This window comes from Leopardus geoffroyi, chromosome E3 (genome assembly GCF_018350155.1).
Source record: "Leopardus geoffroyi isolate Oge1 chromosome E3, O.geoffroyi_Oge1_pat1.0, whole genome shotgun sequence".
In the NCBI taxonomy this organism is placed as follows: Eukaryota; Metazoa; Chordata; class Mammalia; order Carnivora; family Felidae; genus Leopardus; species Leopardus geoffroyi.
Genome location: NC_059340.1, coordinates 4,864,271 through 5,090,812, shown reverse-complemented (window position 1 = coordinate 5,090,812; position 226,542 = coordinate 4,864,271). Strand labels below are relative to the sequence as shown.

Below are 226,542 nucleotides of genomic sequence, written 5' to 3'. Positions count from 1 at the left end.
TTTGAGACTGAACTTTCAACGGAAATACTTTCAAACCTGAGGCTGCCTTTTCCAAGTGATCCCATGGCCACACTGCATTGACTGTGATTTGAAGCTTTTAGCTTCAAAAATCCTCTGCCCTCTGGAGATGTCTCTGATGACTTGGTTGCCAACACAATGCTGCTGGAAATAATTTTTGGTTTTGGCTCTCAGATCAGATTATGCAGTTGGAATAAAACGCCTTTCAGATTTTGAGTCTCAACCCCAGTGCAATGTGTAAAAGTGGTATTGCTTAAGAATTTTGAGCACAGTTTTCTTACAAAGTCATACAGATACAGGATGCATTCAACCTGATAGAAGCAATTTGGATATGGTTCTCCAAATAACTCCCACCAAAGATTAGGGATGCCTCTTTCCATGCCCTGTTGATTTATCTACATGTATCCACAAATTTAAAAATACAAATACTTTAGACTCACCAATTCTGCTTTCAGAAATTTATTCTAAGGAACAGGTTAAAAATGAGCAAAATGATCCAGCTAAACTTTAATAATCGCAACACTAGTTATAGACTAGAAGACAGTGTAATTGACTGAGTCACTTACAATGGCACACTTTACAACCAATCAAAAAGTTGGTATGCAATAATGAGTTCTTGCCACTTTCCACCACCACCAGAATGGAGAAAACAGCAAACCCATTCAGGTAGGAATATAAATGAAAGCAACATTTCTAGAAGACCATGTTCAACTTACAGTGAAAAGTTTTAAATAGGCATACTCTTAAACCTACATGCAGGAGTATATACAAAGGAAATAATCAGAGTGGTGAAAAAAGATAAATCTATAAGAGTGTTCATCAAAGTGTGGTTTATAATAGAAAAGCACTGGAATAAATCCAAATTCCAAGAAGAAGAGCAGTTGTGGTATACCCTTGCAATGAAACCTGATGCAGCCATTACAAAAATGGGGGGTTAGGCAGGAGCACATTCCTCTCTTATCTTCCTTGATATCTAGTTTTTCTAGAAAAATTCGAGTTTTTCTCTATCTTACTAGCCCTCGATCTCAGTATCAGTTCCTGGACTCTCCCCCTCCAAAAGCATAATTCTGCTCTTGTCATGTCACCCCACATTCTCTCAGGAGATAACCACATGCATTGCTATCACTTTGCATACTATCTGTGGGCTGACAACTCCCAAATGTATCTCTGCAGCACAGACTTTTTCTCTTGGATGACTCAAAAGCATCTCAAATTCTGAAAGCAAACTCTTGATATTTCTCCTAAAATTTGTTTCCCACTACCTCTCTTCATTCATTTAGGTAGCACACAATCCACCCATTTGTCCATATCTAAAACATGAGGGTCAACCTTTATTCCGTGTTCAGAATATATCTGGGCTGCCTATAAATTAAAAAATAGAAACATGATATAGCATATGAACATGCAATATTAAATATGCAATTAACTGGACAGGAACCCAAATTGCCAATAAACATAGAAAAAGACACACAACTTTCACCAGGGGCAGGTAAAGGCAAATTAAACAATGAAATATCATTTCAAAGTATCATTTTTGCAAAATTAGTCTTTCATACCAAGTGTGGTTGGGGATGTGGAGGAAAAGGAGCTATCATACATCACTAAAGAGCTATTTAGTGATATTGAGTAAAGTCAAATGACGCATACCCAAGATCCAGTAATTTAATCTCCATTGAGGTTTTCTTTAGACACTTCCAGATGTGCCCAAGGATACGTATATATGTGTATGTCTACATGTCTTCTCATGAGCATTGAAAACAACACAGCATAGGTCGCAGAGGTTTTTTGATGGTAGTAACAAAATAATAATTGCAGGGGCGCTTAGGTGGTTCAGTCGGTTAAGCATTCAACTTCGGCGCAGGTCATGATCTTATGGTTCATGAGTTCGAGCCCCGCGTAGGGGTCTGTGCTGACAGCTCAGACCCTGGAGTCTGCTTCAGATTCTGTGTCTCCCTCTCTCTCTACTCCTTGCCCACTCATCCTCTGTCTCTCTCCCTCTCAAAAATAGATGAACATTAAAATAATAATAATAATTGCAATGTTTACTGAGCACTGTGTCAATTCCATTCCTTCACCCTGTTCTGTGCTTTCACAAATATTAACTCACTCAATCCTCATTACAAATTTACAAGCTAAGTGCTGTAATTATCCTATTTTATAGTTGCAAACATAGAGGCAAAGAGAGCTTTTCAAATAAATACCTCACCTAAGGCCACACAACCTGCTGTATCTGGGGCCAGGATTTTTTTCCCACGTCATCTTTCATTGCTATCTATGTTTTTATGACAGCTTTATTGAGATGATTTATACACCATAAAACTCATTCTAAAATTATTTTCAAATGTACAAATTACTGGTTTTTAGATACGCAGAGTTGGGCCACCATCACCACTATCTGATATATTTTTTAAATGTTTTTTAATGTTTATTTATTTTTGAGAGAGAGAGACAGAGCACAAGCATGAAAGGGTCAGAGAGAGGGAGACACAGAATCGGAAGCAGGCTCCAGGCTCTGAACTGTCAGCACAGAGCCCGATGTGGGGCTCGAACTCATGAGCTATAAGATCATGACCTGAGCTGAAGTCGGACTTGTAACCGACTGAGCCACCCAGGCGCCCCTATCTGATATTTTTTTTAATGTTTGTTTATTTATTTATTTATTTTGAGAGAGAGAGAGAGCACCAGCAGGGGAGGGGCAGAGGGAGAGAGGGAGAGGGAGAATCCCAAGAATGCCCTGTGCTGTCAGCACACAGCCATACACAGGGCTCAATCTCACAAACCGTGAAATCATGGCCTGAGCCTAAATCAAGAGTAAGACTCTCAATGGACTGAGCCACCCAGGTGCCCCAACGCTATCTGATTTTAGAACACTTTTTGTCACCCCAAAAAGAGATTCCTCTGGGGCTGGATTCCTTTTGGACTCCCTTATTTATTACATCAATAGGGAAATAAACATATTACATATGCAAATGAATATTATAAAACTGTTACTATGATTCAACTAGATTCAAGGTGCTGCAGCTGTCCACTTTTCCTATTGTGCAGAACCATCTATAAACAAAAGCCAAGTCTTCCCTCTCTCTGTATAAGCTCTGGTCATAGAGAACTCCCCCCATGAAGCCATACATGCAGGCTTGCAGAGAGAAGGTATTATAGCAAAAGCGGAAGCCATGGGCATTCGAGCCATTTCTTCATGGAATCTGTACATTCAGGGCCTACTTGGGCATGATCTTCCATTTGATGATGGAGTGCTTCTGCACACACCCAACTTTGTGGCTTAGTGGGTCAGGTAACACCCATTTCATGAAAAGCAGCTTAGGTTACATGGTAATGTGACGGCCCATACCTAAGCATTCAGTCTCTACTAAGGCCCAGTACCAGGCCAAAAGATATTTCTCAAAATGAAAGTAGTTAACTGAAGATGAAAGCAGGAGAGCCAGTTGGGTCTTATGATGGGTCAGCCCTTCCAATGCATTTAGAACAAAATTCAGACTCCTCTGCAGGGCTTACAAGGCCTTTCAAGAGTTACTCCAGCCTTCCTTGCCAGTCTCTGCTTGGACCACTCTCACAGTAGACTATGGGATGACACTGGTGAATGAACAGAAATGTAAGACCCATGACTTAAGCATTCATGAGAGAGTGCCAGAGCATAGGTGGAAATTGTTCTTGAGGTTACAGCCTCTAGAGCAGTGATGGAGTCACACAAGAAGGAGGACAGAAATCTCAGTGACTTAACAATTGTTGGCCATTGGCTGCATAGTTGGCCCCTTCATCCACCTTCTCCACCTATACTGCAGGTGCATTATGGCTTTTCCCTCACAGTGAAGCAAAGACAAACTCTCTAAAGAGATGGAAACTTCTTCATGGCAAGGATGGGTTTTCTCAAAGTTGATTACAAGAATGCAAGGCAATATTGTGTGTATCTCTGTTGCCACGTCATGCCATGGACTATCAGTGCTTTTTGCTACTAGAGTCACGTGCATCTTTCAATTTAATCCAAACTACAAAAACAATTCCAGAAACCATGGAACAAAACAGTTGACATTCCAGAGTAGAACTTCCTCTTTTGGGTAGTGTAGGTGTGTGTCTGTGTGTATTCGTCCACTTGTGTATGTAGGTGTGTGCACACATTGCCAACCCAGTCTCTCCTCTACCAATCCCAGTGTCAAGCTCCCTAATGTGAATGAAGCTTTCCCATCAATATCCACATGAACTTCAAAGTCAGTTCTCTCAATTGGAGGAGGATCAGGATCATCAGAGGAACCTCCACTACTACCTTTATTAATCATCATGTTACATATTATGGTCACCCAACACAGGTACTATAAACCTCAATAGTAAAAATTTAATGGCATTTCCATACATGTTTGGGAGTAATAAGATGGAAAACGTAGAAATATCTCATTTATATAGTGGGTAATTAAAACCAGCTGGATGGATCAACAAAGAGAGATTTCAGAATATTATACAAGGTAACTAATACTGAGTTTAGTATGCTGTGTAAAACTGTGGTCGTATACGTTTTATCTTCTTCCCTGAGGACTCATTCATCCGATGGTAAGGAAATTGTACCAGTGTTGTATTCTCCCAATTCCTACATTGTTTCTAATTCCTTTATTTCTATTATAGCTTTAGGCACCCTGTAGGTATCTGGTAATTATCAATGGGAGTGAGAGTTTGGAAAACGGCCCCACACCATAGAAGTTGCCCTTCAAGATGGCGTCCAATGATCTCTGCTGCCTGGTCTTCATACTCTTTTCAAGTTCCCTCTCACATTGTACTAAGGTCGGTCTGTAGGATCACTAGCACACAGAGAATAGCTGATATGAAACTTCATTAGCTTAAAAGACACTGTGGCTTCCATCTTGCTCTCTCTCCTTCATCTCTCACTTGGGGGAAACAGGCTGGCATGTTGTGACCAGCCATAATACTGAGGCCCAACTGATGAGGAACTGAGGCCTTCCAGCAACACAGAAGTGCACTTGGAGCAGATTCTTCATCCCCAATAGATGGGATACTGCCATCGTTGTTTTTTTTTTTTTTTTTTTTTTAATTTTTTAACGTTTATTCATTTTTTGAGAGACAGAGACAGTGTGAGTGGGGGAAGGACAGAGAGGGAGACACAGAATCTGAAGCAGGCTCCAGGCTCTGAACTGACAGCACAGAGCCCAACACGGGGCTCGAACCCACAAACTTGAGATCATGACCTGAGCCAAAGTTGGACGCCTAACCGACTGAACCACCCAGGCGCCCCTGCCATCTTTTTTTTTTTTTTTCTAGACTTTTAAAAAAACTTTGCTTATTTATTTTGAGAGGGTAGAGGGGCCAAAGAGGGGGAGGCTCACAGAGAGAGGGAGAGGATCCCAAGAAGGCTCCACAGGAGCCTGATGCAAGGCTCGCACCCACGAACCGTGAGATCATGACCTAAGCTGAAATCAAGAGTCAGATGCTTAACTGACTGAGCCACCCAGGCGCCCCTTAAAGACTTTATTTTTAAGTAATCTCCATACCCAACATGGAATTCGAACTCACAACCCCGAGATCAAGAGTTGCACGCTCCACCACCTGAGCAAGCCAGATGCCTTGGGATGCTGCCATCTTGAGATGGCAGATGACTACTGCCCAGGACAACTGCTTGTCTGCGACCCAAAAAAGGACTGAGCCAGAACTACCAAACTACACTGCTCTCAGATTCCTGACCCTCAGAAATGGTGGGGAAAAATGTATGTTTTCATGGGGATAATTTGTTACACAGCAACAACGAATACATATGCTAAACTAGACTTCTAGCATCTTATCAGGGTGAGGAATGCCCTAAACTAACACCTCTTGAAAATTCTGTTTATCTGGGGTGCCTGACTGGCTCGGTCATAGAACATGTGACTCTTGATCTTAGGGTTGTGAGTTTGAGTCCCATGTTGGGTATAGAGATTACTTAAAAATAAAATCTTAAAAAAATTGTTGAGCTGGTTTGCTACCAAGCAACGGTTGTGACGTCATCAGGATTAGAACTCTAACTTACTGGGATCTTTCCAACCACTTGACAGAAGTCCCAAAGAAAAGGGGACTTTTCAGGTGACTACATCTATTTCTACTTTCTTCTTTACTTTCCCAAATAAAGTGAGTAACCTAGGGATCTTCAAATCAAAATTGGTTCTTACATTCCTCACGTCAACTGGTATATTTTCAATGGCAACTTCAAGTGGCTATTGCCAATTAGAGTGGATCCCATTTCCCATTGAAAACCCCATTTCAATCCTGGGACTTATGTCTTTTGGTTTGGGGGCCTCAGCCCCAGGGCAATGTGCAAGAGATGGGTTTTTTCTTTTTAACAATTTTTAAAGAAGGTTTCTGAAACTGTTATGTATAAGATTTTAGCACATCATTCATAATATTAAAATGAATAACTTTGTAAGTAAAAAATCCCCATTTTATAAAGTTCTGCTATAAAATATTTCAACTGAAGGGTGCCTAGGTGGCTTAGCTTGTTAAGCAATGACTTAGCTCAGGTCATGATCTTGCAGTTCATGAGTTCGAGCCCCACATTGGGCTCCAGGATGACAGTGCAGAGCCTCATGGCACCCTCTCTCTCTCTCAAAACAAATAAATAAACTTTTAAAATATATTTCAACTAAAAATATCAGGATGCATATTTGAAAAAGCAGATATTAACAGCTTTTGGTTTCCATCCAATAAGCTACGTAATGTCGACCTAGAACAGGTATAAAGTTTTGTAAGCTCCTTGAGACTAAACAATGAAATACTGCACTGTTTCAAATGTCTTTCAATGTCCTTTTTGGGGATTCCCCAAGAATATTTTTATATTCATATTCTCATAACCCCCAATTCTTCACCCTTTAATGGTGCATTTTATCTCCCAAATTATTCAAATGCCATGTATAATGGACTGGGCGCTCAAAGGATAAAAAACGTAATTTTTAGTGGTGGTTGAGCGCCCAACTCTTGATATCAGCTCAGGTCATGGTCCTAGGGTCATGGGGTCGAGCCCCATGTCTGGCTCTGCGCTGAGCGTGGGGCCTGCTTGGGATTCTCTTTCTCCCTCTGCCCCTCTCCCCCCACTCTCTCTTTCTAAATAAATAAATTTAAAAAACAGTAATTTTTAGTCACTTTAAAACTATTATATAAGGAAAATATACATGTTTTTCTGACTACATCCCTGTCCAAAAACCAGGAGAGAGAATAAACTTCTTTTTTACCATAACTCCCATAAATCCCTGCCCCCTTCCCTCCCCTGGTCACTGTATCAGTTTAGTATAGCTTATTCAGTTTTTCTTCTATTCACTTACCATTGATGTCTACCACACTAAAGCAGCACTGTTTTGAGGGACTGGTTTTGCCTAAAACAATGACGAAATACATATTGTTCTGCAACGTGCATTTTGTTCTCCATTCCAAAATATGTCCTGGGGGAACTTCCCACGTTAGGACAACAGTATTCCATAACTGGATAGTCCGTGGTTAATTGAGCCATCCCCCAAGCTGAAGGGGAATTAGGCCTCTCCAATATGTCCATAATACAGACAACTTGAAAAACAACATCTGTATCCATTTCAACGTTTACAGGGACTTCTGCCGCTACCAGCTGTGATTTTAAACACAGTATTTAACCTGTGCCCCAGTTCCTTTGTCAAGAAGATTCTGCTACCACCTAACTTTCTGGGATCGCGGTGAGAACTAAACCCACTGACATATTTTCGGCCAACTCTTTATCACCCAGTAGCGTTATTTTCTTTGATTAGGTCTGCTCCTTTAGTCTTGGCTCCTGGGAGACTGGATTCTAGCTGCCGTGCGCTAAGTATCATCTTCCAAATCAGAGTAACTCTGAGCCTGTTGGGAGTGTCTGCCTCTGACATCCTTTACTCTCCTGCTTTAAGGTGAGAAGATTTTCTGACGGTTACAGCTTCTGTTCAACGGTTAACTGAGGTGTGCTGCACACACATCTTCCAACACCCTGCTCTTGGTCCACAAGCCGTTCCCTCTACAAGAATAGCCAACTTGACCCCTAGCCAACACGCCTGGGGTCCCAGCCCTTTCCCCCGGGGCCGGGAGCTACTTCCTACCACCGCCCGCCCAGAGCCAGCCCGCCAGCCCGCCAGCCCGCCAGCACAGCGCCGCCTCACTCGGACCTCGCGCCTTTCGCCACCGGATCCGGAAGTAGCCCCACGTAAGGCGGAAGACCCGCCCGGCCTCACGCGCGCCGCTGGCGGGGGCGGGCCCTTCCGCAGACTCCGCCCTTCGCCTCTCCTGGGAGATAAGGATGGGCTAGTTCTGCAGAGGGGCAACCCACGCGCAGGCGCTCTGGTGGGCTGGTCTCGCGTTGAGGCCCAAGGGGCATGGACTCTGGGTTCCTGCCACCGCCGGGGGTCCCCAACCTGAGCTCCCGGCCGCCACTCTTGGCGGTCCTCGAGAAGGTCTAGAGTTCCAGCTGGCCATTACACCCAGTCTCGGTTTTTCTCCCCTCCCCTGAAGTAAGCAATTTATAAATTGAGCGTCCTGATTTTTATTTCATTAGCAAACGCACATATATAAACAAGTTGGGGATCAGTACGTAAAATGCCATATTGTAAGACAGTAAAACATAAACGCCAGGTAATAATGTAAGGATATATGCGTGGGTGTGTGTGTGTACACATAGATACATATGCATGTATGTAAATGCATAAAATATAGATAATTTTATACATATAAAACGGGTATATGATTGTATTTATATACACACAAATCCCAATAAATATATTTGCTTACATACTGTCTATGTAACTCCAGTATGTAGATATTCCAAGATTTTTTTATGTTTAAGTAATCGCTACACCCAACACGGGGCACTAACTCACAACCCCTAACCCAGAGCTGCATACTCCACAGTTGAGCAAGCCAGGCGCCCCAGGATGTACAAATATATTTATATGTATATATACACATATATTTTTTAAGTTTATTTGTTTATTTTGAGAGAGAGTGCACGCCAGCAGGGGAGGGGCAGAGGGAGAGGGAGAGAGAATCCCAAGTAAGCTCTGTGCAGTTAACACAGAGCCCAACTCGAGGGTCAATCCAAGGAACTGTGAGATCACAACCCGAACAGAAACCAAGAATCCGCGGCTTAACCCACTGAGCCACCCAGATGCCTCTATATTTTTATGCTTATTTGTACATACACATAACCCCACAGAAAATACATATTATTTAGGGTTTGTGTTTTTATTGCCTCACAAGGTGCAACTTTACATATTGTCTGTGACTCACTTTTTTCTCTGGTTCTTTGAGAACCCTCTGCCTTGAAGTAGGTCTATTCTTCATTGTTTTCACTTTGTTTCATGGTGTCTCTCAGTCAGCTTATTCAGAGCTGTTGGGGGAGTCATTAGGCTACAGTAGGAAATATTTGGGGATCTCTGGCAAGGCTAGATTTGTACTGATGTGTTAACCTAGTTACTTAACCTCCTACCTCATTTTCCTGAGTGTAAAACAGGGTTATTAACAGTACCAAACTCCCCACCAGGGAAACTCTGAGTCCAAGGAGTAGTCTCTCCTTTGGTCTTCTTTTTTTATCCGGGCTTACTCTGGGAGATTTTTCTGAGCTGAGTTAGCCACTGGGCCTCCAAACCCTCAGCCGGACCTGTGCTGTTCCACCTGTGTTCCACACTGCCTGCCCAGCCCCCACTTCACCTGGTTCTTTCCTACTCACCTTTCTCAGATCTTCTTAACATCCCTCTCCTCTCCTCACCTAATAGTGCAAGAATTCTGCTGTCTAACTGACCCATCATTTTTTCTCACTTGTGTGCAAACTCATAAAGAGGACCCTGCAATTAAACGTGTAAATGAACAATTTTATTGCTCAGATGAACACTTAAAACATTTTAATGTCTGGAATGACTCCTTCCAATAAGTTCTTAACATGAAAGTGTAAGGACATATTTATAAAAAGGAACTTCAGATTACTCAGTAGCTACTCATAACTGCTAGCTGTATAAAGTAGCTCCTCCCAGAGCAAACATATCAAACTTGCTGGCCAGAAATCCTAGAACCAACCTCTCAAATTTTACAGTGCAGAAATAATTTTTTTTATTGTACATCACCTTTTTTTTTTAATGTTTATTCTGAGAGAGTGTGCATGCAAGTGCCCGAGTGGGGGAGGAGCAGAGAGAGGAGGAGAGAGAATCCCAAGCAGGCTCTGTGCTGTCAGCACAGAGTTCGACTTGGGACTCAGGGCTGGACCCCACAAACCATGAGATCATGACCTGAGCCAAACTCAAGAGTTGGACGCCCAGCCCACTCAGCCACCAAGGTGCCCCTTTTGTTTATCATCTTTAATAACTACCTCAAAGCATTTTCTCTGTTATGCTCACTAATGCCTTAAGGGTGCGCTTTTCTAGAGTCAAACACATGCCTTCTCAAAACAAAATGTTTATTAATATCATTACGCAAGGAATAGGTAAACCCGTCTGGGAAAATATATATAAAACATTCCGTGTGAGTCACGTTCCATTTGACTAGACTCTGTCCCATCTTCCCCCTTTGGAGAATTAAGTGCTTTTCACTTTCTGTTTGCCCAAATCTTTTTCTATCCATTTACATGCACAGACATGTTCCCATAGAAAGCATATAATAGTTTGGACTTTAGTTTTGGGATTCTTACCACATGTTGTATGTATTGTTCTAAAACTTGCTTTTTTCAGTAAATGATTTGACTTCAAGAACTTGTTTATTCTTGCATTTTAAATACTAACATACAGAGCTTCTATAACAGGACACAGATGAAGAATATTTTCAGATCTCCCAGCAGTGATGGGAGATGTATTGCCCATGATACTCCCTTTCTGACTACTCTCCACCCCATTTATTTGCCTGGTGGTTTTATTTGTTTTTAAGCCAATTCCTTTTAGTTTTTTGGTACCTATAAAAGGGACATCTAATTCTCCCTTCCTCAAAGTGTTTTTGAATATAATTAATGACTTAGCATGTGTAGTTCATATAGATTATATAGAAGATATACCTGGTATACAATAATATCACAATAGTGATACTACTAATATATTCTTTTATTAGCTCTAATGTATTTATTACCTTATTACCCCATAAGCAGTTATGTCCAGGAGACTTTATCTCACCACAGACACTGATGGCCAACGTTGAGATCAGAGAAACCACTCTGGTAACAGCAAAACCTCTGTAGTCCTCCTTATTTGTACTAAGCTGAGATATTTTCCAGAGAGAGATGTGGATTTGCTGCAACAACTCTTTAAGATCATCTACACTCTGAGCTCTCTCTTCCCTCACTGTCTTTCATTTCAGCCTTTGCATATGCTGTCCTGCCCACCTAAGAAAATCCCCATCGCAAGCCCCCGTTTTCAGTCTTACAGTAAATCTGTGCACACACAGTTCAACGCTGAGGAATATATGTCCTGACACTAATTGTGAGATCATGAGCAAAGTAATTAACTTCTAATCTGTAAAATGGAAATGCTAATTATACCTACTTCATAGTCGTGTTGTAAATGAGTTAACAAATCATATAGAAGAGGTGCCTGGGGCACAGGAAACTCTCAACTGTTTGCTAGTATTAATAACTGTTCCTAACAATGTCTTCGTCTTTGCTCCTAGGAGGCTGATCCTTCTTGCCACCACTGGCTGATGTCCCTCAAGCCAGATATTCTGATCCTGATGATAGCATCTCCTCATTGGCCTTTCGCCATTAGAATCTAGGCAGAAAGATTTCTTCTCCAAGTGTTTAATTTTGTATCTTCGTCATTCATCAAGGTGAGTTAGACCTTATGTTTTCCTTCTCCCCGGTTCTCTCCCCACCCCTGCACCTGTCCTTGAAACCAAAGAACACGAATGTTGGGTGTAAGTCATGCAGCGACAGGAGGAAACAAAACCTGAGACTTGGAAGGAAGAAATCTCTTCTACTCACAGGTTCCAGAGAGGGGGTCACCACATACCATGCAGGGCCACAGGGGAAGCACCAGGTTTTGGTCAGGTGGCAGAAGACAGGGGTGAGGGGGAGAGCCTGAGTCAGAACTTTTACTGGGGTTTCCACTCTATTTAGAGTAAGTGGTTTAGGATTGGCTAGTTGGAATCATTCCAGCAGGCTTTGGGCTATAGGGTTGGCTTGGTACCTGGCCCTGGGATGATTTTAGGGGCAAGGAAATATTGGCTTCTATGTGATCATTCAATATGGAGGTGGCTGGGTCTATATACTTGGGATTGGTTGGTTTATACTGATTGATGGAGCCCTTTGCTATCTCTAAGAACTGGCTAGCTAAGGCCTGGGAGGGATAGTCTCTGCTGGCCAGCAAGCCTGTTAAAATGTCAAGACATCATAAGATACAGAAAATTTAAAAACAGATTAATAAGTGCAAATCTGGTTCCTTCTGCCCAGAACACTCCCCTGCCCCAGCCCCTGCCTCATCTGATTTTCTTTTTCTTTTTTTTTTTTTTCAATATTTATTTATATTTGAGAGAGAGACACACACAGAATGTGAGCAGGGGAGGGGCAGAGAGACAGAGACAGAATCTGAAGCAGGCTCCAGGCTCTGAGCTGTGAGCTGTCAGCACAGAGCCCGACGCAGGGCTCAAACTCAACGAGCAGTGAGGTCATGACCTGAGCCAAAGTCAGATGCTCAGCCGACTGAGCCACCCAGATGCTTCCTGATTTTCTATTACTTATTCTTTAGGTCTGTAATGAAATGTGACCTGTTGCATTTGTACATAACATACTACCTCCTTCCCTTTATTAGTTTGCTAGGGCTGCCATAACATATCACCACAGCCTGGGACACTTAAACAGCAGAAATGAATCTTCTCCCAGTTCTGGATGCTGGAAGTCCAAGATTAGAGTGTGAACAGGGTTGGCTCCTCCGTGACTGTGAGGGAGGGTCTGAGTCCATGCCCCTCTCCTGGCTTCTGGTGGCCTGCTGGCCATCACTGGCATTCCCTTGGCCTCTAAAAACATCACCCCAATCCCTGCCTTCACTTTCACATGGTGTTCTCCCTGCATGTGTGCGTCTGGGTCCAAATTTCCCTTTCTAATAAGGACACTGTCATTGGATTAAGGCCCTCTTTAAGGACCTCATTTTTTTTTTTTAGATTTTTTTTTGTTTTTGAGAGAGAGAAAGAGGAGGGGAAGGGTACAGGGATAGGGACAGAGAGAGAATCTCAAGCAGGCTCTATGCCCAGCATGGAGTCGGGCCTGCAACTGACGGAGCCACCCAGGCACCCCAAGGACATCATTTTTTTTTTAACTCAATTACTTCTATAAAGACCCTGTCTCCAAACAAGATCCCATTCTTAGGCAGTGGGAGTTAGGGCACCAACATTTTGGGAGGACACAATTCAGCCCAGAGCACCACCCTCACAGCTCTCCTGTCATCTCCCTATGTTAGTGCCCCCCACTCTGTACTTCCCTAGTGCTTGTACCCACCCCCGAGAGCCCTTAGTACACTTTATTGTAGATATTACTTTTTTGAAGCAAATTCCACTTCTTTCCTTCCCAAATACATCTCTGGGCTCCTCATTTTTCTCTGTATCATACACACTCTTGCGTGCTCAAGGGACACGCCCAAATGGAAAATTGATGAATGAATGGAAGAATGAGCTGTTGAGGGAAAGGGAAGAGAAGGCCAGAGTACATAGCTGTACTCATAATTTAATGTGTTACTTGCCTAGACAACATTTACAACAGTCTCACTAACTTCCAGAAGGAATCCTCTTGTAATTCATTACACTACACCTGTAACCCAATTAAAAGGTATTATATATTTGGGGCACATCAGTGGCTCGGTCAGTTAAGTATCTGACTTGGTTTCAGCTCAGGTCACGATCTCACAGTTCGTGAGTCCAAGCCCCACATCAGGCTGTGCATTGACAGTGTGGAGCCTGCTTGGGACTCTCTCTCTCCCCTTCTCTCTGTCCCTCTCCTGCTCTTGCTGTATCTCAAAATAAATAAACATTTTCTTAAACAGGTCTTAAATATTTAGTTTATAAGCAATGCATTATGTTCCAGGAAGAATCCGTTTGCAATCAGTCTCATCACAGCTATAATCCAACCACATGGTACCGGTTCAATATTGAGTTAGAACCCCATCATTTAGCAAGTCTCCCTTGGTTATGTTTGATCATGTTCTTCACTTACATCCTGTAAGTTATTTCAATTTGTTATTTATTATTTGCTATTTTGTTTTCAGCTACTGTGATGAGAGTCACTGCTCATAACATGCTCTAAGTTGTTCGTATTAATTCATGGAGAACAGTTGGCTTACATATGTATCTTTTTTAATCAGCCAATCTTTTATACTCTGACCAGGCTTCTATTGATTATATTGATTCTCTCTCTCTCTCTCTCTCTCTCTCTCGTCTTATTTTATTCTTGTGTTTCTTCATTGGTCCAAAACACAAGAACCACATTTAATCATTATGGCAATAACACACATTATGGCTTTGTTCCTGGTAGATATAAATTATTTTAAATTTGAGATGTTATATGGTTCTTTGTGTTTTGCCTCCTTCATTTGAAAGCTCATTCCATTATACATCACTGCTCTTTTGTCTACTTTTGTCTTCTGACTCCCTTGTCATCTCCTTATGTTCATGGGAAGGACACAGTCTCCAACTGTGTTTTGTCCATCCTCCTCCTCAATTGATTGCTCTCAATTCCAACATCTGTGTGGATGACAGAACAATGCAAAGTCACCTTGATATATAGTTTTCACCATTTTCCCAAGAAAGTGGGGGGAAATGGAGTATTAGAATAACCAAGAGACTGGGGATTAGTGCTTCTCAAACTCTCTGAAGACCCCCAGTGACCACGTTTCTCATATTTTCCATATGTAACACCACTTATATATCATGCCCAAACAAAAAATTGACATTAAAAAAAACCTCTTAAGAGTGATGTCAGGAAAAATGGTAGAGTAGAGACCTCCAGGGGCTGTCTCTCCCTATAACACTGAAAATCCTGGCAAAAACTGTCAGAATCAACTTTATAAAAACTCTGGAAGATAGTCACTGGTTTACAGTCACCAAGCAAATGCTTAACCATGAGAAAGACCACTGAAGCAGTCTTGGATTCAGTTCTGGCCTCCTAACTTCGCCTTACCCCATCCAAGACCACAGCAACAGTCTTGAAGGCAGCCAGCATTCCCAATGTGCACATCTAGTCCAGGATTTCAGGAGACCTTGATCTGAAGGAATTCCGTTGGTCTTTTCTGACTTGCCTGTGGGTCCCCTGAAGGACTGACACAAGGGACATGCCTTTGTTCTTCCCAATCTAAAACTAAAACTCTCTCAGGGTGGAAAGATGGCCATGGCTACATAGAGGATGTTACTGGAAAAGAATGAAAACCAAATGGACAAGCCACCAACGGGGCAAAAAATAACTGTTGAGATAAAAGACAACGCTGGGGAGAAAAAGCTGTCAAGTGAGAAACTTTGGGGAAAAGGGCTTTGAAAAACTCTGTCATATACTGGGCAACCTAGAAGTCCATGTGCATGGCCAGGGCAGGATGCATGCTCAGCAAAGACCTGGGAAGATCATAAGCTTTCACTGCTGGCTGGTCATTAGACTCTGCATAATCAGGATGTGAAGGCTGAGGCAGAGTTGTAAACAGCCTGGCTAATTGTTGAAGGAATGCCCCAACACGGAGCCAAACTGCAAGGAACTAGGGAGCCTTTTGTTCTTTCTTTTCTTTCTTTTTTTTAAAATAATACTCAACATATCCAATTTTTTAAAAAAATTTTAATGTTTATTTATTTTTGAGACAATGCGAGAGACAGAGTGCAAGCAGCGGATGGGCAGACAGAGGGAGACACAGAATCTGAAGCGGGCTCCAGGCTCTGAGCTGTCAGCCCAGAGCCCAACATGGGGCTTGAACTCACAAACCATGAGATCATGACCTGAGCCAAAGTCAGACGCTTAACCGACTGAGCCACTCAGGCACCCAACATATCCGATTTTTAATGAAAAAGTAGAAGCATGCAAACATACAAGAAAGTATGGGCCATTCCCAGGACCAAAAAAATGAACAGTGAATAGGGGAAATCCATATCACTCCTTTACTGTGTTTCTCCTTTACTCTCATACAATGGCCACACTGACAACACTTCTGACACCAGATGTACTGAGTTTATTCTCCCACCGAGCAATTCCATGACACTACCTGGGTGTTCCACAATTTAACTCCATTCTGACACTGTCTATCTGGAGATAGCAGGTCCCCAGGTTATTCACAACTTCTGTCCAACTTGGCTACAAATCAGATGTTCTTGTGACCCCCCCTACCTTGGATTCAATTATTTGTTAGAGCAGATCATAGAACTCAGGGAAACACTTGTACTTACCAGTTTATTGAATGATATAATAAGGGACACAGATGAACAGCCAGATGGAGAAATGCATAGAGTGAACTCTAGAGGATCTTCTGTCCCTATGGAGTTAGGGTGCATCTCCATCCTGGTACTTACATGTGTTCACCAGCCTGGAAGCTCTCCGAGCCCCATACTATTGGGATTTTAGGGAGGCTTCCTCATATGGGCATGATCTATCATTAACTCCACTTTCAGCCCTGTCCCGAGGTTCTAATCATGGCCTGGTTTTTCAGGTGACCAGCTCCCTTTCAGGAGCTATCCAGGAGCCTATCCAGAGTCACCTCATTAGAACAAAAGATGCTCCTACTGCTCTTATCAATTAGAACATTACAAGAGTTTTAGGAACCCTGTGCCAGGAATGGGGATGGAAACTAAATTTTTTAAAATTATACAATCAAAATACCACAAACAGAAACTGTCCCTGAGAAAACACAGACTTTAAAGCAGCTGTCTTAAATATGCTCCAAGAGCTAAAGGAAACTACCACACACACACACACACACACACACACACACACACACAAAGCTGAAGAAAACCAAGAGGATGATGTCTTAACAAATATGGAATATCAATAAAGAAATAGACATTATAAAGTTGAAGAAAATAGAGATTTTAGAGATTAAAAGTACAATAGCTGAAATGAAAAATTTGCAGAAGGGGTCAGCAGACTTGAGCAGATGGAAGAATCAGCAAACGTGGAAATTGGTCTGGCAAAGTGTTCCTATCTGAGAAACAGAAAGAGACAACAATGAACAAAAAAGGAACAGAGAAACACCCTGTGGAACACTGTGAAGCAGACTAGCATATACATCATGGGAGTCCCAGAAGGAGAGAAGAGAGAGGAAAGGTGCAGGAAGAATATTTGAAGAAAAAATTATTGAAAACTTACCAAATCTGAAAAAAAGACAGTAATCTACATATTTAAGAAACTCAGTGAACTCAAGTAGAATAAACACAGATTGGTATGCACCAAGACACAGGATAATCAAACAAGGATGAAAAGAATTTTGAAAACAGGGAGAGAAGCAACTTGTAACATACAAAGGATCTTTAGCAATAGTAACGATAGATTTTTCATCAGAAGCCGTGGAGGCCAGCAGGCAGTGGAGTGACATATTTAAAGTACTGAGAAAAGAAAACTGTCAACGAAGAATTCTATACCTAGGAAAACTATCCTTCAAGAATGAAGGAGAAATTAAGACATTCCCAAAGAAACAAAAGCTGAAGGAGTTTGTTACTAGTAGACCTTCTCTACAAGAAATACTAAAGGAGGGGAGCCTGGCTTACTCAGTTAGTGAAGCATGTGACTCTTGATCTCAGTGGTGTAAGTTTGAGTCCCATGTTGGGTATAGAGGTTACTTAAAAATAATTTGAAAATCTTTAAAAAAAAGAAATGCTGAGTCACCTGGGTGGCTCAGTTGGTTAAGCAATCCAACTTCAACTCAGGTCAAGATCTCATGGTTCGTGAGTTCGAGTCTCACATTGGGCCTTGTGCTGACAGCTCAGGGCATGGAGCCTGCTTCAGATTCTGTGTCTCCCTCTCACTCTGCTCCTCCTCTGCTCACACTTTGTCTCTCTGTCTCTCAAAAATAAATAAACATTGGGGCGCCTGGGTGGCGCAGTCGGTTGAGCGTCCGACTTCAGCCAGGTCGCGATCTCGCGGTCCGTGAGTTCGAGCCCCGCGTCGGGCTCTAGGCTGATGGCTCGGAGCCTGGAGCCTGTTTCCGATTCTGTGTCTCCCTCTCTCTCTGCACCTCCCCCGTTCATGCTCTGTCTCTCTCTGTCCCAAAAATAAATAAACGTTGAAAAAAAAATTAAAAAAAAAAAATAATAAATAAACATTAAAAAAAATAAATGCTAAAGGGAGTGCTACAGACCAAAATGAAAGGATACTAGATAGTAACCTGAAGCCTATACAAAGAAATAAACAACACTAGTAAAGATGACTACATAGGTAAATATAAAAGCCACTATTATTATTATTTTGGTTTGTGACTCCTCCATTTTCCTATGTCATTTAAAAGGCAGATGCATAAAACAATATTTATAAATCTATGTTAACATGAAAACTATGTATAAAGAGGAATCAATTACAGTAGGCCTGTAAAGGGTCAGGGATGGCAATATATAAGAACAAATGTGTTGTGTACTTTAAAACTAAGTTGGTATTAATTCAAACTAAGGTGTTATAAGTTTAAGATTTTCATTGTAGTCCTCCAAGTAACCACTAAGAGCACAAGTAAACAAATATACAGATAGAAAAAGAAATGAGAAAGGAATCAAAGCAGAACACTACAATCAGTTAAACACAAAAGTAGGCAGGAATGGAGAAATTGAAGAACAACAAAGATGTGGGATTCAGAAAACACATAAAAAATGGCAGAAATAAGTTCTTCCTTACTCTAAATGTAATGGGTTTGGGGTGCATGAGTGACTCAGTCAGTTGAAGATCCGACTCTTGATTTCAGCTTAAGTCATAATCCAAGGTCAATGCCCTCAGTGTGGAGCTTGCTTGAGATTCTCTCTTTATCTCCCTCTATACCTCCCTTGCTCTCTCTCTCTTTCAAATAAATAAATAAATAAATAAATAAATAAATAAATAAATAAATGTATGTATGTATGTAATGGGTTAAGCTCTCCAATTAAAAGGCAGAGATTGGCAGAAGGTATTTAAAAAAACAACAACAGGGGAGCCTGGGTGGGTCAGTCAATTAAGCGTCCAACTTTGGCTCAGGTCATGATCCTACAGTTTGGGGTTCAAGCCCTGTGTCAGGCTTGGTGCTGACAGGTCAGAGCCTGGAGCCTCCTTCAGATCCTGTGTGTCTCTCTCTCTGCCCCTCCCCTGCTCATGCTCTGTCTCTCTCTCTCAAAAATAAATAATAAAACATTAAAAAAAATTTTTAAACAAAACAACAACAAACAACAAAACTCCACCCTCTACCTTTTAAATTTTCAAAAAATGAAAAAGATATTCTATGCTAATAATAGCCAAAAGAGAGCTGGAGTGGTTATATTAATATCGCGTAAAGTAGACTTTAAGTCAAAATTGTTACAAGAGACAAAGAGGGGTATTATATATTGCTAAAAGGATGAATTCATTGAGAAGATATAATAATTATATACATACCTCATAGAGCCCCCAAACATATGAAGAAAAAGTTGACAGAATTGAATGGAGAAATAGTTCAACAATAATAGTTTGGAGACTTAAATACCTCATTTTAATAATGAATAAAGTAACTAAACAAGATCAGCAGAAAAATAAAGGAAGTGAACAACACTGTAAGTCAGCATTCTCCAGGACAGACTGTATGTTTTTTGTTTTTTGTTTTTGTTTTTGTTTTTTTTTTTTCAGAAAGCATGAGCAAGTGAGGGGCAGAGGGAAAGGGAGAGAGAATCTCAAGCAGGCTCCACACCGAGCAGAACCCTACACGAGGGGCTCAATCTCACAACTGTGAGGCTACAACCTGAACTAAAATTAAAAGTTGGACACTCAACCAACAGAGCCACCCAGGCACCCCAGGGCAGACTATATGTTAAGTCATCTTCTCTGACCACAATAGAATGAAACAAGAAATCTGGAAGGAAAACTAGATCATTCACAAAATATGTAAGTTAAACAATATATTTCTTTTAAATATATTTTTAAGTTCATTTATTATCATTTTTTTAAACTAATCTCTACACCCAACATGGGGCTCGAACTTATGACTGCAAGATAAAGAGTTGCATGCTCTTCCTACTGAGCCAGCCAGGTGCCCTTTTTAAAAAATATATATTTTTTAAATTTTATTTATAAACAACACATTCTTGTTTCTTTTTTTTTTTAATGTTTACATTTATTTTTGAGACAGAAAGAGACAGAGCATGAGAGGGGGAGGAGCAGAGAGAGAGGGAGTCACAGAATCTGAAGCAGGCTCCAGGCTCCGAGCTGTCAGCACAGAGCCCGATGCAGTGCTCGAACCCACAAACCATGAGATCATGACCTGAGCCGAAGTTGCACGCTTAACCAACTGAGCCACCCAGGCACCCCAATACATTCTTGTTTCTTTTGAGAGAAAGAGAGTGCATGAGCGGGGGAGAGGGACTGAGGCAGAAAGAGAGAGAATCCCATGCAGACTCCACACTCAGTGTGGAGCTTCACATGGGGCACCATCCCCTGACCCTGGAGTCATGACCTGAGCCAAACTCAAGAGTTGGACGCTCAGTCGACTGAGCCACCCAGGCACCCCTAAACAATACATTTTTAAACAACAATTTGGTCATAGAAGGAATCACAAAATAAATAAGAATATACTGGGAGATGAACAAAAACAATCAGAACTTATGACATGCAATGGAAAAAGAAACTTAGCGCTATAATGTCTATATTTAAAAGAAAGGTCTTGGGGCATCTGAGTGGTTCAGTGGGTTAAGCGTCCAACTCTTGATTTCGGCTCTGGTCATGATCTCATGGTTCATGAGTTTGAGCCCTGCATTGGGCTCTGTGCTGACAGTGTGGAGCCTGCTTGGGATTCTCTCTCTCCCTCCCTCTCTGCCCCTCCTCCCCGCTTTCTCTCAAAATAAATTAACTTTAAAATTTATATGTTAACAATTAAAAAATATATATTTTATTTTGTTTTTTATTTTTGAGAGAGAGGGCAGGGGAGGGGGGAGAGAGAGAGAGAGAGAGAGAGAGAATGAGGGAGATCATGATCTGAGCCAAAGTCAAAGTCAGACACTCGATCGACTGAGCCACCCAGGCACCCCTAAAAAAAAACAAAACAAAACCAAAACAAACCAAAACAAACTATAATATATGTGTGTATATATATATATACATATATATATATATATACACACTATATATATAAAGATCTCAAATTAATAGCTTATACTTTAAGGAACTAGAAAAAGAAGCACAAACTAAGTCCAAAGTTAGGAGAGGAAGGAAACATATAATGGTAGAAGTGAAAATAAATGAAATTGTGACTAGAACGATAGAGAAAATCAATAAAATCAAATTTGGTTATTTGAAAAGGTTCATAAAACTGACAAACCTTTAGTTAGATTAAGGAAAAAAAGAGAATTCATTAATAAAATCAGAATTGAAAATGGGGATCTTACTACTGACCCTACAAAAGAAAAGTGTTTTAAGAGAATACTATGAATAATTATACACCAATGAAATACATAAATGGATGGAATGGACAAATTATTAGAAACATACAACCTCCCAAAACTGCCTCAAAAAGAAATAGAAAATCTGAGTTGAGTGTTTTTATAATGAGACTATTGGATTTTGTCAAAGGCTTTTCCTATATTAATTGACAAGATCATGTGGTTCTATTAATGTGGTATATAACAATTTAGGAAGTTGAATCAATAATCCAAAACCTTCCAACATGGGGCACCTGGGTGGCTCAGTTGGTTAAGCATCTGCCTCTTGGTTTCGGCTCAGGTCATGATTTCATGGTTTGTAAGATTGAGCCCTGTGTCAGGCTCTGCACTGAAAGTGTGGAGCCTGCTTGGAATTCTCTCTCTCCCTCTCTCTTCCCCTCCCCAGCTCATGCTCTCTCTTTCTCAAGATAAATAAACTTTGAAAAATTTTAAATTTTTTTTTTCAACGTTTATTTATTTTGGGGACAGAGAGAGACAGAGCATGAACGGGGGAGGGGCAGAGAGAGAGGGAGACACAGAACCGGAAACAGGCTCCAGGCTCTGAGCCATCAGCCCAGAGCCCGATGCGGGGCTCGAACTCCCAGACCACGAGATCGTGACCTGGCTGAAGTCGGACGCTTAACCGACTGCGCCACCCAGGCGCCCCGAACTTTGAAAAATTTTAAAACAAAACAAAACCTTCTAACAAAGAAAGTCCAGGACAAGATGGCCTCACTGCTGAATTCTACAAAATATTTATAGAAGAATTAACACCAATACTTCTCAAACTCTTCGAAAAAATAGAAAAGGAGAAAACACTTTCTGTGTCATTTTACAAGGCCAACATTATCCTGATACTTAAGCCAGACAAAAACATCACAAGAAAACCGCAGACTGGGGGCACCTGTGTGACTCAGTCAGTTAAGCATCCAACTTTTGATTTCAGCTCAGGTCATAATCTCACAGTTTCATGAGTTCAAGCCCTGTATCAGGCTCTGTGCTGACCCCATGCAGAGTCTGCTTGGGATTCTCTCTCTCCTGTCTCTCTCTCTCTGCCCCTCCCCTGCTCACACTCTGTCTCTCTAAAATAAATAAACAGACTTAAAAAAAAAAAAAAAAAAAACCCTGCAGGGGTGCCTGGGTGGCTCAGTCGGTTAAGCATCTGACTTCGGCTCGGGTCACGATCTCTTGGTTTGTGGGTTTGAGCCCCGCGTTGGGCTCTGTGCTGACAGCTCGGAGCCTGGAGCCTGCTTTGGATTCTGTGTCTCCCTCTCTCTCTGCCCCTCCCCAGCTTGGGTTCTGTCTCTCTCTGTCTCTCAAAACTAAATAAACATTTAAAAAAACAAAAAACAAAAACCCTGCAAACCAATATCCATTATGAATATAAATGGGAAAATTCTCAACAGAAAACTCGCAAACCAAATCCAGCAGTATGTTACAATGATTAAACTTGTGACTGAGTAGGATTTATCTCAGGAATGCAAGGGTGGGTCAGCAAGCGGAAAAATCAATCAGTGCAATATACCACATTAAGAAAAGGAAGGTGAAAAGATCCCAATCTCCTGATCCTCTTAAATCATATAGAAAAAACATTTGACAAAATCTAACACCGTGTCATGATAAAAACACCCATCAGACAAACAATAGAAGGGAACACCCTTAATATTATAAAGGGAGTATAAAAAAAAATCCACACCAAAAGCACAAACAAAAAAGAAAAAACAAACTGGATTTCTTTCAAATTTTATATCTTTTGTGCATTAAAGGACACTATCAAGAAAGTAAAGCAATCACCCCAGAGTGAGAGAAAATATTTCCAAATCATGTCTGAAAAGAGTCTAGTAGCCAGCTTAAAGGACTCTTACAAGTCAACGATAAAAAGACAAATAACCCAATTTAAAAATTGACAAATGGCTTGAACTGACATTTCTTCAAAGGTGATATGCAATGGCTCATGAGCCTGTGAAAAGATGCTCGACATCATTAGGGAAATACAAAACCACAACGAGATGCCACTTCACGCCCACTAGGAAAAGCATAAAGAAAATAACACGTGTTGGCAAGGATGCAAAGAAATCAGAGCCCTCAAACGCTGCAGGTGGGAATATAAACTGGTGCAGTCACTGTGGAAAATGGCGTAATGGTTCCTCAATAAGTTAAACACAGATCTGACCACGTGACCCAGAGATTCCACTCCTAGGTACACACACACCCAAAAGAATTGAAAAAGGGTGTTCAAACTAAAACTTGTACACAAGGGTCATAGCTGCTCTGTTCATGACGCCCAAAAGGCAGAAAGAACCCAAATGTCTATCAACAGAAGAACAGATGAATAAAATGTGTTGTGTCCGTATAATGGAATATGATGCGGTCATAAAAGGGAATGAAATACTGATATATTCCACAGTGTGCACAGACCTGGAAAACATGCTACGTGAAAGAAGCCAGATATAAGAGATGAAGATATAAGAGAAGCCAGATATAATGGTTGCCAGGGGCTGGTGTATGGAGAAAACAGGGAGTGACTGCTTAATGTGCAGGAGGTTTCCACTTTAGGGTAGTGAAAAAAAATCCAGGAACTAGTAAGTGTTGATGGTTGCATAACATTGTGAATGTACCTAATGTCACTAAATTGCACACTTTAAAATGGTCAAAATGAGGGGCGTGTGGCTGGCTCGATCGGTGGAGTGTGCCACTCTTGACCTTGGGGTTGTGAGTTTGAGGTCCATGTTGGGTAGAGAGAGATTGCTTCAAAATAAAAGATCTTTAAAATGGTCCAAATAAGAGGTTTTACGTTGTATTTTACCACACTTTAAAAAAAAAAGCAATGAAGTAAAAATTCCTGGGTACGCTCTATAAATAGGATGATAGTCTCCAATGGAGCCATCTCTAAGGAGTTTCTGTGAAGTAAGTTATTGAATATCATGGAAACTCGAGATATAGTGCTTAAAGAGTTTTGGGGTTTCTTATATATGGAGAGTTCTGCGGCTTGCTTTTATCACTGGATAATGTGCCTTATGGAACTTCTGCCCACTAGGTGATGTAGAATAGTTTCTTTTTTAAACTGATGATTAGTATTCTACAGACCTTTACTATCCACTAGGCCAGTCACTGCCAACCTGAAATGTGGCTCATACCACATGTTAAGATGATAATATTTGGAGTGTTTTGGATTAAATCAAATATATTATTAAAATTAATCTCACTTAAAAAAAAAACACCCTTTTTAAATGTGACTACTAGAAAATTTAGAAATACATATGTGGCTCACTTTATATTTTATTGGATAGCATTAGTCCCGGCTGCTTATTCAGAGCCCACAAGAGTAGGTTGAAGACCAGAAAAAAAAATCCGTGATCCCAGGCAGAGTCGGTCTGTGTTGTATTTCATGTATTTGCCGGGCCTCTCCTCCCTGATGTCCGCATTTTGTAATTCTTACCAGATTTCTCCCTTCCCTTCATCTGAGCTGTATGTATTTCATGGTCTTAGACGTTCTCTCACTTAAGTTGTTTCTTGCAGTGTTTTTTTTAATGTTTATTTATTGATTTTGAGAGAGAGAGAGAGAGAGAGAGAGCACGTGCACGAGTCAGAGAGGGGCAGAGACAGAGGGAGAGAATCCCAAGCTGACGCCTGGCTCGATCTCACAAACCGTGAGATCATGACCTGAGCCAAGTTCAAGAGTTGAATGCTTAGAGTCAGTTGAACCTGACTCCGGATCAGGTTCGAGCCCCATGTCAGGCTCTGTGCCGACGGCTCGGAGCCTGGAGCCTGCTTGGGATTCTGTGTCTCCCTCTCTCTCTGCCCCTCCCCCGCTCCCACTCTTTCTCTGTCTCTCAAAAATGAATACATGTTAAAAATTTTAAATTAGTTAAAATTAAATAAAATTTGAATCTAGTTCCTCCTCAGGCATACCATGCCACGTTTCAAGTAGTCCACGACTGCAGGTGACCAGTGGCCACTCTGTTAGCACAGGATTTTATCATCATTACAGAGAGTTCTCCAGGACAGAGTCGGCTTGGAGCTTTAAGAATGTGGATTCTGGGGCGCCTGGGTGGCTCAGTCGGTTAAGCGGCCGACTTGGGCTCAGGTCATGATCTCGCGGTCCGTGAGTTCTAGCCCCGCGTCGGGCTCTGTGCTGACAGCTCAGAGCCCACAGCCTGCTTCATATTCTGTGTCTCCCTCTCTCTGACCCTCCCCTGTTCATGCTCTGACTCTCCCTGTCTCAAAAATAAATAAACGTTAAAAAAAAATTAAAAAAAAAAAAAGAATGTGGATTCTTCCATTTATTAGCTTGTATGACCTTGAACCACTTAGTTAACCTCTCTTTGCCTCACTTAACTCACCCATAAAATGGAAACGCTTATAATACCTACCTCATGGGGTAGTTGCAAGGATTGAATAAATCAACATGTGTAAATCTTTAGAAGTAATGTCTGGCACATAATAACCTCTGGTTAATGGTTAACAACTGGTAGTATTGTCTTTTGTAAACTCTGTGGAGACTTGAGTCTGTCGTCAGACATTGATTGTCATTCTTCCGAACAGAGAAACTTTTGGCCTTCTTCCTGGGGCATCTTTTGCCAAGTTCAGCCGTATGGTGAGAAATTTTTCTGAGAGTTCTGACAAAGTTTCCTTCAAATACTCACCAGGGTGAGTTAGAATTAGGATTAGAAAAATAAGAAACACGGGGCACCTGGGTGACTCAGTAGGTTAAGCGTCCGACTCTTGATTTCGACTCAGGTCATGATCTCACTGTCATGAGATTGAGCCCTGCGTCGGGCTCCACGCCCTTTCCTTGCCTTACCTCTCTCGACTCGCTCTTCCCATCTCTGTCTCAGAGTCTCTCTGCTCTGAATTGCCCCCACTAATTTCACCTTGCACGTTGCCACTCAATCTGCAGGGCTCAGTCTCGGTGGGCTGCAGGAAAGCCCACTCTGAACTTCCTTTCCTACTGATCTGCCCCCCCCAATCCTATTATTCCCCCCCCCCCACATTTTCTTCCTGCAGTTTTGGGACTTGTTGCTGACAGCTGCTTTATATAAACACCCTAAAGTTCACTGAGGGCAGGAACTAACACATCATTTCTCTCCCTGACTTCCAGAGTAGATGCTAGGTGGGTATTTGCTGCATGAATGCAAGTGTGAACTGTTTCAAGAGATAGGAGCTGTATACAGTTAAGTTTGGGGTTTATTAATGAATGGCTTGATTGCACAGATGCATATTGAAACATCTTAGTAAGTGCCACGGGAGTCCTTTTAGGACTAACTGCATTGCATTTGTAAATTGATCTTAATCTTGGGGCGCCTGGGTGGCCCAGTCGGTTAAGCATCCGACTTCAGCTCAGGTCATGATCTCACGGTTTGTGGGTTTGAGCCCCTTTTTGGGCTCTGTGCTGACAGCTGGGAGCCTGCTTCAGATTCTGTGTCTCCCTCTCACTACGCCCGTCCCCCAGTCACACTCTCTCTCAAAAATAAATAAACATTAAAAAATTAAAAAAATAAATGTATTTTCATCTTCATACTATAGGTATCTTATTGAGTTCTGGAAAGAATTCTTTGGGATTAGTCATGTTGTACTTATAATCTTTAAAAACTGAAGTACACTCAGAAAATCTTTTCATTCGGAAAATCTTTAGGACCCTTGATCATAAGTTTTAGGCCCTGCACATTTTTCAAGTTTATTATTTATTCCTTAGCATTTTAAAGCCTTAGCCTAACCCTAACCCCATGATTATGTTTGTTATTTTTCTAATTAGATATTGCTAGTATATAGATTCCGGTTGGCTTTTTTACTGTGGTAAAACGGAACACAAAATTTATCAGGGTGCCTGGGTGGCTCAGTCGGTTAAGCACCCGACTCTTGATTTCAGCCAGGCTTGTGGAAATGAGTCACACTAAGCCCGCGGAGCCGCGTGTGGAGCCTGCCTGGGATTCTCATTCTCACTCTCTCTCTGCCCCTCCTTCCCCCCCTAAATAAATAGTAAATAAACAAAAAATGTTCATCATTTTAACCATTTTCAAGTGTACAATTCCATGGCATTAAGTAAATTCACATTCAATTGATTTTTTTATATTCATGTTTTAATCAGCCACTTTTCTGAAAACTCTTCAGGGGGCTCACATATTTTCTCTTTTTTTCAAGTTGCGGTATACAGATGAAGATACGTCTTCTCCGTTCTGATTGAAATATCTTGTGGGTTTTTTTGGGTGGGGGGCAAACTTCCAGGACTGTGTTTAATCATTGCTTAGGATAACATGCATTCATGTTCATGAATTGGACAGGTGTTTATTTCCATTGTAAATCTAGGAAGTGAGATTTTTCCTTATAGCCTCAACCAGCCAGTTAGACCTGATTAGACCACTCAGTTTCTCCTTTGAAACCCCTGGTCTGCTGAATCAAGTTACACATTGAACCTTCTCCTTGCTATCAACTGTATTATCAGTGTTCATTTGTGCACATTTCCAAGGTCAACAGAGTTCTTAAATTTTTTTTTTTTTTACATTTATTTAGAGATAGAGAGAGTGGGGGAGAGGGAGAGAGAAGGGGTGACACAGAATCCAAAGCAGGCTCCAGGCTCTGAGCTGTCAGCACAGAGCCCGATGCAGAGCTCAAACCCATGAGCTGTGAGATCATGACCTGATCCGAAGTGGGACGTTCAATTGACTGAGCCACCCAGGCGCCCCTAAGGGCAACAGATCTAAGGGGTGACAGACTTTGCTCCCAAATAGTATTTGCTCCTCAAATCCTGGCATCCTTTTCCTATCCCTTTTTTGCCTGTAAAAAGTTCTATTCAACCCTCAAGGACTCATTTTCAGTGTCACCACCTTCATAAAATTTTTCCTGAATGTCATCTACTGGGAGGGTTATTCCCAACGCCTCTAAACTTTACCTTCTTAATTTAGAGCATTGTCACAATGTGGAGTAACTAATTATGTATAACTCTGTATTCTAAACAGAATGGCCTCTGGAAAGTAGATACAGTATCTCCAGTGCATGGTTTATTCTGAGTTCTAAATTAATATTTTGGCAATACATAAAGGAGTGACTTGGGATCTATTAACCTCAAAATAAACCTGGTCTAAGATTTGTTGAGTCATAGTCTCAGATTTCCTTCATAGGAGACTGTGGTCCTCAGAAAATCAAATGTATCTTTCCTTGAAAACTTTTGGGCTTTAATATCTTATGTTGGGTTGGGGGGAGGGGGTGTTAATTATCCATTAGGATAAAGTCGGCTTTGATAAGTTAAACAAGCCTTTCATTTCACGAGAGTCCAAAGCAAGACCAAAGAACTCAACTAATAAATGAAAGCTGGAGCCGGAATTTATATCTAGTCTGTCTGTCCCCAAACAGCACTCTGTGATGACTGTATCTCAGCCCAGGCTGCAGGGACAAGTCTATTGATGGTGTCATCTGAGCACTCTTTCTTTTCTTCTTTTTGTGTCAAAATACTGTAGGTACTTCTTTTGAATGTGCTTTATGACTACTCCATTTTTTTCATGTTTATCTTATTTTCTCTTTGTTCATAGTGATGGTGAGTAAAAGCCGTAAGAGGTAAAGGGCCTGGTTTTGTTTGTTCCAAGGGGCGTAGGGCAAAGATTGAGAGATTCTAAGTACTCCATTCTATTGTGGGTGTGGAGTTCCCAGGGACAGGGTGGCCTGGGTGGTGGAATTAAGTCGGTGCTAGATGAGTCCTTGATAGTTACACTCGCAGTGGTCGATTGTCATCCTCCCTGACTCACCCAGTTTTTTTCAGGGGCCAGACTGGTGAGTTAAATGGGCATGTGACAAAGACCAATAGCCCTGCAGCCTTTATATCCATAAGGTACAGCACTAATATTCTCAGCCATTCCCTGAAGAGTTATTCTTTTGGCCAGAGAGGGCAAAGAGAGGGTGAAGGCTTCCACCTTGCTTTTTCTGCTAGACTGGCTCATACTCTACAGGTCAAGGAACCAATGTGAGGGTTCTGTCAACCTGGAAGTATGACCATTCGGATGTTAAGTTTGGAAACTTGGGAAATGACCGCTGGGGCCCACAGATCCAATGTGTGTCTTGTCCCCACGTTACTACTCTCTTAGCAAAGAAGGAGCTTTTCTTTGTTGAAGGATTTGGAGAATCACTATTGTATACACTTCTATGGATCTGGCTTCTCTTTTATCAAATGGTGATTTTGACTTTCCACTGGGAAAGTCAGGTGACCTCAGCCTTCTGCACATCCAGATTTTACATATGTATATCCTTTGATTGTAGGTAGTATGTCTTTGTTGACTGCCCATCTACCTTGCCCCATGATCTGTTAGCCTCCTCCGTGGATCCCTGCGAGTCAGATGCTCGTATCTGCCACTCTGATCCTGCTGCCCACTCATGCCCACCTCGATTCTGAGGGGTAAGTGCTGCCATTCACCTCTGTCATTCTAGGATCCTATCCCTCCTCTGGCCTACAGATGATAGCCACCACTGAGTTTCTTCAAGCTGACGGTGCCCCCACCCCCTTGGCCTTGTTAAGCAAAGTGCCCCCCAGGCCTTTTCAGCTCGTAGGATAGTCAGTTGGTAGTATCCATTCTCCGATGTGCACTTCCCTCGGCCTATTGAGCCCTTCTTCCACTATCTTCCATGGAACTCTTGGTGTGTCATGACTTAGTGTGGCTCACTTCTTTTTGCCAAGTACTATGCGTACAGTGTATCAGTACTGGCCACTGGAGGCCCTTAACAAAGTGTTAGATCAGTATTGTGGGAGGGTGCCTCTATATCCCTTATTACCGCTCCCCTCCTCTTGATCGAGTCCCTTGAGATCCATTTACAGGATTACTTACGGTCCTGCTGGTATATATCAGCCAGGCCCTGGCTACTTCAATGTATCATTGCTCTCCTCCCTAAGTAGGCCTAACATTTATCCAATCGGGCCATACTGAGACCTAACCTTAGTGACGGTCTGGTGGCCATGGGGCCTGTGGGCAGATCCTAAAGAAAGCACTGTATTGTAGAGTACTTGTCTCATTTGAGGCTTCTGCCTCGTCTTTAGGTTGGGGGGCTGGGCTGGGCCGCTTCTGAAAGCCCAAAGGGTTCAGAGCAATCTGAAGTTCATTGTGGTTAACTTATCATCCCTAGTCTTGGTGTCCTACCTCTTCTTTATCTGAGCCCTGACTTTGGTGTTGGTGACCGACCATGGCTGAGAAGTCAATCACTTCTTTCTTTTTTTTAATTTTAAAGTTTCAATTATTTATTTTGAGAGAGACAGAGACAGTGTGAGTGGGAAAGGGGCAGAGAGAGAGAACCCAAGCAGGCTCCATGATGCTTGTGCAGAACCGGAAGCAGGGCTCAAACTTACGAGACCGAGAAATCACGATTTGAGCCAAAATCAAGGTTCGGACGCTTAACCAACTGAGCCACCCAGGCGCCCCTCCGAGTCCATCACTTTATGGTTCTGCTTCTTCTAAGCGGACCCCTGGGCCTGGTCCTCAGGACTGCCTGTCCTCTGACTGCAGATGATGGTTGCGACAAGGCATTAAAACATCTCTCTGGCTTTTATGCTTTGCTTTATATTGATGACTAACTGCCCAGGACCTGCCATGCTCCTTCTTTAAAGGACCAGTCATCGAATTTCACAGTTCTTTCAATGGCTATTTTCCCCACATTCCCAAACACCAGGGAGATTGAATAGGCCAGCCTATGCCCTTCTATCCACCTCCCCTCCCATCTTCCCCTGGGTGGGATTTTTATACAGCTTCATGGCGACCAGTGTCTCACCTGTCACCTGGAATCTTATCCTTAGACTCTGCTTCCTAGGACCTTTCCTGGTACCTGCCATCTTAAGCCAGGCTTGAAACAGAATTCAGATGCACGTACTATATGAAGGGTGTGCTCTGGAGGGAAAGGGAAGGAAGAGGGCAGGGAAGGAGTCAAGCAGGGATGTAGTGGAAGACGAACTTCTTTCTGATCCGACTGGACCTCTGGAGCCTGCGCTGCACCGCTAGTTGGGTCACAACTTGAGGCAAGGCCTTTCAGGACCTCTTTGTCAGTAGGCCACCGGTGTAGGCTGCAAGGGGGGGGGGTGGTGGGAGGCAGAGTCAACTTCCCCATGAGGCAGCTCCCCCTTCAGCCAGGAACAGCTGGTGAGAGAAGGGGCAGCTGTGACTTATTAGCAGCTAACACTCCGCAGCTGGGAGGGTAAGGGGTGTATCAGCGGGATAAAGGGGATCTGGTGGGGCATTTACAGCACCCGCTATAGGCTCCCTAAGTGTCTGGAGGTTCTCGCAAAATCTAATGTATCACTGGGACACTTTCTGTTCTTTATCTGAATTGGGAGGTGGGGCATTTGGGGTGAGTTTGCCTCCAGCATAAAGGCAGTTTTGATAAAGGCAACAGGCTAAGTAATCTCTGTAGGTCACACAGTTTGTCAACACTGAGGCAAAGTGAAATCTCCAAATAGCACTCACTTTGTGGAAGAAAACAAGTTTCTGGGGCAGTTTGGCTTACTATCTCAGTTACAGACCAGCTCATGGACTTCCTAATATCCCTTGCAACCTCTCCACTTATGTTGTCAGTCTGTTATAATAATCGGGACTCAAACTCTTTGGAGGAAAAAGCCCTCTGCTTTCAAGGCACAGAGGAGGGTGGAGAGGGGTCAGTAACCCCGCCCACAAGAGCCTGTCTGGTAGAGAACGCTAAGGGATGGTGTTGTAAAAAGCCCCCTTTCCTATCTAAGTTGCTCGGGTACTGTATTAAGAGGAGGGCTGTGGGGCAGCTTGTCAACGGAATGCAAAACGGAAAATGAAATTAGAAGGCAAACGTCTCCTGTGACTTCCAAGGGTAGCAGTTTGAACTACCACAAGACTTAGATGAATATTAAGGATCTGGCTCTTTAATTCCTTCTCCTTCTGTATTTAATCATCTGAAAGTCATTTGGGGAAGGCAAGTAAATTACTGCGTCCACGCCTATGGCCCTCCTGCTCTTGCAGACTTCTTATTAGTGTTGAAAGGGCCACGAAGGTGAAATTCCATAACCATTCTTCATCAGGAAGTTGCGGTGTTAATCCCAAAAGTGGGCACTGAATTTTGGAGGTTTGGAATTCACCTTTCCCCTTTTTGTGTCCTCAAACGACTTCAGTGTTCTGCTCCAAGCACACAGGTGATACTGTAATCACACAAGTGATTTCTTTCCATAACAATAGTGAATTAAGTGCCACCATAAAAATATGTGTGGTCTGTAGGGGGAGCAGTAAGATTCTGATGGGGGTTCAAGCAGGGCTTCTAGAAGCAGATGTAGGAATAGGGTGTTTGTAGGAAGATGTCTCTTCGGGCTGGGACACACACAAGAGGAAAGGCCACCGGGGCTTCAGTGTCAGGTGAAGGAGTTTAGACTGTTCTGTGGGTCGAGAAGAGGCAGAAGCAACGTCTGACCTGTGTTTTTGCGAGATCAAGGATGATCACGGAAGTCACAGAAAAATAACGGTTGAAAAGAGAGTAAAGACTAGGAGGGGAGCAGAAAGGAGACTGAGGGAATGGGCGTGGCGAGGAGGTAGCCTCCGGGAGGGTCCGGGTCACAGTCTCAGGGTAGGTGGGGCGGGTGGGGCTTGGTGTAAGGGGTTAGTTAGGCCATGGGAAGGACTCAGGTTAGTGTAGGAGTGCCTGGTCCTTAAAGCAGAGAAGGTCCTCCCAGGACCATCAGGGAGGAGCGGGGACGCGAAGGAGAGGCGCGCTGCAGCGCTGAATTAATTAGTTCTCGCCGTGGAGACATCCAGTAAGTGGTGGGGAGTGTGGATCCGGCACTGGGGAGCAAGACCTGGTCTAGTTGCCCCAAGGAGTGTGCAGTGCTTGGATGAGGCGCAGTCCAGACGGGCTGGGCAGGGGCCTGGCCTTTTCCGGTCACGCAGTTTATGAAGTCTGCGAGCTGGCGCCCGGCTGGCTCCGGCGTCCTTAAATGCTGGGTCGCTAGGCCGAGGGACGAGTGCCGCAGGGGTAGCGGCGCGGCGCGCGCGAGAGACTCTCCCCGAGCCACGTCCGTTTGGGGGGCGTCCAGGTCCGCCGCGTCCCCGCTTAGGCCGGACGGGCCCAGGCGCAGTCAGAGCCTGGCTCGGGCCCCGCGGCCGCCGTGCGCCGCTCGATCCGCTCCCGCCGACGGCTCGGGGGGAAGGACCGCCCCGGCCCGCGCCGCGCGGCTTGGCTCGGCCAATCAGCGCGCCCCTTCCGCGGCGCCCCGGCGCTCCAGTGACGCGCGCGCCAGCCTGCGCCCGCGGCGCTTTGACGACGGCCCCTCCCGCGCTTGCTCGGCCCGTTAGCTGCGCGCCGCGCCTCTTGTGCGACGGCCCCTGGGCGGCGGCGCGTGCGGGCGCGGCCCTGGCGCGCCCCCTGGCGGCCCGGCGGGGCGCTGCGGGCGCGGCGCTGACCCGGAGGCGGCGGCGGCGGTGCCCGGATGGAGGCACGTCATTGTCCCCCGCCGGGCGGCTGGGCTGTGTGCGGCGGCGGCGGCGGCGGCGGCCGAGGGGGATGGAGCGAGCGCCGAGCCGGGTCAGGTAAGCTCCCGCCTCCTTCCCGCCCGCCGCTGGCCGGCGTGGGGCCCGCCGAGCGCCCCGCTCGCCTCGGCCGCAGCTGGCCCGGCCGCCCCTGAGCCGGCGCGGCCCGCCGGGGACTGGCGCGGCCCCTCGCCCGCCGCCCCCTCCGCAGCCGCGGGCCGCCCGGGACCCCGCGGCGCCGGTGGCAGCGCCGCTTGTGCCGGCCCGGCCAGGCCGCTGGGGAGGGGGCGGCGGCCGGGGCGGTCGGGCGCCGGGAGAGCCGGGCTGCGCGGGGAGGCCAGACCCCCCTGGTTGCTATGGACACTGCCCTCCCGCCCCCACCCGGCCCCAGCCCGCCCCCTCGGCCCGTGGGCCGGGCCGGGCTGGCGGCTCCGGGGCGGCCTGGCCCGCACGGGTCCGCCCGCGGTGGGCGTGTGCCGGCCGCCGGCCGCGGAGCCCGGCGTCCCCGGCCCGCCCGCCGCCCCCCGCGTGGCTGCCACCTCCCGCCCCCGAGCGGCCCTCGGAGCCCCGGGCTCGCCTCCCCACCCCCACTCCACCCCCCAGAGACAGACAAACTTTCCCACCCCGGCGCCCCTTCGCGGCACGCCGGTCGCCCCTCGCGGGGCCATCCACCTGGCTCCGCCACCGAGTGTCCGAGTTCCCCACGCCGGCCGCCGGGGCGGAGCGGGCACCCTCGGGGGAGGCGGGGGGGGGGGGGGCGGAGAGGAGGGGCCGGCCGGCCCCGGCGGCGCGTCCCCAAAAGCGTGTGCGCCTCGGTCCTGTTCTTTATTTTCGGGGCAAGAAGAGCCAGGTTACCTGGAAGGGGTCGCGGGAGAGGGTGATCAGTTTCAGATGTTTGAGATGAAAATTTGACGGGACCGAAGTTTTACAATCTAGGACTTTCACCTTGTTATAATGAATGCAGTAGACATCACTTTTGTTGAATAGCTCTTTTCTGTTCAGGGAGGCCTCAGGGTTTACTTGTTTAATGGGGAAACATGTTGGTTATTTAAAGTGGATACACTCAGGTAACAGTAAAGCTGGTCGAGAAACTGTTTCGTTAACACCTCTTTTTCAAGGTAACAGCAGTATTACAGGTTCTCGTGCATTTTCGTGGAGTCTCCGGATTTTTGAGTTGTAAATTTTGAACCTATAATTTTACTCTTTTGACTATCACTCATTCAAAGTGCATAGGAGATAGGAATAATCAGTTTTACTGATTTGTTTTTTATTTAAGGTCAGTTTCGCTTTCTTTTCTTATCACTGAATCAAGTCCACAGTGGTTTGTAAGGGTTTAAGGCTAGTCGTTTCATTTACTGAAAAGTAATTGAAATCAAGGCTGTTATCTTTTTAAAGCTTGTGTGTTTTCCTCTTAAGTAGAAATGTTACAAGAACGTGGATTACATTGTTTATGAAGAAGCAGAGTGTATCGGTTTCTTTCTTTTTCTTTCTTCCTTTCTTTCTTTCTTTCTTTTTTTTTTTTTACATATATTGACATTGTTACCTTTATGTGGAGTGCTACAAGGTTTAAAACAGCCATATGCTTACTTTTAAAACGAGAAAGAATAATGCATTCTGGTATTTGATAGAAATATCATTTAAGGGACTGAGCATTTAAAAACTTTTGAATAAAAGATTGTAGTTAAAGTAAAGGAAACATTTGTAAAGCCGATTTGTTGTCTCATTCCTCCGGGCACATCCAACCTTGATTCGTGTACTTGTTTATTTCACACATGGTTTTGTAACTTTTTGTATATCATCACAAGATGCTGAGAGAAATCTTAACTTTTCTTTGAAGTAGTTGCTTAAAAGTCCTGATATAACAGTGACTCTTAGAAGCTGTACTGAGAGTAAAGAACACGTAACCGTATGAATCTTATGAGTCTTAGGTTGTATACAGTATTGCTTGGCTTCTAGAAGGGTTATCTCTTTAGCAGACATAATTGAGTTTGATACTTGATGGTTTTAGAATAAGTAATCATTGGCTGAATATACAAATGAAGACAAATGGATAGTTTGGGTTTGTTTTCCCCAAATTATAATGGTAAATGGTTATTGATGATTGAGTAGTAGGCTTTCCTTAATTATTTTCATTTAAGACACCCCCCTCCCCCATGGCAATCAGAGCAAGTAAAATGGCTTTATTTGGCCATTTGTTAATGATTGTCCTGAAGGGATGTTTATCCTGGGAAAACCGAGGTTTTTGCTATTAAATGTTATTGTAAATAAGGCTGAATTAACCTTTCCTCAGTACTCTGTTTTGGCTTTCTTCTTTTTGCTCCTCCTCTTCCTCTTCTTTTGTTTTCTTACTCTTGCCTTCACTGTGTTCCATGGAGTAGACTTTATTTGGATAACACAGCTCAAGCTTTCCTCCTGAATGAAGATCCTGTATCTTAGGTTGACTTACAATTCATTTCTGATTTTATTAAGATCTAATCTAACGTCTACTTTTTTATTTCTACATAAGATCCCCAAAATTTCTCAAGGTTGTGCTTTCGGGGCGGGGGGGCTATAATTATGCCGTAATTTTAAATTACAATAGAATTGAGGCTTTTCTTTAAACCTTCTTGTGAGCAGACTGTGCACCACAGCATTTGTTGAGGTGGCACACATGTGGATGTTTATCATCCTTCAACTTGACTGTATTGAATATTTTTAAAAACACGTTTTAAAGGCTATTCCTGCTTCAGAGTAGAAACGAGATACAGTATGTGAATGAGATAGTGTATGCAAGTCACTGAGCACAGACCGGTGCTAAATGCAAACGCTGGTTCCTTCCTATCCTCGGGATTCATTCGTTTGTTGGGCGCATGTGTGGAAAGCGTTCTGGGTGCCAGGTCAGGGGGTAGAAATGCAAGCCTGATGGGGAGCCACGGGTGGAGCCGCCGTGGAGTAAGTCGGGGCGGAAGCGCTACCGCAGAATCCGCACCAGGCTGCCGTGGGGGCCTGCGGGAGGGCTGCCGACCCGGCCTTGGGGGACGGATGTCGTCAAGGAAGGCGTCCCAGAGGAGATGGATTCTAAGCTGAAAAGTGGAAGTGTTAACCGGCCGGAGGTGGAAGGATGGAGGGGAGTTAGGCGAGGAAGAACTGCGAGGGAGAGCCCAGAGAGAGCAGGTGAGAATGGAAGGTGGGGAGCGTGTGGAGAGGTTCCCGGGTCAGGCAGCGACAAGTCTGGGTGTTAAGATGCTGGGTGGGGGGCGCCGGGCCAGGCCAGGGAGAAAGGGTACTTAGGGAGGAGTGGCACACGAGATTGGGTTTCCCTGGGCAGTTTACATTCCTGTACTCCGTTGACTAGGTCCGTAGAGCTGGAGGGAGCCCTAGCCGGGGATGTTGGGCCGGGCGCCTTGTCCCAGGGACTGACTAGTTTGGGTCAGAGTCGCTCCGTTTTATAGACCCCGTGGAGTCTGTGCAGTCTCTCACAGGTCAGGTCCATCATGAAGTTTAAGTTAATGTGTGTTCATGATTAACACAGTGTCCAGCACATAGAAAATGCGTAATTAGTAGTAGCCCCAGGATTGAGAAATAAGATCCAGAGAGAAAACATAATTACTTTTATAATAAGTATTTGTGTTCAAGTTTAATGTCAGTAATGTTTTATGATATGGGCTTCACTTAAAAAAAGTCGTGTATATACACCAAATAAATGAGCCTACTCAGAAAAAATTTTCAAATGTGAGACTTGCTTTTTTTCTTTTTAGTTTATTTATTTTGAGAGAGATAATGAGCGAGCAAGGGAGGGGCAGAGAGAGAGGAAGACCGAATCCCAAGCATGCTCTGCACGGTCAGCACAGAACCCCATGTGGGGCTCGGTCTCACGAACCAAGAGATCATGAGCTGAGCCAAAATCTAGAGTCAGATGCTTAACTCACTGAGCCACCCAGATGCCGCGAGACTTGCTTTTTTTTTTTTTAAATGTGTTTCAAACAAGTCATTTTGAACTTAAGTTCAAAATTAAAGCTAGATTTTTCTCTTCATGGAGTTGAGATTTTTCCCTGGTGAATTCTGTATGAAATTAAAATTGAGTCAAATGGATTGGCACATTTCACATGCTAGTTTTAAGCAATAAGGAAAGAATATGTAGGTTCTTGGTAAATATACAGAATTGGAAATTGAGGTACCTGATTATAAACAGAAACGTGAGACTTTCAGAGGTCTTGGAATAGAATGACAAGATCTAATCAAATATTTCATTGAAGGGCTTATAATTTAAAAATGCTGACATGTTTAGATGAGCACGGTGCTAACTGTCCCAAGGAAGTGATTTTGGACCTAAAAAATACTGCTGCCTTTATATTACGGTGACTTGTTTGACAGTAATTAAGTGTGGCTAGGATAATTTTCTAAGATCTCATAATAAAGTAGATCCCTTTTCTCACTTTATGAAACAACTGTATGCGTTTCGTCTTTTGCAGAGTTGAACAATGACCATAGTTGACAAAGCTTCTGAATCCTCAGACCCACCAGCCTATCAGAATCAGCCTGGCAGCTCGGAGGCGGCCTCACCTGGAGACATGGATGCAGGTTCTGCCAGCTGGGGGGCCGTGTCTTCGTTAAATGATGTCTCAAATCACACGCTTTCTCTAGGACCAGTACCTGGTGCTGTAGTTTATTCCAGTTCATCTGTACCTGATAAATCAAAGCCGTCACCACAGAAGGATCAAGGTACTACTTTTTGGAGACAGGAACCCTCCAAGATCTCTTGGATAAATGCTGTCCGTTGGTCGGTAGTTTCAGAGAGGGGTTCCTTTTGCCAAGATAGACTGCCACCCGAGTGCCAGCAGTTACGTTATTTGACAGGCGTCCTTTTCCTGTGCTGCATGCTCCTGATTCGCTAGGTATCGTAACAGCGCAGATTATGTTTAATTATTAAAATATTTGTAGTTTCTTTTGTTATTTTTTGAAGGATAAACTTTATCTTGGTGAGATTTGGGGTGGGCAAGCCTTTGGTTAACTTGTCAATTAACCATAGTTCCCTAAGTAGATGTCTGTGTTTTAAAATTTCAAAGATATTTTTTAAAACGGTTGCATTTTGTCAAATGGCTCTACCCAACCATGGGGTGTTTGTTTGTTTGGTTTTGGTTTTTTGGTTTGTGGGGGTTTTTTGCCAGTTAAAATCATCTGTGGTGATAAAGCTCTTTGAAAGAGAGGAGATAATGTAAATGTTACATTTGTTAAAACTCACCGGCTAAATGAGACATTGACACTTTAGTGGGTCCTTCTGAGACTTGTGAATTTGGAGCTTTGAAATGCAAAGAAAGTAGATTCGTTCCTGCTCAGATAGTCGTTTGGCTTAGAATAATGTGGCTCTTAATGCTGTTTTGCACCCTCATAGTAAAAGTGATACTGTGAGGTGATTTGCTGAAGGTGTTTGGGTGGGAGGAAAATTTATATCACAAAATAAACAGTGTAATTGAATGTTACACATAGAGTTTAGAGACCTTCACCAGCAAGACTTTCCCACAGAACTTCTTTTCGCTGACTCCAGCTTCCCGTTACTTGCTGGGGCTCCTTTCTCCTCCTCAGGCCTTACCTCCCCTCACCCTGCCATGCCCTTTTGGGAGCTCTTCCCCCACTCTCTGGGGACTCCTTTCTTTTTTCCTGGTTTTGCTTTCCATTCCCACTGAGCTGAAGCCTACCTGTGCGCACTCACACTCATTAATTTCTCTTTTAAAATGGAGAATCCTCCATTAAGGCATTTCAACATCTGGCGGCACCAAGAACATGGCCAACTTCAGAAAAGTAGTCTTCGCATGGATGATGGGGAACTTTCCTAAATAAGTTGTTTTTTTGAGCTTCACCTAAGTTCTTTTAACCTGGTTATCATTAGTAATCTGTTTATTATCAGCATTGAAAATAGAAAAACAAAAACCTTTTAGACCACGTACAGCGTACTTGTGAATGTCAGTCGTGATGCCCAGCAGCCTAAGTTCAGACCCTGTTTCCTTCCTGGTCAGATGGGGATGACGTCACTACCAGGTCTTAGAATCGAGACTGTTTGACAGCTACTAAGGACTCTGTAAGCACATTGCTGGTGAAGAGGGCAATGATGGTGGTGGTGGTACTGAGTAGAAGCATCTGCAGCAAATGTTACAGAGAGTGGACTTTGCATTTTGTATGTATAGTGGTGGCAAACTTTTAAGTAGACGTAAAAGTAATTATAGTGGGCTCTCATGTAGTGATCAGTCAGTTTTGACATTTATCAATTCATAGCCAGTTATACCCTCCCCCATTTACTCCCCTCGCCAGCATTATAAAGCAAGCCCAAGACTTCATATTTTATCTATTAATATTTTAGTGTTATACATAAATAATCATTTCCTAAAAATTGAAACATCAGAGCGCCTAGGTGGCTCAGTGGGTTAAGTGTCTGACTTTGGCTCAGGTCACGATCTCATGGTTCGTGTGGTTCGAGCCCTGCCTGGGGCTCTGTGCTGACAGCTCAGAGCCTGGAGCTCCTTCCGATTCTGTGTGTGTGTGTGTGTGTGTGTGTGTGTGTGTGTGTGTGTGTGTCTCTCTCTCTCCCTCTGTTTCTACCCCTCTGCACTCTCTCTCTCAAAAATAAATAAACATTAAATTAAAAAAAAAAAATAAACCATCTTTATGTTAAAAATCGAGTCAACATTAAAATTTCTGATTGCCATATACTTTTTTTGTAACAGCTGGCTTGTTGAAATCAACGGACAAGGTCTATACTTTGCATTTGGCAAGTGTTTTTAAGTTTTTTTTAACATCCCATTTTGTCCTTGCAGTTTACTTATTGAAGAAAGCAAATTATTTAGATTTCCCACATTCAAGGATCTTTCACTTATTTATTTTTTAAATGTTTATTTCTTACAGAGAAAGCACACATGTGCGTGTGCAGGAGGGGTGGAGGGAGGGAGGGAGGGAGGGCGAGAGAGAGAGAGAGAGAGAGAGAGAGAGAGAGTGAGTGAGTCCCAGGCAGGCTCTGTGCTGTCAGCACAAGCACCACACAGGGAACCGAGAGATCATGACCTGAGTCAACATCAAGAGTCGAATGCTTACCGGATTGAGCCACCCAGGCGCCCCTCTAAGATCTGTCTTTTAAAACGTCCCTTTCTTCCCTGTATTTCTGGTTAGCCCGTAGTGACCTAATCCTGATCAGATTCCGTTTGATGTGTTGCTGTTTATTTAGCTTGAGAAGCATGTAAAGCTTTGTTTTTAAATATTTCTTGTTTGTTTTTTTAGCCCTAGGTGATGGCATTGCTCCTCCACAAAAAGTTCTTTTCCCATCTGAGAAAATTTGTCTTAAGTGGCAACAAACTCACAGAGTTGGAGCCGGGCTCCAGAATTTGGGCAACACCTGTTTTGCCAATGCAGCGTTGCAGTGTTTGACTTACACGCCGCCTCTTGCCAATTACATGCTATCACATGAGCACTCCAAGACATGTAAGTGTTCTGGGTCATGTTACTTGTGTGATGTTGTGGCGTGCTAGCCTACTTCCCTTTTTCCTGTGCAGGGAAAGTGAAGACTTAAGCCAAGATTTCTCAATCACTAGGAAATTGGTTCTCTTAGAAACCATTGAGGAGGACTCTTATGAACTGTACTCAGGTTGCTTCAAAAGCGTTTTGCACCTAATTTGACCTGTGAAGTTGTTTAAAAAGAAACATATTTTATCAGCATTTGGCATTTCTGAACCCCCTGCTGGCTTTCTACACTTGCTAAAAAATGTGACATAAATGTCTGCCACCGACAGCTCGGGACAAGCGGAGTTCAGAAATGCTGCCTCTCCCGGTTTCCATCCTGTGTTGTAAGGCTTGATTCAGTTACAGGCTTATAAGCCTTCCTGGAGAGGAACCTCCCGTTACGGCCCCCAGCCTTCTGGAAATCCATACAGGACTTTCCCTTTGGTATGTGAGCTCAGCTTTCAACCTGAAGGGCAGGAAATCAGTTAAAATCTGTCTTTAATAGGTGACAACCAGCGCAGTGGTTGACTAGTGGAATTCAGAAGTTAGGACATAGCCAGTTTTTGAGGTTTGACCTTGTAAATATATCATAAACATCCTTCATCCCTTTTAAGGGAAACCTCCCTGTTCTTTGATCTACATTAATACTGAGATTTGTGTGTGTTCAGGTGCTGTTCATTAATTATCAGGATGAGAATGCCTTTGGTTTCTTTTGGAATGGTTCTTTAATTAATAGAGAATTTAAACTGGTTCTTTTAAAACTGTTTTCCCCCCAAAGAGCAAAATAACGCTTGTAAAGAATTTGGAAAGTACAGAAAATTTTAAATAAACCAAAGGAAAATCACCTAGAATCTCACTGCCCAGAGGTATTTGGTATGCCAAGGGGTTTTAAGTTACAGAACGAACGTTTTGTTTGCCCTCATTTTCTCCCTTCTGAGTTCATAATTCGTTCCCCACAGACAGCTTTCCCATCACTTTTGCGTTTAATGAAAGTAGGGTGTGGATGAAAACCCAGCACTGGCACTTGGACAGTGAGAGACAGGACCAACACAAAAATTCAGAAGCTCCGGGTGTCCAGAATTGGGTGCCTGTCTTTTATGCTGTTGGTAGTTTTCTCTTTCTTTCTGTTTTTCCTTTGTTTAGGTATATCAAGGCATAATTACGTATGTAATTCAGGTACATTTGTTTATTATACGTAATTATATGTGTATTTAGGTATATTTACCTTTATTTAGCTTTACTGAGGTGTCATTGATATAAATTGCACATATTTAAAATACATGTTTGATGCATTCTGACGTTTGCATACTCCCATGAAACTATCACCACAATTAAGATAGTGAATGTATTCATCACCCCCTAAAGTTACCCAGCCCTCCTTTGAAATCACTCCCTTCCACCCCTTCCTGCCCTGCATCCCCTCCAGCCCAGGCAGCCACTGATATGCTCTCTGTCTACTATAGATTGGTTTGTATTTTTTAGAGTGTCATGTAGTGGAATTATGGAGGCATGTATTCACACATTGCCTGGCTTCCTTCAGTTAGTACAGTTATTTCAACATTATTCCATGTTGTCACATGTATCAACAGTATTTACTGTTGAGTAGTATTTCATCGTATGGATGTGCCACATTTTGTCTCTCCACCTGTTGACGGGCGTTTGGGTTGTTTCTTATTTGGGACTGTCACAAATTAAGCTGTGGCGAACGTGTATAAACAGGTCTTTGGAAAGAGATGTTTTCATTTCTCTTGGGTAAATATGTAGGAGTGGAATGGCTTGGTCCTATGGTATGTATGTACTTAACCTGGACATAAACTTCCAGTCTGTTTCACACAGGGACCATGGCATCTTACATTTCCACTAGCAGTGAATGAAAGTTTGTCCCGTATGTCGCCTAATATTTGGCACGGTCATTCTTTCCAACATCAGCCGCTCTAATAGGTATCAAGTACTACCTTACCGTGATCTTAATTTGCACTTCCCTAATGACTAATGACATTGAACATCTTTCCATACAGCTAATTGCCATCCGTATACTTTTTTGGCTGAAGCTTTTGCTTGATTTAAAATTGGGTGGTTTTCTTGTTGTTGGGTGTTGAGAGCTTTTTATATGTTCTGTGTACAAGTCCTTTATCAGCTATGGGTCATTTGCAGACTGTCTTGCAGTGGGGGGAGAATGTTCTCCTCACACTGTCCTTTGAAGAATTCCACGTCTCTACTGTTTCTTTTCATCAGTCGTGTTTTAAGTGTTCTATTAAGTCTTTGCCTCACCAGTGGTCACAAAGGTTTTGTCTGTATTCTTTTACAAATTTGATAGTTTGAGCTTTTATACTGGTCAGTGATCCATTTTGAGTTAATTTCTGTTTGTGGTGTGGAGAATGGATCGAAGGTCCTGGTTTTCAGTATGGATATCCAGTTGTTCCTGCACTCTTTGTTCAAGAGATAGTTCTGTCTTCACTGAATTGTCTTTGCTTCTTTGTGAAAAATCAATTGACCATGTTCATACGGATCTATTTCCGGACTCTGTTCTGTTACACTGATCCACTGTTCTGTCTCAACACCACCACAGTGTCTGGATTGCTAGATGTTTAATAGTTTTGAAATCAGGTAAGTCTTCCAACTTTGTTCTCCTTTTTCAAAGTTGTTTTAGCCATTTTTTGGTCTCTGGCATTTCCAAATGTGTTTTGGACTCAATTGGTCGATTTCTACAAAAGAGCTTCCTGGGATTTTGATTGGTATTGTGTTGAATCTGTGAATTAACTTGGGGTGAACTGACATCTATACAGCGTTGTTTTCTGCCCCCGAACAAGGTATATGCCTCCATTTACTTGGCGTTTCTTTAATGTTTTTAGCAGTGGGGCTTAGTTCTCAGCGTACAAGTACAATGTGCACATTCCTTGTCAGACTTGTCCCTAAGTATTGCGTATTTTTGGAAGCTGTTATAAATGGTAATATTTTTTGAATTTCGATTTCTGATTGTTTGTTCCTAGAATATAAAAATGCCAGTGACTTTTGGATATTGATCTTAGGTCTTGCGACTGTGGTAAATTTATTAATTCTAGTAACTGTGTGTGTGTGTGTGTGTGTGTGTGTGTGTTTTAAAGGTTTCTTGAGATTTTATGTAGAGACGATCGTGTGATCTATGAATAAGGACAATTTTATTTCTGCATGTCCAGTCTGCTTGCTGTTTCTTGCTGTGGTGCCCTGGCCAGCACCTCCTTTACAGTGTTGAATGGATGTGGTGGACCTAGATGTCTCCTGCTTCACTTTAGGGGGAAGGCGTTTTATTTTAGTCTTTGGCTTTTACGTATGCTGTTAGCTGTAGAGTCTTATCATGCTGAGGCTGAGTGTTGTACTTGAATGTTAAGCCAAATTTGCATTCCTGAGATGAGCCCAACTTGGTCATGATGTCTTATGATTTCCATGTATCATTGGATTTGCTACACATTTTTTAACTTTTGTGTTCATGATGAATATTAATCTATAGTTTCTTATGCTTTTGTCTGACTTTGGCATCAGGGTAATGGTGGCATTACGAAATATGTTGGGATTATTTTCTTCTGTTTCCTAGAAGAATTTGTGTAGAATTGGGGTTATTTCTTACGTGTTTGGGCCTTGGAGTTTTCTCACGGGTAGGTTTTTAACTACATTTTTAAGGTCTTTAATAGATAGAGGCCTCTTCAGGTTATCTTTTTTTTTCATCAGGGAGCTTTGATTAGTTTGTGTCTCTCAAGGAATTTGTCTTGTTGAATGTGTCGGCGTAAACTTGTTCATCATGTTCTGTTATCCTTTTTTAATTTTTTTAGGATCTATAGTGATTTTCTTTCTCTTATTCCTGATGTTCATGACTCCCCTCCTTTTTTCCTGATCAAGCTGATTAGAGTTTTAGTCATCTTATTACTGATCTTCTCAGAAAACCAGCTCTTGGTTTCATTGTTATTTTGTTTTCTGTATCATTGATGTTCATTACTATTTTTATTATTCCTTTTCTCTTGCCCACTCTGGATTTAATACGCTCAATTCTAGTTTCTTAAAGGGGAAGCTTAGGTCATTTAATTTGAGATCTTTTCCAGTCTTTTGAGTGCTATAAATTTCCCTTTAAGTACTGCTTTAGTTGTATCGCAGACATTTCAGTATTTCATGTATTCACATTTATTCCAGTCAACATACTTTCTAATTGCCCTTGCGGTTATTTAGAGGTGTATTGTTGAGTTGCCAAATGTTTGAGGATTTTTCCAGAAATTGTCCTGTTACTGATAGCTAATTTAATTCTGTTGTGGTCAGAGTATACTTTTTATTGTTTGAATCCTTTTAAACTTGAGGTTTGTTTTATGTGCCAGAGCGTGGTCTAGCTTGGTGACTGTCCCACCTCACTTAATTATTATTATTTACTTAATAAGGATGTGTAGTGTCTGTGTTGTCTTGTTTCTATAAATGCTGATTATGGTCAGTTATTTGATAATGTTGTTGAAGCTGTCTTCTATGTCCTTACTGCTTTTCTACTCATGCTATCACATTTTGAGAGAGGTCTGTTGAAATGAAATACATTTGTGAATTTGGTTTTTTTCCCTATTTTATTAATTTTGCCTTATGGAGCTCTTTGGAGCTCTGTCACTCACCTAAGATTATTATGAGCTCTTGGTGAAGTGACTTATTTATAATTTATGAAATTACCCTCTTTATCCCAAATAATATGCTTTGTTCTGAAATTTACTTTGATGTAAATAGAGCCTCTCCAGTTTTTTTTATGATTGATGTTTGCATGGTGTATCTTTTTCCATGTTTTTACATTTAACCTACTTGTGTTTATACTTAAAGTGGATTTCTTGTATAAATAACCTATCAGGTAATTTTTTTCTTACAGTCTCCATGTTTTATTTTGGGGTATAAGCCATTGGAATTTAATGAGATTATTAATAGGGGTGGGTTTATTTTACCATCTTGTCATTTGTTTTCTATTAGTTCCATTTATTCCTTGTCCTCTTTTTCATCTTTTTCTGCCTTCTTTTGGAATGAGTAATTTTATGATTCTTAAAAAATTCTTTTTAATGTTTTACTTATTTTTGAGAGAGAGAGAGAGAGAGGGAACAGAGGAGGGGCCGAGGGAGAGGGCATCACAGAATCTGAAGCAGGCTCCAGGCTCTGAGCTGTCAGCACAGAGCCTGAAGCGGGGCTCAAACTCATGAGCCACGAGATCAAGCCCTGAGCCGAAGTCGGACGCTTAACTGACTGAGCCACCCAGGTGCCCCGGAATAAGTAATTTTATGATGTTTATTTATGATATGATATTTAATCTCTTTTATTGGCATGTTTTCTGTAACTTTGCTTTCTACTTTTAGTGGTTGCTTTAGGGTTTGGCGTGCATCTTTAAACGATCACAGTTTACCTTCAACTGATGTTTCGCTTGTGTGTGGTAAGGGCTTTGTGACGATGCACTTTTCATCTTCCCACTCCTGGCATTTGTGCTCTTGTTGTCGTTCATTTTAGTTCTACCTGCCTTGTAATCAGACAACATATTGTGTTATTTTTGCCTTAAAGAAATTATAAAGGTTTTGCTTTAAATAGTTAAGGTTTGTTTAGAAATCTTCTATACTTACCTGTTCACTTACCATATCCACTGCTTTTGTTCCTTTGCGTAGATGTAGATTCCCATCTGGTATTTTTCCTGAGGACCAAAGGACTTCCCTAACTTTGCTTGCTAGTGAGGAACTATGCTTTTTGCTGTAATTGGTTTCATTCTCAGTCTGAAATGTCATTATTTTGCCTTTTTAAAGCTAACCTTATTGTAGATTCGCATGCAGTTGTGAGAAATAACACAAAGACATCTCATGTGCCTTTCCCAGTTTACCCAGTAGTAACACCATTATTTCAGGATCTCAACCAGGGTATTGACGTCGGTACAGTCAGGATACAGAACATTTCCATCATTACAGAATCTGTCATATTCCCCGTTTGTAGCCAAGCCCACTTTCCTTGTGCCCCGACCTCCTCCTTTAGCCCCTGGAAGCCACTAAACTATTTTTCATTTCTATAATTTTGTCATTTCAAGAATGTCATATATATACATATTGAGTTATGCAGTATATAACATTTTGGGATTGGCTTTTCAGTCAGCATAATTCTCTGAAGATTCATTTAGGTTGTATTAATAATTTGTGTGTGGGTTTTTAAAATTGTATTTATTTTATTGTTGAGTAGTAGTCTATGGTGTGGACATAGCATGGCTTGTTTTAACCACTCATCCATAAAAGGACATCTGGCTTATGTCCGGTTTGGGGATATTATGAATAGAGCTGCTGTAAGCATTAGAGCATACAACATGCGTGTGAACATGTCTGTTTCTCTGGAGTAAATGCCCAGGACTGCACTCACTCGCTCATATGGTAGGCGCGTGTTTGATTTTATAAGAAACTGCCAGTTTTTCAGAGTGGCTGACCATTTTTACAGTCCTACCAGCAATGGGTGAGACTTCCAGTTTCTCTGCATTTAAAAGAAAAAAGTTTGTTTATTTAAATTTATTTATTTATTTATTAAAAAAAATTTTTTTTTTCACGTTTATTTATTTTTGAGACAGAGAGAGACAGAGCATGAACGGGGGAGGGTCAGAGAGAGAGGGAGACAGAATCTGAAACAGGCTCCAGGCTCTGAGCAGTCAGCACAGAGCGTGACGCGGGGCTCGAACTCACGGACCGCGAGATTGTGACCTGAGCTGAAGTCGGACGCTTAACCGACTGAGCCACCCAGGCGCCCCTAAATTTATTTATTTTGAGAGAGAACGGGAGAGAGAGAATCCCAAGCAGTTTTCGTGCTGTCAGCACAGAGCCTGGCACAAAGCTTGATCTCCTGAACCGTGAGATCATGACCTGAGCCAAAATCAAGACTCTGACCCTTAAACCGACTGGGCCGCCCAGACGCTCCAGTAGTTTCTCTGCGTTTTTGCCAGCATTTGGTGTTGTCACTGTTTTTCATTTTAGCCGTACGATAAGTATATAATGGTATCTTGTGGTTTCAATTTGTATTTCCCTAATGCCTAAAGGTCTTGAACTTGTTTCCATGCGTTTATATGCCATCTGTATGTCCTCTTTGGTGAAATATCTCTTTGCTATCATTTGCTTATTCTCTATTGCAGTCTTTGTTTTTATTCTGTTGAGTTTTGAGAGTTCTTCCTATAGTTTAGGTAACCAGGCCTTTGTTGGATATACAGGTTCCAAATAGTTTCTTCTAGTCCGAGGCCTGTCTTTTCATCCCCTTAACAAGGTTTTTCACAGAACAAAAGTTTTTAATTTTAGTGAAATCTGATCTTACCTTTCATGGATTATGCTTTTGGTTTAGTTTATGGTTTTTTGTTTGTTTTTTAGTTTATTTTTGAGAGAGCGCACACAGGAGGGGCAGAGAGAGAGAGAGAGAGAGACTGAGTGAGCACAGGAGGGGCAGAGAGAGCCTGATGCAGGGCTCAAACCCCTGAGTGGTGAGATTGTGACCTGAGCCAAAATCAAGAGTCGGATGCTTAACCAACCTAGCCATCCAGGCACCCCTAGTTTAAGTTTAGTTAAAAGTATCTTTGCCTAGTTCTTGATCCTAAAGATTGTCTCCTGGTTTTTTTTTTTTTTTTTTTTTTCCTAAAAATTTTATACTTTTACACTTTAGGTGTGTAATCCATTTAAGTTAATTTTTGTATAATGTGAGGTTTGGGTGAAGTTAGTTGTTTGTCTATAAATGTCTGTTAGTCCAGCACCATTTGTTGAAAAGGCTGTCTTCTCTCTGTTGAATTGCTTTCACATCTTTGTAAAAAATCACTTGGGCGTATTTGTGTGGGTCTGTTTCTGGGTTTCCTATTCTGTTCTCTTGAAGTATATGTCTGTCCCTCCATACAGTAGCTATGTCATAAGTCTTGATATCAGATAGGATGATTCCACTCACTTATTCTCTTTCAAAACTGTTTTAGCTATTCTTGGTGTTTTGTCTTTCCATGTAAGTTATAGAATAATAGTGTCTATACCTACAAAAAAATCTTGCTGCAATTTTGATAGGAGCTGTGTTAAAGCTGAATCTCAATTTGGAGAGAGTTGACATCTTAGGTTGACATTTTCCATCTGTGAATATGGTATGTTTCTCCATTTATTTAAATCTTCTTTACTTTCATCCCTGTTGTGTAGTTTCAGCATGTTTTGTCTTATTTTGTTAGATTTACACCTGAATATTTTTTGAGGGATTGTAAGTGGCATTATATTTTTAGTTTTGGTGTCCACATGTTAATTGCTGGTATATAAAGATACATTTTATTTTTGTATGTTAATCTTATATTTTGTGATCTTGCCAAACTCACTTATTAGTTCTAGGCATTTTTTTTTATTTTTTATTTTTTAGACTCCTTGGATTTTTCTCTTAGTCCTGTTATAGGCAAGTGTGGACAGTTTTACTCATTCCTTACTGATTGGTATGCGTTTTATTTCCTTTTCTTGTCTTATTTCACTGGCTACAATTCCAGCACTATGTTGAGTAAGAATGAGAGTGGACATCCTTGCCTTGTTTGTTATTAGAAAGAAGAGCAGTTAGTTTGATATTAGCAGTAGGTTTTATGGTATATGCTCTTTATTAAGTTAAAGAAGTTCTATTTCTGTTTTTCTGCTTTCTGCTTTCTATCATGAATAAGTGTTGATTTTTGTCAAATGCTTTTTCTATATCAGATTGATGTGATCATGTGATATTTCTTCTTTAGCCTGTTAATATGGTAGATTATACTGGTAGATGTTCCAATTCCAGTATTCAGTTGTCTTTATATCCCTGGAATAAACTCCATTTGGTCATTGGAGTTAGTATTACTATTTTTAAAAGTTTTTATTTAATCTGCCAGTCCTCATCATAACTATTTCACCCATCCCCCTACTCACCTCCCCTCTGGTAACCATCAGTTTGTTCTCTGTAGTTAAGAGTGTTTCTTGGTTTATCTCTCTCCCTTCTTTTTTTCCCTTTGCTTGTTTGGTTTCTGAAATTACACGTGAGTGAAATCATGTATTTGTTTTTCTCTGACTTTTAGTGTTTATCTTGAGAGAGTGAGATTGCACATGTGCACAAGTAGGGGAGGGACAGAGAGAGAGAGAGAATCTCACTCAGGCTCTGTGCTCTAAGTAGGGCCTGATGCGGGGATTGACCCCACAAACCACAAGATTGTGACCTGAGTTGAAATCAGGAGTCCGGACGCTTAACCAACTGAGCCACCCAGGCACCCCTGACTGACTTTTTATGCTTAGTATTATGCTCTCTAAGTACGTTCATGTCATTGCAAATGACAAAAATTCATTCTTTCTCTGACTTAATATTCCATTGTGGGTATATATTCCATCTTCTTTATCTGCTCATCAATCAGTGGACACTTGGGCTGCTTCCATATCTTGGTTATTGTAAGTAATGCTGTTGTGAACATAGGGATGCGTTATGCATGAATTAGTGCTTCTGTATTCTTTGGGTAAATACCCAGTAGTGCAATTGCTGGATTGTAGGGTAGTTCTCTTTTTAACTTTTTGAGGATGCTCCATACTCTTTCCTAGAGTGGTTGCACCAGTTTGCATTCCATCGACAGTACACAAGGGTTCCTTTTTCTCTGCATCCTTGCCAACACTGTTGTTTCTTGTGTTGTTGATTTTAGCCATTCTGACAGGTGTGAGGTGGTAACTCATTATGGTTTTGATTTGCATTTCCCTGACGATGAGTGGTCACGAGCATCTTTTCACGTGTCTGTTGGCCATCTGGATGTTGTATTGGAGAAGTGTCTGTTCATACCTTCTGCCCATCTTTTAATTAGATTAGTTGTTTTTTGGGTGTTGAGTTTTACAAGTTCTTTATATATTTTGGATTCTATCCCTTAATTGGATATGTCATTTGCAAATATCTTCTATTCCATGGGCTGCCTTTTAATTTTGTTGATTGTTTCCTCCGCTGGGCAGAAGCTTTTTATTTTGATGAAGTCCCAATAGTTTCTTTTTGCTTTTGTTTCCCTTGCCTCAGGAGACATGTCTAGAAAGATGTTGCTATGACTGATGTCAAAGAGGTTACTTACTGTGCTCTCTTCTAGGATTTTTATGGTTTCAGGTCTCATATTTAGGTCTTTAGTCCATTTTGAATTTGGTTTTGTGTTGGTGTAAGAAAGTGGCCCAGTTTCATTCTTTTGCATGTTACTGACAGTTTTCCCAGTACCACTTGTTGAAGACACTTTTTCCAATTGGATATTCTTTTCTGCTTTGTCTGAGATTAATTGACAGTGTAATTGTGGGTTCATTTCTGGATTTTCTTTTTTTTTAATTTTTTTTATTTAAAAAAAATTTTTTTAATGTTTTATTTATTTTTGAGACAGAGACAGAGCATGAATGGGGGGAGGGGCAGAGAGAGAGAGGGAGACACAGAATCGGAAACAGGCTCCAGGCTCTGAGCTGTCAGCACAGAGCCCGACGCGGGGCTCGAACTCACGGACCGCGAGATCATGACCTGAGCCGAAGTCGGACGCTTAACCCACCGAGCCACCCAGGCGCCCCCATTTCTGGATTTTCTATTGTGTTCTATTGATCCATATATCTGTTTTTGTGCTGGTACCGTACTGTTTTGACCACTACAGCTTTGTAATATAACTTGAAGTCTGGAATCGTAATGCCTCCAGCTTTGCTTTTCTTTTTCAAGATTGCTTTGGCTATTTGGGGTCTTTTGTGGTTCCATACAAATTTTAAGATTGTTTGTCCTAATTCTTTGAAAATTGCTGTTGGTATTTTGATAGGGATTGCATTAAATGTGTAGATTGCTATGGGTAGCATAGACATTTTAACAATATTTTTCCAGTCCATGTACATGGAGTGTCTTTCCATGTCTTTGTGTCCTCTTCTGTTTCTTTCATCAGTGTTTTATAGTTTTCAAAGTGCAGCTCTTTCTCTTCTTTGGTTAGGTTCATTCCTAGGTATCATTGTTTTTGGTGCAATTGTAAATGGGATAGACTTCTTAATTTTTCTTTCTGCCGGTTCATTATTGGTGTATAGAAATGCAACAGATTTCTGTACATTGATTTTGTATCTATGACTTCACTGAATTCATTGGTCAGTTCTAGTAGTTTTTTGGTGGAGTCTTTTCAGGTTTTCTATATTGAGTATCGTGTCATCTGCAAGTACTGACAGTTTGACTTCTTACCAGTTTGGATGCCTTTTGTTTTGTTTCATGTCTGATTGCTATGGCTAGGACTTCCCGTACTGTGTTGGATAACAGTGGTGAGACTGACATCCCTGTCTTGTTGCTGAACATAGAGGGAAAGCTCTCAGTTTTTTCCCATTGAGGATGATACTAGCTGTGAGTTTTTCATACATGGCCTTTATTATGTTGAGGTATGGTCTCTTTAAACTTACTTTGTTGACAGTTTTATCATGAATTGGATGTTGTACTTTAACCTGCATCTGTTGAAATGATCGTATGGTTTTGTTTTTTTTAATTGATGTGATGCATTACATTAATGTGCAAATACTGAACCTCCTTTGCAACCCAGAAATAAATCCCACTTGATCATGGTGAATGATTTTTTTAATGTATTGTTGGATTCAGTTTGTTAGTATTTTATTGAGGATTTTTGCACCCATGTTCATGAGGGCTTTTGGCCTGTGGTTCTCTTTTTAGTGGAGTCTTTATCTGGTTTTGGTATCAGGGTAATGTTGGCCTCATGGAATAAGTTTGGAAGTTTTCCTTCCTTTTTTGTTTTTTAGCATAGCTTGAGAAAAATAGGTATTCTTCTTTAAATGTTTGGTAGAATTTGCCTGTGAAGCCATTTGGCCCTGAACTTTGGTTTGTTGGGAGCTTTTTGATTACTGATTCAATTTCTTTGCTGGTTATTGGTCTAAGTTTTCTGTTTCTTCCTCTTTCAGTTTTGATAGTTTGTATGTTTCTAGGAATTTATCCATTTCTTCCAGGTTGTCCAATTTGTTGGCACATAGTTTTTCATAATATTCTCTTAACTGTATTTCTGTGGTGCTGGTTGTTTCTCCACTCTCATTTGTGATTTTATTTGTTTGAGTCCTTTCTCTTTTTTTCTTGGTAAAGTCTGGCTAGAGGTTTATCAATTTTATTGATTTTTTTTTTTTTTTTTTTTTAAGAACCAGCTCTTGGCTTCACTGACCCATTCTATTATTTTTTTAGTTTGTGTGTCATTTATTTCTGTTCTAATCTATATTATTTCCTTCCTTTTGCTGGTTTTTTGTTTTGTTTGTTGTTCTTTTTCTAGCTCCTTTAGGTGCAAGGTTAGGTTGTTTATTTGAGATTTTTTTTTTGCTTCTTGAGGTAAGCCTGTATTGTTGTAATCTTCCCTCTTAGAAGTGCTTTTGCTACATCTGAAAGGTTTTGGACCACTATGTTTTCATTTTCATTTGTTTCCATTGCTTTTTAATTTATTAAAAAAAAAAACCTTTTTTGAATGTTTATTTTGAGAGAGCATGTGTGTACATGCACAAGTAGGAGGGGAACAGAGAGAGAGAGAGGTGGAAAGGGAATCCCAAACAGGCTCCATGCTGTCACCCCAGAGCCTGACACAAGGCTCGATTTCACAAAACATGGGATCATGACCTGAACCAAAATCAAGAGTCAGACACTTAACTGAGCCACCCATGTGCCTCTACTTTTTAAATTTCGTCTTTGATTTCCTGGTTGACCCATTCATTGTTTAGTATGATGTTTTTTAATCCATGTATTTGTGGTCTTTCCAGATTTTTTCTTGTGGTTGACTTGTAATTTCATAGTGCTTTTAATATTTTTTAATATTTTAATATTTTTTTTTATCACTATATTTTGCCATTACAATACGTCTTGGTGTGGATCTACTTTTGTTGATTTTGTTGGGGGTTCTCTGTGCCTCCTGGATCAAGATACCTATTTCCTTCCCCAGATTAAGGAAGTTGTCAGCTATTATTTCTTCAAATAAAATCTCAGCCTCTTTTTTTCTCTTCTTCTGGGATCCCAATATGAATGTTATGTTTGATGGAGTCACTGAATTCCCTAAGCCTATTCTTGTTTTGCATAATTCTTTTTTCTCTCTTTTGTTCAGCTTGATAACTTTCCATTACTCTTTTAGGCCATTCATTTGTTCCTCTGCTTCTTCCAACCTGCTGTTTATTCCATCAAGCATGTTTCTCATTTCATTTATTGAGCCCTTTATCTCTGCTATGTTATTCCTCATCTCTGTTAATGGTCTCACTGATGTCCTCCACTCTTTTCTCAAGTCCAGCTGGTATCCTTATGATCATTGCTTTAAATTCTCCGTCAGCTGTGTTACTTAAAACTGTTCCACTCAGATCTCTGGCCATGGCCTTCCTGTTCTTTCATTTGGGGCAAATTCCTTGTCTTCTCATTATGTCTAAGTCCCTGTGCTTGTTTCTGTGTGTTAGGAAAGTGACCTATGGTTCCTGGTTTTGGAGGGTAATGACTTTATGGAGAGGTCACATAGTGCCCCGCAGTGTAGTATCTCCTGTTCCCCAAGGCCTGGCGCTGCCAGGAATGTCTCCACCGTGAGCTGTGTGTGCTCTGCTGTTGTATTCTGGCCACTTTACCTTTCAGGCTGATTGTCTGCAGAGGCTCTCTTTGCCTGTTGTGGGCAGTGTTTGGTCCCTGGCCTGAATGTGATGAGTTTTAACTGGGTGTGCCCTGATCTGCTTGTAAAATGAGACCTGTTGCTGCTGCCACCCAGAACTGAGGCCTTGAAAAACTCCTGGCTGGGGGGATGGAGGTTAGCAGGGGTTTAGTTTGGTCTTCTGGGGGAGGGACCTGCTGCACTGGGACTGTGGCAAGTGTGACTGGGAAGGGAGGTTCTTCCAGAGCATGGGGGGGGGGGGGGGGGGGCGGGGAGGGCTTAGCGTCAGCATGTTAGGTAGTGAGTGTTGGTGCTGTCCTGGTTCCCACAGGTGGCTCCTTGTTTACACTGCAGGGCAGAGGGAAGGAAATGCTGGTGGCCAGTGTGTTTGTTCCCAAGGGGGTCTCTCTGTGAACACCCTCTTTCTTGGACATGCTCTGTGATGAGCAGCTAACCTCCCTACTGTGTGCCTCAGGCACTCATCAGATCTTGTTTCCACGCCGTAGGTCTGTTTTCTCCAAGAGCAGCAGCAGTGTCTTCTGATCTCTACCAGAGCCACTTACTCTGACCTTTAAAACTCCAGGCTTTAAACCCTTCGGGTGGTAAGAACTCAGGAAATTTGGAACCTTTTGCTTTGCGAGCCAGTTGCTCTGGGGATTCTTCTCCCCTTGCACTGCCCTGTGTGCCAGTATGTCTCTTGCCCTGCCCTCTTCAGTGACTGCAGCTCCCTCCCTACTGCAGGAGCCACATTTTCTCTCCCAGTCTGTGGCTCTGCTCTTCCTCCTCCTTCATGTGGCCTCTCCTCTGCCTCTAGTTGTGGAGTTTGTTCTTCCAGTTCTCAGATCAATTTCTAGGGTATTTGGGATGACTTGACAGTTATCTTGTATTCGTGGGACGAGTTGAGCCTCGGGTCCTCCTAGTCCGTGACATCTTCCCCTCTCTCCCCTGATGCGTAATCGTTTTTGAGTTTTGCTGAATTTTACTTGTAATATTTTATTAAGGAATTTTACGTATCTATTCATGAGAGATGGTGGTCTGTTCTCTAACTTTGTACCATATTTGTTTGGTTCATTATCAGGGTAATACTAGTTTTATAAAAAATGAATTTGGGATACATTAACTCCTCTGGATTTTTGAAGAGATTGTGTGGACTTGATGTAGGTTCATATTTAAACATTTGGTAGCCTTTATCAGTGAAGCTATCTTGGTCTGGAGCTGTCCTTTTTGAGAGTTTTTAAATTACAAATTCAATTTTTTGTATCTGCAGGGTTTTGTTTCTGATATTGGCAATACCCGTACGTTGCCCTTTCAGCAATGCTTTAGCTGTGTCTCTGCATTTTTGATACGTTGTTTTTTCATTAGTTCAGTGCATTTTTAAGTTTCCCTTGATACTTATTTTTTGATCCATGGATTATATAGAAGCATGTTACTTAGTTTCCAGGTATTTATTGATTTTCCTGTTATCTTTCTCTAATTTCTTTTATGATTCCAGTGTGGTAGAAAACATATCCTTTATTATTTCAATTCTCTTAAAATTTTTAAATGTGTTATTTATTTTATTTATTTATTTATTTTTTTTGAGAGCGAGGGAGAGCTCAAGCGATCACGTGTGCACAAGCAGGGGAGGGACAGAGAAAGGGGGACAGAGCATCCAAAGCAGGCTCTGCACTGAGAGCAGTGATCGCAGTGGGGGGCTCAAACTCACAAACCGTGAGATCACGACCTGAACTTAAGTTCAGCACTCAACTGACTGGGCCACCCAGGTTCCACTCTCTTCAATTTTTTGAGGTTTGTTCTGTGGCCCAGGATACGGTCTGTCTTGGTATATGTTCCATGAACCCTTGAAATGAATTTGTATAGTGCTGTTGTCTGGAGTGTTCTATAAGTTGTCCATATCCCATTGGCTGATGATACTGCTGAGTTCTGTATCCTTGCTGATTTTCTCATTGTTCATTTATTGACAGAAGGATGTTGAGGTTTGCAGCTCTAGTTGTGGATTTCTCTATGTCTGTTTTGGTTCATGTGTATTGCAGCTTTGTTGTTTGGTAAAAACACATTGAGGATTGCTGTAAGTTTTTGTGTGTGTATATATATATGTATGTATATATATACATATATATGTGTATATATGTATGTATATATATACACATGTGTGTATGTACGTATGTATATATATACACATATATATGTATATATACGTACATATATACATATATATATGTATATATGTATATATATGTGTATATATGTACGTACATATATACACATATATATGTATATGTGTATATATATACATATATATATATATATAAAATGGAGGTGTCATATGATTGAGTCACGTTATCCCATCTACTTTGTTAATCTGGGTTTTTTTAATTGGTATGTTTAAAACATTTACATTTTTAAGCTTATTGACAAATCAGGACTTAAGTCTGTCATTTTGTTTTCTCTCTGTTTTTTGTTTTTGTTTCCTTCTCCCTGCCTTCCTGTGGGTTACGTGAATATTTTTTTATAATTTTGTTTTGATTTATTTTTAACATTTTTGAGTATATGTAGTCTTTTTAGTGGTTACTCTAGGTTTGCATTATATATACGTAACTTATCAGAGTCTACTGGTGTCATTTTACCAAATAAAGGTAAGTGTAGAAACCTTAACTTCTACCTCTCTTTAGTCTCCCCTAATTGTCAGGTAATTAAATATTTCGTCCACTTACATTTAGAACCATATCAGTGACAGTGTTACAATTTTTTTGATCGTCACATAAGTTAGAAACTTGAGAAAAAGAAAGCCTATTATATTTGCCTTTATTTTTTGTTACTATTTCTTTCCTCCTTTTTGATGTTCCAGGGTTTCTGTTTTTAAAAAATCATTCCCTTTTTGTTGAGAGAATTCTTTTAGTCATTCTTTTAAGGTATGTGTACTGGTGACAGATTTTCTTTGTTTTTTTAATTTTTTTTTTAACATTATTTTTGAGAGACAGAGCGTGAGCAGGGGAGGGGCAGAGAGAGAGAGGCAGGCACAGAATCTGAAGCAGGCTCCAGGCTCTTAGCGGTCAGCACAGAGCCCGACGCGGGGCTTGAACTCATGGACTACGAGATCATGACCCGAGCCGAAGTCGGATGCTCAACCGACTGAGCCACCCAGGCGCCCCCAGATTTTCTTAGTTTTTGCTTCATCTGAGAACGTCTTGATTTTGCCTTCATTCCTGAAGGGTATTTCCACTGTGTGTAGGGTTCTGGGCGGATACTCCTTTTCATTCAGACCTTGAAAATTGTGCCACTTCCTCTGGCCTCCACCATTTTTGATCTGAAGTCTGTCATTTTTCTTGTTTATTTCATACACACACACACATACACACACACTTTCATAGGTAGTGTACTGTTTTCTTTCACCGCTTTCAAGATTCTGTCTTTAGTTTTCAGAAGTTTAGTTATGACATGTTTTGGGATAGGTTTTTTTTTCCTGTTTGGGATTTGCTCAGCTTCTTGAATCTATAGACTTCTATTTTTTACCACATTCGGGAAATTTTCAGCCTTCCTTCCGTGTAATACTTTTTCAGCCCTCTGGGGCTCCTCTGGGAGTCTGATGACATGTGTGCTACATGTTTTGTTAGAGTCCCACAGGTCCCTGAGGCTCTGTTCATTGCCCCCCCCCCCCCCCGCCCCCACCAGTCTCTTTTCTCTCCATTCTTCAGAGTGGGTAATTTCTGCTGTTCTGTCTTCATGGTGACTGATTTGTTTCTTCTGCAATCTCTATTCTTCTAACTTATTCACTGAGTTTATTTTGATTATTGTATTTTTTGTTTCTAAAGTTTCCACTTGGTTCTTCATATCTCCTATTTCTTTGTTGAGTCTTTCTGTATTTTTCAGTTGTTCCTAGTGTGTTTGTAATTATCAGCTGAGCCATTTTTATCTTGGTTTCTTTAAAACCTTTGCTAGATAATTCTGACATCTGTATCATCTCAGTGCAGGCATCATCTCTTTATTGTCTTTTTTCACTCATTTGAGAAATGATGAGTGATTTTCAGTTGAAACCTGGACGCTTTTGTGTTACAGGTTTTATGTGGATCTTACCTAATGATTGCTTCAGCGGGCTTTCTGCGATAGCACTCTGGCAAAGGAAGCAGTATTAGGTTGAGGTAGAAGTCCAGGCTTCTGCCCGTGAAGCATGGGGGCAGGGGGAGGTTGGGGCTCCTCGTTCCTGCTCTCCACCTGGTCTCCACTGACACCACAGCAGCTTTGTACCACTGGGTGATGTCGAAAGTCCTGATTCTGATACTATCCCAATGGCGAATTGGAGGGAGTCGTCTTCACTACCAGGGGCTGGCATCCAAGTCCAGGTTCCTCACCTGATCTTTGCTGTGGGATGAGGTGTGATTGTTATCACTCCACATGGATGAAAGTTCTAGCTCCTAATCCACCTTCTCTAACACTACTCCGAGTGAGTGGGTTGGGTGCCCCATTACAGCCTGGCAAGTGGAAGTTTAGGCTGCCTACTTGGCCTTTGCTGGCCTAGGGGTCTGGGAGTCATTGTTTTTCTGTGGTGTGTGGCTAGAGTAGAGAATTACTGTCTAAAAGTTTTCTGTCTTGCCACGCTGGTCTTTTGGCTGCAGAAAGCAGGCTTTCATTGGGGCTTTATTCTATTTGTTGGTGTTTCCAGGTTGCTAGCTTCTTTAGCTCTGGACTATCTGAGGCACAAAGAAAACCCAGGGAACTTGCCACAATGTCATTCTCTGGGTTCCACAGTTGCTAGCTTGTCTTTTCCTCTGTCTTTCACTGCCTTCTTATATTTGTTTTACAGACAACGTCCAGGGCTTTTCTATTTCGCAGAGGAATGGGAGGAAGAACCTCTCCTCTGTCTTCCCAGAAGTGAAAGTCTCATCTTTGTGTTAGAAAGATGTTTTCATGGGGCCTCGAATTCTGTGCTCTATACAGTGTGAGAAGAACATTATTCTTCTAATACCTGAAAGATGTTACTGTGCTGTTTTCTGTTCCGTGTTGTTTCTGACAAGAAGTCTGTTGTCAGTTTTAGCTTTGTTTCTGTATACATGTTTTGTTTTGCTTGTTTTACTCACTGTTTTATGATGCTGTCTTTATCACTGTCCTAAGCAGTCTGACTAGTTTTTGTGTAGTTTTCTTGTGTCTTTTTCTGTTTGGGACTTACTGAGACTCTTAGATCTGTAGACGTACTGTTTGAAATTTGCATGACTTCCAGTCATTTAAAAAATTGTTATTTTTGTCATTAGAGTAATGTTAAACTTTTTGGTGCACAGTTCAATGAATTTTAACACAGGTATAGATTCATGCAAACCATCACCTTTTCAGGAAACAAAACCGTAGCATCATTCTCTAAATCTCCTTTGTGCTCTCTATAGACAGTCATTATTTCCTGAAATACTCTGTTCCTTCATACTCCAATTATATGTATTTTTAGGGACTAACTTGGAGTCCCACTGCTCACTGATATGCTAATGTTTTTGTTGTTCTGAGTTTGTGTGTGTATGTGTTTCGTTATGGATTATTTCTGTTGCTGAGTCTTCAAGTTCACTAATGTTTTCTTCTCTTCTGTCTAATCTGTTATTAATCTCATCTGTGTTTTTCATCTCAGAGATTCTACCTTTCACCTGTAAAGTACATTTGGATCTGTTTCCATGGCTCCCCCGAACATGCTTTTGCTTTTTTCTACCTCCTTGAACACATGAATGTGTATATAATTTATTTTTTTAATGTCTTTGTCTCTTGATTTTATTATCTGTGCCATTTCTGGGTCTGTTTCTGTTTATTTTCTCCATGTTATTGGTCATTCCTGCATTTTTCATGCCTTGTAGTCTTTAATTAGAATGTTATGTTTTTGGGTGTGGAAGGTTTTTTTTTTTTCTTTTTGATTCCTATAAATATTTTTGAGCTTTATTCTGGGACACAGTTGTATCAGTTGGAAAGAGTTTGAACCTTTCAAGGCTCTTTGTGAGGCAGGTACTGAGCAGGATTTAGTTTAAGGTGAGTTTCTCAATCTCAGCACTACTGATGTTTGGAACCAGATAATGCTTTGTTGTGGGGGGTGGCCTGGGTTTTTTGTAGGATGGTTAGCAGCATTTGTGGCCTCTACTCACGGGATATCAGTAGAACCAGTTAGTCATGAGCTAAGAATGGTTTTCACGTTTTTTAGAAGTTGTAAAAAGGAAGAAATGTGTAACAGAGACCCCTGTACATGTCCAACAAGACCAGAATATTTACAGAAAGGCTTTGAACTTCTTGTATGGAGACTTTTTTTTTTTTTTTTTTTTTTTTTTTTACTGTTTGAGACAAATGGTAGTATAAGAGAAAACCTATTTTTCCCAGTATGAAGAGTAGTTAAGAGCACAAGCTTTGAAAATGAAGAAAATATTTGAGTTCAGCATGTGTCATCCACTTAATCTGACATTGGGCAAAGTTTTAACTCTCTGAGTCTGTTTTTCTCTTATGAAATTGAGCCCGTATATATTGATCACTTAGGCCTGTTGGAGAATTAGGTGAGAATGAATGACGCTAGCTCAAGGTGTGACACACAGTAGCCATTGTCATTAATTCATTTCAGGAGTGCGCCCCTTATTTAAAGTGGTCCGTGGTGTCTGTATAGCCATATTTTGCTAATTTGGAGGATTATCATCGTTATCTTTCAGGTCACGCAGAAGGATTTTGTATGATGTGTACCATGCAAGCACATATCACCCAGGCACTCAGTAATCCTGGGGATGTTATTAAGCCGATGTTTGTCATTAATGAGATGCGGCGTAAGTATCATGGCTAGTAATTTATTTCAGTATTTATTAGGTAATTGGTCTTAACGGCCCAACTGGTAAAAGATGAGCCCCTGGTGTATTGCAGAAAACAAACGTCTTATCATACGTGGATATATCTTTAATTCATAACAAATTTTCAGTAAAATGTTTAGTGTAGAAACACATTTTGAAACCCTAAAAGATGACAGTGTAATAAAGCATTCAGTTTAGTATAAGCAAATTTAAATTATTAAAACTCACTTTTTTAATAAAATCCTTGGTAAGTTTTACAGTGATTTTTTTTTTTCCCCTAGCTATTTGGATTTCTATGCTGAGCTATACTATAATATTGTCCCATAGGTTTCTTTAAATATTTTTGGATTCGTTTCAATTCAGTGAATGAGTATTAACCTATAGCGTCAGGAATTATCAAACTTGAGTTAACTCTACTCTTAAAGCAACATTTAAACTCATAACTGAGCAAATTTGTAGATAAATTTTGCTTTTTCTATTTAATTTTTAAATGACTTTAAAATTTTCTTTTGCATTATAATGATCCTGATAGGGTGCGTGAAATTTTTTAACACACTTTCTGTGTGTTTTTGCAGTAAACTTTTACATCATCTTAATTAACTGAGTTAGGAGAAAAAAATGCATGCAAATAAAAAGGAAACCCTAACTGTTAATCTGGAATCTAGCTGCGTAATTACAGGGGTGGATAATTATACAGTGACAATCTATAATCCTTTTGCCTAAAAAGCTGCTCAAGATTAAGAGGTGTTCTATTGGCCCTTGGCTTTATTAACAGGCCAGAGGAGACAGTGCAAACATTTTTTAAACAGTGTCGGATCCCGGCAGAATTTTAGCCAGGGGTAATTTTGTTTGTTTAATTTTGTGTATATAAAGAACGATTAATATTTTTAAACCTAGACTTTAAGAAAAGGTCATTGCTGTTTGCACCCATATTCACGAGCTCACATAACCCCCTGACATGTGGTTGGATCATGAGATTGCCATTTTTGTAGGCAGAACTGGCGGAACACTGGCAGTTTCCTGTGACTCCAGCGAATTTGTATTTCTGTATATTCATCTATAGAACTTGCTCTGTTGATGCTTTATTGTGACATTGTTTATACTCTTGTGTTTCATTATGTCATTCTGTCTTGCAGCTGCTCAGTTAGAAATAGGGCTGCAGGGCTGCCGTGGAACTGAGATGCGGGGTGTTCTGTGGGTTATTGGGACAGAAGCGTAGACATTTATGTTTGCCGTGAATTCTCTTAGGGAGCCCTAGCACCAAATTTAGTAGGATTGTGGGCACTAACGTAACATTGTGAACAAATTTTTGAGACCATACAGCCAAAGTTGAATTTAGTCAGCTATAATTTTATTAACTTGCTGATGACCTAGAGTCTCTGGGCTCTCAGGAGCTCTAGCCCACATGCACTCCTAATGGTCTTCAGGGGCATGGTTCTAGCCATTCTCAGGCAGTTTGTGTTAGTCAACTCATAAAGTAATTACAGGCGTTTTCTCACCGACAGATGGTCACGGGATGGAACGCCTGGGGGGATGGGGGCACAGCCGAGGTGGATTGTATGTGATGATAAAGCTCTGTCTTCACTTAAACTTCACAGGTATAGCTAGGCACTTCCGCTTTGGAAACCAAGAAGATGCCCATGAATTCCTTCAGTACACTGTTGATGCTATGCAAAAAGCATGCTTGAATGGCAGCAATAAGTGAGTACAGCAAAGCATCGCTCACCTCTTCCCTCGACATCGCTGGCTTACCGAGTTCAGTCTCGCCTTTTATGATGGATGCGCAGAGCTCTGTGTTTGCTTCCCTTTTGACCTTGCGCTGCCTCTTCCTCACATGATTGCCATTATTTTTAAGTGGTTAGGGGTGCTTGGGTGGCTCAGTCAGTGAAGCGTCCGACTCTTGGTTTTCAGCTCAGGTCATGCTCTCACGGTTCGTGAGTTCAAGCCCCACGTCGGGCTCTGTGCTGACAGTGCTAAGCCTGCTGGGAATTCTCTCTCTTCCACTCTGCTCCTCCCCCTGCCCCTCCTCCCACGCATGTGCACACATGCTCTCAAAGTAAATAAAATAAACTTGAAAAAAAAAATAAAGTACCATGTAAAAAAATAAAATGGTGAAAATATTTTAAAGGTATGCTTACTGTAACAATTTGGATTTAATAACCAGTGTCAGGGATTGGATATTGGTTTTGCCGTTACTTAATTTCTGAGCACCAGCATCCCTTTGCAGATCTAAAACTAACCACTTCTCCTTTCTAGTTGTGCCCAGCATTTTTTCTGCTCATCTCCAGCCTATGAAATTGGTGTGTGTTCCCTGCATCTTAGTCTGGTCAGTTACCAATTTCTGCAGTTTCTTCCTTAAAATCTAAATGCAGACTCAAGAGGAAGATTGCAAATACAACTAGATACCAAATCCCAACCCACTTGCTGTTGCCTGAGCTCACCTGGTAGATCTCCTGTTCTGCTGGCCCTGCCTCGGCTGGGCTCCGCTTGACCGGATGACTGACCCCAGAGCAGAGGAGAAGGCTCCGTGTCCCCTGCCTTCACCAGCGGGGCCACACGCCCAGCGGCACAGTCTTGCCACTTGCTTCCAGCACAGGTGCCTGCCTCAGTGTCAGGTCCCTTCTCAGTACTGTCCTACCTCTTTCGGGTTGCCTCCCCAAACCCTCCCTGCGTTCTGGTCCAGACAAGACTATTCTCTGGCGGCCTCGCATTCTGGTGTCTTTTTATTTTGTGGCTTCTTATTTGAATTCTCGTTCTTTTATAGAAGTCCATGCTTTTAAAGCTTTGTCATAGCATCTGTAATTTTTGTTGAACTGTCTCATATCACTTTGTTTTTCAGATTAGACAGACACACCCAGGCTACCACACTCGTTTGTCAGATATTTGGAGGATACCTAAGATCTAGAGGTAAAGTCTTGTTTAAAAGTTGGTAAAGTGGGGGCTCCTGGGTGGCTCAATTGGTTAAGCGTCTGACTTCGGCTCAAGTCATGGTGTCATGGGGTCTTGAGTTCGAGCCCTGTGTTGGGCTCTGTGCTGATAGCTAAGAGCCTGGAACCTGTTTCAGATCCCTTGTCTCCCTCTCTCTCTACCCCTCCCCTGCTCACACTCTGTCTCTGTCTCAAAAATAAATAAACGTTAAAAAAAAAAAAAAGTTGGTAAAGTGATACATGCATGTGGTTAAAAAAGTGCAGGCGGACAGGGTTAGCAATGGAAAGTGTGCCTCCCAATCCAGCCCAGACTCCCAAGCCCCTTCCTCAAAGGCAACCCATATCTCAGTTTGTAGTGCATCCTTCCAGCACTCTCCTGTGCATGAGCACACTGGGAGTGTATTAGATAGACCTCTCTCATTTTTCTCTTAACATTAGAAATCTTGGTCCATTTCAGTACATGTGGGTAACAGTCTTTCACAGCCGAAGTAGAATTCCGCTTGAGCCCCCTTGTAACAATGGATATTGAGGTTGTTTCAAACTTTTTGTTGTTGTTCTTACTGTCAGTGAATATCCCTGTGCAATGCCTTTATGTTCATGTGAAAGTGTATAAGTAGGATGAATTCTTAGGATTAGAATTTCTGCATGAAAGGGTATGTGTTCTACATCGTGGTACTGCCATGTCGTCCTTCTAGGAGGTTCTACCCGTTCCCTTTCCAACCAGCAGTGTGTGTGGGCTGCATTCTCGACACTGACTCACACTGTGTGTGGTATTACAGTTGTTTGCCCAATCTGGAAAAAAAAAAAAAAAACGTACTTTAATTTTTTATTTTGAAGTGGTATTTTTGTGTTCTGTCGTTTCAGTAGTTGGTAGTGCCATAATGACGACGCTTTGCTTATTCTTTGCATTTTATTTTTGTTTCAGTTAAGTGTTTAAATTGCAAAGGTGTCTCAGATACGTTCGATCCGTATCTCGATATAACGTTGGAGATAAAGGTAAGTTTGCTAATTGTGGTGGTGAGATTAGGAGAAGGCAGTCAGACTTGATGTAACTTTGTAGTTCATTTATAACTCAGACTACACGTGCTAGAAAATACACATTGAAAATCTTACTACTCTGAGACTTGATTCAGAGGAGATTATGTCAGATTTGGAGTAGGTATCTTACAGACGTAGAACACTTAATCTTTTTCTCGCCTTTGACTTTTCACTTGGCATCATGACAAAATCAGAATCTGATGCCTGGTTTAGCCCAATTTAGATGATGGTAATTTTTTAGAAACTCTTTGGCTCCTCGCATTGTCTCAGCTCCTATTTTTTGTTAAGCTTTTTATTTTTCTGATTACAAATGTACTTCGTGCTTAACGACAGAAGCGAGAAACATTGCGGACTCGTAGGCGGTCCCGTTCCTCAGAATGAGCCCTTAACGGTGTGATAGAAACTGTTGCAAGCATGTTACTCATGCTTCCAGACCGGCGTGACGTCTCAGTTGGGCGCGTGACCGCCTCACTGCGTGTGCGCGGGGACGGCCGTGCCGTGAGCGGCCGCCTGGCTCCTGGCCGGTGCGTGTTTGGTGCGTCCGGTTCCATGCTAACTTAAACGATGCTGCAGCGAGCAACTCCTCACGGACGGTTCGCTTTAATCTGCTTGTTTCTTAGCCAGCGGAGATCACTGGTTGTGTGTGTGTATGAAAGCGAACATCGTGATGACAGGAAATGTTCTTTTTCCCAACACACCCCCATCTGCTTTCATACCTTTGAGCCCTCTTTTTCCTTTTTGCTATCAAGTGTCAGTGAGAGGTGCTGTGGCCCTGACGCTTCTCCTCTCTCCCCAGGCTGCTCAGAGTGTGAACAAGGCGCTGGAGCAGTTCGTGAAGCCCGAGCAGCTCGACGGGGAAAACTCGTACAAGTGCAGCAAGTACGTGGTCTGCGCGGCGGGGCCGGACTCTCGTTAGCTTTTCTGTCGCCCGGAAGGCGCCGGGCCCCTCTTCCTCGAGGGCCACAACGCCTGGTGTCTCAGTGCTCACTCTTCTCGAGAGGGTTGCCCTTGGGAGACGCAGCGGAGGCCGCCTTCCTGGGCAGGTTTGCCTGGAGTAGGAAGCACACAGCAGCCGCCGCATGGGAAGGCACGGCCTGGGCAACCGTCCGTGGCGGGCAGGGGAGGCGGTGATGGAGTGGGAGTCCCCCTCACCCGGGGTAGTTAAGGCTCTTTCTGGTTCTTACCCAGGATTTGGGGTAGTATCTGCTAGAAACCTCTAGTTTTGATTACTCATTAATATGTTTGCCTGTGAAGTCAAGAGAGCCTGTATTTTAAGAAAGTCCTATTTCATAGGTTTTAATAGATTTTCACTTTAGCATCAGGTGGCGTAGGTAACCATTATGAGGTACTCGTTTTGCGAGGAAAGAAGTTGCCTACTACCGTAGGCATTTCTCCTTCGTTTAAACTCCATGGACATTCTAATCTTCACTTTTATTCCTTTTGTCTGTGGATAGGGCTTTGTCTGCAAAGAATTGTATCAGCCTGAAAATTTAAGTTTGTTGTGAACTGAGAGAAGTTTGTATTAACCTAATTTTAAAATAACCAGTTTCTATGTGGCTTCTCGGAAATTGTTCTAGCTTCCTTTTTTCTTTCATGCTAATTGAGCAATCTCCCCTGTATTGTAAGTTTTAGTATTTTCGCTGTTGGTTGAGAAGGCTGCTGTTTCTTAGCTAGTATCTTTCTCTTGGGTTTGGTGGGAAATGTTTGAAAGACATAACCAGGGAAAGACTAAAATACCAAAAATGTGTGTGTGTGTGTGTGTGTGTGTGTACACACACACATATATATACACACACACACATATATATACACGTGTGTATATATATGTGTGTGTGTGTATATATATGTATATACATGTCTTCCTAATCCTTTGTTTCTGTTCATTTCAAGGTGTAAAAAGATGGTTCCAGCTTCCAAGAGGTTTACTATACACAGATCCTCTAATGTTCTTACACTTTCTCTGAAACGGTTTGCAAATTTTACTGGTGGCAAAATCGCTAAGGTATGTAGATAATATTATTAATAACTTCTTATGTTGAGTCTTTCAAGACTGAAGTGTCAGTGACTATTAAGGGTTATAAATGACCTAACTGAACAGTTCTGTGACCGGGTCTTCTAAGTTCTTCTAGTATTCGGTCGTGGGCGAAAAACTGTCAAAGCGTTGGGCTAGTGATGGTCCGTGTGTTTATGAGTGTATGTACTTTGTGTCTGCTTTAGCTGGCTAGACTCTGTGATGATAAAACTGGTGCCTGTGCTCTGCGTTTGGGCTTCAGCGTCAGTGAAGGTGGGGACAGACAGGGAGAGCTGGTGTCATTTGAAATCCAAAGAGGACGTCCCTGCTGGATCTCACACTCTTTTCGCCAAAGTGTGCTTTCCCGTTTGTTCGTGGTTTTTGATGGTAGCACGCTGAATTTTCCTGTTTTCTTTCTACTTTCCGAAGAGTGAAAGTATCAGAAATGAGTAGCACGCAAGAGACACCACAGTCTCTTCCTGAAATAGTAGAAGTAAGTGAGACTAAAGTCCAGAGGTAGTGTACCGCTGCTCTCTCTCTCGGACGGGTTCAGACGATTCACTTAAGATGAGATCCTTGTGTGTTTAGAGGAAATCAAGAATACAGTGGGAGCATGTTGAATAGGTGCGGGCGCAGGCGGGCTCCGGGCCGGTCATGTCTTCTGACACGCAGCTCAGCGTGTTGGGTCTCCGCGGGTCTCCACGTGCTTGTGCAGAGCGATCTGTGCCCTCGGAAATGATGTTCCTTTTTCCCCCTCTCCGTTTCTGTTTAGGATGTGAAATACCCTGAGTACCTTGACATCCGACCGTACATGTCTCAACCAAACGGGGAACCGATTATTTATGTCCTGTATGCAGTACTGGTCCACACTGGCTTTAACTGCCATGCTGGCCACTACTTCTGCTACATCAAAGTAAGCTGTGCAGATTTTGCTAATAACTCTTTCTCAAGGCAGCACTGGCATTCTTAGGGGGCAAGGTGGGACTTTCACAGTTAGAATATGAAAGCCCATTCTTCTTACATTTCTCTTGCTTGGTGTTTCCTCTTTAATGCTGTCTAATCTCTCTTTTATTGGCTCTCTTTTGCAGGCTAGCAATGGCCTCTGGTATCAAATGAACGACTCCATCGTATCTACCAGTGATATTAGATCGGTACTCAGTCAACAAGCTTACGTACTCTTTTATATCAGGTATCCTCAGGAAAACACATTTTTGCATTTTCTGTTACGCCATTTCTCTTCATCTCATCAGCATATTTAAATTCAGAATTTGGTTGTTTTTAAAACAGCAGCTCAGAGGTGCCAACAGAGTAAGGAAGGTCGTGTTTTGAGTACGGATTAGGAGTTTGATTTAGCTCCCAGCTCCTTGGCAGGTGGACGGTGAAACACGCAGAGGAAGGGCAGGTGATGGCGAAGGGGGGGCTGCTGCTGCTGGCGGCGAACGGCTCGGGCCTGGGCATGGAGGCCTCCAGAAGGGGGACTCTGAGGACCTGGGTGTGGGCGCCTCTCTACCACCGAGCACAGGCAGCCGGTGACCCTCCTGGGCCGGGCTTGGGTGGGCGCCACTCACTCTTCTCCTGTGGCTGCTGCGTACTCTGACTCACTAATTCCATGTCTGGTAATGCACGGCCTTGGAAAACGATTGACGTTTGCTCTGTGGCATTCATTCATAGTAGCCGAAAGCTGGGAACATCCTAAAATCTCGGACGTCAGCAGGATGAGCTCATAAATTATAGCGTATCCATGCGTTGGACTGCTATGCAGCTGTTAAAAATGATTTTTATGATGCCTTTTTTAAAAATTTTAACATTTGTTTATTTTTGAGAGAGCACGAGCAGGGGAGGAGCAGAGAGAGAGGGAGACACAGAAACCCAAGCAGGCTCCAGGCTCTGAGCTGTCAAGCTCAGAGCCTGATGTAGGGATCGAACTCACGAGCCACGAGATGATGACCTGAGCCGAAGCCAGAGGCTTAACCTGGGCCACCCAGATGCCCCAGTGCCTTTTTTTTTTTTTTTTTTTAAATGATACAAGAAAGCTCAATATATACGGAGAAAAAAGCAATTTGAAATTTTTCACACTGATATTGAAAACATCATTATAGGCTAAAGCTTGGAGAATATTCCAGTAAATCTGAATAGTAGATGTCTCTGATGGGTGAGGTGAGGCACAGTATTTTTTTTTTTTTTTCTAACTTCTGGATGCAGATTTTCTGTAATGGCATGTATTTATAATTAGAAAAAATGTAAACAGAAAAGAAAAATATCCTTCAGGTAGCGTCATCTTCAGAATACACAATTTAAAATACCATTTGATGGGAGTTCGAGTCTCACGTTGGGTGTGGAGATTGCTTAAAACTGAAATTAAAAGAACAAAACCTTTGCACACTTACCTTTGTTGTGAGCACCTGCCGCCCACCTTGACCCAGAGAGGACCCTGTGCAAAGCTCTGCATTGCAGCTACCTGTGAGGGGCTAGAGATGAACCTCTTCTGGGAAGATGCACTGCGAAACCCTAAGCGCTGTCACTATCTGTCCCCAGGTCCCACGATGTGAAAAATGGAGGTGAACTCACGCATTCCACTCACAGCCCCGGCCAGTCCTCGCCCCGACCCGTAATCAGCCAGCGGGTTGTCAGCAACAAACAGGCCGCATCAGGGTTTATGGGACCACAGCTTCCCTCTCATGTGATAAAGGTAACGTTGCACAGGTAGCATCATCTCTGTGTTGTGCTTGCTTTCGCGTCATTCAGAGCCTCTTGCTAACGTTGCAGCAGTTGCCGTGTCCTGGTACGAGTGGATTTCTTGTCCGAAAAGATTCTTCCAGCCGTGTTTTATAAAATACTTCAAACATACAGATTTCAGTGTGTGGAAGTAATGATGAGGAAAAAAGTCCGGGTATAAGTAGGTTTAAATGCTAGAGCTTTTAGCTCTCACTTTGGACTTGCGTTCACTTCGGGGACTAAATCTTTGGCAGGTGAGTGCCAGACTCCAGGAGAGTGACCCTTTCACAAAAAGAATACTTTCCGTATGTCCATCTAGCCCCTCAGTAGTGTGGCTCTGTCCGCCATCCAGCTGGGTCGGGCACACTCCCCGGTGGCCTCTTGGAGAATCCGTGGTCTGCTTGGGTGACAAGCCGCCCGAGTCTACAGGAGGGAAGGCCTGACTTGTGCTCATCTTCTGTGGTGACTGCGGACAGCCGGCCCGCGTGTGGAACTGCCCCCGCCACCCAGACTGCGGCTTTACCAGCCTTTCAGTTTGAGTGTAGTTTGTTTTGAATCGACAGACTGTCGAGCTGTACGCTGTGTTTTATGGACGTCGGACAGGGCTTGGGATGGAGCCAGAGTCACAAATCAGATGCCTCTGGGAGCTGGGAAGATCACGGGCTCCCGCACTGGGCTCTGCTTAACAGTGACATCAGGACACTGGCCAGCTGGAGAGCACGTGCCCCGTGTGGCAGGTGGCTAATACTGATGCTTCAAGGTGTTTGGTTTTCCTTCCCGTGAAGCCTTCCAGTGTTTCTTTAAGAAAACTTCGCGAAGGCCAAACAGAACTGTTCTGTGAACGAGGTCTCACCCGTGACTGCCAGTTTGCCCCTCGAGGTTAGAGCAGCGCGGGTGGGGTCTGGAGCAAAACACCTGTGAGTAGGATTCAGAGGTGACAGGGCAGGCGGGGGGCACGGTGCCTGAAGCAGCTCTGGCGTGTCTGCCCGTGTGACCCGTCTCCCCGGCTCCCTTGGCCAGTGGTAATTCTCCACGGGCTGGCACTCTGTCTGTACAGCATTGGGCTCCCGAGAAACACAACCGAGGTGAACGTACGCGTCTCCGTGCCTCAGGGGGCCTGTTCGTTTCTGTCAGGTTGGAGCAGAAAGGATCCGGTCTGGGGTTGCTCTCTGACAGCAGTAGTTGTCCCAGTGTGTTGATTAACCCATGGAAAGTTCATGGTGGTCGGGAGTGGACAAGAGGAGGGGGTGTTTCTCGGTGTGGGGAACTTGGTATTCCAAAAAAGAAAAAGATGAGCAAGATGGGAAGGGCCCCCCACCAGAGTGGGTGCTATGTCTGTGACCATCCCTGAGGCTCTCAGCAGCTGAGGTCTTCTTTCTTCCAGAACCCACCTCACTTAAATGGGACCGGACCATTGAAAGAAGCCCCGAGCAGCTCCATGTCAAGTCCTAGTGGAAATTCCAGTGTCAGCCGGGCCGGGTCTGTTAATGCTTCGACTTCTGTTCAGAACTGGTCCGTTAACAGGCCCTCTGTGATTCCAGAACATCCCAAGAAACAAAAAATCACGATCAGTATTCACAACAAGTTGCCTGTTCGCCAAGGCCAGTCTCAGCCCAGCCTTCACGGCCCTTCTCTGGACACCCCGAGCAAGCCGGTTCCCTCCTCCACCGTCACCAGTTCTGCAATGCAGTCTACCTCGAGCGCATCTCTGACGGCAGTTTCTAGCAAAGTCACGAAGCAGATGACCCCGAGTGAGTCCTGTTCTAAGCCTGTGATGAACGGCAAGTCCAAGCTGCGCTCCAGTGTCCTGGTGCCCTACGGTGCCGAGTCGTCCGAGGAGTCTGACGAGGAGGCAAAGGGCCTGGGCAAGGAGAACGGTCTCGGTACGATCGAGAGCTCGAACTCTTCCGTGCAGGATGCTGAAGACGACGAGGCCTCTCCGCTCGAGCTTCGAGAGCCTGTTGCTCTAAATGGTGCTGACAGTCCGGACAGCGACCTGAAAGAGAACGGTCTGCCCTGCGATGGTGCCCGCTGCCCAGTCCAGCCTGCCCTACACTCAGAAAATCCCTTTTCTAAGGCGAATGGTCTTCCCGGAAAGGTGAGCATTTTGGGGGTCAGGCAGGGGGCGGGGGGAGCTTTGCCTCGACTCTCACGGACAGCCGCTCGCTTGGCTGGATTTCAGGAGGCGCCCGGCGGCTGCTAGAGCTGAGAGAGCTTTGTTTTTCGTTGTAGTCGATGCCCGCTCCCCTGCCCCCTCTCCCGGAAGACAACATCTTAGAGACCTTCAAACTCGGCAGCAAAGTGAAAGGCGCCACCGAAGAGACGAGGTAAGACGATCAACAGCGAGGCAACGAAACCCCGCGGCGGGTGCGCTCTGTGAACTCTGCGTGAGCCTTCCCGTGAGCCTTGGGGAACCTGCGTGGGCCTTACCGTGAACGATGTGAATAACCTGTAGAATGTGTTAAGTGCCTCTTAGGAAAGAAAAAATCTATCGGGCTGATAATTTTTCCATGAAAACGATGTCCTCGAGGTAACATTTCCTCCTGCCCAGCCTCGTGTCTCTGGCTTGGGGTTGTCACAGCCCGCTTCTGAATCGGACAGCTAGCACTGACTGTCTCACTTAATCCTTCTAATGACAAACACATTGAAGACTCGTTGAGGGTATAGGGCAGGGCTTCTCGACTCTACCAAGTTGCAAATATTTTGTTATGCTCCTTGTACAATTCTGAAATTGCATTCATAGATGAGAGTGTATCTCCCCATTTAATGTTTTGTTTTTTTAATTGGTATGTATATTTTTTTAATTTTTAATTTTATTTTCTTAATGTTTATTTTTGAGAGAGAGAGAGAGACGGAGCACAGCAGGGGAGGGGCAGAGAGAGAGAGGGAGACACAGAATCCCAAGCAGGCTTCGGGGCTCTGAGCTGTCAGCACAGAGCCTGACGCGGGGCCCAGACCCACAGACCGCGAGATCAAGACATGAGCCGAACATGAGTCGGATGCCCAGCCGACTGAGCCACCCAGGCGTCCCTCCAGTTTACCTTAAAGAGGAGACAGCCTGAACCCTCAGTGACTTTGTAATGACTCTCCTGTTGTTTCTCTCCTAGTCTAGCTTAGTTTGCCCCCAAATGTAATATGTGTGAGGATGGCCGTAGATGGTTGTATAAACACAGCCACGCGTGTATCGTCACCCAGTGGGTGTGTACACGCGGGCTCAAGAATCTCACTGACACGCTGGAGGTAACTTGTCCTGTACTGATCTCATCTGTGTTCTCTCTCCCAGGTATCTTCCCACGAAAAAGTGGGGCCACTGTAGGGTTTTTATTGTTTGCTGCCAACTTGCATTAACCTTGACAATGCCTCGGGAGCTCTGTAGCAGTTGAGGGCAGAGTTCGTTTACCACAGGAAGGTTTTCTGAAGCCTCCCTGATTGCTCCCAGTTCATAAGTAGTTCAAGGAGCTGTTGGCTCTGTTGGGAGGCAGCAACTCTAGCTCTGACGCTCAGGAGAGATGCAGGAGGAAAGTCCGAGCCTCCAGCCATCGTCCTGCTTTCCCGATGCCTCATAGGTACTAGGGATTAGAAGTGTATCCGAAGACAGAAGGAGCCTAGAACTGCAGAGTTACCATAGCTGAAAAGCGGGATAGTAGATGAGCCTGATAGGAAGATTTTTATTTTTATTTAACGAGGGAAAGGGAAAATGCCGAAATTTCCAAAATGGAGAAGCCCCATATCGAGTAGAGCCAGGTATGTTAAAGGCATAGATCATTTAGTCACTGAAGGTCTTGGAAGTTTTTGTCCCCGTGGGCTCTAGAACAATGGAGCCAATGACTGATGTGTCGATTTCTCTGTTTTGCCGGGGCTGCAGTTCACCTGGAACCGAGGAAGGTCCTGCAGAGGGTCCCGGCGCAGAGCTCGAGCCTGGCAGCCCCTCTCCTGATTCCCGGGAGAAACCGGAGACGCTCACGAGTCTTAGCAGCAAATTAAAGAAGGCCTCGCCACCCTCGGACCCCAGCATCCAATCTACCAAAGAAGAAGTCTCTGAAAACCTTGCAGCAAAACCCGAGGAGTTTTCCCCCGGTGCCGACGATCTCTGCGGCAGCACCAGGAACGGCGCGGGGGACGATCCGCTCCCTAAGCCGTGCGGCCCCGGGGATTTAACAGACGACCAGAGCAGACCAGCCCAGGCTGCATCAGGGACGCGCACAGACAGCCCGCGGGCCTCGGCCGCCGTGGAGGCGGCGCAGGGTTCGAGCCCAAGTCCCCCGGCTCGTTCCGAGGGCGCCTGTGAGCACGAGCCCTTCTGCGTCAGCGGAGACAAGCGCGCGGACACGGACACGGAGGGCCCTTGGAAGGGCGCGGGCGCGCCCGCCGCCGACCTCCTCTCTCCCCAAGTAGACACGGGTACAGAGCATCGCTCGGAAGGGGGCCCCGAGCAGAGTCACAGTGAAAAACGTGAAGAAAATAAGGTGGGACAGAAAGTTCCAGATCGCTCTCCGGTTAAGGAAAAAATCAGTATCCTCAGAAGAGTTGACCGAGGACATTATCGCAACCGAAGAGATCGTTCCTCCAGCGGAGAACGCGCGAGGGAGAGCCGGAGCAAGACCGAGGACCGCTACCACCGAAAGCGGCGCTCGTACACGAGGGAGCGGCCCAGGCAGGACCGCTACAGGACGGAGCACTGCGGCGGGAGCCAGCACCACCCCTGCCACGGCGAGCGGGCCAGCCCCGGCGAGCCGCGCTCCCTGGCCAGGTACGGCCACCACCACCCTCGGAGCCGGGGCGGCTCGGAGCAGGAGTGGGGCCGGTACCACCACTCGGAGGGCGAGCACCCCTGGGCCCGGGAGAAGTACTACCCCGAGAAGCTGCGCTGGGACAAGTGCCGGTATTACCACGACAGGTACGCCCTGTACGCGGCGCGGGAGTGGAGGCCCTTCCACGAGCGCCCGTACGACAAGGCGGCCGCGGCCGGCCGGCCCTACCGGGACTGCTACAGGAGCAGGAAGGGCTGCGAGGCGGCCGCTAAGGGGAAGGGTCGGCACCGCTTCAGCCCCCGCGCAGGCCCGCCCCCCGCGCCCCTCCCCTACCCCGAGAAGCACCCCCACGAGAAGATCGCGCCCGGAGCCGAAGACGACACCTGTGACCTCGCCGGCCGGTTTCACGACCACGAGAACGTCAAGTCGCGGAAACGGAGGTACGACAGCCTGGAAAACGGCGACGGTCGCGGAGAAAAGAGAGCCTGGAGAGGCGCACAGAAGGAGCCTTTAGAAGAGCCGAAAGCGAAGAAGCACAAAAAATCAAAGAAGAAAAAGAAATCCAAAGACAAACACCGAGACCGAGATTCCAGGTGAGGGAGAGGCCGCCGGCGCCCCGTGTCCGCTTCCTGCGCCGCGTCCCCACCTCCGCGGGCCTCGGAGTCCCCTGCCGTAGATCTCTGCGGGCTGTAGCCCCGCTTGTAAGCCGTATCTTACTTCACGGGATCGGAAAGTGCCTAAAAACCTCTTTCCAAAACGATGCCGGTTTTGGTCCGCGCTCGATAATCCGCGGGAGTAAGTGTGCGGTGGTCTGTACGTGAGAACTTGGGAGTCTCTGACCTCGTAACCGGTGTTCGTAATCTTACTCGGCAGACGTAGTTCCCGTTTTCCTACCCGTTAACGTTTCCTTCCAACTCAGGGACCGCCAGGCAGGCAGGCAGGCAGAGGAGGCCACCGTCCCTCGGCCTTTGCCGGCCCGCCAACGGCGCGGGTCCGGGACGAGCACCTGTCGCCTCGGCCTGGTCCGTTCCTCTGGCTCCGTGTCTCAGTTTGCAGTCTAGTTGGGAAGCTTGTTTTTGTATTTTTAAAAAGCTAAACGGGTCAGAGATTGTCTGGAAAATGACTTCTCCGTGACGAGATGACTGAGCACGAGCGGCGTTGCTACGCGTCTTAACTAGAAATGTGACGCCTCTCGAGACGGAGACCCCGGGGCAGGGGCAGGATCACCGGGAGCCGTAGGTAGACAGCCGCCCTTACCCGAGGGGGACCTCCCTCCCTCCTCGGTGCCTGAGGCTCCGGGAAAAGCATTTTTTCCCCTCAGCCACTGGTTTCAGAGAAGTTAGCGAAACCCTTCCTCTGGACCTGTGGCCAACGACCTCAGCCCCGGGGCAGAGCGGGAGGCAGGGCAGGTGGGGTCCGGGTTGGTGACTTTACACCCCGGGCTTGAAAATCCCCTGCGGGGAGCGCAGCACAGCATCGGGTAGGATTCACCAGGGTGTGTGTGTGTGTGTGTGTGTGTGTGTGTGTGTGGCAAGGGTCTGCGGTGGCGGGTGCAAGGCCAAGGACCGGGCCTCTCTGAGGCGGTTTTGGTTTTGTGGTGGTTTGAGTTGTGGCTTATTCCTCTGCAGGCATCAGCAGGATTCCGATCTTTCGGTCGCGTGCTCTGATGCCGACCTCCACAGACACAAAAAAAAGAAGAAGAAAAAGAAGAGGCACTCAAGGAAATCCGAGGACTTTGTTAAAGACTCAGAGCCACACCTCCCCAAGGCCGCCAGCCATGAGACTGTTGACCGTTTCCGGAGAACGGACGGCGCTTTCCCCCTCACTGATGGGCTGCCTCTGGAAGGCGTTGGGCCTTTCTGTGAGAAGAGAAAACATTTAAGGATGGGAAGCAGGGATGACAGGTGTCCTCTGTCTGAGTGTGGCCAGGGTAAGAGGCGATACTTGGAATTAAGAATATAGAAACGATTTCTTGCTGACACGCGGGAAGAGACCCTCACGTGGCACGAAAGGGTGGACCCTTCGGTAGGAGCCCCGCCGCCCCGGTCCAGCCCCGGCTCCCAGGCAGAGCGCGGGCTTCGGTGGCGCGGTGTGGGGACCCGGAACCGGTCCCTTAGTGCTGATGGAGAACCTCGGTGACGTGGAGCCGGGCTCAGCAGAGCCTCTGTGACGAGGCCGCTGGAGGTTGTGGCTCTGGGGGTGTGTGTGTGGCTCCTGAAGGACCAGAACTTCTGTTTCTAAGCCATTTCTGATAGAAACGTTTTCACGGTATTTTCTTTCTTAAACCTCTAGACCTCGGAGTGCGAGCTTAAACTCAGTTCGAGGGCTCGGGTCATTAGGAACGTCCGCTGTCGCTGTCGGCCGGCCTGGCCTCTCGGGGCACCTGGGCTGCGGGGCGCTGGCTCCTGCTGCGCGGCTCCCCCCAGGCCGGGGCGCCGCGGGGGCTGGCTTCTTACCGCCTTGCACCGCTGTCTCCGCCCTCTGTCCTCACACCGCACTTAGAGCCGCCCCCGTCCCTCGATCCGGTTTGTGCGGGTGACCCACGGGCCGGGCGAGGTGTCCCCGCTGGTCCCCGTGTGGCCTGCCAGCTAAGAAAGGCTTTCCGGGTTTTAAATGGCTGGAGGCACCCAAAGGGGAAGACGGTTGTCCTCCGGCCTTTTGTACAAACGGCCCCAGACGCCTGAGGTGTGCTCTTGGGACTTTGATGCGGCGTCTTGGTGACCCAGAGGCCCTTTGGTTGTGTGTTTTGAGGGCAGACCGGTCCCTCCAGTGGCCCCCGGTCGGTGTGGTTGTTGACCGAGGAGGGACAGATGGGCCCCGAGCGTGAGGGAGGCAGTGTCCCAGCGGGAGGGACATGGGAGGCTCGGGGCAGAGAAGCGTGGCCGTGGCCGGCCAGACGGTGACGCGGGGCCATTGTCTGCCCTGGGCTTTTTTTAAGGTGTTGATGATACGGAGTTTCAGATCGGTGTCCCGTGACCCTTTTGGTGATTTGGGAAAGGGGCTTGGCCTGGTGAGGGTCAAGTCCCTTCTGACCACCGCCTAGTACTTGGGAGGAAGTGGCGGGCGGCGTCCCAGCCATTCTGCCTGTTGCCAGACCCCCCCCACCCCCCCCACCCCGGGGCTGCAGGTGCCTGGTGAGGACCACGGTCGGTGGCCGCCAGCACACATTGGTGGCTCCGGAGGGAAAACGGGTTGAGTGTGAGCCTGAGCCGTTGGCATTTGGGGGCCACACGTGTGTCCCTAGGGGCTGCGATACGCCTCTGTGTCGAGCGGTGGCCCTTTGTGTCCTGGGCGATGGCACTCGAAGGCTGGTGTGCGGCCAGCGCTTCTGGGGAGAGCAGACGGAGGAATCCGCGTGCCTGTCCCATCCTGTCCTCTTCAAGGACAGGGACCACCTGCTTGGCCTTCCATGCCAAACATCCCTGTCTTCTGGCTGAGGATGACACACCCTGTGGCCCACCTGCCACGTGTCCCCTGTTCCTGGTAACGTGACCTGTCAGACTCCCGTCTTCTGGCCCCACGACACGCTGCCTGGTTTCTTTGGCCTGAGATCTGCTCTCTCCTGCGGGGACAGTGCTGATGGGTGTGGGCGGAGAGGGCCCCGTCCCCACAGGCACGGCTTTCGGTGCATCTCAGCCATCACGGAAGGTCTTGTTTCCAGTAGAAGGCTTGGCGACAGCGCGCGCCGGCTCGTCTCGTCCTCGTCCCGTGCGGGGACGGATTTCGGGCAGCGAGCACCCAGCCGCCGAGAAGGGGTTCTGATTGTAATCACTTGCGCCCACACAGCAGCAGGCACGAAACATTCTGCAAAACCGTCATTAAAATCTCTTTCCTGATCTTTGCTTTCTAGGTGATTGAAAACTTGGCCTCAAAACAAAAAACTCACTAGTTATGGTAAGCGGTTTTCTATCTGTACGTTTCATAATTGCTTGTGGAGGTGCCGCGGGGACGCAGATGAGGAGTTGGGGGCCTCGGGGACCAGGCAGTGCCGCGGGGAGCAGGTGCGGGAGGCTCCCCCAGGCCGGCGCCGCGCGGAGCCGCGCTCAGACCTCGGCCCGCCTCCTCGGGTCCGGCCCCGTTTCGTGTCGCCGGGCGGCGCCACCCGGTTCCCTCCTCCCCTCGTCGTAAGAAAACGAGGGAGAGCGGAAAGCGCCAGAATCCACCCAGACGGAGAAGCCCCTTTCCGCTGCCCGGCCTGCCCCGCCGGCCTAGGAGAGCAGCCCCCTGGAGTCGCCATCCTACCCGCGGCCACCGGTCCCCGTGCTTCGGGAGCGAGGGCTTGGCGGACCCCACGCCGGACACGCTCGCCTGCTGGCGCCCGGCCGGGAGCGCCGAGTCCGCGCGCGCACCCAGAAATCACACTGATTTCGGAAGGACTCGGCGTTATTTGAACGAGGTCGGGGCGCCTCGTGACCGATCGGGACTCGGACGGCGTCCGGCGGGTCGCTCCCGGACCGTGACGCGGCGGCCCGGGGAGAGAGTAGTGCAGGTCGGCGGCCCGCGTCAGCCGAGGGAGGCGGGAGAGCGTGCCCTTCTCTCCGGAGAGGGGACGTCGTCCCGTGTGGCCCCCAGGCCGCAGGGGGGATTTGAAACGGAGCTCACTGAAGCGTCTGCGGAGGATTAACGTGCAGTTAACTAACCTGCTTAGTCCGTGTGTCTTAAGGAAAAGACCGAAGCCCGATTAAGGAATCAGGCTCTTCTCTAGCGAGAGGGGATTTAAGGCCGGAGAGGATTAGCGGCAGCCGGGCTCGGGCCCAGCAGGTGGCTCCCTCCGCACGTCTGTCCGGAACGGCCCGCTTCCTTCTCCGCCCTTCCGGAAGGCAGAGGGCCCGTGGTCGGGAAGAAGCGCTTCCCCAGGGAGCCCGGACTGTGCGGGAAGGAAGGCCCCGACTGGGGTGGTGGCGGGGGAGCCGCCCCGCCGCCCCGCCGCCCGCCCCGGGAGGTACTAACGCCCGCTGCTTGCCGCCTCTTGTCTTTCAGATTCAGCGTGTTCAACAGAAGCCATCCCCAACCCAGCTTAAATTATAAATGTAGAAATAACTCTGTTCAAATCTGCGTGGTGCTTCTTTAGTAAATACTGTACAGATTTTACCATGGAGGACTTTTTTTTAGTTTTTACCTTTTCTTAATTCCCCTTATTCCAAACGGACGAACCCTTTCTACAACTGCTGACCGTTGTAAACAGCGTGTACATAAATCCCACGGACAGTGACGCCCTGGACTGGAACATCTCAATGCTGCTTAATCAGACTCAGGTGGACTGCTCGCATTCCATGGAAAAGCTCCTTCAAGCCAGACCTCCGGTGCGAGAGCAGCCGGGAAACCATGGAATTAGTAAAAGTACAAACAAACTGACAGTGTGTATATTTAATTTAAAGACTTATTTAAAGATTCACGAGCTCTCGACTAGACTTGGGAGCAGTCTGTTTTCTGTAATGTCTGATACTAGAAACTAATTTGCTTCATATTTTAGTTGTATTCAAGATTTGAAAATGTATTTTATAGACAAGTTCTGTTTTTGAACTTTGTGGAACTATTCCAATCGATTTACCAGTTATGATGAGTATTTACATTATGAATGTATAATCCAAACGTTATTTGTAAAGCCTACAGTATGTTTTTATTACTTAACACTTTTTTATGCAGTGTCTCTTGTCTTGACTACGATATTGGAGTCTGAGTTGTCAGCTTGGTCCCTTAAAGTTTCTAGTTACAGACAAAATCATACTGTGATTTTATTTTTAATATGGATATGCTATCAAACTGTGATACACTTATAATTCACTGGTCCTGCATCAGGAGACGGAGTGGGGAAAACTGTATTTAATACAGTTTGTATCTGAATAATCTGTATGGTTTATACAGTTTGTGTTGTTCAGAGATGTCTAAAGTTTGATCTTTGTTTTTTTAAAGATTAAAAAAAGCACTCGCCCCACTGTAAATACACAGCATGTAAAGTTTATATAGTATATAAATGGCAGCAAATTCAACATCTTGTGTCTTCTTCTTTACCGCTGTTTTCCCCGTTTGCTCAGCAGACCCTTCTCACCTGTTCCAGAACCGTCTGGAGCCCAAGCCGCCCCCTCCCCCCTCCCGGCCTTCCTGGGCCTGGAGGGGGGTGGGGGAGGGGCGGGGAGCAGGCCGCGGGACCCCACAATCCATTTTCAAGAACCAAGTCCCAGACGGTCTTGTCTGAACAACGCCTTTTTTTATTTTGTGAACACGGTATTTGCAATTTGACGGCCATACACCCTCCAATGATACAACAAAATATCGATGACGGGGTATTTCTTCATGCAGGTTGTGGGGGTATATACACCGAATAACACTCCGGAAATCTCTATGTACATTATTTACATATTAACTATATTTACCGTAAATAGAAATGCCTAAGAAAAAATAAGACAATGTGAAATCACAACATGTGGTTTCCGGTCTACAACAGACCTAACTTCTCAGCAAAGCACATCTCTATAGATCTATGCATTTTAACTTTTAAAAATATGCATTGCTTTATATGAAGCATTAAATGCTGCTTCATCTATAAATAGCTATTTTGACTCCGTTTGGTACCACGTTGGACTGTTCCAGGATGTGCCGCGATCCCGAAGACACTGACGCTCGCCTGGGTGAGGGTAAACGGAGGCCGGCGGGGCCGTGGCAGCCGCGGTCTTCGGCCCAGAGCACCCCCTTCTCCGCCTCCTGCCCCTGGTCTCCGGAGGGAAGCTTGTCTTTGGCCAGAGTTGGGACTAAAATGCTAGCACTGGGAGGACGTGGGGGCAGGGAGGAGAGACGCGGCCACCCGCCCGCCTGACGGCGTAGCGGGGTGACCACCGGCTTGCCCCGCGTTAATACTGCCACGCAAAACCCGGAGTTAGAGATCTCACGGAACACTGACAGCAAGTGACAGATTCTAAGCACCACGGCCTCTGCACGGTTCCCGGGAAAAGAGCCGTCACGCGAGGCTCCTTCACCGGCGACCAGAGAATTCCTACGGGGGTTTCCCAAAGCTCGCTTCTCCCAACCCTACAGAGGCCAAACCCCGAAGACAGAAAGCCTGTATCCCCAGGGGCCTACCCGGGGACGAGAGAGGGAGCGCGTCCCCGCGCCAACCACTGATCCCTCGGCGCCCTGGGCAGCCCGGGAGAGGGGCGGGCGGCCCCACTGGTCGGCGACGGTGGGGGCGGCGGGCGCGTGCTCCGGGCGCCGTCGGCTTTCGTGGAAGACTGGAGGCCAGAGTTGCATATATACCAGCCAGGCATTTCAAGAATGCGGACTCGCCTTTCTCCAAAACTAAAGTTTCGAATTTGAGGTATCAGGACGGTAACAAAGCCTAAAAGCTTGGGAAGGAAACAAAAAATCAGTTTGAGGCATGTCAGAGAGGCCCGGGCCCAGACCCCTTTGCATCCAGCGTGACTTAAAGCTACGTCAAGGTCAGTGGTGCCGAGGCCAGGGGCCCACGGCCAGTCAGTGTCAGCACCAAGGCAACTCGCAGAGCAGTTACTTCTACTTAAAATCTTCACATAGGTGCCGACGGTCCGGTCCGAGGTCTGCTTTCCGGGACTTTCATTTTGCACATGACAGCTCGTGACCTCTAAAGGGCACAGACACGGGGACCCACCGCCGGAATGTGGCCAAGAGGGTCCCGGCAGCATCCGTCACCGGCCCCGTCCGGAAGAGGCAGAGGCACCGCCCCAGCGCCCAGCACCCCAGCCTCGCCCAGCGGTGCCCCCGGCCGGCTCTGAGCCCCGTCCTCCCTCGGGCAGACGTCCTGAGCACCTGTTACATCATCGGCAGCCTGACAACCGTCTGATCGCGGATCTTCTCAAGTTCCACCACCAGCGTGCATCTGGGCTTTCACGCTATTTACAGGAGACCCTAAGTGCCACGCACCTTCATCCCACAGCGCTCCCCTTCCGTCCTCATGGCAAGAGATTAAAGTCTCTAAAAACGAGGAGTAAGATCTGCTCTGGTTACTCGTCTACTCGTTATGCTAAGAGATCTGGTCAAACTAGTAGGTCAGTAAAAGAACGATCTGTTTTGCCGAAAGGTTTTAAATAGCGAAGACCGGTCCGTCAGTCTGAACGACGCACGGTTCCACTGAACCACACGCAACTGCTGGTTGGGGGCCAAAGTCCCACAGCGGCGGTCTCATGGGGCTCAACACACCCCGTGTGTGACCGCAGCCACAGGATTCACACCCAGAACCAGCACTTACATTGTAACAATTGGCCTTTTCAGTAAGGATCTGTGGGGCCACAGAGTCTGAGCTGATGACGAGTCCCCCGGGATCTGGCCACCTGGAGCCCGGCCCCTGCCCGGAAACGTCCCTCCACCCCGAGGACCACCACGAAAGCACCCCACATAGCCGCCCACGCCCCCCCCCCCCCCAACGCAGGGCGGCAGGTGCATGTATAGACGACTTCTTCAGTGCACAGTATATACTTGCGTCCACGAGTTACATTTATAGCTGCCATTCTAAAAATACTAGTGTTAGAAAGTAAGTATCCTTCGTTATAATTTCAGAGTATAAAAAGGCATATAAAAGCTATAATCCTATATATCTGAGAAAAAACTCTGAATAAAAAAGTGGTAGCGTTTCCTTTCTTGTTCAGATATAAAACAGCGGCTTCTGGAACGGCGAACGCTGCCACGGGTGAGCCAAGGGCGGCACGACTGGCACGAGGTTCCCTCGAAGGAGCCGGCAGGTGCCACCGCGGGCTGGGACCAGGAGGAGGGCATCTGGACATCGGCCGCCGCGCACAGAACGCTCCTCGGGGGCTCGGGGTGGCGCTCCCACTGCGCACGCGCCGTCTCCAGCGAGGAGGCGGGAGACCGAGGCGGGGCCGGCGGCGCTGGGGGGGGGGGGGTCGGGGGAGGCTCCCAGTCACTTTCCGTCGTCGTGGAGTCTTGGCTTCTGTTTTCACCGGTTCGGGCCAGGAAAGATCTATTTCTTATTGGCAATCCTCCTCTTCCTCGTGGCCAACATGTCATAGAAAGGATCCCTGCTGATGCTCGCTCTGGGGGGGGAAGGGGGGGCGGGGGAGGAAACCCTCAGGCGGGAAGAAGGCACCCGCAGCCCTCCAGGCAGAGCAGGCTCGAGCCTCCCCGTCTCCGCGGGCACAGGGCGGGCGCTGCCCTCGGAAGCGCGCGTGCACGCCTACACACGTGCGTGCCCTCCCACAGATGCGTGCGCGCACGTGCACGCCCGCCCACACACGCACGCGCAGGCGTACGGACGTGCGCGCTCGCGCGCTGCGAGGACGCGGAGCCTTCGGGCTCGAGCGGGGCTGGCGCGCACCTGATGGACTTCATCCACTCCTCCTTCTCCTCGGGGCTCGGGGCGGAGATCCGGTACACCACGTGGTTGCCCTCCACCACTCGGCCGTCCGCCTCCGTTTTGCAGGCCTTGATGACCTGGCCTTTGTGGCTCGGGTTGTAAAGCTCGAAACAGTTCTGGCGAGACAGACAGAGGGCCGTCAGCGTGCGCGGGGGGCGGGGGGGGGCCGCCGCCGGGCGAGGAGCCAAGGGCAGGGCCCGCTTACCGGTTTGCGCGGGTCTTCCACCTCCCTGATGCTGAGGTTTTCCAGGGGGATGATTCCCCTGGGCTCCTTGTCCTACGAGAGAAGAGCGCACAGCCAGCCTCGCTCGGGGCGGCGGCGCAGGGGCCGGGGACACGGAGGGCGGGCGGCCCGCCCGGTACTCACCGTCGTGTACTCGAAGTAGTAGAGGCAGTTGTCGGTCAGGATGAACCAGCGCCGCTTCCAGGTCTTCACCCGCCCTCCTAAAAGCGGAAGGAGCTCGTGAGCCAGGGCCCGGGGCGGGCGCACGACCCGAGGCCTACAAATACCCATTTTCACAAATGCCATCGGGAGCCGGGCCTGGCCTTTAGTTTCCTTCCTGGTGAACCTGTTCGACACTCCGCCCGACGCTCGGCCACGTCCTGGCCAAGCTGTGCGGCCGGGGGCCCTGCAGGCCCCTCTCGGCCGGCTGGCGACAGGAGGGCGCGGCGTGCTGCTGGGGGCCCCGCATGCACCCCCACCGTGGCCCCCTGGGCCTCCTAGGTAACTCAAGTGCATTCCAAACCTGCTTTCGGGAAAAGTTAGTCATGATGAATGGGCTTAATTTCCCCACATGGAAATGACAAGATGAAGTCAGTGCGGCTCCCCGGGGCCTGTCCAGGACGTAATCCCATTACCTCAGGGCTCTGGGTGGCCCTGGGATCCATCAACATCAATTACTCCTCGGTCCAGGGAATTATTAGATTGAATTAATCTCTTAACAAGATACGGGATGCATGTGAAGCGCTCGCGCGCGCGCACACACACACACACACACACACACACACACACACACACACACACAGATCATCTATCTGCACCTACTCTCCTTTCACTATGGAAAAGGAAGTCCTTTTTTACCCTTAAATATTTGGCACGAACTGGCTTCAATTTCTAGCCCTTACTTTTGACATGAAGTTAAAAAAACAAAATCTGAGAGAAGACGACGCACGTGGTAACAGACTCAAGCAATCCAGGGGCACAAGAAGTGACCCTCCCTGCCCGGTCACTCCCCAAGGTGACAGCCAAGGTCTAGCTCACCACCTCTATCTGGGTGAGTGCCAAGAGGGCTGAGGGACACAGGCATGGAGACAGGACAAGGGGATCACGGGGTGGGGGGCGCGGGGGCATGGAAGGACAAGAAAGGACACTTGCCAGCTCCCAGGTCCTCCTGGGGCTGAGGCAAGAGAGCGCCCTGGCCCTGGTGTGGGCAGAAACCCCGGCAGGCAAGACACCACCCGCTGTGCGGGGAGAGTCAGGGCCACTGGCCAGGCCCTCGGGAGACCCCTCTGGGGTCCCTCACTCCCTGCCTCACCAGTCAGACACCTGACCTCCTCCCGACGGCCTCAGGCAGGCTGGCTGCATGGGGCACGCCGGGCACAGTGGAGGACGCCGCAGCCGAGCGGGGGAGGAAGGGCCAGCTGCTGCTCCCCCCAACCCCCGGCAGACACCCCCCAGCTCCACGCCCCACCCCCCTTGGGTCCCTGTCAGGAGGATCTGACCGTGTGCCGCACCCAGGCCCTTCCTTCAGGTCACACCGTGCTGGCCTGAGCCCCGACACTCTCGCCAGCACCTGCCGTCCACTGAGCCTCACGAGCACATTCTTGGAGAATCCTCCCAGGGGCTCCCCGTGCTGTCCATCTGTCCAGTGCCCCCTCTTCTCTGCGCTCCCGCCACTGGGTCGCTAGGTGGCGGCCTATGTGTTCTGCTCACCCTGAGGCCCTATCGGCGACCCCGTGACCCACCCCCCCTCCCCAGGAGAAGCGGCTTTGCCAGGAAGGCTTCTCAGCATTTTGCCCCTGGGCTCCTACCCTGCTGCTCCTGGGGTTCAGTGGCACGTCTTGGGGAGCCTGATCCCTAGTCCAGTTCTCCTGGCCAAGGGGCCTCCCAGCCCCATCCCAGGTACCCGTGCAGCACAGAGAGCAGGCTGGCGTCACACCCCTGGGCTCAGAGATTTGGCTGCAGGGAACAGACAGGCTCTGCTTCTGTGTTTCTGGCTGAGCTTCGGGAGACAGGGACACATACCACACCACGCACGCCTGCAGAAAGGAGCCTGGCTTCCCCACCCCACGAACCTCCTCCTAGTTCCATGGCCGTTCCCAGGCACACGCACACGCACACCCTGCAACACACACTCCACGTGACAGTTCAGCTCTGATCCGCGTTCCTGTGTTTTCAACACAACCGACTCGTTCTCAAAACTTGGTGACTATGAGGCACTTCGCTGATCCGTAAGCGACACTACAATGTTCCTACGCTCCCGCAAAACATCCAGGCCTTTCAAAAGTGCCACCTGCCCCAAGACTAAGCTTATGACGAGAAACAAAGAAGTAAGGTCAGGCGGTGACCTCCGTCCCGATTTGCGTGGGTGCAGGGAGCACACATTTCCTAGGCCCTGATGTAGGCCTGTGGCCAAGCGCCTCCGGGTCCGGGCCTAGGTCTGCCCTGTGCTGGGTGGGGGCCCAGAGCCGAGCGCAGCAAGAGCACCCTGGCCAAACCAACGCATCTTCAGCATCGGCTTCCAGATTGACTGCTTTCTTGGCCCTCAGAGCCCAACACCAGCCACTGTCCCTGGTGGCCAGGCCAGCGTCAGAACTGCTGGGAGGCAGCCCACGGGCGGGACTGTGCGTAGGCCCCAGCAGCTCCGGGGACACCAGTCCCCTGCGAAGTCCGCTCTCTGGCTGCAGCTCTGCCAACAGAGGGGCCATCCGGGACAGGGAGGCAGCAGCGGGCTTGCTGTGCGTCTGGGGTGGGGGCTCCCGGGCAGTCTCTCGGCTGGCCGGCGGGTGACCAATCACCACTAGCTTAGTGACTGCGGGACCGCCCCCTCTCACGCATGCGCACACGGCGGTGGAGCACGGAAGGAGCAGGCTCCCCGGGGATCCTCGGCACCCACTCACCACCCAGCTGGCTCTGTCCCCTAAGGGTGCTCGGGACGCGGGTTCTGGGGCCCGATTAGATGAGTAGCCAGGACACAGGCTGGGGTGCAAGCCCTGGTGTGCCTTTATGCCCGTCGTTTTGTTCTGTCTTTAGAAGCAGGTCCGTCTCCCACGGGTGCTGAGGCCACACCAGCTGCCGGGCGGGCTTGTGCCATCACTGCCCTTCGAGGGGCGTTCCCTGGCAACGCAGGGCCGGGAGGGGCCCAGGTGCTGCTGCGGGGGTTTTAGACACGTCCCTGCTCTGGCCTCCCCTGGGGGCCCCAGAACTGATATGACCAGAGAGTCAGATGCATCTCAAAGGGGGCTCAGGCCTTCAGGTCCACGGCTATGGCTCTGGGTTTCTTGGCCAAGGTCCAGAACTCTCCCAAACCTCAGCGCAGCCAGAGAAAAGTCAGAGCAAGACCCCAAATCCGAACGGCGGAGCCATGGCCTTCACAGGCCTTCACGCCTCTTTACCCTCCCCTTGATTAAAACCACAAAATCGCGGGGCTTCTCTCAAGCCTGGTATCTTACAATGTGCTCTCAGAGTGCCCGGATGACGTACAGTTGTGACGTGTCACAGAAAGGCCAAGATCCCACCCCACCCCGCCCAGTGTAAAAATAAAACAAAAAAACCCTCCTACCAATTTCTAAAATTGCCCAGAAAATATCAACGCTATTCTATTTCTGTGTCAATGGTTAGGAATCCTCTTGACCATCCCCAGGCCCTGTCCAGGGGTGGTGCAGACATGCGCTGTTTGGTTAGTATGAGAGGCACCCGGTGAGGCACGAAATTGGAGATGACCAGCAGGCTCGTGGCCGCTCGGGCCCTAAAGACACAGAGGGGCAAGCTCGTTCCCACGTGGCATTCCCCATGCGCTCCCGGGCGCAGAAAGGCTGGCATTCCGGCCACCCCAGGGCTGTGGGTGTCACATTCACTGCACCCTGCATGACGCTAACCCCAGCAAGTCCAAAGCCACATGGGTCAGATGAATGGCAGCCACAAATCAAAGCTTCACACAGACCAACGGGGGAGAGAGAACGAGAGAGGAGTGAGCAGCTAGGGGAGGGCAGGAAGCCACTGGGTACGTACCTCCTAACGCAGAACAAGCAGGGACAGCCCGTCACAGAACAGAAAGGTGGGAGCCACAGGCAGAAGGAAAACAAGAAGGCACATTTAAACCACGCATCAAAAATCAGCCACACCAAACCAAGAGAGAGGCACGCAGGTTCTCGCAGGAAAGGCACCTGCGTCTGGTGCAGAAAACTGCCTTGGGCGTATCTGGATGCTAACTGAGCAGTTTTCTGGGACGCTCGTGCAGCCCGGGCGTTATTCTCCGCCGTGGACACGGACAGGATGGCCTCGTGCGGACAGGGCGGGGCTCAAAGCGGCAGCCATCGAGTCTGGGGCGAGCGGCCGGCCGCCGCGGGTGGACTTGGCCCATCGGCCTTCGCCTTTAACGTTTCTGCCTTTGGTCGGGGGCCTTGGCTGCCGAGGGCTGGGGGCTCCGAGCGCGGGTCCCGCCCGCCGGCCGCCACTCACCCAGCTTCAGGAGCCAGCCCTCGCGGTCGGGGTTGAAGAACGTGTGTGTCAGGTCGTTGCCGTCGTCCTCCGGGATCTTAAACGGCTCGTTCTTGATGCTCTCGTACAGGTTCTGTGAGGAACACAGGCCACGGGGAGCTCAGAGATGCGGGCGGGGGAGAAAGAGCCCATCTGCACCATGTCCCCAAGGGTGGCAGGCACCGGGCTCGGTGGAGTGCGGGCCAGTGCGAAGCGGGGGGGCCCGGGGCAGGGGGGGCTCACCCGCAGCAGCTCCTCTGGGAGGTCTCCTCCCTCGTTGATGCCGCGGTTCATGGTGACGAAGCGCTCGGCTGTGGGCTTGTCCCGCACGTTGTGGTTGTGGAGGCTGGTGTTGAGCATGATGATGGCGAAGGACAGCACGTAGCAGGTGTCTGAAAGAGGGCAGAGGGCGCAGGGGCGCTCAGCCGTCCGCCAGGCCAGCGGAGCCTGGGCAGAGGGCTCTGGTGGGGCGCCGGGACCCGGCCCTCACCGACCTGTGGACTGGAAGACGCCCGGGTTGCACAGGCAGTAGCGGGACGCAAACGCCTCCATCATGCGGTCGATTTTCTGAGCCTCACCCGGAAGTCGGAAGCTCCACAGGAACTGCCTGCGGAGAAATGGACAGGAGGGGATGATGGCGTTTCCACGGTAAAGGCTGCTGGGTGCGGGGACACAGGACAGCAGGGCGGCCGGCAGAGGGACCTGGGGCGCTGGGGGCAGCCTGGCACCACTCACTACAGGGCCGGCTGGCATCCCCACCTGGAAGCCCCGGCTCTAGGCCCGCGACTGACCAGCTGGAGCCAGACCCGACGGAGCCTGTGTGGCCCTGGCTCAGCGCACAGCCATCGGAGCCCCAGCGGGGGGCACCGGAGAAGGAAACGGATGCTGTCGGTGCTGCAGAAGAGCGGAGTGTACAGGATGGTGCCTCAAGGGCACAACCAGAGGGATGGCCGGGCACTTCCACAGCAGCGGCCAGCGTGGCTCAGGGCCACGCAGGAGTGTCTGAGGGCCATCCTCCCCCACTCAGCCTGATACGCAGTGACACCTGGCTTTACCAGGACAAGACAGGGACCAGGGGGCCGCCTCTGATGGCTGAGCATCCACAGGTTTGCTGTCACACCTGGGGGGTGGGGGGGCACGCGCAGGGAAGGCACCCACGAGGCTGCTGATTTAGACCAAATGCAGCAAGAAGCGGGCCTGTACCCAGGTGGCACAGAGACTGAGCCGCAGAGCTTTCTGGGAAGAAAGTGCGCACCTGACTGTCAAATACCAGGGGAGAGCACAGAAGAGCAAAGGGGCTGGGGCCAGAGTGCACACCGGCGGTCCCACCAGGGCAGGCACCAGCTGGGTCCGAGAGTGCCTGTCGCGGGCCTCTGTGCTGTGAGCACCCGGCCTCTGGCTGCAGCTGCCCCCCACCTTCTCGAGAACAGCTGATGCTCCAACACTTACCTTAAGGCTTGGACGAGGTTCAGATCAGCAAACTCATGGAGCTCGACAAACGCTTGAAGAACTTTAATGTTGAAATCGTCCCTGGGAAAGAAAGCAAATGCGGTCCGAGGCCACTGCACAGGATTTCAATCCTTTCAAAAGGAAGACATTTCCTACAGCAAATGTTTGTGGTTTTTCATGCCGCGTAACTCAAAGTTAGGATCGGCGTGACCGCACGTCTGGTCTCAGGCTTCGGGCAGAGGGGACTCGACAGGACATTAGTTTACATCACAGTCAGTGCGGCCAGGGTAGGGAGGCCGTCGGGACACCCCAGGCGGCTGCCACAGCCATGCCCAGGCCCTGCGGCAGCACAGGGCCCAAAGGGCAAGATGCACGTGGTCTCCTGAGTTTCCTGAGCAGTGGCCTCAGACAGCGTCCATGCTTCACAGGTGGGCTGAGGGGGCCCAGTACCGGGTCCGAAGCTGGGTCAGTTTGGAAGAGCTTTTAAAACCAAACTAAGCGTGAGAATAAAGGGCCTGAACTTTTACATAAACGTGAAAGAGGCCAACAATGTGCTTCGCTGGGACTGGGATTTCACTCCACCCTGCTTCCCCAGGTTATGGTCACAAGGGACAGTAAGGACACCTCAGGCAGAGAAACGCTGTAGCTGCCACAGGGCGGCGTGGCCTCGGCAAGGCCGCAGCCACAAGTCAGGGGTCCGCCTTCCCCTCGGAGATGCCAGGCCAGTGCGCCATCAGTCAACCACAAGGAATGGCTGTGGCTCAGCGCCACCAGCAAAGGGAACCCCGGCAGCCACCCGCAGGGCTGCGCGGGGCACAGGCTCAGAGCACTGTACCCTCTTTTCCCTGAGCTGGGCGGCCGGCCGGGGGGAAGCTGCTGAGGCCGTGGGGTCCTGCGCACACGGGGCACTGATGCAGCGCCCCAGGAAGCAGCAGGCTCACGGCCCATGAGCACCAGTGACAAAGCCCGGGGAGCAGGCCCAACACCACAGGGGTTGGCCAATGGCCTGATGAGATGGCACCAGGGCACCAGAAAGGGCGCGGTCCCGGTGGGAGCACCTCAGGAATGGCAGCAGGCAGCCAGGTTAGAGCCACAAGGGTCTGCGTTAAAGGCAAACCCCCACCCACTCTCCCAACGCCTGCCTCTTGGCAAGAGGACAGCCGGGTTATCACACGCCCCCAGGGAAGGAGCTGAGGGCCTCCAGACCCGAGGGCGGGACCAGAGAAGAAAATCAAGCCCTACTCCAGCTGCCTATTTGTCCTCCGTCGAGAGGCGCTCCTGAGGCTCAGTCCTGGGTCTACTCTTCAGCTCCAGCCACACTCCCCATGGATTTAAACACCACCTCTGAGCCAGCCACACTGGGGCTTCTGTCTCCTGCGGGCCCCTTCTCTGAACCTTCCACCTGGATGCCCCCCACCCAAGCAGGCCCCCAAGGGGTCAACCGGCCCCAATGACCAGGCCCACGGCTGCTGCTGGTCTCTGTTGATGGTGGCTCCACCGCCAGAACTTCCCGCCAGCTTGATCTCAAACCCAGCTCGACCTCAAACCCGGAACCTGAGCACTTCTCACCCCGACCCCACCGCCGACCCCGCTCACCCCAGCCTGGTGGGAGCCACTCCCTGCTGGCCCCACTGCTTCTGCTGTTGCTCACCCACCACTCAACAGTCTATTCCAGAGTGGTCGGCTCGAGTTGTGACTCAGACCACGTCCTTCCCTGTCCCCCCAGGGATGGACAGAGGGCGCCATCGTCACCCTGAGAACCTCTGTCACCCTTCCCCTCCCTCTGTTCCAGCCACACGGCCCCAAACACACTAGGTAAGGCACACTCCCACCCATGACCCTCTGCCTGTCCTGCTGGCCTCCAACACAACACTTGCCTGCAGAACACCCTCGTCCCCTCTCTGCCCTTGCACAAACATCATGTTGTCAATGACAGGACCCTGACCAGCCCATCACAACCGGCTACTAACACCCCTACCTCAGCTCACCCAAAGCCCTTATGCGCCTCTACTCCGCCCCATCACCTTCCAACAAAGGACAGAAACGGTTTTCGTATTTATTATGCTTATCACGTAATGCCTGTGTCGTTCTGGCAGATTACAGCTCCCCGAGTGGGCGAATGCTTTTTTTTTTTTTTTTTTTTTTTTTTTTTTTTTTTTTTTTTAAGCACAACCCATGGGCCTAAAATGGAGTCTGGCATGGACTCAGAACTTCGCGTTTTTTGGAACTCCAATCCTGCAGGCACTCAGTATTTGTAGACTACAGGAAATTGCCGGACTGCACTTCACACAAGTTCTGCAGTTAATCTCATGTGCCTGCCAGAGAGCGGCGGAGAGCTCAGACTCAGGCCCTCATGGAAGCTGAGATTCAAGGAGGAGCCACAATCCCTGGGTCACTCATCAGGTTTTGTGGTTTGGTTTGGTTTTTGTCCTTTTTAGCAGCTCCATTCAAACCTAATTCCCACTCCATACGACTGTCCAATTTCAAGGGTACCATTCGATGGTTTCAAGTGTATCTGTGCAACCATCACCACGATCCATTCCTGAATACTTTTAACACCCCAAAAAGAAACCCCAGCCCCTTCTCCTCGCCCTCTGCCAGCCCCAGGCAACCACTGGTCTGCTCTTTGCGTGAATTCACCTCTTCTGAGCACTCCATATAAATGGAGGAACACAATACGTGGTCTTCGTGACTGGCTTCTTTTACGATCTTAGTGTGTTCGTCCAGATTGCGGCACATATCAGGCCTCTGCTTCTCCTCGCTGCCACGTAATACCCCACTGTATGGACATACCACATCGTGTTCGTCCGTCAGCTGAGGGATATCTGAGTTGATGGATCTGAACGGTTTCCACTCTTTGGCTATCAAGAATTAGGTGGCTATGAACATTTGTGCACAAGCATTTGTGCACACATAGGTTTTTATTTCTCTTGGGTATAAACCCGGGTCACATGGTGACTTTAGTATTTTCAGGAAGTGCCACAGCCACTTTTTTATCCAACTAGCAGCGTATGACTGATTTCTCCACATCCTTGGCAACATTTTTTGTTAACGTATGTTCATTTTTGAGAGAGGGGCACAGCGCAAACAGGGGAGTGGCAGAGAGAAAGAGGGAGACACAGAATCTTAACGGTCTTTTAAAATTATTACTATAGACACCTCAGTAGATGTCAAGTAGTATCCCACTGTGGTTTTGATCTGCAGCTCCCGGACAGCTAATGATGTTGACCATCCCATCATGTGCTTATTAGCCATTCTCCTTATGACCTTATCATAAACTGATTTATGGATCCTCTTGGGAGAAACATCTATTCCGAGACTTTGCTCATTTTATAACTGTCTTTTTATTATTGAGTGATTAAGACTTCTTCATATATTCTGGATAGAAGTCTTTATCGGATTTATACATGATTTATAAAAAAATTTCCCCCATTCTGTGGGCTGCCTCTTCACATTCTTGATGAGGTCCTATGAAGCACACGAGTTTTCAAGTTTGATGATATCCATTTTATCTATATTTTTCTTTTGCTGTTTATGTTTTTGGAGTCACATCTAAGAAACTCTTGCCTAATCCAAAGTCACAAAAGTTTACCCCTATGTTTTCCTCTAAGCGTTCTATAGTTTTCCTTCTTATGTGTAGGTCTTTGATCCATTTTCATTTTTGCGGACGCTGAGTGGTCCAGTAATATTCTTCCGCACGTGGACATCCAGCTGTATCAGACCATTGGTTGAAAAGACTATTGTTAGGATGCCTAGGTGGCTCAGTCATTTAAGCGCCCAACTTTGGCTCAGGTCATGATCTCGCAGTTTGTGGGTTCGAGCCCCACGCAGGGCTCTGTGCTGACAGCTCAGAGCCTGGAAACTGCTTTGGATTCTGTGTCTCCCCCTCTCTCCATCCCTCCCACCCTCCCTCCCTCTCTAAAAACAAACATTAAAAAAAAAAAAGCCATTCTTTCCCCCGCTGAACCATCTTGACATCTTTATTGAAAATCCTTTGGACAGTAAATGTGAGGGTTTATTTCTAGGTTCTTAATTCTATTCCATGACCTATAAGTCTATCTTTATGCCAGTACCACCCCATCTTAATTACTGTAGCTTCAGTCTGTCAAAAAATGTGAGTTCTGCAACTTTGTTCTTCTTTTTCATGATTGTGGCTACTTTCGTTCCCATGAATGTCTACGTTAATTTTGGGATGAGTTTGTCAACTTCTACAAAGAAATTAGCTGGGTTTTTATAGGGAATGAGTTAAATCTATAGATCAATGTAGGTGGTATTGTCCTCTTTGCAATACTAAGTCTTCCTATCCATGAACATGGGATATCTTTCTTTCCATCTATGCAGGCCTTTTCATTTTTTTTCAATGTTTTGTAGTTCACAGTAAAAATTTTGTACTATGTCAAATTTATTCCTAAGTGTTTTATTCTTTTTAATATTATTACAAAATGGAGCTGTTTTCTTAATATCTCTTCCAAATTTGTTCATTGCTACCATTTACAACTACAATTGAATTTGACATACTGGTCTTGTAACCTGCAGCCATACTGAACTTGTTAGTTCTAATGTTTTTAGTGATTCCTCAGGATTTTCTACACAGTGATTATGTCCTCTGCAAGCAAAGTTTCATTTCTTACTTTCCAAACTAGATGCTTTTTAATTTCTTTTTCCTGCCTAACTAGAACTGACAGTACCATGTTGAAGAGAAGTGGTGAGAGCAGTCAACCTTATCTTGTTCTTGCTCTAAGGAGAAAGCATGACGTGAACTTGGGGGTGTCACAGGTGCCCAACATCATGTCGAGGAAGTTCCTTTCTTCTCCTGGTTTGTTGAATGCTTTTGTCACGAGTCAGTGAATGCTGTCATATGCCTCTCCAGCATCTATTGGGATGATCATGTGGGTTTTGCGCTTTATTGTACTGATACAGTATATTACTTTGACTTTTGTATGCTGCACTAACCTTGCATTCATGGGGATGAGTACAGGTATATGGTCATTTTTATATATTGCTGGATATGATTAACTAATATTTACTTGAGGGTTTTTGCCCTAACAGTCATAGGAGACACTGCTATCTAGGTTGTAGATACTCCTCTGTAGGAGAGACAGAGAGAAACAGAGCACAAGCGAGGTGGGGGCAGAGAGAGAGGGAGACACAGAATCCAAAGCAGGCTCCAGGCTCTGAGCTGTCAGCACAGAGCCTAACACAGGGCTCGAACCCACAAACCGTGAGATCATGACCTGAGCCAAAGTCGGATGCTTAACCAATGGAGCCAGCCAGATGCCCCCGTAGGTTTTTTTTAAACTGTGGCCTCACAGAATGAGTTGGGAAGTGTTCTGCTTTCCGCCTTTGATCGTTTCAAAAAGCTAGAAACAGAAACCACCCTGGTTGAGCAACCAGTGGGCTTTTGTTTAAAAATGCTCATTTGGTCCTTGACCAGAACCTGCTTTTGCGTATTTGGGGGCTGTGCTGCCTTACTGAGACTTCTGCCCTCGGCTCTGCTAAGCAGGTCAAAGAGACCTTTAAGTGGAGAAGGCTGGAAACGTAGATCTGACCAGCTGGTCACCATTTAAAAAATTAACTAACTTCCTACTCATACCCGCAAGTAACAGGGGTAGGAAAACCACCAGGAAATCTGGTGCATTTCTGGACCAAACATGAAAAGAAGACTAAGATGCCTTCTGAGGCTCGGAGAAGAGGCTCGGAGAAGAGGCTGTGGCTCCCTGAGCGAAGTTCCAGAGAGCACAGACCCCCACCTGGCTCCCAAAGAGGCACCCCTCTCCCCTCGCAGGGCAGAGGAGAGGACGGGATGGGACTGAGCAAACCATTCCTGGGGAGCAGCACGGGTGCCCCCAGGCCCACAGGCAACTGAGACAGACCCTGATGTGGAGGGTGGACCCAGGTCAGGCTGCTCCTTCTCCTTCAACTTACCTCTCACCCAGATAGTCCCCGATCACGGTCTTATTTAGGCCTTCTCCTTTATACAGGAACTGGGCCACGTCCTCTGGGGAGCTCTGCAGCAGGTCATTCTCTATTAGAAACTGAATTCCCTGAAGAACATAAGGAAGGAAGCTCTCGTTAGGAGGGTTGCCCAGACTCCTTTGCAAAGACAGAAAGACATCTAGAGTGATGATCTCACCGGCTGGGCCAGGCAAAAATAACAGCATGCTCGGATTCTCACTCACACCCCATAGGACATTGTGTCCACCAGAGAAAAGCAAGTTCATTCCTCCTGGAAACTTAACAGGCTAAAAGGCAAATAAACAGGTTGCTGGACAAACCATTACAAGGAAGTTCTTAGAGATTTTAAAGGCAGAGGTAATAACAGCACTGAATTTCCCAAGCTCAGAAGAACAAATCTGCCGTGTGTGCACAAGAGGAACGCGTTGTACGTGGTCAGCCAAGCCAGGCCCTCCAAAGCTCCCCTTTTTCCTTGCCTTTCCTCACTAAATAATCACTTTCCCAGCCTCCCTTGTAACTAGAAGTGACCTTGTGACCTTGTAACTAGAACTGACCGATCTGGTCAGAAAGCAGTCTGCAGGGAGGACCTAGGGAAGGTGGTGCCTTCTTGATAAAAAGGGGCTCACAAGCAGACACCGCTCCTTCTTCCTCCTTCCTGCCGCGAATGCAGATGTGATGGCCGGAACCGTCACGGCCACCGGACGAAGGGAAAGGCCCGGACCAACACAGGGCCTGGGTCCTGACACTTGGGAGCCACTTGTCACACTGCAGCCACCTCTGCTGTGTGAGCAAACAGTGCACTGTGCAAGCTGTGTTTACAAGACTTTCTGTCGGCTGTGGCTGAATGTGTTCACTGATCCCTGGGCCACCGAGTCTAAGCCACTGAAAATTCATGCCCGCTTGAAGGCCTTAAAGGGCACAGGTGATGACGTCTAAGTTAAAGACTGCAGAGGGGCTGCTCTGCCCAAATTAGCCTTGCTCATCCCGGAGAAGTCATGATAAGACTGAATTAGTTGTGCTCATCCTGGAAAAGTTCTAATAATACTGTAATTTTACCTCGGACACAGCTTCTGAGCTGATTTCGAGATCCATGCCGGCAAAGCTCTTAAGGGAATTCTCTCATCTCTTTGCTACAGGTTCGGAGGTGATTTTCCAAATGAAACTCTCAGTGCCTGGGACCTGGGCTCCCTCACACCACATGGTCCATGCTGAGCTGTCAGCACGGAGTCAGACACGGGGCTCGAAACCACAAATGCCAAGATCATGACCTGAGCCGAAGTCTGGTGCTTAACCAACTGGGCCACCTAGACGCCCCACCACATGGTCCATCTGAAGTCTTAGTTTTTCAAACACGTGAATGTCCACAGCGGCCTTATTTAGAATTCCCCCAAACTGGCAACAACCCAACATCCAATCAGTGAGGAGAGAGAAACCTATTCTGGTAGATTCCATATGATGGAACACTACACAGCAGTGAGACAGAACAAACGCACTACATGGAACAATCTGACAGGCGTGATATGGAGTAAAAGGACGACACAGAGAGGACCTTAATTCCATTTACATCAAGTTCAAGACAAGCAACACTGCTCTGTGGGGACAGAGTGGAATTCGCTCACCAAGAGGGGACACAGACAGACGCTCCTAATGCCCCCCAACCACATATTGCTCTGGGCCACACGAGAATTTTAATTTGTAAGAATTCGTCAAGCTGTGCACTCAAACTTTGCGCACCATATGCTGTTCTTCAAAAAATAAAAAAGTTTACCAAAAACTCAGTGTGTCTGACTATCCTAAATTAACTCTCGTCTATTTCTGGTGGGAGCTGAAGCGAGCACAGACCCCCTGGGTACCGTCTCCCGAGCAAGAAGACATGCACAAACCGTAACAAAGCATTCCAGTCCCAAGTGTGCACCTGTCCCACCAGGTCCCCAGAAAACAAGCTATGGGACGAAAGTGATGACGCTGGTATCTCATCGCCCCAAGTGCCATTTGAACCCAGCACCCAGGGTGAGGCAGGTGCGGGAGCGTGGCGGATGGGAGGGGAGCTCTGGGTGGCAGGGCAGAGGTTTACTGTCTGACCTAACGTCCTTGGCAAAGAGGTCAGAGGCCACAGCCGCCCTGGTCTGCCTCTCTGGACTCCATGTCCCAAGGGCTCACAGACTGGCTGTGGGTGCAAGTGGTAGATGCTACAGCCCCCCAAACTGCAAGAACAGGGGCAGAGAGCATCCAAAGGAGCCCAAGATCCGGGGACCAAGGGACCAGCACAAACAGATGCTCCCTGGGGTATGCCTGGCTGGCATCTGGAGCGACATCCCTGGCCTAGTGTTTCATGACCACTGTGGCTGTGACGGTGGCCAGGGTGGTGGCCCGTGGTTCTGAAACCGCAAGCTGCAGGCTGTTTTGCAGCCAGGTCCCCGTGGCCACTTCCCTTCTGCCCATGCTACTGCACCTTACAACCTTGGTGGGGCCATCGCTCTGAGAGGGTCCTGTATCCGTCCAGCCCTGCACTCTCTTCAGCCTCCCAGCAGCCCCCAGAGTCCGTAGGCCCAGCAATTTCTGCAGTCGCAAGGCCCCGGGCACTCCATCAGTCTATGCTGCTGGGCCTGGTGATAAGCTCTCCAGAGCTGCTCATGACCTGCCCTACAATTCCAGCACTAGGAAGGTCCTCAGGGAGGAGCCTCAAAAACTGGGATCTGAGAAGAGCAAGTAGGTTCGGAACAAGGTAATCCTGTCTGCACTTCAAGGGTACAGAAGGCGCCAGAGGAGCCCCAAGTCAAGCTCCAGCTCCCTCTGCAAGAGGCACCGGAAAACACGGAGCCAATGGGGGCAAGCCCAGGCCAGCGACTAGTCAGAGAAAATGGAGCAAAAGCTCGAGTCAAAGAGAGCATTTATTCAGGAGAAACCAGACCCAGAAGCAGAGGAGGAAGACACAGAAGCCGTCCTCGTACAAGGCAGGGGAGGCATCACCGTCCATGTGACGTGGACGCCGAGACTACAACGATGGGTCCACAAGCCGGGGGACCACCAAGGACCACTGGCAGCCGCCACAGGCTGGGAGGGAGGCACAGAGCAGACCCTCCGTCAGAGCTTCTGGAAGGAACCGACCTGCCCACACCCGGACCTCACACTTCTGGCCTCTGGGACTGTGAGACACCGCATTTCTATTGTTTTAAGCCACCAAGTCTGTGGCCATTTATTCTAGCAGCCCAGGACCCGAATACGGTAGGCCAATACTAATAAATGTCCTAGTATTATTAGATAACATGAATGTTTCAAAATACTATTTAGAAAATCAAACAGTAGAATCTACTGAAGGCGGGGGGGTGGGGAGGGACCATTCACCCCATTACACCTACCCCATCTCTCCCTATTTCCTTATTTTCAACCTGGGCACCTTCTGCTCTCAATGTGTGTCTCAATCAGAACATGCCTGGACTTTACTGCTGTTTTCCTTTTAACCTAATGTGAAGGTGCTTGTAAGAGGTCACGGGGCCAAATCAAACTTCTGGGGCTTATGGATTTGATACACTCGTTCCTGAGCCTTCACTTATGCTGTGTATTTGTGATGTCTTTTCAGCCTTCTGTTGAATTCAAGTTTTCTGTATTCAATTTTTCTGAGTAATTCAGAAATCCTACCTTATCCCTGTTTTTGGCGGTTCCTCTTAAAATTTTACTTTAAACTCACATTCAGCTGTGAACATCTAGAACACCTTGGCCAGCGTTTACTTCCCTCCTTCCCTTCTCCCTTGCTACGTATATACAGTTGACCCTCAAACAATGCAGGGGTTAGGGGCTCCAACACTCCAGAGTCAAAAGTCTGCATAAATCTTTTTTAAATTTTTTTTTTTTTGAACGTTTATTTATTTTTGAGACAGAGACAGAGTATGAACGGGGGAGGGTCAGAGAGAGAGAGAGAGGGAGACACAGAATCCGAAACAGGCTCCAGGCTCCGAGCTGTCAGCACAGAGCCCGACGCGGGGCTTGAACTCACGAACCGCGAGATCATGACCTGAGCCCAAGTCAGACGCTTAACCGACTGAGCCACCCAGGCACCCTGCATAAATCTTTTTTAAAAAAGATTTTTAGGGGCACCTGGGTGGCTCAGTCGGTTAAGCTGCTGACTTCGGCTCAGGTCATGATCTCACAGTTCATGGGTTCGAGCCCCGTGTCGGACTCTGTGCTGACAGCTCGGAGCCTGGAGCCTGCTTCCGATTCTGTGTGTGTCTCTCTCTCTCTCTGCCCTTCCCCTGCTCATGATCTGTCTCTCTCCCTCTCAAAAAATTAAATAAACATTTAAAAAAATTAAAAAAGATTTTTTTAAACATTTATTTTTGAGAGAGAGAGACAAAGTGTGAGCTGGGGAAGGGCAGAGAGAGAGAGGGAGACACAGAATCTGAAGCAGGCTCCAGGCTCTGAGCTGTCAGCACAGAGCCCGACGCACAGCTCAAACTCACGAGCCGTGAGATCATGACCTGAACCAAAGGTGGATGCTTAACTGAGCTGCCCAGGCGCCCCTGCAAGTAACTTTTAAATTAAGAAAAAATTGTACTGCTTATTTTTTGAGAGAGAGAAAAAAAGTGCATGGGGGAGGGGCAAAGAGAGAGGGAGACAGAGAACCCGAAGTAGGCTCCACACTGTCCGTGCAAAGCCCAACACGGGGCTCAAACCCATGAACCGTGAGATCATGACCTGAGCTGAAGTCGGATACTCAACTGACTGAACGAACCAGGAGGCCCGTAACTTTGGACTCCCCAAAAACCCAACTACTAAAAGCCTACCGTTGACCAGAAACCTTACCAATAACATAAGCAGTCAATTAACCCATTTTATACCTTATATACATTACGTACTATATTCCTACAATAGTATCACAAGGTTACGATATCACAGTAACAGTCTTAGCATAGTTAGCTGGAGAAAAGAAAATGTCACTGAGAAACTCATGGGGAGAAAATACATTCACAGGCCTGAACTGTACGTATTGAAAACAAAAACCCAGGTGTTCACTGGACCCGTGCTGTTCAAGGGTGAACCGTAGGGAGATACTCTAGGCCTTTGGTTTGAAAATACTCCTTCACCAATCTCTCACTTAGACTTAACTGAACGTTTGCTGGCTTCTCTGAGTCTGTCCCGCTTGGTCCTGCAGCTGCTCTTGGATTCGTGGTTTTTTCCAGGTGCACTGCTCCCAGAAGGTCTTTGCGGTTACTTTCATGAGTCCTTGCGTATCTGAAGTGTCCTCACTGGTCTCCTCATGGGCAACAGTCTTGATACACGGAATTCTAGGTTTTAAGTCCCGCCTCCTCCCTGCTGTCTTTTATCCAGCGTTGCTGTTGTGATTCCTTTTTTCTTAATCTGGTCTTTCGTCCCTGGAAAGCCAGTGATTTTCTCTTTATCCACAAGTTTCCTGGCATTTTACTTGACATTTCTATGTACAAGTTTTTTAAACCTTTATCCTGCTTGGCCTACAGTGAGCCCTTTAAATTTGAGGGTTTTATCTTAATCTAGTTCAGAAATATTCCAGTATTTCTTTGAAATACATCCTCCACTCTGGCTTCTGTTCTCTCCTCCTGGGACTTCTGCTCGATGAAAGCGGGGCTGCCCGACATGCTCCCCAATCTTGCGGACCTGCCCAGAGCTCCGGAGAGAACCACGTAGCGCCACGGCCCAGCCTGCCCGTGGCCCCATCCCTGCTCCGTGCCACAGGTTTCTAAGGGTGTCATTCTTCACTCAACAGTCAGCTGAGTGTCCGACTTTGGCTCAGGTCACGATCTCATGGTTCGGGGGTTTGAGCCCCATGTCAGGCTTTGCGGAGATGGCGGAGATCTTTTCCACAACTCCGTTTTTGCACTGAGGACAAGCAACACGCTATCATCTCTGATGCGATGTATAATACACAAAACTGCCCTACTTTTAACATTTCCATGTTGGTTCTGTTCCTGGAGTTTCACGTCTCTCTCACGAGGTCAAGCAGCTTGTACATTTGGTGATTCCTGGTTGTGCGTTCACCTTTGTACCGAAGGTTCTCCGGTGGCCAAACCGAACGCCATTGGTTTCTGGAGTGGGTGACGGGCCCAGGGGGTGCTCAGAAACTGGTCTCTGGGAGTGGGGGTTTCTCCTCCTCCTCGGTGAGGCCAGACGAGAAGAGACGCCTGCTCTCCCACCTGGGGGCACACGTCACCGCCTGGCGCAAATGCAGCCAGGGCAAACAGTCTAGACGTCCCCTCTATGGTCCCAGGACCCACCCCTGCCGCCCAAGGGAGCCGATCCCAACACGGCTCTCCTTTCCCAGAGCAATTTTTCCTGAGTATACTTTGGACTACTGTTCATCTTTTGTCTTTCTGGGTTCCCTCAACTTCTAGTCCACTGGGTGAACTCGTGCTTGTTATAGATTTATACGTTATATTTTTAAAGGCATCTCTAGGAAACTGTGAATAAAAGAGAGAGGCTGGCGAATGTCTCCAGCTTCCTTGACTGAGTCAAGTTCTCCTCTTACCGAATGTGTGTGTCTCCCAAAAATTCCAGTCTTGAAGCTTTAACCCCCCCAGTGATGGTGTCACGAAGTGGGGCCTCTGGGAGGCAATTAGAGTTAGACGACGTCGTCTGAGCAAGGCTCCGACCTGATGGAACTGGTGCCCTTGTAAGAAGAGACACCAGGGAGCTCTCTCCCGCGTTTTCTCCACCATGTGAGGACACAGTGAGGAGGCGGCCGTCTGAAGTCAGGAGAAGAGCTCTCACCAGAACCTGGCCGCGCTGGCATCCTGATCTGATTTCCAACATCCAGACTGTGAAAATGTCTATCGCGTAAGCCACCAGTCTACGGTATTTGGTTATGGCGGCCCAAGCCGACTCAGTGGACTCAGGGAAGTGCTATAATCATCTACCAAACCAGGGGACTTTGATAATTTTTCCCCGCAAAAGACCACATATAGACTAAATTTGCCATCTGCCTTTACTGAGCAACATAATAAGTTGTTGGACAGAACCCATGATGAATATTTTAAAAATCCTTCAGGTGGAGAAGTATGTACACAAAATGAAGCCTGTACAGCAACTCGCCACAGCCAAAGCAAAGCAGGTGAGCACCCCTCCGTGGACATGGACAGATCCACACGGCTGACCAGGGCTCTGGGACCTCCCAGCTGGGCTCAGGGCTACCTACAAACCAACCCAGAGTCCTGCAGGAGCTAAGTGCAGTGGTTATGGGCCTGAGTCTCAAGTGGATTCCTTGCTCAAGACACTAGGCAAGTCTCAGTGGCTCTGTGCCTCACTTTCCCCAACTGTGAAACAGGAATTAAAAATGGAACCTACCCCATAAGGTTAAGTATACTAACTCAGTGCTGTGCTAGACAGTTCGTGACACGTGGCAAGTTCAATCTAAGTCTGCCCTTATTACTGTAACTCTGATTCCCAGTACACGTAGAACAAGGACACAGGCAAGAACCTGACAGAACTCCTGCAGAGTGGCAGCACCACTAAAAAAATAAGCATATTTGGGGCGTCTGGGTGGCTCAGTCGGTCAAGCGTCGGACTTCAGCTCAGGTCATGGTCTCGTGGTCCGTGAGTTAGAGCCCCGCGTCAGGCTCTGTGCTGACAGCTCGGAGCCTGGAGGCTCCTTCGGATTCTGTGTCTACCCACCCCCCCCCCTTCTCTACCCTCCCCCACTCGTGCTCTGTCTCTGTCTCAAAAATAAATAAACATTAAATAAATTAATTAATTAAACAAACAAGCGTATTTGCGGGCGCCTGGGTGGCCTGTCAGTTAAGGGTCCAACTCTTGATTTCAGCTCAGGTCATGATCTCACGGTTCCTGAGTTCGAGCGCCTCATCAGGCTCCACGCTGACAGTGCAGAGGCTGCTTGGGATTCTTGCTTTCTCAAAATAAACAAACTTAAAATAATAATAATAATAATAATAATAATAATAATAATGGAGGAGGAGGAGGAGGAGGAGGAGAAGGAGGAGGAGGAGGAGAAGGAGAAGTAGTAGCAGTAGCAGTAGCAGTAGCAGTAGTGTATTTGTGTGTCCTTTGTGCAGAGGACCTGAATTCATCCATGAACGTATTGGCATGCTATCATGTGCTATAACTTGGAACAAGTGATGTATCTCTCAAGATGTTTCCACTGCTTACCAAATCTGATTAAGTCAACTCCGTAAACCCAACTAACTCCTAAGGGAAAAAACAAAACTGCTTCTAACTCCAAACCTCAGGTCATTATCAAATTCACAAAATCATTCCCACTGACAATTTCATTTCACCCTCAGAGACAAGCAGCTTTGTGTTGAAGGTTTCATCTTCTTCAGGCGTTTTCCTGGAAAATCCAACTTGAGGAAAGACCAGGTAGTGGCTTAAACCAGGAGAGTTCCTCAGTCTCAGGCAGACATCTTCTCTCTCGAAGGTGAATGGAAGGAATCAAGTCCTCTGAGGTGAATGATTGAACACCCACCCCCCTCTCCAGACCCAACACACCAGCTGCAGCCCTGCCCACTGGCTGACCAAGCACCCCCCACCCCCACCCCGGGCTTCAGGCTGTACGTCAGCAGGAAGACCCCCACCTCTCAGCCTGGCCCCAGTGAGGCCCACACACGCTGGCCACTCCCAGGAGGCCCGTCCTCACCCTGAGCCTCACGCGCAAAGAAAGGTCTTTGGGCCCAGACACCAGGTCAATGGGCACTTTTGCTTCCCCCCAACTCACTAGCAGCCCCTTCGTGATAAAAATTTAACATCACTCAGTGTTTTTATGAGGGTATGACCACCTCTGTCCAGAAGGAGAGAACCATTAAAACGGATGAATCGCTCAATCTCTTGCAGGCCAGAAAACCAGAATGTCTGCTTACCTTTTTGGGATCCATGTTGAATTTCTTCCTCCCCATAGCTATCTGCTTGTTCCTCTGGGTAGTTTTGCTACACATTTGAGACAGTTGAGAAATCATCAGCTGACGTTTGCACCAAGTGCAAAAGGGAACACAATCTCCTCTGGTACTTCCGCTGCAGAAAACCACCCAGACGCCCCCAGCCCTCCATCTGCCCACTCCACCCACCCCCCACCTCCCTATCTCTCCGCCCTGCCCCCCCTCCCCCCCCACCCCCCCGCAGAAGCGGCACACAAGGCTGCCAGGCTCTTTTCTACATTTGATTACTTCTTCAGAAAAAGCTAATAATGAGTAAGAAACAGCGACTTAAGGAAAGCATAGTTCCCTTCTGTACAGAAAGGCTGCTTCTTTGGAGGTTAATGTGGAAGGGCCTGTGCTTCCCCGGGAAGGGAGAGGAGAGAAGGACCCCAACTCCTCTGCAGAAAGGAGGAAGGGGTGAGGGGAAGAGAGCAGAGCAATCAACCACCTCACAAAGGCTGCCCCACTTCAGGATCCCAACTTTACAGCCCCTGCTGTGGCCCCGCCCTGGAGGCTGTAATCTCTGCCCCTGCTGTATCTGTGGCCCTGCCCCTGCGGTGGTCACCACAGCTGGAAACCAAGAAAAGAGGTTGGCTACTGGACAGTGTGACACCAACTGTTTACCTTTCTTCCACTGAAGTTAGATTGTCAATCTCTGTCATAACTTCAGCAATTTCGTATTTCAGCCTCTGTGAAAACAGAAGAAAGAAATTGGAGGGTGGGGGTCTTTACCTTCCCCTCCTAGACTCAGAGAAATCTTAGCCTTCGGACACAAGCTGCCCCCAGGCCCCATCCAGACATCACAGGTCTGGAAACATCAGTACTTTCTATCCATGCAGAGAGAGAGCCTCTGGGCGGGTGCAGCCCCAGCTCTGGAGAAAACACACTATCGTCCATCCGCTCATCAAGGACAAGCAGGGAGGGGTCACCCAGGCAGATTCTAGAGCATCTGTGTGCAAAATCCAGAAGCGACACTGGGGAGGACGTCACAGGTGTGGCAAGACACAAGAGCAAAGGGAAGTGGTGAGTCCTCAGCTCACTCCCTGCAGCTCTTCAACTCCTCCCCCGGCCCCGGGGCCGCCTCAGCTCTTGCGAAGAGGAGGGAGAAGGTGCAGCTTAAACGTGCAGAGACCAGTATCAGGTCCCTAACCGCCAGTCGCAGGGTGATGTCCACCACTCTGCCCGACACAGAGCACCATGGACAGAGCCCAGGAGGTGACAGCAGAAATCACCTGTGGCACTTGGATACGTCAAGAACAGCAGAGGGGACAGGCTCCCCTGTCCCTCCATGTGGCTCTGCCACTTACTGGCTGAGAGGCCGTTGGCAGCCCTCTTAACCTCTCTGGGCCTCAATGTTCTCAACTCAAAAATGAGGTCATTAGGGGTGCCCAGGTGGTTCAGCCGGTTAAGTGTCCGACTCTTGATTTTGGCTCAGGTCACGATCTCGTGATCTCGCAGTTTGTGAGTGCGAGCCCCACATCAGGATTCACACTAACAGCACGGAGCCTGCTTGGGATTCCCTTTTTCCCTCTCTCTCTCTCTGCCCCTCCCCCACTCGCTCCGTCTCTTAAAAAGAAACTTAAAAACATTTTTTTAATTAGGTCATTAGAGCTACATAAGGTTCCCCAGGCACTACCGTTATTCACGTCCAAATAGGACCATGAACCTTAAGATACATTCTTATTCCTCAACCAAAGCACCCATTCTGGGATACGGTGACTTTTACAAGAAGGAAGGGTAACCTTGCAAGATACAGTTCCACAGATTATCTTCCAAATACAGAGAAATTTTTATTTGGAATACCACTCTTTTCTTCAGACATGGGCTCCTAGGAAGGAGCTGCTATGTGGACACGGCTTGCTCTTGCAGCAAGTGGCCTGTGAGGCCACATTTATTTTGGCGCCACCAAGACTAAGAAGCTTCTCCGAGAAGGGCCCTGTGTCTGAGTAACTTCCCCGAGGAAGCCCCAAGTGGAAGCAGCCCTGGCCTCCCGGATCGTTTCTGCCGCGGCCCCAGACGCTCTGAGGCTGCGGCTCTGGTCTGGCCCCTCTGCTCCTCCTGCAGGGCCCGCTCTCCCTGCGCTCCGAGCACACACACGTGGCAAGTATGGTGTCTGCCCACCTCTTGTCGCCCTGCTGCCACCAGCTCAGTGGCGGCACATTGACTCATTCAGTCAAAGGACATCTGCATGCCAAAAATGTGACAGAATGTTCTAGATGCCGGGGATGTTGGCAAACGAAATAGGGGCTTATTCAATTTGAAAGAGCGGTGAATCTGTCGACTGCTGCCATTGTTCAGAAGTGCCCTTTTATGACTCTGGAGTCACGTGTCGCTTGCTGCTGACTCCAGTTCCGTGGTGTCTGCATTTGCACCCCCAAGTCCACGCTGCCCAGAAATCACCACCTCTGCCTGACTGACTTGGGTAACTCTTTCCCTGTCTCTTCACATATTAGGATACAGACATGCAACATACCCAGGTTTTACACTTTCATGAAGCTACGTGATCGTTTTACATAAAAGCAAAAACTAAGGGGAATTTTTGGTTGTGGCCTTTTTTTTTTCTTTTTTTTTTTACCTCAATGTCATCAATAAGTTCCTTTTTTCTTCGACGAATGTCTAAAAGTTCTTCTCTCTCTTCCAGTGAGAGGTCTTCAGGCACTGGAAGAAAAAAAATCAAATTCAACAATTAAACTACCACCACTCTGGAGCACAAGTTGACAATACCTCGTCAGGATGAAGACGGGCATGTGAACAAGCCAGCAGGGCCTGTAAGCAGGTAGGTGGGCATCTATCCCTAAGAGAACCCCACCGTATACACCCCATGTAAGATACTCACAGCAGCATTGCTTGTAATAGAAAACCCACCCAAATATCCACTAATAATGAATAAATGGTGGTATATTTAGAAAGAAGAATCCTATGCAACAATAAAAAATGGCTGAACTCAGTCTACCAACACAGGTGTGCTTCAGAAGACGGTGCTGAGAAAGCAAGCTGCAGACCGTACACGGGCCTGTTTGTAGAGGCTGAAAATCGAGCACGTGCTTCATAAATGTCCCGCAGACATGCCGTGTATGTCCAGCAGAACAGGCACACACAGGAATGATAGACACCAAGTTCCTGATAACGGTTCCTTCTGAGAAGGCTGGGTGGCAGGAAATACATTCCAGAACGGCAGAGAGAAGTGGGTGGAGGGCGGCCAGTACATGGGTAATTGAAGTTTTTAAATTATTATTATTGGCAGAGAGTTGTTCATAATATCTTCTTCTTAATGATTAACCTCCCCTATTCCTGCTATGTCTCTTTTAATTGTGTGGCAACTGGTGTTTCGTTAAGCTTTTCAAAGAGCTTTTGATTTTTAATACTCCTCTATGGTGCATTTAATTCCTATTTCATTAATTTGTTTAAAGAAACAAAAGGTTAAGAATCTGATTAAATAGCAAGAGAGCACGTAGAGCTCCTACAAACAGATTAAGAGAATACAGTCATGGTGCAGAGGTAGACATGCTGACCAATGCACCCGAAGACTGTAGCCAGAAAAGTACCCCCAGACAGGGGCACCTGGTGGCTCAGTTCGTTAAGCGTCCACTCTTGACTTGCGCTCAGGTCATGATCTCACAGTTTGTGAGTTCAAGCCCAGAGTCAGGGCTCTGGGCTGACTTCAAGGAGCCTGCCTGAGATATATTCATATTCATTCTCCCTCTCTCTCTCTCTCTCTCTCTCTCTCTCCCCCCCCCCCCCCCCACTCTCTTGCACGTGCTCTCTCTCAAGATAAATAAACTTAAAAAAAAAAAAAGTGCCCCCAGACAGAAACCTAACACTGCGGCTTCAAAAGACAGGGCAGACGCATTGATAAGTGACAGGTGTTATATGAGATCCATCAGTTACCCCGTATACAAAATGAAGCTGAATCCCTATTTATCATCATACAGATCCTCAACCAGCTGCAAGGAGAAAAAAGGCTTAACTGTGAAAGGCAACACCACAGTTTTTACAACAGGGGAGAGCATATTTACAGTTTCAGAGTAGGAAAGGATTTTTTTTTTAATTTTGTTTTTAACGTTTATTTTTTTTTGAGAGACAGAGAGAGTGAGCGGGGGAGGAGCAGAGAGAGAGAGACAGACACACAGAATCTGAAGCAGGCTCCAGGCCCTGAGCTGTCAGCAGAGAGCCTGATGCGGGGCTCGAACCCACAAACTGTGAGATCATGACCTGAGCTGAAGTCGACCGCTTAACCGAATGAGTCACCCAGATGCCCCGGAAGATTTTTTTTGTAATTTTTTTTTTTAATATTTATTTTTCAGAGAGAGAGAGAGACAGAGACAGAGCACCAGTGGGAGGGGCAAAGAGGGACAGAGACACAGAATCCAAAGCAGGCTCCAGGCTCTGAGCACAGAGCCTGACGCGGGGCTCAAACCCTCAAACCCTGAGCAGAAGTCAGACGCTTAGCCACTGAGCCACGCAGGCACCCTAAGGGTAGGAAAGGATTTCTTAAACAAGACAGGGAAAAACATAAATTATGCAAACAAAGATATTAATAAATTCACCATTAAAATTAAGGAGCTTTGTTCCCCCAAATTCCATACCATAAAGAGCTAGGCCACAGACTGTCAAAGAGTTGGTATCCAGAATACAGTACTTGTACCAAGAAGGGGATAAATTTTAAACCAATGCTGAGAAAATGGGCAAAAGACTTGAACAGGCACAAAACTGAAAAGGAACAGATCAATGGGTGTGTGAAAAGATGTCAACTCTTTTAACCGTTCGGGAAATGCAAATTCAAATCTCAGGGAGGGACCTCTACTAACACGGTAGTAAACCTCACTGAAACTAAAGTGAGGCAATTTCTTAAAACTCAACAACGCAGGAGGACAAAGATAATGGGGAAAAGACCACGTTTTCAAAGCCAGGAGACAGACCAGACCAGCAGCGACTGGCTTAACAAACGTGAGGAAGAAGAATCTTCAGCCAGCAGGGAGGGAGAGCAAGGTGTCACCTGACTGACGCCAGGTCCCCAAGGGCTTGGGAACTGGCTGCAGCAAGTAAGTCTGGGGGCGGGCTGAGAAGAGTGAGCTCATCAGGAACACTGGATGCGGCTGTGTGAAAGCCATGGGATCCCTTGGCGTCCTCCAGCTCCACGGAGCTGTCATCTCTAGACAGAGGTGGACGAGGGACCCAGGGCACCACACCCACGAGGGCACCACACCAGAGACAAGGGATGCCGGTGGCGCTGACACCCCCGCCCCCACCAAGTCTTCTCCCCGTGGGGCTCCCGGTCGACTGGCAGCCACCCTTTACCCACCTGCACCAGCCCACACTAGAGGGAAGAGTCTTCTCTACGGCATCGACCGGCTTTAGATGTAAAGATACTGATGTCGGGGGACTCCTAGGTATGGGTCCACCCAGCAACCAGCACACCTACAGCACCCCACAGAGAGGTCAGTCAACAAGGCCTCCTGACACACTTGGGTATTTCAATAACCTTCAGCCCTGTGCTCTCCAACTGGAGGTAAGCCTCTAACATGCAAAACAGATACCAAGAAAGACAAAAAGAGCGGTTATACCTTTGCGGGACAAGAGGTGCTGTGGGGAGGCAGGGTGATGCTCTCCTCCCCCCCGCTGCCTGCCTGCAGAACCGCGTAACTGATAAACACAAAACCCGGAAAACATGCGTGCATGTCAGACCCACCCAACAGGGCAGCGTGGCGGAGGAGGGAAGAGGGAGAGAGGGAAAGAAAAGGAGAGAAGCAAAGAAAGCAAAAGAAGCCTGCATGGCCACTTTGGAAAACCACCTAGTGCTGTGGGTTCGTATCAAAGATGTGCCCCAGCGATGGGCCACAACTGCACTCCAAGGTGTGCATCCTAGATAAATTCTCAGACACTGCAACTGCAGGTACGTATCGTGAGGTCAAAGAAACACACTTTGTACAAGAAAAAGAGAAGGAAAACCGGCCTAAATGCCCGTCCAGGGTTGGGCTGGGTACATACACTGTGTATGCAGGTCAGAGAATTTCAACCACAGTAAAAAAAATAATAAATTAAAAACAGACACAAACAGATCATCTCAGGAAAATAATATGAACATGAATGCTTTCTGCAAATTAAAAAAAAAAAAAAATTACGCCCGTGGTTTACGTGTACGAGTAGATACGCAGCGAAATGATGGAGACAATCATTGGAATAATAAACACGGAATTCAGATTCTTGTTAGGAGGAGAGACAGGGACACACGGGATACCTTGAAAGCAGGTGTCATGCTCCACAGTAATGTTCTTTTGCCAAAAGATATTCTTCTTGGTATCAAATAAAAATCTAATTATTAAGCCTTTAATGAAAACATTTTTTTAAAAGCTAGGCAGGGGGCGCCTGGGTGGCGCAGTCGGTTAAGCGTCCGACTTCAGCCAGGTCACGATCTCGCGGTCCGTGAGTTCGAGCCCCGCGTCGGGCCCTGGGCTGATGGCTCAGAGCCTGGAGCCTGTTTCCGATTCTGTGTCTCCCTCTCTCTCTGCCCCTCCCCCGTTCATGCTCTGTCTCTCTCTGTCCCAAAAATAAAATAATAAACGTTGGAAAAAAAAAAAAAAATTAAAAAAAAAAAAAAAAGCTAGGCAGAACTCTTGGCCCTTGAGTGTCCCCATGATTTCCACAAATTAGTTACGACGACTCTGGGAATTTAGATGAGGCAGAGAAAGGCCTTTTTTATATAGGACTACACCAAGCGTACTTCAGCTCAGAAAATTCAAGGCTGCTTAATAATTAAAACAGTCAAAGGCAAAGAAGGAAAAACACTGGCCAGATCCCCCAAGTAACACAAACAGATTTCTTATTTTCAGTTTTCTTCTGCTGAGTTTTCCACTGGACAGAGAGGAAAACGAGAATCTGAGGGTGTGTGGGTGGCTCAGGTGGTTGAGCGTATGACTCCCGATTTTGGCTCGGGTCATCATCCCAGGGTTGTGGGATCAAGCCCCATGTCGGGCACCACGCAGAGTGTGGAGATTCTCTCTGACTCACACTCTGTCTCTCCCCCTGACCTCCATCACACTCTGGTTCTCTCTCTCTCCAAAAAAAAAAAAAGTAAAATGTTTTTTAAAAAAACAAGACTCTGAAAGGGTTACAGCGCTCATTTAATCATCAACAGACATTTTCGGTTTTTTTTTTGTTTTTTTTTATGTTTGAGAGAAAAAGTGAGGGAAGGAGAGGGGCAGAGAGAGAGAAAGAGAGAGAGAATCCTAAGCAGGCTCCACACTGTCAGCACTGAGCTGGATGCGGTGCTCAGACCCACACACCGTGAGATCACGACCTGAGCTGAAATCAAGAGTCAGGCACTTAACCGACTGAGCTGCCCAGGCGCCCTGAGAAAAGTCCACCTCCAGCCCCTCCCTCCGACCCAGAGGACGAACAGGGCAGGCTGACAGCCGAGTGACAGCTTGGTAACAAATACAAACAGAATGACCTGACGCTGGACCCAAAGCTTCTCATCACATCTTTAACGATCCTTCCCTGGAGCCCATCTTTTCATGTCCCTTGAAGTCTTCAAGGAGTTAAATAAAGTACCGACCGCTTCCTTTACCAGTAGTTCCGACCAGAATTTGCCGGTCTGAGAGAAAGAAACAATTGATAAGATGGGATAAAGTGGAGACTAATGTTCTCATTCTTTAGAGCTTCACACGGTCCCATTTAGGGGCTGTAATGCTATGATGTCTGTGCTTGCCTTTGAAATACTTCTGCCAAAAAAAAAAAAAAAAAAGAATTGAGCAAAATGATCACAATTGTTAAGCCTATTTCATATGGGTATCCATTATCCATTTCATATTCTAAAGTATGAAATCTGAGACAATAGAGAGTAAAAAAAGAAACGTCTCCGGAATTCAACAGCCAGGACCATCTCTTATGGAAGTATCTATTGGGGTATCCGGCTGGAGTATGAACAGGAAACAAGGAGATGCTCCCCGGTGCATTAAAAAGAACAAATAAAAGGAACAGAAATAGGTGATGAAATACCCCAGACCGATCTCTGCCCAGGTTCTGTCATTCATATATCTCACTGCCCCTATTATTTCCCTCGACATCCGGAATGTACAGAGAAAACCAACATTTAGCTGTGGCGCCAGCTGTTTAGGGGAAGTTTTCTCAGCATCTCCCTGCGTCCGGAACACCTCTGCAGTCCCATAATCTGACATGCAGCTGCCCTCACACGTGCAGACACCATACTAAGAATGGGAGAAGCGCATTCAGAGAAGGCAAGCCCTCTTCCCGCAGCCAACACAGCCAGGGAAGGCACTCCACAGTTTGGATCCACTGCCTGACATCACCTACACTCTGTCACGTTGACACTATCAGGTAAGATGACAGAGAAAAGTCCCGCAGTTGGTTTTTCTTTTTTTTTTTTTTTCTCTCCTAAGAAAGCTGGTACTTAATTTAACTGGAAAAGTAATACATGGTTACACACACTCCCTGCACACATAAAAGGACATATGGCAAAAACTGTTCTTTCCAGACGCAATAAAACCTGTCTTTACAAAAAGCAAATTTAGGGGCGCCCGGGTGGCTCAGTCTGTTGAGCGTCCAACTTCAGCTCAGGTCATGATCTCATGGCTTGTGAGTTCGAGCCCCGCATCGGGCTCTGTGCTGACAGCTCGGAGCCTGGAGCCTGCTTCGGATTCTGTGTCTCCCTCTCTCTCTGCCCCTCCCCTCCCCACACTCTGCCTCTCTCAAAAATAAATAAACATTAAAAAAAGCAAATTTGGGGGGCACCCGGTGGCTCAGTAGGTTAAGCATCTGACTCTTGGTTTCGCTCGGGTCATCACCTCATGGTTCGTGAGTTCGAGCCCCGCATTGGGCTCTGTGCTGACCGTGCAGAGCCCACTTGGGATTCTCTCTCCCCCCCCTTCAAAATAAACTTAAAAAAAAAAAAAGCCTTTTTTAAAAAAATACAAAAGCAAACTCACTGGAAATTACTGGTAAAAGTCAGCGAGATCACTTCGACTGAATGCTCCTATCACGAGCTTCCAAATGGAATCCCGATTTTCCAGAGACAGGCTTGAGTAAAGCCCTTCGTCAGCCGGGACTCAGTTCTTCACCTGCAGAATGACGGCGGAGGCTGGAGGCACTCCTTATTTTATGATCACCCCAAGCTCCACAGGAGAACGAGTCTACGTCAGCCACAAAGCAGCAGGTGCGGTTTCAGCAAATGGAAGTGTTTTCATGAGGGAAAAGCACTGTGGAAAGAAGGCAAGGAATTCCCCGTTTCGGTGGCCAAGTGCTCCCGGTGACATTTTCCAGGGAGCACGAAGAGCAGATTTGGGGGACGCAGCCTCGGTTCGGTCCTTTCTCAGGCTCGAACCTACACGGATGGAGATCGGCAGAAGCACGGCAGCTCACGGGTGGGGAGGTCTGTGTGCTGCGGGCAGGACTGTATGGATCCAATTCCAGAGTGTAAGCGAGGTCTCTGCCTCCAGCCACGGTGGATAAGAGGGGCTACACTTGCCTCCTGCCCAAAATGGCTACTAAAAACGCCAGACTTCGTACAAAGTGTCTTTCAAAAAAGAAGGAGAGACAGACATTTCCAAACATAGAAACTTGAAAGAATTCATCACGATGCGTCTGTGCTGTAAGAAATGTCAAAGTCCTTCAGGCAGGGGGAAAAAAACGATCCCAGATGAAAATCTCTATCTCCATAAAAGAATACAGAGTACCGTAAAACAGTGACTATGTGTATACACACTGTTCCCTTGAGATGGGAGTCTCTTTAAGAGATTTACTGGGACTGCTTAAAGCAAAAATAACAAAATGGGTCAGGTTAATAACATACAGAAACGTAAAACAGCACAAAGCCTGGGAGAGGAGAAATCAGTGTACAGAGATTGAAGGCTCTCATCTTAGATGTAAAGTGGTTTAATATCATTTGATGGCAGAGTGATGAAGGCACAGAGTATCTTTTTTTTTTTTAATTTTTTTTTTCCAACGTTTATTTATTTTTTGGGGACAGAGAGAGACAGAGCATGAACGGGGGAGGGGCAGAGAGAGAGGGAGACACAGAATCGGAAACAGGCTCCAGGCTCTGAGCCATCAGCCCAGAGCCTGACGTGGGGCTCGAACTCACGGACCGCGAGATCGTGACCTGGCTGAAGTCGGACGCTTAACTGACTGCGCCACCCAGGCGCCCCGGCACAGAGTATCTTAAAACCACAACTATTTAAAAACTACTGGGGGGCTCAGTGAGTTGAGCATCCAACTTCGGCTCAGGTCATGATCTTGCGGTTTGTGAGTTCAAGCCCCACATCAGGACTCTGTGCTGACAGCACAGAGCCTGGAGCCTGCTTCAGATTCTGTGTCTGTGTGTGTGTGTGTGTGTCTGTCTGTCTGTCTCTCTCTCTCTCTCTCTCCCCCTCTACGTGTCCTCCAACTCTTTCTCTCAAAAGTAAATAAACATTTCAAAAAAAATTTTTTTTAAACTACTGGGGCACTTGGGTGGCTCAGTCGGTTAAGCATCTGATTCTTGATCCTGGCTCAGTTCACAATCTCACAGTCGTGGGATCGAGCCCCAGGTCAGGCCTGGAGCTGGGTGTGAACCCTGCTTGAGATGGTTTCCCCTACTCTCTCTGCCCTACCCCCCACTCAAGTGCACCCCACACACACACGCACTCTCTCAATCAATCAGTACTACTAAAATAACCCACCAAAATAGAGTATGCAGTACTGTATCAAGAACTTTAGAATCGGGGTGCCTGCGTGGCTCAGTCAGTTAAGCGTCGGACTTCGGCTCAGGTCATGATCTCACGGTTCCTGAATTCGAGCCCCACATCAGGCTCTGTGCTAACAGCTCGGAGCCTGCACCTGCTTTGGATTCTGTGTCTCCTTCTCTCTCTGCCCCTCCCCCACTCACACTGTCTCTTTCTCTCAAAAATAAACATCCAAAAAAAAAAAAAAAAAGGGTTAAAAAATAAAATATAAGCAAATGGTATCTCAGAATTAAGTATTTTCTAATTTTCAAATTATATTAACAATCTGGTTATCGAACAGATCCCAATCTACTTAGATGCAACTTATAAATTATGTCGAATGACTCCCTTACCAACTTTACACACACACACACACACACGAATCTTCAATTAAGTTAATCAGTGGCTCTCTAACTTCTTCCAGGGGAAGATAATGTCCCCCAAATACAAATTGTGCCCAGAAACTGTCACTACATTTTAGTCACAATATGTCAAATGTGAGACAGCTAACAAATTATCCAGTGCACAAAACTGTGATAACAGGGAGAGTTCAAATAATCACATGCAGCTAAGTCACAAATGCACGTTTTTGGCTGCCTAGTCCTAATCAAAAGTAATGTCACTTACCCTTAAATTTTACCCTGGTTACTAATCCACACCAACATTTTTGTTAGGATTGGGTTTCTTTGTTGTTTTTTAGCGTTTTGGTCAGCTCAGAGGTAGACCAATCCCACGGGGCACGTACGACACGGGCAAAGCATGGGCTTGGCATCTGGTCCTGCTGATTCATTAAGTGGGAAATCTGTACAGGTTGTGGTTTAGCCACATAGACAAATACCTGCCCTGTAACACTAAAGGAACAGGTTAAATTCGCACAAGTTCCTCGCTGCTACCGATGTGAGGAGATTACACAAAGAACAAAAACGAAGGCTGTGAGCTCTTAGGTAAGCTCCAGTGTCTCATCACCACGAAGAACTGCTCCCAGTGAGCTGATACAGCAGGGTTCACATGGCCAACAGGGTGGGGCACGCGTTAGCCATGCCGGGTGCTGGTCGGGTCGGGGGCAGCGGTGGCCCTCCTGCCAGGGCCGTAGAGAACCCACCCTGTGGGAAGAAAGCGTGAAGCTCGAAGCAGCCCAAGCTTCTGCACAGGGAGTGCTCTGGGTCCACCGCTCAAACCTGTGCAGACCCTCCTGTCCCGGTCACCTCCCTTCGCCCTCCATCACGCTCACCTCCGTTTGCCCCACGACACCCATTCCCTGCCCAGCCTTCTTTGGATTTGGTGAAATACCACTTTTAGACAGACAAAAACTCAAGGAGTTTGCACCAGTGCACCATCAAGAAGGGAAGTTGTCAAAGAACGAGCCTCAATCAAAAGACCCAAGACAGGGGCGCCTGGGTGGCTCACAGTCGGTTGAGCGTCTGACTTCGGCTCAGGTCATGAACTCGCGGTTCGTGGGTTCGAGCCCCACATCAAGCTCTGTCTCTGTACTGACCGCTTGCTCAGAGCCTGGAGCCTGCTTCGGATTCTGTGTCTCCTTCTCTCTCTGCCTTTCCCCCACTCACGCTCTGTCTCACTCTGTTTCTCAAAAATAAACAAATGTAAAAAAAAAAAAAAAAAAAGACTCAAGACAGGAGAAGGGCAATGCAAGAGGGAAACCTACAGAGAAAACCTAAAGAAAAATGGACTCCATAATGTCTCAGCAAATACAAGACAGAAGCAAAACACTTCACAACAATAGCACGTAAAAGGGAAAAGAATTCGCTCTCAAGTTCTCAGCATTCTAAGAATGAGGGTACACATGATCGACTTTAGATGTGGCAAGTTAAAAATGCACTTTAACATTTCTAGGCCAAGCAAGAAAGGGATCGGAATAGAGTTAATACGCCCAAATTGGGACGGGGAAGAAAAACTCTAACAGGAGAAAAAGAGAAAAACCCAAAAAAGACCAGAAAAGCACATAAAATCCATTAGAAATACAAAACACTTGAATTACTATATTGTATATGAGAACTTAATATAACATTGTATGTTAACTATACTGGAATTAAAATAAAATAAAAGAAAGGAATACAAAACATAAAACATGGGAGTAGAAAAGAAATCCAAAAAGATTCGGGGTTACTGTGGTAGAATGAAGAACAAATCAATGATACGTGGCAGTTCCTCCTGGACAAATCCGGCCTGACTGGGGGACTTCCTCTGACCAAGAGGTAACGCTGTGTAGGGCCCGGAGCCCAGGTCCCAGGAGGTCGGGTACCTCTGCTATCTTGGAACCCTGAGACCACTGTGCTGGAGAAGCCGAGGTCGGCACCCTCGAGAATGCAATCTGTGGAAAGTGGCACACGGGGAGAGTCCCAGGCATCCCAGCAGGTGCACCCAGCTCCACTGAGGCCTCAGCGAGGCCCCTGCCACGGAGTGAGGCCTTCTGAGAGGAGCTCAGCCCCACTGACCTGCCAGCTGAAATGCCGCCATGTGTGTGGGCCCAGACTAGAGACATGTCGGCCAACTTACAGAATGGTGGCACAAAACCATTGTCACTTAAAGATATTTACTTAGGGATATTTTGTTACATGTTATGCAGCAACAAATAACCGATAGGTTTACAATGAACATAAATGGAAAAAGGACCAAGTTTAAAAACCTGGACTTAAAAAAAGAAAATCCAACTAGGGGCACCTAGGTAGCTCAGTCGGTTGGGCACCCAACTCTTAATTTCAGCTCAGGTCATGATCTCACAGTCATGGGATCAAGCCCAGCACTGGGTTCTGCACTGAGCACGCAGCCTGTTTAAGACTTTCTCTCTCCCTCCCTCTGCCCTTCTCCCCTGCTCATGCTCTCAATAAAATAAAATAATCCTACTAAATGTTCTCTACAAGAGGCACCCACAAAATAGAAGAATGCCTAATGACTTAAGGTGAAAGGGGACAATGCCGTGCCAAAGAAACCAAAGGTAAGTTGCTACTACTAAAGTAACACAGGAAATCAAAGATAAAGTCACTACACAATGACATATTGTTCAATTAATTACACAACTAACAAGACTGAATTTGTATGCCACTAACAACACAGGCTCAGAATATATAAAGCAAAAATTGACATATATATAAAAATGGCACTTTTGGGGCGCCTGGGTGGCGCAGTCGGTTAAGCGTCTGACTTCAGCCAGGTCACGATCTCGCGTCCGTGAGTTCAAGCCCCGCGTCGGGCTCTGGGCTGATGGCCCAGAGCCTGGAGCCTGCTTCCGATTCTGTGTCTCCCTCTCTCTCTGCCCCTCCCCCGTTCATGCTCTGTCTCTCTCTGTACCAAAAATAAATAAACGTTGGGAAAAAAAAAGAAAAAAAAAATTAAAAAAAAAAAAAAATGGCACTTTTCCCAAAAGTAAAAAAAGCAAAGATACAGATTCGACTAACGTAATTCACAAGCTTGCACTAATGGACATAATGTACTTCAACAATTTTAAGACGCACATTTTTTCCCCACATTTTAACATCTTTGAAATTAACTGTGACATATACAGGTCACCGCCTTATCTGTGAATATGCTTATTATTGCTAGAGGCATGACTGAACTTGATGTTTCTGTCACAGACACACAATTTAAGAACCATCTGATGAAGGGTTATTGCTTCAAACTTTTCACTGATACCTTATGGTAGAATCACCAATGCACAGCATAAAAACTTAGCTTTTGAAAACTTCCAAAGGTGATAAAGCAGTACCCTTCAGAGAAATGCTGTGTGACCCATGCCTTTGGTGGCACAGAGGACAGGCTGTGTAGAAAAACACAAATACTCTCTCCCTAGAGTGATTCTGAAGAGTGGGACCCTGTGAAGAAGTTTTGGGAATACCCTGACCAACTTATTTTGCTCATATTTTACTTTTTACATGTATGCACAACAGAAAAAAAGTTATAAAAATCAATGTTTAAGTAAGTTTAGGGGCGCCTGGTGGCTCAGTCAGTTAAGCATATGACTCTTGATTTTGGCTCAGGTCATGATCTCAAGGTTTGTGGGATCGAGCCCCAGGTCGGGCTCCGTGCTAACAGTATGCAGCCTGCTGGGGATCCTTCTCTCTCCCTCTGTCTCTGCCCCTCCCCTGCGCACTCATACTCTCTTGCTCTCAAAGTAAATAAATAAATAAACAAAATTTAAAAACTCAATCAGTATAAGTGAAAAATTCTAAGTGAGAAGAAATCATGAAGTCTGGTTTAATAAGCAGCTCTTTTCTTTTTAGTGGCACACAAAATAATGCCGCATTTTACAACTGATGGAAACTGACATTCACTCAGATCCCCACACTCGACAGCTGTATGATACACATTCACACAAAGCAACTGCAAACTGGTCCACTTAAAAAAAAAAGTCAATCAATCTCGGAGGACTGGTGTGATAAACACAACAAATTGGCTTGCTTGGCCTCTGTGGGAGCCTTGCTATGAAGCAGAGGTGAGCAAGCCCAAAATGCCATTCCCGGACCCTTCCACGTGGGTTGCTAAGGATGAATTAGGCTGTACTGATCTCCCAAGAGCTCCTCCTCCCGCCTCACCCGGCTGGCCAGCAAGGACAGGAACGCGGAGGGTTCTCACCGAGGGTTCTGGGCTCCTGCTCAGGCTCCAGCTTCCTGGGGACGGGGGATGCTGCGGGAGCAGCGGCCTCCTGAATCAGTCCCCGGGACGTACCGGGGACCCAGCGGTTCCAGGGCTCACCAGGAAGGCGTTCCTTTGGTGACTGCATTCTAATGCCCCAGGCTGTAGCCGGGGGCCAGGGCTATGGCAAGCGCCCAGTTGTCTGGCTTACACACTACCCCTTCGTGCTCCAAATCATCGGCATGCTTTAGGGCTTCCCGCACGGACCTCTTACCAAAAGAAAATTGGTCCCATGAAGAGCACATTCTCTGACCACAAAATAGTTAAATTAGAAACAAAACAAAACAAACGTGTTTGGAAACTGAGAAGCACCATTCTGAAGAGCGCACTGGGGGGCGCCCGGGAGGCTCAGTCGGTTGAGCGTCCGACGTCAGCTCAGGTCATGATCTCACAGTTTGTGGGTTTGAGCCCTGCATCCGGTTCTGTGCTGACAGCTCGGAGCCTGGAGCCTGCTTCCGATTCTGTGTGTGTGTGTGTGTGTGTGTGTGTGTGTGTGTGTGTGTGTGTGTGTGTGTGTCGGCCCCTCCCCCACTTGCACACGCTCTCTCAAAAATAAATAGATGTTAAAAAAAGAAAACAAACACACTGGTCCAAGAAGATTTAAAGTAAATGAGAAAATTCTGAGGTGAAAATAATGAAAATACCGATGCCTGCGTGCTAGTAAACAAGCAGTTGTAACTGAAAACACGTATTGCAGAAAAAAGTTAGGTTGAAAATACGCTAAGCATTCACCTTCAGAGATTAGGGAAACAACAACAGTTTAAACCCAAAGGGGAAAATAACGCAGAGAAGAAAGTCATTTAAGAAGGGCAACGAGGGTTGAAAAAAAAAAAAAAAAAAAATTTTTAAAGGGGCGCCTGGGTGGCGCAGTCGGTTAAGCGTCCGACTTCAGCCAGGTCACGATCTCGCGGTCCGTGAGTTCGAGCCCCGCGTCGGGCTCTGGGCTGATGGCTCAGAGCCTGGAGCCTGTTTCCGATTCTGTGTCTCCCTCTCTCTCTGCCCCTCCCCCGTTCATGCTCTGTCTCTCTCTGTCCCAAAAATAAATAAACGTTGGAAAAAAAAAAAAAAAAAAATTTTAAAAGAAGGGCAACGAGGGGCGCCTGGGTGGCGCAGTCGGTTAAGCGTCTGACTTCAGCCAGCTCATGATCTCGCGGTCCGTGAGTTCGAGCCCCGCGTCAGGCTCTGGGCTGATGGCTCAGAGCCTGGAGCCTGTTTCCGATTCTGTGTCTCCCTCTCTCTCTGACCCTCCCCCGTTCATGCTCTGTCTCTGTCCCAAAAATAAATAAACGTTGGAAAAAAAAAAAAAAAAAAAGAAGGGCAACGAGGCCGCTTCGGCAGCTCGTCCGAAGTCCGCACCCAGCCCTACGGTCCCTCCCCGGGGACTTCCCGAGAGAGCCGAGACATGGGTCCACACTGACGGAAGGCCCACGTTCACAGCAGCATCAGTCACAACGGCCAAAGCCCAGGAACAACACAGGTGCCCCTCGCGAGATGAACGGATAACCACAGCGTGGCCCATCCACACAACAGAATGTTATTCGGCCACAGGAAGTAATGCAGCGCCCGACGCAAGCTTGAGTGAAAGACGCCGGGCACAAAAGGCTGCGGAGGGTAGGACTGCACTTACCAAGTATGGCTGGAACAGGCCAAGAACGGGCACGAGTCTGTGGGACGGAAATCAGAAGAGCGGTTCATCTGGGAAGCAGGGGACGGTGCCGAAGGAGAAGGGTGCCTCGTGCGGATTTTGATCAGGGTGGTAGTTACACAAGTGAGTGCACGCGCAGATACGCGCAACAGCTTGACTTCTATGCACACCTAACATGTGAGCGCTGTATTTACCTGCCCTGAAAGTCTACTTACGGGTAAGTGATCTCCTGTCATCCTCAATAAAGAGAAGGAAGAATGTCCTGCAAAAGGCACTAAAATGGCCTTCTAAGAACCTGCCACACCTTCACAGAGCCAATGCTGGTCCACCCAGGGCAACCTGAGGACAATCTGGCCTGAGGTACACACACTGCCCCTTCCTCCTTATGTGCTGTGGCTGTTACTCTGCCCCCAAATCCCCTCCCACCTTAGGCACACACATCTTTCACCCGATGAGAAAGGGAAGAATTTTTGCAAACTACAAAGATAACAGATAAAATCAGCAACAGAATCAGCATTAGAGCAGTCATGGGAAGTTTTTAAGCTAACTGCTTTGTTTTTACACTCACATGGTACTGTCCTCCTCCCCAGATCCGCCTCTGCCTTCATATATAAACCCTCTCTGATGACCAACGTGTCAACCCATGATTGTCACTGTTTGGTGACCACCAAGGAACCACGGGAGAGCTTCTGCAGCAGCATGCAGCTTACAGACAGTGGTAAAGGACTATTCCCTGACTCCATCCAGCAAAACTACACAGAAGAGCCACTCGGCCAGCTCTCTGGAATCCTTATCTGAGGGGTTATGGTTGAGTAACGGACTCCAGCTCATTTCCTAGAGCAATGTCTTACACACGTGGTCTGCCACCCTCTCCATCAACATCACTTGGAGGTACTTGTCTGAAACAGGGTTCCTATCACATGCCTATCAAATCAGAACCTCTGGGTATGAAGCCTAGGGCTCTGAATTTTTTTTTCATGTTTATTTTTGAGAGAGAGTGTGTGTGTGCACACACGTGCACGCAAGCTGGGGAGAGGCAGGGTGGAGGGGAGGACAGGATCTGAAGCAGGCCCTGTGCTGTCGGCACAGGGCCTGATGACGTGCTCAAACTCCCAAACTAGGAAATCATGACCTGAGCCAAAGTCAGACACTTAACCGACTGAGCCACCCAGGCACCCCTAGGGCTTTGAATTTTAACAAGCATCCCAAATGATTCTGTTTAACACTGGAATTTGAGAACCACCGCTAAAAGGTGGCTATTGACATGTTAAGTCCTCAACTCAGATCCTGAATGCAATTCATTAAGTACAGAGGCAACATGATTGAGTAATTAGGAGCCTGAATTTTGCAGCCAGACAACCTGTATCTCAAAGCTTGTCTCTGCCTCTTACTAGCTGTGTCACCATGGGCAACTTACCTAACCTCTCTGTGCCTCAGTTTCCTTGCCTATGAATAGGGTAATATATATTACTATGTCAAAAAGCTAATCAAAATTGAATTCTCTTCCTGATTTATTACTTGACATTTCTAAATAAATACTGAACTTTAAATCAAACCACCAAGCATTTAAAGATCTTAAAAGATACACCTTTTTTACGGATAGAAGATCATACCTTGAGATCATAAAAGCCATATATGAAAGACCCAACACTAATATCATCCTCAATGGGGGAATACTCAGAGCTTTCACCCTAAGGTCAGGAACAAGACAGGGAAGTCCACTCTCACCACTGCCATCCAACATTAGTACTTAGCCTCAGCAATCAGACAACACAAAGAAATAAAAGGCATCCAAATCAGCCAGAAGGAGGTCAAACTTTCACTCTTCGCAGATGACATGATACTCTATATGGAAAACCCAAAAGATTCCACCAAAAAAACTGCTAGAACTGATCCATGAATTCAGCAAAGTTGCAGGATATAAAATCAATGCACAGAAATCAGTTGTATTCCTGTTCACCAACAATGAAGCAACAGAAAGAGAAATCAAGGAATCGATCCCATTTACAATTGCACCAAAAGCTGTAAAATATCTAGGAATAAATCTAACCAAAGAGGTGAAAAATCTATATGCTGAAAATTATAGAAAGCTTATGAAAGAAACTGAAGACAAAAAAAAAAAAGGGGGGGAGGAAATATTCCATGCTCCTGGATAAGAACAAATATTGTTGAAATGTCAATACTGCCCAAAGCAATCTACATTTCAATGCAATCCCTATCAAAGTAACACCAGCATTCTTCACAGAGCTAGAACAAACAATCCTAAAATTTGTATGGAACCAGAAAAGACCCCGAATAGCCAAAGCAATCTTGAAAAAGAAAACCAAAGCAGGAGGCATCACAATCCCAGACTTCAAGCTATTCTACAAAAGCTGTTATCATCAAGACAGTATGGTACTGGCACAAGAACAGACACTCAGATCAATGGAATTGATCTCTCAGAATAGAGAACCCAGAAATGGACCCACAAATGTATGGCCAACTAATCTTTGACAAAGCAGGAAAGAATTTCCAATGGAATAAAGACAGTCTCTTCAGCAAGTGGTGCTGGGGAAACTGGACAGTGACATGCAGAAGAATGAACCTGGGCCACTTTCTTACACCACACACAAAAATAAACTCAAAACGGATGAAAGACCTAAATGTAAGACAGGGAGCCATCAGAATCCTCAAGGAGAAAGCAGGCAAAAACCTCTCTGATCTTGCCTGCAGCAATTTCTTACTCAACACATGTCCAGAGGCAAGGGAAACAGAAGTAAAAATGAACTATTGGGACCTCATCAAGATAAAAAGCTTCTGCACAGCAAAGGAAACAATCAGCAAAACTAAAAGGCAACTGATGGAATGAGAGAAGATAGTTGCAAACGACATATCAGATAAAGGGTTAGTATCCAAAAATCTATAAAGAACTTATCAAACTCAACACACAAAAAACAGATAACCCAATGAAGAAATGGGCAAAAAACATGAATAGACACTTCTCCAAAGAAGACATCCAGATGGCCAACTGACACGTGAAAAAATGCTCAACATCACTCATCATCAGGGAAATACAAATCAAAACCACAATGAGATACCACCTCACACGTGTCAGAATGGCTAACATGAACAACTCAGGCAACAACAGATGTTGACGAGGATGCAGAGAAAGAGGATCTCTTTTGCACTGTTGGTGGGAATGCAAACTGGTGCAGCCACTCTGGAGAACAGTATGGAGGTTCCTCAAAAAAATTAAAAATAGAACTACCTTACTATGCAGCAACTGCACTACTAGATATGTATCCAAGGGACACAGGTATGCCGTTTCAAAAGGGCACATACACCCCAATGGTTATAGCAGCACTATCGACAATAGCCAAAGTCTGCAAAGAGCCCAAATGTCCCCAATAGAGTATTACTCGGCCATCAAAAAGAATGAAATCTTGCCATCTGCAACTACGTGGATGGAACCAGAGGGTATTATGCTATGTGAAATTAGTCAGAGAAAGACAAAAACCATATGACTTCACTCATATGAGGACTTTAAGAGACAAAACAGATGAACCTAAGGGAAGGGAAACAAAAATAATATAAAAACAGGGAGGGGGACAAAACAGAAGAGACTCATAAATATGGAGGACAAACTGAGGGTTACTGGAGGGGTTGTGGGAGGAGGGATGGGCTAAATGGGTAAGGGTCACTAAGGAATCTACCCCTGAAATCATTGTTGCACTGTATGCTAACTAACTTGGATGGAAATTAAAAAAATAAAATAAAAAATTTAAAGAAACACACATTTTTACCTCAATCATGAAAAAATAATGACCAATGAGACTTTCTATCCCGGATAATTAAATGATAGAGCAAAATAAACATTCTGGCATCACACCCCTGTATAATCAATGTTTTTTAACAGCCAAAAGTTGCAGTGAAGGGGGGAAGAGCTTCCCAAATACACATAAATAAAAATCGTGCAAAGACATTTGGCAGTTCTGCACAGAGCTAATCATACGCTTATAATACAATCCAACAATCATACTCCCAGGTATTGACCCAAATGGGTTGAAAACCTACGCCCACATGAAAACCTGCACACGAATGTTTGCAGCAGCTTTATTCATAATTGCCAAAACCCGGAAGCAAACAAGATGTCCTTCAGCAGGGGAACAGATCAATTGTGGTAAATAAAACAGACCACAGAATATTATTCAGCACTAACAGGAACCATCAAGCCATGAAAAGACATACAGGAAACTGGATGCGTATTACTGAGTGAAAGAAGCCAGTCTGAAATGGCTACAGGCTGTATGATTCCAACCATACGAGGTTCTGGAAAAGGCAAAACTATGGAGGCAGTAAAAAGATCGGTGAGTGGTTGCTAGGGGTCCAGGGAGGGATGAATAGGCGAGCACAGGGGATTTTCAGAGCAGTGAATCTATTGTGTACGATACTGTACTGGTGGACACAGGTCACATTACGCATTTGGCAAAACCCATAGAACCATACAGCACAAAGAGCCCTATTGTAAACCATGGCCTTTAGGTAATAACAATGTATCAATATTAGTCCATCAATTGTAACAAATGTATCACACTGACGTAAGATGTTGAAGATAGGGAAACCTTATATGGAGGGGAGTTTATGGGAACTGGCAACACCTGATGTATTGTTTCCCTATTATGTAACCCCAAGTGTGCATAAGGTTGACAAGATTTCCCACACTCGTATCAGATTACCACTTACAATAAAAACTGTAGGCTGCTGCTAACCTTTGCTCTGTGAAGCTCTGTGCTTCCTCGCCATTACAGGCAAGAGCTGCCCACTCATACAATTACTATAGAGAAAACCGTATTTTATCTTGATTTAAAAATTTTATTTTATTTACTTATTTTTTTTTTTTTTAGTAATCTCTACTCTCAACCTGGGGCTCGAACTCACAACCCTGAGATCAAGAGGTGCATACTCTTCCGAGTGAGCCAGCCAGGTGCCCCTTTATTTTGATTAAAAAAAAAAAAATTAACCGTTTATTCATTTATTTTTGAGAGAGAGAGAGTGTGTGAGCAGGGGAGGGGCAGAGAGAGAGGGAGACACAGAATCCGAAGCAGGCTCCAGGCTCCGAGCTGTCAGCACAGAGCCCAACGCAGGACTCAAACTCACAAACCGTGAGATCATGACCTGAGACCCGAGCCGAACTTGGACGCTTAACTGACTGAGCCACCCGGGCACCCCATCTCGATTTTGATCAGCTTTGGACAAAACAGTGAATTTCTTTTAGTTAAATAGAAAACAGACAAAAATTTTGTAACAAAAACCCACCCCACACAGAACTAGAGTCATTTTGCGTGTGAAGAAAGTGGGATAGGACACCATCTCTTCCTCCGAGGAAAATTACATCTGTTACTTCTCGAGATTTGAAAGAGTCATGACAGGATTTCAGAACCCCACTTCCAATATGGGGCACCTGAGTCAACAAAGAAAATCCCAGAGAGGTGTGCATGACCAGAAAGTTCTTGGCGAACTCTTACGAGCCAAGACCAGATGCTTCACACTTGAAAGGGGCTTCCCACAGTCAAGAAGAGAACAAAGTACTTCCCTGAAACAAAGGAGGACAAAGAGGCTGAAAAAGTCTTTCTCAAAATGACTGAAAACTTCCCAAATTTGCCCCCCAAGAAACACACCAAAAACAAAAAAGCCCCAAACCTACAAATTCAAGAAGGTGAGCAAACTCCAAATAGCATGGCCCAGAGATCTACGCCAAGTCACATTACACAAATGCTTCTGAAAGAGGAAAGAAGTCTGAAATCGGCCGGAGATAAGGACACCTCCCCACAGGAGCAGGTGAAGGGCCGGATTGCTCATCAAAAGCCCACACGGCCGGTGGAAGTCCCGCAACGGTTTTCAAGTAAAGAAAGAAAGGAACCGTCAGCTCTCGATTCCATACATGCTGAAGGCCTCCTTCAGGAATGAAGGAGAACTTAAAACGATCGAAGGTGAAGGAACGCTGAGAGAATCTGTCACCAGCAGTCCTGCCCTCAAAGAATGGCTCCCGGTCCCTAGACAGAAAGGAGACGGCAAAAGAAGGCACAGCTACAGAAAGAGTAAAAACGTGGGTAAGTACGATAAACTTTCCTTCTCAAATTCTCTAAAGTATGGTTGGGACAAAACTTACGACACTGTCGGATGGAGTACGTACAAGAAACAGGTAAGAGATATAAAGAGAGGTCCAGTTTCCCTATTTCAGGGAGCCAGGGGGCACAGTCCGTTGAGCTTCCCACTTTTGGTTTCATGTCGGTTTGTAAGTTCAAGCCCCACATCGGGCTCTGGGCTGATGGTGCAGAGCCTGCTTGGGATTCCTTCTCTCTGTTCCTCCCTTGTTTGTGTGCCCGCTCTCTCTCGAAAATAAACTTAAAAAAAAAAAGTTTCCGTTTCATTTGAACTGATGAAATGATGACCCCAGCAAATTCTAATTATATAAAGAGACTTAAATATTTATGTATTTTATATACGTAACATATATACATGCAAACACCCTTGAGCAACCACACATACAACGACTACACAAACAGATACCCTCAAAGACAATATGCCTATGTCAAAATGGAATTCTTAAAAAAATGTTCAAGTAACTAACAGGAAGAAATTCAGAGAAATAAGAAAGAGAGGACCAGGAAAAAAAAAAAGTGAAATGACAACTTATGTCCTGATACATTAATAATCACCTTCAACATAAAAAACCAATTAAAAGACACAGATTGGCAGCTTTTTTTTTTTTTTTAATGACCAAACTACATGGGGGCTACAAGACATTTCAAACACGATGATAAATGTAGGTTAAAAGTCAAAGAATTGGAGGCGGGGGGGGGGGGGGGGGGGGGGGGGGGCGGCGCCTGGGTGGCTCAGTCGGTTTAATGTCTGAATTCGGCTCAGGTCATGATCTCACTGGGAGTGCAAGTCCCAGGTCGAGCTCTGTACTGACACCTCAGAGCCTGGAGCCTGCTTCAAATTTTGTCTCCGTCTCTCTGCCCTTCTCCTGCTCATGTTCATGCATGCTCTCTCTCTCTCAAATATAAAGTAAAACATAAAAAATAAAATAAAAAAAAGAACGGAAAAAGACAAATCATGCTTATTAAGCAAAAGAAAACAGGAGTGGCTATACAGATCTCCCTTGACTTGGGATGATTTTTGGTCCCAATAAACCCATGGTAAGTTGAAAAAATCATATGTCGAAAATACATTTAATACACCCAACCTACCACGCCTTCTGATCATCACTGAGCCCAGCCCACCTTACATGTGCCCAGAACACTTACATCGGCCTGCAGATGGGTCAAGTCATCTAACACCAAGACTGTTTTCTAACAAAGTGCTGAATATCTTACGTTAACATAACTGAACACTGTACCGAGAGAGGAAAACAGGATGGTTATATGGCTACAGAATGGCCGTCAGTGTTTGGGTCCTCTACCTACGGTATCGCATGGCCGCCACTGTCCAGCACCACGAAAGAACGTCGTGCTATAAAGCACTAGCCTGGGAAACATCAAAATTCAGAATTCTGAAGTATGCTTTCTCCTGAATGCATATCACTTTCACGCCATGGCAAGGTAACAAACAAGCACGTCCAACCGTAGAAAGTTAGGGATTGTCTGTATCACTCTCAGACATCGGAGACTTCACAGCAAAGCAAATCACCAGAGACAGGGACATCCTATCATGATGGAAGGGTCAATCCATCAGGACAAAGCCATCCTAAATGCGTAGGCAACAAACAGCACAGTTGCACAATGTGTGGCTCCAACAACATCAGGACTAGAGAGGGGCACCTGGGTGGCTCAGTCGGTTAAGCGACTGACACTTGATTTCGGCTCAGATCATCATCTCAGAGTTCTTGAGTTCAAGCCCTGCATCAGGCTCTGCGCTGGCAGTGAGGAGCCTGCTTGGGATTCTCTCTCTCCCTCTACCCGTGTCCCACTCCCTCTCTCTCAAAACTAAACAACAGGAGACATAGACCAATCAACAATTTTAGTGGCAGATGTCAATCCCCTTCCCTCAACGACCAGACAGAAAATGGGCAAGGATACAGAAACATTCAACATCATCAACCAACAAGGTCTAACTGACTCTGCACGACGCTCTACCAGGCGACAGTACAAAACTCATTCTTTCAAGAACCCACAGAACATTCTAGTAGGCTGAATAATGCCCTCCACTCCCCAAATCCAGGTCCTAATCCCTAAACCTTGTGAATATTACCTCATATGACACAAGGGACTTTGTATATACGATTTAAGATCCTGAGGTAGAAGGCTGGCTTGGATCAGTGCAGAGGGGCACTCAACTGCCATCACAAGTGCCCTTCCCTAAGGCAGGCAGGGGACATTTGATGCAGGGAAGGCATTGGGATCATGGAAGCAAGATTCAAGGACATTGACTTGGAAAATAGGAAAAGAGCATGAGCCGCGTTGGGAAAAAGAAAGAAAAGAAAAGAAAAGAAAACTGATTCTCCCTTAGAGCTTCTGAAGGGGGCCCAGCCCAGCTGCCGCCTTTATCTGGCCCGGTAAACTGACTGCAGACTTTTTTTTTTTTTTTTTTTCCAATGTTCATTCATTTTTGAGAGAAAGAGAGACAGAGCATGAGCAGAGGAGGGGCAGAGAGAGAGGGAGACACAGAATCCGAAGCAGGCTCCAGGCTCCGAGCTGCCAGCACAGAGCCCGTTGTGGGGCTTGAACCCATGAACCGCGAGATCATGACCTGAGCCGCAGTCAGATGTTCAACCGACTGAGCCGCCCAGGCGCCCCTGACTGTAGACTTCTGACCTCCAGGAGTACACCACAGCGAAGATTTGTTGTGTTCAGCCAGCAAGTCCGTTGTAAGTACAGATTCCGGTACCTGGAAGGTGGGCAGTGCTGTCTGTGACAAATACCCGAAAATGTGGAAGGGATTCTCGAGCTGAAGGACAGCAAAGGCCTGGATTGCCTTAAACAAGGGCGAGGAGAAACGTGGGTGCTGCAGACCTCGCCACTGAGGACTCAGGAAGCGAGGAGCAAGCAGACAAGGGCTGTGTGGTCAGGGAGCACCTCAACCATCAAAGGCCGCTGGTAGAGAGAGGGCATGACCGCACGGGCAGCGAGGGCTCAGGGACAAAGGAGGCACCAAGCTGAACGACACCCTGTGAGTCGGCGGAAAGCAGAACTCGTCACAATGAACTTGGATATTTAACTGAGGTGATTTCCCAGCAAATGGCTGAAGGTGCAGCCTGGTTCTTCCTGCTGCTTGTGGAGAAACGCAAGGGGGAAGAGACACGTTGAGGACAACACTGTGAGGCAAAAAGGAACCAGGGCCTGGTGATGTGGGGAACACGCTCTGAAGACAAAGCCAAGGGTGTGGCCAGCTAACATCTCTCAGGGGCTCTCAAAGGACGGAATACTCTACTCGTTCACACAGAAGGCTCTGTGGCGAGAGTGAGCCTGTCCCTCGTAGATCCTTGCAACTACCTCGGCAGAAGCCGGGAACACAGACGAGATGACACAGGAAAGACCCACCGAGGACCCTTGCGTCTGCTGGAGTAAAGCCGCGTGAAATACCCAGGAGACCCACAGGTCTTCGAGAAAGTTAACACCCCCAGAAAAACTGCCAGCTTGGAACGAAAAAGAGAGAGAATGAGAGAAAGCAGTCCGATTTGCCCAGTTCTACAGACGGAAAACAGGCTGATTCAACTACTCGGTGCTCACGTGCGCTACCCTCGAGAGAAAGAACACGGCACGGAGGGAAGCTGCGGGCCCACAGGTTACTTCTGGGCCTGGAGATCTAGTGAGTTTGCCGAGGTGAATCTTGAAATCGCTTGGAACCAGTGACTTTCCTTCTTCCTTTCTTCTCTCTCTTATCTCTTTCTCCTGTCCTTCTGTTCTTTGCTCCCTCTTTCTCTCATCTTTCTCCTTTTTGGAATGGGAATATCTATACCTGCGATCCTGTGCCTGCCCGCCATTGTATTTGGGGAACAGATAATCTGGTTTTAACTTTACAGATCCACAGATGGAGAGGAATTTTGCCTCGAAATGGATCACACCCAGACTCTTACCCATGTCTGGTTGAGCTGATGACATTTAGGTGAGATTTTCGACTCTGACTTGATGCTGTGATGGGTGGAGACTTCACGGCATGTCAGCGTAGGACAAATGTATTTTGCATGTGGGATAGATGTGAATCTTTGGTAGGATGTATACCGTCCCCTCCTCCATATCCAGGACCTAATCCAATATAAATTAAACACAAGGGCTAAGACAGATCATATGCTGGTGCACAAAACAAACCTCAATAAATTTAAAAGAATGGAAATCAGAGCGGGTTCTCTAATGACAATGGAATCAAATCGGAAATCAGTAACAGATAAGGGGAAAGTCTCCCAATCCCAGGAAGCTAAACACACTTTTAGTTAATCCATGGAACAAATGGGAAATCCCAGGGGAAATTAAAAAATAAATACACTGAATGCGGCACCTGGGTGGCTCAGTTGGTTGAGGGTCTAACTTCGGCTCAGGTCTGTGAGTTCGAGCCCCAGGTCAATGCAGAGCCCGCTTCGGATCCTCTGTCCCCATCTTTGTGCCCCTTCCCTGCTTGCGCTACCCCCCAAAATAGTATTTAAAAAAAATACACTGAACTGAGTGAAAATGAAAATACAACACATGAACATTTGTGGGGCATCAATGAAGAGTGCCGAAAGGAAAATGTATAGCACTAAAATACCGACATTAGGAAAGAGGAAAAGTACCAAATGAATAATCTAAGTTCCCATCTCAAAAACTAAAAGAGAACAAAATAAACTGAAGGCAAGCAGAAGGAAGAAGGTAATAAGGAACAGGAGTCAATGAAATTGAAATGAGAAAACAATGGAGAAATATCAAGGAAACACAAAATTGGTTCCATGAGTAAATACATAAAACTGACAACCCTAAAGAAAAGATATAAACTAACACCGTGAGGAGTGAGACAGGGCCATCACGACTGTGCCTCCAGACATCAACAGGATCAAGAAACGCTATAAACTACACTAAGATGAAATGCATCAATTCCTCAAAGACCAGAAACTATTACCACTCATCGCAAATTAAGTAGATAATTTGAAGCGCCAATAACAATCAAGGAAATTCAATCTGTAATTTAAAACAAAACGAAACAAAAAAACAGATCTCTAAGTTCACGTGGTTTCACTGGAGAGTTCTTCCAAAGGTTTAAAGAATTAACACCGATTCTATATAATCTCTTCAAAAAAAGAGAACAGGAAGGAACACTTACTTCCCAGTTCATTTTATGAAGCTAGTATTAACCCTAATACCAAAACGAAACTAAGATAATACAAAAAAAGTAAATTACCAGCAAACTGTTTCTCATGAATATGGTTGTAAAAATCACTATACAGAGATCTCAAGGAAGAAATAAAAGTATCCCTATTTGCAGGTTATATAATAGTCCAAGGAACCTAACAAAAAATCTTCTAAAATTTGGGGCGCCTGGGCGGCTAAGTCAGTTACATATCTGACTTAAGCTCAGATCATGATCTCACAGATTCGTGGGTTCGAGTCCTACATCCGGCTCTGCCCTGACAGTGCTGAGGCTGCTTGGGATTCTCTCTCTCTCCTGCTCTCTCTCTGCTCCTCCTCAACTTGTGCTTTTGGTCTCTCTCTCTAAATAAATAAATAAATTTTAAAAAATCTTCTAAAACTTGAAAGTTCAACAGAAATGCAGGATATAAGATCAACACTGTACTTCTCTGTACTAGCAATGAACATGTGATAAACAAAATTTTAATGTTACCCCATCACTCAAAAACCAAAGTTGGGTGTAAATCTAATAAAACATGTACAGGACTCGTATGCTGAAAGCCACAAAACACTGATGAATGAGATTAAAAATCTAAGTAAATGGAGCGACATACTGTGTCCAGGTAATGGAAGATTCACCACAGTAAAGATGTCAATTTCTCCCCAATTGACACATATGTTTAGTGTAATTCCTATCACAATCCTAGCAAGATTTTTTTATTGAGATAGATAATATATATATATATATATAGAATATATATATGTTATATATATATTGAATATATATATACTATATATATATGTAATATATATATAGTGAAGGCTATTCTACAACTTATATGACAAGTCAAATCAGAATAGCTAAGAACAATTTTGGAAAAGATTAAATGGGACAAACACTCAGACCTCCAAAGAGCCTCTCACACAGCCCTCTCCTTTTTGACAAAGGTACAAGAGCAGTTCTGCAGAGGATGACAGGCTCTGCAACAAATGAGGCTCAAATAACTACATATGGATATTCATAGGCAAAATAATGAGCCTTGACCTAACCTTCACGCTTTATATAAAAATTAACTTAGGGGCACCTGGGTGCCTTGGTCTGTCAAGCATCTGACTTCAGCTCAGGTCATGATCTCACGGTTCATGGGTTTGAGCCTCACGTCAGGGTCTATACTGAGAGTTCAGAGCCTGGAGCCTGTTTCAGATTCTGTGTCGTCTTCTCTCTCTCTGCCCCTCCCCTGCTCATGCTCTCTCTCCCTCCTTCACTTCCTCTCTCTCTCTCTCTCTCTCTCATAAAAGGAATAAACAATTAAAAAAAAAATTTTTTTTAATTAACTTAGGGGCACCTAGGTGGCTCAACCAGTTAACTGTCTGACTCTTGATTTCAGCTCAGGTCATGATCTCACAGGTTCACGAGATCAAGCCCTGAGTCAGGCTCCACACTCACAGAGCAGAGCCTGCCTGGGATTTTCTCTCCCCCTTCTCCTGATCACATTCATTCATTCATTCATTCATTCTCTCTCTCTCAAAATAAATAAACAAAAATAAATTAACTCAAAATGGATCATAGATTTAAATGTCAAATGTAAAACTATACAACTTTTCAAAGACAAAGTAAGAGAAAACCTTTGAGGAGCTAGATCTTAGTAAAGAGTTCTTAAACATGACACCAGAAGCATTAACCACAGAAGAATGAAACTAAAAAACCTCACTGAAACTAAATCTCACTGAAACTAAAAAACCTTTGCTGTGCAGAAGACCCTGCTAAGAGAATGACAAAGCAGGCTACCAACTGGGAGAAATATTTATAAGCCACACATCTGATAAAGGGCTCACATCTAGAATGTATTAAGGACTCTGAAAATTCAACGGTAAAGAGCAAACAAGCCAATTAGAAAACAGACAGCGCCTATGAAGAAACAGCTCATTGAAGAGGGTCTACAGATGGCAAATGAGTACGGGACGAGGCGTTCCGCAGCACGAGTCATTCAAAAATGCAGGTGAAGACCACAGCCAACATAAAACAGAGCAACACAGGGGCGGATGGGTGGCTCAGTTAAGCATCCGGCTCTTGGTTTCGGCTCAGGTCATGATCTCGCGGTTCTTGAGTTCAGGCTCCCACATCGGGCTCTCATGATGTGAGCGCGGAGACTGCTTCGGATCCCTGCCCCTTTTATTTATTTATTTTTTTTAATTTTTTTTTTTTCAACGTTTTATTTTTATTTTTGGGACAGAGAGAGACAGAGCATGAACGGGGGAGGGGCAGAGAGAGAGGGAGACACAGAATCGGAAACAGGCTCCAGGCTCTGAGCCATCCGCCCAGAGCCCGACGCGGGGCTCGAACTCACGGACCGCGAGATCGTGACCTGGCTGAAGTCGGACGCTTAACCGACTGCGCCACCCAGGCGCCCCACCCTGCCCCTTTTAAATAAACAAACATTAAAAAAAAAAAAAAGCAACAGAGAATCTGAGGGGAACCTGGATCTCTCAAACACTGTTAAAGGCGATGTAAAATGGTAAAGCTCTGCGGGAGACAGTTTGGTGGTTTCTTACAAAACTACACATACACTTACTAAAGGACCCAGGAATATCACTCCTGGACATTTATCCCAGAGAAGTTTAAAAATTGTGTCCATACAAAAACCTATACGCAAATGTTCGCAACAGTTTTACTTCCATCCCCAAGCCAGAAACAACCCAAGCATCAGACAGGTAAGTGAATCAACTGTCGCACATCCGGACCTTGAAATATTACTTTGCAATAAAAATGAATGAACTACTGATACATGCAACAATTGGATGGGTCTCAAGGGCATTCTACTGAGGTGGGGGGGCGGGGGCGGGGAACTGTATGATTCCACTTACGTAAGACTCTTGAAATGACAAAATTATGGAGATGGGACACAGATTAGTCATTGCCCCGCCTTAAGGATGGTTTGGGAGCAGGGACAGCAGCTGTGACTGTAAATGGGGTAGCAGGAGACAGATGGAGATCATTGTGCTGACAATGGAGTTTTGTATCTTGAGTGCAGTACTGGTCACGTGAATCTACAGGAGTGATAAGCTGATACACAACTATACACCCACATTGCCCCAATGTCAATGTCCTGATTTCGATACCAGATTACAGTTACGTGAGACATAACCAACGAAAAGAAGTGGGTGAGAGCAAGGGAGACCTTTCTGTACTATCTCTGCAAACTTCAGTGCATCTGTAATTCAAATTTAAAGTTTTCCAACAGCATTTATACCACCTAAGGAAAAATACTAGGTGTCCTCTCCACCTTGATGACCAGAAAGAACTGGCACACTCTGTCTCCAGTCACACAGGCCCTGTGAGCCATCCAGAGAAAAGCGACAAGGGTAGGGAAAAGAGCCGCTGGCTCAAGAACAGAGAACGTGGTCCTTTCTGCCAGGGGGCTCATCAGAGCCTCTGATGGGATCGGTCAGGGTGCTAATGAAACACCAGCCAGACTTTCGAAGACAGAAATATCAAGGTCCATCTACACTGAGTATCAGGACTTCCTCATCCTAAAAACGGAACATCAGATGGGAACAAGGCGAGAGCGCCCAACCACGGTCTCCGTGCTGCACACGGCAAGCGCCCTGCTTTCTTCAGCTACACCCCTGTCACGATGACATCCACCGACCCAGAGGATTCACTAACCATTTCATTTCAGCCTGTCGACGAGCAGCAGCCCAGGCAAGTAGTTCTATGACGTGCTGCTGACTCTTAACCTCAACCAGTTCATCAGATATATTTCACCATGATAAAGAAAGGTTCCAGGGCCGTCTGGGTGGCTCAGTCGGTTAAGCGTCCAACTTCGGCTCAGGTCACAATCTCGCGGTCCGGGAGTTCGAGCCCCACGTCGGGCTCTGTGCTGACCGCTCAGAGCCTGGAGCCTGTTTCAGATTCTGTGTCTCCCTCTCTCTGACCCTCCCCCGTTCATGCTCTGTCTCTCTCTGTCTCAAAAATAAATAAACGTTAAAAAAAAAAAATTAAAAAAAAAAAAAAAAAAAGAAAGAAAGGTTCCATATGTCCAGTAATGGTTAATGTTTTTAACCATTGGGCACAGAGCCCGATGTAGGGCTCGAACTCAAGAACCGTGAGATCACGACCTGAGCAGAAACCAAGAGTCAGACGCGTAACTGACTGAGCCACCCAGGCGCCCCTCCAGTAACGGTTTTTATTTGCCAACACAACGGATATGACAAAAGAACATTTTAAAAAGTAGTTCCACAGAACAGTCTGGCTGGCTTGCTCTTAGCAGTCAATGAATCAGTAAATAACAAATTTAACACAAACTAAACACCTGCTGGCAGCCTTTACTGATAGGCAAGTCATTTTCTCCTTCACTATTGGAAGTAAGCCAAAGTAAGGATATTCCACTTCCTCGCTGGTATGGAGGTTAGCTATAGACACTTAGACACAAGTTATTCTCCAAAACTGCAACAGCAGCTAATGTGTGTGATCACAGCAGTCACATCATCAAAACCTGTGAGTTTTGATGCAAATATAGTCTTTTCAGTTTCCACACACGTTTCTCACTGATTCACAACTCTACCCTGTTTATTTTTTAAAGAATTTTTCCAGAGGCGCCTGGGTGGCTCAGTCTGTTGAGCGTCTGACTTCGGCTCAGGTCATGATCTCACAGTCTGTGAGTTCAAGCCCCGCATCGGGCTCTGTGCTGATGGCTCAGAGCCTGGAGCCTGCTTCCGATTCTGTGTCTCCCTCTCTCTCTGCCCCTTCCCTGCTCATGCTCTCTGTCTCAAAAATAAATTTAAAAAATTAAAAAAAAAAAAAAAAAAGAATTTTTCTATCGCACAAAAAGCAAAAATACATGCCCCTCCAGAAGCAGCAAAAGAAAAAGCAGCTACAACCCAGCACATGGAGATGACCACAGTTAACACTTCAGACTCATCCTTCTGCAGTCCAGACACGTGCAAACTCAGACAAGCGGAAGAAGGTGAACAAAAACACTTGGTGAGTGGGATGAGCCTAGTGATAGTCTTCGATGGTTGGGGGGGAGGGGGGAAACCAGGTGGCTGGGAGGGGAGGGGGACTCAGGTGGTTGGGGGGAGGGGGAGCCAGGTGGTCGGGGGGAGAGAGGGACCCAGGTGGTTGGGGGGAGAGGGAGACCCAGGTGGTTGGGAGGGGAGGGGGACTCAGGTGGTTGTGGGGGGGGACCCAGGTGGTTGGAGGGAGGGGGGGACCCAGGCGGTTGGGGAGAGGGGGGACTCAAATGGTTGGAGGGAGGGGGGTCCAGTTCAGTGCCACTTCTTTTCGTATAATTAGCAGCTCACTCTATCACTTCTCCTCTTGACCACACAAACCAGCACTTTATAAAACACCATTCTATCCCCCACCAAAAAACAAAGAAAAAACTCTGTAGAGATAAGGTCATCAGTAAAACGCTCAACTATCACAGAACCAAGACATGGCTTTTATTTCAAAACTAAGTTTGGTAGGTCAAAATTTAATCTCAATCCTTCTTAATTTACTTTAAATCAAAACTCACACTCCCAAAGGGAAAAGACAGTGCTAATTAATGCAAACATTAATCTATTTAGCAAGATCAAACAAAGAATGACTAGCTTTCACACATTCACTTAATTTCAAATGCCTAAATTTTAACCTGATTTCCAAGCCCTCCATACTTAGTTTACAAAAACCAAAGCATTTTAACGTAGTTTTACTACGCTGCAGCCCTAGTTCCCAGGGAGTCAGGTAAAGGTGGGCAACTTTCACCACTTACAAGCCTGTGCTCTTGCCTTTCATTCCTTTCGTCCTCCAAATCCCTGACCCCAAGCCACACCCCCTTCTCTCTTTGATCTTCAACTTTTCCTATTCCATCAATCTATAAACACATTCAAATCTCTCCCACCCCATCCGCACTGTGTGACAGCTCTGAAGGAACCCATTCAATCTCTTTTTTCTTCATATAAACTATTAGAAAGAGTAGTCTAATCAGCAAAATTAAAAGGCAACCGACGGAATGGGAGAAGATATTGGCAAACAACATAACCAATAAAGGGTTAGTATCCAAAATCTATAAAGAACTTATCAAACTCAACACCCAAAAAACAAATAATCCAGTGAAGAAATGGGCAAAAGACATGAATAGACACTTCTCCAAAGAAGACATCCAGATAGCCAACTGACACACGAAAAAATGCTCATCATCACTCATGATCAGGGAAATACAAATCAAAACCACAATGAGATACCACCTCACATCTGTCAGAATGGCTCACATGAACAACTCAGGCAACAACAGACGTTGGCGAGGATGCGGAGAGAGAGGATCTCTTTTGCATTGCTGGTGGGAATGCAAACTGGTGCAGCCACTCTGGAGAACAGTATGGAGGTTCCTCAAAAAATTAAAAATAGAACTACCTTACTATTTAGCAATTGCACTACTAGGTATTTATTCAAGGGACACATATATGCTGTTTCGAAGAGACACATGCACCCCAATGGTTATAGCAGCACTATCAACAACAGCCAAAGTATGGAAAGAGCCCCAATGTCCATCGATGGATGAATGGATAAAGAAGATGTGGCATATATATATACAGTGGAGTATTACTCGGCCATCAAAAAGAATGAAATCCTGCCATATGCAACTACGTGGATGGAACCGGAGGGTATTATGTTAAGTGAAATCAGTCAGAGAAAGAAAATATCCTACGACTTCACTCATATGAGGACTTTAAGATACAAAACAGATGAACATAAGGGAAGGGAAGCAAAATTAATATAAAAACAGTGAGGGAGACAAAAAGAGAAGAGACTCTTAAATATGGAGAACAAACAGAGGGTTGCTGGAGGGGGTGTGGGCTAAATGGGAAAGGGGCGCTAAGGAATCTACTCCTGAAATCATTGTTGCACCATATGCTAACTAATTGGGATGTAAATTTTAAAAATAAAACATTAATTACATAAAAATAAAATTTCTTTGAAACTTGAAAAAAAGAGAGTAGTCTGCACTTGCACTCTGCTCCTTAAATATAGAGATGATGTGAATACAAGAACAGGCTTGAGTCGGGAGGCATAGACTAAAACGTATTGAAGCAGTGATAACAACAAGAGTGTGGTACTGGTACAAAAATAGATTAAAAGGTCAGGGGAACAGAAGACAGAGCCTAAAAACAGAACCATGTATAAAAAATATTTAAAAGAATAGCCTCTTCAACCAAGGGTGCTGGGACAATTGGGCATCTGCATACAAGAGAATGAAGCTGAACCCCTACCTCTACCATAAAAATTAACTCCAAGTGGATTAATGAGCTAAATGTAAGTGCTAAAACCATAAAACTCTTAGAAAAAAACATAGGGGTACATCTCCATGACCCTGAATTTGGCAATGTACTCCTAGATATCATGCCCAAAGCACAAGCAACAAAAGAAATAAATACGTAAATTGGACTTCATCAAAATTAAAAGCTTTTTTTTTTAAGTTTCTTATTTTTTTGTGAGCGAGGGAGAGGCAGAGAAAGGAGAGAGAATCCCAAGCAGGCTCTGTGCTGTCAGCATGGAGTCCAACGTGGGGCTCAAACTCACACACCATGTAATCATGAGCTAAACCGAAATCAAGAGTCAGACGCTTAACTAAGCCACCCAGGTGTCCCCAGAATTAAAAACTTGTGCAATTAACATTACCAAGAAAGTGAAAAGACAATCTACAGAAGGAGAGAAAATGCAAATCATGCATCTGATAAGGGTCTAGTATCCAAAACACATAAAAAACTCTTACAATTCAACAGCCAACAACCCAATTTAAAAATTCAAAGCACCTTGGGGCGCCTGGGTGGCGCAGTCGGTTAAGCGTCCGACTTCAGCCAGGTCACGATCTCGCGGTCCGTGAGTTCGAGCCCCGCATTAGGCTCTGGGCTGATGGCTCAGAGCCTGGAGCCTGTTTCCGATTCTGTGTCTCCCTCTCTCTCTGCCCCTCCCCCGTTCATGCTCTGTCTCTCTCTGTCCCAAAAATAAATAAACGTTGAAAAAAAAAAAATTAAAAAAAAAAAAAAAATTCAAAGCACCTAAACATTTTTCCAAAGATAAGCAAATACCCAATAAGCACATGAAAAGATGCTCAGCATCATTAGTCATTAGGAAATGTAAATCAAAACCACAATGAGACCATGCTTCATACCAACCAGGATTTGGCTGTAATAATTGGGGGTGGGGTGGGGGGCTATACTATTTTTTTAATTAAAGATACTAATAAGTGTTGGCAAAGATGTGGAGAAACTGGAACCTTCAGACACTGCCAGGAGGAATAGAAAATGGTTCAGCTACCCTGGAAAATGGTTTACCAATTTCTCAAAAAGTCAAACAAAAAATTACCAAAGGACCCAGGAGTTCTACTAGGTATGTACCCAGAAGAGCTGAAAACAGGAATTCAATACGTTCACAGGAGCACTATTTGCAATTGACAAAAGGTGGAGACAACCCAAATACCCATCAATGGATGAATGGATTCGCAGGTTGTGGTGTACGCACACAGTGGAAATTATTTAGGGGGGGGGGGAAGAACTACTAATATACCAACCTTGAAAACATGATGATAAGTAAAAGAAGTCAGATGCAAAAGACCACATACTGTAGGATTCCACACAAGCTAAATGTCCAGAAAAGGCAAATCTCTAGGGGCAGAAAGCAGAGTAGTGTTGGTCGGGGCTCAGTGCAAAGACTGACTGCCACCAGTTATAAGGGATCTTCTGAGGATCACTGATGGAAAGGTCCCAAAATTGACTAGGTGAGGACTATACAACTCGGTAAATTTATTAGAAGTCATTGAACTGTATACCTTAAATGGGTGAATTTTAGGGACGCGTGGGTGGCTCAGTCGGTTAAGTGACCGACTTCAGCTCAGGTCATAATCTCACAGTTTATGGGTTTAAGTCCCATGTCAGGCTCTGTGCTGACAGCTCAGAGCCTGGAGCCTGCTTTGGATTCTGTGTCTCCCCCTCTCTCTGCCCCTCTCCCTGACTCGCGTTCTCTCTCTCTCTTTCTCAAAAATAAACATTAAAAATTTTTTAAAATAGAAATAAAAAGTGGGGCGCCTGGGTGGCTCAGTCGGTTAAGCGTCCGACTTCGGCTCAGGTCATGATCTTGCGGTTTGTGAGTTCAAGCCCCGCATCAGGCTCTGTGCTGATGGCTCAGAGCCTGGAGCCTGTTTCAGATTCTGTGTCTTCCTCTCTCCCTGACCCTCCCCCGTTCATGCTCTGTCTCCATCTGTCTCAAAAATAAACGTTAAAAAAAATTTTTTTAATAGAAATAAAAAGTAAGTGGGTAAATCTAATGGGATATAAATTGTGTCTCGATAGAGCTGTTAGAGAAAAATAAGGTTTTCAGTTAGTCTTTCTGTTTTGGAACCCTAGCATCTGGGATCCTTGCTTCCCCACTCTGCCATCAGATGCCTGTTTTTCTTTTTTTTTTTTTTTTTTTTTTGAATTTTTTTTTTCAACGTTTATTCATTTTTGGGACAGAGAGAGACAGAGCATGAACAGGGGAGGGGCAGAGAGAGAGGGAGACACAGAATCGGAAACAGGCTCCAGGCTCTGAGCCATCAGCCCAGAGCCTGATGCGGGGCTCGAACTCACGGACGGCGAGATCGTGACCTGGCTGAAGTCGGACGCTTAACCGACTGCGCCACCCAGGCGCCCCCAGATGCCTGTTTTTCATTGGCACTTTCTGTGCAGTCCAACAGAAGGAGAAAACCTAGCACATGCAGCACACAATGAGGGCCCCAAACCAAATTCTAAACCAATGGTCAGCCTATCGTATATTGAATTAAAGGTCTAATGTTAATAAAGTCTCAATTACAAGATTATTTATGTGATATTGTCCAATGAGATGTGTACATATGTACTATCACATACCCAACGAAGCGTTCACAGGAATTGCTCTGGGTACAAAGCTCAAGCTATGGGATAAATATTGTCCATATAAGGCTACCCTGAAGCTTGCCAAAAAATTAAAGGTGGAGACAGTTTATGCTGAAATTATTAATTCTTCAAAAAGGGAGGAGGGGCACCTCGGGGGCTCAATCGGTTAAGCGGCAGACCCTTGATCTTGACTCCGGCTGAGTGGGGCTCTGTCTGCCCCTCCTCAGCTCACACACGTTCTCTCAAAATAAATAAGCATTTTTTGAAAAAAGGGAGGAAACGGTAATTTTGTCTCTAAACCAAGAAAACCGGATTTGAAATGTTCATCCCTGGTGGCCCAGAACATCAAGCTGTGTCACTGGCCTGGAAAACCTCAGGCAAAGAGGCTACATCTAAAAAAGGCGATGTACCTGTGCCTGGCTTCTGCTTAAGCTGGAAGAATGGGACAGGTCTCCCGCTCAAGACCCAGAGCTCCTCCCGCACCTGCCTTCCGCCCACACCCGCAAGCAACACTCCCCCAGAACCTCGCCTAGAGGGCGCCGTGGGGCTGTCCTCATTCCTGCCTCCAAGTGTGAACCAGGCCCCGTCTGAAGCAGACTGGATACAGTTGTACAACATCTGGCGTTCTCCTTCCCCTTCACAAACATCTGAGAGGTAGATGCTCGAGGAATGTGCGTTCACTGGGGGTGGGGAAGCAGGGGAGCGCTATTTTGGGGCAAAGCAGGGTGGGATCCATGTGGTTTGTATCTCGCAGTCCAGGAAGGACGGTGGGGTCAGCAGTCTGGCCTGGAAAGCCCACCGGAGATTCCTTCAGCTCCTCCATGGCTGAGGTTCTAGGAACCTTCTAGTCTTCTCTTAACATTTCAGGCCGAGTTGTCAGGCTTTGTAAGGCAATTCCAAACTGATTCGCAGTCGGGATCTCCAAGTAAAGGCAATGGGTCGTCTCGAGGGTTACGAGAACATGTCAGTTCCCGCGCAGCACGGGCTGCCCACGCACGGCAGGCGGACATTGGAGGGTCCCTGAGCCTGGTTAGCTCAGGGGTGTGCCCTCACTCTCCCCTAAACCCAGGGAATGACAGGACAGGCTTTAAAACAAACAAACCAATCACTAACTGCCTGGAAAAGTAGAAATTGTTACAAAACACAAAGCAGATAGGAACAGAGCAAAGGAGAAACACGTGAGGAAACACTGCTGTAAAGTTAGCGTCTTAAAGGAGTCCTAAACCTGGAGTCAGTGGATACACTATGTGCAAATGGTTTAAAAATAAAAAGTCAAACAGGACAGAAAGGCTCCTAATGAAAAACACATGACCATCTGAGTAGATGGGAAAATAGCATTTGATAAAATTCAGCAGCCTCTTCTTATTTAAAAAAAAAAAAAATCCAGTAAACTAAGCAAAGAAGCTTTCTGAACCTCACTGAAGGATCTCTGGCAGAAAGGGCCGACAACCATCAGACCTGGAAGCACTCCCACTCAAGACGGGACCAGTGAGGATGCCCCCCATCACGGGTCCCGTTCAATGCAAGAAGCTTGGCACGTTTTCCAAGCCCGGGGAGAATCTGGGTTGGGGCTCTGGTTTAGGAAACCGAAGGGAAGCATTTACATCAGCCAGGCTTGTAATAATAAGCGGACCTGTATTCCTCCACCCAAATGGGCCGTCAAATTCTTCGCAGATCTAAGTCAACAAGAGCCTGCGAACTTCACTGAAAATATCCCGCGGAATTTCAATACAATTCCTCAAGCAGAAAATCCCAGAATGAATGCAAACTAGTAACCTTACCGGACCTCAGGTGACGCCAAGCACACAAGCTCTACCTAACTTTCTAGAGAATGCTTCAAGAGCACCGCTCTGTGCTCTGGGCACGTTTCTCTAATCACGAACGCGTGGAAGGCGGGGGAGATTCCTGCAACCAACAGATACCTGCTCGGGTCCATCCTGACTGAGGTTCTCCTGTGTACAAACTTTGTTAGTAATGAATGTGAAAATGTGAATGTGAAATAATGAAGCTTTCCCTCACATGGGGTCCCTCCTCAAACGTTCAACTCTGCTGACACGAGGCCCCCGAAAGCGCGGTCCAAGAAACTGTCTTCTGGATCCCCCACGTCTGCCTGTGATCTCAACCATGGCCGACCACCTTCTCTCCAGTTGCAAAGAGGCACGTGGAGGACCGCAGGCCACACAGCACATTCATGAGGGAAAAGAGTGTGTCCCTGGCTTGGGGGGACACTTCCCTTTTTATTATACGTTTGCTTTAAAGCTTCTATTTTTCCATATCCGTGGACCAGAAGAACATACTCAATGTGCCCTCTAGCCAGGCTCTGTTCAAAACACTTGGCTCCCAATATGGGGTATTTTGGAGGGAGGGAAGGGGTTGGAAAGAAGTCTTTGTAAGAAAAGAATCAAGTTCTCAAGTTCATGTGGGAGGGTAAGATTCAGGGGTCAGGCCACACTCAAAGAGCTAGGCTGGTAGCAAAGAGGTCCCCCCACCCCCACCCCCACCAGATGACCTTAAAAATAAAAAATGAACGGTTTTAAAGCAAGTGGAGGAGGCGGGAGAACTTCTTGTCTGCAACCAAACTATGCTCAACTTTAACATTTAGCTTTTGGAAATCCGGGCTGTTTCCCTCTGAGAAGTGCCCTCCCACCACCATCCAGATCCACAAAAGGATTCCCTCACCCCCGAGAACACTCTATTTTTGAAAATGTAAAATGCACCCTTTCCTTTACAGGAGACTTCCTCTTCCACTCTGTCGTATCTTCTTCTTGCCCTTTATTCCTTCGATGGGAGAAGTACCTAATTTTGTGAGACATCTTCACTGGTAACTGGTGAGGCCCTGAGGACACAGTGACAGGAAAACGGTGCCAAGCGAGCCCCTGCACTCTGAAGGCTCCTGGAGCACGCACACACAGGACACAGAGGGCCACTGTCTACGCACACATCAACCACACGTTGTCAGAGCAGAGTAACAGATGTTTAACAGCTGTCCAGCAACAGAGTAAAAGAGGAACAGAAGGTAAAACCTGAATTAGCCAAGGAAAGTGTAGGGAAACCCAAGAAGGAAATACAGTCATTAAAGTCAGGAAGAGCACCCAACTACCCTGCCTTGCTTCTCCCGTGCGCCAGGATCCACAGCCAAATACATAAAAGCAGTTACATCTGAATTTTCTATGTGGTCCAAACAATGATACAACATTTCTACTTTTAAAATGCAGTGTTGCCGTGGGGGTGGAGGGCGCTGGGTGGCTCAGTCGGCTAACGGCTCAGGTTACACTCTCACTGTTGGTGAGTTCAAGCTCCTCATGGGGCTCCTTCCTGACAGCGCAGACCCTGCTTGGGATTCTCTCTCCCTCTTCCTCTGTGCGCATGCGCGCTCTCTAAATAAACAAACTTAAAAAAAAACAAAATAAAGATAAAACACAGTGTCGCCAAGGAAGACCCCCAGAACAGCCAACTGTGGGTCCATGGCCCAACTCCACCCTTGTAAGCCTTGTACAAACTATTTAATCTAGTTAAGCCTCAGTTTCTCACCTGAACCACGGGGGTTCATGGTGTGTACCTCAAGGATTCTTTTAAGAGTTACAAATGAGCTAATGTTCCAAATGCAAAGCGCCTAGTGCAACATTTGGCACATAGGAAAGGATTAGCAACTGGGAACTAGGAGCGCTGTTGCCGCTGTTATTGCTATTACAAGGAATTACTATTAACATCCTTCACCTAGAAACTCACAAGGAGAAGTTTTTCCTTCTTAAAGGGGAGCCTCAGGCACTGAAAGCTAAAAATACCCATTGTACCCAGGGGGTTAGGAATGACCTTTTGGGGGGGTCTCTTTGGATCCATGGAGAGAATCCAATGACTTAGGCAAACAGACCCCCCCACACACCCAAACAAAGAGATAGAACTAGTCAAAAATAAGAACTTGGAACCCCAATTCCCCCTCTACTCCATTAGCCACCGGAGTGAAGGAAAGCTGTGTGTCTGGGAGGACAGAAGTCACGACAGAAAGACGGCTCCTCACACACAGTGCAATTTCCACAGCAGAAGTGTGATGGCCACAAGGCGTGCACGGCCACTCAGCGCCCACGTGTGGAAACGGAAAGGGTGCGAACATACAGAATCCTGTTTGTGTTTTGAAAAATGTACATATTCACTCACAGAAAAGCCAAGTTTCACAAACCAAAATGGGACACAGGTGGAATTATAGGTGATTTTAACTCTACTCTTTGTCATTTTCTAAAAAATGTTAAAGCCTTTATTTTTTCAATCAGGTAAAAAAAAAAAAGAACAAAAACAAAAACAACCCACACGTCTACTCCCACCTAGAACTAAACGATGACTCTGGCTACACAGTCATCGCCCACCATGTCACGGCTCCATCACCTGCTTCCCTCACAGACGTCCTGGCAGGGTCTCCACGCTCCCCTGCAGGGGCCCGCGCCTCCTTGGGGTCCTGTACGCCTGCCCCCCTGCCAACTGTACCAACCACACCCTGGACGTGCTTTCATTTACCAAATACGCTGAAGACCTGCTCGGTCGCAGGCTCGGTGCTCCACAGCAGGGGCGACGCGTGGTGAATGAATAAACCAGAAAGCTCTGCCCAGCTTAAGCCTTCCGTCCAGTAAAATGGAAAGACCGCATTTCCATATACACACGGTTGTTAGTACAAAACACCCCAGAAGTTCTACGAGGGGAAAGAGAGAGTAACAGAGAACTCAGACTGAGGGTTTGGGAAGGCTAATAAGGAGGCAACACTCGGGGCGCCTGGGTGGCTCAGTCGGTTGAGCGTCCGACTTCGGCTCAGGTCATGATCTCACAGTCTGTGGGTTCGAGCCCCGCGTCAGGCTCTATGCTGACAGCTCAGAGCCTGGAGCCTGTTTCCAATCCTGTGTCTCCCTCTCTCTCTGCCCCTCCCCCAGTCTCACTTTGTCTCACTCTGTCTCTCAAAAATAAATGTTTTTTAAAAAATTAAAAAAAAAAAAAAGGAGGCAGCACTCAAGTGGACACCCAGAGGCTGAGGAGGAGGGGTCAGGGAGATGGGGCATCCAGGCGCAGGGAACAGGATGAACCCCAAGACCCAGAGCTCTGCAGGAAGTCAGACACCTGCTCACAGCTCACGCGACGTCCCGACAGCGTCTGTCAGGGAGAGGAGCCCAGCGTGGTCTCCCAAGGAGCTTCATGCAGACGGCCTCTGCAAGCCCCAAAGCAAGGCTTGCTCAGATACCTGGAGCAGACCCATCGCTCAGGTAGTCACTCATTCACATTAACCATGCTCTCGACACCTGTGTTTCGAATCGGCACGCACCTTTATCAATTTCAGTAAGAAATACAGCTGCCAAACACAGGTGGTCCTCGAGTGCACACTACTGCACTCTCAAAGAACTGGTCACAGGTACAAGAACACCAGAAATTAACAGGACCGTCTCACTTTCTCCCAAGCGTGGAGCCCACTTCTAACTGGAAAACTGCCACGTGATCAAACCAAGAAGGAGGAGCTCACAGGACAGTTTAAGGGCATAGGGATCCTGGCCTGAGGCCCCCATCTCGCCATATGGATGGCGGCTGAGGGACAACCTAAACCACGCTGAGCACATGGCCTGGCCGGGCCTGTGGCTCCAACTGCCCAGCTTCCTTCGGCTGCGGTCAGTTCTCTGGCTCTCCAGAGGTCCAGACGTCTGTGACTTCCCCTGTATCTTTCCAATGATGTCCTTATGCGCTTAAACCAGCTACTCACTTGCGGTGATTTGGAACCAAAACCCCCAAGTGGTGGGTCTGCTTCCGGGTGTCAACCGTCAGCTGCGGGGTCCGGCCCTCCCGACCCCCTGCCTACCTCCCTGCCACACTACATCTCCGGCCACTCGAGGCCCATGTCCCAGGGTCTCTCCCTTCCCTAGTCCATTCTGTCTCAGTCTCCTGGTACCTCACCCAGGAATCCTCCTCCTTCCAAACTCCCTTAAATATTACTGCTCCCTGAAATCCTCTTTCCTCACCCTCCACTGCTCTTGGTTATCCCCACGCCGTGACTATCTCATTCGTCTCCTAGCTGCCGACTCCTCTGGTATATCCAACTGCCCACCGGACGCCTTCACCAGATGATGCATGGATACATCAACAGGTCCAGAAATTAACCCATCCTCTTATCCCCTACACATTGTTCAACTGCATGCCTCGATTCAAGCCTTGCTAATAAACCGCATTAGACACGCTGCAGACTTGCTTTGACTTATCCCCAAGAGGTCACCAAATCCTACCAATTCTGCCTCAGTAACGAGTTTGTTCTAATGCAGTGTGCCCACCTCTACATCTGTAGCCCGGGCTTCCACCCTAGGTCAAAACCTTGTCAGTAATCCAGCCTTTATACTACAGAGTTATCTTTCTCCATCACAGGGCCGACAAAGTCACCTCCCTGAGCACAGAGCCCCAGGCAGCAACCTTTGTCAGGTGCAGCAGGAACCTGGTGAGGCAGCACGCACGCACGTGTTCTAGAGGCCACCGAGATCTGGTAACAGGGAGGGTTCTGGGAGCCAGCCCTCTGGTAGCTAGGCAACTATCAGGCCTGTAGGAACCCAGGGCCCTGGGGAAAAAAAAACAAAAAAACAAAAAAACTCAAGTATGTTCCAGGTTCTGGCCGAGGGTTGCCTTCCTAATAACTCAAAACCCACTTGTCAAACGTGCATCTGGGCCGAGAAGTCTCTAGGAAGGGAGACAGATCCTCATTCTTTCCTGGTGGAAGTTCAAGGGAACCTTGGTCCCCAACCGAGGTCTGCTGGCAAGCAAGGATGCCAAAAGCCCCCAGGAGGATGTCACCACAGGTGACTCAGGCTCCACATGGAGGCCCGGATGCTCGAGGCAAGGGCTGGTTTTCCGCACAGCTTGTACGGAAGACTGGAAGCCCCTGGGGACCCAGGGAGCATGCCAGGTGGGTGTGCTTAGGGAAGAACAACGGAGAACGAGAGTGCTGACCAACAGAGCTGTAACTCTCTGTTCTCATAGCACGGGGCCGAATCCCACTAACCCTTGTGATTTCAGGAATCCTTGGAGTTCTCCGGGGCAATTCCTAGCTAACAAAGAGTCATCCTGAAACAGAGAGCGGACTTCTTAATAATCAGGAATGAGAGGGCTGGCAGGATTGGTTGAAAAACGAGGGACGTGGCCCAAGCCGGTGAGGAAGGTCGCCCCATTATCCATGGTTCTTCACCACTTACTCAGAAAAGACCGAGAGCCTCAGACGCATCATTCAATCATCTCTCATCACATCCTTGGTGAGCTTTCCAACTGGCTCTCCCACCAAACCAGCAGCCACACCGAATGCTCGCTCCCTGAGTACATCACGCTTCTCCACCACGAGTGTGTCCCCTCCCCACCTGCGGACAACCTCTCACGCTTTACGGCTCCATCACCGCTTGTCCCACGACGTGTGCCCTGATACGGGTCAGAACGGTGTCTTCCTACGGACTTCAGCGTCACCCGCTCTCTGCTTGACAACGGCCTTGCACTTGCCCCCGCCCCTCGTCTCACGAGCTATTTCCATCTTCCCCACTACGTTGCTGGAGAGCCACCGTGGGTCATTCCCTAGGTCTCAGAAACCCACCACGGGCTCTTTCTTACACGTGGTAGTCACTTCACAGGCACTACTTTGAAACAAAAAAATAAAACGCCATGTGTCAGGAACACAGTAACACAAGAGCTGGTGGCTAATTTACACAGCGTCTTCATCTCAGGAAATCCAGTACGGCCACCAGGCAGACCAGCCCCAATGGGGCATGAAGCTTCCTGCTTTTTTCTCTCCACCCCTCTGTACCACCAAAAATAAAGCCTCGCATTAAGGAAAACGAGTAAAGGTCGGGACGTACAAATCTACCACGGTTTAAAGCAATTTTGAGATGTCTGTATAGACAGGATTTGCTGTCGCTTAAAAACCAGACCTGCCCAGCCAGCTGAGGATATCCCTCCACAGGCGAAAATGCCTCCAAGACTAAGAGCCTCAGCGAACCTGACTTCCTGGTACTTTTTGGTGGGGGGAGTGGGGAGGAAGGTTTCAGGCCAGCGGGCCAGTTTAACTTTCTTTTTTCAACTAAATACTCTAGGATTACCTCCTAAGCATGAATCCTAAGCTTTGGAATCTTAAACTATGCCACGCCGACACAGACAGGGGTTGAGAAATTCTGGAGATTACATTAATGGCACATAACCATTTCTTCGGATTAACTTGCAGCCTCCGTTCTTCTGACAGTGGTACGACCACCAGCTACTGGGCGTGGCACCAAAGAGGACACTGAAACCGAACTCCCCCACTACCGTTCAAAAAAGATGACTCTCTAGGGGCACCTGGGTGGCTCGGTCGGTTAAGCATCCGACTCCTGATGTCGGCTCAGGTCATGATCGCACGGTTCATGAGTTCAAGCCCCATGTCAGGCTCTGCGCTAGCTTAGGATTCTCTCTCCCTCTCTCCGCCCTTCCCCCACTGGCTGCCCCCTCTCCCTCTAACATTTAAAAGAAACTTTTTAATAAAAAATTTTGAATAAATAAATAAGAAGATTCTCTTTAACACAAACAAAGCTTCATACAAAAGACAAGTTAATCAAAACAGTTGCCTCAAGGTCAGTAGTCGAAAAGCCAGGACCAGCTTCTGACTACTCTGAGGAGGGGGGAGGGGACACAGGACGACATGTTTCTTTGCTCAACAGCGCAGAGCAGGCTTGTGTGCAAGCGGAGGAACACTGAGTGAGAAGCGGCTCAGAAAACTGATCCGAGGAGCCACGGGTGGCACAGGAGCCGCAGGGCCAGCACCCTCCGGTTCCCTTCAGGGAGTGCGGCCTCCACAACCCGCCCCCGGCCCCCCCCACCCCCCACCCCAGGGCAGAGGCTGCAGCTGGGTGGCCTGCCCGGGGGCTGGAGGCACAGGTGGGGCCAGATCCCGCAAGCAGGGCTGCAGGCGCAGTGTGAACTCCAAACGGGCTTCCTTCAAGGACAGCCCACGCCACAACCCCACGAATGAGGCTCCGGAAGCAGCCTTGGTCGAGGCCGGTAGCCAGAAGCAGCACCCACCTCTCGGCGACCTTGTTCTCTGGTTTCCACTGGAAACACGGTTTTTATTCCCACAGGAGTTCCTGCCACTTAGGAAGTTCCACTTCTGTGTTCTACGCAGGAGCCTGACCACTTACAAACGTAACTCACTTTCTTCCTATACAGTCTCCAGACTCAGCCAACCTCCAGGGACAGCAAGAGTAGCCAACCTGAGAGAGAAGGACTTAGCACCCCCCCGCCCCCATGTTGGTCCTCTGTTGCTAGAACACGGGCCTGCCCGTCGGTCTGGCTGAGATGTTAGCAGTGAGGACCGAGTCAGTTGGGGGCCGACACACCAGGGTTCTCATGCTAACAGAAGAAAATACATCTGAAACATCCGATACAGACCTTATACTTTGTCAAATCCCCTCATTCAAACCTAGGAACACGTCTGCTGAACCTGTTCCCACCAGAATAACAAGAGGCCGCTCATCTGTGAAGACTCGGTTGCTTCCTTTTTAAATGAATTGCTTTTTACGTTCATTTCCATGAAAACCGCGCGGTGAATCTTCAAATCTACTTAATTGCTTCATCTGTAACCCAAAGAACAACCCTCAGGCTCCCGTTCAAACCTCATTCCACCTTTCAGGTGGCTGTTCAAACAATTTCCACTGAAGAAATTCTTCTCTTTCAAAAAGAAGAAAAGGACTGAGGGGGGAAAATTGAAGGGCTGAAGAGAAATGACTGCTAACAACGCGACAAAGTTCCGTAAAGACTAATGAAGATAGCATGCTCAGCAAGGAAATTCGAACTAAAGCATGGGGAAGAGCACACTGGGTAAGCCCAAGAGCAGTTAAGAAGAAAGTGCTTTCGTGACACGATTCTGTGGGACACTCTAATGATGGACACGTGTCATCATCCATCTGTTCAAACCCACTGAACGTACGACACCAAGACCGAACCCTGGATGTCGACGATGGGCTGTGGGTGATACTGACACGTCACTGCAGGCTCACGGTTTGTAGCAAGGGGACCACTGCCGTGAGGGGTGTCTACACTAGGGGACAGGTGGGGACAGCAAGTAGACAGGAAACCTCTGCACTTTGGGCCCACTCTTGCCATGAACTTAAAAGTGCTCTAAAAAGTAAGGTCTATTGGGGCGCCTGGGTGGCGCAGTCGGTTAAGCGTCCGACTTCAGCCAGGTCACGATCTCACGGTCCGTGAGTTCGAGCCCCGCGTCGGGCTCTGGGCTGATGGCTCAGAGCCTGGAGCCTGTTTCCGATTCTGTGTCTCCCTCTCTCTCTGCCCCTCCCCCGTTCATGCTCTGTCTCTCTCTGTCCCAAAAAGAAATAAAAAAGTTGAGAAAAAAAAAAATTAAAAAAAAAAAAAGGTAAGGTCTATTTAAAAGTGAGGGCAGGGGAACCAGCCCTTCCTCCCTACTCTCCTCTGTGGTCTCTGTCATCAACCACCATCAACCATGGCAACATGTGAAGCTCGCTCCCCTCTCCCCACTGCCCTTTCTTCTTTGATAAACACATATGCTCCCAGTTTAGCCACCATCTTTACTCAATGGCTTCCAAATCCCTATTTTTCCCTGTTATCTCTCTCCTAAGCTCCAAGCCTACATCTCCATATGGAGGGCTCACTAGAATTTCAAAACGATCACTTCCAAAACAGAACTCATGGCTCTCTCCCTTCTCTCTCTCTGCTCCTCTCGGCCCCTCAAAATAAATAAACTTAAAAAAACAAAAAACAGAAGTCACAGGCTAATGCCATTGAGAGACTAAAATCATGAGAATACAGCCTGGAAAGGAGATAAAATTATCACTTGCCAAGGAAATGACAGTATCAGTGGAAAACTCAAGAGAACCAGTTGAAATATCTATGTTTCTGGGGCGCCTGGATGGCTCAGTCAGTTAAGTGTCCAACTTCAGCTCAGGTCATGATCTCCGGGTCTGTGAGTTCAAGCCCTGCATCGGGCTCTGTGCTGACAGCTCAGAGCCTGGAGCCTGCTGTGGATTCTGTCTCCCTCTCTCTCTACCCCTCTCCCACATGTGTGCACACACTCGCACGCTCTCTCTCTCTCTCTCTCAAAAATAAACAAACAAAAAAAAAAAAGAAAAAAGAAAAATCTGTTCCTAAAAACAATAAATCAGGGCACCTAGGTGGCTCAGTCAGTTAAGCGTCCGACTCTTGATATTGGCTCAGGTAGTGATCCTGCTGTCCTGAGATCATGAGTTCGAGCCCCACATTGGGCTCTGCACTGAGCAGAGCCTGTTTGAGATTCTCTCTCCCCCCCTCCCTCTGCACCCCCCCCCAAATAATGAAGTTTAAAAAAATAAATTAGGGGCGCCTGGGTGGCTCAGTCAGTTTGGTGTTGGACTTCGGCTCAGGTCATGATCTCACAGTTTATGAGTTCAAGCCCCGTGTCGGGCTCTGTGCTGACAGTTGGGAGCCTGCTTCAGATTCTATGTCTCCCTCTCTCTCTCTCTCTCTGCCCCTCCCCTGCTCACACTCTCCCCCTCAAAAATAAATAAACATTAAAAAAATTTTTAAATAAAAACAATAAAACAACTTTATAAGCTAGTCCAGGCGCCCCAAATAATTAGTTACATAATAAACGGAAAAGAGTACTTCAATGGCAACAGCAGAAAGACATTAGATATTCATAAATAAATTTAATAGTAAGTGCACAAAAACTTAAGGAAGTGGAAGGAAAACTTGAACATGCCCTTGAACATTAACAGGTTTGATCCAAAGGCATACCATGTTCTTGGATAAAAAGATGCAACATGACAGAGGTCATTCTCCCCAAGGTAATCTATAAATTTAATGCAATCTCAACACACCAGCTGTTTTATTTTCTGTTGGTAGACTAGCAGATTCTAAAGATCCTAAGTTAAAACGAGCAAATAACAGCAGCACCTGGCTGGCTCAGTCAGAGTGTGGGGATCTTGATCTCAGGGTTGTGAGTTTGAGCCCCCACGACACTGGGGGTAGAGATTCCTTAAAAATAAAATCTTAAAACAAAACAAAACAAAACAAAAACGGACAGCCAGGAAAATTCTGAAAAGGAAGAAAAATGTGGGGGATAAGACTAATCCTGATACTAAAATATCATCTGCTGCATAAGGAAAACCGGGAGAGGTACTGGCCTAAAAAGAGAGAGACCAAGGGAACAGGAAAGTAAGACCAGTAAAGGCTCAAATCAGATGGAAATTCAGTATATGATAAAGGCAGCAAGATAAAGATCACCTTTTTAACAAATGGTGTTGAGACGATACAGCCTTTAGGGAAAAAGATACAACTGCATTTATACCTTAACCATACATGAGGATCAACTCCAAATGTCCGGAGATTAACTCTAACACAAAACAGATAACATGGGCAAACTCCTTTATCATCTTGGAATGGGGACGTCCTCCTTAAGCAGGACTCCAAGTTCAGATGCCACCAAAGAACAGAAATGAACGCCTTTGCATAAAAACCTCTTCCTCACAGCAAGACGAAACAAAAACATCAAGCAAACCAAAAAGTCAGAAGCAAAGTCACAAGAGAAACGGCAAATCGGGAGGTAACATTTGCAATCCGTGGGAACTAGTTCCTCTAACTGACCTTCTAGAAGCTGAAAAGACCAAGGGCCCACTAGATAAACTGCCAGATGATGAGAAAAGCTAATGAGAACCTGAGAAGCTCCTTCTGACCCATCGGGCTGAAGGCGGCCAGCATCCGCTCTCAACGAGGCGTGGGGTCCAGCAGTCTCCAGCGTAGCTGGTGGGAGGCAAAAATAAAAAAAAAAAAAACATCTACCAACATTTCAAATTCATTTTCAACATTCAAATTCATTTCGCCCAGGAATACCTCTTCTGAAAACCCCTCTCTCAGATACATTGGCAAATAAGTGGCATATTCCCAAGGCTACTCACTGCAACAGAGTATCAGAGGATCAGAACAACACAAGCGCCCACCAGCAAGGTGTCTGCGGAACAAAGTGGCGCATCCACACAACAGAGTATCAGGCAGCTGCTTAAAGAAAGAGAGAAGACACTGGTCAGAGCGGCTAAAAGGAACAAGTCAGGAAACAACAGATACTAGCGTGGCTGTGGAGAAACGGGAACCCTCTTGCACCGTTGGCGGGAATGCAAACTGGTGCAGCCTCTCTGGAAAACAGTGTGGAGGTTCCTCAAAAAATTAAAAACAGAATTACCCCACGACCCAGCAATAGCACGACTAGGAATTTACCCAAAGGATACAGGAATGCTGATACACAGGGACACACGTACCCTAGTGTTTATGGCAGCACTTTCAACAATAGCCAAATTATGGGAAGAGCCTAAATGTCCATCAACTGATGAATGGATAAAGAAGATGTGATTTATAGATACAATGGAATACTACTTGGCAATGAGAAAGAACGAAATCCTGCCATTTGCAGCAACCTGGATGGAACTGGAAGGTGCCATGCTGAGCGAAATAAGTCAGAGGACAGATACCTTATGTGTTCATTCATATGCGGAACTTGAGAAACTTAACGGAAGAACATGGGGGAGGGGGAGGGGAAAATAGTTACAAACAGAGAGAGAGGGAGGCAAACTATAAGAGACTCTTAAATACAGAGAACTGAGGGTTGATGGGGGAGTGGGGGAGAGGGGAAAGTGGGTGATGGGCATTGAGGATGGGACTTGTTGGGATGAGCACTGAGTGTTGTATGTAAGCAAAGAACCACAGGAATCTACCCCAAAACCCAAGAGCGCACTTTACACACTGTATGTTAGCCAATTTGACAATAAATTATACTAAACAGAAAGAAAGAAAGAAAGAAAGAAAGAAAGAAAGAAAGAAAGAAAGAAAGAAAGAAAGAAAGAGAAAGAAAGAAAAAGAAAAAAAAATCGCAACTGAGGCCACGATTAGCAGGGACAGGTTGGGGGGGGGGAGGGCGGGGAGGATTAAAAAAAAAAAAAAAAAAAAAAAAGGAAGAGCTTTAGGTACCAATAGGTAAGGATTACCAGGAAATTAAATGAAAAAGACAAAGTGTAAGAGAAAGCATCAGTAAGAATTTACATACATACTTTTTTTTCTAGTAACCTCTACCTCCAATGTGGGACTCAAACTCAACCCCAAGACAGTCTCACGCACACTACCGACTGAGGCAGCCAGGCGCCCCTGCGTTTCTTATTATAATTGCACAAACAAACATTGTAGGGACAGACAAGAAGCTCACTTCCAAGAAGCAGGATGGGCAAGAGAATAGCCTCCTGTCTGTTCACACGAGTGCAATAAACAACCTTTCTGCAAAGGAAGGGAGGGAATGCAGCAGGGACACTTCCCTACACGAGCAAAAGCACCCACAGCCCAGGCGTGTTCCCGTTTCCAATAAAGGAGGCCCAAAGGGGGTGAGCTCAAGAACCGAGCGAGAAGCTTCCATCGACAGTAATTCTCAGTCATGCTACATCACCACCATGCCCGCTTCCTCCCAAACTCCTTCCCGACCCTGCAACTCCCCGAGGCTGCTGCCTCCCGCCCTGGGATTCCAGACAGAACCGTGGGCACCAGTCCAGCCTCCAACCAGACGACTGGGTTCCTGTGAGTGAGACCAGAGTCCTTGCAGGCTCCACTCTTCCCATCCCTGTGCCTGCGGGCAGGTCCCTCCCGGGGTAGCTGGCGTAAAAAGATACAAGCCTAGCCCACTGCTGACTCCAGGTGCTTTTCCAAAAATGCTCCTCCTCCCCCCAAAAGAGCCACAAGCCGGGCCTGAGGAATCAACTAGAGAGGAGAGTTTCCAGCTACCCACAGGAGAAAGCAAGCTAGCTGCTGCTGAGGTGAAGGGCAGCTGGGGGGGGGGGGGGGGGGGGCATTACTGTTGGTGAGGAGCCAGCTTCCAGAGGGCAGCACCTGGCCTAACCGGGTCTGGCTCTGAGGTCTGACCACTACTAGCCATCAGTGACGGCCAAGCTAAGGAAGCACAGGCTTCAGGATCCAGCACTTGAGGGCCGTCTGGCACCCTGGCCAGGCCCCAGCAGCGTGCCTGCTTGTCACCACTCGGTGCACTTGAACCTCCAGCACGCTGGACTGCGTGAAGACCACTTTTTTGACTCCACTGCTCCTCTCCCCCTGGCAGGGGTGGGCATTCTGCAGATCCAGGAGGACGCTGCCGTGCAGATACATTCAGCCTGGGTTCCCGTGGGATAGAGACGCACAAGGCCTTCAGCCGCCTCTGGGTTAGCTGGCCGGCCCAGATGACCAATGACTTCCGGGAAGACTCCCCCCTCTGCCCCCCTGGACCTACTTATGCGGCAAAAAGATGAACCAACGCATGGTTAAGGCTGATGGTTTCATACGAGTATGTCTCCCAGGGCCCAGCACCAGAAACGAGGGTGATGGACGACAGAGTCAGAAGGTTGTCTGTGGAAAATTTTTCCATTCGTCGGACGGGTAAATTTTCAAAGAGAAGATCTGATTCTCCCCAGTCTTATCAAAATGGAAACTCTCTGTTAGGAAACTACTCGGTGATACAACACGTAATAAATAGACGGTCTCTGTTCCCCTTTCGTGTTAATTGTGAGACATTTAGGAGAATTCCCACACTTACAGGTTTTAAACCTACAGTCCTAAACTAGCAAGCCTATGCTGAACCTGCATACTCGGTCAGCCCAATAAATCAGACGCATCTCATCCGGATGAGGTCTGGCCGTTCCAGACTTTACAGATGAAATGACACACAAAACTGCCAACTAAGCAACAAAACAGCCCCAGGAAACACATTTTCGGGTGAACATACTCATCTACAAGCCATGATTAACCGATGGAGCACAAACACAACCTCAAGGCAATTTTTAAATGCATTCCAATCACTATTGTGTATAATTTCGGAATAATTCTGTTTTATCATTCAAAAAAATCAAACATGATGGCCACTCTGATGACTAAAATAGACTTCTCAGATACACTTCATCCATGGTTCCTGAAAACGCTTCAGAGCCATAAGGGGAAATGAGTGTCTTGTTGTTAACGAAGGTGACTCTTAGACCTCACCCGAGGGCACAGGCTGGTTGCCAGCAGGACCGACTGTGTGACCAGAGGGCTGGGACTTTAGGGTCCCCATTCTTCGTCACCTGCAGGGAGACGGGTGAAGGTTGAATCAGCCAATGGCCAATGATTCATCAATCACGACCATGTAATGGAGCTTCCATAAAAACCCCAGAGGACAGTTTCTTGGTCCTTTTCGGGGAGCTTCCACACTCGGGGCATCAGGGCCGCGGAGCCACACCCCAGGTTCCATACCCCAAGCTCCCCCTTCGCTGGGGACCTCGCCCTACATACCTCTTCATCTGGCTGTTGATGCCTATCCTTTATCATGTCCCTTAATAAGCTAGTGAACCTAGGGAACTGTTCCCCTGAGCTCTGTGAGCCGCTCTAGCAAATTAACCGAGAACCTACAACCTACAAAGGGGACGTTTGGAACCCCCAGGCTGTAATGGGTGGATGAGAAGCTCAGGTGACAGCCTAGGGCTTTCCAATGGCCTCTGATGTGGAAGGAGCAGTCTTGTAGGACCAAGCCCTTAACCTGTGAGATGTGATGCTGTCTCCTGGTGGACAATGTCAGAACTGAGCTGAATTCCCAGACACCCCTGCTGGTGTCCGAAAATTGCCTGGTATGTGGGACCAGGAACCTGAAAAACTGGTAAAATCCAAAACCAGAAAAACAAGACTGGGGAAAGCTTCAAAATTTAAAAAACAAAAAACAAAAAAACTTGTATTACAATGGAAACTTAAAACTGATGACTGAATTTTTTTTTTTTTTTTTTTTTTTTTAAGTAGGCTTCATGCCCAGTGTGGAGTCCAGAGCAGGGCTTGAACTCATGACCCTGAGATCAAGACCTGACCTGAGATCGAGAGTTGGACACTTAACCGAATGAGCCACCCAGGCACCCTTGATGACTGACATCTTAAACTTCCCGAAATTACCAATCATGAAACAAATGTTTTCATTCAACCATCCTAGAAGACTGAACTATCTTTCCATGCTCTTTACAGTAAAGCATGTTCCAAGATTACTGTCCTGTCATGTGAAGAGATCTTCAATTACCTAGAGGAGGCAACCCAAAACATGGGGGGGGGGGGGGAGGGTACTATATAGTCTTTGCAAGAATAGAAAGGATTGTATGACTTTTCTGTGTTTTGACTTGTTTGTGGGTTTTTTTTAAACTTACAAGCTGTTGTGAGGTCGTTTTCATTCTAAGTAAATTTTCATTTTGACACCCAATTTTGCATCTTTTCCTTAAAGAGGGCATTCTAAATTGTAAGGGTTTCAGGCCCCAAGGACACCAGCCTCTCCAGCTCACCAAGATGCCCCCACCAGGGAAGTCCAGGACTTTCTCCTCCTCTTCCCGTCTTCAGTCTTCCTGGGCCTTGGAAGGTTCGCCTTTGAGAAAAGGGAGGGAGGGGGTGGCCGCCACTCCAGACCACCCCCGCCCCTTACCTTATCTCCTGCCACACCACCACCCTTCCCAAGCCTTTCCACCTCACAGACCTTCCTGAATCTGTGTACAAATACTCCAAAAAACAGTACAGGGATGAGTCACAGAGGACCCAAATTTCTCAACAAATAAACTCTGCAAAATGGACCATCTCCCGCCAACCCCTCCCAAAAAGGGCATTTGCTTCTTAAAGATTTTCCAAAATGTGGGCCTAAGGTTAAGGAGGTAACTGTCCTCTAAATAAATTTTAAAAGCCAATGAAGACAGCATAACCAGACCATGGTACTTTTACCTGACATAACCTTGTCCCATGATCAAAATTTACATGTTTTTCTCCCTCTTGTGATGTGAAATGTCAACACCCTACTCTAAATTTTTAAAACCACACTGCTACCTGTATTTCTCTTATTGTCAATGTCAGAAATAAAAAGATACCCCCCTTTGTGAGAAGAAAAGGTAGAATCTTTACTACCCCCCCACCCACTTCTCAGATTCTGTCCAGATTTATGATTGATAGTATTGTTACTGAATAACTGGGGTTTTTTTCCACTACATATTTTCCCTTGCAAGAATTACTTACATTTGAATTTTTATCTGTGACTGAATTTATCATTTGGACTTACATTTACATTTAATTTTTTTTTTTTCAACGTTTATTTTATTTTTGGGACAGAGAGAGACAGAGCATGAATGGGGGAGGGGCAGAGAGAGAGGGAGACACAGAATCAGAAACAGGCTCCAGGCTCTGAGCCATCAGCCCAGAGCCCGACGCGGGGCTCGAACTCACGGACCGCGAGATCATGACCTGGCTGAAGTCGGACGCTTAACCGACTGCGCCACCCAGGCGCCCCATGGACTTACATTTACATTTAAATGACTTCAATTCAACATCAGTTATTTTGTATCACAACTTTTCCCTTCCAGAGTTATTCCCATTAATCTTTTAGCGGATTGGAATACACCTCTGAACAAGTTTTATTCACAAAAAAATCCACCGATGTTCTATCGGTGACACGTCACGGCTCAGTGAAGTCCAAAGGCAGGGCAAACTCCCACCGAAGGCAAAGTGCTGGATCCGGCCTCTCTGCCTTCAGAGAACCTCTTTCTGTTGCCCTCACAAATTAACAACACTCAGCGTGATTATTTCGTTCTTGGCTACAGCCCTGCTCACAACCTCCAAAGTCTACACCTCGTATCCGCGGTCTTCTGGCAATGTCGCAGGAGAGCCTGAAACCATCCTGCGTTTTCCTTCTTTGTAAGGGTCCTTCCCTCTGCCCCCTTCTGTTTGTAGGTTACTCTAGTCTTGATATTTAAAAATTCCACCAGCAAACCACTTGCCCTTTTCCCCCTTTTATCTAATGCAGAATGATGAGCCTTTTCGACACAAATGCAGCTGGTATTCTTTTCCGGCTCAAAGGGACTTTTTCCCATGGTCTGACTACTGTTTCCATGATCTGTTTTCAGCAGCTTCTTCAGGAACAACACTTACCTACATCACAGCGCCAATTAACTTTCTACGTTGTAAACGCTGCTCTCGGTGGATCCTAACGGGAGTTTTAAAGTTCTGCGAATGCATTTGGTACCATTACAAGTTTCTTCTCTTAGCTTGTGCATTTGGCTTTACCTGCGTCCCAACCAGCTAGCTCTCAGTTCCGGTGGCTGCCTTATCTCACCTGTCAGTCACTTAGGTCAGTCTTTCCCGAGTTTTATTAGAAATAGCACAAAGCAGATTCAACTTGAAATTTACTCCTAGTTTATACAATCAACCTTCCTCAAAATCATACTTTCCTCTGCCTCAAAAAGTATATTCCTCGCCCCCACCCCCACCCCATTTTATTCTGGCAACAGATTGTTGTATGGGGTTTGCTCTGTGTGTGTTTTTTTAATTTATTATTAAACAATGATATCTAGGCCCAATTTCCCCCCAGAACAGAATGACTGGCTCTCCGTAGGACGCTGTTGAGTTTGGTGTGTTTGTTCAGCTCTAAGTAAGCTTGTCGGGGGAGGGCTGACCATTCACACTGGGAACTTCAAGCCTGCAAGTCTGCTTCTCTGTGAAGCAACCGGGTTTGGTTCTGGGATCTCATTTCTGTGTAAGATTCTCCGTCTGGCGTGGCTTCTGCTCCAGACAGATGGAGTGCTGCCCACTGCACCAGGGAGGATGGCTGCAGAGCCAGGGAGGAGCCCAGGAGGAGCGCTGCGGGATCTGGGCACATGGAGGCCGCACGTGTCCTCGGCCGCCCCGGGTCCCTGGTCCCAGACACTGGTGCTGCGGAGGGGCAAACCCAGCCCCCCACTTCCTCTGCCTGCTGCACGTCACCAGGCCTCCCTGCCGGCCCCCCACCCCCACCCCCGCCGCTCCCCCAAGTCGGCAGAGCCCACAGCACGGTCTCGCACACTGCTCGAGACCCTGCCCTCGACCCTGCCCTCAGGAGTCAGTGATGAGTCAGCCCCAGTCCCATTCGCCTTGTTCAGTGTTCCCAGATTCCTTCTGCTCAGTCCCCTGCAGTTGGGACTGTGACTGGAGGGGGGAGGGCTGGGGCGGCCGCATCGCCCCTACAGGTCTCCCGGGATCACGTTTCAGGTTCTATTTCAGAATTCTGGTTCTTCTGTGGTCAGCCATTCTTCCTATAAAAATGTGGCACTAAGTCTCCTCCCTCATGCTGTTGAGTTTGGGTTTTTTTTTCCATTTGCCTGGAGGTTCTTGTGGTCTGCGCATATTTAAAGAGGAGCTGTGGCTGGTTGTGTGGCTTCCTCTAGTGTTGCAGAAGGTTCCTTTTCTCACTAGATCCCTTCCTGAATGGGAAGGGCCCTTTTGTGCTGGTTCCCACAAGCAAGCCTGTCCACTGACAGGCTTCACTCCAGGAGGAAAGGCTGAGGAAATCACCTCCATAAGACAGAGGACATAAGAAAGCTTTCCTTGGGGTGCAGACACACACCCAGGGAGCCCCAATCCTCCCCAGGCAGAGAACACAATCTCCGTAAAGAAATATTCGCCTAAAATGCTATCAACTGCCTGCCTGAAAACAAGGGATGGGGCGTCTGGGTGGCTCAGTCAGTTGAGCATCCAACTCTTGATTTCGGCTCAGGTCACGATCCCAGGATCGTGACATCGAGCCCCGCGTCAGGTTCCATGCTGGCCATGAAGCCTGCTTGAGATTTTCTACCCCCTCTCCAGCCCCTCCCCACTCACTCATGTGCACTCTCTCTAAAAAAACAAACAAACAAGAAGGGAAAGGAGGACTGGGGGAGAGAACACTCAGGCCGGCAGCAACGACTTGGAACTCTACAAGTCTATACAGCACGCGTCCACACTCGCCCACCCTCTGAGCTGCATCCCCGAGCAGAGCCCACCCCGCTGACTCTACACCCCGATTCTGCTTTATTTGCTGACAGGCTTCCAATTTCTCATTTCTTCCCTAAGTCCATCTAACTCTCTTCTATTGACGGTGGCTTCCCAGAGTCCGCTGGCATTTCTCATGGCTTCCTGTCCTGGCGTGTGCTGGGAGTGGAACTAGGGGACTCAGGAGACCTTGTTCTCCTACATCCACTACTGGGCTCCCTCCTGGCAAAGCCTCACCAAACCCAAGAAATAGATCCTTCAGGCTTCTCTTAACAGATTTCAGGATGGCTGCCTGGGAAATCTGATTTCTTGAACCCGTAGACCAGTCTTTAGAGAGTAACAATTGTCTGCAGACAACATGGTTCTGCTTTCGATGCAACCGTGCAGGACTATAAAGTCGGGGCTTGAGACACGAGGATTCAATTCAGACCTTCTACAAATAATAAGGCTAAAAATCAACTTCAACTTTCCCAGCGGGAAGAAAACACATGCACATTAAAAACCTTGAACACAACACTCGAGCCACAGATTCAACCACGTGACACGTGAGCACTCTCTCCAGCCACTCCCAACATGAAAACGGATCCCAGCGTCAGTGCCACGAGAAAAGTATAGGCTCTTTCTCCTGAATCATGCTACAACATGGATGAACCAACCAAGTGAAAGAAGCCAGACACACAAAGACACATACCATACGACTCCATTTACCTGGGAGGTTCAGAACAGGCACATCCATAGACACATAGACTCCTGGTGGCCAGTGCAGGGAGAACACCTGCTAATGGGGACAGGGTTTCCTTCCGAGGTGATAAAAATGTTCTATGGGCGCCTGGCTGGTTCTGTCGGTAGAGTCTGCAACTCTTGATCATTGAGTTGGGAGTTCGAGCCCTGTGCTGGGTGTAGAGATTAAAAATAAAATCTTTAAAGGGGCACCATGTTGGGTGGCTCAGTTGGTTGAGTGTCCCCCTCGATTTCGGCTCAGGTCATGAGCCCAGGGTCATAAAGCTTGCTTAAGATTCTCTCTCTCGGAAAAAAAAAAAAAAAAAAAAAAAAAAGATTCTCCTTCCTCTGCCCCTCTGCCCCACTCCCTCCCTCCCCCAAATAATAAATAAGATCTTTTTTAAAAATGTTCTAAAATCGGGGGGGGGGGGGGTGGCTGCACAACCTTGTGAATATACGAAATCCCACTAAAATGCATGCTTTAAAAGGGTTGACTACTACGTTATGTGAACTACAGCTCAATTTTTAACAAAAGAATAAGTACTTTATCACCAAATAGGTCCCAAGGTTCGCAATCCCTGACTCCCATAATACCTTGGTTAGATCAAACATTACTTCAAGAATATAAGGGCCTCTGATACCATACACAGCAGCAAGCCAAATCATTTATAAATCTAAGAAGCTACCAGACTATTCTTAAGTTAAAAAAAAAAAAAAAGAAAAGACGGTTTGAGTAAAAATGAGGCAGGACAGAGGTACAGGAGCAGTGTGGGAAGTTTGTTGAATGGTTACAAAAATGTTCCTTTCAGTGGGAGGCAGAAAGGAGTAATTTGTGAGAACCCAGAAGACTGAGCCCACCTAGTGTAAAGGATTCTTCAAAATATCGTTCACGCTGGCCCAGATACAGCAGTGATCTGAGAAAGAGAACAAGGTTTTTTTTTAAATGTGTTCAGTGGTCCTCATTTATTACATCCACTAACTTGTCACTGGTTTGCTTTTTCCTATAAAGTTTCAACAGCCTTAGGGCACTGAACAGCATTTTTGTGCTGAATAATAAATCTGTTTATTGCGGATGCCCAGAACCACAGAGATGTAAAGAGACCATCTAAAAATAGAGTATGGCATTTCAAGGAAACCTGTTCACAAAATCAAATCTAAAAAGAGCAACTCAGAAAACTACCACAGGACTGCATAATTTCTTCACAGGCAGCCCTGGTCTCAAATAGCCCCCAAACAGGATGTCTGGCTACAATTAGAAGAAATCGGAGAAATCTGACCTCCTTAACATAAAAAAAAAAAAAAAAAAAAAAAAGGAAAAAGAAAAAGGAAAAATAAAAAAAGAAAAACAAAATGCTTGAGACACACAAGTATGTGAAAATCACTGGTCTTATGATAATTACACTTATCACAAAAGCTATTTTGAAACATATAATCCACCTTCAGCGACAGGGTGATGATATGTACTTGGTCCTCGTAAGACAGAGCTGATCAAAGACACAAAACTTTTAGAGTAATTACATCGAGGCAGACCTGCCAATTTGAGATTTAATTTGACTGAACTGCTGATTCCACACTTACTTGCTCTCTGGTCAAGGTGCTGCCCAACAGACCTAAGGAGAGCGAGCTCCGCTCCCTTCTGCAGACCACCGCCACCCCTGCGCCAGCTGGAACCGTGTCCTGCCCGCCGAGCCCCTGCCCTGTGTCACACCAGGGGGGTCGGGTGTCTGGGTTCACGAGGCTACTCTTTCTGCCTCCCCCTGAAAACAAGACTCAGCCTCGCAGATACTCTCTGGTTACACGGCTGTACATGTAATATGATTAAGAAGGAAAACCTAAAACACCTACTCAACTAGCCACAAACAAAGTGAGTACTTCAGGGTGGAATCTGAATCAGCCGTCTGAAAGGGAGACTCCTAGATCCTGTCGCTGTTTCTTGAATACTTTTACGGAGTGTCACTTTTTTTCCCACCCTGCCCTTTTCCTTTACTGAATTTTCATACAATGAGTTCGCTATGACCATCACCGGATATACTAACAACAACAAAAAAGTTACAGCTGGATCCTGTATTAGTCTCAGCTGCGGCCAAAGTTAAAAATGTTTAAAGCCTTAAAAAAAAAAAAAAAAAAAGTTTAAAGCCTATAGGAAAGGGGGAGAAGGGGGAAGAGAAAAAGGGGGCAGGAGAAGGGGGGAGAAGAAGGGTGGGGAGGAGGGGGGACTCATTCCTAAGAGATTTCAGGTTTGTTCTTCATCCAAGAACCTGGCAGCAAAAACTTCTCTTTTGTAATATGTAAATAAGGTTTGTCTTACTAAATTTTCCAATTCTGAAGCTCGCTTCTTTATAAAGCCATGGCCACATATTAAAATAAAATTCTTAATCACCTCCATATGAGGGCAGGTCTAACAAACCACTGTGTATGTTTGTCCAAGTTCACCCACGCACATATTCCACTGACATCTGAGCCGCTTAGTAACTCCTTTCGGTTACCAATCTAATCCACATTCACCAAAGAACAAGAAAAATGAATGTGACTTTGACCTTGAATCAAATAGATGACTTTAACGTATTGAGAAAAATGACACTAAAGAAACCAAAACACTTCTCTCTCCTGTTTATACATGTAACCGGGATCATAGGATGCAAATGATACTAGGAAACCGTTACAGGCACTCCAGAAGTCACCATCACCCCCCAAAAAAAATTGTTTTAAAGACTGAGAAAACGTGAGGCGCCTGGATGGTTCAGTCTGTTGAGCATCAGACCCTTGATTTCAGCTCAGGTCTTGATCTCAGGACTGTGGGATCGAGCCCCACAATGGGCACCATGCTGAGCCTGGAGCCTGCTTGGCATTCATTCTCTCTCTCGCCCTTTCCTCTGCCCCTCTCCCCTGTTCACACTCACTCACTCTCTTTCTCTCTCCAAAAAAAACATTGAGGAGACATAAGTAAATGGAAGGTATGAACCCTGATCAGAGCCTAGATAGGTAAGAAAAATAGATATGAAACACTTTGGGAAAGCAGAATTTGGACTGTATGTGTAAGGATATCACAGAATTACTGTTGATTCTCTGCAGTGTGGCAGGGGCGTGGACAGTGTCCTTAGGAGATCAATGCCGAAGTATTTAGGGATTAATTGTTACGATGTATGTAACTTACTTTCAAGTGATCCACCCCTCCCTGGCCCCCCTCCCCAAAAAAACCCTGTAATTTGTATTAGAGATAAAGCAAATGCAGCAAAATTTTAGCAACTGGTGAATTAAGGTGACAGCTATATGGGTATTCATTCAACTTTTCTGTAGACTTGAAATTTTTCAAAATGCAAAGCTGGGGGAGGGAAGATACAATCATCGCATTGCCGGTTATCTGCTATTCCTAAACCCGAATACAGCAGCTCTTTCACTCTGCTGAGTACATAATTGCGGGCAGGGGGCTTCCCATGTCGATGACCACGTTTCAAATGCCTGACTGTTTGGGATTTTTGACAGATTCTTCACTAAAGAATTTCACTTGGGTTTTTTTCACGTCCGTTTCACATACAAGAAGGAAGACTGAAGCTTAAGGAGATTATACACACAGACTCGAGGCTAGAAGTTTTGGAGCTGCATGTATTTACTTAAAAAATATGTCAACAACAATCAGTTCTACTGGTTAAACAAACTTCTGTATGTGTACACAAAGCAGAGACACAAATTCTCAGAACCAACCATTAACATCACACACAGCTGGCTATTTTCTGCCCTGAAATATCCTCCAGCGGCTGAGCTGACATAGCAAACGGGCAGAAATTCTGCAATGTTAATTCCCTTAATTAATTAGACCACAAGGGGGAGGGGGCCCTCCAGTCCCACAGGACGGAGATTATCTGGGGAGCAATGACTGCATGATTCACCCCAACAAAGTCAGCCGCAAAGAAGCGAGGCTGAGAACAAGGGAGGCTGCCCAGCACAGAAAGGTCCCAGGCTTCCAGATTCCACTAAGTGGAGAATAACGTACTCTGGGTGGAGGGAGGGAGGGATGGACATTAGCAGAAAAAGCTTCAGTGAAACATGCAGCAACAGCCTTCTAAAATTAAACGTTTAGAGTAAAAGCCAGACTCCCTTCTCCAGCATTGGGGGAAGATGTTCAGGTTAGTATTACCACCCAGGCTTGGCCATTAATCTCTTGAACCAGTGAAAGTTGACACAGACTTGACTGTCATTAACAACTTTTTAAGGAAATGACTCCCCTGTCAAATCCGTTCCTCAAATTCCCAGATAAAACCGTGGAAGCCAAGCTCATGTGATTAGAGAACTCCGATGATGGTCTCCCCAAGAGGACATGCCAGCCACGGGCTCGGCCACGGGCAGGCCTGCACCACGCCTGCAGGTGGCTGGAGGGACCGGGGCGGTCGGCTTTGGCTTCTCCCTCAAGAGTGAGACTGGGTCTCACCCCTCCCCAAACCTTCACAGATAAAATGCAAGAGGGAGATCAAGTTGCTAACGCGAAAGCAGCCTCGAACACCCCTGAAAGAGACAGTCGCTATCATCTTGACATGCAGGACAGTCTGCTCTCGGCCAGGATCTTAATACCTGATGGGAAGACAAAGCGAGAAGGCCCCAGGCTCCTCCTCAGTAGAGGAAAAAGGGTGGAGGCAGCACGGGAGGCAGAGGAGACTTCAATCCTGAAGCCAAATGTCTAAGCAGCAGAACCCAGGGGAAATAGCTCAGCTTATGTTCTTTCCAGATTACTAAAAAAAAAAAAAAAAAAAAAATTAGTCATGTTCTTCATGTCCAGCCAAATGACTGGGCATCTGCGAGGCAGAAGAGGCACGGGGGTGCCGCACGAGCATGGGACACGCACTGGACCGCGCTCCTCGCCACGAGAAGGCCCACAGAGAGGAAGCGCTAAAGCCCTCGGAGACCAAGGCGGCCACAGGAAGGAGGGAAGAAGGCATCTGACTTTCTTCCGTAAAAATAAAAAATGCCACAGTAACCATCTGACTAGCATACGGCTTAGCCACTGTTTCAAATGAAAAAGCGAATCTGGAGACATGTTACTTTGGGGACCCACGAGACGCTCTGCGACCCCCAAGAGCAGGCCACACTTGAGAAGAACGCTTATCCAGTATGAAGATCCCTTCCGCACCGGCCGTGAAAGGCACCGTTTTCTTCTCAGGACGCGCCGTGCTCTCAGAAGCGCGGTCACAGGCTGAGAAACGTCTACAACCGCTCGTCCTGCCCACACTTGGGGAGTGCGGCCTCACCGTGTGAACAGGCCAAATGCTTCCAAGTCACTGCAATCCTCCAATTTTCCCATACTCTAACACAAACAAAAATGAATTCGTTTGTCTGTCTCAATTCGAAAAAATTTTAATTCAATTACTGAAACTTGGAAAAGGACATTCCTGATCATTTTATTTCCTCTCTGCTAAGAACTAAAAGGAAGTCCTGTCTTCTAACGGAATATTAAATGGCCAACGTCTGCCACTTTGGATTGCTGCACGGTTAAAAATGTTTGCGTTGAGATAAATGTTACAAGCAAGTGCCACATGCAACTATTAACAGATTCGCGAGCACGTGAAAATACATTTTGTTTCATTAAAAGTAGGAGAACTTATCAATCTCGAAAAGAAAACGTAACCCAGCTCGGTTCTTCAAGTGGTAAGTACATATGCTTGATGAATACCTATGGAAGAGAAGAGGTTTCCTCTCGCACTCCACGGGGATGAGGTCCTTGCTGTGTGGATAAGACAACCGACCTGCCTGCTGCCACAGCCAGTGTCTGGCAAGATGCCTGTACTCCTTACAGAACGCTTCTCAGCCATGTAAACAAGAAGGGCATTTATCGTCCCGCGTGACAGGAAGTGTGGACACAGGGAGGCTCCGGGTGGGGGACATTCGGCAGCTCAACCACATCCTCAAGGAGCCAGCTGGTCACCCTCAGCGTGTGGATGGACATCAAACATCATGAATGGAAGCTGACTACCCAACAGGCCAACAAAGTCCATTCAAAGACAAGGAACCGTCTTCCGTATTTTTCCAAGAAAGAAGAAACCTTTCCAAGAAGTCCCCCCGCAAACTGCCCTTCACAGCTTACTGGCCAGACCTGCTTACGCTCCCTTCCTCCAGTCGATGAGAAGGAAAAAGGGATTTCCTTCCCTGGTTTATGGCTTTTAAGTTCCACTCTCTAGTGGCCATAAGGTCCCCTTCCCTAGGAGTTGATATCGTAACAGATCACACACCCACAGCCACCAACTGAGCAGCAAAGGGCCACAGAGAAATGAGCCAGGTGATCATTCCTTCCCCTGCCCCTCAAAGTACCTACACCCTATTTTATGGTTTAAAATCAAAGGTTGTTACTTGCAAGTTACATTCTATAGAAAGGAAAGAAATATCGTATTTTTGTTTCTTTTCTAAATACATCATCCACCCTAACACTTAAATCAATTACAGAAATAGCTAAATAGTCACGGCTTTAATGAACCCTCCTATTATCAAATTGTGGTTTTAAAGAACCTCGAGAATGTAAAATAATAAATGCAACCCAGATGTTCACTGAAAAAATGAAAACAAGATTGTTTTTACTTCATAGCAACCAGTAGGTCAACCCATTTCCTCCTTCAGAGAATTCTCAGAGGACCACAAACTCCACTCAAAGACCATGTGTTTCATATGTATCTGTCCACAGAAAAAGGAAACTCTGCTGTCCAAAATAAACGGAGAATATTATATGTTCCCATGAAAGTGAATTAGAAAACTGCAGTAAGGCTGGGTCTACACACAGCCAAACATCTGGATGAAACTGGGGGAAAAAAATCACTAATTACCTAGATATTGGGAAATATTTTTCAATCATCATTAAAATGTCCAGTTTTATAGCAAACTGCTTTTATTTATTAATTAGAGGAATCAGTTTTTCAAAAAGAAGAGTACAGTAATTAAAAATAACCCTGCTGAGAGTTTAGGACCGGAACTTATTTTCCACGATTTGAACAGAGCTCCTCGTGACCGGCGAAAACGAAGTCAGCCGGAAGAGTGAATTTGCTCTGTGAAAGCAAATCACCCAATCTTCGTGGACAACTAACGTGACCCAGGTGGGTCTAGTATTTACCAAACACTGAAAGATAGATTTATCCCAAATAAACACGTGCTGAATTGTCTGCAACCAAGCTGTAACACCCTACAGAACCTGACGTCTGTCGTACCAAGTCAAATGGGGAGCTGACTACACAGTGCTGAGAAGCTTGATTAACTTCAAAAATCAGGAAGGAGAGTCACGTATCTTCTACTCTCATTAAGGGGACTTATTCTTCTCCCACAACTGCAGAGTAGTTCTATCGGGCACAGTGTCTGACAAAACCTATCTTCCCAAGTTTCAATAGTCCCATCTCACAGGTTGATCAACCTGCTTCCTAAAGGATGTGCCAATAATCCCTTTCAGAGCTAATGCGTCTCTCCCAAAGTTACTCTAAGAGTGTGACCATGCCACCTGCTATGTTAACTCACCTGGTATGAGTTGCTGTGGGTCCTCCATCAAAATGATTTACTCAAGAGAAGTTTCATGGCAAAACACACGGGCACCTCTCTCCCTCGCCAAGCCCCAGCCCTCCGGCCACTCTCATCCCCGGGGCAAACCTCCACCCGCAGGCGTGGCACCGGCTCTTCCTAAAGCCAGCAAACATCTTTCCCGGTCCCTCCTCTGCCTGCCCCCTGCCTGTCCCCCAGTCCAGGGGACACTTCTCCATCCTCATTTAAGCGTACCTCTCAGGGGCATTCAATGCGGCTGACCACTCTGGCTTCCGACAACGCCACTCCCCCCTCTACTTCTGCAATACCGCACAACCCCCAAGGACCCCAAGGACCCCCCCCCCCCAACACCACTGGCTACCCTTTCCAGGTCTCCTTTCCTGGGCTGTCCCCAGTCCTGGGACTTTCTCCTTTCTCTCAGCTCTCTCCCACGAGTGATCTCATTCATCCGGTCCCACTAACTAAAAGGCGCTGAAGTCTTCCCAAGGTTCATCTCCCACCCAGTCAGGTCCTCCAAGCAGCGGACTCTCACAGCCACCTCCACTGGGACTTTTCACTACCAAGTCCAATTCTAAACACCAAAACTGAACTCCTGAGACGCCGCTTCCAGTAAAGGCTGACTAGTTTGTAACTGACAAACCCATCTGCCAAGAACAACCAAAAGAGCTGAACAAATTATAAGAAACAACTGTGTGAAGGTATCGGACAGCTACCAAATACAGTGAGGACTCAGGAGGCCAGGATCCCAGAGGTAAGTGCAGACAGGGGAGCCCAAAATCCGGGCCACTTTTCTCCTGGAGAGGTTTGCCAATTCACTGTAGAAGCAGAGAGGCCAAAACGCTAAGCAGAAACAAGTGGTGGAGAATGCGAGTGGGCCGGCATGGCCTCCGGCAGTCTTAGGGGTGGGGGGAGAGCTCAGGGGCTGCCAGATAAGAGGAGCCCAGTAAACAGCCCAGGCCTTTGGGCGGGTGGGGACCTCCAAAGAGCTACTCCAGGAGGGGGGCAAACCAGAAGCAGAGCAATCCTCACAATTCTAAAGTGGTATTTCCCTGCCTTAACTGCCTGCCAGAAGCCTCCCTTGAGGAAAATTGCCAGAGTCTACAAGTTTTCACACACATGGTCTACAATTACCAGGTATGTCTAGAGTCACGACCACATGACTGAAAACCAAGGGTAGAACAGACAACAGAATACACTCACAAGCTATCCAAATACTGACATTATCAGACGGGGACCTTATAATAACCGTGATTACTACAACAAAGAAATTAGTTTACAAGATGAGAGTTTTCAGCAGAAAATTGGAATCTGAAAAAAACAATCAAGAAAACTGAAGAAGGCAGTCACTGAAAGAAATTGAGAACTCAAGACATGGTTTCAGTGCAGGCTGGAGATGAGGGAAGGATTATTCGTATTTTGGGATACAGGTCAGAAGAATATACACGGAGTGAACCACAGACCCATAATGTGGACAAGAACACAGAAAAGAGAGAGTCAGTCACACAGGTCATGATGAAAAGGTGGAGTCCCAGAAGGGGAGATGGGGAATGCAGCCAAAGGAATGAATGGAGAGATAATGAGCACCAATTCTCCAAATCTAAGGTAAAATTAAGTCTGGTCACGGCACCACCAAAAAGCAGAACCGCCACCAGCCCTGACAAGGATAGTTTTAAGGAAAACCACATCTGGACACATCACAGTAACAGCTGAAAATGAAAGGCAAAGAGAAGAATCTGAAAAGCAGCCAAAGTGGGGATGGGGGAGGGATTACCTTCAAAAGAACAAGACAGATACAGCTGATTTCTCAGCAGAATCCGTGGAAGCCAGAGGCAATGAAATGGCACGTCGAAACACTGCAAGAAATTAACTTGATAAACTACAACTGTATGCCCGGTGAAAATATCCTCCCGAAGCCAGGGCAAAGTAATGTCATTTTTGACAAAAAAAAAAGCAAAAAAAAACCCAAAAAACCCTCCAAATGGCTTTCTCCTAGCCCCGCCTCCCCGGACCTCCCCTTCTCCGGTGGCAGCAGCACCACCTTGTCACACAGGCCAGAATCTGGAAGTCCTCTCTGCCTCCGGCACCTCTGACCTCCCAACTGTCGGCACATCCATCCGATTCTCCAAAGAACGTCTCATCACTGGTAACGCGATGCACTGTTTCTTCCTCAGGAGGCAGGCCAACGTTTAAAAGTCTGATAAATGCCCAGAGTGGAGGAGAATGCCCCCTGTGAGAAAGCAATCTGTCAGCAGGTAAGGAAACCGAAAGGAAGCCTATGCCCCGTGTGCACGATCTGGAGCTACGCTCTAGAAAAACTCCCCCAAGTCTGGAAAAGGAGACAAGCCCAGGAGTTCACCTGTGTGTGGTCTACAACGACAATGTAAAATCCTATCCGGACGATAGGATACCATTTTTATAATTTTCTTAAACAAACCAAGAAGAGATCTTTACCTTGTTTATGGACATACACCTATATGCTAAAGTAGGAAAACCACACCACAGGACCCACAGCCAATCCACACCTGCCCTTAGGAAATCCACAAGGGAGGAGGGGTGGAGGACCAAGAATAATTTCAAAGGCGATATTCCCTGAAGGTCTGTGTACTGTGTTCCAGGTCTTGGAGTATGGTCGCAGGTGAAGGCAGACAATATTCCTGCTCTCAGGGAACTTAGAGTCTACGAGAGAAGAGGCAAACAGTGTACAAACATGGAACGGGTACAGGGTGGTAAGTGTTAAGAAGCTGGGAAAGGGTAACAACAGGGGGTTATTTCAGACAGGCTGGTGAACGAAGGCCTCCGTGGCAGGGAGACATGTGGACAGAAACCTGGATGAAGGGGCCCTGGGTGGATCAGTCGGTGGAGCGTCTGACTCCTGATTTTGGCTCAGGTCATGATCTCACGGTTCTTGAGTTCGAGCCCTGCGTCTGGCTCTGTGCTGATGGCATGGAACTTGCTTGGGATTCTCTCTCTCAAAATAAACAAACTTACAAAGAAAGAAAAAGAAATCTGGATGAAGCCAGTAAGCAGGAAGCAGATACCTCAGTGAAAACCACTATGGAAACAGCAAGTGCAAAGGCACCGAGGCAGGGTGTGCCTGGTACGTTCCTGGAAGATCAAGGAGACCAGCGTGGTAACAAGCGTGGTAGGAAATGTCAAAGACACAGCAAGGGACGAGAGCAGGGGCCAAGGACAGCCCTCAAGAAAACCATGGTTTTTTATGTTTTTAAAGGGTTATTTAAAGAAAGAAAAGAAAGAAAGAGAAGAAAAAAAGGAAAGGAAAGGAAGGAAGGAAGGAAAAAAGAAAGAAAAGAAAGGAAGAAAAGGAAGAGAAGAAAGAAAGAAAGAAAGACAGACAGACAGACAGACAGACAGGCACCTGGGTGGCTCAGTGGGTTGAACATCCAACTTCGGCTCAGGTCATGATCTCACGGTTAGTGGGTTTGAGCCCTGTGCTAACAGCTCGGAGCCTGGATCCTGCTTCGGGTTCTATGTCTCCCTCTCTCTCTGCCCCTCCCCTGCTCGCACTCTCTCTCTCTCTCTCTCTCTCTCTCTCTCTCAAAAATAAACTAACATTAAAAACAAAAAGCAAAAAATTTGTGACTGTATGTGGCATACAAAGCCAAAAATATTTACTACCTGGCCCTCTTACAGAAAAAGCTCGCAGCCCCCTGGACTGATAGGCCCTGTGGGCCACAGGAAGGCCTTTCAAGACAGGGTTCTAGCCTGACGACAGTACAGACTCAGAGAGGGGGTGACATGACCTGTCTTAAGGGATCGCTGTTGGACATGGATGACAAGAGGGAGAACATCTGAGGCTAAGGCAAGAGAAGCCAAGGAGGGCACCAACCAACAAGCAAAAAGAACAGTGTTGCCACATGCAGGGATGGAGATTTACCCGTAATGCTAGAATTACTATTACTTTCTTACAAAAGACCTAGAACAATGTCACAGAACATTAACAGCTACTCTGTTAACTCTGAGTAACGGGAACATGAGTGTTTCACTGTTCCCCTACTTTTCTGTGTCTTTATAGACATCCACCTTATCTCTTTCCCTTCACCTCTGCCTCGGCTGCCCAATCCCCACACCTCTGCGACTCTCCCCGGAGCACCTGCCCAGCTCCTACTCCCGGACACCCTCCCCTCCTCCAACCCATTCTCCACTTGGTGGCCAGGAAAACTCTCCTTAAAAGGGCAGGGGGTGCAATGGTGAGACATGTGGCTTCTGGGGCCGGAACACGTGGACTCGAATCTCTGCTCCACCCCTTACTGTAGCTGTGACATCCAATGCAAGTCGGTTAGCTTGCCCACACCTCTGGCTTCCATTTCCATCTGTAAATGGTGGGTAATGTTAAGCGTCTAACAGGGTTACCGCGAACATTAAGATACAGTAAAGCACACAGGACGGAGCCCCAACAGCCGAGAGCATTACGTAAACATCGGCTAAAATTATTGAAACAGAATTCTGTCAAATATCACTGCCCTGTTTAAAATCTTGCATTGGCTTCGTGAATCCCTTACCCCCTGAAGCCACTCCTTCCAGCCCCGCCCCCTGGCACTCTTCCTCCCAAAGGCTTCCCCTGCCTCTCCCCCCAAGTCCCTCCACCCCTGATGATTTCCTTCAACACACTCAGCATAACTTGTGATTATTTTATGTGTCTGTTTACCTTTCCTGTCTGTCTCCCATCTAAACAAAAGCTCTGGGAACGCAGGAAATTCATCTGCCTTATTCACCGCTACTCAACCCTGTGCCAGGAGCAGTGCCTGGCATTTTGGTAGAGGCGCTATCACTATCCGTTGAATAAGCAAGCGTTCAAGAACCCGCGCTAAGCATACTCTGAAAACACCCATCATGTCACCTCTTAAACATTAAAAGACCAGTAATTTCCTGTGCCTTGACTGGAAATATAGATAACATATTTTATAACTTTCTACATTTAAATCATTTTTTTTTCTTTCTTTCTTTTTTTTTTTTTTTTTTTTTTTAGTATATAAAAATACTTCAGTGGGGCGCCTGGGTGGCGCAGTCGGTTAAGCGTCCGACTTCAGCCAGCAGCCAGGTCACGATCTCATGGTCCGGGAGTTCGAGCCCCGCGTCAGGCTCTGGGCTGATGGCTCGGAGCCTGGAGCCTGTTTCCGATTCTGTGTCTCCCTCTCTCTCTGCCCCTCCCCCGTTCATGCTCTGTCTCTCTCTGTCCCAAAAATAAATAAACGTTGAAAAAAAAAAATTAAAAACAAAAAAATTCTTCAGGACACCTCAGTGACTCAGTTGGTGAAGCAGCCAACTTTTGATTTCAGCTCAAGTCATGACCTCATGGTCATGGTTTGATCCCTCCATCAAGCTCTGCTTAAGAGTCTCTCCCTCTTCCTCTCCCCTGCCTTCACTCTAGCTCTCTCAAAAAAAACAAAACAAAACAAAAAAACCCTCTCAAAAAGGATGTTTTCTTACCAGCATACTATTTTTCTGTGTGAAATGGCTTTCCAATTTTGGAAGAAGCAGAAATAAACTTTTTTGAATTTCAAAAAAAATAAAAAGGCACAGAGCGAAGGCTCCACTGCACCTTCATTCTCCACCTGCTCAGTTCCCATTGCCCTCCCCCAACAGGGAAACCTAATTCTTGGTTCCTCATTTAACCTTTCCGAGAATTTTCACACATACACAAACACTTCCGAAAAAAAGAAAAGAAAAGAGAAAAAAAGAAGAGAAAAAAGAAAAGATGGTAGCCTACAAAGCACACTTTCCTGCACTTTGTTTTTGTAACTTAGCATTTTGGAGATCTTTCCAGATCAATTCATAAAGTGGTTCCTTGTTCCTTCCTACAACTTCATTCACCATCTGGGTAGGAGATTTACCCGATGAGTCTCCTGTGGATAACCTGGGTTATTTCTCATCTTTTGCTACCACAAACAATGCAGCAAATAATCGTGTACCTACAGCATCTCCAACATGCACGAATATACCTGCAGATTAAATTCCTAGAACTGTTACTGCTTGTTCAAAGGATTTGCACACTTGCAATTGTTTAAAAAGCTGCTGCTGCCCAACATTGCTGCATCTATTGGGATCCATCCAGAGACACAGAAGGCGGCCCTCTAGGGATCTCAAGTGGAGGACGTTTCATACAAGGAGTTGGTTACATGCGTGATGGAAAAGCTGAGAAGTCACACGGAAAATGGTAAGACAACCAGAGACCACAAGAGCAAGAAGCTGATGCCACCTCTAAGTTGGAGGACCAAACGGAGGAGGGATTTCCAAAGCTCAGGGAAATGGGCAGGCGCTGGAGGCAAAAGGAGACCGTGCAACGGCCACAGAGACGGTCTGAGGCCAAACGTAAGGAGGAGAGAACCTGGTTTCCCCCTTCCTGTAGCCATCCATCTCTCCCACCACCCACCAGAGGCTCCCACCACCCAAACCTAGCTGCAAGCCAGCTGACCCAAAGGTCTGGGAAATGTTGCCTGCAGGGGTGACTCTCTCCGCAGGGGAAGGGCAAGCAATGGACCTGCGCCAACAGGACCCAGGCTGTCTCTGTAACTAATTTACCCTCCCACCGCCAACAGATGGTTTCAAAGGCGGGGGTCCTTGCTTGGCTGACAGGTGAAAGGTGGGTTCTCAGCCTGGTCTTAATCTGTATTTATTTCATTATGAGTGAGGCGGAGCACCTTCTCACGTGAAACACACGCTTATAATCCTCAGCTACACTGACTGGGGGTGGGGAGGGCAAACCAGCAAAGTCCTTCACGTCATCTGCCACAGATGGTCCATTCGGGAACATCAATCAGGCACATTCCCAAACTGAGGATTAAGATGGTGGCAAGGAGCCAAACTAGCCAGTCACCTGCCAAATAGAGGCAAATCTCAAGAACTGTTCTAGAAAAACCGAAAGGCAATAAAGCCCCGAAGGAATTAAAAATACCTTAACTGCACTCTGGGCACACTGTAAGTAACAATGTGTTCTTGTAATCTGGTAACCAACCCCCCAACGTGTTCCTCCTTAGAACTGCCCTCCAACCATTCAGATCACCACCCTCTCTCCTTATCTCCCACGGAAAGAACAAATACTACTACCCTGGACAAAAATTCAAGTTATATAAATAGCAAGTAAGAATCATTTTTAAAGTCTCTTAGCCCTACAAACACATTAGCAAAAAAAAAAAAAAAAAAAAAAAAAAAAAGCTCTTAAATGATCTCTCCTGCCTGTGTAACTACCATTTGCACAGATTATTTACCCTATCTTGTAAACAAGTTGTAGCTGACTTCCCCATGTAGGGTTCAAAGTTCTCTACTCTAAAAATATGTACACAAAAGTTATGTTTTACGACTGGCTGGCAAACGACTGGCAACTGAAATTATTCTCTTTCGAAGGGCTGAACTTTATTTTTAAAAACGTGAATTTTAGGGGCACCTGGCTGGCTCAGTAGGAAGAGTATGCGACTCTTGATCTCGGAGTGGTGAGTTCGAGCCCCACGTTGGGTGTAGCGATTACTTAAACATCTTTTTTTTTTTTTTTTTTAACATGAGCTTTAAAGCAAAGAATTTTTTTTTTATCTAAATGGCAGTAATAACTGTAAAGAACTTTAAAGAGGTATATTAACTTCAAAACCTCCCCAAATAGTCAAATACAAGCACATCAAATGTGTATCATAATTGCTATACAATGATTCTTATTTCAAAACTCTAAGGCTTTCATTTACCCAAAAACATATTTATTCTAAGATTGCCAAATTTATTTTTAGGTGTCTCCTATAATTCAAAGAAGATAATTAACCTTATCAGTAAAGGTTAAAAGTTATTTTCCGGCACCTACCATGCTGCTGGGCATTTTAGTAGACAAATAAACAACTGGTCATTGACAATTGTTCTAGTGGATTAAATGGTGCGTTAAAAGCAATCACACCCTTTTCCCAATGCACAGGTTTTTTTTTTTTATAAGATTTTTCTTTAATTCGAATTTGAAAGTAATGCATATCATTCCAGAAACTTGGAAAACAGAAAAACGTTACATTCACATTACATGACGTTGCTTCCACCAGGACATATAAAGCAACTGCTTGTTTCTAATGGTTCTAACATTTCATCAATAAACTTCCCATAATTTACCTCACCTTCCTCCTATCGGGCATTGCTATTTCCAATTTTCTACTACTACAAATAGTATCACGCACATCTTTGAGCATGACATTTTTGAAAATCTCTCTCCTGGGAATACAATCTTGAAATTAGTAGCCCAGAGAAAGTTTTAAGACTTTTGATACTTAATAACATCCTTTGCTACAGTACTCAAGATCTGTAAACTGCTGGGCCACGCTGACTTCCTTTTCTAATCTTTATGTCTGCTTTTACCTTGAAACCGTCTCCATGTCTTTAGTCACAGGAGTCGGAAACGCCTTCCAAACAAAATCGCCAAGCCGGCTGCCTACCTTGACTCTGATGTCAAATGCTTAAACGTGATGCCTGTTTACTCTGTAAAAGGGAAAAACTGCTGTATGCCTGTTGTGTTACCCAAGTTGTGACAGGCAGGAGGCAGGGGATCTGGGGAGAATCCATCGCTTAGACTCTTCAGGCAGACAGCCTGGCTTGTAGGAGGCTCTGCAACTCGGCTCCTTCTTTCCACAGCACTTTCTTTCGAAAAACAACACACCCACTCGATGCCACAGTGCTATCCCTAGCTTTAACTATGAGAACTGAATTCGACAAATGCCACCAAGCCTGCCAGCTTCCCACGATCACAGCCGCATCGCTTCTTGGGGCACAAACCTCTCGGGCAGCACTTACAGTCTTAGAAGGCACCTTGATTAACCAACCACTTCAACCTGAAAGCGCTCGAGACTGCTGATTCTCACAGGCGGCTGCAGCCTGTAATTAAGATTTTTTTTTTTTTTTTTCTCAAAACGCTCCCTTATTACAAGGGGTTCTGAAGATCCCGTCTGTCGGCATCAAGGAGATCTTCAGCCAAAGTAGAGAGAACCTCAACTTCGGGTGTGCCTGCAAGACAGGGGTGGTGACCCCTCCGCTTTCCAAACCAACGACCCCACTCCACACACGCGCGTAAATGCAGCTTCACGGGCATGATTCGCAGCATGACACGACAGTAATTTGCACGCCACTAAGTCATCCACAACAATTGCAAATTAACTGGGCGTCAGGCACACAACCCGGCTCTTGCTGCTCTCACCTGAGGGCGGGATGCCCCGGGCTTATTTGGGGGCCTTAACCCGGAACGTCCCCCAGTTCATAAAATGCCTGTGCCCCGGCTGCCCACTCCTCGTTGAAGCCTCCCCACGCACCACTTGTGACCTAAAGCCCGGCACACGGGCACACGGCTTTCAACCTTGTCCCTCCACCCGCCCCTCTTGGACCCCGAGGATCCCCAATTCGGAACTTTCCCCTCCCCATTTCTCGGGGACACCCCGCTTCCCACCACCTGGGAAGAGACACCGAAGGGTGGGGAGGGGGGGGCGGTCAGCCTCCTGCGGTCGGGCTCCGGAGGGCGTGAACGCCCTTGGCGACGAGAGGCGGGGAAGGTCGCCCCCAAGGTCCCCCGCCCCGGGAGGGCGACCCCCGCGCCCTGCCCGAGCCCCAGGGCCACCCCCGCCGCCAGCGACCCCGGCCTCGCCCCGGACCCCCGCTCGGGCTCGGAGGCGACCCCGCCGGCCCCCCTCCGCTGGGCCCCGGGCCGACGCGCCGCGGGCCTCGCCTGTCGCCAGCCGGCACGGGCGCTGCCCGGACCCCCGTCCCCGGACCCGCCGCCCCGCTCCCGTCCGGCGCGCCCGCGACCCCCGCCCCAGGCCGCCAGCCCGGGCCGGCCACACCTCCGACACTCACCGCCGCCGCCCTCACCGCCGCCGCCGTCTTCGTCCATGTTGAGGCCGCTCCCGCTGCCGGCGAGCCCGGAGCCGCGGGCGAGGGGCCGCGGGCGGTGGGCGCCGCGGGTGCGGAGCGCGCGTGCGGCCGGGCGGCTCCAGCAGCGCGCGCGCCGGGTCGCGGCCCGGGCCTCCTCCGGCCGGGCGGGGCGCTCTCTGCTCGGCGCGCCGTCACGTGACGCGCAGGCCCCGCCCCCGGGCGAGGTGGGCGGGGCCCGGGACCGCGCGGCTCCGCCCGCGGGAACGCGCCCGGCCCCTCCCGGACTGCGCGGCGCGGGCCCGGCTGGGCTGAAACGCGACTCTGGGCGGCGGGGGAGGGGGCCCGGGAAGCGGCGACCCCTGCTGCGCCCATCCCCGCCTTCGCGCGGCCTGGGGACGCGCATGGGGTCCCGGGCGCGGGATGCCACTTCTACAGACCCCGGCGCCGAGGGTCCTCCTCGCACGTGCGCTCCGGAAAAAAAAAGCACAAGAAACGCACACATTCAAAAGTCTGGCCTCGCCCCTTGGGCCCCGCGGCATTTCCGAGTAACCGGCTTTCTGATGCATAATGAAGACGTTTCTTTGCTGGCGACGAGCGCACTTTAAAATTAGTAGTGTAAGGCTGGACCCCAAACCCGCACACCTGGGTCCCACCCTCAGCTGGGGGCTGGCCCGGCTGGCTGGCCTCAGATGCTCTCGCACTGTCTCTCCAGTCTCCCTTGGAGAGCTGCCAGCTGCCCTGGATTTATGATGCAGAAGGAGCTCTGAATTCAATTTCCCGTGGGCACAGCCAGGGTCCTAGGCGCAGGCCTCCTGGGCAGAAGGCTTCAGCTCGGCCTGCCCCAGATCTGTGGATCTCCTTTCTCCGTCCACGTCTTGCTTCCAGTAATTCCCCTGAAGCATTGAACGTGCGCCCTCCCTAGCCTTTCTGTTCATTTCGCTTGAACCAAATTGCATTAAAGAAAAGGAAACACTGTAATGGAGGAGATAATTCATCTCTAATATCATTTTCCAGCAACGATTTTATATTTACAAATGGCCTGTTTCCTTCTGCTGTCATTTATCAAAATGGAAAGTTTTCACCTTTTTGTTCAAGGTTGTGGGATGATTCCAGAGTGCAGTCTCCCAATAACCTCGGGAATTAGACACCCAGCGTTCCTGTGCTTCTGCAGTGACCGCGCACACTTCTGGGTGTCCCGAGATGGACGTTTAAGTCCCAGCCTACAGACGCGGCTTCCTGATCATGTCCCTGTCAGCTCGGTTATCTTGAAGATAACAGTATGGTTACTGAGAAAAATGACAGCACACTTTGAACTTGATAATGTAATATGTGGAGCTTACTCAAAGATACTATCAATTATAACAGCTTTTAAATGTCAAATTCCTCATTCTTTAGGTTTCTTAACAAGTGATCCAAGGTGCTTCTCTCAAAGTTTGAATCTGAAAATTGCTCTCTGATGTCCATCTAAGACAACTTCCATCAGAATAAAGCGTGGCCCAGTTATCTGTAAGTAGAATGTTACATTATCCCCACAGTTCAGCCAGCGCCTCCGTTTTGACAAAGCCTGCAAAAATGTTGGGGTAATAAAGGCTTAGGATGTCATTTCCGTTGTTGTTTGTTTTTAGTTTATTTATTTTTGAGAGAGAGAGAGAGAGAGAGAACAGGGGAGGGGCAGAGAGAATGAATCCAAGCAGGCTCCGCACTATCAGCAAAGAGCCCGACGGGGGGCTCAAACTCACAAACCGTGAGATCATGATCTGAGCTGAAACCAACAGCTGGATGCTTACATGACTGAGCCACCCAGAAGCCCCTCATTCCTGTTCTTGAAGAAGGAAATTAGAAGGCTTCAAAACCTTCACTACTCAAAGAAATTACTAACTAAAGGGGAAATTAGGTTAAAAAAAAAAAAAAAGCTGTTTTTCAGTATCTCTTAAGTCCCACCAAGATAGCATTTATCTAATCTGCACACATTCAGGTTGCCCCACATAGAGGAACATTAAGTATCCCAGTTACCCACTAAGATAGGCATTTGCTTTATGTCCAGCATGTGTGTGGTTTCATCAGAAGTTGAAAGCTTTATAAATGAATTTGTAAGAAAAACAATTTGTGCGGCAGACGGGACTCCAAGATAACAAGTGTTAAACCTGAAACCCCGTTGCAATCCCTCAGTTAGACAATAAGTATTTAGGAACCTGCGGTAGTCCAAGCACTGTCCCAGGTGCTGGGAAGATGATGATGAAAAAGATCAATTCGGTCCCTGTCCTCAGGGGACGTAAGACCTGGAAGGATTACAGCCATTAGGCAAATAATTACACAAATAACTCTGAAATTGAATTTTGATGTCCTAGCCTATTTCCAGACTTTCTCACAGTGTTTGCTGTTTCCTGTGTATCAGCTTTGCAGCCTTGAAACTCCTTCAGACGGAGACTATAGTCTGTATTTATTCTGACTCCACGATCCACTGCAGGGCCTGGCCATGTCAGAGAAAGGGAGAAAGCAACAGCTTTTGTTACTGCTGCTGAATGAACAGGGCCATCCAAAGGAGGACACCTCTTGAAAACATGTTGAAACCCATTTATCAGCCCTCTGACCATTGCAGAAATAGTTTAAGAAATCAAGAATGTGCACATTCCAGAAAGGTCAGAGAACTTCTCCTTTGTACATCAATCTCCATCCTCCAAGTGGAAGTCTGTGAAACTGGACAGAAAGTGTCCTCTCCTAGCACTCAAGTCACAAGAGCCAAAACCCTGCCAAGGCCTGTGTCTTCCTGCTCAGCCAGAAAGAGGCTGCCTAGGCCGCCTGCATTACCGATGCATTCAGACCCTGCACAGAAAAGCAGAGACGGCAGTGACTGTCAGCAGATGGGAACCTCAGCTAATCCGTTACATCTGCTCAGGGGTCTGGGTCCAGTCCAGGGAAGGCGCCGCGCACACAGCAGCCAGCTCACTGTCAGCTCACGGTCACGGAAGGAAAATAATGCTTTCCGAAATCTAATTTCATCTCGGAAAGAAAACATCTCGTTGGAATAGAGATGACCTTGTGCACATTAGCATTCCCCACTCTGCCCAGGCAACCAACGGGGTCTAAGTGTCAAGACACATCCTCATTAAATTTTCAAAAGCCCAGACATCATGTCCTTGATGGCTTCCGCCTCTCTTTCCAATTTTCAAAACAGTCCACCTTGGTCTTGTCCTCTCCCCTAGAATCCACACAACTGACAAAGGTTCCCTGGCCTCAACTTCCCAAGGGCAGCTCAATTCCTTTTAGACTGATTAGTAACTTGCACCTCTGCTGGAAAAGGCACTCGAATGTCGTGTTAACGGTAAACTCTGAAAAAAATAATTTGGCTACCGCTTCAAGCTATTTGTCTTTGGGTAGAAAGGCTTTATACCCACTCAAGGTGACATCGGTATGAAGAATTATTACACGCAAGGTGTCTTCTATAGTAATAAAGAACTGGGTTGTTTTTATCTAGCTCTTCATTTTTCAACGTTTATTTATTTTTGGGACAGAGAGAGAGCATGAACGGGGGAGGGGCAGAGAGAGAGGGAGACACAGAATCGGAAACAGGCTCCAGGCTCTGAGCCATCAGCCCAGAGCCCGACACGGGGCTCGAACTCCCGGACCGCGAGATCGTGACCTGGCTGAAGTCGGACGCTTAACCGACTGCGCCACCCAGGCGCCCCTAGCTCTTCATTTTTATAGTACGTCCCTGACCTACCAAAAAACAAAAATAACTTTTTTTTTTTAATTTAAAAAGGTCCCCTTTGGAAGTTGGTCAGAGTCTGCAGCATGCAGCTTGAAGTCACCAGGAAACTCCACCCTGGGGTTCAGAGTGTACGAACGGACAAGCAATTAAAAAGAAAAAGGGTGAAAATGACAAACATTAAGTACATAGAACATCTGTCTGTGATCACGGTCCTCCAAATAGAAAGTGAGCTCCTAGCCAGCAGCTAAGTGACAGAACACACGTCACTGAGTGCCATGTGACCCCCAGGGCCTACCTGGGTGCACGCAAACGGAATTCTGCACTTTGACGTATAAGGCCTTGAGTTCTGGTCATTTGTTGCCTTTGTGAAAAAGCCGCACAAAAACCCAGTAAGGTCATTAGGTCTCGGCCGTGATGCATCACAGCACATCATGTCTTCTAACGGGATAATGTAGGCTCTAAAGTCAGAGGGCCCAGGGGCTTCCATTTCTTGTCTGTGTGGCCTTGAACAGGTTGCTTCACATCTCTGTGTTCTACCTTCTGCATCTGAAATGGGACCACCACAAACTCTGCCCTGTACGTTCTGGGAGCTAGAACTACCTGCTACCTATACAGGGCATGGTGCACAACAGGTGTCAGTCGATCCTCATCATCACCAAGAACAGAAGTATAGTGGGCGCCTGGGTGGCTCAGTCAGTTAAGCGTCCGACTCTTGATTTCAGCTCGGGTCGTGATCTTGCAGTGGTGAGATCGGGCCCCGCTTCGGGCTCTGTGCTGGCAGCGCGGAGCCTGCTTGGGATTCTCTCTCTCCCTCTATCTCTGCCCCTCTCCCACTCATGCTTGCGTGCACTCTCTCTCACTCAGCAATAAATAAATCGACATTAAAAAAGAAGAAGAAGTATAAAGTTTCCTCGCTCACTCATTCACAAGACTGGCAGAATCCGTGTAACGAGATGGGGAGGCAAAGCTGAATCTCAGTAGGGGCTGCCACGGTCACTGCCACCTTCTAGCTGCTGTCTTGTCCTTCACATCTGCCTTCTGGAATGTTCCTTGCCATATACCCCATGCCCTCTGCTTGTGAATTGTCCCACACCTCATAGCTGAACGGACCTCTAAAGAACTGGGTTCTCACAGCCACAGTCCCATATGTGCAGTGGTGTAAAGGAATCTGGGGACTCCGTGCTCTTCCTATGATGTCACTTCATTCGTTCAACAACCTGTTTCTTAGCACCCCCACCAAGCAGGCCCCAGGGTTTCGACAGGAGCCAGCAGCCAATGAGTTTTGATGATGGACATGTCAGACCTCAGTACCCAGGGTGACTGTAACAGCCTTGGAAACCTTTACTCCACCCCCTGGCAGGGGGCAAAGGCTCTTTTTCTCGGGGGGGGGGGGGGGGAGGAAAGGGAGGGTTAGGATCTTGTGTGCACACACACCACTCAAATACATCTCCCTCAATAACAGATTAGCCATATAAATTTAATCGTTACAGATCTGCTGCTTGATCAATACAGTTTTAGCATTTAATACATGCTGTTAAAGTTTATCACTGTGGTGCCCTTGGGTGAACTGCTAGTGTTTTGTCTCTCTCTCTCTCTCTAAAAATAAATAAATACATTAAAAAAATTCTTTTTTTTTAAATAATGTAGTTTAGGGGCGCCTGGGTGGCTCAGTCAGTTAAGCAACTGACTTTGGCTCAGGTCATGATCTCATGGTTCATGGGTTCAAGCCTCACACAGGGCTCTGTGCTGACAGCTCAAAAATAAATAAATAATAAAAACATTAAAAATTACAAAATAATGTTCTTCAGGGGCACCTGGGTGGCTCAATCAGTCCAACTCAAGCGTCCAACTCTTGATTTCCACTCAGGTCATGACCTCATGGTTCATGAGTTTGAGCCCTGGGTCAGGCGTCATGCTGACTGCTGACAGTATGAAGCCTGTTTGGGAGTCTTTCTCTCTCCCTCTGTCTCTCTGCCCCTCCCCTGCTCACACTGTCTCTCTCTATCTCAAAAATAAATGAACTTTAAAAAATTTATAAAAAATAAAATAATGTAATTTAGACAGACTTCTGATTCCAGAAAGATAGAAGTGTTTTTCTCTATTCCTCCGACTCAGTACACGTCCATGGACATTGTATATGAACCAAACACAAGAAGACCCTGAAAGGAAACAAGGAGAGAGGGACTAGGCACCTTGGGATCCAAGGAGTGACATGATGGTGAGTTCCTTGGGTTTTCTTTCTTTCTTTTTCTCCCCCCAATGTTTATTCATTTTTGAGAGACAGAGCATGAGCAGCGGTGGGGCAGAGAGAGGGGGAGACACAGAATCTGAAGCAGGCTCCAGCCTCTGAGCTCTCAGCCCAGAGCCCAATGCAGGGCTCGAACTCACAAACTTCAAGTTCATGACCTGAGCCCAAGTCAGATGCTTAACCAACTGAGCCACCAAGGCACTTTGGGTTTTCTTTTTGCCTCAGAGATCCCAGACTTGAACTGGAGAAGCCAGAAACCCAGAAACACCAACCGGTACAGACAAAAAAAAAAAAAAAAAAAAAAAAAGGAAAGAAAAGCCCCAACAAAAGCCTGCCCTCTCTAGCCAAAGGATCAGGAAAAGTGCAGCCTAGCAAAGCGGAAAACTTTTAGACAATAAGGTTGTACTCCAGCCAGCCGCACCCCGACCAATGTCAGCGAGAGGCTGAGTGGGGAGCCCTGACCTCCACCCTCCTCAGCTGAAAGGAGGTGTCCCAAGCCAATGCCTGCTCCCAGAATGGGATCAGAGAAGGCCAAGCAGGAAACCTGGACTTCATCCCAGCCAGGCAGTAATGAAGGCCCCATTTCCCCCCACTGGGGTGATGTCGGAGAAAGCCTCGGAGAGAGTCAGGACTTTGACCAGCGGCAGTGACAAGGCCACCTGGTCCCTGAGTATCAGTGGAGGCCATGTGGGGAGCGGTCATGAGGTGCCCAGACCTTCCCAGCCAGAGTGGTGTCTGCAGAGGCCTGGGGGAGCCAGAAACTCCATCTCCACTCCTCCGTAACCAGGTATTCTTTCCCCCAACCCAGGATGTCCGCAGACACCAAGGGGGAACCTGGATTCCCGCCCCCACCCGCTAGTAAAGAGGAGGAATCCCACGCTTCCTTTGCTGGAGGTGTCAGAGGAAGAAGGCATAAACAGAATATTTATCTAAGACTGCATAAAATACCGAAAAGTCCGGGATACAATTGGAAATCCCTCATCACACCAAATGGGATGAAAAAAGACAATTGGTGGGGCGCCTGGGTGGCGCAGTCGGTCAGGCGTCTGACTTCAGCCAGGTCACGATCTCGCGGTCCGTGAGTTCGAGCCCCGCGTCGGGCTCTGGGCTGATGGCTCAGAGCCTGGAGCCTGTTTCCGATTCTGTGTCTCCCTCTCTCTCTGCCCCTCCCCCATTCATGCTCTGTCTCTCTCTGTCCCAAAAATAAATAAACGTTGAAAAAAAAATTAAAAAAAAAAAAAGAAAAAAAGAAAAAAGACAATTGGTATATGACACCAATCCCAAGATGACAGAGATGTTAGAGTCACTTGAGTAAGATTTTTGAAGCAGTCAGTAGGAAAATATTCAATGAGCAATTATGAACACGCTTGAAACAGATGCAAAAAAGGGAACAAAACATACAAAGGAAGAGAAGGTACAAAGAAGAACCAAACGGAAATTTTAGAATGGAAAAAAAAAAAAAAAAAAAGTTTTTGAATCAATGGATGGGGCGGCAATAGAATGGAAGTGACAGAGCTAACAATCAGTAAACTTGAAGACAGAGCAACAGAAATTATCCAGTCTGAACAACAGAGAGAAATTGGGCTATAAAAAAATGAACAGAGACTCAAGGATCTGAACTGACATTCGCGTCATCAGAGCTCCGGAAAAAGAGGAGAAAGAGGGCACAGTAGGAAAAGTATTCGAGATTAAAAGAAAAAAGAAAAAAAATAGGGGTGCCTGGGTGGCTCAGTTGGTTGCGTGGCCGACTTCGGCTCAGGTCATGATCTCGCGGTCTGTGAGTTCGAGCCCTGCATCAGGCTCTGTGCTGGTAGCTCAGAGCCCGGAGCCTGCTTTGGATTCTGTGTCTCCCTCTCTCTCTGCTCCTCCCCTGCTTGTGCTGTCTCTCTCTGTCTCTCAAAAATAAATAAATGTTAAAAAAAAAAAAAAAAAAAGTATTTGAAAAATAATGGCTGAAAACTTCCCAAGTTTGGCGAATGAAGTGAACCTACAGAGTCAAGAAGCTGAGCAAATCTCAAACAGGATGAATCTAAAAAAAAGTGTTTTTTTATGGGCACCTGGGTGGCTCAGTCGGTTAAGCATCTTACTTGGGCTCAGGTCATAATCTCACAGTTCGTGAGTCTGAGCCCCACGTCAGGCTCTCTGCTGTCAGCACAGAGCCCACTTCTGGCTCCTCTGTCTCTTTCTCTCTCTGCCCATCCCCCACCTCCAAAATATTTTTTTAATGTTAAAAAAGTTAAAAATTAAAAAATTAAAAACAAATAAGAAAAAAATTAAAAATAATTTTTAATGCTTTATTTATTTTTGAGAGACAGAGAGAGAGAGAATGAGTGGGGGACAGACAGAGAGAGAGGAGGACAGAGGATCCAAAGGAGGCTCTGCCCTGATAGCAGGGAGCCCAGTGCAGGGCTCAAACTCACGAACCTCGAGATCATGACCTGGGCTGAAGTCAATGCCAAGACACATCACGGGAGAACTTTGAATGTAAAGAAAATGGAAGAAAGAAAGAGAGAGAAAGCTTGAAAGCAGTGAGAGAAAACAACACCTTATGGTTTACATTTCTAACCCAATAAAATTAATTAATTAATTAAGTTTAAAGCTGGTTCTTTGAAAAGATACATAAAATTGACACCTTTCTAGCAAGACTGACCAAAGAAGGGGTAATTAATGGGGTAATAAAGGCACACTATGGACATTACCCACTCCCTCCCTCCTCTCCTCTCCCCTACTCATGTTCATTCTCTCTCTCCAAAATAAAATAAAACTAGAAAAGCATTTAAAAAAAATTTTTTAATGTTTATTTATTATGGAAGGAGAGAGAGACACAGGGCACGAACAGGGGAGAGGCAGAGAGAGAGGGAGACACAGAATCCGAAGCAAACTCCAGGCTCTAAGCTTCAGCACAGAGCACGACGTGAGGCTCGAACCCACGAACCAGGAGATTGTGACCTGAGCTGAAGTCAGAGGCTTACCCAACTTAACCACTCAGGCGCCCCACTAAAATAAAATTATAAAGAGGCTATAACAATTAAGGAAACTGAATATATAATTTTAAAACTCCTAAAAAAAGAAATCCCCAGGCCCAGATAGTATCAGTGGAGAAGTCTACCAAATGTTTAAAGGATAAATATCAGGGGCGCCTGGCTGGCTCAGTCAGTAGAGCATGCAACTCTTGAGCTCGGGGTTGTGAGTTCTACAGTCTATGTTGGGTGTAGAGATTACTTAAAAATAGAATATTTAAAAAACGAGAAATAAATAAAGGATGAGCATCAATCCTTTTCTTCCAGAAAAGACAAGAAGAACACTTCCCAATTTAATGTATAATGCCAGTATCACCCTGTTCCCAAAACTAGACAGAGACAGTATAAAAAAGGGATAATTACAGACACTATCCTTCCCAAACATAGATACGAAAATTCTTACCAAAACACTGAAAATATAATTCGGTAATATATAAAAAGAACTGTAATAAAAATGAAAATAAAGAGGCGCCTGGGTGGCTCAGTGGGTTAAGTGTCTGACTCTTAGTTCTGGCTCAAGTCATGATCTCACAGTTTGTGGGCTTGAGCTCTGCATTGGGCTCTGACAATGTAGAGCCTGCTCAGGATCCTCTCTCCTTCTCTCTCTGCCCATACCCCCCGGTCAAACACACTCTCTCCCTCTTTCTCTCTCTCTCTCAAAATAAATAAATAAACTTTAAAAATAAAAATAAAACGAATTGTACACCAGGATCAAGTGGGGTCTATTCCCGGGATGCAAGGCTAGTTCAAACAGTCACAAATCAATCAATGTAATCTACAGGCTAAGAAGAAAAATCACATGATCACTTCGATGGATGTAGAAAAAGCATTTGATAAAATTAAATACCCACTCATGATTTGAAATACTCAGGCACTAGGCATAAACAGGGACTTCTTCAACGTGATTTTTTTTTTTAATCTACAAAAACCTATAGCTCCCAGCACACTTAATTTTGAAAGACTGATGCTTTTCCCCTAAGACTGGGAACAAAGCCAGGATTTTATTCTCACTGCTGCCACTCAACATAGCACTGGAAATTCTAGCCCACACAATAAAGCAAGAAAAGAAATAAAAGGCCTACAGATGAAAAAAGGAACAAAATTAAAGTGTTTCTGTTTACAGATGACAGGATCGTCTACATAGAAAATTCCAAAAATCTCCAACAACTTACAAGTAAATCCAGCAAAGTTGCAGAATTGACATAAAAATCAACTGTGTTTATATCAGCAAAACTAAAAGGCAACCAACAGAATGGGAGAAGATATTAGCAAATGACATATCAGATAAAGGGTTAGTATGCAAAATCTATAAAGAATTTCTCAAACTCAACACCCAAAAAAATAACCCAGTGAAGAAATGGGCAAACAACACGAATAGACACTTCTCCAAAGAAGACACCCAGGTGGCCAACCGACACATGAAAAAATGCTCCACATCACTCATCATCAGGGAAATACAAATCAAAACCACAATGAGATACCACCTCATACCTGTCAGAATGGGTAACATGAACAACTCAGGCAACAACAGATGTTGGCGAAGATGTGGAGAAAGAGAATCTCTTTTGCATTGTTGGTGGGAATGCAAGCTGGTGCAGCCAATCTGGAAAACAGTATAGAGGTTCCTCAAAAAACTAAAAATAGAAGTACCCTACGACCCAGCAATTGCACTACTAGGCATTTATCCACGGGATACAGGTGTGCTGTTTCGAAGGCATATGCACCCTGATGTTTATGGCAGCACTATCGACAATAGCCAAAGTATGGAAAGAGCCCAAATGTGCACTGACTGAGGAATGGATAAAGAAGATGTCTATATATACAATGGAGTATTACTTGGCAACCAAAAAAGAAATCTTGCCATTTACAACTACGTGGATGGAACCAGAGGGTGTTATGCTAAGCAAAATTAGTCAAAGACAAATATCATATGACTTCACTCATATGAGGACTTTAAGACAAAGAACAGATGAACATAAGGGAAGGGAAACAAAAATAATATAAAACCAGGGAGGAGACAAACAAGAAGAGACTCATAAATATGGTGAACAAACAGAGGGTTACTGGAGGGGTTGTGGGAGGGGGGATGGGCTAAATGGGTAAGGGGCACTAAGAAATCTACCCCTGAAATCATTGTTGCACTAGATGTTAACTAATTTGGATGTAAATTAAAAAAAAATCAACTGTGTTTCTATCAGCTAGCAAGGAGAGCATGGACAGTCCCTCGCTACATTGCCACCAATGAACCCCTGCACCTTACAATGCTCCCCGGAGGACCCCAACTGCACAATGGTTACCTGAGGGCAGGGTAGTGTTGCCTGGGAAGGGGCACAAGGGAACTATGGAAGTTTTCAACTTAAAAATCCCTACACAAGGCAGTGGTGCTTAAAAGAAAGGGAGGGGAACATAGTCGGTCTGACTTAGAATCTGTGTTTCGATGTATCAGGTTTGTGTGTTTGGGATTTTGGATCCCTGCTGCCCTTTGGAGTTTTGGTTTGTGTGCTGAGATGAATAGTGCCCCACCCCCACCCCCAAATTCACGTCCATCTAGAATCTCAGAATGTGACCAAATTTGGAAGTAGAGTCTTTGCAGGTGTAATTCGTTAAGATGACGTCATACTGGAGTAGGTGGGCCCTAAATCCAGGGACTGGCGTCCTTATAAGACAGGGAGGGCATACACACACACACACACACACACACACAGGGAAGATGACCATGGGCCACAGAGGCAGAGATTGGGATGAGGCAGCCACCAGCTAGGGAAAGGAAAGACCTCTGAGAGCCACCAAAAGCTAGGAGAGAGGCACCGTTTGGCCAGCTGACACCTTGGTCTCAGACTTCTGGTTCCAGAACTGCAAGAGAATACATTTTTGTTGTTTTGAAGCCACCCAGTTCAAGGCAATTCGCAGCCCCAGGAAACTCGTACCCTCTGATTCTCTTTTCTGTGGTCTTGAGGAGGTGGAGTATTGTCTCGATGCCTGGATAAGGGCTGTCTCCTCCCCCCACCCCCCATCCTCGGGCAGTGCCCGTGGCTTCCTCCCAAGGAGAATGGATTCCAGATTCTGTTTGGGAATTGAAGAATTGTCTTCTCCCCCAAGGAAAGAAGGACACGCCCTTATGCACGCAGCATTTTTCTGTATGTGAAAGAGGGGCTGGAAAGGCAGCGCACAAAAATCACATTCTTGTCCCGCTGCAGAATGCACTGCCCGGGGCGCTCTCTCCTCGGCGCCGCCGGCTGGCTCAGCAGAAAGCCGTGGGGAAGCTGGCGGAGAGCTTAGTCACGGCCTTTCGAACCCTCCTCCACTGCTTCCAAGTTCAAAGGAGAGAAGAAACGAGAAACGAGGCCTCCCAGGCCTTCACAGGGAGACACCCTGCCGGAGCAGGTGAGTCAGGGCAAGGGCGTCCTCCTTTCTTAAAAGGCTTTCAAATTCCCTTGGCTTCTCCCTGATGGGGGCAAATTCCTCCGCTTTACCTTTCTGCATCCTTTCCTCTCTGGCAGCACCAACCATCTCCCAAGCAGCCTCACCATTACCATCTTCATCATTGCAGAAGTACAACAGTAGGATGGAGACTACTTTGAAGCGCCTGCTGTGTGCAACCTCAGTGCCAAGTGCCCTTGTACCTGCCCTGGAGCCCTCCCAGCCGCCTGACCACGTGGATACTGTTAGCCCTCCTTAGAGACACGAGAGCCGAGTCTCAGAGACACAGATTAACTTGCCAGAGAGCACACGAGGAGAGAATGGAGGAGCTGGAAGGGGCCCCACCTCTGCTGCCCCCGTTCTTTCAAGACACCATCCAGCCTCAGGAATACAAAAGAAAAGGGAACGTATTCCAGTTACTCCTGGAAGCACACACACGCAGGGAGTCCCCAGCCTGTTCCCCACACGCCACCCGATGTCCTCACCTGTCTCCCTTACCTCTTCTTTTTCCACCTTCGGTCACCTCTTTCTTCACCCCTACCACGTGGCACCAGTGTCGACTGAGGCACCTGACTGCACACTAAGGATTGAATTTTCCAGTTGATGCTGGTCCAAGGGTCTGGGTGGGGAGTGGCTGCTTAAATGGGTACAGAATTCCTTTTGGGGGGAATGCATTCGCTCTGGAGCTAGAGACAGACGGTGGGGGCACAACATTGGGAATGTGCGAAATGCCACCGGATCGTTCACTTTAAAATGATTGATTTTAGGTGATGGGAATTTCACCTGAGTAAATTAAAAAGGTTTGGGAAATGTCCAACAAAGGAACTCCATGGCTGATTGCTTAAAAATATTTTAATGTTTATTTATTGTTGAGAGACAGAGTGCGAGTGGGGGAGGCACAGACAGAGGGAGACACAGAAGCCGAAGCAGGCTCCAGGCTCCGAGCTGTCAGCACAGGGCCTGATGCGGGGCTCAAACTCGTGAACCGTGAGATCATGACCTGAGCCAAAGTCGGACCCTCAACCGACTGAGCCACCCAGGCGCCCCGTGGCTGATTGTTTTTGATACTGTCCCAGCCTAAAAGCGCATCATGCCTCCTTCTTTGCTGGAAGCACGCTCTCATCAGATGTGTCCAGGCAGCAGGGAACAGTTCCCTGAGACCCCTGTGGTGTGGGCAGGTTGTTAGGTGAGTCACAATGGGACAGAGTTTCGGATGCCCTGCCCTCTGTCCCATCTCAGCATCTCCCATGCCTACACATCCTGTTCACACTAAAGTTGAGGCAAGACAGGATATCCAGAGACTTGGAGGTCAGGCTTACCAAAAAGTGACTCAGTGAAATGGATTCTCAGTGCACCTGTCCCTCAGAGACTATGACTTCTCGTTGTGGCACTTCTAGAAAACCAATGACAGACAGAACTGCCCGCCTACGTCCTGGAACACCCTCCCCAGGGAGCATGATGAGGCAGCTTCCTAATTGCTGGGTGGCCTCTGAATGCTGTGACCCTCTGAGACATGTCACTTGGCAGGTTCTCCAAGAGGTGCTGCCTGTCCCACAGGCTGTAAGAGGCCACGGAAGGAGCAGGACCAGCCTGGCCACAGGTGAGGATAGGCAGTTGCAAGGCCTTCAAAGAACCAGTCCCTGATTTCATCGATCTGTTCTTTTTTTTTTAATCTATTTCATTTATTTCTGCTGTAATCTTTATCAGTTCCTTTCTTCTACTGGCTTTGGGCTTTGTTTGTTCTTCTTTTTCTAACTCCTTTTGATATAAGGTTAGGTTGTTTATTTGAGACTTTTCTTGTTTCTTGAGGTAAGCCTGCATTGCTCTAATTTTCTCTCTCAGAACAGCTTTTGCTGCATCCCAAAGATTTTGGACCATTGTCTTTTGATTTTCATTTGCCTCTATGTATTTTCTTTAAAAAACTTTTTTAACATTTATCTATTTTTGAGAGACAGGGAGACAGAGCATGAGTGGGAGAGGGGCAAAGAGAGATGAAGACACAGAATCTGAAGCAGGCTCCAGGCTCCAAGCTGTCAGCACAGAGCCTGAGATGGGACTCGAACCCACGAACCATGAGATCATGACCTGAGCCAAAGTCGGATGCTTAACCGACTGAGCCACCCAGGCCCCTGCCTCTATGTATTTTCTGATTTCGTCTTTAATTTCTTGGTTGACCCAGCTGTGAGCCTTCCTGACGAGAGAAAGATACCAAGAGCAAAAAGCAGCTGAACTTTCCCAACAAAGGTGTCCAGACAAATCCCTGAACACACACGTTCACAGCAGCACGACAATAACCAGAGGCGGAAGCATCTCCAGTGGCCATCAGTGGATGAGTAGATAAACAAATTGTGGCAGATCCCTACCATGGAATATTACTCAGGCGTAAAAAGGACTAAAGCGCTGACACCTGTGTGATGTTAACAACAACGCCCCCTTAAACGTTATACTCTGTGAAAGAAGCCAGACACAAAGGACCCAATATTGCATGATTCCAGTTAGATGAACTATCTAGAAGAGTCAATTCATAGAGACAGGAAGCACATTGGTGGTTTCGAGCATTACGGAGAGGGGTGTAGGGGAACAGGGCTTGATTGCTTAGTGGGTATGAGGTTCCCATGATGAAAGTGTTATGGAACTAGTTAGAAGTGATGGTTGTACAACATTGCAAATTGACTAAATGCCACTATACACTTTAAAATGGTCAATTAAAAATTATTTATATATATATATATATATATATATATATATGTATATATGTGTGTGTAAAATATATATAACATGATAATGACTATCTTAAACATTCACACTGCTGTACAGCCATCACTATGCTCCATTTCAGGTCCCTTTCATCTTCCCAAATGGAAACTCTGTCCCCATCGAACACTCACTCTCCATCCCTTCCCCCACCCCCCACCCCGGGCTCCCACCATCCTACTTTCTGTCTTTTGTGAATCTGATGACTCTAGGCACCTCATATAAGAAGAAGCACATAGTATTTGCCCTTTTGTGACGAAGTGGTTAATTTTATGTTATGTGAATTTCACATCCGTTGAAAGAAAGGGAGGGAGGGAGGAAGGAAGGATCCATGAAGGAGAGGAAGGAAGGAAGGAAGGAAGGAAGGAAGGGAAGAAGGAGGGAGGGAGGGAAGGAAGGGAAGAAGGAGGGAGGGAGGGAAGGAAGGGAAGAAGGAGGGAGGGAAGGAAGGAAGGAAGGAAGGAAGGGAAGAAGAAGGAAAGGAGGGAGGAAAGGAAGGCAGGAAGGATCCATGAAAGAAAGAGAGAGAAAGAAAGGAAGGAAGGAAGGAAGGAAGGAAGGAAGGAAGGAAGAAAAGGAAAGGAAGAACCCATCCCAGCCCCCTCTTCACCCTGACCATTTTCGCCAAGGACTGAATGTGAGTGGAGATGACCATGGCCCCTTCTGAATCCACCCTGCACCCTCCACTGTCATCCCCAGGGATGAAACTGAGTTGACCGGAGGTCAAATCAAACGAGTGCGGGGGCGGCTGCAGCCTTTGGGGCCGTGAGATGCTGGTGGGAGAAAATGCTGTCCTGAGTCTCAGACACCGCATTCATGTACAAATCTCAAGTTTAAGTGCCTGAGAAAAATGGCTCGATGTGGTTTCCTCCCTAAGTGTTGGAAATCGGACAGCTCATCCCTGCTAATGGAAAGGCCTGTATCCGCTTCCTGGATTTTGTGAGTGGGGTAAAACCCCAGGAGAGAAAGCTCCCACACAACATCGCCAACTGAACCCCATCCATTTGTTTTCTGAGTGTAACGTCAGGTTAATTATTTATGACGGGGCTCCAAACAAAGTGTTAGTAAGAGACGAGCTTCCTCTTCTAATTGCTAGGTTTCTGAGAAGGGAGCCTCAGCCTGGAGGGATTTTGTGATTGGAATAAAAGGAAATAGAAGAAAGTGAAGTGTGCATCGGCCTGGCCCGAAAGAACAGCCAGAGTACTGAGAATTAAAAGGAAAAGTGAATTATTAATAAGCAGAATATGGAAGGGGAAGGAAGACAGAGGAAAGATGATTTCCCCGAAAGTCCTTCTGATGCCCGGCCCTTCCTTGAATCTCCCACAAGGAGAAGCCAAGGGGAACTGCCAGCTGAGCCATCCACCAGATGCTGACGGTTGCTTGTTGGTTCTGAAGACGAAACAGCATGAACTTGCCTACTGGTGGGCAATCCTAGGGCCAGGGAAGCGTGGTAAGGCAGAGGAGCCTTGGTGATGAAATCAAATCAAACTCTGGCTTTCCCGAAGATGGCACGTTCTATTTACCTTCTGGCCACTCCTCTCCTATGAGCACCTCTTCTGATGTTTTCACAGTTGGTTCTTACTTGGACAACAAATACCCAGCCCTTGGGTCATTCGCACCCCACAAGATAAAGATGGAGGAAAAAATAAATAGGAAGGAAAAAAAGGACCCAGCTTTCAAAGAGTCCTGTTTTGAGGCACGCCTGGGTGGCTCAGTCGGTTGAGCATCCAACTTTGGCTCAGGTCATGATCTCACGGGGCTCCGGTCATGATCTCATGGTTTGTGAGTTCGAGCCTCACGTTGGACTTGCTGCTGTCCTCACAAAGCCTGCTTCGGATCCTCTGCCTCCCTCTCTCTGCCTCTCCCTCACGTGCGATCTCTCTCTCTCTCTCAAAACTAAATAAACATTTTGGGGCTCCTGGGTGGCAGAGTTGGTTAAGCCTCTGACTTCGGCTCAGAGCATGATCTCCCGGTTCGTGGGTTCAAGCCCTGCGACGTGCGCTGTGCCGACAGCTGGAGCCTGTGTCTCCCTCTCTCTCTGCCCCTCCCCTGCTCGTGCTCTCTCTCTGTCTCTCAAAAATGAATCCACATTAAAAAACTTTTTCAGGGGCGCGTGGGTGGCTCAGTCAGTTAAGCGGCCGACTTCAGCTCAGGTCATGATCTCGTGGTCCGTGAGTTCAAGCCCCGCGTCAGGCTCTGTGCTGACAGCTCAGAGCCTGGAGCCTGTTTCAGATTCTGTGTCTCCCTCTCTCTGACCCTCCCCCGTTCATGCTTTGTCTCTCTCTGTCTCAAAAATAAAAAAATAAAAAATAAAAAAACTTTTTCAATTAAAAAAAAGTAAAACGAAATAAATAAACATTAAAAAAAGAGAGAGGCCTGTTTTGCTACTTACTGAAGATTTCATAGGGGAAGAAATTACAATGCTATTTGCTAAAACGCAATTTAAATTTTACCCATTTTATTTACATATCACCCTTGTCCCCAGCCATCCACGACAACCACAAGCTGACTTATTCATCAATTTAAGTCCCAGGTGCTCTTCCTTGGAAGCAACAAGTGGCTTACTGGGACACAATGAGGACTCATTGTGTAGCTCATGGTGAGGACTCATGTTGTAGCTCAATCACTGAAAGATTGGCTCGTTTCCACCCCACCTGGCAGCTTGGAGCTTCTGTGAATGCTGGGGCATTTTACTTCCTCACTGGGACTCCAGGCACCTCAGCAAGAATTCGTCAGTAAGATGTGGAATTTAATAATAGACACATCTAATTATAGATGTTGCATTTGCCTGCCCCGCAGGATTAAAAACAAAGTGTCTCCTAGAAAACCCAAGACAAAGAATAATGAAGGGGCTCAGACTGGCGAGCCAAGGAACACCACCAGATGTTTAAGAGATGGACAGATGTCGGGGCACCTGGGTGGCTCAGTCAGTTAAGCAGCCGACTCTTGATTTCAGTTCAGGTCATGATCTCACGGTTTGTGGGATGGAGCCCCATGTCAGGCTCTGCACTGACAGCACAGAGCATACTTGGGATTCCCTCTCTCTCTCTCTCTCTCTCTCTCTCTCTGCCCTTCCTCTGCTCATGTTCTCTCTCAAAATAAATAAATAAACTTAAACAAAATATTTTTTTTTTAAAGCCTGTTTGAAATAAATAGTTTGGCACATTCCAATCTAAAAGACAAGAGACAGAAACAGGTGGAGAGGTGTTGAAGCAGGGAAGGGCTGTGTGGGGCAACTGAAACTCTCTCAGGGTTATTCATCAAAGGACCACCCAACTGGGTGGCTCAGTCGGTTGAGAGTCAGACTCTGGCTCAGGTCATGATCTCACGGTTCCTGAGTGTGGGTTCTGTGCCGACAGCTCAGAGCCCGGAGCCTGCTTCAGATTCTGTGTCTCCCTTTCTCTCTCTGCCCCTCCCCTGTTTGTGCTCTTTCTCTCTCAAAAGTAAATAAATAAGCTTCAAAAAAAAAAAAAAAAAAAAAAGACCTGTCCAACAAGGCCCCTGGTGAGGCTACCACTGTGGTATACACAATCAGTTTGGAAAACATTGCTTTCGCTTTTCTTCTGCCAGGAACATACCTCCCGCATTTCCTTCCCTGGTCAACTCAACACCCCCAAAGTGCAGTTCTGACGTCCTCTCCTCCAGGGAGCCTTCTCTGAACCTCCACCTCTAAAGAAATGGATTTTCAGGAAAAGGAGACAACTGTCCAACAGTGGGATTGTCCACCCCCTGGTGCTAGGAGCACCCATCATGGGCAGCATTCAAGCAGAGACCAGAGAAGTTACGTCTGAACTATATTTCTCCCAAAGCCCCTTCCAGCTCTTGTGTGAATTTCCACGTTAACAGAATTGAAGGTCCTTACCAGATCACAATGGCTGCTCTTCGGCCAACATTCCATTCTGTGAACTGTGGAGGGAAATAGTGCTAGAGGTTATCAAAACCAATCATGGACAAATCACCGTGACCAAAGATCAGACGGCCCTTGCCCCCCAACTTTAAGATACGGTCTCCGTGTAAAGATGTGGGGGAAATGGCACCCTCACGTCCTGCTGGTGGGAATGTAAAAGGGTGAAACCATCATGGAAGACAGTTTGACGGTTCCCCAAAAAGCTAAACACAGAGGGGTGCCTGGGTGGCTCAGGCGGTTAGGCACCCAACTCTTGATTTTGGCTCAGGTCATGATCTCATGGGTTTGTGGGTTCAAACCCCACATCGGGCTCCTTGAACTGACAGTGCAGACCTGCTTGGGATTCTCTCTCTCTCTTTCTCTCTGCTCTTCCTGTGCACGTTCTCTCTCAAATAAATTTTTTTTAAAAAAGGTAAATCAAATTACCATATGATCCAGCATTTCTGTGCCTAGGTATATGGCGTGCTCAAAATAATTGAAAACAGGTATTGAAACAAATGCTTGTATACACATGTTCGTAACAGCATTAGTCATAACTGCAAAAAGATGGAAACCACCCAAACGCCTACCAATGGATTAATGAATACACAAACTGTGCTACGTATATAATATATATGTTAACATATTTAATATATAATGTTATTATATATTATGTGTATTGATATATGATAATATATATAATGGAACATTTCTCAGCCATACAGAGGAATAGAGTACTGATGTATGCCATATGGATAAACCTTGAAGATATGACACTGAGTGAAAGAAGCCAGACACAAAAGGTCACATGTTGTAGGATTCCATTTGTATGAAATCCACACACATAGGCACAAATTGGTGGTTTACAGATGCTGAAGGGCCAGAGGGGTAGGGAGTGACCACTAATGGGTACAGGGTTTCCTTCTGGGGGCATAAAACTGTTTGGGAACTAGACCTTTACATTTTGAGATATAAAAAGAAAGAAAGAAAGAAAGAAAGAAAGAAAGAAAGAAAGAAAGAAAGAAAGAAAGCAAGCAAGCAGAGGCACCTGGGTGGCTTAGTCAGTTAAGCGTCCGACTCTTGATTTAGGCTCAGGTCATCAACTCAAGGTTCGAGAGTTCAAGGGCCATGTTGGACTCAGTGTTGATGGTGCAGAGCCTGCTTGGGATTCTCTCTCTCTCCATCTCTCTCTGCCCCTCCCTTGTGCTTTCTCTCTCTCTCTCTCTCAAAAATAAATAAACTTAAAAAAAATTTTTTTGGGGGGGTGCCTGGGTGGCTCAGTCGGTTAAGCATCCGACTTTGGCTCAGGTCTGATCTCACTGTTCGTGAGTTCAAGCCCCACATGGGGCTCTGTGCTAATAGCTCAGAGCCTGGAGCCTGCTTCAGCTTCTGCATCTCCCTCTCTCTCTCTCTCTCTCTCTCTGACCCTCTCCCACTCACATTCTGTCTCTCTCTCAAAAATAAATAAACAGTAAAAAAATTACAAATTTTTTAATCTTTAAAACAAATTTTTTTTTAAAAAGCCATAACAAATGTTGGCAAGGACATGGAGAAGAGGCAACCCTCATGCACTGTTGGTGGGAACATAAATTGGTACAGCCGCTATGGAAAGCAGTACACAGTTTCCTCAAAATATTAAAAATAGAATCACCATATGATCCAACAATCCTGCTTCTGAGTAACTTATCCAAAGAAAACAAAAACACTAATTTTTAAATTTTATTTTAGAGACAGAGAGGGAGGGAGGGAGGGAGGGAGGGAGGGAGGGAGGGAGAGAGAGAGAGAGAGAGAGAGAGAGAATTTCAAGCAGGCTCCACAGTCAGCACAGAGCCTGATGCGGGGCTTGATCCCATGACCCTAGGATCATGACCTGAGCCAAAATCAAGAGTTGGATGCTCAATCCACTGAGTCACCCAGGACCCCCCACCAAAACGCTAATTTGGAAAGATATCTGCACCCCCCTGTTCAATGAATAAATGGATAAAGAAAATAATATATGTATAATACATACACACACACAATGGAGTACTATTATTCAGCCGTAAAAAAAGAATGAACTCTTTCCATTTGCCACAAAATGGATGGAGCTTGAGGGCATTATGCTAAGTGAAATAAGTCAGACAAAGACAAATACAGTATGATCTCACATGTGGAATCCAAAAACAAACAAAACAAAACAAAATGAGCTCACAGACACAGAGAGAGGACTGGTGGTTGGTAGAGGTGACGTGGGGGAGTGGCAAAGGGAGGCAGGGGTCAAAAGGTACAGACTTTCAGCTAAGAATGAAGGAAGTCATAGGGATATAAAGTATGGCATGGCAACTATAGATTACTGCATTGCATATTTAAAACTTACTAAGAGAGGGGTGCCTGGGTGGCTCAGTCGGTTAAGCGTCCGACTTCTGGTTTCAGCCCAGGTCACAATCTCATGGTTCATGAGATCGAACCCCACATCTGGCTGTGCTGACCATGTGGAGTCTGCTTGGGATTCTCTCTCTCTCAAAATAAATACATAAACTTTCAAAGTTACCAAGAGAGGGAGTCTTAGAAGTTCTTGCCACCAGAAAAAATAATTTTGTAACTACGTACGGTGAGGGATATTAACCAGATTTGTGACAATCACTTCACAATGTATACTTGAAACTGATACAATGTTATACATCAATTATACTTCCCAAAATAATGAAAAGCAGGAAAACAAATTCATAGAGACAGACAGTAGAGGGGTGGTTGCCAGGGACCAGGGAGTGGTTATTCATTGGGGACAGGGTTGCAGTTTGGGAAGATGAGGAAGTTCTGGAGATGGATGGTGGTGATATTCACAACAATGTGAATATATTTAATGCCACTGAACTGTACACTTAAAAATGTTTAGGGGCACCTGGGTGGCTCAGTCAGTTGAGTGTTCAACTGTGAGATCTCACAGTTCGTGAGTTCGAGCCCCACATCAGGCTCTCTGTTGTCAGCACAGAGCCTGCTTTGGATCCTCTGTTCCCCTCTCTCTCTGCCCCTTCCGTGCTGGTTCTCTCTCTCCTATCTCAAAATAAATAAATAAACTTAAAAAAAAAACATATGATACAATCCTAACCATGTAAGAAGAAAAAAGTCGTATATAAAATATTACCAACAAAACACAACAAAATATTCATATTGGTTGCCCTTTGGTAAGAGGTCTGTAGATAACTTTAATTTTCCTGTCTCTATTTTTCTGTATTTTCTATATTTTCTATTATATGGGCATATGTTATAATATCTAGGAAAAAATAAACTTTAATTTTTAAATGCAGCCTAATTGAATTAAGACAGAATTGAAGTCTCCCCTATAGCTTTTTCCTCCATAGTTAGAGCAGGAGCACATTAACGAATAAAACATACCCAGTGCTGAAGATAGCAGCCAACCCTCTGTATTCTTTTCAGAGATGAGGGATCGTTCCATAAAACAATTTTTAAAACCCAGCATTTACTAAAAAATTATTGAAAATAAAGTCCATGTGTGTTCATAGTGTCTTGACTTGTCATTCTGTTTTGGCTCAGCTCATTCCTGTTCTCTTTAATTCCCATGAACTGGGAAGACACGGGCACAGTGCAGCTAAAATTTTGCCTTTGCTAATAACTTAGTTTATGAATGTTATAAATATAACTGATTTTTTTAAGGGAGAAAGCACATTCTTGGCAAAAACCAAATGTCTCTCTTAAGATGGGCTTAATTAAAACAAAATACTCTCTAAATAGAATACCTCACCAGAACTCATGAAAATTTTGGAAGTTGAACATGACAAAGTAGGTTTCAAAACACGAGAGTATTTAAAGCAAAACATTCTTCTTTGTAAGTGTCCCAAAATATGTCTCAGAGTGCATGAAAAGTCAAGACTACAAAACAAAGACCCTGTGTTTGAAATCTGAATACGCACATTAAAAAGACCAAGAAATACGACTGTAATCTGAGTGAGATTAGACAAAACCAGGAAGGTGCTAAACAACAGAAGGAAGGGCCTTTCAACGTAAGAATTTTAGGCTTTCAGCAAGAGGAAAAAACGACAGTGGCAAAGAGCCATACTCAAAGCAAAACCTCATGGTTCAAAGACAAAAGACATTTTTAAACGTTATTTCCATTTTCCCACTTTGAAAAGGCCTTTTCACTGCAGCTTCCGGTGAAACGGTACTACACTTTCCAAAGTAATCCTGGCCACATACTGTGTAAGGAACAAAGACCAAGGTCCTCCCGATCTGAAGGTCTAAAAACAGCTACAACCGAGGGAGTAACTCGTGGAGACTCATCTTCCCAAGGATCCATTAAAACAGTCAAAAAGCAACAGCCTTTAAAACAGATTCACCAAGGGACACTTGGCTGGCTCAGGCGGTAGAGCGTGCAACTCTTGATCTCAGGGTTGTGAGTTCGAGCCCCAGGTTGGGTGTGTGGCACCTATTTTAAATAAATAAGTAAGTGGGGCACTTGGGTGGCTCAGCTGGTTTAGCATCCGACTTCAGCTCAGGCCATGATCTCACAGTTCGTGGGTTCGAGCCCCACGTCGGGCTCAGTGCTGACAGCTCAGAGCCTGGAGCCTGCTTCAGATTCTGTGTCTCCCTCTCTTTCTGCCCGTCCCCCACTCACCTCTGTCTCTCTCTCTCAAAAATAAATAAACATTAAATAAATAAGTAAATAAAATAAAAAATAAAACCGGGATGCCTGGCTGACTCAGTCGAGAGAACATGTAACTCCTGATCTCGGGGTCGTGAGTTCGAGCCCCACGCTGAGTGCAGAGATCACTACAAAAAAAAAAAAAAAGAAAAAGAAAAAGAAAAAAAAAAAGATGTATTTACCAAAAAGCAAGCACCCTGTTGCCGACAATTAAAGGGTGAATTTTGAGGAAAGGCTGGGTTGGTAAGTCCCATGGGGGAGAAGTTGATCAATAAGGACCCTGAATTCCTGGGTCTGCTCCCCCGGGCTTTACTCACCCAGCATCCCAGGCCAAGGCATTGTCCTGGGGTGTCGACCCACCCAAGAACAGTTGCATGACTGAAAAGCATGTAGGACTAAATTATATTCAATTTTCCTATAGGCAACTAAATTACTAGCTCAAGAATCTATCATTTTTTACCTTTATACCTGGAATTCTCCGGGCCTGAAAGAGTTTTGAGGTAATTTTTCATGGCTGGGTAGACTCAGAGTCCTTACATGTTTCCTAAGTTAAAAAAAAAAAAAAAAAAAAAAAAAAAAAAAAACCTACTTTCTGTTTCCAAAAATGTCAAATGCTCTGAGCATTATCACGTTCTTTATCTTTTTTTTTTTTTTTTTTTTTTCCAGGCAGGGTTGGAGCAGGCTGGAATAAAGTAAGGTAAAATACCTCCTTCTTAGAGACTTGCGTTTCCCTAAATTATGGGTCTCTGAATGTTGTGATTAATCTCTGGAGACTTTCATCATACATGACTGGGAGCCATGACTTGGGGAAGGACTGGGGGAGGTGATTGGGCCGTGGTTGTGTTTGAGACAGATTAGTGTGGGGGAAGGAAGGTTTGGAGGGTAGAGATAGGAGGTAGAAATACACGTTTGGAGTCTGATGCAGGTAGAAGATACGAGCCCAAGCTAAGACAGTAGAGGTGGAGATACACAGGGAGAAGCGGCCAGATTCGGACAGACCAAAGAAACGGAACTGGCAAGACATCGTCACCATTGCTTCAGTTACTAGGCTGTGTAACATACCAGCCCCAAACCATTTGATTACGTGGGTGGATCCTGGAGGTGAAGAATTAACACGGGGCACAGCAAGGATCGCTCGTCCCTGTGCCAGGAGGTCTGGGGTCAAAGACCGGGAAGGGCCAGGGAACCTGATGGTTGGGGCTAGGATCACGTGGAGGTACCTTTGCTCACATACTGGAACTGACGCTGGGGCCACAGCCGGACAGCGATCCAGAGCACCTGCGTGCAGCCTCCCCGTGTGGTCTGGGCTTCCCCACAGCGTGTCGGCCTCGTGTAAGGTCTGGCATGACCACACAGGGCTCCAAGCGCTGGTGTTGCAGCAAACAAGGCAAGGGCTGCCTAGCCTTTTATGACCCAGCCTTGGAAGTCATGGAGTGTCCTCTTGGCCCACATCCAAGGTCAAGGGGATGGGTTTACAGTCCGTGTCTCTCTTTTTTTGTTTTAATGTCTATTTATTGTTGAGAGAGTGTGAGTGGGGGAGGAGCAGAGAGAGGGGGACGGAGAACCCGTAGCGGGCTTGGTGCTGACGGCAGTGAGCCTAACGCGGGGCTTGAACTCATGAACCGCGTCTGACACTCAAACGACTAAGCCACCCAGGCGCCCTTACACTCCATCTCTTGATGGGCTGACAAAGGTCTAGAAGAGCATGTGGGACAGGAGATATCCTTGTGGCCATCTTTGCCAAATACAATCTGCCACAATCATCAGCCATTTCCCTCTGTGCCCAGTGCCTGGCATTGGGCTAAGCACCTCCCCCTCCCTCACTTCCTCCTCACGATGACCTTGGGATAGGTGTTATCATCTCCACCGCACAGAGGAGGAAACCAGGCCTTGGCGAGGTTGAGGTTCTCGCCCAGGTGCCTTGGGCCGGTGAATGAAAGACCCGACCCGGGGGGTCTCTGAAACCCATTTTTCTCCACCATTCTCTGCTTGTAAGTGATTGCTGGGGGGTGATTAGAGAAAGGAGACACGGAGGGCAGCGCATTGGAGGATAAGGAGGGGACAGGGGAGAAGCAGGCTTTGGTGGTGGCGGGAGGCCTGAGGTGAAGTTAGTGTCGGAACCCTGGGGAGCTGCCAGGACGGAGCCACATGTCTGGACCAGACGTGCCCTGAGAGCCAGAATGGGAGCTGGCGGCTTGGAAGAGGGTGTGCGGGGAGGGGTGGGGGGAGGAGAAAGCAGCCTGAACTCTGAGGGGCAGACAACACGAGGCTGCTGCCTGACGACCCAACAGGAATGCAGACCTTCACTGCAGAGCCACGAGGCTGACCAAAACGTCTGTCACCTGAAAACCTCATGCTAGGCGAAAGAAGCCAGACACAAAAGGCCACACAGTGTATGATTCCACTTATCTTTGACACGTCCAGAGTTGGCAAATCCATGGAGATAAAAAGCAGGGTCCGGGGGGAGGAGGCAATGGGTACAGGGATTCCTCTTCAGGTGATAAAAATGTTCTGGAACTAGGCATAGTGATGGGCGCACAGCACTGTGAATGTACGAAATGCCACGAATGGTAAATTTTTTTTTTTTAATTTTAATGTTTGTCTATTTTTGAGAGAGAGACAGAGAGACAGAGGGCAAGCAGGGGGACGGGTAGAGAGAGAGAGGGAGACACAGAATCCGAAGCAGGCTCCAGGCTCTGAGCTGTCAGCACAGAGCCTGACATGGGGCTTGAACTCACAACCTGAGCCAAGATCAAGAGTTGGACGCTTAACCGACTGAGCCACCCAGGCGCCCCAATGGTAAATTTTATATTATGTGTATTTTACTACTGAAAAAAACCCTATCGTCGCATATCCATAAGAGGAAAAATTGATACATTGGACCTAATTAAAAATATTTGCTCTGCAAAAGACCTTAATGACAGGCTCAAAAGACAAATCACAGACACGGAAATCATGTGCAAATCACCCGGCCAACAAAGGACTTGTATCTAGAACATACAAACAACTTTAAAAACACAACAGTGAAACATAAATGGGCCACTTCTTTCTGGTGGCAGACAGTGGAGGAGAAACGCCTGTCCGTGGATCTCCTTAGTGAGAAGTCTGTGTGATCGTCTGATGTTTCTGTGTGTCTTAGAGTAGAGCCCAGAAAAGCAGAGACTGGGCCTAATTTTGCTCACCACTGTGACCGGTGTCTAGCCCAGGGCCTAGCACATAGTAGGAACAGAGGCAATATTTATTCAATCAGTGAATAAATGACTTTGTGTGAACAGGCCTGGCCCAATGCCAGCAGAGGGCAGGCACCCGGGAGTGCTGGCCAAACTTAGCCCAGATCCCCTACAGCATGAAGGCTGGAGACCCTGTTGAACACAGGCCCCCAGCGGCTTTGCCTCTGACAACAGCAACAGGCAAAGAGGACGCCATTCATTCATTCAGTGAATATTTATTGAGCACTTACTATGCACCAGGCTCTGTCTTAAGCCTATGAACTACCTCAATGAGCAAAACAGACAACCGTCCCTGCCTTCATGGAACACAATCTTACACGATGTGGAAAGACAGTAAGGCATTATTCACAAGAGCCAAACAGCAGAAGTAATACCCACGGCCATCACAGGGCAATGAATAAACAAAAGGTGGACGGTCCACACAACAGAATATCACTCTTCCTTAAAAGCTAAGGAAATTCCGGCACCTACTACAAACACGGATGAACCTTGAGGACACTGTGCTGAGAGAAATAAGCCAGTCATAGAAAGACGAATACTGTGCGATTCCACTTCTACACGGTCCCTGAGGTCGTCAAACTCGCAGAGCCAGTAAGTAGGTGGTGGGTGACGGAGCTGGAAGAGCGGGGTGGGGAGTGAGCGTTTAATGGGGACAGAGTCTCAGTGTTGTTCACAGGACGAAAAGTTCTGGAGATGGACGGTGGGGATGGTTGCACAACTATGTAAATATGTAGATATGCATAACACTACTGAACCGTGCACTTAAAAATGGCTAAAATGGGGGCACCTGGGTGGCTCAGTCGGTTAAGCATCCTACTTCAGCTCAGGTCATGATCTCACGGTTTGTGGGTTCGAGCCCCGCATCGGGCTCTGTGCTGGCAGCTCAGAGCCTGGAGCCTGCTTCAGATTCTGTGTCTCCCTCTCTCTCTCTCTCTCTCTCTGCCCTTCCCCTGCTTGTGCTCTCTCTCTCCTCTCTCTCTCAAAATAAATAAATGTTAATAATAAAACTTTTTTAATGGCTAAAATGGAGGGGGGGTGCTGGGTGGCTCAGTCGATTAAGTATCTGACTTCGGCTCAGGTCATGATCTCACAGTTCATGAGTTCGAGCCCCACATCACTCTCTGTGCTGACAGCTCAGAGCCTGGAGGCTGCTTCAGATTCTGTGTCTCCCCCTCTCTCTGCCCCTCCCTGCTCACACTCTGTTTCTCTCTCTCTCTCTCTCTCTCTCTCTCAAAAATAAATAAACATTAAACATTTTTTTAAATGGCAAATTTTATGCGAGGAATATTTTACCACAGTTTAGAAAAAGCAAAAACAAAAACAAGGGCTATGGAAAAAGGAATCTTGTGGGCAAGATGACTATTTAATGAGAGCAGCCAGGGGCCCTGTCCATACTTCTCTCATTCTCCATTGAAAAGAGGATTTTCAACAGCTTGTGTTTCAACTGGGGGGAGGGACAACATCTGTGCAAAGAAAAATATTTGCAGGTGATTTTTTTTTATTAAGTTATTTTAAGTTTTTAAGTGTAGATCCTTCTGTTACCCAGAACATAAAAGATGGGTATTCTGGATATTCAGGACCTATGTCTCACACTGCTCCAAATTTTTCTATTAGAAACGTGTGGGGGCTCAGTTGGTTGTATGTCCGACTCTTGGTTTCGGCTCAGGTCATGATCTCATGGTTCGTGGGATGGGGCTCAGTGCTGACAGCACGGAGCCTGCTTGTGACTCTCTCTCTCCTCTCTCTCTACTCCTCCCCTGCCTCTCAAAATAAATAAATAAACATTAAAAAAAAAAAAAAAGAAAAGAAAAGATGGGGCGCCTGGGTGGCTTAATCAGTTAAGCGTCTGACTTCAGCTCAGGTCACGATCTCACAGTCCGTGAGTTCGAGCCCCGCGTCGGGCTCTGTGCTAACAGCTCAGAGCCTGGAGCCTGTTTCGGATTCTGTGTCTGCCTCTCTCTCTGCCCCTCCCCCATTCATGCTCTGTCTCTCTGTCTCTGTCTCAAAAATAAATAAACGTTTAAAAAAAAAAGAAAAGAAACCTGTGTAAACTGGGAAATCATACCACTGTATGACTTACCTTGATAAATATGCTATAAATAAATAAAGTACCTAATTTTTTTTTAAGAGGGTGACTAGGAGCAAAGAGGAAGGAATGGGTGGTGTGCTGGGCTGGGTTGTGGGAGAGGAGCTCTGAGAAGGAGCCCAGGGCAACAGTTCCTGCCTACAGTTCTGCTGCCAGAAGGGTCTGGAGGCCAGTGGGACTGCAGTCAGTGAGCGGGGGGCAGGAAAGGAGGTCCGCAAAGAACAGGGCACAATTGACCTAAGGGTCTGGGAGACACTTTTGAGACTTTGACTTTTATTATTTTTAAATTTTTAAAAAATTTTTAAAATGTTTTATTTATTCTTGAGAGAGAGAGAGAGAGAGAGCGTGAGCAGGGGAGGGGTAGAGCGAGAAAGGGAGACACAGAATCCGAAGCAGGCTCCAGGCTCTGAGCCATCAGCACAGAGCCTGACGCAGGGTTCAAACTCACAAGCTGTGAGATCATGACCTGAGCTGAAGTCGGAGGTCAACCGACTGAGCCACCCAGGCGTCCCATAGAGACTTTGACTTTTAATTTGGTCGCAAGGAGAGGCAGGAACTTTTGCGCAAAACATCAGATGCATTTCCACAAAACAGCAAAGCAAAGGTCCCAAAAGCTCTGTTCCCAGGGCTGGTTATAGCGAGACACCTGAACCTGTCTTTTTTTCCCCTGCAGCTTAATTTACACCAGGGTAGGAGGCTCCTAAGGAAGAATCTGGGGGAGAGGCTAAGAAAACTTTATACGTAAAGACTTACTGGGCCTTTGGTCCACATTGCTAATTTCTCAGTCAGAAGCATGAGCTCCATTAAAATTCCAGCTGCCTTGGTTTCTAGATTCTGAAAGCCCATATGCTTCAGGATGATAAATGCCAAACATAAATGAAACATAAAATACAATGGGAACTTTCCTGCCTCTCAAGGGCACACTTTCATGGCAGTTCTGGAGCCTTGCGCGTAAAACCAGACGATTCCGCAGATGCTTGAAAGCGTGAAGTAGGTCTCAACCAATTGGCGTGCAAAGGTGTCCACCCTCCATAGTGAAATGAAGCACAAGCAAGTTTTAAGCAGTTCGCATGTTCTCCCGTTTGGTTAAAATAGAAAATATTTATGCGAGTATGTTTATAGCGTATGCATTAGAAAAAACGCTCTGATGATCAGTTAATACAGTTAGATCTATGCTCGGGTGACAGTGAACTTTCATGTTCTGTATTCTGTATGTGTGAGGTGCCAGGATTTTGAAATAATGAACATGTATTACCTCTCTAATCAGAAAAAAACGATAAAGATTTAAAAAAAAATTTTTTTAATGTTTATTTTATTTTTGACAGAGGGAGACAGAGTGTGAGCGAGGGAGAGGCAGAGAGACAGGGAGACACAGAATCTGAAACAGGCTCCAGGCTCTGAGCTGTCAGCACAGAGCCCGACCTGGGGCTTGAACTCACAAACTGCAAGATCACGACATGAGCCAAAGTGGGACTTAACCGACTGAGCCACCCAGGCATCCCTGGATTTTTTTTTTTAATTTTTAATGTTTATTTATTTTTGAGAGTGAGAGAGAGACAGAGAGAGAGCTGGGGGAGGGGCAGAGAGAGAGGGAGACACAGAATCCGAAGCAGGCTCCAGGCGCTGAGCTGTCAGCACAGAGCCCAACCTGGGGTTTGAACTCAAGAATCACGAGATCATAACCTGAGCCGAAGTCGGACGCTTAACCTGAGCCACTCAGACACCCCCACAATATTTTTAATGGAATATCTAGAATACATAAATATCTCTCCAAATTCAACAGTAAAAGAACAATCAACACAATAAAAACAACCCCAAAAGTATCTAATTTAAAAATGGATAAAAGCCATGCACAGATATTTCACCCAAAAAGGATATACAGATGGCAAATGAGCACATGAAAAGGTGTTTTACTATCATTAACCAATAAGGAAATGTAAATGAAAACCATAATGAGAAATATGTCACAGGCTAAAATTAAAAATAGTGACAATACCACATACTGTCAATGATGTGGAAAAACTGGATCATTCAGCGTTGCTGGTGGGAATGTAAAATGGCACAGCCATTCTGGAAAAGCAGTCTGGTAGTTTCTTAAAAAACTGGGGCGCCTGGGTGGCGCAGTCGGTTAAAGCGTCCGACTTCAGCCAGGTCACGATCTCGCGGTCCGTGAGTTCGAGCCCCGCGTCGGGCTCTGGGCTGATGGCTCAGAGCCTGGAGCCTGTTTCCGATTCTGTGTCTCCCTCTCTCTCTGCCCCTCCCCCGTTCATGCTCTGTCTCTCTCTGTCCCAAAAATAAATAAACGTTGAAAAAAAAAATTAAAAAAAAAAACAAAAACAAAAAACTACGCACTTACCATGTGACCCAACAATTGCACTTCTAGGCATTTATCCCGGAGAAATGGAAATCTGTGTCCCTATAACAACCCGTACATGGCTGGGGCACCTGGGAGGTTCAGTCAGTTGAGCGTCTGACTCCTGATTTTGGCTCAGGTCATGATCCCAGGGTCGTGGAATCAAGCCCCATATTGGGCTCCGAGCTGAGTGTGGAGCCTGCTTAAGATTCTCTCTCTCCCTCTGCCCGTTTCCCCAGCTCGTGCACTCTCTGTCTAAAAAAAAAAAGAAAAAAATTTTTTTTTAATTTAAAAACCTGTGCATGGGTGTTCATAGCAGCTCTATTTGTGTGGAAACCACACAATATCCTTGAACAGGTATATGGTTAAACGATCTTTGGTTTATCTATACCATGGAACCCTATACATCAATAAAAAGAATCAACTATTAATACAATGCAACAACTCAGATAAATCTCCAGGAAATTATGCCAAATGAAAAAAGTCACTCTCAAAAAGTTACATGCTATATTAGGAAAACAGATTAGGGCTAGTGGTTGCCAGGGACTGTGGGCAGAGAGAAAGGTAGGTGTGCCTAGAAAAACAACAACACAAGAGACCCTTGCAGTGATGAAGCAATTCTGTGTTAATTGTTACAGGGTATACATGAGTTTACATATGTGATAAAGTTGCACTGAGCTACACACACACACACACACACACACACACACACACACACACAAATGAGTAAAACTGGTGAAATCTGAATTGACTCTATACATTATATCAATGCCAATTTCTTGATAACATATTAGTACAGGTATATATGTAACATACATGTAACATATATGTTACATATAAATATGAAAATATTTAATGTAATAATATGTAAATGGGTAATATATATGTTACATACAATACTATATGTGGTACTATAGTTATATGAGATGTTTCCATTGGGCCCAACAGGATGAAAGGTATAGGGGACCTCCCTACACAATTTTTTATAACTCCCTGTGAATCTATAATTATTTTTTTAAGTTTACTTATTTATTTTGAGAGAGCCCACCACGGGCTCGATCCCATGTACCGTGAGATCATGACCTGAGCTTAATCAAGAGTTGGACGTTCAACCGCATCCCTCTATAATGATTCCATTATATTAACAAATCCTACTTTCACCAAAACTTTTAAAATATTTCTTTCATTTTCATTTAACACATATATATGTATTTTTTTATTTTAGAGAGAGAGGGGGAGTGCATGAACCAGGGAGAGGGGCAGGGGGAGAAAAAGAATCTTCAGCAGGTTCCGTGCTGAGCGTGGGGCTCAATCCCACGACCCTGGAATCATGAACTGAGCCGAAATCAAGAGTCAGAGGCTCAACCAACTGAGCCACTCAGGCGCCCCTTAACATATATTTTATGGTGATGGCTTCTTTGGGACTTTAATGAATTATTTCAAACATATTTTTCAACGTGATATGTCAAAAAAGTTCCATCATCCAATCTGCTATATTTTTATTGGCTAACTCAGGACAGTTGTACATATCACTGCTTCACAGAGTCTTGTCCATAAACCACCTTGGGGCATGAAAAGATGCAGATTCCACCCAGCCTTTCTAAATTGGGCTATCTGGGGATAGACCTGGCCATCTGCATGGCTATTAAATATTTCCAGTGACTCTTATGGTCATTCTAGCTTGAGAAGCACTGATACATACAGTGTATGCAACTGAAGTCAGAGAAAGTTCCAAACGAAACAAACATTTTGCATGGCTTGGAATAAAATACTAGGGAGTCGACTAAAGAAACAATGACCTTATTTTCTGATGTTGAAGAAGAGAACAACGTTTTCCAAATGTCAAGTATAAAAATGAATCCTAGGAGAATAAAAGTCCCCAAAGGATATTCATTTACAAACTCCAGACGTAGGAACTTCAGTGAAATTCACGTGCATTCATTGAATTTCATGTCTGACAACTTTTCTGGCACAAAAACAAGACAATGCTGCGAGATGGCAGATTCTGGCTGACATCTACCATCATAGCCGGAAAGAGCCCAAATGTACATCACCTGAATGGACAAACAGATTGCGGTATGTCCATACAAAGGAATACCATTCAGTAATAAAGAGAAAAGTAGTGATACGTGCTACAATGTGGATGAACCTCGAAAACACGCTAGATGAAAGAGGCCAGTCACAAAAGGTCACATATTATATGATTCCATTTATATGAAATATCCAGGATAAGTAAATCCATAAAAAAGAATGCAGAGTGGCAGCTGCCAGCAGGAAGGAAAGAACGGGGAACAACTGCTTAGTGCGTACAAGTTTCCTTTTGGGTGATGAAAACGTTTTAGAACTAGATAGAGGTGGTGTTTGCACGACATCATGGATGTTCTAAATTACCATTGAATTGTTTACTGTACAATGGTTCATTTTTTAGGGGCACCAGGGTGGCTCAGTTGGTTAAGCCTCCGACTTCGGCTCAGGTCATGATCTCATGGTCTGTGGGTTCGAGCCCCACATTGGGCTCTGTGCTGACAGCTCAGAGCCTGGAGCCTGCTTCAGATTCTGTGTCTCCCTCTCTCTCTGCCCTCCCCCACTCGCACTCTGTCTCTCCCTCTCTCAAAAATAAACAAAGCGTTAAAAAAAATTTTTTTTTAAGAACACAAGTGCCATTTTAGATAGTTTTCAGGTCTCCCAGCATGCCTCAAACTTACTGTCCAAATAAATTCAGTAGACCTTCTTTCAGCCCATTTGCGAGTTGTCCGCGATCTTCAATACCACCGGTGGCCATAGCTTCGAAGGGACGGGGCTGGGCCACCTGCCCAGGCAGCCTCATGTGAGAACCCACACACTTACACCGGTAAGCACTCAGATGTCATTGGTTGACCAACTACATAAGCTTACTATTTTCATCTTTTAAATCTTTCTGTACAGAATGTACTCATTACACATCTTCTGATTCTCATCCTTGACTATTTGCCATGGATCTTCCCCTCATGATATTTTCTCTTTAACCACCAATGCTGGTGATCATGCCAATAACCAGATCTGAACTTTACCCCTAAAGAATGATCCTTCCCAGCACCCCAAGTGGGCACATGTGCACTTAGAATTAGCAAGTATGAGGCTGAAAATTAGTTGTTGTGGGGTTTTTCTGTTTTTGTTTGTTTTTTTGAGAGAGAGAGAGAAAGAGAGAGAGAGAGCACAAGTGGGGGAGGGGAGCAGAGGGAGAGAGGGGGAGAGAGAGAGAGAGAGAGAGAGAGAGAGAGAGAGAGAGAGAGAGAGAATCCCAGGCAGGCTCCAGGCTCAGTGCAGAGCCCGACGCGGGGCTCGGTCTCACAACCCTGGGATCATGACCTGAGCTGAAATCAAGAGTTGGAGGCTCAACTTACTGAGCCACCCAGGCGCCCCACCTACAACCCTTTGAAGATAAAGTCTGCTTCTGGGCCTGTGGCTGCTGGCGTTGAGGGAGGCTAAGACCTGGACCCCTAAAACTGTAAGGAGGACCTGCGGATCAATTGATTCCCAAAGATGCAGAAACCAATGAAACCCACTGAGATAAACCAGGGATGTACGGGATTGGCCCGAAAGAGTTTAGCAGACTCCCTCCTTCCTTCCTTCCTTCCTCCCTCCCTCCCTCCCTCCCTCCCTTCCCTTCCTTTTATTTATTTTTTTTTTTTTAATTTTTTTTTTTTTCAACGTTTATTTATTTTTGGGACAGAGAGAGACAGAGCATGAACGGGGGAGGGGCAGAGAGAGAGGGAGACACAGAATCGGAAACAGGCTCCAGGCTCCGAGCCATCAGCCCAGAGCCCGACGCGGGGCTCGAACTCACGGACCGCGAGATCGTGACCTGGCTGAAGTCGGACGCTTAACCGACTGCGCCACCCAGGCGCCCCTATTTATTTTTTTTTTATTATTTATTTATTTTTTTTGCTTAGGTTAAGCAGGATTTATTTTCATTTGTAAGAGAACCCTCTTGCAACAGGTTTATTCAATTCTCCTAAAAATGGTGGCATTTTCTCAGAAGCAGCAGTTACATACACGGAATACAGGATTTGGCCTAAAACTGTGGGCCCTACCTAGGTGGCTTTATTATTCTGCACATGATTGCAATGAAAGATGGGGATATTCTTCACATGTCCAAGCAAAATCCAGTGTAACATGCTTGTTCTTACCACGCCCCTAAAAACAGCCATCTGAGAGTAAACGGGCAGAGAGTTACATCACCGCAGGGAAGCTGAAGGTCTCAATGCACGCACCAACAAATCTGCGTGGATGGCTTCTGCACCCCACTTTTACAGAATTTGTTTTATACCTGTTGTGCCAAACAGCATTTTGAGAGAGAGAGAGATGGCGTTAGCTGGGGAGTAATAAAGACAGAGGGAGACAGAGGATCCGAAGCGGGCTCTGTACTGACAGCAGAGGGCCCCACATGGGGCTCAAACTCACAAACCATGACATCATGACCTGAGCCGAAGTTGGACGTTTAACCGACTGAGCCACCCGGGCGCCCCAGCAGACAACTCATTTTAACAGACAAATTAAAGAACACTTTTCAGCAGACATGACTGTCCAAAGTTGTTTATTAGGTGAGAATTTTACAAACAGTACTTACATTATGGGTAACGGTAATTATATGTCCCTGGTGAGAAGCACCAAGGTGTGTTGAGACTCGTGACCGTGTTCCACCCTGTGGATGTCAGCCCTCGGTCTCCCTGTGCTTGTGCACTGGTTTGGTGATCCACTGGGCATCAGGGTTTCTTCTGGTAGCTTTATGGAATGGATCAACGGGAATAACCTCAGGAGAATTTGTACGTGGAATCTTAGCCAACCCAGCAGGAATTCAAGACTGCCAGAGCCCCCACAGTGGCGTCCAGCTCTCTCCTCTGCGACTCTAGCTGGTTGACACCCCGGTGGACATGATGGGCGGGCTTGCCGTAGGCGACACCCTTCGGCACGTTTGCGGCCACCACGTTGCACACAAACCCGACACGTGACATAAGCTTGGCTGGCCTTGTACCCCAGTCTGCATGCTGGGTTGGGCGGAGGGGGGGTCCTGTGGAGCGCAGAGAGCTGCCAACATTGTATCACGGGGTGCTGGGGTGGCTCAGTTGGGTGAGCATCCGACTTCAGCTCAGGTCCTGATCTTGAAGTTCATGAGTTCGAGCCCCACATCGGGCATGCTGCTCTCAGTGCAGAGCCCGCTTCAGACCTTCTGCACCTTCTCTCTCTGTCCCTCCCCCACTTGTGCTTTCTCTCTCAAAAATAAATAAAACATTAAAAATTAAAAAAAAAAAAAAAGCGCGCATTACATCAGACTGCTGCTTCCTCCATAGTCCTGGATGTACCTGTAGGCACCCTTCCTGGCTTACCTTTGAGCTCATGACTAGCACCGGATGGAAAGGAAAGAGATTTTCTCCCCAGCAGACTACTGCTTTAACTTAAATTTTTGGTGATGTATTTTGGGATCAGGTATATGCTGTTTATCGTTGATAAAGGTAAGCTTTTTGTTTGTTTGTTTGTTTGTTTGTTTAAAGAAATCTTGGTTACAGTAAAGACCACTATCCATGGATGTCCAGAGCAATCCTTGATTTTTCTTCTTTCCTTCTCTTACCCCAGAAAGGTTCATTGAACAGAAGCGCCTGCATTTCCCAGATTCAAGCTATTTAACAAGCAGCTATTTTTGCTAATCTTTTGGATTAGTCTTTATAACTGCCAGAGAAACAGCGCCTTAAAAAGGAAATGTTTCTGCCTTAGAACTTATACTCAGTTTAAAATAGTCATGATCAGTTTTAAAAAAATAATGCCAGGCAAGTACCCAAAAGATTTACCTCAAAACTGGTCCAGCCAGCTAAAAATAACCTCTAAACAAATACTAATAAAACCTGGACAACACCCCACGGAAGAAACCAGAGCCAATAGGTCTTGGAGAAACAAGAACCTCTGTGTCGAAGGACAGACCAGCTCTTGGCTTAGTTTGACCTGGTGCAAGGATCAAAAGCGGATGTAAGATACCAAAGCAAAGGCGAGGAAAGCAAAAAGAGACTACATCACACTAAAAATGCTCTGCAAAGTAAAGGAAACCATCAACAACATGAAAAGTCAACCTATGGAATGGGAAAGGGTCTTTGCAAACCATCCACGTGATAACACGTCAGTATCCAAAAGCTACAAAGAATTCACACAACTCAATGGGAAAAACAAATAAATCCAATTTAAAACTGGGCAGAAGAGGGGCGCCTGGGTGGCTCAGTCGGTTGGGCGTCCGACTTCAGCCAGGTCACGATCTCGCGGTCCGTGAGTTCGAGCCCCGCGTCGGGCTCTGGGCTGATGGCTCGGAGCCTGGAGCCTGCTTCCATTCTGTGTCTCCCCCTCTCTCTGCCCCTCCCCCGTTCATGCTCTGTCTCTCTCTGTCCCAAAAATAAATAAACGTTGAAAAAAAAAAATTAAAAAAAAAAAAAAAGTAATTTCTTCCTATTAAGAAGGAATTTAGGGGCGCCTGGGCGACTCAGTCAATTAAAACATTCAACTCTTGGGGCACCTGGGTGGCTCAGTCGGTTGGGCGTCCAACTTCAGCCAGGTCACGATCTTGCTGTCTGTGAGTTCGAGCCCCGCGTCGGGCTCTGGGCGGATGGCTCAGAGCCTGGAGCCTGCTTCCGATTCTGTGTCTCCCTCTCTCTCTGCCCCTCCCCCGTTCATGCTCTGTCTCTCTCTGTCCCAAAAATAAATAAACGTTGAAAAAAAAAATTAAAAAAAAAAAAAAAAAGTAATTTCTTCCTATTAAGAAGGAATTTAGGGGCGCCTGGGCGACTCAGTCAATTAAAACATTCAACTCTTGGGGCACCTGGGTGGCGCAGTCGGTTAAGCGTCCGACTTCAGCTCAGGTCACGATCTCGCGGTCCGTGAGTTCGAGCCCCGCGTCGGGCTCTGGGCTGATGGCTCGGAGCCTGGAGCCTGCTTCCGATTCTGTGTCTCCCCCTCTCTCTGCCCCTCCCCCGTTCGTGCTCTGTCTCTCTCTGTCTCAAAAATAAATAAAACGTTAAAAGAAAAATTTGTTTTTAAAAATTAAAAAAAATTAAAAAACAAAAAACTGGGCAGAAGAAACTGAAGAGCCATTTTTTGCCAAGAAGACATACCAGTGGCCAACAGGTACGTGAAAAGGCACTCAACATCACTCATCATCAGGGGAATGCAAACCAGGACCACAGTGAGACATCACTTCACACCTACCACATTGGCTGCCATCGAAAGGACAAGAGACGGGGTGGCTGGGTGGCTTAGTCAGTTATGTGTCTGACTTCGGCTCAGGTCATGATCTCACAGTTTGTGGGTTTAAGACCCGCGTCCAGCTCTGTGCTGACAGCCTGGAGCCTGCTTCAGATTCTGTCTCTCCCTCTCTCTCTCTGCCTCTCCCCCACCCATGCTCTGTCTCTCTCTGTCTCTCAAAAATAAATGTTAAAAAGTTTTTAATAAAAATTTAAAAAAAAAAAAAAACAAGAGACAACAAGAATAAGCATTAGCAAGAATGAGGATAAAAGGGAACCTTCCTGCACCATTTGCGGGAATGTAAATTGGTGCAGCTACTAAGAAAAACAGTATGGAGATTCCTCAAAAGACTAAAATAGAACCACCATATGATCCGGCACTCCCACTGCTGGGTATACATCCAAAGGAAATATAAACAGGATATTGAAGAGATACCTACGCTCCTGTGCTCAAAGCAGCATTATTTAGGGGCGCCTGGGTGGCGCAGTCGGTTAAGCGTCCGACTTCAGCCAGGTCACGATCTCGCGGTCTGTGAGTTCGAGCCCCGCGTCGGGCTCTGGGCTGATGGCTCAGAGCCTGGAGCCTGTTTCCGATTCTGTGTCTCCCTCTCTCTCTACCCCTCCCCCGTTCATGCTCTGTCTCTCTCTGTCCCCAAAATAAATAAACGTTGAAAAAAAAAATAAAAAAAAAAAAAAAAAGCAGCATTATTTACAATAGCCAAGATCTGAAAGCAACCTAAGCGTCCATCAATGGATGAATGGATAAAGAAGATGTGGTGTGTATATCTATGACAAGATTATTCAGCCATGAGAAAGAAGGAAAGTCTGTCTTTTGTAATAACATGCATGGTGCTTGGGGCCCCTGGGTGGCGCAGTCGGCTAAGCGTCCGACTTCAGCCAGGTCACGATCTCGCCGTCCAGGAGTTCGAGCCCCGCGTCAGGCTCTGGGCTGATGGCTCAGAGCCTGGAGCCTGTTTCTGATTCTGTGTCTCCCTCTCTCTCTGCCCCTCCCCCGTTCATGCTCTGTCTCTCTCTGTCCCAAAAAATAAATAAACGTTGAAAAAAAAAAATTTTTTTTTTAAAAATAAAAAAAACATGCATGGTGCTTGAGGGCATTATGCTGAGTGAAGTAAGCCAGATAGAGAAAGACAAATACTGCGTGGTATCATTTTTATGTGGAATCTACCAAAAAAAAAAAAAAAGGTTGGGGAGCCTGGTGGCGCAGTCGGTTAAGTGTCCTACTCTTGATTTCAGCTCAGGTCATGATCTCACAGTTCTTGAGTTCAAGCCCTGCGTCGGGCTCTGCACTGACAGCACAGAGCCTGCTTGAGATTCTCTCTCTCTCTCCCTCTCTCAAAATAAATAAATACACATTAAAAAGAAAAAGTCAAACTCATATAAACAGAAAGTAGAAAACTTGTTGCCAGGGGTTACAGAGCGGGGAAAATAGCGAAGGCTAGCAAAAGGGTACAAACTCTTGGCTACAAGATAAATAAGGTCTGAGAATCTAATGTAAATATGGTGACTATATTTGGTAACACTGTATTGTATAACTGAAATTTGCTGGGGCACCTGGGTGGCTCAGTCGGTTAAGCATCCAACTTCCGCTCAGGTCATGATCTCACAGCTGGTGAGTTTGAGCCCTGCATCGGGCTCTGTGCTGACAGCTCAGAGTCTGGAGCCTGTTGGATTCTGTGTCTCCCTCTCTGCCCCTCTCCTGCTCATGCTCTATCTCTGTCTCTTAAAAAATAAACAAACACTGGGAAAAATTTTTAAAAAAAGAAAGAAAGAAAAGAAATCTCCCCTGAGCAGAGATTTTTGGTTAGAGGGAGAGGTTAGGAAATGGGGCGCTAGGAGGTGAGACCATTTTTAGTGTGCATGACTAAGGTAGACATTGCAGAAAGCTTAGCTTCTCTGGCTCTCACCCCCTCAATGCCAACTGCACTTCCCAAGTCGAGGAGTCAAGCAACCAACATCCACATTTCCAAATGTCCCCTAGGGCTCAGTACAGCTACTCTCCACCCCTCACCAAGAACCACTGCGTACAGCATGTCTGCAACTCAGGCTTCCCTCGATCCCATCCTATTACCCCCTTCATCTCTCCCCTTTAACTGACTCTAGCATAGGGGAGCCTGGATGGCTCAGTCGGTAAAGTGGCTGACTTTAGCTCAGGTCGTGGTCTCACAGTTTGTGAGTTCCAGCCCCGTGTTGGGCTCTGTGCTGACAGCTCAGAGCCTAGAGCCTGCTTCGGATTCTGTGTCTCCCTCTCACTCTCAAAAACAAATTAACATTAAAAAAAAGTTTAATTGACTCTAGCATAGAATTACTGGTTACGTTTACAGAGATTTATTGAGATACAACTTACACACCATACAACACAATCTGTCCATTTACAGTTCATCCATTACAGTGTACATTTCTTTAGGGCACCTGACTGGCTCAGTCAGTGGAGCACAGAACTCTTGATCTCAGAGTTGAGCTCGGGCCTCACGTTGGTATAGAGATTACTAAATAGAATAAATAAAACTTAAAATATATATATATATAAATTGTTATATAATCAATTAATTTATATATTAATATATGTTATATAATAATATAGAATACATATTACATATATTTATATATCTTATACATTTATATGTGTTTATATATTATATGATATTATTTATATATAATTAAGGTTGTAGAACCATCACCACAGTCAAATGTAGAACATTTTCATTACCCCAAAAAGAGTGACATCCACATGTGGATGCCAGGCCACGTTAGCTTCCTTCTCTTCTCTAAGCTTGAGGGCCAAGGCAACATTGGAAAGTTCCTATGAGAAGAAAGGCACTCATGTCTGTGTGTGTGTCTGTGTTTTATGTGTGATTCCCCCGGGGGCCTCCATAGCAGTAAGATAGGAGGTGACTATCAGGGCACCTGGATGGCTCAGTCAGTTAAGCATCCGACTTCGGCTGAGGCCATCATCTCGTTTTGTGGGTTCGAGCCCCACGTCGGGCTCTGTGCTGACAGCCTGGAGCCTGCCTTGGATTCTGTGTCTCCCTCTCTCTCTGCCCCTCCCCCACTCATGCTCTTTCTGTCTCTCAAAAATGAATAAACCTGAAAAAAATAATTTAAAAGATTTTTAATTAAAAAAAAAAGGAGGTGATTTTCTTGGCACTTTGGGGGGCATACTCTCTAAGAAGTACCAGCCAGCCTTTCAGGCACCCTTCCCTCTGAGAAGCAGGGGGTTCAGAAATGGGGGCCCCAGGTCTGCAGACATCCCTGCAGGTGAAGCACATTGGCTCTGAGGATGCCTTCATCATCCTTGGCCATTATCACAAACACGGCAGACCAGGCAGCTTAAACAACTGACATTTATTTCCCACAGCTCTGGAGGCTCCAAGTCCAAGATCGAGGTACCAGGAGGTTCCATTCTGGGTGAGGGCCATCTTCCTGGCTTGTACATGGCCACCTCCTTGCTGTGTCCTCACGTGGTGGAGAAACAGAGTGTGCTCGGGTCTCCTCCTCTTATGAAGATGCTATTCCCATCATGGGGGTGCCACCCTCATGACTTCATCTAAAAATAACCTCCTCCCAAAGGCCCTATTTCCGAATATCATCACCTTGGAGGTAAAATATACCTCACATAAAATTAACCATGTGTGGGCATCCGGTTCAGGGACACTGAGTACATCACATCACCGTGCGACCATCACACATCCATCCACAGGACATGTTCATCACCCCAAACTGAAACTCTGTACCCCTTAAACACCCACTCGCCACTGCCCCCCCCCCCCCCCCCGCATTTCTTCTTTCTGGCTGCCTCATATTCTATCTTTCTCTTCCTGGGAACTACAGGGAAATCTTGAATAGGATGAACACTCATATTTGGGGAGAGGGGGGGTTATAAGGAAACAGAGGAACTGTGCCTGACCTAAAGACAGGGAAACTCAGGAAATCAGTCAGTGCTGGCAGTTTGGAAGGGAAAGGAAAGCAGGCTGGTGACAAAAGGCAAAGAGGGAGGGAGGGAAGGAAAGAAGGAGGGAAGGAAGGAAGGAAGGAAGGAAGGAAGGAAGGAAGGAAGGAAGAGAGAGGGAGGAAAGAAAGGAGAAGAGGGGAGGGAAGGAGGAAGGAAGGAAGGGGAGGGGAGAATGGGGAAGGGAGAAAGGAAAGAAGGGAGGATGGGAGTGAAGGAGGGGGGAAGGAGGGATGAAGGGAGGGAGGGAGGAAAGGGGAGAGAGGGAGGAAGGAAGGGAGAACAGGAGAGAGGGAGGGGAGGGGAGGATAGGTGGGAGGGGAGGAGGAAGAAAGGGAAGGAGGGAGGAAGGAAGAAAGGGAGGGAGGGTAGGAGGAAGGGAGGAAGGGAGGGAGGGAGAACCGGAGGGAGGAAGAGAGAAAGAAAGGGAAGAAAGGAAGGATGGGAGGAGGGGAGGAGAGGGGAGGGCTGAAGGGAGGGAGGAAAAAGGCCAGGCAGAGAGGAGCAGAGGTTTGGAGGCCAGAGGGCTACAAAGACTGGAGCCTTCAGGGAAAGCATCAGGGCTGCAGCTCCCAGGGTGACAAGAGGTGCAGGGTGGGCCATCCGTCACCACCACGGACTGGGACACTCTCATTGTCACCACCAGCATTCCCAGTAACTTGCTGTCCGATTTGCTAGTGATATGCTCCCTTAATAGTAAGTCCAATTCATGTGGCTTTTCCCCATTTGTCATCTTAAGGAACTGGGGTTTGGCTTACATTCGAACTTATTAGCGAAATATTTCCAAGCAGCAAAGCGAAACTCAACTCTAATTTCTTGTCCTCAGTTTTTCACATTTTGAATTTTTGTTAACATTTATTTATTTTTGAGAGACAGAGTGCAAGCGGGGGAGGGGCAGAGAGAGCGAGAGACATGGAATCTGAAGCAGGCTCCAGGCGCGGGGCTCGAACTCACAAACTGTGAGGCCATGACCTCAGCTGAAGTCGGCCACTTAACTGACTGAGCCACCCAGGCACCCGTTTTTCACAAGTTGTTTGTTTTCAACAACTGAGTCATAGGGATAAGAGTCTTTCTTGGGCAAAGAACCGGGAGGAAAAGACGGGCCGCTACTGCTCAGGACCGCAGTGGGAGCTGCCATCGTTGGCCCCAAAGGGGAGGACTTGGTCTTCGGCGATACAGCGAGGGCTGTGGGGGTCACCGGGAGAGGAGGGCGGGTGCTGGTCAGGCCTCACGGCAGGACCAGACTCCCAGACCGACTGCTTTGATGGAGCAGAGACTCTGA

General features: G+C 46.4%; 2 protein-coding genes and 1 long non-coding RNA gene across 6 annotated transcripts; 2 read left to right on the top strand and 1 right to left on the bottom strand.

The window, feature by feature from the left end:
- The first annotated feature begins 33,881 nt into the window (after nucleotides 1-33,881).
- USP42 (ubiquitin specific peptidase 42) lies at nucleotides 33,882-81,258 on the top strand. 2 transcript variants are annotated; one of them, XM_045461013.1, is made up of 18 exons: nucleotides 33,882-34,046; nucleotides 38,438-38,687; nucleotides 41,232-41,432; nucleotides 61,695-61,805; nucleotides 63,425-63,527; nucleotides 64,666-64,733; nucleotides 65,679-65,749; nucleotides 66,588-66,670; nucleotides 67,682-67,793; nucleotides 68,575-68,715; nucleotides 68,891-68,991; nucleotides 70,338-70,491; nucleotides 71,902-72,615; nucleotides 72,750-72,844; nucleotides 74,383-75,861; nucleotides 76,897-77,198; nucleotides 79,119-79,162; nucleotides 80,249-81,258. In XM_045461013.1, the coding sequence occupies exons 2-17, from the start codon at nucleotides 38,447-38,449 to the stop codon at nucleotides 79,124-79,126; spliced, it is 3,984 nt and encodes a 1,327-aa protein (XP_045316969.1). In that variant the 5' UTR covers nucleotides 33,882-34,046; nucleotides 38,438-38,446; the 3' UTR covers nucleotides 79,127-79,162; nucleotides 80,249-81,258. The 2 variants fall into 2 exon arrangements, with proteins under 2 accessions (XP_045316969.1, XP_045316968.1); XM_045461012.1 differs by lacking the exon at nucleotides 33,882-34,046 and adding an exon at nucleotides 35,489-37,139.
- Nucleotides 81,259-81,456: 198 nt separating this feature from the next.
- CYTH3 (cytohesin 3) lies at nucleotides 81,457-182,953 on the bottom strand. 3 transcript variants are annotated; one of them, XM_045461016.1, is made up of 13 exons: nucleotides 182,672-182,953; nucleotides 108,178-108,260; nucleotides 106,227-106,291; nucleotides 105,549-105,615; nucleotides 96,682-96,800; nucleotides 90,757-90,837; nucleotides 89,802-89,914; nucleotides 89,551-89,699; nucleotides 89,290-89,401; nucleotides 84,976-85,052; nucleotides 84,814-84,885; nucleotides 84,570-84,724; nucleotides 81,457-84,288 (listed from the first exon to the last, which is right to left on the bottom strand). In XM_045461016.1, the coding sequence occupies exons 1-13, from the start codon at nucleotides 182,706-182,708 to the stop codon at nucleotides 84,216-84,218; spliced, it is 1,203 nt and encodes a 400-aa protein (XP_045316972.1). In that variant the 5' UTR covers nucleotides 182,709-182,953; the 3' UTR covers nucleotides 81,457-84,215. The 3 variants fall into 3 exon arrangements, with proteins under 3 accessions (XP_045316972.1, XP_045316970.1, XP_045316973.1); XM_045461014.1 differs by lacking the exon at nucleotides 182,672-182,953 and adding an exon at nucleotides 156,492-156,627; XM_045461017.1 differs by lacking the exon at nucleotides 182,672-182,953 and adding an exon at nucleotides 125,700-125,748 and having other exon boundaries at nucleotides 84,976-85,054; nucleotides 89,289-89,401.
- On the top strand, nucleotides 153,518-154,561 carry LOC123589232. Its single transcript, XR_006708225.1, has 2 exons — nucleotides 153,518-153,950; nucleotides 154,197-154,561. It is a non-coding gene; the product is annotated as an uncharacterized LOC123589232 (long non-coding RNA).
- Nucleotides 182,954-226,542: the final 43,589 nt, after the last annotated feature.

What these genes read in the sequence shown, in the direction of transcription:
- USP42 (XM_045461013.1), top strand. Translation starts at nt 38,447, where the DNA reads ATGACCATAGTTGACAAAGCTTCTGAATCCTCAGACCCACCAGCCTAT. An exon ending in GTCACCACAGAAGGATCAAG is followed by an intron (nt 38,688 to 41,231) that starts GTACTACTTTTT and finishes TTGTTTTTTTAG; the next exon opens with CCCTAGGTGATGGCATTGCT. An exon ending in CGAATGGTCTTCCCGGAAAG is followed by an intron (nt 72,616 to 72,749) that starts GTGAGCATTTTG and finishes TTTTCGTTGTAG; the next exon opens with TCGATGCCCGCTCCCCTGCC.
- CYTH3 (XM_045461014.1), bottom strand. Translation starts at nt 156,612, where the DNA reads ATGTTTTTTTTTTTTTTATTTTTGCCTCCCACCAGCTACGCTGGAGAC. An exon ending in TCAACATGGATCCCAAAAAG is followed by an intron (nt 96,801 to 105,548) that starts GTAAGCAGACAT and finishes TATGTTCTTCAG; the next exon opens with GGAATTCAGTTTCTAATAGA. An exon ending in GGGCTGGCTCCTGAAGCTGG is followed by an intron (nt 85,053 to 89,289) that starts GTGAGTGGCGGC and finishes TTCCGCTTTTAG; the next exon opens with GAGGGCGGGTGAAGACCTGG.